At 43.2% G+C, this 261,857-nt stretch overlaps 1 protein-coding gene across 1 annotated transcript; it reads left to right on the forward strand.

Annotated features, from left to right (window-relative positions):
• Positions 1-19,012: 19,012 nt before the first annotated feature.
• On the forward strand, positions 19,013-242,300 carry myom1b (myomesin 1b). Its single transcript, XM_068030846.1, has 40 exons — positions 19,013-19,149; positions 30,469-30,476; positions 36,541-36,638; positions 51,460-51,648; positions 55,992-56,149; positions 73,530-73,622; positions 83,988-84,076; positions 84,182-84,241; positions 85,896-86,060; positions 89,469-89,630; positions 99,145-99,286; positions 103,577-103,776; positions 105,700-105,756; positions 106,716-106,840; positions 107,759-107,942; positions 108,467-108,641; positions 110,473-110,594; positions 113,689-113,706; positions 125,192-125,388; positions 126,837-126,963; positions 127,875-128,059; positions 128,704-128,818; positions 131,896-132,052; positions 132,700-132,806; positions 134,479-134,523; positions 134,656-134,792; positions 141,256-141,400; positions 145,092-145,151; positions 146,163-146,230; positions 171,001-171,114; positions 173,326-173,413; positions 182,866-182,904; positions 183,004-183,109; positions 183,393-183,556; positions 186,491-186,527; positions 204,373-204,395; positions 204,948-205,003; positions 205,409-205,624; positions 238,992-239,130; positions 242,086-242,300. The coding sequence occupies exons 1-40, from the start codon at positions 19,013-19,015 to the stop codon at positions 242,298-242,300; spliced, it is 4,722 nt and encodes a 1,573-aa protein (XP_067886947.1).
• Positions 242,301-261,857: the final 19,557 nt, after the last annotated feature.

Raw genomic sequence — 261,857 nt, forward strand, 5'->3', positions numbered from 1 at the left:
TCAGATAGTTTTTTTGCACTTTTTGTCTTAACAAGAGCCAGAGCCTCCGCTATAACAAGAGCTGAGCAAGTAATCAGTGAGATACACAGAATGATATTTAGTGTCATTTTCTTTCTGATTTTATACTAATGTATCCATTATGTCTATAAATTTAGACATAAACATTCCTGAAAAGTTTATTTTTTTTCCCGCATGAAACCACATCCTTATCATAGTAAGCTAAAAGAGGCAGAAGGGTATCTGCAATGTCAAGTGAACCAAAGAAAGCATTTTATTCCTCGTGATGTTTGGTGTTTGGCTCTCAAAGCTGCACCTCTTTCCCTGTTTATAAATAGAAATGACATACTATGTGAACAATGTAGCTGTGTGGTATTCCAGACTGCCCTGGAGTACCACTTCAATCACCAAATTATTCTCAGCTCCCGTGAAACAGTTCTAACTTCTCAAGTTTCCCTGGTGTGTCTTCTTTGCACAACCAAATGAGACTCTTTGCATAGCAACAACAACAACTTGCATTTGTATAGCTCATTAAGCCTCCCAAGATATCTCAAAGGAGACCTATCAAACAAAATATGACACCAAGCCAGATGAGGAGCCATTAGGACAGGTGGTCAAAGAGACAGGCTTTAAGGAGTTTCTTAAAGGAGGAAAGAGGTAGTGAGCTGGAAAATTTTAGGGAGGGAATGCCAGAACTTAAACATTTTTGATGACTTGAAAGAATCAGCCGAAATTAATAAATTAATGCAATTGCTTATGATCATTTGGAATTATGTTATAATTCAAATTAATTTCCTTCTCATTTAGATACCTTGCCACCCCGCAATAAAAATTAGGAGTCCTTGGTTGGTAAATGTTCTGCCCAATATGGAATTGAGTCATAACTGTTGTGTAAGGTTCAAAACATGACAATGTTTGCAATTTATGGCCCTCTGATAGAGTTTTAGACTGGGAAACAGGAGTGAGAGCGTAGGCTCAGCTAATATTCCTGTCTTCCTTGTCTTCCTGCCAGGTCCCCTCATACCCACCTATATGAGAGAATTCCAGGCAAAAGACTGACAACAGTATTTTGGGTGCTCCTCATAATGTGTATCCTTTGGAGAAAAATGCAGTGAGATGCCTGCGAGCACCCCCTCCTTCCACATTTCCATGACTGCCCTAAATGTTCCTCGGGTGCAGTTGAGAGGAATATTCGGGCCTTGTAGTGTGCTTTTTTAATTATAATGCATAAATAGGAATTTTCAATAGGGAAATTATCAAAAGAAGTGAGACAGATAAGAAACTCATTGAAATTCATGGAATTAATTTTAAAAATGAGACCCATCAACACGAGTTTTGGATCAAAATAAGTGAATCTCACTCCAAATGAGGCTCGACAGGTCTGAATTCACATATATCCAATATTTAAGTATATTTCTTCTTTGGGTTGTGTCAATGCCATTCTTTCTAATGTATCTGAGAGGTACATTGAGCGGCTTGATTTAAGTGACCTTTTGTTTACCCATTATCTCATCAATTCCTTTCTTTTCACTGAAAGCCCTCTTTACACTTGTGCCAAATTGAGAATAAATGGGATGCTTAATGGAAAGGCCAAAGATCCTCATGTTCAACAAACTAGTGAGACAGCATGACATACAACCCATTATTTCAGGCAGAGCTATTTCACAGAAAGGCTAATAATCATAATGAACAGGTAACCCGGGAAAGCTATTAAAGCATTTGTTATAAATGGATTCAAGAGTCCATTAAGACGATTTATGGAGGAAAAGAATGTGAAACAGAAATAACGATTGCTAATATTAGCATTCAAATACTTAACATATTAATATTAAATTTCAGTGTCACAATTTTAATTCAATTATTACCTGTGTAGTTTAAATGGAGTCAGTGTGCGGATATAGCTTTTCCCTGCTCTACTAACTAGCACCAATACAAACGCACCTTGAGGTTGCAGTACCACTGGTGAAGGGAGGGTGACAGTTCATGGCAGCTCCATAATGTAAAGGAGGTCCACTTAAAACTGTTAACTTTCAAGAGTGGCTAAAGATTGAAGATTTTCCTAATGGCGGTAACATGAAGGGGATGAAGCAGTCAAAAGTGTGTGCTGCCCACAAGGTTGATATAGACTTGTCAAGAACAGAGAACATCAGCTGTTGATATTCTTACTGAGAGCTGCAGGCTGCACACATACTGGCCATAAACAGAAACATACCACATTTAAAACATAAAAATACATGGAAATAATAGATTTTGGAGAGGAAATAAAAGGAAATATTGAATCTCAGGAATCAAATGATCGGTTCGAACCTGATCAAGGTTCCTTTCATAGTTTATAAGGGAAAAGTAAATGCACGTTGCACTGCTTCAAGACAGAGAAAGACAGCACTGCTGGCTGCTACCTGAGGGAGTTTCTTCATTGACATTATTGAAGAAACTCACATGGGTCATTCAGGTCGGGACCGAATGCGCTGTCTGGTTGTGGGGAATCGATGTAGTCTGCTTAGCACTGGTTGAAGCGGCACCACACGAACAAATTTTTCCCCCATTCACTCCATGTGACTCTTGATTTAATTATAAAGAACAAATTTATACTTATATAGCGTCACAACCTCAGGATGTCCCAAACTGCTTTACAGCCAATTAATTACTTTTGAAGTATAGTCACCATTGTAATGCCATTCCTCCCAGGTATTCTCAATATAATTCAGCAACTGATTTTAAATAGGAGCTACTGTCAGTTACAAAATAAATACTGAACAAGTCAAAAAGGATCAACAAAAATCTCAGCGTGCTGCTGAAATGCCAAAAGTCACAAAACATGTACTTTCTATCTGAAGTTGAAAATAAAGTTTCCAGTGATCCATGATACCTCAGTGGCACAAATGAATTTGCTAACAGCATTATCTTGAATAGGATGAGCACGTAGAAAGGCCTTGGTGCAATGTTACAAGCAGGAGCCGGGTAACGTCTCTGACCACTACAAAAAGGGAATGATAGCAACAATTGTTTAGGATTAAAATAGATTCCAGGAGACATTCGCTTATCATTTTAATTTATTATATTGTGTAGCAGAACGGAACCATTAGCTTGCCACTTTAATCACACTGAGGTAAAAGCATGCTGGGAATTGGGGCTGTGTTGAACACGACAGATTTTTGGCTTGTTGAAAGGTGTCTGGAGATGAGTAAACCCAACATTTTAATCTGTCTTTGTAAGAATCTCAATGACCTTGGAGTTTATTTTAGGAAATGGAGAGAGGAAGAGAGAGTGAGAAGAGGAGGAGGAGGAAGAAAATCATCTATTACGTGCATGCGCAAACCATTTGCTTTTGTAGTTTATCTACCATTAACACTTCCTTTACATACATGATTTTGTGTGATTTCCTTGTGCTAATATTGTCACAAAATCAGACACTTAAAAAAGCTGTTAATGCATCTCTGATAATTGTACAAAGTACCCTCCTTTGCAAAATGTTCCTCTGCTCCCCTGATGGCTCAGTCAACTTATTCAGTGAGTCCAAGAGAGTCCCAGTTTCAATCTTTAATTTGTGCCCAGTTAGGTAACCTCAGTCAGGATATTTGTGAGTGTGCTACAACAGGCCTCTGGACCTCTGGGTTACAGAGGGAAAATTAAACAGAGTTTCCACTCCTGATCTCTATCCAGAAACCCATGCTGAAAGTGAAGACAAGAAGAGGTTCGCCTATGATGTCCGACAAAATGGTGCATTATGCTCCTGGGCCATCCTCATCAACCAAATAGTAAGAGGTTTCACAAAATACTGTTAAATGAAAATAATGCAATATTAATCTCCATGAATCTTGGTTCCTGAGAATGGGAAAGATGTGCTGCCTAAGTAATGTACCTGCACAAATAAATTACTTTGTTGATGTAAGTATTTAAGAGTCTGCAGCTTGGAAAATGCGAGAGAAATATTCTAAAATTACATGTCATAGCAGTCATATGTAAAACACGCCTGCCTCAACATATCACTGTGACTCTGGTTGCTAGCCTGCCTCCTTTGAGGAAAAATCATCACCTGCCAGTTAATGCCAGAGATTCATCATTAAAAGGTTCCACTTGATGAATGGTAGGCTAATCTGCATGAATTTGCTCCCAAAATTTCCATTTAATATCAAGATCCCTCACATCATTTTTTCATTATAGATAAAGCTACACAGCCTGATACTGTTTATTTTGCCAAGTAATGTCTTCTTTGGCCTCCTTATCTCGAGAGACAATGGGTAAGCACCTGGAGGTGGTCAGTGGTGTGTGCAGCAGCGCCTGAAGTGGCTATAAAGGCCAATTCTAGAGTGACAGGCTCTTCCACAGGTGCTGCAGAAAAATTTGGTTGTCGGGGCTGTTACACAGTTGGCTCTCGCCTTGCGCTTCTGTCTTTTTTCCTGCCAACTGCTAAGTCCCTTCGACTCACCACACTTTAGCCCCGCCTTTATGGCTGTCTGCCAGCTCTGGTGAATGCTGGCAACTGACTCCCATGACTTGTGATCAATGTCACAGGGCTTCATGTCGCGTTTGCAGACGTCTTTAAAGTGGAGACATGGACAGCCGGTAGGTCTGATACCAGTGGCGAGCTCGCTGTACAATGTGTCTTTGGGAATCCTGCCATCTTCCATGCGGCTCACATGGCCAAGCCGTCTCAAGCGCCGCTGACTCAGTAGTGTGTACAAGCTGGGGATGTTGGCCGTCTCGAGGACTTCTGTGTTGGAGATATGGTTCTGCCACCAGATGCCAAGTATTCTCCGGAGGCAGCGAAGATGGAATGAATTGAGACGTTGCTCTTGGCTGACACACGTTGTCCAGGCCTCGCTGCCATAGAGCAAGGTACTGAGGACACAGGCTTGATACACTCGGACTTTTGTGTTCCGTGTCAGTGGGCCATTTTCCCACACTCTCTTGGCCAGTCTGGACATAGCAGTGGAAGCCTTTCCCATGCGCTTGTTGATTTCTGCATCTAGGGACAGGTTACTGGTGATAGTTGAGCCTAGGTAGGTGAACTCTTGAACCACTTCCAGAGCGTGGTCGCCAATATTGATGGATGGAGCATTTCTGACGTCCTGTCCCATGATGTTCGTTTTCTTGAGGCTGATGGTTAGGCCAAATTCATTGCAGGCAGCCGCAAACCTGTCGATGAGACTCTGCAGACACTCTTCAGTGTGAGATGTTAAAGCAGCATCGTCAGCAAAGAGAAGTTCCCTGATGAGGACTTTCCGTACTTTGGACTTCGCTCTTAGACGGGCAAGGTTGAACAACCTGTCCCCTGATCTTGTTTGGAGAAAAATTCCTTCTTCTGAAGACTTGAACGCATGTGAGAGCAGCAGGGAGAAAAAAATCCCAAAAAGTGTGGGTGCGAGAACACAGCCCTGTTTCACGCCACTCAGGGTTGGAAAAGGGTCTGATGAGGTGCCGCTACGTTGAATTGTGCCTTTCATATTGTCATGGAATGAGGTGATGATACTTAGTAGCTTTGGTGGACATCCAATCTTTTCTAGTAGTCTGAAGAGACCATGTCTGCTGACGAGGTCAAAGGCTTTGGTGAGATCAATGAAAGCAATGTAGAGGGGCATCTGTTGTTCACGGCATTTTTCCTGTATCTGACGAAGGGAGAACAGCATGTCAATGGTCGATCTCTCTGCTCGAAAGCCACACTGTGCCTCAGGGTAGACGTGCTCAGACAGCTTCTGGAGCCTGTTTAAAGCGACTCGAGCAAAGACTTTCCTCACTATGCTGAGCAGGGAGATTCCACGGTAGTTGTTGCAGTCACCGCGGTCACCTTTGTTTTTATAGAGTGTGATGATATTGGCATCGCGCGTGTCCTGAGGTACTGCTCACCCAATGTAACACCCAATGTAATTTACTTCATTAAATTAATGTCTTCAAGGAATGGAGAGGATGCGGGAGAGGGGTTCGATGGAGAGGGGTTGGAATGAAGACAAAAGTGGACAGGAATTCTTTACTGGACTCTTCATGTATGCCTCCTGCTGGTTGGTCAAGAGCAACACTGAATATGACCCGACAGCTTTATGATACATAAAAATACCAAAAGGAGAAGGGAATTATTGAAAGGTATTCTTTTGAAAGTGATTTAGAAGGACAATAAAACAAAAGACTATGGCTCTGAATTTGTTTGGATGCTCCAGTGAGTTCTTGCTGTAACTCTGGACCGAGTCCACCAGAATGGCTGGAAACATTGGGAGGAGTGTTAGGCCAAGGTTGGGGCTTGACCCCTATAGATCAGGGAGAAACTAAAACTTGTTTTTTGAAGTGCGTGAGCATAATCTACTGCTTTCTGAGGGGTGGGGGAAAGAGGGAATTGAGCCTGGCACCCCATTGGGCTGGCGATCTTCTACCCACATATTTCTGGGGTGTTTCTTTGGACTGCTGGGGGGGCAGGTGGTTGTGGGGGAGAAGTCTATAGATGTGCTCTCAAGCTGCTGAATGTCTGCTCCCACAGACTTCTCCCTCTGAAGATCTAAGCTTTAGTATGGTCAGTGATGGAGTTCCATGGTGGGTGTAATCACCATGTTGCTTCCAAGAACATGCTCTTGTAAATTTTTGGGTTCTATAGAGGAACCTTTGCTCCTCATTGCTCCACAGGAACATTTAAACTTTTTTTTAAGTAATCTATTGTTGGATGTCTTTCTGGCATTTGGCCGCAGGACTTTGGTCTCTGAAATCCCGATCGGCCTCATCTCCTCATTGCTGCTCCACATGGGACTTACCTTCGGGCCATTGTGGGTGAGGCCAACATGGATGGACTACCTGTGGAGGTGCAACAGGCACTGGTCGGTTGCCCAAAAAATGGTAATGAGTTGAGGCCCAATTTTGGGCCAGCCTTAGGTCTCCTGGTTGGGGCACATTATCTCTGCATGATGCCTATTTCCGGATAGAAAAATAGATTAAAAAATTTCCACTCCATTGCACCTACTTGTTCAGATCTTTATCTTACAGGCTGCTTGCTCCCTTACAGTGGATGCTGGGAGGTGGTTTTTAAATGTTCTTAAATTATTGTGGGTTTTCCTTTCATGGGCTGAATTCTACAGACCCCCTGATGTTGGGGGTTGTAGCAGAGTTGCGGGGGGGGGGGGCGGAAAATGCTTCCGGGAGAGGGCCGCCATGCTCCCCGACGCCGGAAAGGCCTGGCCCAATATTGCTAGCAGCGGCGTGGCTTCACGGTGGCCTTTCTGCCGCTTGGCGACTGGAGACCAATTTAAATATTTAAATTAATTAAAATCAATGAATTAATTACCCTTCCGCTCCCGCTGTCTGTCCCGGAGCGATCTTCGTGTTGCTGGCCGGCACTCCTGTGCCTTCGGATCCCCATCCGGGGAACCGAGGCGGAATACTGGTGGGGATGGGGAAGGAGGTAATTTTCTCAGTGTGGGGGTGGGGGGAGTGGGGTCAAAGTCATATCATTGGTGTAAGGGGTGGTGAAAAGGGCTATAATGTAAAGTTTATGCAGTTTGGGGCAGGGAGGTCAGGTGGACAAGGTAAGTGTTGTGGGAGTGGGAGGGGGCAAGATAAATTTATTTAATTTTTAAAAAGCAATATATCTTTAAATATTTAATTGGAATGGTGGGGCTCGAAGCCCTTTAAAAATTGCATCAGTGCCTGCACACAGGCAGCTGAAGCCATTGCTGAGGATGGACAGCCCACCCCCTCCACATCACTGGGGGGTGCGGTCTGCCTTGGCGTAATATCGCGGCATCTTCGTGATGTGCGGCCTGCCCACCGCCGATTTTGATATGAGTTTCAGCCCTATGATTTTGGGTTTTTTCCATTATTCATTGCTCTTTGTGCTATTATATTTGTTTTTTGAGTGCCAAATTTTGATTCATGAAGAAAAAGGCATCAATGAGCTGTGCCATCAATGCACATCATCTCAACTGCATCACCAGCTAAAGACAAATGCTGCCAGCCTTTTCTAAACTTTTAAAAGGAGAAGGGGGCAAGTTGCTTCAGTCTGTCAATGAATGAGATATTAAGGTAAAAATTACTGAAAATGACACAGCTTTTCTTTTTCAGAAATGAACAGTAATGTAAATTACAAAAACAAATTTGAACAAATTTGCACTCCTGGTACTTTAGGAGCACAACTTGTTAAAAAAAATCCTCTAATATTTTTTAAAAGAAACAAAAATGAATAGATTGTATTTATTTTTGTCAATATAATGGTGACTGGCAGTTGGAATAAATGAACGATGATAGCCCTGTCAAGACATCAAAAATCATGAACATTTTATAACTCTTCCTTCAAGAGCAACACCTGAAGTTAACAAGTTTTGCTTTTTGGAAGTACTAAAAAAAGCATCTACTGGACTATAACTCTTCTGCTCATGCTCACAGATACAGCATCCTTGTAGTTCTCCCAGATCCAAGACTCCCACGCCCATCCACTGCCCCTTTCTGCTCGCCTGAATCTCCAGACTCAGACCTCGAAGTTTCTCTTTCAGCTACACATGTTACAGCTAATTTCAGCCATCTTCGCCTCACCTGATCTACCTCTCTTGGCAGTACATACTTGCTGCATACCCTAGGCTTAACAAAAGATGATAGAAATTGACTATGTCAATAATGGGACAACTGTGAATCCAACCAGAAAAAATGAAAGATGTAAAGAAGAAAGAAAAAAGTTACAGGGAAGTAAAGACTTAAGAGAAGGAGAACAAGAGCTGGACAAAGAATATAACTGAAATATAATGAGGAAAATATGAAAGAAATACAGGGAGATGGGTGAAAAAACAATCAAAGAGTGGAAGAGAAATGAAAACACAAGAAGAGTTAGAATTATTTTGGATCACTGGGTAACAAGACATCAACTTGTCTGTTCATAATGTGGCGAAAACCACACCTGCCAAAATGAGACATATTGATTTTGTCATATGGAACATTATTTTTGACCTGTTACTGGACTTGAAATAACTTGTTTACAAAGACCACAACAGTGGCTGAAAACATGGCTGCACATTTGCATTCTAAAAGACAGTTGCCTGAAGAAGACAATGGGAGTGCCTCCCTGATTCAATTAGCCAGATGGATTTTTGATCAAGAGACATTGAATGTGCAAGAGCCAGCATTCCATCCCTCCACTGAGAGTGTCTGCTAAGCTTGGGGGAAATCCACAAACCTCGCCAGAGAGGTTGTTCCAAATAAGGAGCTAGTCCCATGACTAACCTGCTGGCCAACTTGGAGTTGTACGAATTGTGCTCACAGAACAGAAGGGAAGAGACTGCAATTTGAAGACCAAAGAGAAGGAAGGTCTCTCCCTGTCTCTCTCTCTCTTAAGCAAAGCTCAGTAACTTAAGCCTCAAGGCTGAACATCAGCGAACAAGTTTGAAAGTGTGCACTGAGCCCCAACGAGAACTGTGAGACTTAACTGCAATCAAAGACTTGCATCCAGCTCAAAACCAGTAACTGAACTCCAGCTATTACTTCAAACCTTACCCTTCATTCTCCTCCTCTGTCTCTATTTGCGTGTGTGTTTATCGCATATGCATGCTAGCATTGTCACATCGCGTATTTCTAGTAATTTTAACTGAATTAGAGTTTTAAGGTTAATAAACTTATACCTTTCTTGTTTAAATCTGAGAAAACCTGTCTGGTTGATTTCTTTTCCATAACAATTAGAGAGCAGTGAGCAAGGACTCACTGAGAGAGAAGCTAAAACACGGTGTTTTAAAAATTAAACCCTGTTATGGCCAAACCAGGAAAAGGCTGAGAGGGAATCCCTAGACCCCTAAAATAAAAGCAAAATACTGCGGATGCTGGAAATCTGAAATGAAAACAAGAAATGCAGGAAATACTCAGCAGGACTGGCAGCATCTGTGGAGAGAGAAGCAGATTTAACGTTTCAGGCCAGTGACCCTTCTTCAGAACTAGCAAATATTAGAAATGTAACAGGTTATAAGCAAGTAAAGTGGGGGTGGGGCAAGAGATAACAAAGGAGAAGGTGTAGATAGGACAAGGTCACAGAATAGCTGACCAGAAGGTTGTGGAGCAAAGGCAAACAATATGTTAATGGTGTGTTGAAAGACAAAGCATTAGTACAGATAGGGTGTTAATGGACTGAAATTTGAACAGCCGCAAGTACAAACATGAAATAAGTGGATAAGCAAACTGAACAAACTCAGATGAAATAAAATAAAATAAACACAAATATTTTTAGTTATTTTTCCTTTTATATATATATATAATTTTTTGTGTTTATTTTATTTCATCTGAGTTTGTTCAGTTTGCTTATCCACTTTTTTCATGTTTGTACTTGCGGCTGTTCAAGTTTCAGTCCATTAACACCCTATCTGTACTAATGCTTTGTCTTTGAACACACCATTAACATATTGTTTGCCTTTGCTCCACGACCTTCTGGTCAGCTATTCTGTGACCTTGTCCTATTTACACCTTCTCCTTTGTTATCTCTTGCCCCACCCCCGCTTTACTTGCTTATAACCTTTTACATTCCTAATATTTGCTAGTTCTGAAGAAGGATCACTGACCTGAAATGTTAACTCTACTTCTCTCTCCACAGATGCCACCAGACCTGCTATGTATTTCCAGCATTTCTTGTTTTTATTACCCTAGACTCCTTTTTCATCTGGTCGTAACAATAATAAGCTCATCACATCATGCCTACTGACTAATTTTCAATATTTTCCAAACTATTTGTTCTCGAAGCACATAATCTTAAAAGGTTTGGACAGATTTTAGCAAAAAAATGGACTTTGGACAAGTTAGAGTAGTGTAATCCCTGTGATTTGTGTGATTGCCTCGAAACTGACTTTTTGTACTTGTTATCTAGATAATGCTTACAACACAGAGAGTCTATTGAGAATTTTTAAGCAATCAGTCAAGATCTTCAGAACAGGAGGCAATGGGAAAAATTGGCAAAGAAAATTGGTTGAGGAAAGAGCTATGTTATTCCCTTGCTTGAATGAGTGCAGCTCCCTTCATGCTGTTAGGTGGCAACTGTGATGCAAACAATCATAGTTACTAACCTGAACAGATATATTTCTAAGTGATTACTGGCAAAGTGAAGCAATATTATAGCAATATAGTTCTCAAACATTAATCAGCGTGCTTCTGTGCTACAGATTAGAATTGCTTAGAGATGTAACTTTAAGTAGGTGCTGGCATGCTGATTATGTTTCAGCAGTTTTCCTTCAGAGAGTATGGGTGTTGCTGACTCGCTGCTACTCAAGAAACGTTAACTCAAAATCAAATGGGAGATGTTTCAAATTAACACTGGTGAGCTCTTCCAGGTATATATTTCAATCTTCCACTAGACATGAGCAGTGGTTTCTCAAACACCCAAACAAATTGCTACCTACAATTAATTTCTTTTCCTTCTTTCATTCCTTTCTTCATTGTTTTTCTGTCTTTCTTTTCCTTCTTTTTCCTCTGCACTTCTTCCATTTGCTTTTGCATGTAAGAATGCCATCAGTTGAACAGGGAATGCTTTCAAGGTATGGCATCGATGGAGATTAAAATAAATAGAAATTTGGTTATGTAACACTTTTGAGATATTCTACTATTTGCTTGTTAGCTTATAGGTAAATCTTTGACTTTAATGCCAATCTGACAGAAAGGATCACCCAGTCATGATAGAACCTGCCCAATTTTAATTCCATTAATGCTATGAACAATCCATAGAATGCACTTCAGCAGCTTTTGAGATAATTTTGCCAGCATCTCCCAGCTATGGCTCAGTTGTTAGCAATCTTGGTCATTGAGTTAGATGATGGTGGGTTCAAATCCCACCTCAGGAGTCGGGCATAAAACTCATGGCTGACACTCCAGTGTGGTTCTGATGAAATGCTAAACTAAGGGTCTGCCTGCACTTTGAGGTGGATGCAGAAGATTCCTTGATGTTGTTTTGAAGAAAAGCAGGGGAGTTATCCCAGTGTCCTGACCAATATTTATCTTTCAATCAACATCACAAAAACAGCTTATCTGGTCATTATCACATTGCTGTTTATGGGAGCTTGCTGTGTGCAAATTGGTGCTGCATTTTCTACATTACAACAGTAGCTGCACTTCCAAAATACTTCATTGGTTGTATAGCACTTTGGGACATCCTATGGTGATGAATGGCACTATGTGGGCTGGATTTAGTGGAGCCGGTGGGGCTCCCGACACTGCGCCAAAAAGGCAGTGGGAACCCCGCCTCGGCCATTCAGAACCTTCCCCCACCCCCTCCCGGCTCCATTTAATGGCACTCAGGCAATTAACTGCCTGGCGCCAGGATCCCCACCCCTTCAAGGACAGGGATTCTGATTACAAGCAAAGGCCACAGCCTACCACAGGAGGCTTTGGAACCAGGCCAAGCGCAGGCAACCTGGACCTCGGGGAAGTGAAGCGAGGTTGCCGGGGCAGTCTGACAATTTCAGTGGCGGTGGGAAGATGCCTTTAAGTGGCTGATAATGGGCCTCAATTGGCCTTTGGGCAGGAAAGCCGTTGTCGGCCTTTCCCACTTAATTGTGGTACAATGGGAAGGAGACTGTCCCTCCACCCCCCCATGCCTCCTAGCCCATCTCCAGGGGGCGCATTAAATCCAGCCCTATAAATGCAAGCCTTTTTTTCTTTCTTTACTAGTATTGGAAGCCTCAGTCATATAGGCCATAAGAACAGTCATACCATCTCTCATGAGTGAGGTCCATGCTGCCACACTAAGGTCCAGATTCCAAGATGCAGTCATAATTGGCCTCAAGTCATTTGGAGGTTGGTTACTAGAAACCATGAAAAAGGGATTCCAACACTTCATAAATGCCCAGTGTTTTTGCTCATCAATGAGGTGAGTGCAGTGATGGATCTTATGAGACATATGTGGTGTAGTACAGAAGCAGCCATGACAATCAGTGCAATTAATCCACAACAGCTCCACAAAGAAGACTCCTAGCACCATGTGCTCCATCAGAGATTGTCATGGATACAGATAGCAGGCCTTCCTTTCCCCTGTAGCCTGTCGGTGCTACTGCTCCAACTATTGGAGAAAATGGGAGTGGAGCACATACACAACTAGCATAAAGAACCAAGCAGCACCAACAAAACAAATTAAGAATGTGCATTACAATCAGTGCGCAGCCAGATTGAATTACTTCACTTTTATTGTACTTACAATCAGTGCTTTGTTCGTTATGCAGAAAAGAATCAGCAGTCTGAAGGGGCAAAGAAAGAAAGAAAATGTCCAGCTCAGGAGATGCCCCTTTTGGTTACCAAGAAAGTCCTGTGGCATTAAAGTTCAGAGTTATGTTGACCTTCACTACCACTGCTTGTATATTGGGGACAGTGGGCTCTCTCTGCTGATCTATATAGCCCAGACTCTCTCAGCCTCATTGATGAGCCTGGGCCTCCTTAAGAACTGGTCCTTTTCCATTTTCTGTTGTGATAAAACAGAAAATGGTACAATTTATCTCAAGAGTAGTAAAAATTATAAGGCTCAAGAATGATAAAACCCCTCATGAGAAAGGGATAGTGGGATAAACAGTGTCCCCATAATGCATCCTTTTCCTGTACTAGATGCATACACATAAAACCAGCAACATACAATTATTATTATATTCAAGAAAAGATTGTGACACCCTGCAAAAAAACTTCAATAATTGTCCCATCCTGTCATATGATTGCGAAAGAGAGAAGAATGTAGAATAATGCTGTATAATCCCATCTTCTTCCAAATAAAAACATTGTGGTATTTACAAAAGATAGAAACTCACTGTCCACAATGGTTCAATAGGTAACTGCATTGTCAACTGTGGTAAAAGAAAAGAAAGAATTTGCTTTCTATCATGATCTTATCTTTTCCTTAGGATGTCCCAAAGTGCTTCATGGTCAGTGTTGTTATGGTACAGTTGATTTGAGGAAATAGACAAAACTGAGTTTACTAGATTATTGTGTAACCAGTCACTTTAGTAATTTGGTTATTGATATTTTCTGCAGTTTTGATAAACAACAAATCCGAGCATAAATATATTGTAGTATTTTAATATGTGCACTCTTGCTTTTTTTACTTAAGAAGTACTAGAAGTTTTACTTTCTAATTTTAAAGATTGGTATTGACATGCTTAAAAAAGAAGTCTGTTCTCTTTAGAAAGGGTCCTAACATTGTAGACCTTCCCAATCCCTCTCTGCCAATTCTACTTTGATAAATTCCCTGCAAAACTCCAGTTGTCACTTTCTTGTTTCTATTTGCACCACTGTCATTCTTTGTGTCTGCAAATAAACATTCCATATTTAGGCATGGTCTGACCATGCAGAAGTATTAAAAAGATTAAAAGGTGAGTGGACCTTACATGTTGATTCTACAGTGCAGTCATGTAGGCAAGAACAGCAGATGGGGATAACTGTAAGCTTGTGCACAAAAAACACATATGTGATGAAGCAACTCTCATTAACAAAACTAGAAAAGGAAAAAAGTTTTATTGTGATTTACTGTCCATGCATTAAAAGGATCTAATCAATCTGAAGCTCCCATCAGTAATCCTGATCAAGTACCATATTGGAATTCATCTTGAAGATATTTGGTTATAAGTCCAAATTAAATTATAAATTGTATTAATTATTGCAGAGGCCAAATGTGGAATTTTGCATGCTGCTTTTGGCACCCAAATCCAATCTTCAAAAAAGGATTTTCTAGAACAAATTCAGAGGAAATTAAACCAGGTGAATCCTAGTCTTAAGTTAAGTTATGAAACAAAGCAAACAGAACTGAGCTCACCAGAGAAAATTGCATTGAGGGGAATATGATTCAGGGTTTTAAAATATTGACAAGAATGGAAAACATTTATCTGAACAGATAACTTGGTTTATGAGGAAGGAATTAGAAAACACATTACCAAACTTCAGACAAGACCTGAGATAAAAGACACAAACAGAGTGGTGGCTGTGCAGATGGGTTCCCAGTTAATGTTGTGCTAATTAATGCCTTTAAAAAAGAGTTGGATAGATTTGGAAACTGGATCGAGTGTGATAAGGTTAATGCCATATGGAACATAATGGTTCCTGGGCTGCTGGCAGTATGAAAGGGCTAAACTAAGAAAATAATTTATTTAATGATAAAAAATACACTAGATAAATAGATTATATTATTTACTTTGTGTTGTGGGGAGGAGGAACTGATAAAAACATCATGGAACTTTTACTGAAGTTTGCGTCTGATGAAACAGATTGGACATGCGTTTGATCGGTTGGGCAGTCTTTCCTATTTGATACTTACTTATCTTCTACCTTAATATTCCTTTCAGTTTTCCAATTTAAAAACAAAGTGTATTTAACTCTGATGTGACAGATTCTTCCCCAGAATGGCATCCATGACAAACAATCTGCAACAAGTAACTCTGGTAATAAACTGAACTATTGTGGAAATGTTTGAGTTCATTGTCCAATTGGAGTGAGCTGCATATGCTTGTGTCCATTCAAGATGACAATAAGACAACAGCATGCTGTGAATTTTGACAAGAAGAATTGATGAGATATAAGTTGGATTATCAAACAAAAATGTGTGATAATCTGTTGAAAAGAAGAGGATTTTAGACAATAGTAAACAATAAATAAGATGACTACAAGCCATATCCTTTGCAATTTTAAATGTCGTATAAACAGAATGCATGATGAACAAGACTGGGATGTCTAAATAATCCTGGCACCTAATCATGATTTGTGATGTCATTTTCAACTTGTGATGAGCTGTGCATATTCCAGTACTTCTCATTGTAATTCCTTTATACAGGAAAATATATAAACAAAAAGGGGAAGGTAAAAACTAGCTCACCAATCAAGCCTGTGCTATCCTGGCATGGTGTAACTTCTGCACACACCATCCTCCTCCCTCTACTCACACAACCATGCAATCTCCAAGAAGGGCCAAAAATATGGAGAAAAAACTTACACCAATTTCGGGAAAAGCTCTGCGAGCTGTGAAGATGATCAAGCAAGCCCCAGGAAGCCACAGTGACTGGGTGAGCAACCTATCTTCTATATCTAGATACATTAGACACTCTCAGGAACTTTTCAACTTCCTTTTGAACAACTGCAACTAACTTGCACTTCAAACACATGCCAGGAACTCATTCCAAATGTTGCCAACTCTTTGTGAAAAGCGCCTTCTAGCAGCTAACCTAGTTCTATGCTTTCATAGCTTAGCCTTGAGTACCCTCTCCTCCCTAGTGTAAATGGCTTGAATCCTCTTGGATCGAGTCTAATCATTTTTTTATTTTAAAGACCTCAATCATATCTCCACAAAGTCAACACTTTCCAAAGTAAAAAAGCCCCAGCTCTCTAAATCTATAGGGCAATTGAGGGCCTTAGAACTAGGTTATAATCAAGCTCTCTGATGAACCTTTGGGCAGAGTGACAGCCAAATTGTAGGGATTCAAAGAGGGAATTTTGGAAGCTGTGAGCACAGACCTGAGTGGCAACAATATCATAGAGTCATAATATGTTCAAGAACCTTGGATAGGAAAGGAAGATTAGATATAGGTTAACAGTTTGAATGGACAGAAGTGTTTATGGGTCCTTTTGAGGTTGAAAGGAATGGCAGTATTAAAAGGGAGCAAAATAGTGTTGTGAAAAGGAGTCATCAATGATGTTGGAAGCATTGGAGCAAGGAGAATGATTGAGTTCAGATGACTCTCAAAGAGGAATTCAGCCCAATAGGGATGGCGGAAGAGATGGGGAGTAAGGGATAATATTTAAATATATTATCTTTATATGACAACAGAATTTCTGTAGAATCTTGACAACAACATAGCTGAGAAGAAGCATAACAAACTTATTCAAGTCTAATATATTGTTGTTTTTTCATCATCACTGGGTCAAAATCCTGGAGCTCCCTTCCTATCAGTACGATGGGAGAATCTACAGTACACAGACTGCAGTAGTCACGAAGGTGGACTGCCACCACCTTCTCAAGGGCAATTAGGGACGGAAATAAATTATGGTCTTGACAGCAATGCTCACATCCGGGGCATTAGTTTAAAAAAAACGAGCACAAGTGATTTGGACCACCCAATCATGCAATTTACACTAGGAAGCATAATTGTCAAGAAGATGGAACAAATATTTGGGTAAGGCAGTTCCGATGAAGGGTCACTGACCTGAAACGTTAACTCTGCTTCTCTTTCCACAGATGCTGCCAGACCTGCTGAGTGGTTCCAGCATTTCTTGTTTTTATTTCAGATTTCCAGCATCCGCAGTATTTTGCTTTTATTTGGGTAAGGCAAGTGGACATCAAGTCAATGGGAGGATAAAAACCATAATAATATGGGCAAACTGATAGGGGAGAGAAAGGACAGGTGTAACCATGGCAGTGCTTGGACTAGCCCCTCCCAACCTGCAATTTTTTTAAAAAAGCATTTTTTAAAAAATACATAGGAATCGTTATTTTAAATGTTTGAGCAAGGGAACTGTAGGAAGATCACGTTGAGCAAGGGATTTACAACCTCATTAACCTAGAAATGCAGGAAATCCAATAAATTAATACTATCACAATGTTGCCTTTGAATTTCAGCAATTATTGCTTACATGTTATATTTTTGCTGTTGCTCCCTCCACATATTTTTCTTGACAGTGGGCATATTTACACTGTTCATTCGAGCAACGTATATATTGATCCCTACACCTTTCAAACCACACCTCCACATATGTATATGCAATCACTTAAGCGGCTTAGGTCCAACTATCAGAATCATGTGACAGGAGCAGAGAGCGGCTAATATTAGTGAAATGTATCCATATTTAAGAAGCGACAGGGCAAAAGGGACCAGCGAATTGGAACTTTAACTCAAGTAATTGCAAACTCCAATTTCGCTGCACACGAACATTTACACAGTCTTTTACCTGCAGTTGAATCCGTTGTGATTACTAGCTGTGAGAGACAGTTTGCTTGCTCCAAGTGCTATATTTATCAATCCTCCTGGCCATAAAAGGTCGGGACTCTGGCTTTGACATTCCACTGACGGGATACATTATTTTTGTACTCAACCCTGGAGCCGAGTCTGCAGCCTTCTTCCTCCCATTGCTTCATCATACTGAACCTTATCGGCAGCATTTACATCAAAAACCCAACAAACATTTGACATTTGGTAAGTGCTCTTGGTTCTGAATACGTTTAGCTGGAGTTTGTGGCAGTTCTGTGATTTAAATGTTAGTTTTATTTGTTCAAAGTGTAAGGTCCCGTCAGCAGCAGTTCTAAATGTGCTCTCAACACGTAGCTCAGCGGACGATTTCCGTCCAAAACACTGGGATTTAGTTTGTTAGTCGGTTTTTGAGCAGGGTTTGGGTACAATAAATGAATACGTTTACAAATAGGGAATGAACTAAGATTAATTTTCAAATGAAGAGAATGCGGTTGGGTATTAACAATTTTGCCAATAATTTTTACGGCGATTTTGAAATAGAAATTTGAACATAGAAGAATGGAAAGTTTGGTGAAAAAATCGCTACATCTAAGGCAAAATGTTACACTTACAGTTAAATCGTGATTATTGTGAAGGTTACCAGCATGACGTGTCATTCACAAAGGGATCAGTTAAAATCATTAAAGTTAATTCCAATTAATTCGAATAGATCTCATTTCATACAAAGGTTTATATATATATACAAAATTCTTTTATAGTTTCCAAATATGCAGCAGATTTTAAGCCCTTCGCATTTCTTATATTTTATAATTCCAATTTATGTATAGTGGAAATACATTGTTGCATATCGTTGCCCACTAAGTCTTTGAAAACTTAGCTGCGGTGTTTGAAATGATATTTGCTTCGGCCACTCAAGTATCGGACCAGAGAAGGACAGAAAATAAACCGGGTTGCCAGTTAAAGAATGCAAGTCCCTATATCTTGGAACGAGCGCACTCCTCTATAGGCAGAGCGTTAGCAGCCACCCACATTCAGTATTGCTTTTTTAATTAATTGGAGCAGATTGTCTCTGATTGTTTCTCGATTTATCATAAACAGACTTGGAGAATTCGTACGGCCGACTGGGAACAGTTGGATTTTCCGTGCCCAACATGTCCTCGGTATCTTTACCTTTCTACCAGAAACACCACCGGCACTATGACCGCGGTTATCGCAACACCCTGTTGTCGTCCACTATGCAAGAGTACCGCCAAGAGGAAAAGCGCAGTACTGCAACTCACTCCCATAGGTAAGACAACTGTTAGGGTCACCCACACACACACACACACACTGACCAGGGCTGCAACACAAACACAGCTCGGGAAAACAGATTTTTTACAAAGTTCTCCACAGATGAAGGCTGTTTACATAGTATTTTTAAATATTTCAATGTCATATATTCCCAGAATTATACCAATCCATCTTGTATTTAGTAAAAAGGCTGAATTTTCATAAATTCATGATGTATGCTTGGACCTAGATTTCAAGGAATTATTAAATACAGATAGCACGTTAGACTTTCATTCTCAAACTATTTAACCATTTATCCTGCAGTCCAATCTAAATTTTAAAAAAATCACAGAAAACCGTGGCGTAATGTACAAATCGTTTATTGCTGACCTTCGGTGAACTTTTAACAGTAGGTTGACTATATTTAGTAGGTTGTCCTCTCCAAACCAGACAATGATCTATTCATGAAAAAGGGCCTGATGGTATTGGTAATCCCTTCCAATTAAAGTGCCTGACGTTGCAGAGTGTTGCTTTCTGGTCCTGCCGATTTGCATGTTCCTTGCTTTTCTATATTCCACTCAACTTCATTGCAGAATTTGTCTATTTTAAATTTGTGTTGTGATTTTGAAAAAATGCTGGAAATCTGAACGAAAATCGAAAATGTTTAGAAATAGACAAGAGTTTCTTAGCACTTGAAAAGCAAGGAGCAAGCTAACCGTTAGGGCAGGATGATTCCTCATGAATTGAGTTCTGATGAACAATCCCATCCGAAAGGATAACCCCATCTTTCAGATGCTGACAAACCCTATTGTATGTTTCCAGCATTTCGTTGTTTTGAATTTATGTTGGCATTCTTGCCTTAGATGGATCTTCAATCATGTAGTACATTATTGTGGGTTTCAGCTTGAAGTCATGCTATGCAGCACCCAATTGCATTCTGTCAGCTTCAAGAGAAGAATGCTGTGCAGTGAAGGTACCCCAAGATCATTCAAACTATGAACAATTTTACCATCTCCCTAGTCATAACCCCTTGTCTGCTTTGCTGACTGCCAGTGGGATAAGGAACTCTACATGTAAACCAGCTCAAATCAGCAAGAAGGTGCAACCCTCAACACCACCCATCCCACACAACAAACATGTGGCCAAAGAACTTTGAAAGCATCTGTGAAACAGAACAAGTGATGCACAAGCAGCATTTGCAACCAGGAAAGCAGTAGGCTTACCCTGAGTCAACCCAGTCTCTGGATTACTCCCCATCCACCACCCCTGGCCCCCAACCCTATGCCACATGCAAGCGAGTATGGAAATAGGAAGATCGAGCAGATGAATGCATGACCCCCCCCCCTCTCTCTCTCTGCCCCCTTTCTCTCCCTCTCTCTCTCTGTTCCTCCCCCTCTCTCTGTCCCCCTTCTCTCTCTCTCTTTCCTCTCTCTCTCTCTGTCCCCCCTCTCTCTCCCCTCTCTCGCTCTGTCCCCTTTTCTCTCTCTCTCTCTGACCCCTCTCACTCTCTGCTCCCTTTCTTTCTCTCTCTGTCCACTTTTCTCTCTCTCTGCTCCCTTCTCTCTCTCTGTCCCCTTCTCTCTCTCTCTTCCCAACAACCCCCCTCCCCCCGACAACCCGGTCCCCCTTTCTTTCTCTCTCTCTATCTCTGACAGTTGCAGACAGCGGAAATGCTCAATAGATAGTTGATCAGTTTTTTAAACAAAATCAGAAGTCAGTTCCACAGCTGACAGGCACTTGGAGCGGGAATAGCAGTTTCTGAACTTTGGACGGATTCGGGGTTTTCCGGCGGGCTTTTAAAAAACTTTGAATTGCCCAAAGTTGGGAAATGGCTGTTCCCACTGTCAGCTTTGAAACCGACTTCCGATTTTTTTTTGAAAAAGCTGGTTTTCAAGAAGAAGATAAAGGGAAATTTATCATCTCCAGTCACGGACCCCTGGTGAGGATGAGGAATGACCTGGGTACAGTTTACATCCGCGGGCTGGATGGAAACCTTTGACAGGTAGGATCCTGGCTTGTGGGCCGTATGTTTGATAACCCTGACTAGAACCAGAGGACACAGATTTAAGGTGATTGAGCAAAAGAACCAAAGGTGACATGAGGAAAACATTTTTATGCAGTGACTGGATAGGATCTGGAATGCACTCTCTGAGAGTGTGGTAGAGGTAGATTCAATCATGGCTTTCAAAAGGGAATTGGATAATTAGCTGAAGAGAAAAAAAATTTCTGGGCTATGGGAAAAGGACAGGTGAGTAGGAATAGCTGAGTTGCTCTAGCAGAGAGCCAGCATGGACACGATGGGCCAAATGGCCTCCTTCTGTGCTATAACCATTTTATGATTCTATGATTAAAAGGATGAATGCCTAGCCTAACTGTCCCCCACTCCTAGAAGATCCAAGTGCCACCTCAATACCTAATAAGGCTACTTACTCTCCTTCCTTCCATGTTACATGAAAGTCACATCTGACGATTCAACTCTGGGATATCTCACCAATCGGGAACGTGACTCACCAGGACTTACAACCCAGCTATTTATTTATTCCTAAGAAACAGCTCTTTTAAAAAAAAAACACAATTTTTAAAAAACGGTTAACTGTTGTTTTTTGAATGTATGTGTGTGTGCATGGGGTTAGGATAAATAAGAAGTTATAAGGTCTTTAGACATAAATTTATCTTAATAGTGTTTAAGATTTAGTTTATTAATAAATGGTTAATTTTTTGTTGTTTAAAGATAACTGGTTGGGTATATTTTATTCTAGGGATTAATAAAGTGTTTAATTTGGCTGTTTTCCAGTAGTTGGGAAAACTTTAATAATATACTGTGACCTGTGGAGTGATGGGATTGAATTGACAATGCATTGCTCCCTCCTAGGTTGTAACACAGTGATCATCTGGCAAGTATGCCTGATCTGGGATGGTCCTAAAAAGGAGCTAGGATTATAATCCACTTCAAGATTTTAAGACAAGTAACCAAAAGCTTGGCCAAAGAGGTAGATTTTAAAGAGTGTCATCAAGTCAGAGAGAGGTAGAGAGGGAATTCCAGAGATTAAGACCTAGACAATTGAAGGGATGACCAAAAGTGGTGGGGGTGAAGGATGCACAAGAGACCAGATTTGGTGGAGCGCAGGGATCTTGGGCGATTATAAGGCTGGAGGAGGGTATAGAGATAATGAGGGGCAAGGCTATGGAGTGATTTGAAAACAAAGATGAGAATTTTAAAATCAATGTAGGTCAGTGAACACAGGCGTGATCGGTAAATGGGACTTGGTGTGAGTTAGAATATGAGGAAAATTATAGAGAAAAGAAATTTCACTGTGAAATATTAGTAACAAGCACCTTAATATGTTTGTGTTAAGTTCCTTTAGCTATTAACCTACTTTTCAAAATATATTTATAACTAATATCACACAGCACTTCTACCGCTTGATGTTGATTTCTTTTGTGTTTGCCTTTGTTATCTCTAGAATTGACTATTCACACTTCTCACATTCTACCCTCCATAAATTTGAGGTCATCCAAAACTCTGTAGCCTGTGTCCTAACTCACACCAGATCCCATTCACCCATAACCCCTGTGCTTTCTGACGTACATTGGCTCCCATTTTAAAATTCTTATTCTTGCTTTCAAATCCGTCCATGGCCTCACCCTCCCACTCTGTAATTTCCTCAACCCAACAACCCTCCCAAGACACCTGTGCTCCTTCAATTCTGACCTCTTGGGAATCCCTGATTTTAATGCTGCACCATTGGCAGCCATGTTTTCAACTCCCTAAACCTCTCCACCTTTCTACCTCTCTTTCCTCCTTTAAGTTTTTCCTTAAAACCGACTTCTTTGACCAAACTTTTGGTCATCTGCCCTAATATCTCCTTATGTTGCTCACTGGCAAATTTTCTTTGATGACATTCTTTTGAAGAACATTGGAACATTTTATTTGGTTAGAAGCGCTAAAAAATACAGGTTGTTGTAATTCTTGTTTGCATTTGCCACTAAAAGCTACAAATAAAATGAAAAGTAAGAATGTGTTAAACCTTTTTTTGTTTTGGGCAACTACATAGGTGCACTTCTTGTTTGGCACCAACGTTCTTTTTAATCTTTTTCGTTTTGAGTGGCCTATTCATTTAAATGCGCAGGCCCTTTACATTTTTTTGTGTGGCAATGCACGCGTAGTAACATAAAGGGGCTGACTTGTGCTCGACCTGCGCAGGAACCGGGCAACTTTGAGGAAACGTTGGTGGGCCCACGTGCAATTTTATAAAGGTTTAAGAAAAATACTCGCCCTGTTTAAAATTTAGCTAGAGTACCAAGTGCTCCCAAAATCATGCGACTGCTAAATGGGGCAGGGCAGGAGTGCATGGTTAGTGAGAGAAGCCTGTTGGACCACAGTATCAATGTGTCACTTTGCCAGCAGGAGGATGAAGGTGCAAATATATGGAGCCATTAACAAAAATACTATAAAACCATTACAGTTGAATTAAGAATTTTAGACATTGAATAACGGCACAATAGACATATATGGATTATGGAATAGATCGTGTTGTGGTACAAGATATGAGTGCATCAAGAGTTTGAGCTAATGTTATAAACCGATTAAGCCTTGCTTATGTTGCCACCATCAATGTTGTGCACCTTGATACACACTCCCACTTTTGCTATATTTTCATGTGTACACACATGCTCACCATTTTATTAAATTTTGCTCAACCTTTTTGCATCCACAAAAGTTATGTCAGACATTGCTGCACAACAAATTTCCATGCTGAAATCGCATGATTTGATTTGAAATACTATTGCATTATGTGAAGAAAGGCAAAACAAATAAGAACACTTCTGCAATCTGAATTGCAGTGATATTAGGTTTTATTTGTCCCAAGAGTAACAATAGAAATAGCAATAACATGGCAGAAGAGTTTATGCAGCAAGTATTGAATACCAAAAGACTAGCTGCTTTAATTCCCATACAATCTTTTAAGCGCACATGAAAATATTCTGATTTCATAAAACACCCAGCTATTCATTGCACTTACATTTGCCCACAGACTATCTATGGGTTTTGCACTGGAACTTGCTGTGATATCATTTCAGTGCAGCACCCTCTTCACAGGATCTGGGACATTGTGAACAGAGCAAGCAACTGTGTTTTCCTTAACCAATCAGATTGAAGAATCATTAATGAGCCACGCAGAGTCTGAACCAGGAAGTGTCAATTTAATTCAAGGTCAAGTCATGTGCAAAAAGTGAAATGACAGCCAGGATTCTCTGCTGTCATTGGAGACGGGCTTGGAGGTGAGGGGGGCAAACAAACTGACAGGATGCATCATTCCCGACATTGCCCTGGGCCCCATGCCCAGGGTGGGGAAGGTCGAGGATGGTCTTCCTGCCCCAGGTCAAATGAGGCACTTAAGTAGTCCAATGGCCACTTCAATTTTGCTGAAGGTGGAGGGGGCTGCCACCACAGGGAGACATCACCAGGTAAAGCCTGGCAACCTTCGAACATGGTTAGGGGTGGATTCCACCTTTGGGGGCAATCCAGGACCCCTGGAGGGGCCCACACAGCAATGGCCGCCACCCCCTCCCTGGAAAGACCTCCAGTATCCTTACCAACTCTCACCCCCCACCCCGTTGTCCGAGCTTGCCTGAATGGCCCGGTGACTCCGACCCCACTTACCTCTCCCAGGGTCTTCTCTCTTTGGTACTGAAGGCCTCCTGTAGTACTGGCAGTGCTCACTACTCTCAGTGGAGCTGTCGGTACTGCAGAGCTGCTGGCTTTCTGATTGGCTGGCAGCTCTGGAGGCGGGCGCTCTTCCCTTAGAGGGATGGCATCCCTGATAACGGGCAGTTAATTGCCTCCCCGCTGTGTTTTAACAACTTGAAAAATTCTGTTTACAGTAAGAGCTCAATCTTAAAAACAGCAGGGATCTGACGGAGAACCAAGGTGGGGTCTCCCTCGCCTTCCGGTCGCCATCAGGTCTCCCATTGCTGAAATAAAATCCGGCCCAGAGAGAGTAAGAATGATAAGATTGAGAGGGAGAGATTAAGAGACAGAAAGAAAAAGTAAAATAATAGATATATATTTTAAATCTCCAACAGTAATTAAAATCTAAAGGAATGAAACAAGCAAACCCCAACTTTTCCTGGTGGCTTTAGTGAATATCTGTCATGTAACTACAATAGTTTCACACCATGACATGTGTTTCAATGCTGAGTCTCTTGGCAAGATATTATTAAGGTGCAGTTTCTAGCTGGACAGCTTGGACAGCAACCTCCTTATGTTTGCAATTAACTGCAGCAGCTTCCCGCAGCCACTTATGCACAGGGGAGGCAGTGGTGTCGTGGTAATGTCACTGGACTAGTAATCCAGAGGCCCAGGCTAGTGCTTTGGAGATATGGGTTTGAATCCTGCCATAGCAGATGGTGAAATTTGAATTCAATTAATAAATTGATTGCTGTAAAAACCCATCTAAATCACTACTGTCCTTTAGGGAAGGAAATCTGCTGTCCTTATCTGGTCTACATGTGACTCCAAACCCATAGCAATGTGACTGGTGCCCAGCAAGCCATTCAGTTCAAGGGCAATTAGGGATGGATAATAAATGCTGGCCTAGACAGTGACACCCACATCCCATAAAAAAGACACATAGAACTCAGGAAGTTTCTGCCTTTATTAACAGTGAACACTACTCACCTCTGTTATTTCCACAGCAATGTCTGGCCCATTTTGTACATGCTGTTTTTCACAGTGTGAGTTCTTGATACACAGCACCTTAACATTCATTGTTTTTGAGATATAGGACAGTATTCAATGTTCTCTGCCTTGGCAAGTTTGGAGACGGGGAGGGCATTTAATCGAGCAGGATGGTGGCGGGTGGGGACCCTGTCACCTTCCTGCCTCCCACCCAGATTAAGTCCATGGCGGGAAGGCCCAGGGACAGCCTTCCCACCCCGCCGCCAATTGAGGCCCTTAAGGGATAATTAATGTCCTATTAAGGGCCCTTTCCCATTGCTGCTGATATTAACCCAGCAGCGGTTGGGCCTGTCGCCATGTGGAGAGCATGACATGCAAACCCTTGCGGGGTTGCTTGTTGTCTCCTGGTTGTGGGGGGGGGGGAAGGGTCCCTCGTTCAAAGGCACTCTGTGACTGATCGAGGGACCCGGCATGAGGCATTGAGAGACCCGGCATTGAGAGCCACTAGCCCCGCCCTTGCAGCCGACCCCCCTACACCCCCTCTCCCATGAGCCCCTCCCCACAAAACGCCTCCCACCTTCACTTATCCCTGGCCTAGGTTACTTTGCGATTCTGGGCCTCCAGTGAGTGTATTTCCCACATCAGCCACTGCCTCCCTGGTGGTGCTGCAGAGCAAAAGAGGTGCTGATCTCTGATTAGCCAGCAGCTCTTAGTGGGCGGGGCTTACTGCCCCAGGGACCTGATCCCAGGAAAGGCCCGCCAGTGGCCTGTCAAGAGCCCAATTGGCTTGTCATATGGCAGGCATTCCCCCAAGGAGGCAACGCGGGTCTCTCATTGGCTTTCCAACTGGCGGCCAAGACCCTGGTCGCCTCCATAAAATTCCCCCGTACTTTCCCTTTTCACATTGATATCCATGTGGTCCATCTATCTATGCAAATACTTGTTATACTTACTAATCACAGTGGCATAACAGAAATGTTTGAAGCTTTATAGACTCCTTCAGGTGTTGTCAATAAATCATGTTTTTATTTGAAAAAATTACCTCAAAAATCTACTGTTTGTTTGCTGTGGGCCATTTTGAGTGGCCAGGCAAACAAAGTCGTAACAGTACCAATTTTCAGTTAGTCTTGATAGCAGCACTTATTATGCAATTATGTACAGTACAAGCTGAGCAGGTGGAAGGGGTATCAGTTGGGGAGCACTTTGGTGGAAATAATCTTAATTCAGTTATTTTTAGGGTAGTTATGAAAAAGGACAAAGGTTGACCAGGAATAAAAGTTCTCAGTTGGGGAAAAGCTAATTTTACTAAGCTGAGACATACCTTCACTAAAGTGAACTTGAAACAGCTACTTGAAGGTAAATCAGTGCCATATCAGTGGGAGGCATTCAGGATGAGATAGTAAGGGTTCAGAGCGAGTATGCTCCCTTAAAGAAAAATGAAGGGACTAATAAATCCAGAGCCCCTGGATGTCAAGGGATTTAAAGGAGACGGTAAAGACAAAAGGGGAAGCTTTTGACAGATACCAAGGGCTTAATATTGCAGAAAACCTAGACGAGTATATAAAGTGTCGGGGTGAAATTAGAAGGAAATTAGAAAAGCAAAGACAGGGCATGAAAAATTATTGACAAGTAAAATCAAGGAAAACCCAAAGATATTTTATGAATATAAAGAGTAAGGCTAATAGGGACCATAAGGATAACCTGTGTGTGGAGGCCGAGGACGTTGGGATGGTTCTTAATGAATACTTTGCGTCTGTTTTCACAAAAGAGAGTGACGAAACAGACATTGCAATCAGGAAGGAGAAATGTGAAATATTAGATGAAAGTAACTTCGTGAGAGAGAAAGTATTAAGGCGTTTAACATCTTTAAAAGTGGATAAATCCCCAGGCCCAAGCGAAATGTATCCTGGGCTGTTAAAGGAAGCAAGAGAAAAATAGTAGAGGCTTTGATCATCATTTTTCAATCCTCTCAGGCTACAGGTGTGGTGCCCGAGGACAAGTGGACAGCTAACGTTGCACCATTGTTTAAAAAGGGAGAAAGGGATAGACTGAGTTATTACAGGCCAGTCAGCCTAACCTCAGTAATGGGAAAATTATCAGAAAAAATTCTGAGGTACAGGATAAAACTTTATTTAGAAAGGCACGAATTAATCAAAGACGGTCAGCGTGGGTTTATTAGGGGAAGGTCATGTCTGACCAACATGATTGAATTTTTTGAGAGGTAACAAGGAGGGTCAATGAGAATAGTGCACATGTAGTGTACATGGATTTTGACAAGGCTTTTGATAAGGTCCCACAGGGCAGACTTGTCATGAAAGTAAAAGCCCATGGGATCCAAGGCAAAGTGGCAAGTTGGATCCAAAATTGGCTCAGAAGCAAGAAGCAAAGGGTATTGATCGATGAATGTTTTTGTGACTGGAAGGCTGTTTCCAGTGGGGTTCAGCAGGGTGCTCAATACTAGATAGAGTGGATAGGAAGGCCCTCCTCCCCTTGGTTGAGCAATCCATAGATTTAGAGTTTTAGAGGGGATTCGAGGGAAAACTTTTCACCCAGAGTGTGGTGGGGATCTGGAACTCACTGCCTGAAAGGGTGGTAGAGGCAGAAACCCTCATAACATTTAAAAAGTACTTGGATATGCACTTGAAGTGCCGTAATATACAAGGCTATGGACCAAAAGTTGGAAAGTGGGATTAAGTTTGATGGCTACTTGTTGGTCGGCATGGAAATGATGGGCTAAATGGCCTCCTTCTGTGCTGTAACTTTCTCTGATAATATCATGAATTCCTACTGCTAGGGTGGAGCTTTATCTTTGAAGAATGCAAATCAGGAATTCAGGTATATAAGCCCCAGCCCAATAATTTTCTGTCTATTAATTTTACTTCTAATGTTTGAAGCTGCATGTGGAAGTGCAAAATTGTAAATTTACCCTGTAGATATCAAAACAATGTTGTTGAAATTGCACTGTGTGATATGCTAACACCATTACTATGATAGTGAATAGGACTTTATTTTTTTACTAATATTCTGCAGCCTAATGCGTTTGCCAGAAATCTTGAGTTAATTTGAACTACCTCGGTTAAGAATTATCCAAAGGTCAAAATCAAATTGTCTCCTATTAACGGAAAGGAATTTGCACAGCTGTTTCACCTGAGAAAAATGAACTTAGCTCAGAAATTTCCTTGGAGCTGCTGCCTCTCCATTGGTGTAACTTAGCCAGAAGTGTGGTAGAAACCCCATTTACGTGCGCAGGTGACACTTCTGCTACACTTGCTGATAAGTTACGATGGCAGAGCACGAGCAGCTGTGAAGAAATTCCTGGCCTTGGATACAGATGGAGCTATTTTACAAATCTGTGCTGCTTGCAGGGAGACTTGCCCTCCAGGAGTACATATCAGAAGGATAACTGGCTGAATTTCCAAGTCACACACCTGAATACCTGATATGCATTGCTGGTGGACAATGATCCCTGCTGCCATCAAAGGCTCTAACCACAGTCTTTCAGACCTCCTTGGATATGGCAGTGGTGCCAGATGACTGGAGGGTTGCAAATATTACACCCCAGTAATTGGAGTGTGATAAAGCAGGTAACTACCAACCAGTCAGCATAACATCAATGGTGGGAAACCTCTCAAGATAATAATCCAATAAAAAATGAATTGTCATTTGGAAGAACATAGATGAATAAACAACAGCCAACAATGATATCAATGGAGTAAGTGCAAAATATTGCAGTTCATGGAACTCTGAAATGAGAACAGAAAGTGTTGGAAATACTCTGCAGGTCTGGCATCATCTGTGCAGAGAGAAACAGAGTTAACGTTTCAGGTCAACTCTGTTTCTCTCTACACCGATGCTGCCAGACCTGCAGAGTATTTCCAACACTTTCTGTTCTCCTTTCAACGATATCAATGGACTAGTCATTTGTTAAAAGCAAATTGTGACTGATTAACTTAATTGAATTCTTCGATGAAATGCAGAGAGGGTTGATGAAGATATTGCAATTGATGTTGTATTTATGGACTTTCAGAAGGTTGATTATATACCCAAGAACAGACTTGCCAGTGAATTTGAAGCCCATGGGATTAAAGGGACAATGGCAGCATATATACAAAATAGGCTGAAAGACAGAAAGCAGGGAGTATTGGTGAAGTGTTCTTCAGACTGGAGGAAAATATACAGTGGTGTCCTCCATGGGTCAGAGTATATGGAAACATAAAATTACAAAGAAATATTACAAGATTAAATGAATAGGCAAAACAGTGGCCAATGATTTTCAGTATTGGTAAATGTGAGGTCGTCCACTTTGGTATGAAAAAGGATAGATGAGAGTACTTTCTAAATCATGAAAAGTTAGAAACAATTGAGGTCCAAAGAAACTTAATGGTCCATATACACAGAACATTAAAATGTTATGAGAAAACTACTGTGGATGCTGGAAATCTGAAATAAAAACAGAAAATGCTGGAAATATTCAAGGAGTTCTGATGAAAGGTCATTGACCCGAAACATTACCTCTGTTTCTGTCTCCACAGATGCTGCCAGAGCTGCTGAGTATTTCCAGCATTTTCTGTTTTATATTAAAATGTCAGAGTGGTACAGAAGATCATTAAAAAGGCTAATGGAATGCTGTGCAATATATCAAGAGGACTAGACAAGGGTTAGAAGTTATGCTACAACATACAAAGCACTGCTTCGATCACATCTGGTATATTGTGTTTACTTTTGGGCACCACACCTTAGGAAGGATATATTGGCCTTGGAAGGAGCTCAGTGTAGATTTACCAAAATAGTACCTGGACTCTAAGGGCTAAAATACAAGGAGAGATTAAACAAAATACAGTTGTATTCCCTGAAATTTAGAAGGTTAAGGGGTGACCTGATCAATGTGTTCAAGATATTAAGGGGAACTGAAAGGGTCGATAGAGAGAAACTGTTTCCGCTGGTTGGGGAGTCTAGGACGAGGAATACAGCCTAAAAATTAGAGTAGTGAAGTTTGGAAACCTTTCTACATGAAAAGGGTGGTAGAAGTTTGAAATTCCTTCCACAAAGGGCAGTTGACACTTGGTCAATTGTTAATTTTAAATCTAAAATTGATGGATTTTTGTAAACCAATGGTATTAAGAGATATGGGGCAAAGGCAGGTAAATGGAGATTTGTCACAGATCAGCTATGATCTCATTGGATAGCGGAATAGGCTTGGGGGCTGAATGGCCTACTACGGTTCATATGTTCCTAAGATAGCAATGAAGATTGAGAACTATGGGTGAGTTTCCACAACTCCAGTCCAGAGACACTGAAGCCAATTTCTTTTTCCTTCATTCAGGAGATGTGGGCGCTGCTGGCTAGGCCAGCATTTATTGCCCGTCCCTAATTGCCCTTGAGAAGGTGGTGGTGAGCTGCCTTCTTGAACCATTGGGCAGTCCCTGGGGTGTAGGTACACCAACAGTTCCAAGATTTTGACCCAGCGTCAGTGAAGGAACGGCAATATAGTTCCAAGTCAGGATGGTGTGTGGCTTGGAGGGCAACTTGCAGGTGGTGGTGTTCCCATGCATCTGCTGCCCTTGTCCTTCTAGGTGGTAGAGGTCGCGGGTTTGGAAGGTGCTGTCGAAGGAGACTTGGTGAGTTGCTGCAGCGCATCTTGTATATGGTACACCCTGCTGCCACTGTACATTGGTGGTGGAGGGAGTGAATGTTGATGTTGGTAGGTGGGGTGCCAATCAAGAGGGCTGCTTTGTCCTGGATAGTGTAGAGCTTCTTGAGTATTGTTGGAGCTGCACCCATCCAGGCAAGTGGAGAGTATTCCATCAGACTCCTGACTTGTGCCTTGTAGATGGTGGACAGGCATTGGGGAGACAGGAGGTGAGTTACTCGCTGCAGAATTCCCAGTCTCTGACCTGCTCTTATAGCGACAGCATTTTTGTGGCTACTCCAGTTCAGTTTCTGGTTAATGGTGACCCCCAGGATGTTGATTGTCATGTCTTATGGCAGATCATATTGAGACCAGCTAATCCAGCAAAAACAATGGTTTGAAATCCCAGTCAGCTCAGTTAATTATTTGGTTGATCACTGAAGCGATCAGGGAGCCAGTCTATAATGCATTCTAATCACATTGAAACTGGAAGTGATTCGTGAATGACTTGGTGCTGGATTATCTGGGGTCGGGACCCCAATGGCTGGATCATTTCTGGGTCCCAATCTCGCACCACATCAGTACCAACTTCAGAGCCCTAGTGGTGCCAGGAGCAGCTTAGAGGTAGGACCTTGACACAAGGGCGATTTTAAAAGGCCATAACTGGGCTTGCTATTGCCTGAAGATATGGAGCAGCAGGGAGCCCAGAGGGCCAGTGCTGGCCTGGGCAGGCGTCCCTAGGCGGCCCCACGTTTTTCCGATGCCTCCCCTGAGGGTTTGACAGCCACTGTTTCTGAGAGGAGAGAAGTGCCCTTCCCTCTGGCCGGAAGAAGAAATCCTCCGAGCCAGACCAAGCGAGCATGGATGGAGGTGGCCACGGAGGTCAGCAGCCAGGGAGTCATTAGGAGGACGTGGGTGCAGTGCAGAAAGTCATTCAGTGATCTGCTAAGGTCTGGAAAAGTAAGTAGCAAACGACACCTGGGTGACAGGTCTCTAACCCTGTATACATCAGCATGCACACGAGCTGAGCAGACTGAGTGACCAGAGTTCTCCTTAATTTTGTCAGATCAAGTGGCCAGTTGTATCACTGAGGTGGCAGCAACCCTAACATTTGGGGTACAATTGAGCAGGTGGTATCATTGGGGAATGCAACATCTCATGTGAATGTCAAGCTGGAATGGGTGAGGGAGGGCAGCCTACTCATAAATCTTTGCCTCTTCATCCTGTAGGAGAAGACAGCACATAATTCAAGAGAGATGTGTTGGACTGGTGGTAGTGTGCGACAGCTCCACACACACACCCCGATGGAGGAGGCACCCCTGAAGACGGCAACGGTGCCATCATGTCAAGCTGTGGGCGATGACGAGACGGGAGGTCATCCAGAGCAGAGTCATTTGATAGCTCAGTCTAGAGGTGAAGAGCATGGAAGTCACTTGTGCTTAATGTGTGCTGTGGCTATACAAACACTGTCATTTATTGGGTTAGTTGTGCTGGAGCACCTGCTTTGTAGCCAAAGTTCTCATCCCAACTTTCTTGTGTTTCCCACAGGGCCAGTTGCAGAAGGGGAGCAAGCTGTAGCAGTGCAGTCATCGCTGGCCTCCTCATTGGGGGGAGATGTCCCTAAGACAGCACTTTCACATCATTCCTCCGCACCTTCCACCAGCGCAGACACACTCACCTTGGTTGGGCCTCAGTCTAGCTTAGAACGGGGAGCACTGGGTGAACTGCACCTCACAAGTGAGTAGGAGGAGAAGAGTAAGGCAGAGTCAGCTGTGGGCAATCCCCTTTTGGAAATCAGAGGAAAGTCACAGTAATACTGGGCGGAAATGCTGGGTCTCGGGTGTCACACACAAAGAGGGTCTTTCTGGAGCATCAGAGGCAGATGAGTTTCCACGTGTCGGAGATCCCTGAAGCATTGCACAGCCATGGAAATGGAGGAGTCCATGGAGAACATGTTCTCCGTTGTATCTCAGGGTTTTCAGCACATGAGCTCCTCCATTGAGAGAGTGGCCAAACTCTTAGAAGCCAGATGCAGGACCACTCTGAGTGGATGCAGGAGCAGCACGTTGACATGCACAGAAAGAGTAACATTCTCTGTAGTATTGACCACTCTGTATTGTTGATGGTGCAGAGATCCTTGGACTGGATGCCAGCTGCATCCCAGCTGGTGGCCTCATCCAGAATGCAAGGGCTGATGCAGTTGAAGAGGCTGATGAAAGGGCCACCTCTCAGGGGGCACCAGTGTCATCCCTCACCTTCTCAGTCCCTCTGACTGAGGAACCATCCATGCAGCAAGGCTGAGACTGCTCCTGCAATGACACAGATGCAGCAGCCCATGGAGGAGACCCCACAGGCACCTCCACCATGAGGATTCAAGCCACGGGCATCTCAGCTGTGAGCAGAGACCTGGGAGCAGGCTGCCTCCACCTCATCTTCAACCACAGGGTGAGCACCCTGTTGGAGCAGACGTGAATGCAAGGCACATATCATTAGATGTATTTCATGAGTCACTTCGGTGATATCTTTTGAGTTTGCATGGTCATTATTTTTTGTTTATGATATTATTGATTATGCAAACAAGCAGACTTGTCTGTTATCATTGCTTGATGTCAAAAGGGCCATAGAATGAAAGGCCGGGGGCAGGGGGATGGGGTGGGGGGACTGGGTTTCATGTGGTGCCATGGTCTGTGTTGTGGAGACCCCATTTTCAATCAATACGGGTGACAATGGGATTTTTCTGATGTGTGTGCTTACTGGATAATTTCTCTCTGATGGATGGTGGATTACAGAGTCATCTGTCATAGGGCTGAGGGCTGCTCGAGTGAAACGTTGCTAAATTTGTGTGGCCCTAGCGACCATGCCAGTCTACCGATCACCGTGAACCCTGGGACAGCCTCAGTGGACTTCCTCCAATGTCTGGGCACCAGGCTGCTCTGGAGTGCCCCCTTTGTCCTCCTCTTCCTCCTCCCTATCCTCCTCCGAGGAAGAGTGGCGTTCCAGATTATATTCTTCATCCAGCTCCAGGCCTCTTTGCACAGTCATGTTGTGCTGCGCACAGCAGACAACCACAATACAAGACACTCTGGCCCGAGAGCACCGGCCGACTGGTCACGGCAACGGAAGCACATCGTCAAGATGCCACATGTGTGTTCAATGCAGGTTCGTGTTAGTAGATGGCTCTGGTTGTAGCACCTCTCTCCATCCGTGTCTGGGTACCGGACGAGCATCAGGAGCCACCTCTTCCGGGTATAATCCTTACTCCCCACCCCGCAGCCACTCAAGAGTCTGGATATTGGCCTGAAGATGTGCAGCAAATGGGACTCTCGAAGGATACAGGCATCATGACAGTTGCCCAGGAACTGAGGCCACACTAGCAAGATGCACTTTCTGTGGTCACAGCCCAGCTGGATATTCAATAAGTGGAAGCCTTTTCTGTTCAGGAATCTGACTGGCTGGTCTGTCGGTGCCTTGATGGCTACATGGATACAATCGATGACCACCTAGAACTGAGAGGATCCATCGATGGCGGCAAACCCTGAAGCCCTCTTTGTCTGCACTGGCCCATCTGTCTCAAAATATGTAGTCTTCCAGAGGGAATCTGTGACCTGCCTGATGGTGTGATGAGCAGCCGACTGTGACATGTCACCCAGATCCACAGCTGATCCTTGGAACAACCTGGATGCATAAAAAGTCAGTGCCATGGTGACCTTGAAAGTTGCAGGTAGGGGACTGCCATGGGGGCCATGAGGCCTCAGGTCATTGTGAACCAGAGCACAAATGTCTAAAATCAACTGTCTGAATAGGCACAGTTTCCAAGGCACTGGCGCTCTGGCATTTGTTGACTCTTGGCGGTACACCCGATGTGTTGGGTAGGGCCAACTTCCCTTTGCAGCTCCTCGGTGCGCTCCTCTGGCCTTCTCCTGACCAGGAGGATGCATCTGCTGAAGCTCTTCCTCGCTACTGTTTCCAATGTCAGAGTCGCCTGCTCCCATCTCAACTCTCCCACCTGCTACTCGTTGATTAACTAGGGCTTCCTCTACCCAACCTCTGATGCCCAAGTGATGACAGCAGTCTTATGTCCCTCTCAAGAGTCCTACCAATCACTGTTCACAAATGCCAGCCTCTCAGTACCAGAAATGGCCACCCTGTGCCACTGGTTGACCAGCTAAGTTTAAATCTCCCATTTCTCACAACTGCTGAGCAATGCATTCATTAGCACTCATGTAAAAAAATATGAATGGCTCCCTGCTGTGTTCTCTACAGCTGCACCCGAACACGTCCCAGACCTCCATTTTCCCCTGCCTCCCAATTGAAAATCTCAAACCGCTGCACCAAAGACTGTTAATGAGCTCCATAACGAGCTCAACAATCTGTTAATTGGAGGCGTGTGGGTTGCTGGCTCCCCCTCCCCCACCCTCCCTTTGAAAATTGGATTGCGCTCCGGAGGCGTCGGGAACCAGTGACGCAGGCGAGATCATGATTTTCAATCTGCGTCTGCACCCGACTTTGCCGTCATGGGCGATTAAAAATCCAGCCCTTGAGATCAATAAAAAAATGTAAATACTCAATTACCTGACAGAATATGTTACATAAATCCAGGAATTCAAAGCTGCTAGTTTTGGGGTGGTATTTCAGTTTAGCTGTGTTACAACAATAGCACCAGCAACTTGTATTTCCTGATGAACTTCATCCTAGGGTCTTAAAACATAATAAAATGTCCCAAGGCACTTTACAGGAGCATCAAAGCACCGAGCCACATATTAGAGCAGGTGGCCAAAAGCTTTGTCAAAGTGGCAGGTTTTAAGGAGCATCTTAAAGGAGGAAAGAGAGAAAGATAGGTTGAGAGGTTTAGGGAGGGAATTCCAGAGCTTAGGACCTGTGCAGCTGAAGGCACAGCTACTAATGGTGAAACAATTAAAATCTGGGATGATCAAGAGGCTGAAATTAGAAGAGTGCAGACATCTTGGAGGGTTTTGAGGCTGGAGGGGATTACAGAGGTATGGAGGGAGGGGTGAGGCCACCCTACATGTTTGATCTATGCATGCAACAATGAAGAAAACTACCAATAAATTCTGCCTCATTTTGTTACTATTGCAGAGCCAGGTTTTCAGATGAAATGTTAGAAGCCTCTTCTAGAAGCCCTCAAATGAAGAGAGCGAAGCAGAACTACTACTCTGAGGGGAAAGAGAATGAAGCTGTTGATTATATAGTGCCTGTCTTCAGAGGATGGTATGACTGCACACCACTAGTAACACGGTTATATAGATAAGGGAACTAGATAGCCACTTTTACTGATTTAAGGATTAGAAAATTGTTTGAGAGAGTGTTCGAACACCTGTAGCTGCATGTCAAAGGTCTAATTGAATACTTTAGAGGTCACATTTAAAAGCAAAGCCCAAGTATGTTGTTGGTAGACAATTAGAATCATTATTTGTTTTATAGCCATGATTACTCTGTGATTCCAGATTTGTACATTTTCCATCAGTTAAATATTGGGAAGGCCAGTGGGAGAAGGAATTTGTTTGTGTAGCGCCACTTCAAGCTGATCCACTGGGACAGGCAGTACTGTGGGCTGCTACCTGCACAGTCCGTGCAACATTCTCCATTGATATAAATGGTGAGCACTGCCTGGACCTCACGGGTTGCGGTTCACAGCACCGTCTGCCCTCTAACAGCACTATACAAATGCATTTTTCCCCCATTATTTTCAAACCTGCCACAAACCTCGTACCCTTGCCACTGATTGCACTCCCTTACCTGACCAGTGCTTCAGGTTAAACTAGACTATTTGAAACTGCTGGTATATGAAAGGCATTCGATAAGGTGATACATAAAAGGTTATGACACGAGATAAGGGTCATGGAAATACTCAGCAGGTCTGGCAGCATCTGTGGAGAGAGAACCAGAGTTAATGTTTCAGGTCAGTGACCTTTAAGCAAATAAAGTGGGGGTGGAGCAAAAGAGAACAAATGGGAAGGTGTTGATAGGACAGAGGGTCACAGAGAATAACTGACAAGGAGGTCGTAGGGCAAAGGCAAAGACAAAGAGTGTGTTAATGGTGTGGTGAAAGACAAAGCGTTAGTGCAGAGAGGGTGATAAATGACAGAATAATGAAAGCCCTAGCCAAAAGCAAAAACATGAAAAAAAAACAGTGGGCAGGCACATGGTAAAAAAAGTGCAATGATGAAAGAAACTAAAATAAAATGAAATAAAAAGAAATAAAAAAATACAAAGTAAAACTAAAAAAAAAAGGGCGGTTGGGGGGGGGGGTGGGGGGTGGGTGTGGGGGGTGGAGGGTGGGGGGGCAGTCGTGCTCTGAAATTATTGAACTCAATATTCAGTCCGGTAGGCTGTAGCATGCCTAATTGGTAAATGAGATGCTGTTCCTCGAGCTTGCGTTGATGTTCACTGGAACACTGCAGCAATCCCAGGACAGAGATGTGGGCATGAGAGCAAGGTGGGGGTGGGGTGGTGGGGATGGGGTTGTTGTTGAAATGGCAGTGATAGGAAGCTCGGGGTCATGTTTTCGGACTGAGCGGAGGTGTTCCGCAAAGTGGTCAATCTGCGTTTGGTCTCCCCAGTCTGGAGTAGACCGCATTGTGAGCAGTGAATACAGTATACTAAATTGAAAGAAGTACAAGTAAATCGTTGCTTCATCTGAAAGGAGTGTTTGGGACCTTGGATAGTGGAGAGAGGAAATAAAAGGGCAGGTATTACACCTCCTGCGATTGCATGGAAAGGTGTCATGGGAAGGGGATAAGCTGTCGGGGGTAATGGAGGAGTGGGCCAGGATTCCGCGGAGGGAATGATCCCTTCAGAATGCCCACAGGGGAGGGGAGGGGAAAATGCATTTCTTAGTGGCATCACACTGGAGGTGGCGGAAATGGTGGAGGATGATCCTTTGGATGTGGAGGCTGGCGGGATGGAATGTTTGGACAAGGGGAACCCTGTCGCGGTTCTGAGTGGGAGGGGAAGGGGTGAGAGCAGAGGTGCAGGAAATGGGCTGGACACGGTTGAGGGCCCTGTCGACCACAATGGGGGGGAATCCCCGGCTAAGGAAAAAGGAAGACATATCAGAAGGACTGTTGTGGAAGGTTGCTTCATCAGAGCAGGTGCGTCGGAGACGGAGAAATGGAATGGAGTCCTTACAGGAGGCAGGGTGTGAGGAAGTGTACTCAAGGTAGCCGTGGGAGTTGGTGGGCTTATAATGAATATTAGTAGACAGCCTATCCCCAGAGATGGAGACAGAGAGGTTGAGGAAGGGAGGGGAAGTGTTGGAGATGGGCCATGTAAAGGTGAGAGAAGGGTGGAAATTAGAAACAAAGTTAATAAAGTTTTCCAGTTCGGGGCAGGGAACAGCACCGATACAGTCATCAATGTACCGGAAAAAGAGTTGGGGGAGGCAGCCTGAGTAGGACTGGAACAAGGAATGTTCGACGTATCCCACAAAGACAGGCATAACTAGGACCCATGCGGGTACGCATAGCAACACAGAACATCAAGCTACTGTCCACAGGACTGTCACTGACCTCATCTCCTCTGGAGATCTTCCCTCTACAGCTTCCAACCTCATAGTCCCACAACCCCGGACAGCCCGCTTCTACCTCCTTCCTAAAATCCACAAACAGGACTGTCCTCGCAGACCCATTGTTTCAGCCTGTTCCTGCCCCACTGAACTTATTTCTTCCTATCTTGACTCTATCTTTTCTCTGCTGGTCCAGTCTCTTCCCACCTACATCCGTGACTCTTCTGACGCCCTACGTCATTTTGACAGTTTCCAGTTTCCTGGCCCCAACCACCTCCTCTTCACTATGGACGTCCAATCTCTCTACACCCCCATCCCCCACCAGGACGGTTTGAGGGCTCCACTTTTTCCTTGAACAGAGGCCCAACCAGTCCCCATCCACCACCACCCTCCTCCGCCTGGCTGAACATGTTCTTGCATTGACCAACTTCTCCTTCAACTCCACTCACTTCCTTCAAGTAAAAGGTGTTGCTATGGGTACCTGCATGGGTCCTAGTTATGCCTGTTTTTTTGTGGGATACGTCCAACGTTCCTTGTTCCAGTCTTACTGAGGGCCCCTCCCCCAACTCTTTTTCCGGTACATTGATGACCAAGGTGGACCTGCGAGGAGACAGGCACCGGCAAGCGGGAGTTCCAGCCACTTAAAAGAGGCTGCGAGAGGCCAGGGAAACAGTGAGACCAAGGTGGACCTGCAAGGAGACAGGCACCGGTGAGCTGGAGTTCCAGCGGCTTAAAAGAGGCTGCGAGAGGCTAGGGAACGAGCGGATCAAGTTGGACCTGCGAGGAGACAGGCACCAGCGAGCGGGAGTTCCAGCGGCTTAAAAGAGGCTGCGAGAGACCAGGGAAAGAGCGAGACCAAGGCAGACCTGCAAGGAGACAGGCACCGGTGAGCGGGAGTGCCAGCGGCTTAAAAGAGGCATAATCTCACCCACTCTCACCCACTCTCACAGGGACAGCGAGAGAGTTCCACGACTGACGTCACAGTTCAGAAAGTGATGCGTTGCAAGGGGAAGCAGCCGATTGGTAAGTAGGATCAGGTGGGTATTTCTACCCATTTTTCAGTAGCTGAAGTAAAAGTAAAGGTAGGGAATTTAGATTGTAGTAGGTGGTGCTTGGAGTAGAATAAGTGTCCCTGGTGACCATGTGTGCAGGAAGTGTGTCCAGCTGCAGCTACTAGCTGACCGCAATGCGCAGCTGGAGCTGCGGATTAACTCATTGTGGAGCATCCGTGATGCTGAGGATGTCATGGATAGCACGTTTAGTGAGGTGGTCACACCGCAGGTAATGGCTAAAGAGGCAGAAAAGGGATGGGTGACAACCAAGAGGAGTAGTAGGAGCAGGCAGGTAGTGTAGGGGTCCCCTGTGGCCATCCCTCTCTCAAACAGATGTACCACTTTGGATACTGTTGGGGGGATGGCCTCCCAGGGGAAAGCAGCAAAGGCTAGGTTCGTGGCACCACGGATGGCTCTGCTGCACAGGATGGGGTGAGAAAAAGGAGTGGGAGAGCCATACTGATAGGAGATTTAATTGTAAGGGGAACAGACAGGCATTTCTGTGGTTGCAAATGAGACTTAATGATGGTATGTTGCCTCACTCGCGCTAGGGTCAAGGATGTCTCGGAGCGGCTGCAGGACTTTCTGAAGGGAGAGGGTGAACAGTCAGAGGTCGTGGTACACATTGGTATCAACGACATAGGTAGAAAAAGGGATGAGGTCCTGCAACAAGAATTTAGGAAGCTACGTAGCAGATTAAAAAGCAGGACCTCAAAGGTTGTAATCTCTGGATTACTCCCGGTGCCACGTGCTAGTGAGTTTAGGAATAGGAGGATAGAGCAGATGAATGCGTGGCTGAGGAGGTGGTGCAGGAGGGAGGGCTTTAGTTTCCTGGATCGCTGGGTCTGTTTCTGACAAAGGTGGGACCTGTACAAGTTGGCCGGGTTTCACCTGAAATGGAATGGGACTAACATCCTTGCTGGGAGGTTTGCTGGTGCTGTTGGTGGGGGTGGGGTTTAAACTAATTTGGCAGGGGGATGGGATATAGAGTGGAGTTACAGTACGGGGTGATGCACAGTCAAATATAGAAGAGAAACTGAGCCAGTCTGGAAGGCAGAGCAAATATAGACCTGTTCAGGCACAAGTGAAAAATGCAATGCTGGATTGCATCTATTTTAATGCAAGGAATCTTACTAGTAAGGCAGATGAATTGAGGGCATAGATCAGCACATGGCATTATGATATTATTGCTAGCACAGAGACGTGGTTGAGGGAGGGGCAGGACTGGCAGCTCAATATTCCAGGGTGTAGAATCTTCAGGTGTGACAGGGGAGGGGGTAAAAGAGGAGGTGGCATTTCACTGTTGATCAAGGAGTCGATTACTGCAGTAAGGAGGGATGATATCATAGAAGATTCCTCAAATGAGGCCATATGGGTAGAATTTAAAAAGAAAAGGGGGCAATCATCTGCCTGGGAGTGTACTACAGACCTCCAAACAGTCAGGGAGAGATAGAGGAACAGATATGTAGGCAAATCTCAGATAGGTGTAAAAATAATATGGTAATAATAGTAGGGGATTTCAACTTCCCCAATATCAACTGGGATAGTCTTAGTGCAAAAGGCTTAAAGGGGGCGGAATTCTTAAAATGCATACAGGAAAGATTTTTGAACCAGTACGTAGAAAGTCCTACAAAAGAAGGGGCAGTACTGGACCTAATCCGAGGGAATGAAGCCGAACAAGTGGTAGAAGTGTCTGTCGGGCAACATTTCGGGGAGAGTGACCATAACTCTGTAAGATTTAAGGTAGTTATGGAAAAGGACAAAGATGGACCGGAAATAAAGGTACTGAATTGGGGGAAGGCCGATTTTAAGATGATAAAACAGGATCTGGCTAAAGTGGACTGGGAGCAGCTACTTGTAGGAAAGTCTACATCAGATCAGTGGGAGTTATTCAAAGTGGAAATAGTGAGAGTTCAGAGCCAACATGTACTCATTAAGGTGAAGGGTAGGACCAACAAGCCCAGGGAACCCTGGATGTCAAGGGATATAGAGGATTGCACCAGGAAAAAAAAGGAGGCTTATGGCAGATTCAGAGTGCTGAAAACAGTGGAGGCCCTAGAGGAGTATAGAAAGTGCAGGGGTACTTAAAAACTTAATTAGGAGAGTGAAGAGGGGACATGAAAAACACTGGCGGGCAAGATAAAGGAAAATCCCAAGGCGTTTAATAAGTATATTAAGGGTAAGAGGATAACCAAGGAAAGAGTAGGGCCTCTGAGTGACCAAAGTGACAATCTGTGTGTGGATCTGGAGGTCATAGGTGAGGTTTTAAATGATTACTTTTCATCTGTGTTCACTATGGAGAAGGATGATGTAGGTGTAGAGATCAGGGAGGGGGACTGAGATATCCTTGAACATATTAGCATTGAAAGGGAAGAAGTATTAGCTGTTTTAGCGGGCTTAAAAATGGATAAATCCCCAGGCCCAGATGAGATATATCCCAGGTTGTTATGTGAGGCAAAGGAGGATATTGTGTCCCTGCGGAACACCACTAGTCACAGCCCTCCATTCAGAAAAGCACCCTTCCACTGCTACCCTCTGTCTTCTATGACTGAGCCAGTTCTGTATCCATCTTGCCAGCTCACCTCTGATCCCGTGTGACTTCACCTTTTGTACCAGACTGCCATGAGTGACCTTGTCAAAGGCTTTACTGAAGTCCATGTAGACAACATCCACTGCCCTTCCTTCATCAATCATCTTCGTCACTTCCTCAAAAAACTCGATCAAGTTAGTCAAACACGACCTCCCCTTTACAAAACCATGCTGCCTCTCGCTAATAAGTTCATTTGTTTCCAAATGGGAGTAAATCCTGTCCTGAAGAATCCTCTCCAATAATTTCCCTACCACTGACATGTCTGATCGTCCTGTAATTTCCTGGATTATCCTTGCTACCCTTCTTAAACAAAGGAACAACATTGGCTATTCTCCAGTCCTCTGGGACCTCACCTGTAGCCAATGAGGATACAAAGATTTCTGTCAAGACTCCAGCAATTTCCTCCCTTGCCTCCCTCAGTATTCTGGGGTAGATCCCATCAGGCCCTGGGGACTTATCTACCTTAATGCTTTGCAAGACGCCCAACACCTCCTCCTTTTTGATATCGACATGACCCAGACTATCTACACTCTCTTCCCTAGACTCATCATCCACCAAGTCCTTCTCTTTGGTGAATACTGATGCAAAGTACTCATTTAGTACCTCGCCCATTTCCTCTGGCTCCACGCATAGATTCCCTCCTCTGTCCTTGAGTGTGCCAACCCTTTGCCTGGCTACCCTCTTGCTCTTTATATATGTATAAAAAGCCTTGGGATTCTCCTTAATCCTGTTTGCCAATGACTTTTCATGACCCCTTTTAGCCCTCCTGACTACTTCCGACTTTCTTTATATTCCTCAAGGGCTTTGTCTGTTCCCAGCCTTCTAGCCCTTATGAATGCTTCCTTTTTCTTTTTGACTAGGCTCACAATATCCCTCGTTATCCAGGGTTCCCGAAACTTGCCAAACTTATCCTTCTTCCTCACAGGAACATTCCGGTCCTGGATTCTAATCAACTGACGTTTGAAAGACTCCCACATGTCAGATGTTGATTTACCCTCAAACAGCCGCCCCCAATCTAAATTCTTCAGTTCCTGCCTAATATTATTATAATTAGCCTTCCCCCAATTTAGCACCTTCACCCGAGGACTACTCTTATCCTTATCTACAAGTATCTTAAAACTTACGGAATTATGGTCACTGTTCCTGAAATGCTCCGCTACTGAAACTTCGACCACTTGGCCGGGCTCATTCCCCAATACCAGGTCCAGTACGGCCCCTTCCCTAGTTGGACTATCTACATATTGTTTCAAGAAGACCTCCTGGATGCTCCTTACAAATTCTGCCCCATCCAGGCCTCTCGCACTAAGTGAGTCCAGTCAATATAGGGGAAGTTAAAATCACCCACCACCACAACCCTGTTACCTTTACATCTTTCCAAAATCTGTCTACATATCTGCTCCTCTACCTCCCGTTGGCTGTTGGGAAGCCTGTAGTAAACCCCCAACATCGTGACTGCACCCTTCCTATTCCTGAGCTCTACCCATATTGCCTCGCTGCATGACCCCTCCGAGGTGTCCTTCCACAGTACAGCTGTGATATTCTCCGTAACCAGTAATGCAACTCCCCCACCCCTTTTACATCCCCCTCTATCCCGCCTGAAGCATCTAAATCCCGTAACGTTTAGCTGCCAATCCTGTCCTTCCCTCAATAAAGTCTCTGTAATAGCAACAACATCATAGTTCCAAGTACTAATCCAAGCTCTAAGTTCATCTGCCTTACCTGATATACTTCTTGCATTGAAACAAATGCACTTCAGACCACCAGTCCCGCTATGCTCAGCAACATCTCCCTGCCTACTCTTCCTCTCAGTCTTACTGGCCTCATTCACTAGTTCCCCCTCAGTTATTTCACCTGCTGACCTGCTGCTCTGGTTCCCACCCCTCTACCACACTAGTTTAAACTCTCCCAAGTGACCCTAGCAAACCTCGCAGCCAGGATATTTGTGCCCCTCCAGTTTAGATGCAACCCATCCTTCTTGTCCAGGTCCCACCTGTCTTGGAAGAGATCCCAATGATCCAGATATCTGAAACCCTCCCTCCTACACCAGCTGTTTAGCCACATGTTTAGCTGCACTATCTTCCTATTTCTAGCCTCATTGGTACATGGCACAGAGAGTAATGCCGAGATTACAACCCTAGAGGTCTTGTTTTTTAACTTACTACCTAACTTCCTGAACTCCCCCTGCAGGACCTCGTCACTCTTCCTGCCTATGTCATTAGTACCAATGTGTACCACAACCTCTGGCTGTTCACCCTCCCCCTTCAGAATGCCCCCTGCCCTTTCAGAGACATCCTTGACCCTGGCACCTGGGAGGCAACATAACATCCTGGAGTCTCTTTCACGTCCACAGAAGCGCCTATCTGTGCTCCTGACTATCGAGTCCCCTATAACTATTGCTCTTCTGCACTTTGTCCCTCCCTGCTGAACAACAGAGCCAGCTGCGGTGCTACTGCTCTGGCTGCTGCTGTTGTTTTCCCCTGATAGGCCATCCCCCCAACAGTATCCAAAACGGTATACTTGTTTGTAGTTTGGTGCTTGATGGCCGGCACAGACACGATGGGCCGAAGGGCCTGTTTCTGTGCTGTATAACTCTATGATTCTATGACTCTATGACTGTATCAGTGCCGTTTCCTGCTCCTGCCCCGAACTGGAAAACATTATCAACTTTGCTTCCAATTTCCAGCCTTCTCTCACCTTTACATGGTCCATCTCAGACCCTTCCCTTCCTCGACCTCTCTGTCTCCATCTGTAGGGATAGGCTGTCTACTAATATTCATTATATGCCCACCGACTCCCACGGCTACCTTGCCTCACTCCCTGCCTCCTGTAAGGGCTCCATTCCACTCTTCCAGTTTCTCCGTCTCCGACGCATCTTCTCTGATGATGCAACCTTTCACAACAGCACTTCTGATATGTCTTCCGTTTTCCTTAACCGAGATCCCCCCCCCGCAACTGTGGTTGACAGGGCCCTTAAACATATCTGGCCCATTTCCCGCACCTCTGCTCTCACCCTTTCCCCTCCTGCCCAAAATTGCGACAGGGTTCCCCTTGTCCTCACTTTCCACCCTACCAGCCTCCGTATCCAAAGGATCACCCTCCACCACTTCTGCCACATCCAGCGTGATGCCACTACCAAACGCATTTTCCCCTCCCCTGTGGGCATTCCGAAGGAATCATTCCCTCTGCGACACTCTGGTGTCACTCCTCTATTAACGCTGACACCTCGTCCCCTTCCTACGGCACCTTCCCATGCAATCGCAGGAGGTGTAATACCTGCACTTTTATCTCCTCTCTCCACTATCCAAGGTCCTAAACACTCCTTTCAGATGAAGCAGCGATTTACTTGTACTTCTTTCAATTTAGTATACTGTATTCGCTGCTCACAATGCGGTCTCCTCTACATTGGAGAGACCAAATGCAGATTGGATGACCACTTTGTGGAACACCTCAACCCAGTTTGAAAACATGACCCCGAGCTTCCTGTCGCTTGCCAATTCAACACACTCCCCTTCCTCTCGTACCCACATCTGTGTCCTGGGATTGCTGCAGTGTTCCACATCAATGCAAGCTCGAGGAACAGCAGCTCATCTACCGATTAGGCCCGCTACAACCTACCGGACTGAATATTGAGTTCAATAATTTCAGAGCATGACTGGCCTCCCCTTTTTTTTAGTTTTACTTTGTATTTTTTATTATTAATTCTTTTTATTTCATTTGTTTTAGTTTGTTTCATCATTACTCTTTTACCATGTGCCTGCCTACTTTTGTTTTCATGTTTTTCCTTTTGGCTGGGGCTTTCATTATTCTGTCATTTATGACACTCTCTGCACTAATGCTTTGTCTTTCACCACACCATTAACACAATTTTTGGGCTGAATTTTATGCTGCCCCAGCGGGTCGGATGATGGCATGGGGGCCGCATAAAATTGAGTGGGTGGCTCTGGGAGGCCTTCCCACCCTGCTCCCGCCTCCGACCAACTTTACAGCAGTTGGGCGGAGGGGTGGGGGGGGGGGGGGTGGTTGGGGGGGAAACGGCCTGTCTGCCCGAGGCCAACCACTTAACGGCCACTTAAGGGTCCTCGCCTGCCTCCGTGGGTATTTTACCCATGGCAAGCGGGTGTGCTGAAGGCGTGAAAGGCTGCCCAGCGATAGTTGCCGACCTTTCCGCATGCCGGGAGGTGCCATGGCAATCAGGCACAGGGTGCCCGATTGAGGGCTGCAACCGCCTCCCAACCCACTCCTGGGACCCAAGGCGCCCTCCCCCCCCCCCCCCCCAAACGACTACCCTTGCCTCGCCAGGACGACCGATCCCCCCCCGGCGAGACGGAACCCCTACATACCTTCAGTCCCGGCTCCATGACGTCCTCCTCGGTTGGCTGGGCTGCTGTCCCAGCAGTGGCCACTGCTCCCGGTGGTGCTGCTGGGACTAAGAGCTGCCAGCCCACTGATCGGCCGGCAGCTCACTGAGGCGAGACCTCCTCCCTCAAGCAGGTAGAAGTCCTGCCTCGGGATAATTTAATCCCGGGGACCCATAAAATGCAGGTTGGATCCCCAGGCTAGGCGGAAGCGGGTTCGCCACTGACGTAACATTAGGTGGCGAAGTCCCGACTGCCTAGGGTAAAATACAGCCCTTTGTCTTTGCCTTTGCCCCATGACCTCCTTGTCAGTTATTCTCTGTGATTCTCTGTCCTCTCAAATCATTTGTTCTCTTTTGCTCCACCCCCACTTTATTTGCTTAAAGCCTATTATATTTCTAACCGTTGCCAGTTCTGATGATAGGTCACTGACCTGAAATGTTAAGTTTGCTTCTCTCGCCACAGATGCTGCCAGACCTGCTGAGTATTTCCAGCACTTTTTGGTTTTGTTTCAGATTTCCAGCATCTGCAGTATTTTGCTTTTGTATAATGGTCTTGGAGTTCTGTTTCCTGGAGGATTGGTTAAGGAAGCAGAGAGCAGGGATAAATGGGGCATTTTCAAGTTGTCGGGCTGTAACTAGTGGAGTGCCTCAAGGATCAGTGCAGGGGCATCAGCTATTTATAATCTATATTAATGACTTAGATGAAGAGGCTGAGAGTAATGTATCCAAGTTTGCTGATGATACAAAGCTAGGTGGTAATGTAAGCTTTGAGGAGGCCACAAAAAGGCTGCAAAAAGATATAGACAGGCTGGGCTGCATTTTAAGACTCTGCCGCCGACGTAAGAAAATACAGCCCACGCACACGGGCACCATGCCACGGAGCTGCCACGATTTCAAACGTGGAGGCTCTTTTGCATGGCCATGGCACCTTCCCCCTGCAATGATGTGGAGGGGGCAGGCAAGCCGACACCAACAACATTGTGCGTTGCCAATATGCAGGCGCCGGCACAATTTTTAAAGGGCTTACAGCCCTCAATGGAGATTTAAGATTTAAAGGGCCAGGTAACGGAAAGTATTGGAAAAATTAGATGGCCTTTCCATGCATTGTCCCACCCCCCCAATAGCATCTCACAACATTCTTGGCCTTTCCTCCCCCCTGGAATTCCTATATTGAAACTTTGACCTTCCCCCGCCCAAAGTTTGGCACCTTTGTCCATTACCCCATCCCATTACCTCCCTAACCAATCCAAGGCCTTGTAACCCTGCTCCCCCGTCCCGCACAGAGTAAAAAACCTCCTCCCCCTCCCCACAGCTGTCACACCACGTTTCCTCAAATGGGGATTCCAAGGCGCGGCATTGTCGGCAGCAAGAATGAAGATGGTAACATGATGGCAGAATCACTGCAGGATGAATGGTAAGTAAGCATTTACATATTTTAATGCGGGTCCTGTCGCCGATTGGCGGGGTGGCCGCAACAAGGCCTCACTGCCGCCGCCGAGATCGGTGGCAGGCGTCTGCTGTACCGATCTTCATTGCCCCCCCACCACCATTCCCAATGGCGGAGGGGCTTTAAAATCCAGCCCATTAAGTGAGTGGGCAATAAGGTGGCACATGGAGTATAATTTGGGGAAGTGTGAGGTTATTCACTTTGGCAGTAAGAATAAAAACGCAGAATATTTTTCAAAAGTCGTGAACTTTTAAATGTCAATATTCAGAAGACTTGGGTGTACTCGTACAAGGAACATATAAAGTTAGCATGCAGGATGGCAAATTGCATGTTGGCCTTTATTGCAAGGGGACTAGAGTACAAGAATAAGGAAGTCTTGCTATAATTGTATTGGGTTTTGGTGAGATCATACCTGGAATACTGTGTGCAGTTTTGGTCTCCATATCTAAGGAAGGATATACTTGCATTGGAGGTGATACAGTGAAGGTTTGCTAGACTGGTTCCTGGGATGAGAATGTGTTCTGTTATAACAGCCGGAGTAAATTGGGTCTGTACTCTTTAAAGTTTAGAAGAATGAGAAGTGTAACATTCAAGATTCTGAAGGGGCTCAACAGGTAAACACTGAAAGGTTGTTTCCCCTGGCTGGAGAATTGAGAGCATGTTTGTACAATATCAGGTTAAGGGGTCAATTATTTAGGACTGAGAAGAGGAGAAATTTCTTCATTCAGAGGGATGTAAATCTTTTGAATCGTCTACCCCAGAGGGTTGTAGATGTTCCATCATTAGGTATATTTAAGGCTGAGAAAGACAGATTTGATCTCTCAGGGAATCAAAGGATATGGGGAGTGTGTTGGAAAGTGGAGTTGAGGCAGAAGATCAGCCATGATCTTACTGAATGGTGGAGCAGGCTCACGGGGCCATATGGCCCACTCCTGCTCCTATTTCTTATGTTCTTAAGTTATGTAACATCGGCATTGTATTTGACCTCATAATGAATTTCCAACTCCATAACTTCTCCACCACAAAGACTACTTCTACATCTCTAATGTCATCCGGCTCCACCCTTGCCTCTTCTCATCTACCGCCAAAACTCTCATCCATGCCTTTGTCACTTCCAGACTTGATTATTCCAGTGCCCTTCTGGCTGGCCTCCCATCTTCCACACTCAGGAATCTTCAGCCATTCCAAAATGCTGCTGTCTGGATCTTATCCTGCATTAAGTCCCACTCACCCATCAGCCCTCTCCTTGTTGACATATATAACCTTCTGGTCATTCACTGGCTCTAATTTAAAATGATCACCCTCATATTTAACACTCCATTTTCTCACCCCTTCCTGTTTCTGTACCCTCCTCTAGCTCTCCAACTACTTCCCCAAAATCTTTTGTTTCTCTGACCTTGTCCTCTTATGCAATTTCCATTCCCTTTGTTATACTGTGCCTTCAGCCATTGAGACCTCATAGAATTTGCTTTCTAAATCCCTTTGCCACCCCACCTCCCTCTCCTCATTGAAGACCGCCCTTAAAATCCATCTCTTTAACCAAGCTTTTTAACGTCCCTCCTAATCCTCTGGGGCTCAGTGTCCATTTTTGTCTGATTACGCATTTGTGAAGTGCTTTGGGTCTTTTTCTATGTTAAAGATGGTATATAAATGCAAGTTGTTGTTGACTTATTTTCCAAAAGTTGTAAATTAGGGAAAGATATTAAATATAGCCCATATGGATTTCCAGAAAACATTCAATCAGAGTTTCACAATCAGCATGTTAGAAAACATCAAGAATATGGTAAAAATGGAAATGTAACAGCTTTGATAGCAAATCGGCAAATGGCTGTTGCTCGGGCTGAAGAAGGGTTGAAAGTAGCGTTCCCCATGCATCAGGAATAGGTCCAGATTTGTTCTTGACATATATCGATGACTTAGAATTGGGCGCAGTGAACACAAACCCGCAATTTGCTGATAACTCAAATGTAGGAGTCAGCAAACAGTGTGGAGGATTATGGAATACTTCAGAAAGATGTAGACAGGTTAGTTGAATAGGTGGACAGGTGACAGGCTCAAATTAATGTGGATAAGCATGAGTTAATACATGTTGAGAAACAAAAAACAAGAAATGGGAGTATATGCTCAACGGAGAATGCTGAAGAATGTGACGAACAGAAAGATCTAAGGGTTCAAATACATAATTCCTGGGAAGTGTGATTGTGGATAGATAAACTATAAAAACTAGAATAGAATTTTAATTTCATAATAGGGCCATATAGTAGAAGAATAAATAGGTAATGATATATTTGTACAAAACATGTGTGAAGCCATTGTTAGACTACTATGTGCAGTTTTGGTACCTTATTTTACAATAAATCCATTAAGAATCTACAATGTACATTTACCAGGATGATCCCAGAAATGGGAAAAATATAGTTATGAGGAGAGTTGAGATACTTGTACCACTGCATCAGCGAAAGACTAGAGAAGATTTAACAGAGGTGTTTAACATTATGAGGGTTCTGAATAAGAAAAGACTGTTTCCTCTGGTTCATGAGTCTGTGAAGAGTCAAGTCTTTAAGAGAGTAAGGTAAGAGGTTACATTAAGGGCTATTGGAATGTCAAATGCTTTGTCATAAGCCAAGTTGAGGCATAAAGTCCTGCACTTTCTATAGTAAACTAGGATCAATATTTGAAGCTGAGGAAGATAAAGGACTATGGGAGGGAGAGGGCAGTGGGGGTAATTTTGTATTGATCTAGTATTGACATAATGAGATGAATGGCTTCCTTCTGTGCTGTAATGTTCTATGGTTTTAATTTCAAGCCTATAGCAGTTAATGGGATCACAATAGATCACAAACGAAGTTGTTATAATAAAGTTTATCCATATTTGCAGAAGAGCTTATCCATTGGTAAATCGAAAATAATGGAAGTGAAGCAACCAATTATAATGTGAAAGGGAAATACAATGTAAAAGAAATCAGGGAAAGCTATGCATAATAGACAATAATTATTAATAAGAAAGATTTTACTTATGTATTGTTTGTCTTTTTTTTAGCCAGCAGCATATCAGTGGAATTACTAACACAAAAGATGAAAGAATGAAGCAGTCCAAAACAAATCTTTATGGCGTAGAATCTCATTCTGTCCAAAGGAATACTACTGAAGAACATAGTGTTGAGAAGACTGCAATGCACAAGTCAAGAAAAGTTGCCATCCGGGAGTCTGCTGAACGCATTTCACTGAATAAACAGGTGAATATAAAGAGCAACATTCAATCCAGTCTGCAGGCATCTGATACTGAACCAAAGACAGTATCAACAAAGAATCAGTTTATTTCAGTGAAAGGAATAAGAATATAACAATTTTTAGGAGCAGGAAAAAGCTTTAGGTACAACAAGTCTATTTACTTTTGTTAGGTCAACCCCATCTTCTCACCATATCCCACAATCCCTTCCTTTTAATAGAACATTTCACAGAATGTTTTCAGGATAGTTTCTTAGAACAGCACATTCTGGAGCCAACCAAAGAGCAGGCTATACTAGACCTGGTATTGGGCAACGAGACAGGATTAATTAATGACCTCACAGTGAATGTGCCCCGAGGCAGCAGTGATCATAATATGATTGAATTTTATATTCAGTTTGAGGGAGAGAAGAGTGGGCCTAAGACTAGTACTTTAAACTTAAATAAGGGCAATTATGAGGGCATGAAAGCAGAGCTAGCTAAAGTGAACTGGCAAATTAGGTTAAAGGATAGGTCAATAGAGATGTAGTGTCAGACATTTAAGGGGATATTTCAGAATACACAGAATAGATACATTCCAATAAGAAATAAATTCCAAGGGGAGGACCCCCCCCATCTGTGGTTAATTAAAAAAGTTAAAGATAGTATCAAACTTAAAGAGTAAGCATATAATTGTGCAAAGATGGGTGGCAGGGCAGAAGATTGGACAGAATATGAAAAGCAGCAAAGAACAACTAAAAGATTAATAAGGAGGGAAAAATTAGAGTACAAGAAAAAGCTGGTGAGAAATATAAAGACAGATAATAAGAGTTTCTATAGATAATTAAAAAAGAAAAGAGTTAACAAAGTGAGTATTTGTCCTATAGTCTGGGGAATTAATAATGGAAAGGAAGGAGATGGCAGATGAATTGAACAGGTATTTTACATTGACCTTCACTATCGAGGTTACAGTAACATCCCAGAAATAGCTGTAAATCAGGAAATGGAAGGGAGGGAGGAACTCAAGAAAATTACAATCACCAGGGAAGTGGTACTGAGCAAACTGTTGGAGCTGCAGGCTGACAAGTCTCCGGGTCCTGATGGACTTCATCCTAGCGTCTTAAAAGAAATGGCTAGTGAGATAGTTGATGCGTTGGTTTTAATTTTCCAAAATTCCTTAGGTTTGGGATTGATTGGAAAATAGCCAATGTAACTCCTTTATTCAAAAAGGGAAGGAGACAGAAAGGAAGAAACTATAGGCCAGTTAGCTTAACATCTATCATAGGGAAAATGTTAGAAGCTATTATTAAAGATGTTATAGCAGGGCACTTAGAAAAATTCAAGATAATCAAATAGAGTAAACATGGTTTTGTGAAAGGGAAATCATGTTTAACCAATTTATTGGAGTTCTTTGAAGAAGTAACATGTGCTGTGGATAATGGGGAACTGGTAGATGTACTGTACTTAGATTTCCAGAAGGCATTTGATAAGATGCCACATCAAAGGTTATTGCAGAAAATAAAAGCTAGGTGTAGCGAGTAACATATTGGCATGGATAGAAGATTAGCTAGCTAACAGGAAACAGAAAGTAGGCATAAATGGGTAATTTTCCGGTTGGCAAGATGTAACAAGTGGTGTGCCACAAGGATCAGTGCTGGGGCCTCAACTTTTTACAATTTATATAAATGACTTGGATGAAGAGACCAAACGTACGGTTGCTAAATTTGCTGATGACACAAGATAGGTCGGAAAGTAAGTTGCGAAGAGGACATAAGGAGGTTACAAAGGGATATTGATAGTTGAAGTGAGTGGGCAAAGATCTGGCAAATGGAGTATAATGTGGGAAAAAGTGAAATTGTCGATTTCAGCAGGAAGATTAAAAAAGAAGCATATTATCTAAATGGTGAGAGATTGCAGAGCTCTGAGATGCAGAGGAATCTGGGTATCCTAGTGCATAAATTGAAAAAGGTTAATATGCAGGTACAGCAAGTAATTTGGAAAGCTAATAGAATGTTATTGTTTATTGCAAGGGGAATTGAATACAAAAATAGGGAGGTTATGCTTCATTTATACAGGGTGAGTACTGTGTACAGCATTGGTCTCCTTATTTAAGGAAGGATTTAAATCCGTTGGAAGCAGTTCAGAGAAGGTTTACTAGACTAATTCCTGGAATGGGCGGATTTTCTTATGAGGATAGTTTGGACAGGCTAGGCTTGGTATCCGCTGGAGTTTAGAAGTGTAAGAGGCAACTTGATTGAAACATATAAGATCCTGAGGGGTCTTGACAGAGTGGATGTGGAAAGGATGTTTCCCCTTGTGGGAGAATCTAGAACTAGGGGGTCACTGTTTAAAAATAAGGGGTCGCCCATTTGGGACAGAGATGAGGAGAAATTTTTTCTCTCAGAGAGATATCAGTCTTTGGAATACTCTTCCTCAAAAGGTGGTGGAAGCAGGGACTTTGAATATTTTAAGGCAGAGGTAGATAGATTCTTGATAAGCAATGGGATGAAAGGTTACCGGAGGTAGGCGGGAATGTGGAATTGAGGTTACAGTCAGATCAGTCATCATCTTGTTGAATGGCAGAGCAGGCTCGAGGGGCCAAGTGGCCTATTCCTGCTCCTAATTTGTATGTTTGTATATTTAAGAAAGTACATCTAGTTGACTCTGGAACCCACTAATAACACCAGAGCAATGGTCTTACCTGGTAATTATTTCTCAACTCTACTGCTATTTGGGTAAATGTATTTTGCCTTCCTTTCCTTCTTGCTCCTAATTCCCTAATTTAGAAATGCTTTACAGTACTTATTTTCTTCCCTTTTCCTGTTCTCTTCCTCTGTTAAAACACTAACTGAGAACTTCTGTCTGTCATTTTAATCCAGTGAATTAGATCATTTAAATTTAAGCGTGGGGGCAAGTACCTCTACTGTTAAAACAAGGGGGTCCTCCCCAATTAGTCAACATAATCTTGGAGTGCACCATATTATTCCAAGAGCAGAAGCCCTGGGCTAGTCAGCCCATGAAAGGTAAGCAATTAATAGCAGTCAATCCCTCGCTTTGGTGACTAGAGGGTCCATCTTATGCTCAAAGCGTAAACTGCAGCCCCAGATTTAACTCAGAGTATGAATCAAATGTGTGGGGTTTGAGGCAAATGATAAACCCTCCCAACCTTACATTGTGAGGAACAGGTGATTTTAGCTCCCAGGACCTTATCTGCATGCCCTCTGTCAGTTGCCCATCCAAAACTGGCGGGAAACGACAGCTGGCTGGTGGGCCACAGTGGAATGTCAGATGGTGGAAGGCTGCCAGCCGGGCCCAAAGGAACAATCACCAGCAATGAGGTAAGTCACAGGGTGGGGGATTTGGAAGGGCTTTGCAAGTAGGAATGAGTCATATGTGAAACCACAAACAAGGGCATATCTCAGTAATGAGTTAATCTAAAATCTGGCTGAAATCAATGATGCTCTTCATTATTACATACTATTTACATACGTACAAAATCAGTAAAGGAGAAATAATAAACAACAGGTTAAGGCATTGCAGTTAGAAACTGTAGAAACTGAGAAGGCGTGAATGCAATTTCTTGTTACTGATGCTATCTCAGTGTGTAAGTGACAAGGAAGCAGTTTTACACCTTCTGATTTTATACTTTGTAATCAGCTGTATTTTTCCACTGCATTTGAAAACTGGTGGAACTTAATGCCCTAGGTCCATTGAATATGTCCTTTGCATCTTTATTTTAGTATATTGAAATTATATGGCGCACAGACAAGCAGAGGCAAGAGTGCTACCAACTGAGCCATGGCTGACTGACATTGCAGAGGTATTGGTCACAGTCTTTCAGATCTCATTGGATGCAGGAGTAGTGCTGGAGGATTGGAAAGTTGCTAATGTTATACCACTGTACAAAAAAGGGAAAAGGAAACTACAGGCCAGTCAACCTAACATCGGTGGTGGGAAGTTATTGGAAACCATTATCAGGGACAAAATAACCTTTCATTTGAAAAGACATAAGTTAATCAAGAAGAGCCAGCTGTGTGGTAATAGAGTGGGTATTTTACCCACCCCAACTTAACTGCCCACCAGCGTAAGGAGATTTAAAATTCCCCACAATGACTCATTATCATGAGGCTTGCATCGTAACATTGTGTGCTTATCTTCAGGCTATAATAGTTTGCTGGATAGTTTTATATAAAGAACTTTAAGAATACTGACTTTTTAAATTGCAAATGCTAATGTTTTCTTCAGAAATGCAAATTTCCCTTTTTTTTTGTTTATCTATAAAAACAGATGTAGAACACTTGAATGATAGTGTTGTTAATGCTGAAATGTTTCACATTGGATTAGCCTCATGTTCTTCTGCATCTCACCTCAGATTTACGAGACTCAGGAATTTCACAAAAGACTGAGAGAGGACAGCCTGCTTCGTTTACCTGAATTTATAATCAAGCCAAGATCCCACACTGTCTGGGAGAAGCAGAATGTGAAGTTACACTGCACTGTCTCAGGGTGGCCTGAGCCTCGAGTCACATGGTAACTAAATACCTTTATTATATTTACACAATATAGCCACCACCCGCCCCCCCCCCCAACCTATCTGTCTACCAAAACTTGCTTTTATTTTTAAAAAGCAAGATAAAATTCTACCTATTTAGAGACATATGTGTGCAAATGCAGTTAGCTCTACCCTTTCTTTCCAAATATGTTGCCATGCAGGCCCCCATCTGCCTAGAATGAAGCATATTAATTTTGTCATGTGAACATTGATTTTAAACTTGCTCGGAAGAAGAGAAAGCCTGTTACAAGGGCTGCCAGACACTTAGCAGAAAACCATTTCCATATTAACAGACAGTGCTTGTGGAGACAAAAGGATTGTTCCCTGACACATTAAACCCATAATAGCTTTTGATCATCAGACATTGCAGGTGTGAGAAGAGCATTCCAGAGACTGCTAAGGTGATACAATCCACAAAAGCCAGGACTGGTTAAACCAGCTGGTCACATGACTAACTAGCTGGTCCAGGTTTTTTGAACGAGCCACAGAGATTTTGAACTCAGAAAAGACTGTCTGCTCCTGAAGTGAAGGCCTCTCCTGTCTGCTCCCATCTCTTTCTCGCAAGCCTCTGGACCCACTGAGGACACATGAACTTCAAGAGGGAAAAGTCTCCAACATCGAACAAGGTTTAAGAAGAACACTGGGCCCCAATAAAAAACAAGATCTACCTACAATCAAGGACTTTATAGCGAGCTCAAAGAACAGTCACCAAAATCACCTTCAGATATTGCTTCAAACTATTCCACTTTATTTCTTCTGCTCTTTTCTGTCTCTTTCTGCATGTGTGTATTGCGTATGCTGCTAGCGTGGGCGCGTCGCGTATCCATAGGCATTCACTGAATTAGAGCTTAGGTTTAATAAAGTTCAACCTTTTTTCTTTAAACCTAAGAAATCCTGTTTGGCTAGTTTATTTGCCTTACAATTGGAATTTAGTCATTAAACAGTGTGTTTAAAATTAAACCCTGTTATAGTAAGACCAAGCGAAGGCTGAGAGGGAACCCTAGACCCCTTTCTCACCTGGTCATAACAATGTTCTTAAGGTAATATGGGTTTAAAGGGCGAGCCTCAGGCAAAATATTGTAATGTACAAGCATATTACTGCTCTATTTAATCTATGAAACAGGGAGAAACCAGAGGATACAGATCATAGAATCATAGAAACTTACAGCAGAGAAGAATACCATTCAGCCCATTGTGCCTGTACTAGCTCTTTGAAAAAGCAGTTTACTTAGCTCCACATTTCCACTTTTTGTCCATAACTCTCAATGTTATGACCAGGTGAGAAAGGGGTCTAGGGCTCCCCTGTCAGCCTTTTCCTGGTTTGGCCGTAACAGGGTTTAACTTTTAAAACTCTGTGTTTTTAGCTTCCCTTCAGTGAGTCCTTGCTCATTGCTCTCTAATTGTAATTGTAAAGAAATCAACCAGACAGGTTTTCTCAGATTTAAACAAGAAAGGTGTAATTTTATTAACCTTAAAACTCTAACCCAGTTAAAACTACCAAAAATACGCAACACAACCGCACTAGCAGGCATATGTGATAAATACACACACAAATAGAGATAGAGGAGGAGAAAGAATTAAAGGGGGAAGGTTTGAAGTAATAGATGGAGTTCAGTTACTGGTTTTGGGTTGGGTGTAAAGTCTTTGATTGAAGTTAAGTCTTGCAGTTCTTGTTGAGGTCCAGTACAGACTTTCAAACTTGTTTTGCTGGTCTTCAGTCTTGAGGCTTAAGTTACTTCCATGGGTCCCTGGAACTTTGCATGAGAAACAGGAAGAGAGGTGCTCTCTTCTTGAAGTTCAATTGCAGTTTCTTTCTTTCTGTGTCAGGCACAATTCAAAAAGCCCCAGGTTGGCCAGCAGATTAGTCATGTGACTAGCTCCTTGTTTGGAACAGCCTCACCTGTGAGGTTTGTGGATCCCTCCAAACTTACCAGACACTCGCAATGGAGAGGTGGAATGCTGGCTCTTACACGTTCAATGACTCTCAGTGTCTCTTGATCATCACTATTGACAAAACCCATCTGGCTAATTGAATCAGGGAGTACGCCCATTGTCTCTCCATGCAGCAGTCTTTTAGAATGCAAATATGCAACCATGTTTTCAGCCACTGTTCTGTGGTCTTTTTAAAACAAGTTATGTTCAATGTTCAGTAAGCGTTCAAATAATGTTCCATATCGTGAACTTAATATATTATAATCTGGTAGGTGTGGTTTCCGTCACACCCAACCTCAAGTACTTGTCCACTGGACAATACATGCTGGTCTTGCCAGTGATGCCCACATCCCTTAAATGAATTTTAAAAAAACTCCCTCTAAAAATTATTTATGGAATCAGCTTCCACCACCTTTTCAGGTAGAGGGTTGCAGATCCCAACAACTCTCTAAGTGAAAAAAAAAATCACTTTTTTCTCCCTTCTAGATCTATTGCCAATGATTCTGAATCTGTTATCTCTAGCAACTGACCCACTTGCTGGAGGGTATATTATTTCACTTCAGATGTGCTTCATTGACTGTAAAGAACTTTGGGATGTCCCACGGTTGTGAAAGGCAGTATATAAATGCAAGTTTTTCTTTCTTTGCTTCTTACAGCAACCTAGGATGTATTCCATCTGGACCAGGTGACTTACCAACTTCCAGTAATGATAATTTTTTTAGTACGTCCTCTCTACCTATTACTATCCTGCCCATAACTTCCATTTCCTCATTTAGTGGAAACGTCACACCATCTGCTTCCTTTGTGAAGACATACAAGTACTCATTTAATACTATAGCCGTGGGGCTGAATTTTACAGCCCCAGCGACTTTGGGGGGTCATGGTGGTGGGGATGGGTGGGTGGGGGGGGCCAGAAAATGCTTCCGGCAGAGGCCCGCCACGGGCCTCGATGCCTGCCACGGGCCTAGACGCCAAGAAGGCCTGGCCCGATATTACTGGTGGTGGGGAGGCCTTGTGGCTGCATCCCTGCCGTTCGGCAATGGGAGCAAAATTTACATATGTTAATTTATTTAAATAAACAAATTAATTACTTATCCACTCCCGCCATCCATCCCGCGCCGTCAAATCCCCATCTGGGGATCCGAGGCAGAACACTGGTGAGGAGGGGGGAGGAGGTAGGTTTTCAGTGTGGGGTGGGGGGTGGGTGGGGGAAGTGGGGTCAAACTTATTGGATTGGTGTAGGGGATGATGGGAAGAGTTAAAGTTTAAAATTTATGAACTTTGGTGGGGGGAAAGGTCAGGTGGGCAGGGAGGTGTTTTGGGGGACGTGGGCAAGTGCATTGCATGATTATTGGGGCGGGGGAGTGGGAGAGGGGCAAATTAAATGTTTGTAAAATTTTTCCTTAACTCTTTCTTTAAATGTTTAAATTAAATGGAAAGGCTCGAAGCCCTTTAAAAATGGCATCAGCGCCTGCATAAATGCTGCTGATGCCATTGCCGGGGACAGACCGCCTGCCCCCTCTAGGTCATGGGGGTGAGGGCAGGGTGGGCGGTCTGCCATGGCCATTAAAATGAGCCGTTGCATTTAATATTGTGGCAGCTCCAAAATGCAGCCCATGTCTTCTGCCTCTAGGTGAAGATTTCCCTTTGGGTCCTTAATAGGCCCAACCTTTTCCCTAGCTAGCCTCTTATACTTCATATGTTCATAAAATGTTTAAGGGTTCAATCTAATGTTGCCTTCTAATCTTTCCTCATAACCTCCCTTTGTCTCCTGTATTAACTTTTTCAGTTTGCTCCTGTACTTTCCATAATTTTCATAGTTATTAGCTGTATCTTGCTCCTGTCATTTGATATAAGCCTTCTTTTTCTGTTTTATTTTAACCTGTATTTCCTTTGTTATGAGGGTGCGTTCAGTTTGCATGCTCTACCTTTTCCCTTTAGAGGAATGTGCCTAGTTTGCACCTGAACTATCTCTTCCCTGAATGCTCCCCATTGCTTCATTGCTGCTTTATTCTGTAATTACCTTGTCCCATCTACCTGTATTAGGTCTCTTCCTAAATGACTGAAATTACTTCTTCCCAGTTGAGCATCTTTCCTTAGATATTTTCTGGTCTCTTTCTATAATTGCTTGAAACGGAATTATGTTGTAGTTACGAGATGATCACCTACAGTGACACACTCCACTTGCCCTACTTCATTTCTCACAACAAGATCCAACACTGGTTCTTCCTTGTTGGACTGGAGACATTTTGATCGAGGAAGTTCTCCTTTGCACATATCAGACATTCCTCTCCTTCCCTATCCTTAACATTATATTTTTCCCAGTCTATTTTCGGTAATTAAAGTCTCATAATATTACCACTCTATTTTTGTTGCATGCCTTTGAAATTTGCTGGCAAATTTGCTCTTCTATCTCCTTTTCTGTTTGGAGGTCTATAAAAAAAACTCCCAACAATATTAACACAGAACAAAGAACAGTACAGCACAGGAACAGGCCATTCGGCCCTCCAAGCCTGCGCCGATCTTGACGCCTGCCTAAACTAAAACCTTCTGCATTTCCGGGGAGCGTATCCCTCTATTCCCACCCTATTCATGCATTTGTCAAGATGCCTCTTAAACGTCGCTATCGTACCTGCTTCCACCACCTCCCCCGGCAGCAAGTTCCAGGCACTCACCACCCTCTGTGTAAAGAACTTGCCTCGCGCATCCCCTCTAAACTTTGCCCCTCTCATCATAAACCTATGTCCCCTAGTAACTGACTCTTCCAGCCTGGGAAAAAGCTTCTGACTATCCACTCTGTCCATGCCGCTCATAACTTTGTAAACCTCTATCATGTCGCCCCTCCACCTCCGTCGTTCCAGTGAAAACAATCCGAGTTTTTCCAACCTCTCCTCATAGCTAATGCCCTCCAGACCAGGCAACATCCTGGTAAACCTTTTCTGTACCCTCTCCAAGGCCTCCACGTCCTTCTGGTAGTGTGGCGACCAGAATTGCATGCAATATTCTAAGTGTGGCCTAACTAAAGTTCTGTACAGCTGCAGCATGACTTACCAATTTTTATACTCTATGCCCCGACCGATGAAGGCAAGCATGCCATATGCCTTCTTGACTACCTTATCCACCTGCGTTGCCACTTTCAGTGACCTGTGGACCTGTACGCCCAGATCTCTCTGCCTGTCAATACTCCTAAGGGTTCTGCCATTTACTATATACTTCCCACCTGCATTAGACCTTCCAAAATGCATTACTTCACATTTGTCCGGATTAAACTCCATCTGCCATTTCTCCGCCCAAGTCTCCAACCGATCTATATCCTGCTGGATCCTCTGACAATCCTCATCACTATCCGCAACTCCACCAACATTTGTGTTGTCTGCAAACTTACAATTCAGACCAGCTACATTTTCCTCCAAATCATTTATATATACTACAAAGAGCAAAGGTCCCAGCACTGATCCCTGCGGAACACAACTAGTCACATCCCTCCATTCAGAAAAGCACCCTTCCACTGCTACCCTCTGTCTTCTATGACCGAGCCAGTCTTGCCAGCTCACCTCTGATCCCGTGTGACCTCACCTTTTGCACCAGTCTGCCATGAGGGACCTTGTCAAAGGCTTTACTGAAGCCCATATAGATAACATCCACTGCCCTTCCTTCATCAATCATCTTCGTCACTTCCTCAAAAAACTCAATCAAATTAGTAAGACACGACCTCCCCTTCACAAAACCATGCTGCCTCTCGCTAATAAGTTCGTTTGTTTCCAAATGGGAGTAAATCCTGTCCCGAAGAATCCTCTCTAATAATTTCCCTACCACTAATGTAAGGCTCACTGGCCTATAATTTCCTGGATTATCCTTGCCACCCTTCTTAAACAAAGGAACAACATTGCCTGATCTCCAGTCCTCTGGGACCTCACCTGTAGCCAATGAGGATGCAAAGATTTCTGTCAAGGCCCCAGCAATTTCTTCCCTTGCCTCCCTTAGTATTCTGGGATAGATCCCACCGGGCCCTGGGGACTTATCTACCTTAATGCTTTGCAAGACACCCAACACCTCCTCCTTTTTGATAATGAGATGACTGAGACTATCTACACTCCCTTCCCTAGGCTCATCATCCACCAAGTCCTTCTCTTTGGTGAATACTGATGCAAAGTACTCATTTAGTACCTCGCCCATTTCCTCTGGCTCCACACATAGATTCCCTTCTCTGTCCTTGAGTGGGCCAACCCTTTCCCTGGTTACCCTCTTTCTCTTTGTATACGTATAAAAAGCCTCTGATCCTCAACTCAAGTCAAATAGATTCGGTCCGAGAACCATCTGGCATATTTTTTCAATTTAGAACTGTAACATCATCTTGAATCAATACTATCAAGCTTCCTTTTATTTTTCCTTCTCTATCATTCCTGAATACTTGATAACCAGGAATATTAAGAACCTGTGACTCAGTTACTAGCACTCTAGCCTCTGATGAGTAAGGTTCCTGATTAAAGTCCCACTTTGGACTTAAGTGCAAAAATCAAGGCTGTGTTGTTGGAGATGCTGTCTTTTGGATGAGACAGTAAACTGAGGCCTCACCTACCTGCTTGGACGGATGTAAAAGATCCCATGGCACTATTTCAAAGAAGAACAAGGGTGTTATCCTTAGTGTCCTAGTTGATATTTATCCCTCAATCAACATAACAAAAACATATTATCTGATCATTACCACATTGCTGTTCATGGGAGTTTGCTCTGTGCAAATTTGCTACCCTGTATCCTACATTCCAACAGTGACTACACTTCAAAAATACTTCAATGGCTGTAAAGCACTTTGAGATGTCTGGTGATTGTGAAAATTGCTATATAAATGTAAATCTTTCTTTTATTTTCCTCAATCTGATCTCTGCAATTCTTGGGATATTTCTAGCTCTTTATTTCTCTGTTCTCTGGTCTCATTTCTGCTCCTTTCCCCTATTTTCTGGCTCCCTCTCCTCCTGTCAAATTAGTTTAAAAACTCCCCAACTGTACTAGTTACCTTTAAATTTGTATGTATTAAAAAAAACACTCACTGAACAAAATAATCTGAAATTTTATTTTTTGTAGTAGCTCACTTTACTCTTCCACATTAATAATCAATTAAATCTTAATTCAATTATTTATCAAGGCTGTTAAGACATCTGTTGAGAGAAAAAGTAATGCAGTGTGGTGCAAAAGACAAACTCGTTCAGAAATGGAACCCTGAATTTGAAAAACAAATTGATTCTGAGCTTCTTAATGTTGCAAGATGAATTAATTTTCCAATTCACAGAAGGCTTGGGGGGACCTAATAGAGATCTTTAAATTATGGCAGGTTTAGATAGAGTGGACACAGAGAGAGTGTTTCCATGTATGGGGAAGAGCAAAACTAGAGTCCATCAATATAAGATAGTTACCCACGACAAAAACAAATTGGGAATTCCGAAGAAACATTTTTACCCAGAGAGTGGTGAGAATGTGGAACTTGCTACCACAGGGAGTAATTCAGGTGAACAGTATAGATGCATTTAAGAGGAAGCTAAATAAGCATATGAAGGAAAAGGGAATAGAGGGCTTTGCTGATAGAGTTAGATAAGGAAGGATAGGAGGAGACTTGAGTGGAGCATAAATGCCAGCATGGACTAGTTGGGCCAAATGGCCAGTTTCTGTGCTGCATATTCTGTGTAATTCTATGTAATGTACATCACTGTCTGTTTATTTATTTTCAGTAATAAACAGACAAATAAGTTATTGGTCATAAAAATGTTGGCAATTTCTAATGGCACCCAGTGATCTGAGATCATGTAACATTAGTCTTAAAATTACCTGTTGCTCAGAAGATTGTGCTTATAATATTTTAAAGTATGCTAGTAGGTCTACCGTGATGTTGCTCATGGTAGTTCAGGGCACAGGTTGAGCAGAGTGTTTGGAGTTATCTACCATGTGAGGCCAGCAAATCAAAATTTGAACTAATGGCATACTTTGCATGCCAGTGCCTCTGTCTATGCCAGACACTTTCTTAGGCCCTAAGAACATATTGGACACATATTGGCTGCAAAACTTTTAATTATACTGCCAGATCTCACATAATGTTACTAATGGATAGTCTGGGGTCCAGAGCACAGTTGTAATGTTCTGCTATTAAAATTGAACTGTTTTTATCCTTGGCCTGTCCATTTAAAGCAACTGCTCGGGTACGTCCTGAGGGAAACAGATCTAACTGGACATATCCCTGAGGTGAATTAGGAGACCAACCCTGGTTCAATGAAGAGTGCAGGAGGGCATGCCAGGAGCAGCACCAGGCATACCTCAAAATGAGGTGTCAACCTGGTGAAGCTACAACCCAGGACTACTTGCATGTCAAACTGCGTAAGCAGCATGCGATAGACAGAGCTAAGTGATCCCATAACCAACGGATCAGATCACATCCAGCTGTGAATGGTGGTGGACAATTAAACAACTAACTGGAGGAGGTGGCTCCACAAATATCCCCATCCTCAATGATGGGGGAGCCCAGCACATCAGTGCGAAAGATAAGGCTGAAGCATTTGTAACAATCTTCAGCCAGAAGTGCCGAGTTGATCATCCATCTCAGCCTCCTCCTGAAGTCCCCAGCATCACAGATGCCAAACTTCAGCCAATTCGATTCACTCCACGTGATATCAAGAAACGACTGAAGGTACTGGATACTGCAAAAGCTATGGGCCCTGACAATATTCCGGCAATAGTACTGAAGACCTGTGCTCCAGAACTTGCTGCGCCCCTAGCCAAGCTGTTCCAGTACAACTACAACACTGGCATCTACCCTGCAATGTGGAGAATTGCCCAGGTATGTCCTGTACACAAAAAGCAGGACAAATCCAACCCGGCCAACTACCGCCCCATTAGCCTACACTCAATCATCAGTAAAGTGATGGAAGGTGTCATCAACAGTGCCATCAAGCAGCACTTGCTTAGCAACAACCTGCTCAGTGATGCTCAGTTTGGGTTCCGCCCGGGCCACTCAGCTCCTGACCTCATTACAGCCTTGGTTCAAACATGGACAAAAGAGCTGAACTCAAGAGGTGAGGTGAGAGTGACTGCCCTTGACATCAAGGCAGCATTTGACCGAGTATGGCATCAAGGAGCCCGAGCAAAACTGAGGTCAATGGGAATCAGGGGGAAAACCCTCCGCTGGCGGGAATCATACCTAGCACAAAGGAAGATGGCTGTGGTTGTTGGAGGTCAATCATCTGAGCTCCAGGACATCACTGCAGGAGTACCTCAGGGTAGTGTCCTAGGCCCAACCAACTTCAGCTGCTTCATCAATGACCTTCCTTCAATCATAAGGTCAGAAGTGGGGATGTTCGCTGATGATTGCACAATGTTCAGCACCATTCGCAACTCCTCAGATACTGAAGCAGTCTGTGTAGAAATGCAGCAAGACCTGGACAATATCCAGGCTTGGGCTGATAAGTGGCAAGTAACATTCGCACCACACAAGTGCCAGGCAATGACCATCTCCAAAAAAAGAGAATCCAACCATCTCCCCTTGACATTCAACGGCATTACCATCGCTGAATCCCCCACTATCAACATCCTAGGGGCTACCATTGACCAGAAACTGAACTGGAGTAGCCATGTAAATACCGTGGCTACAAGAGCAGGTCAGAGGCTAGGAATCCTGAGGCGAGTAACTCACCTCCTGACTCCCAAAGCCTGTCCACAATCTACAAGGCACAAGTCAGGAGTGTGATGGAATGCTCTCCACTTGCCTGGATGGGTGCAGCTCCAACAACACTCAAGAAGCTCGACACCATCCAGGACAAAGCAGCCCGCTTGATTGGCACCCCATCTACAAACATTCACTCCCTCCACCACCGACGCACAGTGGCAGCAGTGTGTACCATCTACAAGATGCACTGCAGCAATGCACCAAGGCTCCTTAGACAGCACCTTCCAAACCCGCGACCTCTACCAACTAGAAGGACAAGGGCAGCAAATACATGGGAACACCACCACCTGCAAGTTCTCCTCCAAGTCACACACCACCCTGACTTGGAACTATATCGCCGTTCCTTCACTGTCGCTGGGTCAAAATCCTGGAACTCCCTTCCTAACAGCACTGTGGGTGTACCTACCCCAAATGGACTGCAGCGGTTCAAGAAGGCAGCTCACCACCACCTTCTCAAGGGCAATTAGGGATGGGCAATAAATGCTGGCCTGGCCATCGACGCCCACATCCTGTGAATGAATAAAAAAAAATATTTAAAAAATAAAATAAAATAAAATCATAAAAAAATAATTTAAAAGGCCAGTCATGCTCTGAAATTCTTCAACTCAAGATTGAGTCCGCAAGGCTGTAGAGTGCCTAATCAAAAGATCAGGTGCTGCTCCTCGAGCTTGCATTGATGTTCACTGGAACACTGCAACAGGCCAAGGACAGAAATGTGGGCATGAGAGCAAGGCGGGGTGGTGTTGAAATGCCAAGCACCGGAAGCTTGGGGTCATGCTTTCGGGCTGAGCAGAGGTGTTGCTCAAAGTTGTCACCCAATCTGCATTTGGTTTCCCCAATGTAGAGGCGACCGCAATGTGAGCAGCGAATATAGTATACTAAATTGAAGGAAGTACAAGTCAATTGCTGCTTCACCTGGAAGGAGTATTTGGGACCTTGGATGTTTAGGAAAGAGGAGGTTAAAGAGCAGGTATTAGACCTCCTCCGATTGCATGGGAAGGTGCAATGGGAAGGGGACAAGGTGTCAGGCATAATGGAGGAGTGGACCAGGGCGTTGTGGAGGGAACAATCCCTTCGGAATGCTGACAGTGTCGGGGAAGGGAAGATGTGTTTGGTAGTGGCATCACACTGGTTGTGGCGGAAATGGTGAAGGATGATCCTTTTGGATTTGGAGGCTGGTGGGGTGGAAAGTGAGGACAAGGGGAACACTGTCGCAGTTCTGGCAGGGAGGGGAAGGGGTGAGGGCAGAAGTGCGGGAAATAGGCCGAACATGTTTGAGGGCCCTGTCAAGCACAGTGGGGCTGAATCCTCGGTTGAGGAAAAAGGAAGCCATGTCAGAAGTGCTGTTTTGGAAGGTTGCATCATCAGAACAGATACGTCAGAGATGGAGAAACTGGGAGAATGGGATGGAGTCCTTACAGGAAACAGGGTGTGAGGAAGTGTAGTCAAGGTAGCCATGGGCATTAATGGGCTTATAATGAATATTAGTAGACAGCCTATCCCCAAAGATGGCGACAGAGAAGTCAGGGAAGGGAAGTGTCGAAGATGGACCATGTAAGGGTGAGAGAAGGGTGGAAATTGGAAGCAAAGTTGATGAAGTTTTCCAGTTCAGGGCAAGAGCAGGAAGTGGCGCCGATACAGTCATCTAGAGGCGAGGGAGGGGGACTGAGTAGGACTGGAACAAGGAATGTTCGACATATCCCACAAAAAGACAGGCATAACTAGGACCCATGCGGGTACCCATAGCAACAACTTTTATTTGAAGGAAGTGAGTGGAGTTAAAGGAGAAGTTGTTCAATGCAAGAACAAATTCAGCCAGGCGGAGGAGGGTGGTGGTGGATGAGGACTGGTTGGGCCTCTGTTCAAGGAAGAAGTGGAGAGCCCTCAAACCATCCTGGTGGGGAATGGAGCTTTATTATTTAATCTCTCTTGCCCTCTGACCTATCATACACCTTGCCTATTGTTCTCTTCCCCACCTAACCACCACCACACCCCACTTCACTTGCTTTAAACATATTCTTTTCTAACCTTTGCCAGTGCTGATGAAAGGTCACAGACCTGAAACTTTAACTTTGCTTCTCTCTCCACAGATGCTGCCTGACTGCTGAATATTTCCAGCATTTTGCGTTTTTATTTCAGATTTTCAGCATCTGCAGTATTTTGCTTTTAATTTTGTGAATTAGAAGCTAATTGTGTAGAGATGTTTCTGTAGATTGCCATTTGGCTTCAAACCCCCAACTGCTGTTCCGGGGAGAGGCCAGCTTGTCCGGGTCAGAAAAAAAAGCAGAAAATAATTGTCTCTCTTTCTCCTTTCTATACCTAAAAGATGTCTAAAATATGATGGATGCATATTAGATTCAAGACTTTTACAGAGATCGATTTATATTTCACAGTGAATTGTACTTTTCTTTTTTGTCTGTCCCTCAGGAGCAAGGATGACTTTCTTTCACTCCATTCCCCACCAGGACGGTTTGAGGGCTCTCCATTTCTTCCTTGAACAGAGGCCCAACCAGTCCTCATCCACCACCACCCTCCTCCGCCTGGCTGAATTTGTTCTTACATTGAACAGCTTCTCTTTTAACTCCACTCACTTCCTTCAAATAAAAGGTGTTGCTATGGGTACCCACATGGGTCCTAGTTATGCCTGTCTTTTTGTGGGTCCTCAGGTGATTGAATAGTCCAATTCTGGATCCTCACACTCTGCCACAGCTGGGGCAGGTGTTGTTTAATGAGGCAAGTGAATGGGATGTTCGGAATTCTAAACACTCCTTCCGCCGTTTGCACTTGATCGCTGTCTGGGCATGTTGACGTTGTTCAAATTGGTTGGCACCTTCGTGGATGCTTCTCTATTTTGGGTGGCCTCGGGCAAGAGATTCCCACGAATCAGTGGAGATGTCACATTTTATAGCAAGGCTTTAAGGACATCCTTGTAGCATTTCCTCTGCCCTCCTGGTAGCCTCATGCTGTGACAGAGCTCGGAGCAGAAAGCTTGCTTTGGGAATCTTGTGCCAGCCATGTGGATGATGCGGCCTGCCCAATGTAACCCATTAGCCATGACCAGTGTCTTGATACTGGGGTTGTTGGCCAGAGAGAGGACACTGATATTGGAGCGCCTGTCCTGCCACTGAATTTGCAGGATCTTGCAGAGGCATTGCTGGTGATATTTCTCCAGGGCTTTGAGGTGAATGCTGTACAGTGTCCATGTTTCCGTCACATACAGGAGGGCAGGTAACACTGTGGCCCTGTAGACCATGAGCTTGGTGTCAGGTTTGAGGTCTTTGTCATCAAACACTCTTTTCCTCAGACGACTGAAGACTGCGCTGGCACACTGGAGGCAATGTTGAGTTTCATCGTCAATGTCTGCCCTTGCTGAGAGGAGGCTCCCAAGGTATGAGAAGTGATTCACATTGTCCAGTGGTTCGCTGAGGATCTTGATAGTCAGGGGTCAGTGTTTCGCTGCGGGAACAGGCTGGTACAGGACCTTTGTCTTCCAGATGTTTAGCTTAAGTCCCATTCTTTCATACACCTCAGTGAATGCACCAATGAGGGTTTGAAGGTCGACCTCTGAGTGTGTGCATACATAAGTGTCATCTGTGTACTGCAGCTCGTGATAGAGGTTGGGATGACCTTGGTTCTGGACTGGAGGTAACGTAGGTTAAATAGTTTCCTGCTTGTTCTGTAGAATAGATCCACTCTTGCAAGGAGCTTCATGGAGATGAGGTGGAGTGTTACAGCGAGGAAAATGGAAAAGAGAGTTGGTGTGATGACACAGCCTTGCTTGACCCCAGTTTGCACTCAAATTGGGTCAGTGGCAGATCCGTTGGCAAGGATTACAGTTTGCGTGTCGTCATGCAGCAGGTGGAGAATGATGATGAATTTCTCCGGGCAACCAAATTTGAGGAGGATGTTCCATGATCCTTCCTGGTTGATAGAGTCAAAGGCCTTTGTGAGGTCAAAGAAGGCCATGTATAAAGGTTGCTGTTGCTCCGTATATTTTTCTTGGAGTTGTCTTGCTGTGAAGATCATGTCCACTGTGCCTCTTGATGGACAGAATCCACATTGTGATTCTGGTAGGAGCTTTTCAGCCATGGGGAGGAGGCGGTTGAGAAGGACTCTTGCCTGTGGCGCACAGCAGGGATACCCCTCTATAGTTACTTCAGTCGGTCTTGTCGCCTTTTTTGAAGATGGTCACAATTATGGCATCTCAGAGATCCTCTGACATGTTCTCCTTCCAGATGAGGGAGATGAGACCATTTATTTGTGTCAATCGTGTCTCTCCGCATTATTTTAGAATTTCGGTGGGAATTTTGTCTACACCTGCTGTAGCCTTATTGTTTTTTAGCTGTCAGATGGCCTTTTCAATGTCATGTTGGTCTGGGGTTGTACTGAGGTTGTGGCAGGTAGCATGTTGTGGGATATGGTCGAGGGCACTCGCATCAAGGACTGAGTCGCAATTGTGGAGATCTTCGAAGTGCTTCTTCCAATGAGCACTGACTGCCTCTCTACCCTTGATCAGCGCTGCTCCATTCTTTGCTCTCAGTGGGGTAGGACCTTGGATACTTGGGCCGTGAATGGTCTTGACTGCATTGAAGAATGTTGTGGCTGTCGGTGAATTGCTATGCTTCCTGCGCTCTTTCAGCCCACCAGCTGTTCTTTAGGTCACAGGTTTTTTGTTATCCCCCAGCCTTCAATTGTCTGTATTCCTGCTTTGTTCCCCTAAAACTTTGGTAATGGTTCCAGTTCAGGAATGCCTTGGCTTGCAATTTAGTTGCTCCTGGATCTCCTGATTATTCTCATCAAACCAGACTTGATGCATTAATAGGATTGGTTAACAGACAGGAAGCAGAGAGTGGGCATTAATGGGGCATTTTCAGGTTGGCAGACAGTGAATAGTGGGGTGCCGCAAGGATCAGTGCTGGACCTCAGCTATTTACACTCTATATTAATGACTTAGATGGAGAGACAGAGAATAATGTATCTAAGTTTGCTGATGATACAAAGCTCGGTGGAAAGGTAAGCTGCGGGATGTAGTGAGGCTACAAAAAGATATAAACAGGTTAAGTGACTGGGCAACAAGATGGCAAATGGAGTATAATGTAGGAAAGCATGAAGTTGTTCACTTTGGTCGTAAAAATAGAAAAGCAGAATATTTTTTAAAAGGTGTGAAACTCGTTAGTGTTGCAGTTCAGAGAGACTTGGAGGTACTTGTACAAGGAGCGCGTAAAGTTAACATGCAGGTGCAGCAGGCTATTCGGAAGGCAAATGGCATGTTAGCCTATATTGCAAGGGGATTGGAGTACAGGAATAAAGAAGTCTTACTAAATTTGTACAGGGCTTTGGTGAGACCACACCTGGAATACTGTGTGAAGTTTTGGTCTCCACATTTAAGAAAGGATATACTCGTACTGGAGGCAGTGCAGCGAAGATTTACTAATTTGGTCCCTGGGATGAGGGGGCTCTCCTATGAGGAGAGGCTGAGTAAATTGGGCCTATATTCTCTGGAGTTTAGAAGGATGAGAGGTGATCGAATTGCGACATACAAGATTCTGAAAGGGCTTGATAGGGTAGAAGCTGAGAGATTATTCCCGCTGGTCAGGGAATCTAGAACACGGGGACACAGTCTCAGGATAAGGGGCCAATCATTCAGGACTGAGATGAGGAGAAATTACTTCACTCAAAGGGTTGTGAAACTTTGGAATTCTCTATCCCAGAGAGTTGTGGATGCTCCATCATTGAATACATTTAAGGCTGGGATACATAGATATTTGGTCTCACATGGAATCAAGGGATATGGGGAGCGAGCGGGCAGGAAAGTGGAATTGAAGCCCAAGATCAGCCATGATTGTATTGAATGGCGGAGGAGGCTCGATGGGCCATATGGTCTACTTCTGCTCCTATTTCTTGTATTCTTGTGTTCTTGTTTCCTGGTCGAGAAACCAAGAGTATCTTCTCAAGCTTTGAGGGCAGACCAGGCATTCTGGACATTTTGTGCTTCCTGTTCGTTGAGTGTCTCCAAGTTGTTTGTAAGACACTGCCTGAGTAAGTCTTTCTTCGCAGAGTCCGTGATACCATCGACATTGATTTTCCTGTGGCAGTGCTTCTGCTGCCGCTGCCGTTTTTGGACTGGGTTTATGTAGATAGTAGCTCGGATTAGGCGATGGTCGGTCCAGCAGTCACCAGCTCCTATCAGTACTATACAGTATCACAAAGATGCTTACAATGCAGTTTTGCAGAATATTGAGGTAAATAGAATTTTTAAAAAGACAGTAATCAAATTAAGAATGTTATATGATTTCCACACTGGTTAATTTGAATGGACTAATGGAAAGCATTGGTGAAAATGTGATGCCTGAATTATATTGAAATTATCAGAGTAATAATGTGCAATGGCTTTTGTTCCAAGTTATGTACCTGAATGAAGACAGTAAAAATGAAATCCCTTTGTGAACATTGTTGCCAACTGTTGGTTTGGTATCCTCTGCCGTACAGCCTTTAAACTCCCTGCATCACAGTTGTATTCAGCTAAATAGTCTGGCTGGTTTTCTCTTTCCAGCATATGTTTGCTGGAAATGGGCTTCGACTGTCAACTATAGCTGTTGACACCATGATGTCCTGCCACAAAACAAGGCTGGAGTTTGACAGTTAGAATGAACAGACCAAAAGACCAGTGCTACTTAGTATTTAACTTTCTGTCTAAATTCTTTAAAAATGCTAGGATAATATGACTCTAATAAAAAACCAAAGGGAGATTTCAAATCAGACCTGGAAGAGGTAAGATATCAGCCACAGTGCCCACCCAAGGTCGTAGTTGGGAGATTGAAACCATTTTCAGGTTCAGCCCTCATTTAAATTTTACTGGCAAACTGTTAAGAATTCAAAAAATTTAGAAATTCTAGATATAAAAATTAGAAGTGATTCTATGATCCCTCATTCCCAGTAGGAAGCTATGCTTGCAGGGAGCGTAAATTAGATCTCTGATTTACAGTCCCTGTAAGCATGGTTGTTGGTAGCGAAGGGTCACAGAACTATCTTTATTGAGTTTATGTTTCTCTCGGTAGTTGTCCAGCCTGCATTCTGATTTTATTCCATATAGCTAAGTGTTATGCATTGCTTTAACTCCAGCAAGAACAAATTGCATTTTATATAGCACATTCAAAGGAGTAAATCATCCAAGGCATTCACAGGGACGTTATCAAACAAAATTTGACACTGAGCAATATAAGATGATATTGAGACAGGAGACCTAATGTTTGGTCAAAGAGATAGGTTTAAGAAACGTTTTAAAGGAGCAGAGAACGAGGAGAGGTTTAGGGAGGGAATTCAGGCTGAGGGCTGAAGGCACTGCTAATGGTGAAGCGTATAGTGCCCTTTCTGGAACAAGTGTGATTATTTTCTATTTCCGCGTTCCACCCCAGTTATCCTGCTTGATTGAAACCGCCAGTTGTGGGCCTATGTCCATTAAGGTCTGAAGTGATATTGCCTCAGCATATTCCACATAGGATTTAGCAGAAAGGTAATAGAAGACATTTATTAATAAAGCCATGTCACTGAGCAATGCGAGAGAACATCTTTATTTGAATTATTTTGAGGAATTGGTGTTGATGTGCCTTTTATTTTTGGATTCAGTACAGTTGACTTGCATATGTTATGTTCAGTAAAAAGCAGCAGTGCAACTTACATCTTTTATTATTTAACTTCCTTTTTAATTCTACAATCAGGTACAAAAACAATGTGACCATCAACGTTCACACTGATCCTGGGAAATATGTCATCGACAGTAAATATGGCGTTCATTCCTTGGAAATTAACAAGTAAGAAACTCTTTTCTTTCTAAGACCAATTAGTTTGTGTTAGAAGAGGAAATAATGTTGATAATTCTCAGTGATTCAGTAATGGCTGCAGTGTAACTCAGACACTAATGGAGGTGGAAGATTATATTCAACAGGAGTCCATTAGCAATCAGATGTGTTGATTACGGAGTCCTAACACTTGTACTTTTGTTAACAATTTATTGATATTGTGCAATTTGTAATGTGCATTATTCACTGGGGTAGATGTAATGAGATCATCAATTATTCTCTCTTTTTCTATCTTTCTCAATTGCACATACCAAAGAATAATGGGCTAGAATTTGCTGTAGCAGCATATTCAAAGTTGTCTGCCATTAGTTAGACTTGTCCCTGTACCTTTCAGCTCAAAACATTTTTTCCCACAAAGTTGCTGAAAGTATGAGCTGCCAATGGCTCAGTGAGGGATGTAGGGCATCTGGAACCTGAGTGCACAGGGCAACCAATGAAGTCTCCTTAACCAATGAGATTTAACAATTGTGAACTGAACAGAGGAAGGACTGAGAAGGAGGGTGAATTAAAGTAGGTGAATTCAATGTCAAACCAAGTACAGAAAAATAAATTGAGGGAAAGAAAGATTTGATAAAAAAGAGAGAAACAGAGATAGGAAAAGTAAGAAAAAGTTTGAAATTTGACATTTTTAAAATCTCCCCGAAAAATACAAAACTTGAAGGAATGAGACTCCATACTTGTAATAATTAATTTTCAGTGCCAGAGAGGTTGAATGGCAGCAATTAAATTAACATTTATCATGCCAATAATAGAGTACTTATACTATTACATAATAGTCCTAAATATCAGTGATGGGTTTAGTTTGTATCTACCATGAATATACAGCAACTTCATGGCATTCAATGCATGTTGGTGGTGAGACAGGCAGCTTTGTGAAAATGACATTTTCGCTAATGGCGGAGTGACACAACTGGGTCAGCAACTTTTGGATATTCACATTTAACTGTGCATCTGCTCCTTGCCTGAAGTTGCTGTACCATCAACCATAAATAGTGGTGAGCACCATTAGCCTCACCGTTATTTTGACAACAATTTTTGACCATTTTAAACTCGATAAAATGTTAGCGAAATTGCGAATAACGCAAATGCTGTGTTTGGATTTCATGTTAAGGTAAAACTGACAATTGCACTGTTGTACTTGGTGCGTGATGTGCCAAATGCAAGTTTTGCATTTACAGGTAACTTGTTCACCTGCTCTCCAGGCTGAACAAAGGACGTTTTCCTAATTGTTACATGTGACGAGGGAATTCACACACCCCAAATGCGCATTGGGAAATTGTGGGACATGCTCCTGCAAAACAAGGTACCTGACTGAGTGCAAGCACTTAGAAAATCAACTGTAAAGAAGAAATCTGGGGAGCAACACTACAGCCAAATAAGTAAAGAGAAAAGTGAAAGTATCGCTAATTTGAAGGCGTTGGTGGTGGTGTAGTGGTATTATCCAGAGACCCAGGGTATTGCTCTGGAGACATGGGTTTGAATCCCACCACAGCAGAAGGTGGACTTTGAATATAATTAATAAATCTGGAATTAAAAGCTAGTCTAATGATGGCCATGAAACCATTGTCGATTGTTGTAAAAACCCATCTGGTTCACTAATGTCCTTTAGGGAAGGAAATCTGCTGTCCTTACCTGGTCTGGGCTACATGTGACTCCAGACCCACAGCAATGTGGTTAACTCTTACATGCCCTCTGAAATGGCCGAGCAAGCCACTCAGTTGTACCTAACCACTACGAAGTCAATAGAAAGGAATGAAAACAGGACAGACCACCCGGCATCAAACTAGGCACCGGAAACGACAACGGCAATCCCAGCCCTGTCGACCCTGCAAAGTCCTCCTTACTAACATCTGGGGGCTTGTGCCAAAGTTGGGAGAACTGTCCCACAGACTAGTCAAGCAACAGCCTGGCAGAGTCATACTCACGGAATCAGACCTTACAGACAATGTCCCAGACACTGCAATCACTATCCCTGGGTATGTCATGTCCCACCGGCAGGACATACCCACCAGAGGTAGCGGGACAGTGGTCTACAGTAGGGAGGGAGTTGCCCTGTGAGTCCTCAGCATCGACTCTAGACCCCATGAACTCTCATGGCATCAAGTCAAACGTGGGCAAGGTAACCTCCTACTGATTACCACCTACTGCCCTCCCTCAGCTGATGAGTCAGGACTCCTCCATGTTGAACACCACTTGGAGGAAGCACTGAGGGTGGCAAGGGCACAAAATGTACTCTGAGTGGGGGACTTCAATGTCCATCACCAAAAGTGGCATGGTAGCACCACTACTGACCGAGCTGGCCGAGTACTGAAGGACACAGATGCTAGACTGGGTCTGGGGCAGGTGTGGGGGGTGGGGGGGACCAACACGAGGGAAAAACATACTTGTCCTCACCAATCTGCCTGCCGCAGATGCTTCTGTCCATGACTGTATTGGTAGGAGTGACCACCGCACAGTCCTTGTGGAGACGAAGTCCCGCCTTCACATTGAGGATACCGTCCATCGTGTTGTGTGGCACTATCACTGTGCTAAATGGGATAGATTTCGAACAGAGCTAGCAATGCAAAACTGGGCATCCATGAGGTGCTGTGGGCCATCAGCAGCAGCAGAATTGTACTCAACGACAATCTGTAACCTCTTGGCCCGGCATATCCCCCACTCTACCATTACCATCAAGCCAGGCGACCAACCCTGGTTCAATGAAGAGTGCAGGAGGGCATGCCAGGAGCAGCACCAGGCATACCTCAAAATTAGGTGTCAATCTGGTGAAGCTACAACCCAGGACTACTTGCATGCCAAACTGTATAAGCAGCATGCAATAGACAGAGCTAAGCAAACCCATAACCAACGGATCAGATCTAAGCTCTGCAGTCCTGCCACATCCAGCCGTGAATGATGGTGGACAATTAAACAACTAACTGGAGGAGGTGGCTCCACAAATATCCCCATCCTCAATGATGGGGGAGCCCAGCACATCAGTGCGAAAGATAAGGCTGAAGCATTTGCAACAATCTTCAGCCAGAAGTGCCGAGTTGATCATCCATCTCGGTCCCCTCCTGAATTCCCCAGCATTACAGATGCCAGACTTCAGCCAATTCGATTCTCTCCGCGTGATATCAAAAAATGACTGAAGGTACTGGATACTGCAAAAGCTATGGGTCCTGACAATATTCCGGCAATAGTACTGAAGACCTGTGCTCCAGAACTTACCGCGCTCCTAGCCAAGCTGTTCCAGTATGGCTACAACACTGGCATTTACCCAGCAATGTGGAAAATTGCCCAGTTATGTATTGTACGCAAAAAGCAGGACAAGTCCAACCCGGCCAATTACCGTCCCATCAGTCTACTCTCAATGATCAGTAAAGTGATGGAAGGTGTCATCAACAGTGCCATCAAGCAGCACTTGCTTAGCAATAACCTGCTCATTGATGCTCAGTTTGGGTTCCGACAAGGCCATTCAGCTCCTGACCTCATTACAGCCTGGTTCAAACATGGACAAAAGAGCTGAACTCAAGAGGTGAGGTTAGAGTGACTGCCCTTGACATCAAGGCAGCATTTGACTGAGTATGGCATCAAGGAGCCCTAGTAAAACTGGAGTCAATGGGAATCAGGGGGAAAACTCTCTGCTGGTTGGAGTCATATCTAGCACAAAGGAAGATGGCTGTGCTTGTTGGAGGTCAATCATCTGAGCTCCAGGACATCACTGCAGGAGTTCCTCAGGGTAGTGTCCTGAGCCCAACCATCTTCAGCTGCTTCATCAATGACCTTTCTTCAATCATAAAGTCAGAAGTGGGGATGTTCGCTGATGATTGCACAATGTTCAGCACCATTCGCGACTCCTCAAGTACTGAAGCAGTCCGTGTAGAAATGCAGCAAGACCTGGACAATAACCAGGTTTGGGCTGATAAGTGGCAAGTAACATTCGCGCCACACAAGTGCCAGGCAATGACCATAGCCAACAAGAGAGAATCTAACCATCTCCCGTTAACATTCAATGGCATTACCATCACTGAATCCCCCACTATCAACATCCTAGAGCAGGTCAGAGGCTAGGAATCCTGCAGCGAGCAACTCACCTCCTGACTCCCCAAAGCCGGTCCACCATCTACAAGGCACAAGTCAGGAGTGTGATGAAATACTCTCCACTTGCCTGGATGGGTGCAGTTCCAACAACACTCAAGAAGCTCGACACCATCCAGGACAAAGCAGCCCACTTGATTGGCACACGATGCACAAACATTCACTCCCTCCACCACCGACGTACCAAGGCTCCTTAGACAGCACCTTCTAAACCCGCGGCTTCTACCACCTTGACGGACAAGAGCAGCAGATGCATGGGAACACCACCACCTGCAAGTTTCCGTCCAAGTCACACACCATCCTGACTTGGAACTATATCGCCGTTCCTTCACTGTCGCTGGGTCAAAATCCTGGAACTCCCTTCCTAACAGCACTGTGGGTGCACCTACCTCACATGGACTGCAACAGTTCAAGAAGGCAGCTCACCTTCTCAAGGGCAATTCGGGACGGGCAATAAATGCTTGCATAGCCAGCGACGCCCACATCACATGAATGAATAAAAAAAAATACAACAGTTAGATGCACAACCAGAACACAATCTCACACAAGCTGAATATTCAGATGGCAGTGTTATGTGAATGCTTTAAAGACTCAATTTTAAAAAAAAGAAATTTTAGAATAAAATCTGGTTAAAAGTTACTGTGTATTTTCAATTACAATGTGAACTAGATAATTATAATTATTGCCTTTAAATTACTCTACATGAGCATTAATATCAAACACTTAATGCATTTATATGAAAATAGTTTGCGACAACAAAAAAGAAAAACACTGCAAATGCTGGAAATCTGAAATAAAAACAGAAAGTACTGGAAATACTCAACAGATCAGGCAGCATCAGTGGAGAGAAAAAACAGAGATAACATTTCCTGCATTGGACCTACTTCCTCCTCACCACTCCTCTGCTGCTGCCTCATGAGCCACCTCCGGCCATGCCTTCTTGGTCAGCTTTCTGTTGCCATTGGCGGGAACAGGATGTTTCTCTGCCCAATCACCTCCTCCAGCAGCCCCTCCAGTGATGTGTCAGGAAAACAGAGGGCTACCCTGGTACGGGGGCCCTCCCTGCCCACTGCCCTGTGCTCAGCTCCTCCTTGCATCATGGGGAGAAACGGCAACCACAGCAATGGCTGCCACTCACCCTTTAAATTGGGCCTGCTACCAACTGTGTCCCGTCCCCTGCTCTCTCACATATGTTGATTGCTGCCTCCCTTCCAGCTTGTTACCACTATTTAGAAATTCCCCCAGTATTAATGTAAAAAATGTTAAATTTGCAGATTAGTCATGTCGCCGAATAATACTCCTTTCACAAATGAGTCAATTATGAATATTTATGTGACTCCATAGAAAAAATAGAAACCTTTCTGTACTGCCAAATGTGGTGCCAGAAAGAAACCCATTCAATTCCATGAGGGGTAGCCCTTAGTTGTATATTACTGCTATAAAGTAGCTGAATATGACAGTATCACACTGGAATATGTTAATATTTTCAGTACCATGACTTCAAGGAAGATGGAAGTTCTGGCCCATTCAATTCCTATGGTACAATGGGTTAGAACTTGGAACCTTGATATATTCATAATTACTAAATGACATTTTATGCTTCTTTAATTGAAAATTAATGTGGCTCTTGAACCCTGAGTGCTCACAGGCACAAAACTGTAAGGGCAGTGAAGGGAAATGATTGAAATTCCTCCCCACTCCATCTTATGAACAACAACTGCATGGAAGAGTATTTATATATCACATTGAATAGCCAAATTATGTCTTGTGTTAGCAAATGCAGCCCATTAATTGCAGCAGTAAATTTCTGAAATGGATGCCTCAGTGAAAACAATATCAATAAGATATATCAGCACATATATAAGTATCACTACATGACTCAATTTAAACATAGTGAGGATTCTCTAATCAATGGTCACTGTCTGCTGGCTGGAAATTCATGGAAAATAGCAATCATTGTGTAAATTTAACAGAGGGACAGATCCTGAGTATTTTTTATGTGCTAGAAAATAAATGATTTACTAGATAGCATTTTCCAATATTAAAGTTCATTCATTCATGCTGGAGCTTTCAAGGCCCAACTTAATTAGAACTGCTAACACCTTGCATATGATGCAGGAATCTGTTATTATCAGTTTATAAATAGCTAAGTGTTCGCATCAAAACTACAAAGCTTATCTGTCTGGTCATCCCTGCTTCCTTCTGATTTAGGCAAACATCAGTTTCTAATCACATTGATACTGATCCATGCTATTTTATTGTATTCCTGCACAATTAACTTGCACTTATATAATCCAAAGTACCTTTGCACACAGAAAGATGCCTGTAACAGCAATGAGATAAATAAGCATATAATCTGCTTTAGCAGTGTTGGTTGAAGGATAAATATTGGTTCAGACACCAGGACAACTCCCTTGCTGCTCTTCAACTAGTTCTATAAGATTCTTTACACTGACATGAGAGGGTGTATGGAGCCTTGGTTTAACATTTCATCTGAAAGATGGCACCTCTGACATTGCATCACTCCCTCAGTACTGCGCTGAAATGTTAGCCTAGATTATGCGCTGAAGTCTCAGAAGTGGGGAGATAAGAATGCTTCCACTGGTCCAATGCTGACACAAGAAAAGATGTACTGCTGCAGTTGCATTTCCTGACTTTATTGCCTTTCCAATTTTGTCCCTGATTTTCTCCCCTTGCCTTTTGTTGGCTGCAGACCTTAGCTCCACCTACAGCATTGGCTTTCTGCTAACTCATGAGTTCCATGGTAATGCAAAGCCAATATCTACAATAAGCCCACACAAATTCTGAAATGAGCAAGTGCAGATTTTGTCGAACCATCAGGGTCATAGAGACTACAGTCTCTATCTGGATGCACTCAGATAAGAAACATTGGTGCAGAAAGTAGAAATTCACATAAAGTATCCAGCAGCTAGCACCCACAGGAATATAATGGTGGATCTCATTGCAGTTGACAAGTAATGAGATCGTCAGATAGCACACTGAGTGGAAGCTGAACATGGAATGAGTTCAATTCATAGAATCTAAGTTCGATTATCGTGTCCCTGCCATTTAGCTAACTCAGCAAAGAGCAAGGGTTGAACTGCCAACTGAACCACTAGGAGAGCTTGACATGCAGACTCCTTTTTAGAAATTAAACAAAATCAAATGGGTTGGATTTTACCAGCCCTCTGGCAATGGTCTGGGACGAGTCATAATACTGCGACGAAAGGCGTCGGGAGGGAAGCCCGATGTTTTTGCGTTGCAACCGGATATTCCGAAGGGCGGCCGGGCTGGCAGGAGGAAGGTAATTAAGCCTATTTAATGGGCAATTAAGTCCTATTTTACCAGGGATTTCTAATTTTGCAACGCATGCATGGGAACAGTAGGGCTTCAGAGCCTTGCAAGGTATAAGGAGGCACTAGATTAGTGGAAGGTCAGTGCTGGCTCTAGATGGCAGCCATTGTGAGTGGTAGTGTGGCTTGGCAGAGAGGGTGGAACAGCGTAGGCAGCAGCAGTGATAATCGGGAGCAGGGTCAAACTTGTCAGCACAATGGGGGCATACCGCTTGAGTGCCATCTCAGATGTGGCATCCACTGGGTGGTCTGCTGGGTGTGGCTTTCCAAGAGGGTCACCATTCTCTTCATAGAGGAAGCCAAACGCACACATGCCAGAGACATGGCGGCACCCATGGCCTGGACAAACTCCTGTATCGTCGGTGTTTGAGTGCATATAGCCTGTGGAGGGTCCGCCAGATGTTCACACACCTCACGCTGCAGGTCCAGCATCTGCTACCTTGTTGATGACTCCAGAGGCATGTCACCAGTCTGGGGCTCAGTACTGCCCTAGCCTCCCACAGTTCTCCCAGTGTGAATGGCTTCGGCTGTCGCAGCCTCAGTCAGCTGTTTGGGCATGTCTGTGCTGTGCTCAGCAGGTTGTGATCCTGAATCTACTCACACACACATACTCACTGATGTGAGAGTATCTGTGCTGGTGGAGGGTGCGGGGGATGATGTGACAGTGCACCCTCTAAGGTCCCCTCCTTCTCCTCCTCACAGGTGGATGGCTGTCCCCTGGTCACTGCAGCTGGCTGCTCTTTTCTTAGACCTATGTGAGTGAAAGAGAGATTAGTGGGTAATGCACAGTCCATCACATCCTTCACTACACTCCTAGGGCTGGATTCTATAGAGGCCTCGACGTCGGGATTCGTGGCAGGGGGGTGCATGAAGATGGACCACGACACTGGCAGGGCCTGGTCCTATATTGGCAGTGGTGGTGAGGCCTCATGGCTGCCCCCCCCCCCCCCCCCCCCCAACCCGCTGCTCAGCGACGGGACCGCCATTTAAGTATTTAAATAAATTAATATACCTGTGTTAATTACGCTCCTGTCGCCTCCTGAAGTCCCGCTGCGATCTTCACCCTGGCAGCTAGCACTGCCGCACCTTCAGATCCCCATCTGGAGAAACCAGGTGCAACACTGGTGGGGAGGGGGGGAGGAAGGAATTTCTCAGTGCGGGGAGGGGTGGGGGGACAGGGTCAAATGAACGTCATGGGTGTAGGGTATGTGGGAAGGGTTATAGTTTAAAATTTGTCCAGTTTCGGGTTGAGGGGAGGGGGAGGCTCAGATTGTGAAGGTAAGTGTTTTGGGTGAGTGGGGGGAAGGGCAAATAATTAATTTAATTGATAGTGGGTGGGGTGGGAGAGGGGCAAAAGAAATGTATTCATTTATTTTAATTCAATTTCACTTTAAATATTTAAATGTCCTGGTAGGCAGCTGTTGCCATTGCCGGGGACAGACAGCCCACCCCCTCCACGTGATCGGTGGTGGGGGAGGGGGTGGCCTGCCCCGGCCATTTAAATGAGCAACCGCGATTCCAAGCGCTGCGGCTCTTTGGCGTGCATCCTGCGTGGGCAGACTGCCATTTTCTTTGATTGGCGGTGGGCTTATAGAATCCAGCCCCTAGTGTGGAGCTCCCTGTGACCAGTGATGAACACTATGCCTCATGTTCACCAGAGGCTCTCTTGTGCCCATCCATTAGGCCACTTAGTTTCTCGGGACTCCACTCCCACCTCACCATCAACAATGGAGCATCCTGCTTTCAGGCCTCTCAGCTACAGAGCCTCTTCCTCCATCAGCATCAGTATTGCTAGGAAAGGGACGCCGCTACCCTTCTTGGCCCTCTCCTTTACATTATGCACTCTCTTCTCCTGCAAACACGAAATGTCCATTGTTAGTCACCCGCCAAAGACATGCACAACGCCTATGCTGGTGGCTGCCTGACTGTCCATGATAGTGCCGCAGGAATACCTCCTGCATCCGGCCACTCAGTAGTGGCAGTGCAGGAGTCAATTCTGAATGACCGGGGCCTTTCACAGGAAGGCTGACAGGCCAAGTTGCTGCCTGGCCATTGCCAGTGACTGGGTGAGCATTCACTTTCTACCAATTTCACTTTCACATCTAGTCACATATAAAGCTGTGAGGTAACCAATGTGTGATGCACTCATCTTGGCAGATCACATGAGGTCATTAATCCACTTGCGGCACTGAAGCCAGGTTTGAGGGATGACACCATGGCTGCTGTTCTCCGCTGTGATCCCCATCCAGGTTTGCTTTGTCTACTGGGCCAGCCTCTTCCTCCTGTCCTGGGGAAAGATGACCTCTCTCCTTGCCCGAGCAGGCTGGAGGAGAACATGCAGGGAGGCATCAATAAACTATGGGACCACCCTGGATCATCTTTCAGCCATTCCACCTGTTAGCCTTACTTTTAAGGGCTCCCTCTCTGCTGTTTGTGTAGATGAATCGATTTGACAGAGTGCTGTCAACCCTTTAAATATGTGCCATTCCTCCAGCGGTATGATCTCACATCACCCATGCCATCTGAGTGGATTGCTCCTCCACCTTCTGGCGGTTAATTGGCCAGCTGCCATGTAATTGCAAATTTTATTCTGCCCCCTGCCCATATGGCGATGGCTCCCACTTCTGGTCCTGGTGGTGGGACCTCAGGCCTTTCTGTAAAATTCTGCCCAAAGTTTTAGAATTTATTTTTTGAAAGATTTGGCAAATGGAGCTGGTAAGATAGTAAATGGTGACCATCGCTTAAACAACAGTATCCCAACAGAGAGGAGGAAAAGGAAGAAATTTAGTGAATTAAAAAGCTAAATATAGAGGTAACTTTGCCAAATACTCTATTCAGTTTTGTTTTCTTTTGTGTCTAACTCTGCCATCTGGTTCCATTTCAGCTGTGACTTTGATGACACTGCTCAATATCGTGCTTCAGCCATGAATGCAAAGGGAGAACTTTCAGCTTTTGCATCAATTGTGGTGAAGAGTATGTCAAGAAAATACATTTTTCATGTTAATCTGCTTTACTTGCTTGAGTTGTTTTGTGGTGGATTGCACCAACAGATCTCCATCCGTTTCTCATTTGTTTCAGGATTTAAGGGAGAGCATGGCGATTTCTCATTCCACCCTGGAAGATATGCACCTCCTTCTTGTAGGTACCATGTTCATTCATATAACCGGCTTTAATATGGTTACCTATTCCTGGATAACATAGATTTCCACCCTGTTAATTGATTCCAGCTTGATGTCTGGTCTATATGTTGACATGCACAAAAGTTCTTCATATAACTTTAAAACCTGAAACGTGGCATTGTCTAACTAATGCTTTTTAATACTTTTTTCAACTTTCTTGATGCTCTGGCTTTTCACCTAGTTTTCTCAATTTATAAACTGGTTGCAGTGTTAATTTTTCTGAATTTTGTTCTTGCTGATATTGGGCCCCTTCTGGTTTGGTAGATTAAAGAGGGTGCAATATGCAGAGTACAATCAACATATTACTCAAAGTAGTTGAAGATGAAAATACAAAGAACTACAGGCTGCAGAATTTTAATCAATAGTTGACCCCGGGAACTTTATGCATTGAAAAAACAATAGCTTAATTTAAAATAAATCTTAAAGCAACATTAGATTTGGTTTGAAAGCAGCCTGGTAAAGATGAATTAGTGATACTAAGGCAGAGTTTTGATAAACGAACTGCACTTTTTCCAGTGATAAAAAGAAATTAATGTTGTACATCTGAAATAAAAACAAACTGTGCTGGAAAAGCACAGCTGGTTGATCAGCATTTGAAGAGATCTATAAATTAATGTCTTGGACAGTTGACTACCTTAGAACTGATGCATTTAAAATGGGCAAAGCAAGTAAAGAAAGAGAATGATGGAAATAGCAGATTTGAATTCTTGGTGTCTACCTGTTATTCTCCTCTACCCTCTATTTTTGGGAATGTCTTGACACCCCTGTAGTCCGACATAAAGGGTTTCTCTATCCCTGGCTGTGCCAGTTCTGAACAAGGAACAGATCTAAAATATCAATCTTACTTTTTCTTTCTGATGCTGATCAACCTAGTTTTCAATTCCAGCACTTGCTGTTTTTACTTTGGACTTTTTCTAACCTAGTACGTTTAGAGCTAAAATTTTAACAGTAAGAAAATAGTGTAATTATAAACAGAGTTTTATTTAGTTCTACAGTCTAGTGGTGTTTTAATATAATTGGAGTTAATGTACAGAGTTTTGGTGTATTGTATAGACAACTGGGTTCAATGTGGGGGGTTTTTCTGTTCAATATAGCTTAGGCTGCACTATCATGTATGGAATGATTTGCATTTAATTAAAATAACTAAAGTACAAAAATGTCAAAATTATTCATACCACATCGCTCCAAAAATAATCTGGGTGCATTCTGTTTATGAGCACTTTATTCATGTGATAAATAGTTTATCAATCTGTCTTGAACCAATACACTAGTTGCTTGGTCGATTGTTGCTAAATGTGCCCACATCACACTGATACAATTGGTTGTAACCCCAGTTTTGCTAAATTACTGCAGTAACTGCCAAAGTTTGGGCGAATGAAAAATTAAGATCTCACAATAGACAGATCTGGCAGACCCTGTACCTCATCTGCAAACTTTCCATGGGTTGATTATAGTACCTGGACAGTGCTACTAACAAACTGTTTGCTGAATATCCCAATTCCAAATAACTACTTGCAAGGGCCATTATCAAGAATTACTTGTGAGAGTCATTATTGGAAATCTAGCACTGAAAGAAAAGTGTTTAAAAAAACTAAGACTTCTTTTCTGAACAGATGACTATTTCCCTGGTGATCCTCATATGAAATTTGACGTGCACATAGTTGATAAGTTTGACGTGTCATTTGGTAAGGAAGGAGAGACGATGAGCTTGGGCTGCACTGTCATTGTTCACCCTAATCTAAAGCGATTCCAGCCAGAACTCCAGTGGTGGCGCGACGGTAAGTGTTGTCTATGTATTGGAGGAGACATCATGAAGTTGCACTTGGCAAGAAACTAAAGACCAAGCTGCTTAAAAAAAAAGTTCCTTAATTATCTCCCCTTCTTCCTAACAGCATTGAATCTTACTGGAGTACTGTTTCACATGCAATGGTCACACATTGGTCTCCACCCCAGTATCCCATCGAGTGGCCAATCATCATGTGGGAGCTTAGATAATGAGAAACAGCAAGCTATTTGTGTGGGATCTTGCCATTAAATCCAACACTCTCCTTACTGTGAGCTGGATTTTGAGCCCCTGCCAGGACTGAGAATGGAAGTGGGAGGGTGCTAAAAATAACATCGCCAGCCAGTGTGCCAGTTCCCCAGCTCCATTTCCGCCCCCAGGCCATTTTTCTGGATGCGATATTGGGGGAGAGGGTGCGCGTGGGGATAGGTGTGCGGCAAGATGGTCAAACTAATCAAGAGTCACTTAAGGCCAGTTGAAGGAGGCCGGCTGGGGTTTTCCACAGCCTCTGGGTTCCCGGAGGGCTTGTTTAGCTGCCTGGAAGTGGCCTCCCGGGGGCAGATCAGGGAAGCCAGAGCTCTAGCCAGGATTAGAGGCCCTCCCCCTGGCAAGTTCTGAAGAAGGGTCACTGACCTAAAATGCTAACTCTGCTTCTCTCTCCACAGATGCTGCCAGACCTGCTGAGTATTTCCAGCATTTCTTGTTTTTATTTCAGACTTCCAACATCCGCAGTATTTTGCTTTTATATTAGAGGCCCTCCCTGCCTACATGGGTGCAGCTGTAGCTGCAGACCACCCTGTAGAGGCACCCCCCTCAACCGCACCCCCCCCCTCAACCGCCCATAGTGGTGACCCAGCTGCAAAGGCCTTTTACAGTCTAAACTTCGTAAAAGTTGGAGAGCGGGTGCTTCCATTTTGAAGCACCCTCTTCCTTAGTTTAGGACACCTTGCTGCTGCTTTCAAGCTGGAGGGCCTATTAATTGAACAGTGAGCCCAGCCTTTGAATCTTAATTGGTTGCTCCAGGAAAAATTACATTGAGTGACTGTTTCCCACACAGTGCCTGCCTCTGACCCCCATTTGAGCCTGATGGCACGGTCCATTAGCATGCAGGGAAGATCCTGTCCCGGATATCCTGATGTGGCACTTTTCAAAAGGAAAATGCTGTGGATGCTGAAAATCTGAAAAAAAAACAGAAAATGCTGCAAATACTCAGCAGGTCTGGCAGCACCTATGGAGAGAGAAACAGAGTTAATGTTTCCGGCCTGTGACCTTTCATTAAAACTGGGAAAAGTTAGAAATAGGTTTTGAGCAAGTGAAAAGGGGGAGCCCCCTCTTTCCTCCCTGCTTACACTTCCTCAAAACCTATTATATTTCTAACTTTTCCCAGTTCTGATGAAAGGTCACAGACCTGAAACTTTAACATCCCCACAGATGCTGCGGAGACCTGCTGAGAATTTCCAGCACCTTCTGTTTTTATGGCACTTTTCAATATTATTCACTGGATAGCAAACAGGCACAAGAAATGCTGCTAATTTTGTCAGTTTTTTCCCCGTCCAAATCCAGAGCATTGTAAGCTTCACACAATACTGCCTAATGAGCTATTGGGAAAGTCGAATGGAGCTTCTTACGATCAAATCGAATGGTACTTCTTTCAAAAAGTTATGAGTACTCTTATAGGAACAGGAGAAGGCCATTTATTCCCTTGAGCCTCTTCCACCATTCAGTGAGATCATGGCTGATCTGTGGCCTAACTCTATATATCCATCTTTACCCCATAATCCCTTAATACCTTTGGTTCACAAAAATCTATCAATCTCAGATTCAAAATTAACATTTCATCGAGAATCAATTGCTGTTTGCAGGAGAGAGTTCCAAACTTCCAACACTCTTTGGGCTGAATTTTATGGGCCCCCTGAGACGGGTTTGGAGGTGGGGTGGCCCATAGAATTGCAATGGGAGGTGGGTGAGTTGGAGGGCCCATTGCCTTCCCGTCGCAACACTGTTTTGTTGGGGAATCGGTTAGACCGACGACAGTCTTCCCAACCAGAGGCCAATTGAGGCCCTTAAGAGGCCTATTAACAGTCACTTAAGCCAGCAGGGCGGGGAGATCTCCGCCACACGGGGAGGTCGCCCAGTAAAATGAGGTGACTTCCTTGCAGGCTTGGGGGAGGGCCCTCCTCTGTGGGCAATCTGTGGCACACAGTGGGCCCCTGCCAGAAAAAAACCACCTTCCTGTAAATCCCCCCTCCCCCTGCAATCATCGGACTGGCCCCAGCGACCATACCTCACTTACCTGAAGTCCAGGTCTCCAGCATGGGCCTGGGTCGAGTTCTCTGTAGTATTGGCAATGGCCACTGCAGCCAGTGGCAGTACCAATACTACTGAGCTGCCGGCCCTGTGATTGGCCGGCAGCTCTTCGAGTTGGGAGCCCGTCATTAAAGGGACAGAGATTCCCCGCGCCGGGTTGTAGAATCACTCTGGGGGGCCTCCAGCTGAGCAGGGTGGGACTCCACCCCCCACCCCCACCCCGCTGTTCAGGCCTGGCACCGGGAGCCTCACCGTGGGCAGAAAATTCCATCCTTTCTGTGTAGAAGTGTTGCCTAATTTCATTCCTGAACGATCTGGTTCTAAATTTTAGACTATGGTCCCTAATATCAGTTCCCCTTAGTATCTTGAAAGCTTCAATCAAATCACCCCTTAACCTTCTAAATTCCATGGAATAATCTCTCCTGTAGGTTAACCCTTGGAGTCTACGTTTCATTCTGATAAAGCTAGGCTGCACTCCCTCCGAGGCTAATATATCCTTCCTAAGGTGTGGTTCCCAGAACTGCACACAGTACTCCAGGTGTGGTCTAACCAGGGCTTTGTCTAGCTGAAGCATGTCTTCTACTCCTTGTATTTTAGTCCTTTAGTTCTAAAGGCCAGAATTCCATTATTTTTGATTATTTTCTGTACCTCTTCATGATATTTTAATGATCTGTGTACCTGGACCCCCAAGTCACTTTGGATTGCCACTATTTCTAGCTTTTCACCATTTAGAAACTACCCTGTTCTATCTTTTTGAGCCCAAAGTAGATGATGTCACATTTGCCTACATTGCTACAGTTTTGCCTATTCCCTTTACCTATTAATACCTCTTTATAATTTTTTTTACACTTCCATCTATGCTGCTTACAATACCGTCTATCTTTTCAGGAAGTTTATGTTTTAACTGTTAATCTTCTGTACCTATGGTTTCATGGTTAGCAGTTATAACTTGCAGCAAAAAACTTAGCATATACCAAGAATGTCAAGTGTACATGTAAAAACAACAAATTTAAAACATCTAGATTTGTAATCACTGTTTTAATCTCGGTACCCGGTCCACTCTTACATTTCTATTCTTCTCCATTTTCCTTACCAGGTGTTCAGTTACAACCATCCGAATGGGTTCAGATGCATTGGAGTGGTGAATCTGCCACACTGACTCTTACTCACCTAAACAAAGAGGATGAAGGATTGTACACTATTCGTGTGTTGACAAAATCTGGCTATGAACTGCATAGTGCATATGTGTTTGTAAGAGGTATGTTTACAAATAAACATGGCAGCCCACCTGTCATGTGAGATCCCAGACAGTATCTGGCAGCAGGCTATCCCACCATAGGATTCATCAAGTTCAGCCCAATCCTATGCTCACTCAGCTCCACATTATACACTTACCAGTAGGAATCACTAAATAATGAGAAGCTGTTTTCTGCCATGCAGCCGCCAACTCCACCCTACTAGGGGCACTGAGAGCAATTGCAGCATTTCTGCTACCACCATGGATGCAACAACAAACTCAACACAGAGTAGTGATTATAGCTGGTGTCCTTCTAGTTTGGGAGGGAGCAGTGCCATAATATGTGTGCATTTAAGCATTGAACAGGCTTTAGGTATTCGCTAAACCTGTTGCTGCATGGAACTGTTAATGCACAAAGGAATCCAATCTGCCTGTAAATACTGCAACCTTTGAGAGAGAAATGCCTCGGACACTGTCAGATGAACTGGTCATCAGCTACTTGGGCTATGACATGCCAGCTCTGACTTATCTTTTGGGAGAGCAGCAGAGAGGAGCGGACCTGTGGGAAGAACATGGAATGGGGAGCCGATAAGTAAAGCCCAAGCATCGCAGCCGACAGCACTTACCTTCCGGGAGGGCAGGGGAGAGGAGTCCAGGTGCACCGGAGTTTGAAAACAAAGTGAACAGTGACATCACAGGAAAGCTGCAAAGTGATTAGTTGGTGAGTAACTGCTGTTAGGGAGGCTCAGTAAATAGCTGGGCTAGTACATTAGTGTCAGGGTGCGTGCATAACTAGCTGGGTTATAGCATCTCAACAACTGACAGACTAAAAAAGAATAAAAATTAAGTATTAATAATAAGGAACAAGTGAGTAGCTGGTGAGTATTTTTTTGAGTAAGGTTTGTTTTAACTAGCGAACTGTATTGATTATTAGTGGGATTTATCATTACTAGTAAGGTTTTATTAATAATTCTATGGTGTTGTAGTATTGGTAAGGTTTTTTTTAGTAGTAGCAAAGGATCAACTAATAAATAAAGGAATGGCAGGGTTGCTTCAACCTCGAGAGTGCACCTCGTGTGCTATGTGGGAGCTCCAGGATGCTTCCCGAAACCTGGAGAACCATTTGTGCAGGAAGTGTCGTCAATTGCGGCAGCTTGAGCTCCAGGTTTTGGAACTTGAGCGGCACTGCAGTGCATTCATGAAGATGAGAGCTACGTGGATATAGATGTGGTCTAAGCACTTACAGAACAGTGGTAGAATCGGGCAGAGTCAGCATGGATTTACAAAACGGAAATCATGCTTGACAAATCTACGATAATTCTTCGAGGATGTAACTAGTAGAGTTGATGAGGGGGAGCCAGTGGATGTGGTTTATTTGGACTTTCAAAAGGCTTTCGACAAAGTCCCACATAGGAGATTAGCGTGTAAAATTAAAGCGCATGGGATTGAGTGTATTGCGATGGATAGAAAATTGGTTGGCAGTGAGGAAACAAAAAATAGGGATAAATGGGTCTTTTTCCGAATGGCAGGCTGTGACTAGTGGGGTACTGCAGGGATCTGTGCTAGAGCTGCAGCTATTCACAATATATATTAATGATTTAGATGAGGGAACTAAATTAATATTTCCAAATTTGCAGATGACACAAAACTGGGTGGGAGGGTGAGTTGTGAGGAGGATGTAGAGAGACTTTAGGGTGATTTGGACAAGTTGAGTGAGTGGGCTAATGCATGGCAGATGCAGTATAATGTGGATAAATGTGAGGTTATCCACTTTGGTAGCAAAAACAGGAAGGCAGATTATTATCTGAACGGCTATAAACTGAGAGAGGGGTTTATGCAGCGAGACCTGGGTGTTCTCATATACCAGTCGCTGAAGGTAAGCATGCAGGTGCAACAGGCGGTAAAAAAGGCAAATGGTATGTTGGTTTTCATAGTGAGAGGATTCGAGTACAGGAGCAAGGATGTCTTGCTGCAATTATACAGGGCCTTGGTGAGGTCACACCTGGAATATTGTGTGCAGTTTTGGTCTCCTTATCTGAGGGAGGATGTTCTTGCTGCAGAGGGAGTGCAGCAAAGGTTTACCAGACTGATTCCTGGGATGGCGGGTCTCACGTATGAGGAGAGATTGAGTCGGTTAGGATTATATTCGCTGGAGGGGGATCTCATAGAAACCTATAAAATTCTAACAGGACTTTACAGGGTAGATGCAGGAAGGATGTTCCCAATGGTGGGGGAGTCCAGAGCCAGGGGTCATAGTCTGAGGATACGGGGTAAACCTTTCAGGACTGAGATACGGAGAAATTTCTTCACCCAGAGAGTGGTGAGCCTGTGGAATTAACTACCACAGAAAGCAGTTGAGGCCAAAACATTGTATGTTTTCAAGAAGGAGTTAGATAAAGCTCTTGGGTCTAAAGGGATCAAAGGGTATGGGGAAAAAGCGGGAACAGTTACTGAGTTGGATGATCAGCCATGATCATAATGAATGGCGGAGCAGGCTCGAAGGGCCGAATGGCCTACTCCTGCTCCTATTTTCTATGTTTCTATGTCACCCCACAGCTTAAGAGTGTGCAGGGGGAAAGGGAATGGGTGACCACCAAGCGTTCAAAAAGGATCAGGCAGGTAGTGCAGGGGACCCTTGAGTGCATCTCACTCTCCAACAGGTATTCAGTTCTGATGCTTCACCTGCAGAGTGCAGCCATAGCCAAGTCCATGGCACCACGGGTGGCTCAGCTGCATGGGGGGTACAGGGAAGACTGGAAAAGCCATAGTGATAGGTGATTCAATATTCAGGGGAACAGACAGGCGTTTCTTTGGCCGCAGACATGAATCCAGGATGGTGTGTTACCTCCCTGGTGCCAAGGTCAAGGATGTCACTGAGTGGCTGCAGAGCATCCTGAAGGGGGAATGTGAACAGCCAGCAGTCGTGGTCCACATCGCAACCAACGACATAGGGAGAAAGAGGGATGTGGTCCTGCTGTCAGAATGTAGCGAGCTAGGTAAGAAATTAGCAAGAAGCACCTCAAAAGTAGTATCTCTGGATTACTCCCAGTGCCACACAAAAGTGAGTATAGAAATAGAAGGATAAGACAGATGAATGCGTAGCTGGAAAGATGGTGTAGGAGCGAGAGCTTTAGATTCCTGGGATATTGGGACTGGCTGTGGAGGAGATGGGACCTGTACAGGCTGAACGGGTTGTTCCTGAACAGTGCCAGGACTGAGTTCCTTGCGGGACGTTTTGCTAGTGCTGTTGGGGAGGGTTTAAAATAGTTTGGCAGGGAATGGGGATCTAAGGGTAGACTCAGTTGGGACAAAATCAGAAACGAAAATGGATCAGTCTGGAAGACAGAGGAAACAAAGTTTAGAAAATTAAAAAAAAGAGTTTGGCCGTGCTCAAGAGTATCTATTTCAATGCAAGGAGTGTAGCAAATAAAGCAGATGAGCTGAAGGCGCAGATAGACACGTGGCAGTATGATATCATAGATATTACAGAAACATGGCTTCAGGAGTGACAGGAATGGCAGCTCAACATTCCTGGTTGCAGGGTTTTCAGACACGATGGGGGAGGGGTGGATAAGAAAGGAAGGGGAGTGGCAATTTTGGTCAAAGAAACTATTAGAGCTGTGAGGAGGGATGATATGTTGGAAGGTTCATCAAATGAGGCCTTATGGATTGAGCTAAGGAACAAAAAAGGGCAATCTCACTGCTGGGAGTGTACTATAGACCCCCAAACAATCAAAGGGAGATACAAGAGCAGATATGTAGGCAAATTTCTGAGAAGTGGAAAAACAATAGGGCAGTAATAGTAGGGGATTTTAACTACCCCAATATTAACTGGGATAGTTTTAGTGGGAAAGGAATTGAGGGAGCAGAATTCTTGAGGTGCATTCTGGCGAACTTTTTTGCCCAGTATGTAGCAAGTCCAACAAGAAAGGGTGCAGTTTTAGACTTAGTTTTAGGAAATAAAGATGGGCAGGTGGAAGGAGTGGTAGTGGAAGAGCATTTTGGCAGTAGTGACCATAATTATGGAAAAGGACAGAGATCTGAATTGGGGCAAGGCCACTTATACTAAACTGAATAGTGATTTAGCAAAAGTGGACTGGAAACAGCTACTTGAAGGTAAATCAGTGTCAGAACAGTGGGAGGCATTCAAATGCGAGTAAACATGTTCAGGGTAAACATGTTCCCACAAAGATAAAGGGTGAGATGGCCAAATCTAGAGCCCCGTGGATGTCAAGGAGCTTACAGGGTAAGATAAGGCAGAAAAGGAAAGCTTATGTCCAACACCAAGAATACTACAGAAAGCCAAGTATATAGAAAGTGGAGCGGTGAAATCAAAAAGCAAATTAAGAAAGCAAAGAGAGGCCATGAAAGAATATTGGTAAGCAAAATCAAGGTGAACCCAAAGATGTTTTATCAATACATTAAGAGTAAGGGGATAACTAAGGAAAGAGTAGGGCCCATAAAGGACCAAAAAAGTAACCTTTGTGTTGGGGTGGAAGATGTTGGTATGATTCTTAATGAATTTTTTGCATCTGTCTTCACAAAAGAGGGGGACGATGCAGATATTGTAGTTAAGAAGGAGGAGTGTGAAGTATTGGATGTGATAAACATAGGAAGAGAGGAAGTATTAGTGGGATTAGCATCCTTGAAAGTTGATAAATCACCAGGGCCAGATGAAATGTACCCTATGCTGTTAAAAGAAACAAGAGAGGAAATAGCAGAAGGCTTGACCATCATTTTCCAGTCCTCACTAGATGCAGGTGTTGTGCTGGAGGATTGGAGGACTGCTAACGTTGTACTTCTGTTTAAAAAGGGAGCAAGGTATAGACTGAATAATCACAGGCCAGTCAGTCTAACCTTAGTAGTGAGCAAATTATTGGAATCTATTCTCAGAGACAGGATAAACTGTCAGTTGGAAAGGCACAGGTTAATCAAAGATAGCCAGCATGGATTTGTTAAGGGAAGATCTTGTTTGACTAACGTGATCGAATTTTTTGAAGAGGTAACAAGGAAGATAGATGAGGATAGTGCAATTGATGTAGTCTACATGGATTTTAGTGAGGCTTTTGACAAGGTCCCACATAGCAGACTCGTTAAAAAAATAAAATCCTATGGGATCCAGGGAAGTGCAGCAAGGTGGATACAAAATCAGCTCAGTGGCAGGAAACAAAGGATAATTGTTGACGTGTTTTTGCGACTGGAGGACTGTTTCCAGTAGCATTCCACAGGGCTCAGTACTGGGTCCCCTGCTTTTTGTGGTACATATTAATGATTTGGATGTAAATGTAGGGGGCATGATCAAGAAGTTTGCAGACAACACAAAGATTGGCCTTGTGGTAGACAGCGAGGAGGTTAGCTGTAGGCTGCCGGAAGATATTGATGGTCTGGTCAGATGGGCAGAAAAGTGGCAAATGGAATTCAACCTGGAGAAGTGTGAGGTGATGCATTTGGGGAGGTCAAACAAGGCAAAGGAATACACGATTAATGGGAAAATACTGAGAAGTGTAGAGGAAGTGAGGGACCTTAGGGTGAATGTCCACAGATCCCTGAAGGTAGCAGGACAGGTTGATAAGGTGGTTAAGAAGGCATATGGAATCCTTTCCTTTATTAGACAAGGTATCAAATACAAGAGCAGGGAGGTTATGTTGGAACTGTATAACTCATTGGTTAGGCCACAACTTGAGCACTGTGTGCAGATCTGGTCACCTCATTACAGAAAAGATGTAATTGCACTAGAGAGAGTACAGAGGAGATTTATGAGGATGTTCCCAGGACTGGAAAAATGCAGCTATGAGGAAAGATTGGACACGCTGGGGTTGTTCTCCTTAGAACAGAAAAGGCTGAGAGGAGATCTGATTGAAATGTACAAAATGTTGTGGGGCCTGGATAAAGTGGAGGTGAAGGGTCTATTCACCTTAGCAAAAAGGTCAGTGACTAGGAGGCAAACATTTAAAGTGATTGGGAGAAAAGTTAAAGGAGAGATGAGGAAAAACATTTTCACCCAGAGGGTGGTGGGGGTCTGGAACTCACTGCCTGAAAGGGTAGTTGAGGCAGAAACCCTCAACTCATTCAAAAAGAGTCTTGATATGCACCTCAAGTGCCGTAATCTGCAAGGCTACAGACCAAATGCTGGAAGGTGGGATTAGAATGGGTGGATTGTTTTTCGGCTGGCTCAGACATGATGAGCCAAGTGGCCTCTTTCTGTGCCTTAAACTTTCTATGTTTCTATGTTTCTGCCTCAGGCCAGGTAGGGCTGAATTTAATGTGGCTGGTGAAAGTGGGAATGGTGGCATGGGGGGATGGAGAATTGCGTTGGTACCGTCCGCCTGGAAATCCAGCATCCTGATATGGGTTCTGGATTAAGTCAGAGGCGAGAAAGCACCTAGACTAAGCACCATTCTCATTTAAATTGCTCAGCTGATCATTGTAATGAATTTGCATCGAATCCACCTGAATTTAATTGCAGCCTTGTGAATTAGTGGACGGCGTGCGGCATTCACGTACCTTCGGATTTACAGTCTTTAAGAGCTGGCGGCACCGAGGGAAGAGGATTCAGTGCCATGATAGGGAGGCAGCCATGAACAGTGCTGCATAGGGCAAGAGGGGGTTGCAGAGGACATTGTCAGACTGTGTTGCTGTGTGCTCTGCAATGGGGGTTGGGGTCTCTGACAGGGGCTCCAGGTCTCAGGGTCTCTGATAGGGGGTTCTGGGTCCCAATTGCTCTGCGAGGCGGAGTTGCGGGGTGGGTGGGTATGTTGTGGCCAGGTCATGTTTGGTCACCGTACTGCTGGATGAGAGGGTTGGCTATCATCCACTGAGCGCCATCAGGGAGTCCGCTGGGAGAAGTGTCAAAAGCTCACTCGGCAGGACAGGGTCCTTTCTGCATCAACAGCGATCCGCAGGCCCACTGTTCACCTGACATGGGTCTCATACATCTTATCTTTTTGGACCCCTGTGGCATAATGCAGCATCTCCGATAGAAGGGGGTCAAAAGGCAGCAGCGCCTGCCCATGAAGCTCCACAATGAGAGCAACAGCATGTAGTCTGTTGCTTCTTTTCCATTTGTGTTCCCTGAGTCACACCCAGCTGCAAACTGTAATAGTGCCCATGGAAGATCATATGTTAATGAGGGCTGTGGTGACATTGGCATTCCACTAAGGGGGAAGGGGGAAGTCAGCAGCTCACAATTAACACATAATGGAATAACGACCTTTCCACAATGATCATTAATTATGTGAACAAAAGAACTTTATGTGAAGCATCATATGTCAGATATCAAACACCTGTGAACCCCCAAATGCGTCTAGGTACTTTTCTTTATACATTTACGGGTGCTCCTACGAGTTGCAAACCCAGCCTCAGCAGCTGGGCTGGAAGGAGGCTGCTGATCATGCTGCCCCTTGGCCTGTAATGACTTTGGCGGCCGCCCTCTGGCTGCCTGAGACCTGGAGGGTCCCAGCTGCCTGAGTGTTTCCTGCACTGGTGCAGATCTCTCTTCAGGCGTCGCGGATGCTGGAGCTGGGCTCACTGGCGGAGGAGCTGAGGAGCTGGTGTTCCCACTCAGAGCTCCCTCAGGGGAGCCCCCATCTGTGGAGGTCAGCCTCTTTCCTCCTTTTCAAGGCTCATTTCAAACTCCCTGCTCACCAGAGAAGGATGAGGAGCAGAGACGACTCCAGGCACCTTGTCCTTCTCTCGCCTTGCTACTGCTGCCTTGAGCTCATGGTCAAGATGATGGTGTGCAGGTCTGCGTGCATTTGTGGGATCTGGCTCTCCATGACAGTTGCCAACCTCTCGATGGAGGAAGCCATGCGCTTACATGCCTGAGACATGGCAGCACTCATGGCAGGGATGGACTGCTCTATCATTTGCTCATGGCTGCGCAATGCATATGGCATATCCACCAGGTGTTGCCTTACCCCTCTCTGCAACTCCAAATTGCCCTGTGCTGTCAACACCAGAGGCTCGTCATCAGCCTGGGACTCAGCATGGGCCTGGCCACCCACAGTCCTCAACACCAGAGGCATTGGCTGTCTCAGCTTCAGCCAGTTGCTCGGGCATGTGTGCAGTGCTCTCACCAGCTTGTGACTCTGATTCTACAGCCAAACGCAAACCCACGAAGGTGAAAGTATCTGCACTGGTGGAAGGTGCAGGAGAGTAATGAGATGGTGCTTCCTCTGCCTGCTGATCCTCCTCAGCAGTGGAATCTTGCCCTCTTCCACTGGTGTGTCCTGTGGATGAGAACCTGCATGAGAGAACACCAAGCTGTGGGTTAGGATTAGCAGATCTCATCATGCCAACCATGTGTCATGGGGGTCTCCGGAAGTGAACTGTATGTCAATGAAAGTGAATCCTCACTGTCTTGCGTGGAGACTCCAGTCTGACCATTCGCTCTGTGTTCCTGCCAGCTCTAGGCCCTCCTCCTAAGCCGTAGAGAGAGGCCTGATGTCTGGCATCCCTCTGCCAGTCTGTGATGTCTCCCTGCTGTTATAGATCATCTTGTCCTGCAAGTGGAAAGATGGAGAGAGTCAGACCTCACAGAGTGATCAACATGATAGTTCTGGTAGCGTCAGCCCCTCGTCCCCTACTGGGCCTCCCGATGGAGCTCATCCTCCCTTCAGCTCTCAGAGGAGTCAGTGGAGTTAAACTGTTAAAGAGGGTGGCCTGTGGCCGAGATGCAGCCATGCATCTGTCAGGATGAAGTGATGCCCATGCTTTTGTGTTGCCTCCCTCCCCATGTCCCGCTTCATCCTGCGTAGGCACATGAAATCCCTAAAAAGAAGAGGTAAGGAGCAATCACCTTGGCAGAATGCAGGAGGTTGTTAACCCACTTGCAGCACTGTACCCAGGTCCAGGGGGGTGACCCCACAACCACTAACCTCTTCAGCAATCTCCGTCCAGGTTGATTGGTCAGGCGGGAGGACCTTTTATTGCCATCGCTGAGGAAGAGAACCTCCCACCTTTCCTTTGCAGCCTGGAGGAGAATCTCGAGGGAGGCATCGCTAAACCTTGGGTCCATCCGGTGACTTCCTTCTGCATTGGTCGCTGTAGGCTCAGGTACAGGTTGACTATCAGCCAGCAGAAGGGATCCTGGGGCAGCAAACACTCTTTTACAGCAGGCAGGCATGAATGCCGGGCTGGCAGGTTTTTAAATATGACGGCAGCACCTGCTCCGGGGTCATTAGACGCGTATTCGTCATCTTGCCTCTCACCCACCCTCCCCACTCGCTGCGTGATTGGGGGAGCCCCAGATCTTCAGTATATAAAATGGCTGCCCACCACGTCATCACGGTGGGGCAGCCATCCAAGTGATAATCGGGAACGGCGTCCATTTCAGGTCCCACCAAATTCAGCCCAGAGAGTGCACAATATCCTCTATTTGAATTTGTTGAACTGCTAAGTCCCTTTTAGATGACACTGGCCCAGATGCTTGTTATATTGCTACTACATCTCTCAGGAATGAGAGAAGCCATTTCTAGGTGGGAAGTGGTTAATTGATGTGGCCAATGTAATCAGAAAGCTTGTATATCATTTACAGATACCGATGCAGAGGTTGCAGGTGCCCCAGGAGCTCCTTTAGATGTCAATTGCTTAGATGCCAATAAGGATTATGTAATTGTAACCTGGAAACAACCAGCAGTTGATGGTGGAAGCTCCATCCTTGGTTATTTTGTTGACCGGTGAGTGGTAAAAGAAATTAATGACAGATATTTCTCACTATATTTAATTTACAGATGCTGTTAGACCAATGTGTTTTGTTGAATGATAATTTTCTTTAAGCCACTGACTGGAGATCTGAATTTATATATATTTCTTAAAGACATTTAAAAAAAAACTGCTAACAGGATGATTTTGCTGGCAGCTTAAGATGATCATCGAGTTTGCAACAGTGTATATTACAATGCAAAGACTGTGAGGAGGGAGACGAAATGGCATTTCATAGCAAGAACCAAGACCCAGGAAGTTTAAAGGAACTGTTGGTTCTCTTTCTTTTAGCAAGAAGAAGAAATACTGCAAACTGCTATGTTTGAATGACTGAGTGACTGTCATGTGACAAACCCCACCCCATCTGTGATTTTAAGCTGGCGTTTTCTCTGCAGCAGAGGAGAAGCTAATGGACTCTGGCATGTGCAGACACTAAGTAGGGGTCCGTCTCTCCTTCCCTCCATTCCAGCTTGAAAGCTTTCAAATCCTGCTTGTTAACTGACCACCTTTGCATACTCCGGCGACAATCAGAAATCCCGTTGGAGGAAATCGTCCACATCGTTATCTCCAAGAGACTCACCAAACCAGGCATCTACCTCTTCAATCTAAAAGCCTCAGTACCACTGAATTCAGCTAAAAGCCAGCTGAATCACCAACCTCCACAGACTGTATACCTTTTTTATGGACTCTAACTCAACCAATTTACCTTTCCCCATTCTGCAACCTATTTTTTAAAATTTGTTTTTGTTTGATGTGGGCATCTCTGGATAGGGCATTTATTGCCCATCCCTAATTGCCCTTGAATAGGGTGGCTTTCAAAGGACATTTTTGAGAGTCAATGACATCTCGGTGAGTTTAGAGTCACATATAGGCCAGATCAGATAGGGACAGCAGATTTAATTCCCTAAAGTAGCTTAGTGAACCAGATGGGTTTTTACAACAATTGACAATAGTTTCATGTCATTTTTTTAATTCCAGATTTATTAATTGAATTCAAATTTCACCATCTGCCATGGTGGGATTCAAACCCATGTCCCCAGAGCATTAGCCTCAGCTCTGGAGTAAGAGTCCAGTGACATTACCCGTATACCACTGCCTATCCATGTGTGTATGTAAACCTCTAGTGTATGTGTGTGAGAGTGAAAGTTGGCGTGTTTTTTAAAATTAGTTTATTAGTTTGGTTTAGGTACAATAAAGTTAACCTCTTTCTTTGTTAGCTCAAGAAAACCTGTCCGATTGGTTCTTGTTATGATCATAGCAAGTAAGTAATCAAACACCTACTGAATTGGCCACTTATTTCCGCTTTAAGAAAGAATTAAACATTTTGTGGTCAAACAAGGAGAGGGAAAAGAGGGAAGCCCTTCGACCCCTCCTCACTTGACCGTAACAGATGCAGTGCATTCCAATTGAATAACACAGTAATTCTGTAAAGGTGGATTATTTTACATTAATTTTTAGTTTCTTCCCTCCTCCCCTAATAACTTTGATTCTTGTCAGAGTAAAGTTCCCTCGATGCCAGCATCCCGCCACTACCCTAACCTTATGTTTGAATGTTGGCAGACTCAGTGGAGTGGTGGAAGTGTGTTTTATACACCCCCAGTTTGTCCTGTAATAGCTTCAGACTACTCATTTGGTGGGCAAATGCTCAGAATCCTGCATTTTCATTCCATTCAGAACTTTTCATACAAAATGACAGTACGCAGGCAGCCAATTGCACTACATGGGGTGTGTAGAATGTAGCAGGATATGTTGTGCTACATGAACTCACTTACTCTAATAGTGAACAGAGAAAGTGTAAACATTTAAATTTATGTTTATAATATCCTAGTAGATCTGTCATGACATGGCTCAGAGTGAGTTGGAGAATATGATCACTCTCGAACCTGTTGTTATTGTCTTTGTGTTGCTATTTCCCTCTCTGTCCCTCCTCTTCTGTTTCTATTTCTCTCCTGTCTTCTGAGAATGTAAGACCAAACAAATTAGAAGCAGAAGTAGGCTATTCAGCCCTTCGAGCTTGCACTGCCATTCAATGCAATCATGGCTAATCTACCCCATTCTCCTGCATTATCCCCATATCCTTAATTCTCTTAGTATCAAAAATTCTTATCAATCTCTTTCTTGGATTTATTCAATGACTGAGCATCTACAGCCGCCTGGGGTAGAGAATTCCAAAGACCCACAACCCCTTGAGTGAAGGAATTTCTCCTCATCTCAGTCCTAAATGGCCGACCTATTATTCTGAGACAATGTCACCGAGTCCTAGACTCACCAGACAGGAGAAACATCCTCCCATCAAGCCCCTTTCGAATTTTATAGGTTTTAATGAGATCACCTCTCATTCACATAAATTCCAAGCAATATAAGCTCAGTCTACTCAATCTCTCCTCATAGGACAATCCCCTCATTCTTGGAATCAGTCGAGTGAACCTTCATTGCACTCCCTCGAAGGCTCGTATATTCTCCCTTAGGTAAGGAGAAAAAAACTGTACACAGAACTCCAGGTGCGGTCTCGCCAAGGCCCTGTACAATTGTAGCAAACTTTCTTCATTCTCATCCTCCAATCCCTCAGTAATAAAGGCAAACATGACATTTGCTTTCCTAATTCCTCCCATACCTGCATATTAACTTCCTGTGATTCATGTACAATTACACCCAGGTCCCTCTGAATACCAACATTTCCCAGTCTCCCAGCTTTCCAGAGGCAATCTCATTGAAACATACAAGGTGATGAAGGTAGATAGGGTAGACACTGAGAGATTGTTTCTGCTGGTCTGGGAATCTAAAACACAGAGGCACAGTCTCAAGACAAGGGGCCGATCATTTAGGACTGAGATGAGGAGAAATTACTCAAAGGGTTGTGAATCTTCGGAATTCTCTACCTCAGGCGGTTGTGGTTGCTCCATCGTTGAATACACTTAGGACTGGGATAGACAGATTTTTGATCTCTCAGGGAATCAATGGTTATGATGAGCGGGCGTGAAAGTGAAGTTGAAGCCTAAGATCAGCCACAATTGTATTGAATGGCAGAACAGGCTCGACAGGCCATATGATCTACTCCTGCTCCTATTTCATGTGTTCTTGTGTTCTTTCACTATTTAAATATATATTCTGCTTTTCTATTTTTTCCTCCAAAGTGAATAACTTCACACTTCCCCCCATTTTATTCCATCTGCCATGTTCTTATCCACTTATTTAGCCTGTCTATATTTCTTTGCAGCATCTTTGTGTCCTCCTCACAGCTTACTTTTCCACCTAACTTTGCATCATCAGCAAACTTGGATACATTACATTCAGTCCCCTCATCTAAGTCATTGATACAACACATCTGCTTCTCTCCTTTCAGCTTTTTTTTCTGTCATACCTTACTGCTCTCTGTCTTATTCTACTATCCTGGAAGGTAGCAGATGTCAGGGTGATGTAGCAGAGAAAAGAGTCATTAATGGCTACAGGTTGCATTTGGGATGGAAGTTCTGTAAATGATAAAATATGTAGAAATTTCAGTTATTAAGAAAAAGTGGCAATAAAAATAATTTTGGAGAGCATTTTGAACAATTTGCTGGTGCCAGTGGCTGGATTATGCAATCATGGGATAATGTCCTCTCACCATAAAAGCACCTTTTAACCGTGAAAATTCCTATCATAGCACCACCAGCAGGAGTAACAGCAGGTATTTAAAATGATTTTTTATTAATGAAATGCACATCCCACCTACCAAATTTAATACATGATAGCTTTGCAGCTAATTCCAAAGTTTCAGTTCTGAGAGTTTTGAGGACCAGTTTGTGGTGAGTAGAAAATCACACTTGTGCAAGGTTGCATCTCAGGTGAACTGCTAAATAATACTCCTTTTCCTTCATTCTTGTTATAATGTGCTAACATGGGTTTTTCTGGTCAGTGATAGGACTGTGCCACTTCAGTTTCAATTCTCTACCTCTTGCTAGCAGTGGCCAGATTTTGCCCCAGCAGCAGAACCTTCCAAAATTACCCTTTAATGTCTCAGCTTCCACATGAAAATGTGCACTTGAGTGATGTACCAAAGAGCTACCATACGTTATCAATTACCTTCAGGAGAGAGGACCAAAGAGGAAAAAATCTGCAAGTAGCACTGAAAAAGTGTGTTTAGATAGTATTTAAATGTACTTACTTGTAATGCACAACAGTAATCTATAATATTTTTGTACAGAAGTGATGCCAGAATAGTATGTGACTTGCTCGAAGAGATTTTCTGTTTGTTCCAACAAGCAACTCAATTTCCTTTCTTACAGATGTGAAGTAGGAACCACTCATTGGGTTCAGTGTAATGACACTCCAGTGAAGTTTGCCCGCTTCCCTGTCACTGGGTTGGTTGAAGGTCGTTCCTACGTCTTCCGTGTGCGTGCTGTCAATAATGTTGGAATTAGCAGATCATCTCGTGTATCTGAGTCTATTGCAGCCTTGGATCCTTCTGATATGGCAAGGCTGAAAGGTATGCCTCTTTTCATTTCTATGACTGCTTACTCGGAGAGAGGAAATCTTAAAGAGTGGTAATGTCCCTTGTTTCTTGTCTTAAATATAAAATCACAAAAACATGCAAATATTGTGTCGATCAATTCTAGTTGAATTTTCATAGAGCTGTGCAGGGAGAGTCAAGGTACAAGGAAGGGTTAGGTGGCTAATCTTAATCTCAGCACGAGGAGGTGCAATGGGTCAACACCCATTTTCTCCACAGTGATGTGCATAAGGGGTGCTTCACTTGGTCAGGCTCATTTCCATCTCTATGTGGGGAGGAAGTGAATGCTCCAACCAGTTCTGACCTGAAATGGAAATTAGGGCCCTGGCCACATTTTGATGCCATTACTTCCCCAATAATGCCAATTAAGGCAAGTTAAAATCAGCCACTGAGGAACTGTTGTAAGTCGTAACTTTCTACCCATGACACATTATGAGAAGTAAGGAGACACTCAAAGCTCCAATTAAAGACTAACATCTTTATTAAGTTTAGTCGGAATACCAGTTAACAAATCAATTCACCAGTTAGCAATGCAATACATCTGTTAGTCACAAATAGGTTACAAGAGGTTATTCCCATGATTACGCAGTGTACGGTCACTTCCTGTTGATCGTACTCTTCAGCAACTAACCAAATTGCATGGCTGTAGCCCTGAAAACTCCTTACAATGATCTTTATACCTTGCTTTCCAAGATAGTCATGGATGTTTCATTGACAGGATCATACTGTCCTATCAAAATCCCCCTTAAGCTACAATTGTCCAATGATATTTTGAATTCTTTGTTTAAATGATAGGGTTAAATCTCACCTTGATATGTTCCATGTTTTTAAAAACTTTTCCCAGTATAACTTGCTTGTGGAATCAGCTGCTCTGCATTTCAAAAGACAAACTCTGACATAATCAATGTTGGCTCGTACCACTTTCTCGCAGCTTTCAAAACACTCTGCACCACTTAAGTCAGCTGAATTAGCATTTTTAAAAATATGTTCAGCCATGCCTATCTATTATCTCTATGACTGGGTTTTACAATCCTCTCAGAACAGACATTGTGACTCCATGTTCTTTGTATGTTTCTATGTTTCTATATATCCAGTTTCATTTCTTATCAGACGTATCAAAACATGAAGTTTCACTAAGGTTCTAACATTGCATCAAAGCAAAACACAGCTTTGAAATAAGGCTGTTTATTATTTCAACCCTATTTATGCCTCTTGGGCCTCTTACTAAACATTCCATGTCTTCAGAAGTATTGTTTTTCATCACAGACCAATGATCTTGTTCATCTGTAAAAAAAAAGCAGTCTGCAGCTCTTCACAGCTTACTTTCATTCAAAAAGCCTTTTGGCCTTCGCAATGCATGCTGATAAGGTTTGTTCAGTTTCTGTACACCTACCTACAGCAAACAGCATTCTGTATTTCATTTAAACTGTCAATGTGCCTGAGTTAGATCACCTCGCAAGTCTCAATAAGTTTCAAGTAAAATAATATTACCATTCCTTACACTGTCCTAAACTCCTACTCTCTATTTCTTCTCTTCTGAACAGTTTTCAATCCAATTTCCTACTCTTCCTCTAATTCCTCAGTCCTTAATCTTATCCAATAGTTGCCAGCGTGAACCCTTGCCATAGGCTTTCTGAAAGTCCATATACACCACGTCCACTGCATTTCTTCCAGCCACCGTAACTGTCACCTCCTCAAAGAAATGCAGAGTCTTGTTATTGAAAAGTACAACTAAAGGTTTTGGATTTTTTTTAAATTCTATCAAGCTGGTATGTGCATTTTCCCAAGTTTTGTTTAAATCTTCTGCCCTATCTTTTTCTATGCACTAAAAATGTTTTGAAAATTCTTCGTGTTTTGTTCAAAACAGTGCTTTATCTTTTTGTATTTTTTAATTATCAGGAATGCCATTAGCCCCATGGACGGGTCAGATTATTGTAACAGAAGAAGAACCAGCAGGTAAAGAATACATCTTTTTCTAAGTGTATTAATCTGCTGATATCAAACTCAACCTGTCACAATTTGGAATCAATCAAAACGTTTTTTCTCCCTAACATGTATTTTCCACTTTTTTCTCAGCAAGTTTTATTAAACTTGCAAGAATGGATATTATCAGTCATAATTGGGGGAGTTTTTAACTTTTGGGCAGCTGAGTAGTAGAGGCAGCCAGCTACCCATTCCAGCGACAAAGAGACCAGTGCCATTTTGAGGCCCGGGCCTCATTTAACTAGAATCGGCAAGCTGTGGGTGCCAAATCGGTGCAGCTGCCGAATTCAGGCCAGTGCAATGTTGGCTAGCATTGTGGTAAAACCTGGGGAAGGTTGTGATTATAAGAATGGGTGCCAGCAGCCTACATTATTTTTGCTGGGTCCGAAGGAGCATTCCTGCATCTGGCATTGCTAAGGAAGAGGAAAGGAGGTTTCTAAAAAGTGAAGGCTCAATTTGACAAAGTCGGCCAATTGCATTCAATTATCTTAGTGAAAGCAGCAATTATAAAAATGTAAAAGTTTAATTAAGTTTTTAAAAAATCTTTATGCAATACCAAATAGAAGTAATTTTCAAACCTCCCTCCCCCTTTACCCCAACATGGGATAGCTCAGCTATGCCGTAAATGGGCCAAGTATCTGCCTTCCATATGTAAACAACATGGAGCCCAGGAAATTGGCCAGGGTCATGGGTACAGGCAAGGTGTGAGTTGAAGTCCTGCATTCCAAAGCTCCACTGTAGGCAAACACAGACATTTAGATCTGAGTGTCTATAAGCATTTTGAGCCGAGCAGCATCAGAGCCTGGCCTGCACCCAATGTCCACACATGTGAATCTTCAGCAGGGTTCCCCACATGATGATCAGGAGGGGGATCTCTGGACGATTTTTCACCTCTAAAGTAAAAGGTTGTTGTCCCACTCCTATCACAACAGAGGGCGTAGTGCCTGGACAACCGACAGAACTTACTGTGACTGAAGCCACCAAGAATTATGTTGTTCTCAGCTGGAAACCTCCTGGTCAACGCGGCCATGAAGGAATCATGTATTATGTAGAAAAGGTAAGTACCTCAAGATGCATGTGGAAAAAAGTAATGTACGTCCCAAAATCAGTTTAAACATGCATGGGTAAAATTCTGCTGTGCAATATTAGTGTAGGAACATTGTATTACTTTTGCATGAGATTCCTCTGCCTGTGATTTTTACAAAGGAATTCGGCCATTTAGGAAAACCCAGTCAAATTTTACTGATGCAAAATTTAGATGTAGCTGTGCAGGTGTGCACCACTATTCTCTCAGTGTCTTTGATGCACTGAATCGATACTTTTTCTAAAATTACTTTATAGATAGTATTAACATGAAGGGGGTATGGTGTTATCCATACCAAACCAATTTTCAACCTCTGTTTTTATGTTGATAAAAACTATGGTCAAATATATAACCTTCCAAATCGGATGTATTACTACAACTTTTTTGCAGCATCAAAGGGCATCTCTCTGAAATATTGGCAATTAATTTTATAATTGTTTACAGATAAGTGACATGTTAAACGGTGTATCAGATATTGTGTTACTTGTGCATGACATCATCATTGTGACATAACACTCGGCTCTTCAGGCTTTTTAATCCTTCTACAAACAAAAACGTTAATTCTTCTGATGGGGTCACCATTTCCCTCCCCACCCACTGACCCAAAGCAGGCAACCCAGTGGCGGTGCAAATGCTGCTAGGAGTCTGCCAATACATGTAAGTGAGTCTGATCCCAGCAGATTCACCAGTGTCAGTGCTCACAAGGGAGAACAACCCTAAGTGAATCATCAACTGGTTTGAACTTTTATTTACAATAAAATTGGCTGACTAGTTAATTTCTGAATCAAAAGCACTCTGCTTCCCAATAAGTAGCTAATTTGACGATTGTGAATTTGTCTTACTCATGAACTTTTATGCTAATTTTCCCTTTTTTTTGCTTGTTTGCATTAGTGTGTTGCAGGCACTGAGGACTGGCAGAGAGTTAACCCAGAGATCCCCGTGAAGTCTCCACGCTTTGCGTTGTTTGATCTTGCTGAGGGCAAATCATACCGTTTCCGTGTCCGCTCTGCTAACTCTGCTGGCATTGGTGAGCCTTCTGAGGCAACAGAATTTACTGAAGTAACAGACAAACTTGGTAAGTATAAACTACACATGTACATTGACTCACCTGTCCTGCCTGCCTCCCTGCCATATTACCTTACAATAATTGTTGCCAGGATGTCACCATTATTTGATCAGAATTGCATACAGTACTCCAGGTGGAGGTTGGATCAGTGCTTTGGACTTCTCTAATTATCACTTCCTGTGATTTATCCTCTATCTCACCAAGTGTACACCCTAAGTCTTGTTTGCATTTTTCAACTGCTACTGCACACTGTACTAAAAGTGTTGCATATGTCGCCAAACCTTCTCAAGATACAGAATAATGGGATTGGACCTGAGAGATAAGAAGCTTACATTTTTTCCCACAAATTCTGAAGGATGAAACTTTAAAGTATTTTATTCTCGAGTATTCCTTTAACTAAAATATAAAAAAAAATACAGTTGACAATTATTTTCAATAAATAGTCAATCGTAGAGACTATAAGGCCTTTGAGATGAGTTGAAATAACCATGTTGGTTTCAGGACTTTCTGAATTTTTGCCTTTTTTCTTCTAGATGTTCCAAAAGCTCCTAATCATGTTGTGCCTTCAAGGAACACAGACACTTCAATAGTTGTCACTTGGGAAGAGTCAAAAGATGCGAAAGAGTTGGTGGGATACTACATTGAAGCAAGCATCAGTGGATCTGGAAAATGGGAACCGTGCAACAACAAACCAGTAAAAGGAAAAAGGTCGTGATCAAGGCTATTAGAGAGTTATACTAAAATAATGCAGGGGAAGGGATAAAGTAGAAAGTGAACAGGATGGAGGGAGAATGAGTATGCTTGAAGAGAGTGCTTGATGCAGAATTTGTCAGTAGGCATTTAAATAGTCTTGCTGCACTTTAAACCTGGCAGTGGCACCATAGAGTTGCTGATGCCATTATTGCCTAATTGGTGCTTGTGTGTGAATTAAAGAGAGAAAGAACACTAAGACATATATGAGAATGAGGTACCTATTTGCTTTCCATAGACGTATTATTTCGTCTACTGCTCTTCATATCTGAAGACTTCAATGTAGAGGTCATGCCATGCTGGAAATGGAGAAAATGTCTATTATAGCACTGAACACTTTCTACTTGTCTTGCTGACTGGTTCTGTAGAATGTGCCTTGTCTGCTTGATATTTTTCTCATATTCCATTTGATTTTCTTATATTTTGCAAGAATAGGTGGGAAATCATCAGACCACAATCGAACATGTGCAACGCATTCAACTAGTCAAATAGAGATTGAAACCACATTGGTATCAGCTGACAGGGTCAGGCAGTTTGAGATTGCTACCTGACTATTCCAAAGCTGTGACCCCCAATAAAATGAATCGAATTGCATATAAGCCCTCAACATCAGTGACATGGCTTCAGGGAAAGGAAACATAAAATTGAGTGTTTTTATTTGGGCAGCAAATTAGAAGTTTTTTTTTAAGTGCCGTTTTTTTCGAGCAAACCGGTGAAATAATTTGAACAGCAAGTACTCCACCTACCTTTTCCTTTCCTTGTAAACCTTCAAGAGATGAAATCTTACTTTTTTTTTGTTATGATGGGATTTAATAAAATAATGACCCCCTCTCCCCTGCACCTCCCCCCCAACCCACCAATTTAGGCTGCAGCACAAACACAATAGGAACCTGCTCGATCTGGATTCCACCCCAAATCCCAAGGCCTTACTCCGGTCAACTTTGCCGTCATATTCCAATCCATGAATTTCAGCCCATTATTTTAGAAGGATTAACATCTTTGCTAAAGACAAAAGAATTTCGTACAAAAGCATCAACATGTTCACAGTAGGGTTGCCAACCCTACCCTATTGTTCTGGAGTCTCCAGGAATAGAAGGTTAATCTCTTCTACACTGCTGCAAGCAAGCTGGGAGAAAATCCAGAAGTAGAGTTTGTGACGCGCCATCGTGCATCATGCCTGTGGTTTGTACATGTGGGAAGTCCCATGTGACAGCTTCAAATCCCAGCATTGTACTCTTCCTACTGCAAGTGTCATGAAGGAGAACTCACAAAAGGCTGCGCTCAGCTGCGCAGAACGTTCAACATAGGTTACAAAATTTAACCAGACAAGAGATGTGACGGATTTACAAAAAACATGTTAAGCCACAACTGGGCATAATCCTAAATATGCACAAACATGTGGAAGTAACTGGGCACACTGCAAGATGCCCGCTTGTAAAATCTGGCCTGATAACATTTGCAAACTGTGGGCAAATGTCACATGATCAAACCTTCAGGAATACATCCAATCAGAGTTGGTAACCTTTGTTAATAAGCTACTATCACATAGTTTTGTTACACTTTAAGTTTGTAATACTTGTTATAATTTCATCCATACAGAAAAATGGGAAAAACATTGAAAATCACATTATTTTTAATATAGTTATCCGTTGAATGAAAACACATAGGTATACCAGGTACTTGTATCCAAATATAATGTAAGAAATGTTCATTGAAATATGAATAAACAACTGCTGTGGCATATCAATTAAATTAATTGATGTTGGAAATGAAGTATTTTGTTTTGTAGGTTTATTTGTCACGGGCTACAAACTGGACAGTTATACAAGTTCCGAGTCAGGGCTGTCAATGCAGCCGGACTTAGTCAATTCTCACATGAGTCTGAGGCACTGGAAGCCAAAGCTGCTTTAGGTAGGCTATAACACTTAAATTGTTGTAATATGAAGCACTCATTTTTGAAAGTGCATTTGTCTATTTTTGAAAATATAGTTACTTATTTTTGAAAATACATTTATGGATTTTTGTAGTGCTTTCATGTTTGAAAATTCATCTATTTATTTTTTAAAGTATATTTATTTCTGGAAATGCAATAATTTATTTTTGGAAGTGCATTTATTGATTTTTTGAGTTTGCTCTTTAATTAATGACACACTGTTTTCACAGCCATCTATAATCACTTTCCCCTCCATGATGCCATAAGTCGTTGTTCTGATCATGCACTGTGCCTGTATCACATGGAAAGCGTATTCTTTTTCATTGAGCCGATCCATTAGCCACTGTATGAAATCTCACATGAGCCTGCTTCACAGTCATATGTTCCAAAGCTTACCTGAACCATGGATTACCAATCTTGCTCCAGCATAACGTAATGTATCCCATAAAACACCACCATGTGCATATTCGGCCCATACATAAAATCATCTAACTTCTTTTCCGATCTGCATTTACTACATTTTTGCTTGTTGCCTGTTTAACAACACAAAAGGACATTTAATGCCTGTTTCCATGACTGCTGATGCCTGCTTTAACAAACTGTTTTGTCTCATGTAAGCAAACGTTGTATGAGCTGTGTAAGTGTGTGAAATTCCTACCCTGCAAAATTCTGCATTTATGAAAAACTAATCTATGCACTTCTTACTCATTATCATTTAGCATTTTTATGTTAGGATTAAATAAATCAATTAAAGTGTTAATAAATTTAAAGAAGATATATTTAATTAATAATGAATATTGCCGCTCTTTAACCCAGTTCAAGCTCAAATCAACAATTAATTTACTGCACAACTTGTGGGGTCTATGTTGGGTATTAGATACAACAGTATAATTGTGAAGATCAGATTGCATAGTATTAGTGTAATAAATCCAACTATTTAATAAGCCAAAATAAATTTATGAAGCAACTTATTTTCTTCATTGGCCAAATATTTTATAATACTAATAGATCTGCTATGGCAATGCTCAAGAATCATTTCAGTGTATGGAATTCCATACATATTACCTGTACTGAGTTGGTGTTGCTGATTTATTTTTCATTTAGAGCTTGCAGTTATAGTCTCAAGGACATTATCTGTCAGGGCAGGTGTTAGACTAGGAATATTTAGGGGTGAGCTTCAGAGCTGAGAAGCTAAGGTCAGGCAGGTTTTACTGGTGCTACTTGTGGAGCACTTTGTGCTTTGTAGATTAAAAATATCTGAGAGTTTGGGAGATTTCACTATTGGTGTGTTCCTCTGTTCATCTCAAGAGATTTAGGGCCCACTAGAAGAGCTGCTCGTGAGTGTGTAACTCGTTTTCTTTCTATGTTTTCCTCTCTGTTCTCCATCTTTTCTCTCTGTCTCTCTCTCTCTGTTATTTTTCACTTGTATCTCTTACTGTTACTTTCTCTGTGGGTGAAATTGATCTTCGGTTTGTCGTGAATCGGGAGCCATTTTATATGGCATCTGATTTTCTTTCCCACTGATGTCAATGGAAAAGGAAGTCAAACTTGGTAGAAAATGGGCTGCCAATTCACTGAGTGCTACTGTTTTTCTGGCCAACACCAATCTGTTTCTAGCTCACTTTTTGTGCATGGCCACATCTCATTTTTTTCTTCATTAATCTATCACTGTGCCTTTGGTTATTCTCCACTCTCTTTTTATTTCTTTTACTTGTGTCTTTGTTACTCTGATTCTTTCTTGCTGAGTTTATCTATTTGTTACTTCCTGTGTCTCTAAACAGTAACCTTTTCTTTGTGTGCTAATCTCACTGTTTTTGTCTCATCATACCAAGTGCTTTCTCTTGTTATTCCAGTGATATCGGTGAACTGCTCTCTTTTGCTTTCACTGAGCTGCAAATTGCTGCCTTTTCCTCTGATAATGATCACAATGGGATCTGCTTGAGGGAACAAGCAAGAGAGTGCAGCACTGTTGGTGTCAGGGTTTTGAGGAGAGCAATGAAAAGAAGCAAGAAGGAGAGCATGGAGCATCAGAGAAAGGACTGGAGGGTGGGGAAGGATGGAAGCATTAGTATGAGCATGCCTTTGGCCTTTTGTCAGGTTATGTTCCTGTGAAGTGCATTGTGATGTTTTCCTACATTAAAGGAGCATTTTAAATGCAAGTTGTTGCTGCCACTGCACTTATTTTTTTCAAGTTGCCCAAAGGATGTTAGGCAATGGCGTGCACGGGTGTGGTGAATGTGGTAGTGTTTACTAAGTGGAAGGGGTGTACCTATAGTCCAGGCTGTTGATTTTGTTTGGGGAGTAGGAGAAGGCGCCGAGCGGTGGTATTGGGTGGTTTATGGGTAAGCTTGCAACTTATTTTTGTCACTTATTGTTTTGGTAATTATGTGATGAAGTTTATTTTTACAGGTTTATAATGGGGTGGGTGAGAAGGTATGTTGATGGAAGCATCTTAGAGAATTGTTAGAGAAGTGCAATTGGGCCGAGGTCCTCTTGGAGAGAGTAATGTTCTGTTCAATAAGATTGGTGAAGAATGAAAGTGAAAAATAGAATAGAAAGGAGAAAACACAGTCATTTGTCCAATGAGCAAAAAATAAATTGAAATGCTTTTCATGATGGATGCTCAAGTCGTAAGATTAACTGGAGCCATGATATTTACTGTAGACACAAACCTTTTCGTTATATGGATAGAAAGATGTGTTATACAGGTTCACACATTTGTCAAAATGTTTGTTGAAAACTTCAAAACATTATTAGACGTACCAAAAACAAATAATATCCACATGTCAGTACAAAACCGTTGTTTACATAAAGTTTTATACTTTTACTTTTGAATGTGTGATGCTATGCATTAGAGGTCAGAGCATTGTATTCCTGTCTATTATAGGAATAGATGCAACTGATTCATTGTTTTGAGCTTTGCTTGTTGCCTTGTTAAATGTTGAGCAAAACTTCTTGTTCTTTGTATAACGTGTTTGTCTTCATTTCTTCATCCTTGAAAAATGAAGTATATCTTTTTGCATAAATAGAGCTGTTTATCAATGCCTGATTAATTACTTTATTTAACTCTAGGAGGAGGAGTGCCTCATGGTGTGTTTCCTGAACAAAGTGGTAACACTGATGGACTAACAGAAAGCTGTGCACGCTGGGATGGCAAGCATGAGGCATCTCAGCCCGCACGCGACACTTTACTAAGTTGTGATGCTGTACTTAACAGGCACCTGCTACCCACTGGCTATGATAATTTGCCATGTGTAGAACCAGGTACACCAAAGGAAGTTAATGCAGAACGGACAAGCAAGTCTAATCTCAGAAGTCCAAAGGTACAAGACATGCACGAGAAGGGCCCAAAGGTACAAGACAAACATGAGGACAGTCCAAAGGTACAAGATAAGCATGAGAAGGGCCCAAACGTACAAGACAAACATGAGGAGAGTCCAAAGGTACAAGATAAGCATGAGGAGGGCCCAAAGGTACAAGACAAACATGAGGAGGGTCCAAAGGTACAAGATAAGCATGAGGAGGGCCCAAAGGTACATGACAAACATGAGGAGGGTCCAAAGATACAAGATAAGCATGAGAAGGGCCCAAAGGTAGAAGATGTGCACAAGAAGGGTTCTAAGGTACAAGATAAACATGAGAAGGGCCCTAAAGAACGAGATATGCACGAGAAGAATAACCTAGGTGAGAAATCAGGGAAACAGTATCAAAGTTAAACACAAAAATTGAATCATATTCTGAGAAGAACTGATCTGCTCTCAGTGAATGTGATTGATCCAATGCTTATTTGTTAAGGAGGTTTGATGAATGATAACAAAAAGCGATATACTTTTTATCATCTCTTATATCAGAGGGAGTCTCCAACTGCTTTACAAAGGGCAAGAAGCACATTGAGCGGGAGATGGGAGTACATTGCAGGCAGAACTAAATCATGGCTTAAGAAATAAATGTTTAGGAGATTTTGGAAGGAAGAGGGAGAGGCATGTCAGTAAATTGTTCTTGGAGAGCATTTCAAGAAGCAAGGGCATAATGGCAGAAAAATTACACTCAGGTGGTCAATTGGACCATTTGTAGTAACCAAAATTCAGAGGTGAGGGGCTATGGGCGAAATATACAGCTGGAGAAAACCATGAAAAAATGTGAAAATGAGACAAGGACTTTGACATTCAGGCTTGTGGGAAGAATGGGGGGTGGGGCGGGGTTGCAGGGTGCAGTGCAGCTTAGGAAAGAAAGGAGTGAAATCATAATGTGCTCATAGCTCTTTCGTTGTGAATGACCTTTGTGTATATCGATTACATACTCAGTCTCATGAGTTAACAATAGACCAATTAAACCAGAAAGACAGTTGAACAGGTTATCTTTTTCACTTTGTGCTAATAGGCAATTACTGCCATTCATGAAACAAAGCAGTTGTCACCCTTGTCAGTAAGCTATTACTATTTCTCATGGTATTACTTTCAGAATTCCATTGAAAGCAAAGCTATGTAAAATATGCTACATAGAGTATTTTGGAACTTCAGAGGGTAAGAACCATTTAATATGCAATGATAATCATTTTTATTTGTTCACTGAATGTGAGCAACATTAGCAAAGCAGTATTTATTGTCTGTGCCTAGTTGCTGTGTGAGAATAAAGTCAGCCACATAATGTATGACATAACAAGTATGTTAACAGTAAGGAGGACTGTAAAAAACTAAAGGAAGATGTTGACTGGTTAGTAGAATGGGTAAACAGGCAACAATTGTACAATTTAGTGTGAGGTTACTTTGAGATTTAAAAAAAACAAGAAATGGGAATGCATACTTAATACATAGACACTGAAGGATGTGGATGAACAGATAGTTCCTTCTAAGTGTGAGTGCAAATGGGATAAAGCCATAGGAAAAGGTAATCAAATTTTGAGTTTTATAGATAAGGGAATGACACACAAGAGTAACAAAGGAATGATGATTTTTCTTACAAGCATTAGTTGGGCCACAGATAAAGCACAGTGTGTGGTTTTAGGCATCCATTATAGAAAGCGAAAATTCACCCCATTCTTTTCAATTATGACAGAAACTGTTGCTTTCTAATCATTGAAAGAATAAACACTAATTACATGTACCTTTTAACCTAATGATATTGACTAGTATGGTCCACTTCCAGGAAGACAGTTTCTATAATTACTCAGCACATGTCAATGAAGAAATATAAGGCTACTTCATTCTACATTTGATTACGGGTCTGAATCCTGATCATTGCTGAAATTACAGACTAAAGAACCATACATGTGATAAGTTTTAGCCGTGCCAGCCACACAGGTTCAGCTTTTCATCTTAGGGACAAATTCAAATTCTGTTTGCATTATCTTTTGATAACCTCATTTTGTTCTATCATCACCCCTGTGCTTGCTAACCTACATTGGCACCTGATCCAGCAATGCCTCGAATTAAACATTTTTATCCTTGTTTTCAAATCCCTCCATGGCCTTGCCACTTCCTATTTCTGCAACCTGCTCAGTCCTACAACCCTCCAAAAACTCTGTTCCTCCAATAGTGGCCTTTTATACATTCCTGACTACCCTTGCTTCACCTCTGATGGCAAGCCTTCAGCTGCCCAAGCCCTAAACTCTGAAATTACGTCCCTAAACCTTTCCACCTTTACACTTCTCTCTCCTCCTTTAAGATACTCTTTAAAACCTATCCCTCATCGAGTTTTTGGTCACCTGACTCCTTCTTTGGCTCAGTGTCAATTTTTCTTTATCTGATTACATCATTGGACATTTTACTACATTAAAGACATTGTCATTATTATAACATATCATTATTTTAAAAAAAATTGTTCAGGCATCTAGTAACAATTTTATTGTGGGGTTTCCAGCTTAAAGCAGTTGAGGCCAGACAGTTGAGGAACTAAATAAACAGTATAATAGATATACAACCTTGCAGCTGGGAATAATTCAGCATTAGCTGTGTACATTAGTTCAATTCCTTCAAATGTGTCAGACTCAGGAACCTAATACTCCTAATAATGTTGTAAGACTCACCGCTTAAATAAAACTATTTGAAAATAGTACAACTAAATTAAAAAGGTGATGGTTAGTTGGAACTTTTTATAAGCGTTTAGGTTCTGCTAATGGAATAAAAATATTTTGATAGTGTGGATGTTAACTTCACTGTCCAGCAATGTAGTAACTTAACAATATGTTTCTCAGCTTAGTACGAGTGTCTATGGAAGATGTCAAGCATTGCAGTATTGACCATGTATTATAGATATTCTTTCACTTGTGTGAAACACCTTTGTAATCCATGAACACTATATGGCTATTTGGCACTGTTAAGTGGATGATTCTAACACACTATCACCAGTGTGATAGCCTGGATGAATTTGTGTTGTGCTTTCAAATATATAGATTTTTCATGAATATGCTTGCTTTCCTCCACTTTGAAAAATGTCAATTTTTCTTCTTTCAATATCCTTTTGTATTTTACCACTCCATAATTTCCAAGCAGGAGCTCTGGCAGTCTAACTGTCTGGTGGGAGATGAGAGGGAACAACACTGGATTTTACGTTGGGGGCTGGATTTTACATTGGGTGGACGGGAGCTGGCCACCAACGTAAAAGTCAGTGGCGAACCCGCTTCCGCCTCACCTGGGGATCCATCCCGCATTTTACGGGTCCCCAGGCTTTAATTGTTCCGAGGCAGGACTTCCACCCGCTTGAGGGAGGAAGTACTGCCTCATTGAGCTGCAGGCCAATCAGCGGGCCGGCAGCTCTTAGCCCCAGCAGTGCCACTGGGAGAAGTGGCCACTGCTGGGACTGCGGCCCAGCCAACCGAAGAGGATGCCTGGGAGCCGAGATCCAAGGTGAGTTGTGATTGCCTCGCTGGGGGTAATCGGTCGGGTCCCGATGAGGCAAGGTGGTCATTTGGAGGCAAGGATGCCCGATTATCAGAGCCGACCCCCAGGGCACTGAGAGGCCAGCAGATTTTACTGGGAGGCCTTTCCTGGCTCCAGGACGCCCGCTTGCCAAGCATAAAATCTGTGTTGAGGCGGGCGAAGGCCCTTAAGTGGCTGTTAATTGGCAACTTAAGGGCCTTGATTGGCTTGGGGCAGGCAGCCTGTTTTTCACCTCCCCCCCCCGCCCTACATAAAGTGGGGCAAGGGAGGGAGCAGATTGGGAAGGCCTCCCAGAGCCTCCCGCTCTATTTACGCCACCCCCTACCACAATCCAGCTCGTTGGGGTGGCGTAAGATTCCGGCCTGGATGTCTCACCACATGATATTCCCTTATTCCCTGTGGAGAAGTACATAGGCTCCACTCTGTCACTCTCTGATGGTATTTGTGAGCTGGAGAATTCACTATATGATGAGTCATGGGTGTGAACCCTTATGAGGGATTTAACTCTTATTTTAAATGAGTTTGTGCCTCCTTTAAAACACAGGACAGATCAATGATATTGAAACCGGCAAAGCATTCCATAGCTAGTACTCCTAATAGTAATTTCTAGGCTTACATCACACATAATGTATTTATTCTTTTAATTTCTGAAAGTCATGTGGAGTTTCATTATGTGATCTAGTGATGTCTTACTGGGTTTGCAGTTAGTATTAACTGTAAGATGTAAGGAGAGACAGTGGTGTAGTGATAAAGTCACTGGACTAGTAATCCAGAGGCCCATGTTAATGTCTTGTGGACATGGGATCAACTCCCACCACGGCAGCTGGTGGAATTTAAATTAAATTAATTAGTAAAAATCTAGAATTGAAAGTTAGTTTCATGGCACCACTACTGAGACTATCAATTGTCATAAAAACCCATTTGGTAATGCTCTTTAGGGAAGGAAATCTGCCATCCTTACCTGGTCTGGCCTACATGTGACTCTAGACCCACAGTAATGTGGTTGACTCTTAACTGCCCTCTGAAATGGCCTAGCAAGTTACTCAGTTCAAGGGCAATTAGAGATGTGCAACAAATGTTGGCCTGTTAGTCATACCCACATCACATAAAATAATAAAAAAAAGAAATGAATGCTACCTGAGTGGCAGTGAGCAGGGACACCACTTGGTTTATAGCTAAATGAATGATCAAATAAATTACTTACTGAAACAAATTCACTCTAATAGAATGTTTAACTGGCAGCAAGATGTAACTTTTAATCTGAGTTTCTGAAGACTGGTTCAGGTAGAAGTTGGGGAATCATAACCCAATTCAAATCTTGTTTGCATCTGACATCATGCAGCAGCTTATTCGGAAGCAGAGAGTGCTGAGCGAGTAATCAGCTGGGAAGGTCAGTTTCAACTTAAACTTAATTTTCCTTTTGTTTTCGGCGGACCAGGGGGCTGCTGGGTAAGTAAAAACCTATATATTTGGGCTGTTTAAAATAACTTGCCTTTCATTGCAGCAGCTTATTCGGAAGCAGAGAGTGCTGAGTGAGTGATCAGCTGGGAAGGTCAGTTTCAACTTAAACTTAACTTTCCTTTTGTTTTCGGCGGACCAGGGGGCTGCTGGGTAAGTAAAAACCTATATATTTGGGCTGTTTAAAATAACTTGCCTTTCATTGCAGCAGCTTATTCGGAAGCAGAGAGTGCTGAGCGAGTGATCAGCTGGGAAGGTCAGTTTCAACTTAAACTTAATTTTCCTTTTGTTTTCGGCGGACCAGGGGGCTGCTGGGTAAGTAAAAACCTATATATTTGGGCTGTTTCTGAACCCGAGACACTACACATGTAGTGTCTCCCACCTGCCCTCCTCCTCTAACCAAAAGAAAAGGACTCGGTGGTGTGTAGATAAGGTAAGGCTTTTTCTATTTCTCTTTTTTTTTTGTCGTGAGATTGGTAAAAACTTTTCGTTCCTTTTTCATTTATCTAAGTTAAACTTAAGATTAAAAATGGCAGGAGATCTCAGACCCGTGTTATGCTCATCTTGCTCAATGTGGGAGCTCAGGGTCACGGCTGATGTCCCTGACTCCTTCACGTGCAGGAAGTGTGTCCAGCTGCAGCTCTTGTTAGACCGCATGACGGCTCTGGAGCTGCGGATGGACTCACTTTGGAGCATCCGCGATGCTGAGGAGGTCGTGGTAGCACGTTTAACGAATTGGTCACACCGCAGATTAGGATTGCTGAGGGAGAAAGGGAATGGGTGACCAAAAGGCAGAGAAAGAGCAGGAAGGCAGTGCAGGTGTCCCCTGCGGTCATCTCCCTCCAAAACAGGTATACCGTTTTGGATACTGTTGAGGGAGATGGCTCACCAGGGGAAGGCAGCAGTAGCCAGGTTCATGGCACCGTTGCTGGCTCTGCTGTTCGGAAGGGCGGGAAAAAGAGTGGAAGGGCTATAGTCATAGGGGATTCGATTGTAAGGGGAGTGGATAGGCGGTTCTGTGGTCGAAAACGAGACTCCCGAATGGTATGTTGCCTCCCAGGTGCACAAGTCAGGGATGTCTCAGATCGGCTGCAGAACATTCTGAAGGGGGAGGGTGAACAGCCAGTTGTCGTTGTGCACATAGGCACCAATGATATAGGTAAAAAACGGGATGAGGTCCTACAAGCAGAATTTAGGGAGTTAGGAGCCAAGTTAAAAAGTAGGACCTCAGAGGTAGTAATCTCAGGATTGCTACCAGTGCCACGTGATAGTCAGAGTAGAAATGAAAGAATAGTCAGGATGAATGCATGGCTTGAGAGTTGGTGCAGGAGGGAGGGGTTCAGATTTTTGGGACATTGGGACCGGTTCTTGGGGAGGTGGGACTATTACAAATTGGACGGTCTACACCTGGGCCGGACTGGAACCAATGTCCTTGGGGGTGCTTTTGCTAACGCTGTTGGGGAGGGTTTAAACTAATGTGGCAGGGGGATGGGAACCAAATGAGGAGGTCAGTGGACAGTAAGGAGGTAGTAACTAAAGCCTGTAAGGAACTAGGTAATGAAGTTAGCGTGACTAAGGGAAAGAGTAGGCAGGGAGCAGATGATGTACGCAAAGGGACTGGTGGTCTGAGGTGCATTTGTTTTAATGCAAGAAGTGTAGTAGGTATGGCAGATGAACTTAGGGCTTGTATTAGTACCTGGGAGTATGATGTTATTGCTATTACTGAGACTTGGTTGAGGGAAGGGCATGATTGGCTACTAAATATCCCAGGATATCGATGCTTCAGGCGGGATAGAGAGGGGGGTAAAAGGGGTGGAGGAGTTGCATTACTGGTCAAAGAGGATATCACAGCTGTGCTGAAGGAAGGCACTTTGGAGGACTCGAGCAGTGAGGCAATATGGGCAAAACTCAGAAATAGGAAGGGTGCGGTAACAATGTTGGGACTGTACTACAGGCCTCCCAACAGCGAGCGTGAGATAGAGGTACAAATATGTAAACAGATTATGGAAAGATGTAGGAGCAACAGGGTGGTGGTGATAGGAGATTTTAATTTTCCCAACATTGACTGGGATTCACTTAGAGGTCTAGATGGAGCACAATTTGTAAGGAGCATCCAGGAGGGTTTTCTAGAGCAGTATGTAAATAGTCCAACTCGGGAAGGGGCCATACTGGACCTGGTGTTGGGGAATGAGCCCGGCCAGGTGGTTGAAGTTTCAGTAGGGGACTACTTTGGGAATAGTGATCACAATTCCGTAAGTTTTAACATACTCATGGACAAAGATGAGAGTGGTCCTAAAGGAAGAGTGCTAAATTGGGGGAAGGCCAACTATACCAAAATTCGGCAGGAGCTGGGGAATGTAGATTGGGAGCAGCTGTTTGAAGGTAAATCCACATTTGATATGTGGGAGGCTTTTAAAGAGAGGTTGATTAGCGTGCAGGAGAGACATGTTCCTGTGAAAATGAGGGATAGAAATGGCAAGATTAGGGAACCATGGATGACAGGTGAAATTGTGAGACTAGCTAAGAGGAAAAAGGAAGCATACATAAGGTCTAGGAGGCTGAAGAAAGACGAAGCTTTGAAAGAATATCGGGAATGTAGGACCAATCTGAAACGAGGAATTAAGAGGGCTAAAAGGGGTCATGAAATATCTTTAGCAAACAGGGTTAAGGAAAATCCCAAAGCCTTTTATTCATATATAAGGAGCAAGAGGATAACTGGAGAAAGGATTGGCCCACTCAAGGACAAAGGAGGAAAGTTATGCGTGGAGTCAGAGAAAATGGGTGAGATTTTAAACGAGTACTTTGCATCGGTATTCACCGAGGAGAGGGACATGACGGATGTTAAGGTTAGGGACAGATGTTTGATTACTCTAGGTCAAGTCGGCATAAGGAGGGAGGAAGTGTTGGGTATTCTAAAGGGCATTAAGGTGGACAAGTCCCCAGGTCCGGATGGGATCTATCCCAGGTTACTGAGGGAAGCGAGAGAGGAAATAGTTGGGGCCTTAACAGATATCTTTGCAGCACCCTTAAACACGGGTGAGGTCCCGGAGGACTGGAGAATTGCTAATGTTGTCCCCTTGTTTAAGAAGGGTCGCAGAGAAAATCCAGGTAATTATAGACCGGTGAGCCTGACGTCAGTGGTAGGGAAGTTGCTGGAGAAGATACCGAGGGATAGGATCTATTCCCATTTGGAAGAAAATGGGCTTATCAGTGATAGGCAACATGGTTTTGTGCAGGGAAGGTCATGTCTTACCAACTTAATAGAATTCTTTGAGGAAGTGACAAAGTTGATTGATGAGGGAAGGGCTGTAGATGTCATATGTACTGTAGATGTAGGGCGGCACAGTGGCGCAGTGGTTAGCACCGTAGCCTCACAGCTCCAGTGACCCAGGTTAAATTCTGGGTACTGCCTGTGTGGAGTTTTCAAGTTCTCCCTGTGTCTGCGTGGGTTTTCTCCGGGTGCTCCGGTTTCCTCCCACAAGCCAAAAGACTTGCAGGTTGGTAGGTAAATTGGCCATTATAAAAATTGCCCCTCGTATAGGTAGGTGGTCGGGAAATGTAGGGACAGGTGGGGATGTGGTAGGAATATGGGGTTAGTGTAGGATTAGTATAAATGGGTGGCTGATGGTCGGCGCAGACTCGGTGGGCCGAAGGGCCTGTTTCAGTGCTGTATCTCTAAAAACTAAAAAAAAAATATATACATGGACTTCAGTAAGGCGTTTGATAAGGTTCCCCATGGTAGGGTGATGGAGAAAGTGAAGTCGCATGGGGTCCAGGGTGTACTAGCTAGATGGATAAAGAACTGGCTGGGCAACAGGAGACAGAGAGTAGTAGTGGAAGGGAGTTTCTCAAAATGGAGACGTGTGACCAGTGGTGTTCCACAGGGATCCGTGCTGGGACCACTGTTGTTTGTGATATACATAAATGATTTGGAGGAAAGTATTGGTGGTCTGATTAGCAAGTTTGCAGACGACACTGAGATTGGTGGAGTAGCAGATAGTGAAGGGGACTGTCAGAGAATACAGCAGAATATAGATAGGTTGGAGAGTTGGGCAGAGAAATGGCAGATGGAGTTCAATCAGGGCAAATGCGAGGTGATGCATTTTGGAAGATCCAATTCAAGAGTGAACTATAAAGTAAATGGAAAAGTCCTGGGGAAAATTGATGTACAGAAAGATTTGGGTGTTCAGGTCCATTGTTCCCTGAAGGTGGCAACGCAGGTCAATAGAGTGGTCAAGAAGGCATACGGCATGCTTTCCTTCATCGGACGGGGTATTGAGTACAAGAGTTGGCAGGTCATGTTACAGTTGTATAAGACTTTGGTTCGGCCACATTTGGAATACTGCGTGCAGTTCTGGTCGCCACATTACCAAAAGGATGTAGATGCTTTGGAGAAGGTGCAGAGGAGGTTCACCAGGATGTTGCCTGGTATGGAGGGCGCTAGCTATGAAGAGAGGTTGAGTAGATTAGGATTATTTTCATTAGAAAGATGGAGGTTGAGGGGGGACCTGATTGAGGTGTACAAAATCATGAGAGTTATAGACAGGGTGGATAGCAAGAAGCTTTTTCCCAGAGTGGGGGATTCAATTACTAGGGGTCATGAGTTCAAAGTGAGAGGGGAAAAGTTTAGGGGGGATATGCGTGGAAAGTTCTTTACGCAGAGGGTGGTGGGTGCCTGGAACACGTTGCCAGCGGAGGTGGTAGACGCGGGCACGATAGCGTCTTTTAAGATTTATCTGGACAGATACATGAATGGGCAGGAAGCAAAGAGATACAGACCCTTAGAAAATAGGAGACATGTTTAGATAGAGGATCTGGATCGGCGCAGGCTTGGAGGGCCGAAGGGCCTGTTCCTGTGCTGTAATTTTCTTTGTTCTTTATTCACACACACACGTGCTTTCCAGCAGAGGTCACAGGACAGTGATCAAGAATTAAAACTTTGGCTGATGTTCCCTGCACTAACTGGGGGCACCAAGACCAGCTTTGATGCTCCAACTGCTGCCCTGGCTGAGATCAGCTTGCTCAGCACAGACTGAGGATTAAACCTGTGATTTTCTGGTCTGTTTAGTTCAGTTACATGTTGCTTTTACCAACTTACACATTCCAGGAAGCTCAAGAAGTAGCATATTTATTTTTTATAAATGTTCCACTCTATACTCATAGGGGAGATGGTGGCATAGTGGTAATGTCACTGGGGCAGCAATCTAGAGACCCAGGCTAATACCGTGGGGGCTACGGTTCGAATCCCACCATAGCAGCTGGTGGAATTTAAATTCAATTAATTAATGAAAATCTGGAACTGAAAGCTAGTCTCAGTAATGTTGACCATGAAACTACTAATGATGTAAAAACCCATCTGGTTCACTGATGTCCTTTAGGGAAGGAAATCTGCTGTCCTTACCTGGTGTGGCCTACATGTGACTCCACACCCACAGCAATGTGGTTAATTATTAACTGCCCTCTGAAATGACCTAACAAGCCATTCAGTTGTACAAAATCGCTACACAAAAGTTGATGGACTGCAGCGGTTTGAAAATGTGGCTCACCACCATCTTCTCAAGGGTAATTAGGGATGGGCAACAAATGCTGGGTCTGCCAGCAATGCCCACTTCCCATGGAACGAATAAAAGAATTACCAATAACTGCAGAACCCATGTCATACAGTGCCTTCCATCCTTTTTCGCATAACACTGAGAAATATTTGAATGACATTGCACCAGGTGATATCAGTAATGACTGCATTAATACATCTGAATGTAGACTCTTATCAAAGGTGTTTACACATTCATTATTAATACCGCACAACGGGATATCAATCTATTGGAGTATAAATGCTATTGTCTTTTGCAGGAATTGAATTGTGATGGTTTTCTGAAGTTGAAAATTCAAGCAAGAGCCACTGCCTAGTTGTTATCTCTGTTTCAGTAAAGGTTGTCAAGTTGAAGAGAGAATGCTAGGCATTTGCTGAGCTCAAATTTCACTGTCATTCCTTCTTTAGATGCCACTCCAATTTTAAAGTTCCATAACAATTGTAGTTTGACATCAAAATCAATACATTATATGGAAAGCTCACTGTACTGATCAAATCCAAGTTTAATTCAGACATTACTTGTACAATATACAGAAGACTTCCTTTATGTCATAGCACAAAAATGATTCAAATGGTCAGATTCGTATTGAGAAAGTTGAACTGTCAAGTGGAATCAAATATTAACCTCATGTACTCTATCCTGAAACAGTTCCTCCAGCCCCACCTTATGGAATTACAGTTCTTGAAAGTGTCCACGACTCTATGGTGCTAGGATGGAAACAACCCAAATTCCATGGTGGTTCTGACATAACTGGCTACTTTGTGGATTACCTTGAAGTTATTGATGGTATCCCTGGGAAATGGAAAGAAGCCCATATCAAATCTATCAGTGAGCGGGCATACAGAGTAAGTGAAACAAGACTTATTTCGTGAACATGTTTGTAGCAATTGTAGGGAGAACTCTCAGTTCAATGTGCTTTTCAAACGTCTATCTGAAAAATAATTTAAGAATAAATTTATATATCACTTATGTTGAAATATCTTTGATTTTGTTCCCCACCATTTCGGGTCTCCTTTCTTTCATTCCATTTGTATTAGTTATGCAAAGGGTGCTACCTGCATCCTGGGGCAACTCATATTAATTCCAGTGGAAATACATTGCCATTGGATACTGATGTATAATCAGCAGGCTATGTTCATCGGCAGGGTCAAGCATCGTGATGTTAGAAAATGTTTGAAATCTGGCTATATAGAATTGAATGGATTTAAACTTTCCCATAATATGTTAATCAATGTGAAATAAAAACTGAAAATGTTGGAAATACTCAGCAGGTCAGGCAGCATCTCTGGAGATACAGAGTTAATGGGCAGGATTTTGTATTTTGGGTCGGAGTCAAATAGGGAGCAGGCACCCGACAATGATTTTGTCTGAATTGGCCAATTAATGACCAGCTGGTGTGCTCACTGTCCAATTAAGGGAGGGCTGTCGAAGCTGGAGGGCCAATAGGGTGCCCTCCATCATGGAAGGAACTGAAGCCTGGGGTTGGGGCGGCCTCAAAGGTATCCTGGAGCTCAGGCCCCAGGTCAGCTGCCGAGAGACCACCTGCAGACAGTTGACCTGCTCCCAAAGCCATGGGGGGCCCGCAGATTGACTGGAAATTTCCAGTCAGCCACCGATAATTGGCCTTTAAATTATCCTAATAAGCTACCCGCCACTTGCAGTTGAGTAGCCGTTCTGCCCTAGAACCGGCCTCCAGCAAAGTAGCACAGAGGCGACATGGTGCTGGCAAACCGCACACCATCCAGTGGTGCGAAATGATGCATCTGCCTGCTTCCATCCTCGCCCCCATATTGGGGTGAAAATCCTGCCTCATGTTTCAGAGTGATGACCTTTCATCAAAGCTGTATGATGTTAGAGATGAACAGATTTTAAGCAAGTACAGAGCCAGGAAAAAGTGAAGGCAGGGAAAGAACAAAAGGGCGCAGGAAAAATATGATTAAATGGCAAAAAGGATGATGGTACAAGGCAAAAGGGACAGGTATAGCAAAAAATGATGGGTCCAGAGGAGATGGAAATGGTAACAGCAGAATAGCAAAGGGGGAGAAAGCATGGAAAATCTGGCAAAGCAAAGAGGGTTGCTGTGGCCCAGGACCTGAAATGTTAACTCAGTTTCTTTCTTCACAGATGCTGCCTGATCTGCTGAGTGTTTCCACCATTTTCTGTTTTTATTTCTGATTGCCAGCATCCACAGTATTTTGCTATTGTTTTAATGTTAATCAATGTATTTGGTACACTGTTGTATCTAGTGTACTGTCTTCCGCTAATTCTTGATTTTGCTACTTACTTACTACAGATCCATGACCTGAAAGAAAATATGGTATATCAGTTCCAAGTCCGTGCAGCAAATATGGCAGGGGTTGGCCTACCGTCTCTGCCAAGTGACAAGTTTAAGTGTGAAGAATGGACTATTGCTGTTCCAGGCTAGTCTACTCCCTCTCTGAAACAATATACTTACAATGGTGATGCAGATTATTAAAGCAAGAACAAGCGACAGTGTTTATTAGAAAAATTGTGCTTGGAATCAAGACAGGAACAGGCTGGAAGTGGGCCAGAAGATTTTTGTGGGGCCCGGAGGAGCTGTCCTGCTGCTTCTGGCCCCACAAAATCTTCAAAAAGGCCCTCCAGAACTTTTCTTTGGTGAGGCTTCAGTCTGGAGAAATGGATCTGGCATATGCCATGCATGCTGTACCCATCTCTCTTCATAAGTTGTAATTAGGGTTTTACAGCAGGTGTAGGACTCTGATTTGCATAACTAAACAGCCTCCATTTAAAGCCCTGCCTGAAAGTTGCTTCAGGCGGGCAAATGGGTATACTAGGATCCACCAAATCTTCAAATGTCGGTTGCCCATTTTTCAGCGAGCATCCAACAGTTAAAGTCTCCTCCTTGGCTTCCTGTATGCAGAGGAAAAATAAAACAAACTTTGTGGTATATTATATTGTTTGCGGATGCTGGGCTACTTAATTATCAGCACTACTGCCTTATGACAGATGCAGCACATTGCCAACCATGTGATTAATATACTGTGGTGACAATAGATAACGAGAAATACCATTAAACACTACCAATCATGGACAAGAACTCCTCTGGTTGCTATTTCTAGAAGAACATGTTTATAATTATACTAGAAATATCCAGCAAAATGTAGTGAGGATTTTCTTACACATTGGGTTTTCTTATTCATATCTACCATAATTTATTAAATTACAGGATATAACATTTAGAGAGGACACCAACTGGTAATGCTTAAAACATTTACTGTAGTGTGCTGTCATTACCATCATGTTCTGGCTATATTTTGTGTGAAATAATTCATTTTACAAACTAATGCAGGGCCACCTCATGATGTTATGTACACTGAGGTCAGAAAGAACTCACTGGTACTCCTCTGGAAAGCTCCAGTCTATACAGGCCGTAGTGAGGTGACTGGGTACTATGCTGACATACGGGAGGCAGACGCAGATGAAGAAAAGTGGAGAAGTGTCAATGAAAAGGAAATGTCAAAGAGATACATAAAGGTAAAAGGCAGATTGTAATTCCTATTCTCTTAAATTAATTTGGTGAATGTAATTTTTCAAATCACATTTGTTTGATCAAATGTACAAACTTTATATCGTGGCAACATTTCCAATTTGCAAAGTGAATTACATAACAATTACTAAAGGCAAACCAGCTGGTCCTCCTTTTAAGTTGATATTTCAGTTATTTTAGCAAACTCCAATCTTGTACGGTAGCTTACTGTTGGTCTAGAAAGGTGCTGAACAGTCTCTCATCCTTCAATTTGGCAGGTAGGTAGGAAGTGCACGCTCATTATGAGCCAGAAGTGCACCGACTGCCATATTGGTAAAAGCCAAAAAATCATTGTGCAGTGCCCAATAAGCATTAGGATCGTTGCCTATACAAATATGGGGCCCAACATCTGTTTGAGGCCTCCAGTGCTAGGCTGTTGGGCCTCTCCATTTTGATGCAGGGATTGTTTTCTGAATTCAAGGATCTGAGGTGAAGGGTTGGGAAGAAGATAGGTATTGAGTGGCATGTGGAGAGTTGGAAAGCAGCTCAATGTTCTTCAGCATATTCATTGGTGGAATGTTGATAAAAAGGGACCACAAGTTAACTTTTAAATCATCGCAATGTCTAACCAATACCTTAACATTGCCAACAGATACAAGGTCTGAAAGAAGGTGTGAGCTATGTTTTCCGTGTGCGGGCTGTGAACAAGGCAGGTGTTGGAAAACCATCCGAGTTAACAGAGCCGGTCACCGCAGAAACAACTCCAGGTTTGTTATGCCAGTTTGCAGAAACAAGTGAAAATAGAAAAATTATTGTATTCACAAGAGATGGGTTGAAGTTAAGTGAAGTAAGTGAGTTTTGATTATAATTGTCACTGTATATTCACTTGCTTCTGTAAAATAAAGCAGCTTACTTATTCGGACCTGGTCTCATCTCACTCAGGTGTTATCAGCCTGCCTCCTTAAAGAAGTGCAATTGAAGGCAAGTGGGAAAGACACAATATTCAGTTCTGATAACAAGGGGCATACCATTACTTTCTTCCCCTAGGTCCCATTATTGTATGAGTAGATATTGGCAGTATGTACATTTTCCTCAACATATTATACAGACTGATCGGCACCTCTAAACCTAAGAAAATATTGAAGACAAATCTAAAAATTATAACACCCTGTCTGTGTTGAGTTAGCTGATTCCCAGCTGTGACAGCAATTAGCTGCTGCAATTAACCTGAATGCCTCTGAGAGAGAGAAGAAATTTGACCAGGGTCCTCCCCCTGTTAGCTACCCAACTGAAATTATTTTGTGCACAAGCCAGGCTCGGTTCTGATGCACTGTGAGGTTAAATTGCTTACTGACACTACCTAGCCTTCCAAGTAAAGAATATACACTTCAGTAAGGTTACAGAGGGTGACTGGGACCTCTGGAATTGAGTCAAGCAGAAATCAAATGCCTTAACGAGAATAAATCCTGGCTGATATTTCCCTGCTTGGCCCAAGGTACCAAGGTCAGTTATAGCATCACTCGTAGCACTCTGACTGAGATCATCAGTCAGCACAGACCAAGAATCAAACCTTGGACTTTCTGGTCTGTATAACGCAGGTTGACCGTACCAACTCAGCTAATAACTAGGTTTTCCAGTATTTTTTGTTTTTATTGCAGATTTTCAAACTTTTTTCTACTTCCTTCCAATATATCTGACCTGTAGGACTATGAACTTTCATAATTCCTAGTGCTCAGAATTTCATTTGTGAGCCTTATCCTTGAGGCACTAACCATGGGGGAAAAAAACATAAATGTGGTTTAAAGTATCATGATGTGTTTATCAGGGAACTAAACAACCTTTTTGTTAATCTCTTCGGAAAAATTTCAGAGAGAAACAATGAAATACTAAATTTTCTTATTACATTGAACCTCCATTATCTGCCACATTAGAGGGAACCCTCTGCTCGATCATGGAAATTAGTGGATAACTGAGAACTCCCAAGTTTTGGTCTTTCATGCATGATAGTACAATATCTCTGGGAAGAGGACATCTATATATGTGTTATATTGTTACAACCTCAGTGAGACCATTAATGTTAAAACATGAGATATGAACCCCAAGACCAATTTAAAGAATTACACAAGATTTCACATTTTAAGACTTTTATTACAACAACTAAACTTAAAGAAATTCCCATTAACTAAATAGTAGTTTGTAAGCAACTGATACCCCAAATTATAGAGAAAGGTATTTTCTTTACTGATTTAAAGTACTTGAAAACTTCACACCACACTGATACATTACACAGTCAAATGGTGAAATCTTTGTGGTTAAAAGTCCCAAACTCCTCCCAGTTGCAATGGATTGGAACTCTCAGAACTTTTAAATTTAATGTCCTCTTCGCTCACTTCTCCAAGCACTTTCAACCTGGACGTTCGTGAATAAGACGATGCCTGGTGATCCTTTTAAGCTTTTACTTCTCCGCAAGCTTCAACTTTCAAAACAGGTTCAAGTCTTCACAGCCTTCTACTGTATCAGGCTTCTGAGAGCAGGTGTCCCCTCTCTCGTTCTGTCTCTTGAGGCTGCCACCACTAGTTATCTTCCTTTCTTACAGCCTGCTCTGAGGTTGCTACTGCTGGTCTTCTGTACAGCCTGTCTGCCTTCAGAAAATCTGTTAAATTTATCTGGAATCAAACATCAATGTTTATTGTCCATTTCCAATATGCAAAGTCCAGAAGTCTGGTTTCACAGAGCCACCTGGGCCTTCCATTGTTCCCAGGTGTTAACTGCTGCCTGGTACATTTGCATCCTCAGAATCACGGACTCCTTGTTTATGATCCGAAAGTCTGGGAGGGTGATACCCATTGTTCTTCAGCTGTAACCCCAGCAGTTTCTGTTTTTCAAAAAAAAGTCTTTGATCTGTGTTCTCTGTTGTCCTGTAATCAAAATTTCTGTCTTGTCCTTGAGCAGAGGGGATGTGAGGTCGCCTGATTTCCTGGACCTTTTAAAAATCACAGTTTTTAAAACATAGTCATGTTACAAAGTCCAGCGTTCATAACTATATATAATATATACATACTATAAATAAATTGTTCTATAATAAATACATATTAGCAAATTCTCTGAAAAGAGGCAATGTTTTGTGCAAGGCTGTTTCTCACAAACATCCAGATAGATAATCTGGAATGCGGATAATTATAATGTGGCTAACAAATGTTCTGTTATACAAATCTGCCTGACCCAACATGCTTAGGATCTCTTTAACTCTTGTGCATAATGTTGCAATGCTTACTCTTAACTTCACTGGAATAATTTGTGCAACATATTAAACCTTTCTGTCTTAAATCGAATGGTAAATCACACAAATATCCCTGTGTTCAAAGCATCAGCACTCTGGGACATCAGCAGAAAATTATAACTCAAGCTGGGTAGAGAGAGGCAGCAGAACACAGAGTCTTGGGTGGATAGAGAAAGGTAACAATAACATAGAGCCCAGGCAGCAGTTGGGAAGAAACTGTGGCAGCATAGAGTCTTGAGTTTCTGTTTTCAAAAAGCCAGCCAATCCCTGTATGTATCACCAAACTATATTTTTCACAGAGCAGAGAAGCTGATATAACGTATAGGGATTGTCTGTCCAGCTCTGCGCCATGGGGAAGGGGATTCACCTGCACAGGTGTGGGATTGCGAGAAGTGACATCATGTGAGACTGCCACTAAATGCACAAGAGTTGATCTATCTGCTGACCTGGCAGTACTTGAACAAAACGTTCCAGTCTGTAAGCACTGACATTGTCGGATTGATCAGCAACAAATTTATGAGGAAAATTAGAATTCTGCAAGCAATCTTGTCTGTCTTTTTTCAGGTACCAAAGAGATGACTGTCAATGTGGATGACGATGGAGTTATTTCTCTGATCTTCGAATGTGCTGACATGGCTGAAGGTTCAAAGTTCATTTGGTCTAAGAATTATGAAGAACTTATTGACTCATCAAGAGTTACTATGGAGACCAAAGGTGGAAAGTAATTACATTTTTCTGTTATTACAATACAATAGGGGCCCCTGCTGCCTCTCTTGTCTGCTTCTTTCAGGGAGATCTTGATCCCCTTTTTGTTACCAAGTTTATTTGTAGTGCTGGATACAGTTGGTGAAAGGAAAAGCAGTTGTAGGCAGAGAAAAGGATGCTATCAATGAAGGTAGCAAAATTATATACTTTGCTGGAAATAACCTCAAATATGTGAAGTCAATTTTTTTATAGGTTCCACTCTGCTTCAGTGTATGTGATGCTCATATATTTGTCAATGTATTTATTACTATATCAGAATATTAGTCAGCTAAAAAGCATTATTGAGACATTTGTCAATTCATCAATATTTTTGCATAGGGAACATGCAACTTGATTTATTTAATGATTATCCAATGCCCTTGCTGACAGGTGTATTGTTAGTTTGATATCGAGCTGTATACTTTAACAAACGTCACACTGTGTTGCATCCTATCAAAGTTTAATCATTATATTCACAATATTTCATGGAAAGATCATATGTTGAACAGAGAGGGGGAAAACAAAAGAAAATAAAATCAAATAAAAAAGCATGCACAGAAAATGCTGCTCAACAACATATATACAAGATGCTCAAATATCCTGAATTACTTCTTTCTCAAATAGGACAAGACTCGTTTTGAATGACCCAGGGAAGGAAGATTTGGGTGTATACTCCTGTGTTGTCACTGGAACTGATGGAGTTTCTTCCAGTTATGACATAGATGAAGCAGGTAGATTAAATTGTATTTATAAATCCACTTTACAAAGATGCTACAAATAGATTTTAAAAATGATGATTGAAATCACATCTGCAGCTAACTTCTCCACTGGATTTTTGGCCTATTGCTCACGACTATGACACTAAACCCTGTGAAGAACATTAAAAACTTAGGCAGGAGTAGCAACTGGTGCTGTATGCTGAGGTTGGATTTTTCTTGGCCATATTAAGTTGGCAGGAAGGACACTTGTTCAGAATGCTCCTTCTTCAAATATGCAGATTGGGCCCGATGACATAATCGAGGCTCAACTACAATTTTAAGATGTGGCCTCAGCAGCAAAGCAGTCTTTCCTGTCAGGTGAAGCAGGTGGGAACCGGAGTCAGGGCCAGAAGAGACTCAGAGAGGTAAATTTTTATACTTTTTCTTAAAACTTTAATTGTGGTGCCAGGAGGAGTAGCAATGCTCCTTCAGGCCCCACAAAGAAAGTTCAGGACTCGCATGCTCCCTACCTCCCCAGTCCCAATTGCAAGGCCTTCCTAAAACCTGCTCTTTGCGATTTACCCACATGCCAGGAACAATTCATTTGGTGCCATGTTGGCAGCCTCGTGCCACGTAAGATTCCACTCCTGCCCACCAGCCAGCCACTACATTCTTCCTTCAGGTGGGTAACCATCTGGAGGTGGTATTCAGATGACTCCCCTAAGTTTAAGAAGTGGAGAATTAGCCCAGTCCTGTTACCAAATTTCTCCTATTCTTCCTTTGGTAAAGGACTGTTACTGAATAAAATAGTTATTTTCCTTAAAAAGAAGGAAATGGTGTAAACGTTTTGAACAGCATTAGCTTCTGTAGTCTTTGAACAAATCTGTACTTGAGGACCATGCACTAGTGGTAAAGGTCTGGTAAAGTAAATATAGAAGCAGCTGCTTATAACACTGCAACCTGATCTCTTGATATTTTAGAGAATTTATGGGATCAGTGTGGCTCTCTTCCAGATTTGGACTGAAAAGCAAAATGTACAATGCATCATTTTATAAGGGGTGTCATTCTTGATACAGGTGACAATGTAATTAGGGATAGATTAATGCTTTATTTGGCACTTATTGTTGAACTAATGTAATTCAAAACACAGATTTAAGTAATGTTCTTGAAAAATAAATGAAAATGATAGCAGAATGAGCACTAATCCATGATGAAATTTCAGCATGTGGATGAGAATTTGAAATATGTGACATTGGGGGATCTAACAGCTAACAAAGGTCAGTGAGCACCATAAGCAAGATTTCGTGAGATTAAGATGGAATAGGTGAAGTTTACAGAGGGAGCAGGATAGGAGGCCAACCATTAGAGCATTGGAATAGTTGAATCTGGAGTGGACAAAGACATGAATGAGGGTTTGGCAGCAGATGGGCTAAGGTGGGGCAAAGACTGGCAAAGTTAAGGAGAGGTTATGTGATTGGAAGCTCGTCTTGGGGTCAAATAAGAGACCGAGGTTACAAAAGATCTGGTTCAGCCTGAGACTGTGGCTGGGCAGGGACATGGAATCAATGGCATGACAGAGGATCCCTTCCATTGGATTGCAACCTTATTTTATGGTTTTGGATTGAATTTAACAACTTGGGAGGAAAATCTTCATGCGGCATTTCAAAAATTGTTAAATTTGTTTGAATCTGTTTCCTCTTTGCAGAGCTGCTGCGTCTTCTTGAACTTAGTCATGAACATAAATTCCCAGGTAAGCGTTCCAAACCTTGTTATCCCCTGAAGTTATGCTTTTTAACTGCCCTTTGATATAATCTTGTTAATCTATTTAAAGTAACATAAAATTTGATAGAGTGACATGTGATTATATTACTTGTGTTGACAGTTGTACCTCTGAAGTCAGAACTAGCAGTTGAGCTATTGGAGAAGGGACAAGTGCGTTTCTGGTTGGAGGCTGAACGCCTCTCTCCAAATGGACAATGTAAATTTGTATTTAATGACAAAGAGATTACAAATGATGAGGTGAGTTTCTTACGAATTTCTGAAGCTCAGAATTTATTTACCAAAAACTTGCATTTATTTGTAGAATTAATTGAATTATTCAATCACTCCTTATTGCTGGTGACCAGAACTAAGATTAGCAACACTGTAAATGGATTTTAAAGGAATGCATCAACAATTCCAGCAGACGTAGCAAACAAGAAATTATCATCAACACATTTACAATGCTGAGACATATAGAGAAATTCTTACCTGACGGTTTCAAATGCGACTCGTATTAAAAATATTTCCTAGTTAGTGTAACTATTTTGAATTTTCAAATCATCATAAGATATTTACTCCAGAAGTATCTTTTTGAAGTAAATATCCTTTGCCAGCCCCTTCCCTCACATTTATTACACAGCCCTCCATCAGTGAGGACAGCAAATAAGTGTAGTTTGGATTTTTTCATTCTTTCCTGCACCTACGGTTTGGTTGGTAGGAGGCATTCACAAGTCAACAGAGTTCTGATGAAAGGTCATCAATCTGAAATTGGGATTGGGGTCGCTGGGGCCAGTCAGGCAGGTCCCAATGAGGGCAGGGCACGGTCTTGCCATGCAGGCAACCATCGTCGCTGCGGAGGGCATTCTGTGGGCCATGGATTGCCCCAAAGGAGGGACCCCCCTACCCCAAGCCCTCTAGGAGGCCACCAGGTCTTACCTAGCGGTGTCTCCACGTGGCGGCTGGCCCCTCCAACGCTGGCTAAATGCCGGTGGAGGTGGGAGGCAGCCCTTAATGGGCCACTTAAGTGGCTTAATTGGCCTCCCAGTGGACTTCCTGTCCACCACAGCGGCTGCTGCAGACAAAATGGCATGGGGACAGGAAAATGTCGGGCATGCCACTCGATGCCACCCCATGCCGTTTTGTATGCCCCCTCCGCCCCACCTCCCAGCCCATCGCCAAAGGCTGGATAAATCCAAAATAAAAACAGAAGGTGCTGGAAAGACTCAGCAGGTCAGGTAGCATCTATGAGGAGAGAAACAGAGTTAACATTTCAGGTCTGTGACCTTTCATCAGAACTGCAGGATAAATCCAGCCTGCTAACTCTGTTTCTCTCTTCACAAACGTTACCTGACCTGCCGAGTATTTCCAGCATTTTCTGTTCTTACAACAGAGTACAGTTTGATCTTAGCAGAGCTACGTTCATTTAGTTGTCTAACACAGAAATGGTATAAAGTGTGATATCTTAATCACAATGCAACAGTATTGGCACAGTTAATGCATTCATCAGGTCCCAATCTTGCTCATAATGACTGGACTCCATGTAAAATAATCTTACCTTAATCTAACTGCACAGACAGATTTTATTTTTAAATAATGGAGTGATCATGCTGAAGTTGAACTATTACTAGCATTCAGGCAGTCAATGAAATTGAAGTTCTAATTGGCTGTCAGAGGTTCAGATTTCATTGGCTTTGATGAAATTGAATCAAATCAAGCCAAGCTAGGTCAAGTTGACTTCTACATCTAAGTTGGCTATTCCATCTCCTCTTTTTCTTTAAAAATTTTCACATTCTCATGAAAAATGCATTTGATTATAATTCGTGATACTAAAGAATCTAAATGCATTTTTGGGAATGCAGGACAAGAATTTAATTCTAGTTTTTTTCCTTTTTGCTCCCTTCATCTCTTGAAAAGGAGGAAAGGGAGAATTTCTGGGCTGAAGTTTCTCTGTTGCTCTGGTACCTCATGTAAATGGCTATTTAGCATGTGTGAGCTGAAACAGTGAGTATCAGCAGGCTATTTGATAGTGGGCATAACAGCTAAGCTTAACATTTACCTTTTCAACCTTATGCATCTGTGCTATGGAATGTGCATCTTCATCTTGGTTTCTCAACAATAGAAAAATACACAGAATTCCCAGCAGCGACTCTAGATAATGATCAGCAGTGGGGGCCCTGCCTGATCCTTCCCACCTTCCTAAGCTGAGATATTGAAGCGAATTGTGCTGTCCCTGATATCAGATAGCTCAGTACAGACAAGTGATCAAACCTGATACTTCCTGGTCTTTATAACTCAGACCACATTACATAGTGCATTTACTCAGTGGGTCATAATGGTGCTTATTAGCTAAACGATGAAGGTCAGTATGACCCATTGCAACTCCTTTTTTAAAAAATGAATTCATTTTGTCCAGTTTAACCAATCTGCAGGACAGCTGTTCACTAGGTTCTGGAGGAAGTTCCCAGAATTCATCTTTCAGCTGTGAGGGTAGAACTATGGACTTCAGCATGGTGATTGTGATTGGCTGACAAGAAAAGCATTTGGAGTGACCAAGCCCAAAATGTCAGTTATTCCCACCCCACCATTCCAACTGGTTGCCAAATTTCTTTCCAGCAATAGCTGCAAGCTGCAGAGGGACAGCCACCCCTGGTATTCAAAGCAGAAGACTCTCTGTTGCAAGTCCACTTATTTTTGGAAAATTACATTGCAGCATTTATACTTAAAGTATTATATAAGAAGGAAGAGAGACAATAAATGATTCCAATGTTAATTAGTAGTATGCCATTTTGAAAGAGTTTTAATGTTTTTAATTGTGATCTTTAATGATAAGATAATCAGGCTAAGATTTCATGGAATCCATTTTTCTTGCCACTGAAGGTTCACCACCCTCAAACCGAGTCCAATTTTCTGAGGTCAGTCTATTTTGAATATGTTAGGCAGGCGTAGAATGCCGGTGTGGAATGTTTGGCATCTGCTGCAGCGTAACTTGGTAAGCGGCCACGAAGCTGCCTATTTAAAAAGAAAACCTTAGCCTATGCAATTAATCGCTCTGCAATCAACTGTACAGGCCCAGGTGGACATTTACTTTTCTTTTGCCTCCATAGCAACCCTGGATGACAGGAATGCACATGTGTTCCTAGCACTCACTGTTGTTAAAGTGCAAATAAAGGAAATAAGCTAGATGATATATCTCAGTCAGTTGATTGTCCTTACAAGACACTGACCTATGGTATGGACTGAAAAATTGGGTTCCATGGTGCCAGTAGTTCTGGCACTATGGGAGCCTGTTCTGGAAAAAAATGGCAGGTTGTCCACTCCCAGCCACTTCCAGCATGGCCCATGCCAATCACCACATTGTGAAGGGTGCTGGCATGTGCAACTTGTGCATGTGCCAGAAGTATGCAGAGTGGGCTGATCATGACATCAGTCAGTGTGTGAACCTGATTTATTGCCCGACTTGCCATTTTGGACTTTGCCACTCCTATTAATGCTTCTCTTAAACATGTACAGCCGAACTCAAGGGACTCCCACACCCCAATCCACCAGTGCTATTTAGAGAGATCACCTTTCAAAGTTCAGCTGAGGTGATTTTGACTATCCACTCGCTGATGAAGAGTTAATCATGGAGCAGACCATCGGCATCCTGAAACAATAGTTATGCTACCTTGACCACTTAGAGGGAGCTCCCAATACTCGCCGGTGCTATGTCTCCCGATTTGTTGTTGTCTGCTGCGTCCTCCATAACTTGGCCATCATGAAGGCATAACTCTTTCCACCAGGACTTCGGTGACCATCTCAAAAGGAAGAGGAAGAGAAGGAGGAAGAAGAGGAAGGAAGGAGGTAGTTAGCACATCAGTGCTCTGGACAGGCTGTCCGTTTGCATCTCATCAGAGACCAATTCCCCTGAATAAATTCCCAGATCCACATTCTCAACACTTCCTCACCTTACCATTCCTCTGTTCTGGCCCATAATCGGTCCTCTCGGCCACAATCCTGAAACAAAAAACATCACCAAACAACCATTCCAAACTAATTTTATCCAACAATACAAACAAAACTGAACTTTTCACCCTTGTGCATTCACTTAGTGCCTGTCTTCTGGGTGCCTTTGCCTGTCCTGGTGCACCTACACAGTGCTACCGCAGTGGCTTCAGCATGCCTGGTGGAAGGCTGCTGACTTTCAGTGGGAGAGACTGAAGATGTCCATGCAGGATAACCTTGAGCAGCTCTGGGCCCTGAGGGCCTGGCTTTGGACTGCACCACCTCAGCATGGGCAGCAGCAGTCTGAGCTGGCTGTGAGGGAATAGCAAGGGCATTGGTGGAGTGGTATTGGTGGGAACATGAACGCTGTCAACCTGAGAGAGGATAGTAATGTCATGCTCCATGGAACCACTGCCACTCCCTCGAGGTGATACCTCAGCAATCCTAGTATTCTGTTGGAGGACAGATTGCTGGACTGCTGTGAGACTCTGCAAGTCCCTTTGAGCACTAGTATTGGCAACCATGATGGCAGCAGTCTGAGCCAGCAAAGCACCAAACTGTGCTTGCATGACAACAAGCAAAGATCTCATGACCTCAGACTGAACTTCTGCTGCAGTGGAAACAGACATTGGCCATCAGACACTGCATCATGGTTGGGTCCACAAGTATTCTCATAGAGTTGACCACCACTTCCACGCTGGAAAGGATGGGCTCCAAGCTCTGCGAAAAGTCCTGTACCAATTTGGATCTGGACTGTTCCATGCTCCTTAGCAGTAACAGCAGGCTGTCTGGCAGGTCTGCTAGTGCACCAATCACCTCCAAGTTCATGCCCACCTGTATTCTCCAGCATTGGGTGAGGGAAGTGGAGGTGAGGGGAAAGCAAGAGGTGTATGGTTACACCATCTTCAGCTTGTATTTCATAATGGATTGCTGGATGATGGTGAAGTGGGATTTCAGAAGGTGCATAAGGCAGGAACATACCAACATCCTGGATGGCTTTAGTGATGCCACTTGCTACAGCCTCAGTAACAGCTGCACCATTAATGCCGAGTACTGTCTCCTCCAAGGGGGTACATACATGCAGCCATGCCTGTGCTCCGCTGGTTTGTTGCGGCTGCCTCTTGTTATGGGCGTCTTGTCCTGCAAGACAGAGGAAGAGAATCAGTGAACATGTTGCAGTGTGTTTAGTTGATGTGCCTGTCTCAGCTGAATAGGTGGCAGTATATGGAAGCTGCGAAATGTGGGTGTGAGGCTTGCAGCAGTGGTAAGTGTGTGAGGATGAGGTGGAGCATATGAATGTTAGGCACGAATCCTAATTGTAAGAGATTGTTGATGGATGAATGATGGCATGTGGGGAGGTGGGGGTAGGTGAGTGATGGTGTGGTGCATTGAGCAGTTGTGTGAGGTCAGTGGTGCAGTTACTGGGATATGGCATTTGAAGATGCATTCACTGACCACTCTTGCAAAGTCATTAAACTTCTTCTGGCACTGTGTCCATGTCTCCGGGCCAGACATCGTGCTCTATGGCTATCTGCTCCCACTACCTTGTCTATAACTGTCTGAAGGGCTACCTGGCTCCCAGCGGATAGATCATCTCTCTTCTCCTTTCAACTTACTGCATTAGTGCGACATTGGAGAACCTAGGAGCCATCTCTCTCACCTGATGCACCATTACTCAGGTTTCTTCCTGCTTCTAATGTGCTTTCCAACCAATGGAATTGCACCTTTAAAAGGTGCAGTCTGGCTTTAAGAAGTTTTTAAAATTCTTTCATGAGATGTGGGTGTCGCTGGCTAGGCCAGCATTTATTGCCCATCCCTAAATGCCCTTGAGAAGGTGGTGGTGAGCTGCCTTCTTGAACCACTGCAGTCCATGTGGTGTAGCTGCACCCACAGTGCTGTTGAGAAGGGAGTTCCAGGATTTTGACCCAGTGACAGTGAAGGAATGGCGATATAGTTCCAAGTCAGGATGTTGTGGCTTGGAGGAGAACTTGCAGGTGGTGGTGTTCCCATGCATCTGCTGCCCTTGTCCTTCTAGGTGGTAGCCGTCACAGGTTTGGAAGGTGCTGTCGAAGGAGCCTTGGTGAGTTGCTGGCCAGCTTTAATTGGTACAAATATGCACCCCCAGCTGAGCATACAGCCACTCAGTAGTGCATTCAGCACTGGACTGCATGCTACTACCAGGGAAATGAGAAGGCAGGACAAAGCTCGCATGCCGCCGGCATTACTTTGAATGGGTGTGGATTAATCAAGCATCACAATTCCCATGCCCATTAACAGGCCTTATCAAATTTTTAGCCCATTATACCTTCCTTGTCACTTCCAGCACCAAATCTTGGAAATGTTGAAGGAAAGCAGGGAACCGCCAGTATAGTGCTTTCTGCAGAATTTCCTGCTGCATTCTGCTGGAGATATGCAGAGAAATTTCAAACCGCAAACTCTGCCCTCAAAACATGGAGTTTAAGGCAGGTCCAAAAACTAGCACCACAATATGATGAAATACAGATTGATCTAGTGGTCCCCACATATTGAATTTTCAATCTCACTGAAGAACTGACGGAGACACTGAACAGGGAGGAAGGGAAAGCCAAAAGGCAAATCACCTTACTGTGTTCAGTAGCTGGGCAGCCTGGCAGAAATCTGAGAGAGTCGTTTGTTTAGTTGCAAAGTAGTTCACAAAATGAGGTATTCTTACATAAAATTGTTTTTTTTTATCTTGCTTCAATCTCCTTCTGCTTTTCAGAAATATAAAATAAAGGTGGATCAGAAAACCGGTTTAGTGGAAATGAGAATGGAGAATTTGGAGGATATGGATGAAGGCACTTACACTGTACAGCTCCAGGATGGTAAAGCAAGTAACCAATCTAGTCTGGTTCTGATTGGAGATGGTGAGTCTTTTTACTGGTTTTGTCTTCCTAAAAACAAATGTTAGTCACAAACAGTAGAAATAGGACATCATGTATGCACTGACCACTTCTATATGAAAGAAGATTCTAATTTTAAGTGCAGCTTTTATTAATGTCACTTACCTGTAGATCATTTCCAAGTCTTTTTTCTAAAATAGCTGTACTTATAAGCCTTCTTTGCAATACCCAATTTGTGACTTGTTGGTTGAATGCAGATGACTCCAGCATTTCATCCTTCCTGCTGTCCCTTTTCTCTGTGGCCTGAAGAGGAGTTCTTGGTTCTCAGTAAACACCATCTGGTTCAATTTGCCCTGCCTCTTTCCCTTGAGCCCTGTTGCACTGGGGTTAATGTGTGGCATGATAATGAGCCCACAGTTTCAAAAGGGAAAATGAAGCAGAACACTGCAGCAAATGACTCCTGTTATGTTTTCACCAGTTTGTTGGATATTTTATATATCTGATTTATCTCAGAACAATGCAGAGATGACACTACTTCTAAATCAACAACAGGTTTATTCACTGTACTTTAAAATATCTCAGCACTTACAAGATTTCAGTACAATGTCTTTCTAAGAACAGTGTCTGTTTCTCCAGAACATTGCAGCCTGTCTCTTTTAGTTTCAGTTTCAACACACTAGGCTTAAGTAATCAAACACAGTGAACACTGATCAGTGGCAGGCTAATACAATCAAACCCAGATCAAGCAAACACTACAACTCCATCCATGCTACCATTTGCACAGCATCCCCCCCGCCCCACCCAAAGATCCCATTGTGACCCCCCCCCCCCCCCCCCCCCCCCCGCATCTCCATGTGCAAGGGGCTGATCCAATTTTTTTAAATAGCCTTTTCTTGTGGCAACCAATCCTCTTCGAACTCCTGGACCCTCCAGTGAGACCGACTTATGCTCCTGTGGAGGCCTATTCACCTCATTCCAATAGAATTCCAGCCGCCAGTACTATGCCAGCTCCCAACTGTGCCTGGGGAATTTGGATTTCCAGTGTAGGAGATCCCGCCCTGGCTTCACTAACAGACCTCTTCTCCCTGACATCACTGGTCTTTAGAGGGTGAGCAGAATTGGCAGAGTCCAGCAGAACCAGATTCTGGCCATTTTTTGATGGATTTCAGTGGACAGTAAATAAACAACAGGTTTGATGAAACATCGACATTATCCCCTTTGAACCATTTTAAGTTGACAATGTTCTAACTGCTTTCATGGAAATAAAAGGTCCAAACATTCTCTGGCAGCCTTCAGTTTCATGAGATGATGATTTGTCCTTTGGTGGTCAATTCCTTGGTATGTTTCAGGAGCCCCATTCTGGCATGTCTCTCTCTACTGCGCTTGCTGCAGATGTAGGCTGTAGGCTGAGGAGATGCAGGATTTGCTGGACTCTGTTTTCTCTGGGCCCTCTTCTCAGCCAACTGAGCTTTCCGTTTCTCTTCACCTCTTTGGATGCCCCTCTGAACAGTCAGCCTCCACAGGTCCTGGCCATTGGCATGTCTCCCAGCTCTCTGTGCCAATGTCCTCCATCTTCATATTTCCCTAGCAGGTGTCCTTGTAGCAGAAGTGTGGACATCCAACAGGTTGTGACCAAGTGGCCTGTCCACCATACAGAAGGTCTTTTGGTATACGGCTGTCATCCATCTGATGATCATGGCCGAGCCATCGCAGACATCATTGTCTTAATTTTGAATGTATGCTGACAAATTAGCAAGCTCCAGCACCTCTGAGTTGGTGACCTTGTTCCACCAAGAGATGCCAAGGATACATCCGAGACAGTGAAGGTGGAAACTGTTCAGCCTTTTCTCCTGCCTAGCATAAGTTGTCCAGGTCTCACTACTGTAGAGGAGTGCACTGAGGACACAGGCTTGGTAGACTCACAGTTTTGAGTTCTCTGCCAGGTTGTTGTTGTTCCACACTCTCTTACTCAGCTTAGACATAACAGCTGCAGCTTTTGCAAAGCATGTATTGATCTCAGCATCAAGTAGCAGATTGTTGATGATTGTGGAGCCGAGATATGTGAAGCTAACAACAACCTCGAGTTTCACATTATCAATGCTAATTGATGGCAATATGGCAATGACCTGGACCCTGACGTTCGTCTTCCTGATGCTGATGGTCAATCCATACTCTTGACACATGTGAGAGTCTGTCCATTTGGTGCTAAAAGTGTTCCTTGGTATGGAATGCTAATGCAGCATCATCAGCATAGAGCAACTCTCTGATGAGGACTTGGTGAACTTTTGTCTTGGATCTCAGGTGGGCAAAGATGAACAGCTTTTCGTCGCTTCTGATATATAAGTAGATATCGTCTGTAGATGAACTGAAGGAATATGAAAGCAGCAAAGTGAAGAATATGCTAAACAGTATTGGCGCCAGAGCGCAACCCCTTTTGACCCCCATTGCGGGTTCTGATGTTGCCCTGTTATAGCTGACTTTAACCCCTCATGTTGTCATGGAAGGTGGAGATCAACTGAGCAGCTTCAGCAGGCAGCCTGTTTTTTTCAGCAGCTTAAATAAATTGCCTCTGCTCACATGATCGAATGTCTTAGTGTGGTCGATGAAGGAAATATACAGCGGTCTCCTTTGTCCCCAGCATTTCTGTTGTAGTTGCCAGACTGAGACTGGATCTTCCAGTTCTGAAACCACACTGGGATTTGGAATAGATGCGTTCAGCCAAGATCTGCAGTCCAACAAGGGCAACATGGGCAAATATGTTGCCCACAATGCTCAGTAGGGAGGTGCCTCAATCGTTGTTGCAATCGCTGAAGTCACTCTTGTTCTTGTACAAAGTCACGATCTTTGCATCACGCCTATCCTGAGGCACTGATCGCTCTCTCCAGCAGAGGCAGAGGTTTGTGCAGATGCTGCAGGAATGCTAGTTTCCCATGCCTGTTGCGTTCAGGTAGTATAGCATCATCACCTGGAGCTTTGCCAATGGCAAGCAAGTCAATAGCTTTGCTAAGCTCCTCCACTATGGGTTTGGTATCTAGCTCTTCAAGGACCAACAGGCTCTCTATGGTGTCTAGAGTTTCCTTGATGATGGTGTTTTCCTTGGAATACAACTCAAGATAGTGTTCCACCCATCTCTCCATCCTTTTATTGTAGTCAGTGATGACCTCCTTTGCCTTTGTTTTCAATGGAGCTCTTTTCTTTGCTGATGGACCTGTTGCCTTTTTGATCCCATCATACATGCCCCCAGCATTCCCTGTGTCGGAGGACATCTGGTATTATGGATATTCATTAACAAATTCCTTTTATTCAATATTTACACATCAATACTTTGCAGATGGGAGGAACTCAATGCAGTAATGCAACGTTAAAGGAATTTACAAATAGCTTTGCACTTGCTTGTAACGGTTTCTAGCATGAGAAAACTACAGGTCATCTTGACTGTATATAATGAATTAGAGTTTATGCAACCATCTGTTCCAAAAAATTGTCAAACATCTGAGCAATTCTGAAAAAGACTTCAGAGACATAAATGTTAAAGGGGTAACTTTATTTATAGTAACACAATCACTGCAAAATTTGATAGTATATTTCATGTATAATTATTAGAGTTCACATCGATTACTTCTGGCAGTACAAAGTTTAGTTTTTCATGTGTATGGGAGAGATTAGTACAAAGTTCAACTCTTCTGCTGTCAAAGTGTTTACTTTTTCTTTTCAGTGTTTAAGAGTCTGCAGAAAGAAGCAAAATTCCAGAGAGGGGAGTGGCTCAGGAAACAAGGTAGTGGCACAATCTGAGTAATATATTGTGTAGCAGTTAACATATTTTTTTACATTAATCAATAAAGTAAGCCACAATAGAGGCAGTGTTAACTCTGCATGCTTGGTACAAACAAGATGGGCAGATAGTTAAAGTTGCCTTAAAATTTAACTGGCGCTGACCCGCTTATTTCCTGCAGTCTTCAATTTTAACCTGCTCTTCTGAGCAGGTGGAAAGGATGGTTACTGGAACTGGCAGGGTCTTTAAACATGCAGATGGGGCTCTGATGATATCGTTGGGACCTGACTGTGAATATAACAAGAGGCCTGCAGCCATTATGGCTTTTCAACAATGGCAACCTCACAGTGAAGAGGAGTCTGGGTTAGAAGAGGCACAAAAAGTTAAATAGTTTACATTTTTTAACTTTCCATGTGAGGTCCCGAGGAGTAGAGGTACGTCTCCAGTCCCCACAAAGAAAGGTTAGGCTTCCCCTTCCCCAGTGTTCCCCCTCCCCTGATCGCAAGGCCCTCCTAAACCCTCTTCCAGCAACGTAGCAAAGTACCAAGGTCCATTCCTTCAGTATCTTGTATCATCCTCCTGCTGTCTGACATTCTTCTCCTACCCGCTGACTAGCTGTAACTTCCCATGGGAACCTAATTGAGCCTACACAGATGTAGCCCAGGAGTTAAAATCTCCCGGGCCTCATGCTGCTGAAGGCAGGATGGTTTGCTGTTTGCCTTGGCCCCACATTCACAACTACCAGACTGCATTAAAATTGGGGTTATTATCCCTGCACTCAAAATCTGGTACGATATAGCTGTATATGGAACCACTTGATATAATATCATTGCTTCTTATGCAAAGTCTTGTCTACCAACAAAACACAATGATAATAAAATCATTAAAGGATTCTCCTCAAAAGTTAAGTCAGAATTTAAATTTTGATATTTTAAGTCAGTGTGATAAAGAGGTGATTTTTTTTTTCTATTTTATGCATTACTATTTATAATAATCTATCTTCCATGCTAACAGGTCCTCATTTTGTTGAGTATCTTGGATGGGAAGTTAATAATGACTGCAGTGTACTTTTGAAATGCAAGGTAAAAGTAACAGTTCTTACAAATGTTTTTTGTTTCTATAGAACGTTATTCTAAAAAAGTAGTTATTGCTTATGTTTTTGGAGAGAAGCTAGATATCTTGGCCTGAATAGAAAGACAGTCATTGTCTTAAAAAAAATGCTTGTAAATTTCCATTTAAAAGTGTTCAAGGCATTAAGAACACTGGAGGCAGAACATTTTCCTCTTTAGTGGGAACAGAAAGTTGCGTGGGGACTAGTTTTGCCAAATTCCTCTCCTATTTCTACACCAGATGCATTTCCTGCCAGAAGTGATGGCAGATATGTCCATCCAAATATAGGTTGTCTCATTTAAATTAGGCAATAGAAAGGTCATCATCACAGGGAAGAAAGATATTTTTTCTTAGATCATGAATGGGCTGCTGAGACCTATTGCTTGCAATTCCTGCACCATGTGGGAACTTAATATGTCTTGGGGGACTATGTGTGTAGAAAGTGTCTTCAGCTGCTCGAGCTCAAGCTCAGGATTTCTGAGCTTAAGGAGCAGCTGCAGTCACTGGGAAGCATCAGGGAGCAGGAGAGTTTCCTGGATTGTATGTTCCAGGAGATGGTCACCCCACAGGTACTGAGAGTTCAGGATGGTAGGTGGGTGGCCATCTGGAAGGCTAGGAACAGGCAGGAGGTGCAGGAGTCTTGGAGTGTGTGCCACTTTCAAACTGGTACTTAGCATTGGAGACTGCTGGGAGTGACAACATCTTGAAAGAGTGCAGTCCAGACCATGGCATCAAAGGGCAAGGGACTGCATAGGAGGGAACAGCAAAACTCCGAAGCGAAGCCTTCAGAGTGTCCTTGTAGCGCTTCCTTTGACCGCTATGGGAGCGCACCCCAGACTCAAGCTCCCCATAGAAGATTCGCTTTGGTAAGCGAGAGTCAGGCATTCTGACTACATGACCAGCCCAACTCAGTTGTGATCGTCTTACTATGGTGTGGATGCTTGACATGCCAGCTCAGGTGAGCATCTCAGTATCTGGTATTTTGTCCTGCCATCTGCTCTTTAGAAGCTTCCGCAGGCATCTCAAGTGAAAGTGGTTGAGCTTCTTGGCATGACGCTGGTACACAGTCCAAGTCTTGCATGCGTACAGCAGAGTGGGCAGGACTATTGCTCTATAGACTCTCAGTTTGGTAGGCAGACTTACTGTTTGTTCCCAGACTGATATTCAAAGTCTGCCAAACGCTACATTTGCTGTGACAATTTTTGCATGTGTCTTGTCATCAAGAGAGAGAGTGTGCTGCCGGGATAAGTGAACTTATCCACTGCTGACAGGTTCTGGTCATGGACTGAAACCTTGGAGATGAGGCTTTCCTGGAGCAGGCTGGTACATTACTTCAGTTTTCTTTGTGCTGATTCTAAGGCCAAAGCTGTTGCACACATTGGAGAACAAGTCCATTGCATGTCCAGCTCTGAACCAGCAGCTAGTGCACAGTCATCGGCAAACAGGAAATTGCAAAGTATGTCCTTGGAGACCTTGGATTTTGCCTGGAGTCATCTCAGATTGAGCAGCTTCCCATCTGTGCGATATCTGATTTTGATGCCAGGATCACCAGCATGGAAGGCATCAGAGAGCAAGGCAGAGAAAAACATGCTGAAGAGGGTTGCTGCTCACACGCAGCCCTGCTTAACTCCATTAGTAACTGGGAATGGGTCATCGAGAACATGTGTGACCATGCCATCAAGGAACTGTCGATCCATTGTGATGAATTTCTCAGCACAGCTGAAATTTCTCCATTACGTTCCAAAAGCCCTCACAACTAACTGTAGAAAAGAGTAAAAAAAGTAGAAGAGGAATAAGGCGCATAATGGAGTGAGAGTGTTGAATAGTGCTGGAGAAGGAAGTAGTACCATATGTGATAGGAACAGACTAAGAAGGACTACGAGGAATATAAGGACAGGTTTACAATGCATGTATGCAAACACAGAAAGTGTGATGAATAAGATTGGTGGGCGACAAGCACAAATAGCCATGTGGGAATATGATTTAGTGGCAATAACGGAAAGGTTGCTTAAAAATGTCGATGACTGGGCGCTTAATATTCAAGGATATGAAGTGTTCAGAAAAGATAGGGCGGCACATTGGTGCAGTGGTTAGCACCGCAGCCTCACAGCTCCAGGGACCCGGGTTCGATTCTGGATACTGCCTGTGCGGAGTTTGCAAGTTCTCGCTGTGACCGCGTGGGTTTTCGCCAGGTGCTCCGGTTTCCTCCCACAGCCAAAGACTTGCAGGTGATAGGTAAATTGGCTGTTGTAAATTTCCCCTAGTGTAGGTAGGTGGTAGGGAATATGGGATTACTGTAGGGTTAGTATAAATGGGTGGTTGTTGGTCGGCACAGACTCGGTGGGCTGAAGGGCCTGTTTCAGTGCTGTATCTCTAAATAAAATAAAATAAATAAAAAAAGGGAGGTGGGGTGATGGTACTGATTAGGGAAGACATTGTCGTGTTGGAAAGAAAGGAGGCAGGTGAAACAAAGGCGAGCATCAGCTAGGCTCAGAATGTAGAATAATGTCAAAAAGACAAGGTTAAGGGCACTCTACCTGAATGCACGCAGCATTCACAACAAGATAGTTGATTTAAAAGCACAAATAGATGTGAAAGATCTAATTGCCAATACGGAAACGTGGCTACAGGGTGATAAGATTGGGAACTGAATAGACAAGGATATCCGACATTTAGAAAGAATAGGCAAAAAGGAAAAAAGGTGATAATAAGGGATGGGATCAATATATTCGTAAAGGAGGATCTCAGATCAGAAGAACAAAATGTGGAATTTGTTTGGGTGGATCTAGGAAACATCAAGGGGCAGTAGACATTGGTAGGAGTTGTTTATAGGCCACCAAACAGTAGTGGTAGTGTGGGGCATGGTAATCAGAAGATTAGAGAAGCACGTAGCATGGGTAATACAGTAATCATGGGTGAATTCGATCTGCATATAGACTGGATAAACCTAATGAACACTAATGCTGTGGAGGATGACTTTCAGGAATGTGTTAGGGATGGTTTTCTAGAGCAATGTGTTGAGGAACGTACTAGAAAACAGGCTATTTTAGATCTAGTATTAAGTAATGAGAAAGGGATAATTAATAACCTTGTTGTAAATGAACCATTAGGGATGAGTGACCATAATATGATTGAATTTTACATTATATTTGAAAGTGAGGTAGTTCAATCTGAAGCCAGGTTGTTACATTTGAACAAAGAAAATTATGAAGGTATGAGGGGCAAATTGGCTGAGGTGGCTTGGGAAAATACATTAAAAGGTATGACAGTACATAGGCAATGGATAGTCTTTAAAGAATTATTACATAGTTTACAATAAATATACAGTCCTTCAAGGCATAAAAACCCAACAAGATAAGTCAGTCAATCGTGGCTAACAAAGGAAGTTAAGGATTGTATAAGATTTTTAAAAAGGCCTATAAAGTTGGCAGAAATAGTAGTAAACCTGAGGATTTGGAGTATTTTAGAATACAGAAAAGGAGGACCAAGAAACTGATAAAGAAAGAATAGAATATGAATGTAAACTAGCAAAAAACATAAAAATGGACTGTAAAAGCTTCTATAGGTACATAAAAAAGAAATGTTTGGCTAAGACAAATGTGGGTCCATTACAGGCAGAGTCAGGGGGAATTTATAATGGGGAGTAGAGAAATGGCAGAAAAGCTAAATGATTATTTTTTGTATCTGTCTTCACTGAGGAAGATACAAGAAATCTCCCAGAATTAGAGATCCAAGGGACTAAGGAGAATGAGGAATTGAGGGAAATTAGTATTGTTAAGAAGGTTGTATTGGAGAAATTAATGGGGCTGAAGGTTGATAAGTCCCCGGGACTTGATATTCTACAACCAGAGTGCTGAAAGAGGTAGCTATGGAGATAATGGATGCTTGAGTGATTATCTTCCAAAAATCTATAGATCCTGGAACAGTTCCTACAGATTGGAAGGTCGCAAATGTCACCCCACTATTTAAGAAGGGAGGAAGAGAGAAAACAGGGAACTACAGACCTGTTAGCCTTACATCAGTAGTAGGGAAAATGCTAGAATCTATTCTAAAGGATCTGATAAATGGACGCTTGGATAATAATGATCTGATTGGGCATAGTCAACATGGATTTATGTATGGGAAATCATGTTTGACGAACCTGTTGGAGTTTTTTGAGGATGTTACTAACAGAATTGATAAAGGGGAGTCAGTGGACATAGTATACTTGGATTTTCAGAAAGATTTTGATGAAGTCCCCCACAGGAGGTTGGTTAGCAAAATTAAAGCACATGCGATAGGAGTAATATACTGGCATGGATTAAGGATTGGTTAACAGGCAGAAAACAGAGAGTAGGAATAAACGGGTCATTCTCACGTTGGCAGGCTCTGACTAGTGGGGATCAGTACTTGGGTCACAGCTGTTCACAATATATATCAATGATTTGGATGTGGGGATCAAATGTAATATTTCCAAGTTTGAGGATGACACAAAATTAGGTGGATATGTGTGTTGTGAGGAAGATGCAAAGTGGCTTCAAGGGGATTTGGACAGACTTAGCGAGTGAGCAAGAATATGGTAGATGGAATATAATGTGGAAAAATGTGAGGTTATCCACCTTGGTAGGAGGAATAGATGAACAGATTATTTCTTAAACGGTAAGAGATTAGAAAGTGTCAATAAGTCACTGAAAGCTAACATGCAGCTGCAGCAAGTAATTAGGAAAGCTAATGGTACGTTAGCTTTTATTGCAAGCCGATTTGACTATAGGAGTAGCGAAGACTTGCTTCAATTGTATAGAACCTTGGTTAGACTACACCTGGAGTACTGTGTGCAGTTTTGGTCCCCTTACTTTAGGAAGGATATTATTGCCATAGAGGGAGTGCAACCAAGGTTCACCAGACTTGTTCACGGGATGATGAGACTGTCCTATGAAGAGAGCTTAGGGAAACTGGGCCTGTATTCTCTAGTTTCTAAGAATGAGAGGTGATCTCATTGAAACCTACAAAATACTTAAAGGGATAGACAGGGTAGATGCAGATAAGAGGTTTCCCCTAGTTGGAGAGTCTAGAACCAGGGGACATAATTTCAAAATAGCCACTTAAGACTGAGATGAGAAGAAATTTCTTTACTCAGAGGGTTGTGAATCTTTGGAATTCTCTACCCCAGAGGGCTGTGGAAGCTCAGTCATTGAGTATGTTTAAAGCAGAGACTGACAGATTTGTAAATACATAAGGGGATATGGGGATAATGTGGAAAAAGACATTGAAGTGGATGATCAGCCATGATCGTATTGGGTGGCACAGCAGGCTCAATGGGCTGAATGGCATACTCTTGCTCCTATGTTCCTTAACCAGTCTGTTCTCAGTCTAACTAGGATAGAGGCATTTCTGGATCTGGTGCTGGGGAATGAAGTGGGCCAAGTGGATCAGTGTCTGGGAGAACCGTTGGGTAGAAGTGATCACCATATCATTAAGTTTAGATTAGCAAAGCAAGAGAAGAGCAAGCAACAATCTAAAGCAGAACTTCTAAATTGGAACATAGGAACATAGGAAGATAGGAACACGAGTAGGCCATTCAGCCCCTCGAGCCTGTCCTGCCATTCAATGAGATCCGCGGCCTAACTCCTTATACCTGACTTTGGCCCATATCCCTTAATATCTTCGCTTAACAAAAATCTATCTATCTCAGATTTAAAATTAACAACTGTTCTAGCTTCAACTGCAGTTTGTGGGAGAGAGTTCCAAACCTCTACCACCCTTTGCGTGAAGAAGTGCTTCCTAACATCTCTCCTGATCGGTCTGGTCCTAATTTTTAGATTATGCCCCCTAGTTTTAGAATCTCCAACCAGTGGAAATAGTTTATCTTTATCTAGCCTGTCTTTTCCTGTTAATATCTTGAAGACTTCAATCAGATCACCCCTTAACCTTCTAAATTCTAGCAAAAACAGGCCTAATTTGTGTAATCTCTCCTCGTAACTTAACCCCTGTAGTCCAGATATCATTCTTGTAAACCTACATTGCACTCCCTCCAAGGCCAATATATCCTTCCTAAGGTGTGGTGCCCAGAACTGCTCACAGTACTCCAAGTGGGGTCGAACCAGGATTTTGTACAGCTGCAGCATAACCTCTGTGTCTTTATACTCCAAATCCTCTGGATATAAAGGCTAGCATTCCATTAGCCTTTTTGATTATTTTCTGCACTTTCTTGTGGCATTTTAAAGATCTATGCACCTGAACCCCCAAGTCTCTTTGGACATCCACTGTACTTAACCTCTTCCCATTTAGAAAATACCCTGCTCTATCCTTTTTTGGTCCAAAATGGATAACCTTACACTTGCCCGCATTGAATTCCATCTGCCACAGTTTTGCCCACTCACCTAGTCTGTCAATATCTCTTTGCAATTTTATGCTATCATCTAGACTGCCTACAATGCCGCCTAACTTTGTATCATCAGCAAATTTGGATATATGACTTACTATGCCATCATCCAAGTCGTTAATGAATAATGTGAATAATTGAGGCCCCAACACAGATCCCTGCGGGACACCACTAGTTACATCCTGCCAATCGGAGTATTAGAATTAGAATTAGAACATTACAGCGCAGTACAGGCCCTTCGGCCCTCGATGTTGCGCCGACCTGTGAAACCATCTGACCTACACTATTCCATTTTCATCCATATGTCTATCCAATGACCACTTAAATGCCCTTAAAGTTGGCGAGTTTACTACTGCTGCAGGCAGGGCGTTCCACGCCCCTACTACTCTCTGAGTAAAGAAACTACCTCTGACATCTGTCCTATATCTATCACCCCTCAACTTAAAGCTATGTCCCCTCGTGTTTGCCATCACCATCCGAGGAAAAAGACTCTCACTATCCACCCTATCTAACCCTCTGATTATCTTATGTCTCTATTAAGTCACCTCTGCTCCTCCTTCTCTCCAACGAAAACAACCTCAAGTCCCTCAGCCTTTCCTCGTAAGACCTTCCCTCCATACCAGGCAACATCCTAGTAAATCTCCTCTGCACCCTTTCCATAGCTTCCACATCCTTCCTATAATGCGGTGACCAGAACTACATGCAATACTCCAGGTGCGGTCTCACCAGAGTTTTGTACAGCTGCAGCATGACCTCGTGGCTCCGAAACTCGATCCCCCTACTAATAAAAGCTAACACGCCATATGCCTTCTTAACAGTCCTATTAACCTGGGTAGCAACCTTCAGGGATTTATGCACCTGGACACCAAGATCTCTCTGTTCATCTACACTACCAAGAATCTTCCCATTAGCCCAGTACTCTGCATTCCTGTTACTCCTTCCAAAGTGAATCACCTCGCACTTTTCCGCATTAAACTCCATTTGCCATCTCTCAGCCCAGCTCTGCAGCCTATCTATGTCCCTCTGTACCCTACAACATCCTTCGGCACTATCCACAACTCCACCGACCTTAGTGTCATCCGCAAATTTACTAACCCACCCTTCTACACCCTCTTCCAGGTCATTTATAAAAATGACAAACAGCAGTGGCCCCAAAACAGATCCTTGCGGTACACCACTAGTAACTAAACTCCAGGATGAACATTTGCCATCAACCACCACCCTCTGTCTTCTTTCAGCTAGCCAATTTCTGATCCAAAGCTCTAAATCACCTTCAACCCCATACTTCCGTATTTTCTGCAATAGCCTACCGTGGGGAACCTTATCAAACGCCTTACTGAAATCCATATACACCACATCCACTGCTTTACCTTCATCCACCTGTTTGGTCACCTTCTCGAAAAACTCAATAAGGTTTGTGAGGCACGACCTACCCGTCACAAAACCGTGCTGACTATCGCTAATGAACTTATTCTTTTCAAGATGATTATAAATCCTGTCTCTTATAACCTTTTCCAACATTTTACCCAAAACCGAAGTAAGGCTCACAGGTCTATAATTACCAGGGCTGTCTCTACTCCCCTTCTTGAACAAGGGAACAACATTTGCTATCCTCCAGTCTTCCGGCACTATTCCTGTCGACAATGACGACATAAAGATCAAGGACAAAGGCTCTGCAATCTCCTCCGTAGCTTCCCAGAGAATCCTAGGATAAATCCCATCTGGCCCAGGGGACTTATCTATTTTCACACTTTCCAAAATTGCTAACACCTCCTCCTTGTGAACCTCAATCCCATCTAGCCTAGTCGCCTGAATCTCAGTGTTCTCCTCGACAACATTTTCTTTCTCTACTGTAAATACTGACGCAAAATATTCATTTAGCACTTCCCCTATCTCCTCTGATTCCACACACAACTTCCCACTACTATCCTTGATTGGCCCTAATCTAACTCTAGTCATTCTTTTATTCCTGATATACCTATAGAAAGCCTTAGGGTTTTCCCTGATCCTATCCGCCAATGACTTCTCGTGTCCTCTCCTTGCTCTTCTTAGCTCTCCCTTTAGATCCTTCCTGGCTAGCTTGTAGCTCTCAAGCGCCCTAACTGAGCCTTCACGTCTCATCCTAACATAAGCCTTCTTCTTCCTCTTGACAAGCGCTTCAACTTCTTTAGTAAACCACGGCTCCCTCGCTCGACAACTTCCTCCCTGCCTCACAGGTACATACTTATCAAGGACACGCAGTAGCTGCTCCTTGAATAAGCTCCACATTTCGATTGTTCCCATCCCCTGCAGTTTCCTTCCCCATCCTACGCATCCTAAATCTTGCCTAATCACATCATAATTTCCTTTCCCCCAGCTATAATTTTTGCCCTGCGGTATATACCTGTCCCTGCCCATCGCTAAGGTAAACCTAACCGAATTGTGATCACTATCACCAAAGTGCTCACCTACATCTAAATCTAACACCTGGCCGGGTTCATTACCCAGTACCAAATCCAATGTGGCATCGCCCCTGGTAGGCCTGTCTACATACTGTGTCAGAAAACCCTCCTGCACACACTGGACAAAAACTAACCCATCTAAAGTACTCGAACTATAGTATTTCCAGTCGATATTTGGAAAGTTAAAGTCCCCCATAACAACTACCCTGTTACTCTCGCCCTTACCCATTATCCCCACTCTCTGTCCCCTACCACTCAACCAACTTTCTAACCATGTCAATAATTTGCCCTCAACTCCATAGGCTTCGACCTTAGTTAACAGTCTCTTATGTGGGACTTTATCAAATGCCTTCTGGAAGTCCATATAAATAACATCCATAGACATTCCCCTGTCCAGTACCTTAGTCACCTTTTCAAAAAATTCAATGAGATTTATCAGGCATGACCTTTCCGGTCATGAATCCATTCTGGATGTCCCTGATTAACTGAAATTTTTCTAGGTGTTCAGTCACCCTATCCTTGATTATAGACTCCAGCAACTTGTCCACCACAGATGTCAGGCTAACTGGTCTGTAATTTCCTTGGTTCCCCCTTTCACCCTTCTTAAAAAGTGGAGTGACATGTGCAACTTTCCAATCCAGAGGGACCACTCCTGAATCTAGGGAACTCTGAAAGACTATAGTTAGGGCATCTAGAATGTGCTCGCCTACTTCCTTTAACACCCTCAGATGGAAACCGTCAGGTCCTGGGGATTTCTCACTCTTTAGTTCCATTAATTTCCTTGTTACTGATGATTTACTTACGTTAATTGTATTAAGTCCCTGTCCCCTATCAGCTATTAATTTTTGCGGGACTTCCGGCAAGTTACCCTCCTTTTCAACTGTAAATACTGAGGCAAAGTAATTGTTCAGCATGTCTGCCATTTCCCCATTATCAATGACAATATCTCCAGTTTCAGCTTTTAGTGGGCCTACATTGCTCTTGACCACCTGTTTTCCCTTTATGTAACTATAAAATTTCTTCTTATTGATTTTGATGTCCCTTGCAAGTTTCCTTTCATAATCTCTTTTCGTAGCTCTTATAAGCTGCTTTGTGACCCTTTGCTGGTCTTTGTTTCGATCCCATTCGGCCAGATCTTTGCTGCATTTTGCATTTTTGTAAGCCATTTCTTTTAGTTTTATGCTATCCCTAATCTCTTTAGTTGTCCATGGCTGTTTTTTCTATGAAGTGGAGCTTTTTGCTTTCAGGGGTATATACTCGCTCTGTATTTCATTAAATGTTTCTTTAAATATTCTCCACTGTTCTTCAGTCATTTCACCCATCAACAAATCTACCCCCAGTTTACCGAGGACAGTCTCTGTCTCATCCCGGTAAAGTCAGCCTTACCCAAGTCTAAAATTCTAGTAGCTGATTCGTGCTTTTCACTTTCAAACGCTACCTTGAATTCGATCGTGTTGTGATCACTATTTGATAAATGTTCACTCACAGTTAGGCTACTAATTAAATTTGGCTCATTACTCATAACTAAATTTAATATTGCCTGTCCCCTTGTTACATTTCGGACAAATTGCTGTAGGAAACTATCCCAGACACATTCCATAAATTCACTACCTTTCTGACAGGTGCTGGTCTGCCTCTCCCAATCTATGTGTAAGTTAAAATCCTCCATTAATACTACTCTGCCTTTGTTACACACTTGCTTAATTTGCGCATTTATACAATCTAACACTTCAGAACTGCTACCAGGGGGTCTATACACAACACCTATTACAGTTTTAGATCCTTTTCTGTTCCTCAATTCCACCCATAAGGTCTCCATTGGATGCTTTCCCCTCATTATATCCTCCCTCACCAATGAGGTGATATTATTTCTAATCAGTAAGGCTACTCCACCTCCTCTGCCATTTTTCCTGTCCCTCCTGCAAACTTTATAACCAGATGTATTTAGTTCCCAGTCCCGACCATCCTGCAGCCACATCTCCGCAATGGCCACCACATCATAATCTTCCATTTGAATTTGCGCCTGCAGTTCATCTAGTTTATTTCTTACACTCAGTGCATTTGCATATAGAACTCTGATTTGGGCTATACCCCCTAACCTGTCCCTCAGCACAGATGCTTTATTCGCCTGTTTATTACTTGTCTTTTCTGGTTTAACCAGTATACTTCTTGCAGTTTGGTAACAATCAGCCTCACCACTAACTTGCACTCCTACCTCCTCCTTTAACTTCCTGTTTTTCCATGTAACTGAACCCTCCCCCCAACTATTTAGTTTAAAGTCCTATCTACAGCCCTAGTTATACGATTCGCCAGGACTCTGGTCCCAGCATGGAAGAGGGCTAACTTCAATGGGAAGAGAGGGGATCTAGCCAGGGTAAAATGAAAACAAAGATTGACAGCAAAATGGAATAATGAGTGATCTTTAAGGGGGAGGTGATTCAGGTGCAGGCTTGATACCTTCCAACAAGAGCGAAAGGTAAGAGAACCAAAGCCAGAGCTCCTTGGATGGCATCAAGGGATATGGGGATTGTGCGGGAAAGTGGTGTTAAAGTAGATGAACAGGCATGATCTAATTGAATGGCAGAGTAGGCTCAATGGGCTGAATGACCTACTCCTGCTCCTATGTTCCTATATTCCTATGTTCCTATGAGGGATATAGAGAATATGATGAACCAAAAAAGAGGGTGTACGGTGCATGTCAGGTAAATTCTTCAAGCGAGAACCAGGCCAAATACAGTAAGTGGAGAGGGGAAGTGAAGAGGAAAATAAAACTGGCAAAGAGATAATATGAGAATAGAATGTCAGTTAACACAAAAGGGAACCCAAAAATCTTTGACCAGCATGTAAATAGTAAGTGAGTAGTAAGAGGTGCAATGTGCCTATTTGGGTCAAAGAGGTGATATATATTTAGAGGTGCAGGACAAGGCTCGAAGACTTAATGAGTACTGCGTATCGGTGTTTACTAAGGAAGAGGATGCTGACAAAATATCGTTAGAAGCAGAGATGGTAAAGGTAATAGATGAGGTGAAAATTTATTGGCAGGATGTACTGGAAAGGCTAGCTATGCTTAGAGTAAATAGGGTGCCTGGTCCAGATGGCTTGCATCTCAGCTTGCTAAAGGAAGTGGGGGTGGAGATAATGGAAGGTCTTGCCATAATCTTCCAATCTTACTGAGATACAGGGGAAGTGCCAGAGGATGAGAGAGTGGGAAATGTGACACCCTTATTCAAGCAAGGGTATAAGAACATTCTGAGTAACTACAAGCCAGTCAGTTTAACATCAGTGGTGGGTTTGGTCTTAAAAACAATAATCAGGGGAAAAAATCAACAGGCACTTGGAGAGGTTTGAGTTAATTAAGGAAAGCCAGCTTGGATTTGTAAAAAGATAATTCTTGACTAATCTAATTGATTTTTTTGGTGAAGGAACAGAGAAGGTTGATGAAGGGAAAGCCATTGCTGTTGTCTAAATGGATTTTATGAAAGCCTTTGACAAATAACCACATAAAAGGCTGGTTAACAAAATTGAGTTTCATGGGTCAGTGTCAGTTTGAATATAAAAATTGGCTTAAGGACAGAAAACAGTGAGTTATAGTAAATGGTTGTTTTTCAGACTGGAGGATGGTAGACTGTGGTGTTCCCCAAGGTTCAGTGCTAGGACCACTGCATTTTTGATATACATAAATGACTTTGATATTGGAATACAGAGTAAAATTTCAAAATTTGCAGATGATACCAAACTTGGAAATGCAACAGACAGTAAGAATTATACCAACCAACTGCGACAGGACACAGATAAGTTAGCTAAGTTTGGGCAGACAAGTGGCAGATGGAATTTAATGCAGAGAAATGTGAGGTGATGCATTTTGGCAAAAGGGATAGGGAGAGGCAATACAGACTAAATGGAACAGTTCTAAAGAGTGTACAGGGACAGAGGGACTTGGGGGTTCATGTGCATAGATCTTACAATCAGCACAAAGAAAACTGAAGTAATGTACCAGCCAGCTCCAGGAAAGCCCTATCTCGAGCCCAAGGTTTCAAGCCATGACCAGAACCTGTCAGCAGTGGATAAGTTCATTTATCTTTGAGAGAGTAGTTAGCAAAGCATTTGGGATCTTTGGCTTCATAAATAGAGGTATTGAATACAAAAGCAGGGAAGTTATGCTGAACTGTTATAAAGCACTGGTTAGTCCACAACTACAGTAAGCATCCAGTTCTGGTCATCACACTTTAGGAAGTGTCCTTGAAGGGTGCAGAGGAGATTTACCGGAATGGTTCCAGAGCTGAGCAGACATCGTAGTAAAAGAGGAGGAATGTGAAATATTAGACACAATAAGCATAATGAGAGAGGAAGTACTAGAGAGTCTGACATCCTTGACAGTGGATAAATCGCCAGGGCCAGATGGATTGTATCACAGGCTGTTAAAGGAAACCAGGGAGGAAATAGCGGATGCTGTGAGGATCATCTTCAAATCCTCACTAGATACAGGCGAGGTACCAGAGGATTGAAGGTCTGCGAACATTATGCCATTGTTTTAAAAGGGTGCCAGGGATAGGCCAAATAATAATAGGCCGGTCAGTCTGACCTTGGTGGTGGGTAAATTATTAGCATCAATTCTGAGAAACAGGATAAACTGCCATTTAGAAAGGCACGGATTAATCATGGATAATCAGCATGGATTTGTTAAGGGAAGGTTGTATCTTACTAACTTGATTGAATTCTTTGAGGAGGTAACAAGGAGAATTGATGAGGGTAGTGCAGTGGATGTTGTCTACATGGATTTTAGTAAGGCATTTGACGAGGTCCGACATGGCAGACTGAACAGAAAAATGAAGGCCCATGGGATACAGGGGAATGTGGCAAGTTGGATCCAAAATTGGCTCAGTGACAGGAAACAAAGGGTAGTCGTCAATGGATGTTTTCGCATATAGAAAGTGGTTTCCAGTGGCGTTCCACAGGGCTGTGTTGGGTTCCTTGCTGTTTGTGGTATATATTAATGATTTGGACTTAAATGTGGGAGGTATGATTGGGAAATTTGCAATGACGCAAAAATTGGCCATGTAGTTGATAGTGAACAGGATGGCTGTAGACTCCAGAATGATATCAATGGTTTGGTTGAGTGAATGTAAAAGTGACGAATGGAATTCAATCTGGAGAAGTATGAGGTAATACATTTGGGGAGGCCAAACAAAGCAAGGGAATACACAATAAATGAGGAAAAACTTTTTCACCCAGAGGGTGGTGGGTGTCTGGATTTCACTGCCCAGATTAGTGGTGGAGGCAGAAACCCTCAACTCTTTTAAAAGGTACCTGGACATGCACTTGAGGGCTGTAACCTGCAAGGCTACTGACCTGGTGCTGGAAGGTGGGATTAGATTGAGTGGCTAGATTTTCCAGCCAGCGCAGACACAATGGACTGAATGGCCTCCTTCTAAGCTGTAACTCATCTATGGTTCTATGAGGGCTTTTAGCTACAAGGTTAGGTTGGAGAAGTTGGCTTTGTTCTCCTTTGAGCAAAGAAGATTGAGGGGAGATTTGATAGAGGTGTACAAGATTATGGCAGGTTTAGATAGGGTAGACAAAGGAAAGCTGTTCCCATTAATTGATGGTACAAGGACTAGGGGACAGAGATTTAAGGTTTTGAGCAGGAGATGCAGGAGGGATGTGAGGAAGAACTTCTTTACACAGAAAGTGGTAATGACCTGGAACATGGACCATTACAAAAGGAAATTGGATGGGCACTTGAGGGAAATAAACTTACAGAGCTACGGGGATAGAGTCAAGTGTATTGCTCTACAGAGAGCTGGACTTGATGGGCCGAATAGCCTCTTCTGTGCTGTAAGACTCTATGATATTTTCTTCATTATACCCGTAGCAATGCTGGAAGCTAGTAATACTTGTATATAATGAGTATCTAGTGTTTCTATTGGAGGCACAACAACGAATATATGTAATGTGGGGGGGGGGGGGGGGGAACAGAATAACAGCTCCACAGCATTTTTTTTTATTCATTCATGGGATGTGGGCGTCACTGGCTATGCCAGCATTTATTGCCCATCCCTAATTGCCCTTGAGAAGGAGGTGGTGAGCTGCCTTCTTGAAGCGCTGCAGTCCATTTGGGGTAGGTATACCTACAGTGCTGTTAGGAAGGGAGTTCCAGGATTTTGACCCAGCGACAGTGAAGGAATGGTGATATAGTTCCAAGTCAGGATGGTGTGTGACTTGGAGGGGAACTTGCAGGTGGTGGTGTTCCCATGTATTTGCTGCCCTTGTCCTTCTAGTTGGTAGAGGTCGCGGGTTTGGAAGGTGCTGTCTAAGGAGCCTTGGTGCATTACTGCAGTGCATCCTGTAGATGGTACACACTGCTGCCACTGTGCATCGGTGGTGGAGGGAGTGAATGTTTGTAGATGGGGTGCCAATCAAGCAGGCTGTTTTGTCCTGGATGGTGTCGAGCTTGTTGAGTGTTGTTGGAGCTGCACCCATCCAGGCAAGTGGAGAGTATTCCATCACACCCCTGACTTGTGCCTTGTAGATGGTGGACAGGCTTTGGGGAGTCAGGAGGTGAGTTACTCGCCTCAGGATTCCTAGCCTCTGACCTGCTCTTGTAGCCACGGTATTTATATGGCTACTCCAGTTCAGTTTCTGGTCAATGGTAACCCCTAGGATGTTGATAGTGGGGGATTCAGCGATAGTAATGCTGTTGAATGTCAAGGGGAGATGGTTAGATTCTCTCTTGTTGGAGATGGTCATTGACTGGCACTTGTGTGGCGCAAATGTTACTTGCCACTTATCAGCCCAAGCCTGGATATTGTTCAGGTCTTGCTGTATTTCTACACGAACTGCTTCAGTATCTGAGGAATCATGAATGGTGCGGAACATTGTGCAATCATCTGCGAACATCCCCACTTCTGACCTTATGATTGAAGGAAGGTCATTGATGAAGCAGCTGAAGATGGTTTCCCCATCTACCATGTGTGTTAATGACTCAAAGAATTGTATGAGATTTGTCAAGCACAATCATGCCTTTTGAAATTCGTGTTGGCTACCTCCAACTATTTTCTCTTTTTCTAGATATATGGTAATTTCCCTACCATAGTTAAATGAACTGGCCTGTAATTACCCAGATTATCTCTGCCTTTCATTTAAAAAATGGGTGCTACATTTCTTTGGGACATGTCCATACACAATAGAGCCCTAAAATAGAACTTTTAGGACCTCAACAATTTCCTTAATCCTCCTTCTGAAAAGCAGAAATGTACCCTGCCAGACTCTGGTGCTAAACCAGCTTAGTTAAAATTGTTATTTTATCCATGGTAATATTGCTCATCTGCACCTTCAAGCCACTGCAAGCCCTTATCCCCTCCAGCAATAATCATGTCCCCCCCCCCCCCCCACCAACCCCCTACCTCCCATGGCAAGCTCCTAACATAGGCTAAACATCTAGGAGTGCACCTAAAAATTCCATTGAGGCAGAATCCTAGAGATAGAGTCAGTGATGTGTTAAACATCTAGATGCAAAGCCCATGACATTAACATAAGTGCCAGTGATCCTGCCAAGAGGAACATCTATGCTTCACAGCATGCGATAATATGGAAAGTGTGGAACACTAAGGGAATTATCAAGGCTTCAGTAGTTTCAACTCAAGCAGCAGGATGCCTGTTTGTTTGCATTTGTAGTTTATCATTGAATCAAATTTCCCATGCCTCAGGGAAGTGCACATTAATCCCCACAGCTCCCTAGAGCACAGGAAATTTGAATTTTCTGATTTAACTGCAACAAAGTCATTTTATTTGCATTTTGAATGGCCCATCATTTGATTAAACTGAGTGGAATGTCCAAGGTTCGGGACTTTGCACCACGTACTCCGGAACCAGGACACTCGACTTTTAACTTCAGTAAACAATGGGGTGCCCTACATTTTGGTTTTTCACCTGTGAGGATAACTCCAATCTCCCTTTTGGAGCCATCTACATGAATTTTGAACTCCTGGGTATAATCAGGATGGGCAAATAAAGGCTGTGTGCACAAGCATCCTCCAGCTGTTAGAAAGCATGCTCATTGCTTTGCAACTAGGTCACATAGAAACAGGAGGAAGCTATTTAACCCCTTGAGCTTGTTTCACCATTCAATGAGATCATGGCTGATCTGCAACCTCAGTCCATATACCTGCCTTTGCCCCATAACCCTGAATAACTTGGGTTAACAATTGACCTGGCATCAATTGTGTAAGAAAGTTGCAAACTTTTACCACTCTTCTTTGTATGTAAAAGTGTTTTTTAATTTCATTCCTGAAAGATCTAGCTCTCATTTTTAGACCACGTCTCCTAGTTCTAGACTTCCCAAACAGCGGAAATAGTTTCTCTCTATCTACCCTATCTGATCCCCATAATACCTTGAGAATTTAGATTAAATTTCAGAGAATACAATCCTCATTTATGTAAGTTCTCCCCATAATTTAATCCTTGGTATCCAGGTATCATTCTGGTAAACCTATGCTGCACTCCATCTGAGGCCATTATATCGTTCCGAAGGTGTGGTGCCCAGAACTGCTCACAGTACTCCAGGTGTGGTCTAACCAGAGCTTTGTATAGCTGAAGCATGAAATAAACCCCCTTGTATTCTAGTCCCCTAGATATAAAGGCCAGCATTCCATTAGCCTTTTCGATTATTTTCTGTACTTATTGATGATTTTAAAGATTGGTGTACCTGGACCCTAAAGTTTCTCGGTACCTCCACTGTTTCTGACTTTTCACCATTTGGGAAATACCCTGTTCTATCCTACATTGAAATTCATTTGCCACAGTTTTGTCCTTTCACTTAATCTATCAACAAAATGGCATAGAATCAGAATGGTTACAGCACAGAAGGAGGCCATTCGTCCCATACTGTGTGTGCTGGTTCCCCACACACGCAACTAGGCTAGTCCCACTCCCCCACCCTTTCCCTGTAGCACTGCAAATGCTTTCTCTTCAGGTCATAGAGTCATTAATGGCATAGAAGTAGGCCAGTCCGCCCATCAAGTCCATACCGGCTCTCCACGTGCAATCCAGTCAGTCCCACTCCCCGGCTTGATCCCCATAGCCCTGCAAGTTTATTTTCTTCAAGTACGCATCCAATTTCCTTCTGAAATCATTGATTGTCTCCGCTTCCACCACCCTCGTAGGCAGAGAGTTCCAGGTCATTGCCACCCGCTGCGTAAAAAAGTTCTTCCTCATATTCCCCCGCATCTCTTTCCCGTCACAACCTTCAATCTGTGTCCCTTACTCCTTGTACCATCAGTTAATGGGAACAGTCTTTCCTTGTCTAACTTATCTGTCCTTGTACACCTCCATCAAATCTCTCCTCAATTTCCTTTGCTCCAAAGACAACAAACCCAGCTTTCCCAACCTAACCTTGTAACTTAAATCCCCCATCCAGGGAACCATTCTGGTAAATCTCCTCTGCACCCTCTCAAGGACCCTCACATCCTTCCTAATGATCAGAACTGGCACAATACTCGAGTTGGGGCTTAACCAGAGCTTTATAAAGGTTCAGCATAACTTCTTTGCTGTTGTACTCAATGCCTCTATTTATGAAACCCAAGATCCCATGTGCTTTACTAACCACTCTCTCAATATGTCCTGCCACCTTCAAAGATCGATGCACATGCACCCCCAGATCCCTCTGTTCCTGCACACTCTTTAGAACTGTGCCATTAAGTCTATATTGCCTCACCCCATCCCTTCTGCCAAAATGCACCTCGTAGATTGAAATTTTTGAGCAAAAGATGCAGGGGGAATATGAGGAAGTACTTTTTTACACAGCGGGTGGTAATGACCTGGAACTCGCTGCCCACATGGGTGGTGGAAGGGGAGACAATCACTGACTTCAAGAGGAAGTTGGATGAGAGAAATGAACTTGCTGGGCTACGGGGATCGGGCCAAGGAGTGGGACTGACAGCATCGATCCATGGAGAGCTGGCGTAGATTCGATGGGCCATATGGCCTCCTTCTGAGCCGTAAATGACTCTATGACTCTATGACTTGTCTGCATTAAATTCCATTTGACACTTGTCTGCCCATTCTGCTAGCCTATCTATGTCCTGGTGCAGGCGGTTCATATTATCCTCACTGTTTACCACTCCTCCAAGTTTGGTATCATGGACAAATTTTGAAATTTTACTCTGTATTCCAAGATCCAAGTCATTTATATATATCAAAAAATTAGTGGTCCGAGCACTGACCCTTGGGAAACACCACTGTCTATCATCCAGCAGTCTGAAAAATAACCATTTACCACAACTCGCTGTTTTCTGTACTTAAGTGAATTTTTTATCTAATAGGACACTGACCTTCCTATTCCTTGAACCTCAGTTTTGTGAACTAGCCTTTTATGTGGTACTTGAGCAAATGCTTTCTTAAAGTCCTTATGGACAACATCCATCACAGTCCCTTCATCAACCTTCTCTGTTACTTAATCCAGTCGTCCAATTCTCTTTTCAAAGCCCTGATTATATCTGCCTCTACCATACTTTCATGTAGTGCATTCCAGATCCTAACCACTTAGTACCTAAAAGGTTTTTCCTTGTATCATCTTTGGTTCTTTTGCCAATCACCATAAATTGGTGTCCTCTGGTTCTCGACGCTTCTGCTAATGAGAATAGTTTCTCTCTATCTACTCTGTCTAGACCCCTCATGATTTTGAACACCACTATCAAATCTCCTCTCAACCTTCTCTAAGGAGAACCCCAGCTTCTCCAAGCTAAAAAACATAACTGAAGTCTCTCATCCCAGAAGCCATTCTAACAAATCATTTCTGGATCCTTTCTGAAGCCTTCACATCCTACCCAAAGTGTGGTGCCCAGAATTGGACACAATATTCCAGTTGAGGCCAAACCAGAATTCTATAACGGTTCATCATAGAGTCACTTCCGGCACAGAAGGGGACCATTCAGCCCATCGAGTTCAGGTTGGCTCTCCATGGAGCTATGCAGTCAGTCCCACTCCCCAGCCCGATCCCTGTAGCCCTGCAATTCTTCCAGGTGACATCCAACTTCCTCTTGAAGTCATTGATTGTCTCTGCTTCCACCACCCTTGTGCACGGCGAGTTCCTTAACTTCCTTGCTTTTGTACTCTTTACCTTTATTTATAAAGCCCTGGATCCCATATGTCGTTTTAACCACTTTCTCAACCTGCCCTGCCACCTTCAATGATCAGTGTACATATACCCCTAGGTCTCTCTGATCCTGCATCTCCTTTAGGATTGTGCCCTTTATTTTATATTGCCTCTCCTCATTCTTACTAAAGACATGTACCACTTCACATTTCTTTGCATTAAATTTCATTTGCCACATGTCCGCCCATTTTACCAGCCTGTCTATGTCCTCTTGAGGTCTATCACCATTGTCCTCACAGTTGACAATACTTCCAAGTTTTGTGTCATCTGTAAATTTTGAAATTGTGCCCTTCACATCCAAGTCTAAGCCATGAAAGAAGAAGTAATGGTCCTAATACCAACCCCTGGGGAACCCTACTGTATAGATTCCTCCAGTCTGAAACACAACCATTTACCACAACTCTGTTTCCTGTCACTCAGCCAACTTCATACCCATGCTGCCACTTTCCCTTTCATCCCATTTACGTCCCTTTGTAATTTTATACTTTCAGGGCGGCACAGTGGCGCAGTGGTTAGCACCGCAGCCCCACAGCTCCAGCGACCCGGGTTCAATTCTGGGTACTGCCTGTGTGGAGTTTGCAAGTTCTCCCTGTGTCTGCGTGGGATTCCTCCGGGTGCTCCGGTTTCCTCCCACAGCCAAAAGACTTGCAGGTTGATAGGTAAATTGGCCATTATAAATTGCCCCTAATATAGGTAGGTGGTCGGGGAATATAGGGACAGGTGAGGATGTGGTAGGAATATGGGATTAGTGTAAGATTAGTATAAATGGGTGGTTAATGGTCGGCACAGACTCGGTGGGCCGAAGGGCCTGTTTCAGTGCTGTATCTCTAAATCTAAATCAAAAAAATCAAAAATCTACACTGCTTGCAATGCTGCCTATCTTTGTCTATGTGTCGTTGGCAAATTGGATATGTGGTTTTCTGGTTCCATCATCTAAATCGTCAGTAAATGCAATGAATAGTTGAGGTCCCCACACGGATCCTTGCAGAACAACGTCAGTCACATCCTGCCAATTAGAGTATCTGCCCATTATCCCTACTCCTTGTCTCCTACCAATTTCTTAACCATGTTGATAATTTTCCTTCAATTCCACGAGCATCAACTTTAACTCAGTCTCTTATGAGGGACTTCATCAAATGCCATCTGTAAGTCCATATAAATAATAACATCCGTACACATTCCCCTGTTCACTACTTTAGTCACCTCTTCAAAAAATTCAATCATCTTCATCAGGCATGACCTACCCTTTGTAAATCCATGCTGGCTCTCTCTGATCAGGTACAAATTTTTAAAGTGTTCAGTCATCCTATCCTTAATCTTGTAATTTCCCAACAATAGACATTAGGCTAACTGGTCTATAATTCCCTGTTTTTTCTCTCTCACCTTTCTTAACTAGCTGAGTGGCATGCACAATTTTCCAATCCAAAGGAATGGTTCCGGAATCGAGAGAACATGGGAAGATTATAGTTAGAGCATCTGCAATATTCTCAACTACTTCCTTTAAAACCCTGGAATGGAAATAATCTGGTCACGGGGATTTGTCACTCTTTAGTGCCATTATTTTCTTCATTACTGTTATTTTGCTTACATTAATTTTGATAATTCCCTGTCCCTGATCCAATATTAGTTTGCTTGGGATTTCTAACATGCTGACCTCTTCCTCTACTGTAAATACTGATGCAAAACAATTATTCAAAATGTCCATTGTTTCCTTATTTTCTTCGACAATATAATTGTTACCAGTATTCAAGAGTCTCACATTGCTCCTGCCCACCCACATTTTCCTAATATAATTGAAAATACAATTAATATACTATTAACAGATTCCCTTCTCCTTCTTTAAATAAAAAAGAGTTCATATGTACAAGCAAAATTTTAAAACAAATTAAATCAAAGACCTCCATATTCTGCACAAAGCATTACATTATGAGATGCCTCTTCTCTAGGACTGCTGATAATTTTTTTGCATAGGCATTTCTTTTCGTAAAACAATCTGACAGTTGATGACTTGCATTCACCCATTTCATTTTCGATATTCCTTTCTCTCCAGCATTTTGTTTCAAGCCAGCAAGGTTAATCTGTAACCTTCTCTCACTCACTTTTCATAGAATGTACATTATCCCACAGGAATGATTATATGATATTCAATGGGTATATTACCTTTAGGGCACCCATTGTACAGAATCTCACTTCAAATATTTGACAAATAGAATCCCATAGTCACTGTCTCCACAAGAGCCAATGTTTCAGCAGCTGAAGTACTTTTAACAACCCCTTTTATTTTCTTAGTTTCCCAAAGTAAAGGACAATGTTTCCCATTCTCACCCATCTCTCACCAATCAGAAACCAGTTGCACTAGAATACCCATCAGTAATATTAGCATGTGAAGCATCACTAAAAATGACAAGCTTCACGTTCTTTGGATCATCTAAGGATTGGAACTTCAGTATGCCTTTATCCAGATTATCTTTCTTAATGTTTTATTTGCCCTTAAAACATTCTCTACTTTAAGGTGTTTCATCATAATACTTAACTCCAACAGAACAAAACTAGCTTCTGGTCTAGTTTGAGTGCTCAACCAGTTCAACTGACCAATCAAGCTTTGCAATTGCTCTGTCTCTTATTTAGGTATAGCATCATCTTTCTGTGATGACATAGTATGATTAACTGGGATGTGAGTAACATTTCTAAGTAGGATTGTTGATTTAAAGTTATTCCAGACGTACTTAGCTTAATACCTAAAACAATAAATTTAAAAGCCCCTCAAGCCTGACTCCCAACTTTTACTCTATTCTTATTAATAACACATTTCATAAATTCCAGCCCATACGAAATCATCAACATGCATCATGAAGATGCCTGAAAGTTTTCCTTTATGATACCAATAAAAAATTGTAGGACTTGCTTTTTCTCCCGAAAAATATCACACCCCGGAAGCATCATTCAGGCCATAGACACATTTGTTTAGCTTTCTTAGTTTTCCTTCTGCATCAGCTGCCTCTTTGGGCAGCTTCATAAGAACATAAGGAATAGGAGCAGGAGTAGGCCACACTGCCTGTTGAGCCTGCTCCACAGTTCAGCATCGTAGCTGATCTGATCTTGGCCTCAACTCCACTTTCCTGCCTGTTCCCCAAAACTCTTGAATCCCCTATAGTTCAAAAATCTGTCTGTCTCAGCCTTGAATTTTTTCAATGACTCAGCACCCACAGCTCTCTGGGGCCAGAGAATTCCAAAGATTTGTGACCCTCTGAGAGAAGAAATTCTTCCTCAACTCCATCATAAATAGGTGATCCCTTATTCTAAAACCATGTGCCTAGTTCTAGGTTCCCCCACAATGGGAAACATTTGTCACAAGTGGGCACTTAATTATCCTAATTGGCTATCTGCCTCTGCAGGATTGGGAAAATTCAGTCCAACGTTTCAGGTCAGTGGCCTTTCATCAGAGCTGATTTACTCGCTGTGAGGTCTGTTAACAGTAAGGTTTTATTGTGATATCCATGAGAAGTTTCATTAATAACCTGCAATACTGAAAAACAGAGGGGGAAAATATGCTCCTAAATATTTCCACTGACCATAAAAAAAGTGTCCATACATATTGGATGTTGGGTAAGGATAGAACCTGGCTTGGCTGTCATGCTCTCCATTGTTTCATAACCTGCTGACAGTCAAGTCCCAAAACTGGATCAGCCTGTATCCTGACATTCGAGCTGGGACTATGTCCACCAGAAACCATCAGTGTTGGCCCTGTCAGAGTATGCGGGGTCAGTGGGAAGTTCTGTAATATAAGTATGGCAGGCAAGCTTGCTCTCTCTCTTCTCTTTGGCCTCCTTGTCTCGAGAGACAATGGGTAAGCACCTGGAGGTGGTCAGTGGTTTGTGGAGCAGCGCCTGGAGTGGCTATAAAGGCCAATTCTAGAGTGACAGACTCTTCCACAGGTGCTGCAGAAAAATTTGTTTGTCGGGGCTGTTACACAGTTGGCTCTCCCCTTGCGCTTCTGTCTTTTTTCCTGCCAACTGCTAAGTCTCTTCGACTCGCCACACTTTAGTCCTGCCTTTATGGCTGCCCGCCATAAAGCTTGCTACCAGGGATGTATTTTGGGTACCTGCCAGCCCACACTGGCCAGAAAGCCTGCTATTATCCTTCTGCCCCCACCCCTCCAAGAAAGAAGATGTCCTTTAAAATGGGCCACTTAAAGCAATTAAAGCAAAATTAATTACCTTTGTTCAAGAGTTCAGGTCATGACTCAGGCCTGGAACCCAAGATGCATTGCACTCCTGCCAGTCCTGAGGCCAGTGTGCCTCTTCTTTCTCAACTTACTGGCCTCTGAAAATGAGTAAAGCCTCTGAAAGGTTGAGGATCTGGGAACGGAACTCCCAGTGTAGGGAATCCCTGCCATTAGTTCCATGCCAGTGGCCTTATTTGGGATAAGCAGAGGCTCTGCCCTGAAAAAAAATAATTCCAATGGGAGTCCACCGAAATGACCATGTAATTTCAGCCGCGCACTGCCAAGGCTCATACATATTGAATGGGAACTCGCATGGTTACTGGAGATCAATTGATGTTTATAGAACCATAATGCAATATGAGTACTGGAGATCAACTAGTGCTAATAGAACCATAACCTAACAGGGGCATCAAGGGCTAATGAAAAAAAAGTTGTTTGATTAGAAATTTGGATAAGGGAACAAAAACAAATAGAGAAGTCTAATGCCATTTCATGAAATATTTCAGAATAAAGGAAGAACCAAACCAACCTGTGATATTAACTTCTCTTTTCTTTCCACTTAGGTGGCTAATATTAAAAAAGAGACATCAATCATCTGGTACAAAGATGATAGAGAGATAATGTTTGATGAGAAGCATGACTTCAAGGATGGTGTGTGTACTTTGCTAGTTCAACAGGTACAGAAATAAAGTTTAACTACATCACTGCAACTAAGATTCTATATGTCTGTCAGTAGAAGACATTGATGCTGTATATTGTTTAAGCAAATAAATAGTAATATCGCTCCTCAGTTTAACCCAATCTAGAATAGAAACCTTCACCTGTAAGAGATTGAAACTAAGACCTAGGGCACGATGTAGCAGTAAAAATAGTGAGAAAGACTCAGCTGGGACCAAAAATTGGGTGGGACCTGGAAAGATTGGGTCTCCATGCAGAAGAGTTGCTGAGGCTAATTCCGGCTGGGACCTAGCGTGGGCAGAGGTTCTGTCCACCCCTTAGAAGGTCATGATGCCAAAAGGAGGGGAACGGAGCTGATGGGATGGCTTAACCCTGCTGGATTTCTTGTAATTCCTGGCTTCTTTGCACCAGGCAATCTGAATGTCAACAAGTTACTAGCTTTCCTGTCAATGGATAGGTAGAAATGGGGCCAACTTGATTCTCCAGGCCAAGATCACTGCCCAGAAGACCCCTGAAAGGTTTTAATTGGCAGTCCAAAAGGTGGCTGATTAACAGTTAGAAATGGTCTTTTAAGCTGCTCATCAGAACAGTTTTGAGGTGCCATTTGTTCTTCATCTCCCTCACACAGCAGTTACCTGGGAAAGAACTACTAATAAAACATGAATACATATAGAACCAACAAATGCTTCTATTTGAATTGAATGGTTTGGCCTCTCCCTCTGATAGCTGACCAAGTATTGGCCCTTTAATTCCATTGAGGTTTTCCTGGTCTCTGGCTGTAACCCCTGCAGGAACCCCCAAGGTAAACCATAACTGGCTGTTTTCAGTCATTTATGCCATTTCACTCGTGGCTTCACCAGTCTCCTGTTGGGAGTAACTGAGGGAATCCACTGAAGCTATAGGAGTTATTCCTAACTACCATCACCTGATGGAATCTAAGTGGGGGGAAGGGCAATTAAAATGGAAATGGGGATTTACCCATTCCATTCCCAACCTAATCTGAGAAACTGCAAGTTTAAATTGCAGGCAGCACAGACAGCTGCTCCAGCTCTCTAAATATGTAGATTGCGTTCAAATTACATAAACTGGCCCAACATCTATTTTTACCCAATGGGGGAGCAATGATGGCTTCCTCACCAGGGCAAATTTGCCAGGGTCTGGATTCAGGACCAGGAGAGGATCAGGAAAATGTAAGTTTTTTTTATTAAGTTTCCTTGTATGTCAGGAGAAAATCCCCTATCCCAGGTATCGACCTCCCATCCCTGAGCCTGCCGATATCTTATGCCAAAGACCTACTCCTTTGGGTCTTCAGTGGCAGCTGCCTGGTTTTAACAGCTGGACAGCTATTTCTGCCAACCCCCAGTCATTTTGGTTGGGAAGTCAGCAAGCAGCATGCGAATGACACCCAGCCATTTAAAATCAGCTGAGCCTTCCTGTTACTGCTCCCAGATGGACGGGGCACTCAAAAGGCTGCATTCCTCCAGGGAGTAAAAATTAACCCCAGGCCGTCTATTGTATCAAAACTAGCTGGGCTACTTTGCATAGGTGAGCCTGGTTTTTGCCTCCATATGTATCATGGACAGAAGCCAATAACACGGTATATTATACAGCAAAAGTGCTTCATTTTTACTTCATTGATTTGTTCTCATAGTCCCATATCATTGAATTCATAGTGATTATTGCATCACTGTGAGGACATGCTGATTGGAGACCAGACCCTTTCCCAAAGTGAGGAAGAGAAAATCAGCAGGTGCTCAAGACTGCTTTTGTTTGCCCCCTCATGACTGGTCATGAACAGCAATGGCAGTGGAATCAGATCACTGGTCCTTCTTTTTGACTGCAGATGTGTGGGCTATGGATAGAACAGGAGAGTGGTAAAAAAACAGAGTGAGTCTTAGTCTTGTATAGTGACATAAAATCAAAGTGTGAACCCCAAAATGCCAATACAGTAATTTGTTGCACTACAAAATGTCACTGGGCTGTGTTTTCCAACCAATGTGATTCAATAGGAATGTTTAACACACTCATATAAAATTCCTCAAAAAAGTTAATGCACTGAAAAGCACACAGAGGAATCCAGTATGAGCATTGTAATCATTCATGTGGAACATGAGTTCAGAAAATATAGCCCACTCTTCCAAATGGCTTCTGAGAGTTGAGCATAAACAGATACAATTGTTCCAATATTCTGACTCAAAATGTGCCAACAGTTTTCAAAGAAGGACGCTGGTGTATATGAAATTGTGCTGAAGGATGACAGGGGAAGAGATTCAAGTGTGCTCCGACTGCTTGAAAAAGGTACGGTTGGTAGTGATTAACAATGTGTCTGCAATATTGTACAAACTTCACTAAAACACAGAAAAAGTCCATTAAACATACTCTAAAATAAAAAGACATTGAGTTGAAATTCCGCTACATTTGCATCAATGTAATTAAATTACATTGAAATTTAACCCTGCCCACTCGATGGCAAGGAATTGGGCAGTGGTTAAAATAATGGTACCACCTGTGACATTTTAACCATGCACCTTTTGGAGGTGGCTGAGGCACCCGCCACAGGCAGGTAGGGGTTGTTAATTGTACATTAATTGTATTTAATTGCATGCAGATGGTGGGTATTAACTACGGATTCATTTGTGCTCCCATAAATAGGAACAGACTGAAACTGTGGTGGTTGGGTTAGGAGGTGCATGTTTGTAAATCAATGCTTATAAAAGTGCAAAGATTAGCTCCAGATCTAACCTTCACAACCTGGCTTTCTGGTGTATAGCAGAGGATGGTTGCCTAAAGGTAAAGGTCGGAAACTAAGAATTTTTTTTCAGACGGAAAACTAAAATCCTAGTGGCCATTGTGGAAAATGGCAGAAAGCAAGTGTAAATTGTCAGGGTATGATTACGCTCCGATGTTCTTGGAATCTGAACAATATGGCCAGTGGAAGAATGAAGTGGATATGTTGACACGAGTTAGATACCAAAGGGAAAACAAGGCATGGTCTTGGCGTTGTCACTTCCTACAAGAAGTACAATCAGAAAAAAAGTATTTTGTGAGATGGATGCCTGTCATTTGGAAAATGATGACGGTTTGGACCTTCTATTAGAGTTCTTGGATGAAATTTACAAGAAAGATGATCTGTTAAATGTCTATGAGGCATGGTTAGAATTTAAAGATTTCAGAAAACAGATGGTCATTCCATAGAAGAATATATCATGGACTTTAACAGATTGTATAAAAGATTGACAAAATTCACTTTGGAGATCCCTGGATTGGTATTAGTGTTTAAATTACTGGATTGTGCTAAGGTATCTCATATGTACAGGCAACCGGTTTTAACTAGTGTTCTATTCTTAGAGAAGGAGAGCTTGTTGGATCAGATGTCTGCTGCCTTGAAAAAATCCTGGGGTAACAGTCATTTCCTTCAGCCCTTTATGGAACAAATGAGACATTTCATGTTGACACAAAGAATAGAGGACTCAATGGTTGCCAGATTTTGAAATAGTCCAGATACCATACACAGGTATCAATACAACTGGAAGATTAAAGATCATCAGAATGGTGGTGAAATCACCAGTAGCAGATCTCCCTATTATAGAAGCCAAAATTGGAACAAAAATATTAAGCAAATGTATCTCAGGAATGTCCAAGGAACAGTTAACAGGGGCTTCAGATCTGACGTGAAGTATCATTATGTGGTGAACTGCCCAAAGTGAAAAAATAGGGTTCTCAAAATAACACATGATGAAATGGATATGTTGATACAGGTTACATCCCTACCAAAGAGAAAATAAGGTATGGCCTTGGTGTTTTCACTTCCTGCAAGAAGTAAAATCAGAAGTAAAGTATTTTGTGAAATGGCTGCCCATCAGTTGGATAGTGATGAAGGTTTAGACCTTCTAATAGAGTCCATAGATTAATTCTAAGGAAGAGGATGAAGATAATAATGAATCCAAACAAATTATACTGGTTGCAAGGAGTTTTAGTCTGTGATGAATGTTTTAGGTGGGGACTCCTTTAACTGTGCAGTACTAGATAGTGCTTGTACTTCAACAGTTTGTGGGACAGATTAGTTAAATTGTTATCTTGATGCACTAAGTAGTGAGGATCAATGCAAGATTAAGGAATATAAAAGTACTATTTGCTTTAGGTTTGGCAATGACAGCACATTGAGGTCACCAAAGAGAGTTGTAATTCCATATAAAATAGCTTGAGTAAGCCATTTTATAAGTACTGGTGTAGTGTAATCTCTAGTGAGATATCCATGCGGTTCAGTAAACATTCTATGAAAAAGACACAAATCAAACTTCACATGGAACATGATAAGGCAAGTATTTTTGAAAAGTCAGTTGATCTGAGCTTACCCGGTCAGGAAATTATTATATCCCCTTAACAAAACCTGATCTTCTCCTCAGAGCTATAGACAGGTATTAATGGCATCGGGTGATAAGAATCGGAGAAAAAAAAAACAAATTGTCCTGAAGTTATATAGACAATTTGCTCACCCTAGTTGTTAAAGATTAAAAATCCTGTTAAAAGGTGCAGGTAAAGATACATATGAACATACGAATTAGGAGCCGAAGTAGGCCATTCAGCCCCTCGGGCCTGCTCCGCCATTCAATAAGATCATGGCTGATCTGTTTGTGTCTCGAATTCCACACTCCCATCGACCCCCAATAACTTGCTGACTTTCAATTGGGGAGACTGCAGATGACCATGCAGGAGGTCTTCGAGCTCTTGGCTTTGAAGGCCTAACTTCAGACAGCACCACCTCGGCATGGGCAGCAGCAGTCTGGGCTGGCTGGCTGGGAGACAACAGCAAACGTACTGGTAGAGCGGCTATGGTGGGAACATGAATACTGTCATCCTGAGAGGGGACAGCAGGATTGTGCTCCATGGAGCAACTGCCACAGGGCAGCACCTCAGCAGTCCTAGTAACCCATTACATACGAACATACATATGAACATACGAATTAGGAACAGAAGTAGGCCAGTTGGCCCCTCTAGCCTGCTCCGCCATTTAATAAGATCATGGCTGATCTGTTTGTGTTTTGAATTCCACACTCCCATCTACCCCCGAGAACTCTTGATTCCCTTGCCTAACAAGAATCTATCTACCTCTGCCTTAAAAATATTCAATGACCCCGCCTCCACCACCTTCTGAGGCAAAGAGTTCCAAAGTCGCACAACCCTCTGAGATAAAATTTCTCCTCATCTCTGTCCTAAAAGGGCGACCCCTAATTTTAAAACAGTGCCCCCTAGTTCTGGGCTCACCCACAAGAGGAAACATCCTTTCCACATCCACCTTGTCAAGACCGTTTAGGATCTTATATACTTCAATCAAGTGTCCCCTCACTCTTCTAAAGTCCTGTGAAAATAAGCCCAGTCTGTCCAACCTTTCCTCATAAGAAAACCCGCTCATTCCAGGTACCAATCTAGTAAACCTCCTCTGAACCACCTCCAACACATTCACATCCTTCCTGAAATAAGGAGAACAAAACTACACACAGTATTCGAGATGTGGTCTCACCAATACCCTGTATATCTGAAGCAAAACATCCTTACTTTTACTTTCAATTCCTCTCATAATAAAGAATAGCATTCCATTAGCCTTCTTTATGATTTGCTGTACCCGCATACTAACTTTTTGTGACTCATGCACTAGAACACCTAGATCCCTCTGCACCTCAGAATTCTGCAGTCGTTCTCCATTTAAGTAATACTCTGCTTTTTTATTCTTCCTGCCAAAATGAACATCTTCACATTTCATCACATTATACTCCATCTGCCAGATTTTTGCCCACTCACTCAACCTATCTATATCAGTCTGCAACCTCCTTATGTCATCTTCACAACATACTTTCCTACCGATCTTTGTCATCTGCAAATTTAGCTACCATGCCAACGCTCCCCTCATCTAAGTCATTGATATAAATTGTAAAAAGTTGAGGTCCCAGCACAGACCTCTGCGGGACTCCACTAATCACATCCTGACACGCAGAAAAGGACCCATTTATGCATACTCTGTTTTCTGCCAGTCAGCCAATCTTCTATCCATGCTAATATGTTACCCCCAAACCACGAGCTCCTACTTTGCACGATAACCTTTTATGTGGCACCTTGCCAAATGCCTTCTGGAAATCCAAGTACATATGTCAACGGGCTCTCTTTTATCCACAGCGCATGTTACACCTTCAAAGAACTCTAACAAATTGGTTAAACGTGATTTCCCTTTCACAAAACTGTGCTGACTATTCCCGATTACCTTAAGTTTTTCTAACTGCCCATTTATAGCCTCCTTACTAATGGATTCTATCACCTTCCCCACGACAAACGTCAAGCTAACTGGCCTAAAGTTACCTGTTTTCCGCCTCCCCCCCTTCTTGAATAGACGGGATATATTTGCTACTTTCCAGAATCCAGCGAATTTTGAAAAATTAACTCCAATGCATCTACTACCTCATTATCCACCTCTTTTAAGACCCTAGGATGAAGCTCATCAGGACTCGGGGGACTTGTCAGCCTGCAGCTCCATCAGTTTGCTCAGTACCGCTTCCCTAGTGATTGTAATTTTACCAAGTTCCTCTCTTCCTTCCACCTCCTGATTTATAGCTATTACTGGAATGATTTTTGTATCCTGTATAGTGAAGACAGAAGCAAAATATTTGTTCATTTCATCTGCCATTTCCTTATTATCTACTATTAATTCCCCATTCTCACTCTCTAGAGGACCAACACTCACTTTACTTACTCTTTTCCTTTTAAATACCTGTAGAAACTCTTGCTATCTGTTTTTGCATTTCTAACTAGCTTCCTCTCATACTCTAATTACTTTCTCCCAATTAATCTTTTAGTCATTCTCTGCTGTTCTTTGTATTCTGACCAATCATCTGACCTGCCACTCATCTTTGGGCAATTATATGCATTTTCCTTACGTTTGATGCTTTCCTTGACTTCTTTAGTTAACCACAGATGGTGGATCCTCCCCTTAGAATTTTTCTCTATAACAGGAATATACTTATTCTGAGTATTCTGAAATATCCCCATAAATATCTGCCACTGCTTCTCTATTGATCTATCTCCTAGCCTAGTAACCCAGTTCACTTCAGCTAGCTCAGCTTTCATGCCCACATAGTTGCCCTTTTCTAAGTTTAAAATACTAGTCTTAGACCTACTCCTCTCTTTCAAACTGGATGTAAAATTCAGTCACATTGTGGTCGCTGCTACTTAGAGGTGGCTTTACTCTGAGGTCATTAATTAATCCTGTTACATTACACAATACCAAGTCTAATACGTATATAGGCTAATAGGAAAGATTACTGAGCAATGTGAAATCTGTAAAAAGTTTGAAGGATGCTGCCATTGTAAGCCTTCCATTAGCACGTGACTTTAATGAGGTAGTTGCCATGGATGTAAAAGTATGGGACAAAGATAAAAATATTTTCATCCTATATTTTAAAGACCCAGCGACCAGATTTGGTTTTTCTATAATAATACATAGTGAGATCAAAAGGGCTATTATAGACAAAACCATGGAGAAATGGATAGGGACAGGACATCAGTAAAGCTTCTGACTGATAATGGAGGGGAATTTCCAATGACGTGTTCAGAGATTGGTGAATATATGAACAGCATGGTCATGAATACGACAGCTGAAATTACTTTCGGCACTGTACTCTGTGAAAGGTATCATGTGGTGATCAATGAAATACTGCATAAAATTCGAGCTGATCAACCAGACTGCAGGTTGACAACTGCCCTGGAAAGGCAGTTCATGAAAAGAATTCACTCCAGGTAGTTGGAGGATATTGTCAATATCAATTAGTCTATGGATGGAATCCCAAATTGCCTTCTTTGTTGTGCAACAGTTCTCTTGCTCTAAAAGGTACTACAATTAGTCCCATGTTTTCTGCATATTTTAATGCTTTACATGCAGGGAGATGGGCTGAGGTCTTGCAGAAAATTTGAAGAGTAGTGAGGTATCATATAAGACCATGCAAGACATAGTTTAATTCAGGACATTTGATGTATTATAAAAGGGAGGGTCATAGGGAATGGAAGGACCCTGGAACGGTAATAGGTCATGATGGTGAGACAGTACTTCTCAAATATGGCAATCAAACTGTTAAGGTTCATTCCTCATGATTAATCAGAATTAATGACAAAATATCAGACTCTGAGCAGCTGATAGAAGTAAACGAGGCACATTGTACCTCAAATGTTCATGTCTTTTGTGATGAGGGTTCTGAGAAACAGACTGTGGTAGATCAAGTGCTGGATAGTGGTAATGTGAGTGATTATGACACACAGGACAGAGCTATCACATCTACAGGCCATTTTCCCAGAATGGGTATTTGGGTGACATATATTCCAGAGAAGTTTAATAAATAGAACATACGACAATTGTGGGATGTGCTGGAAAAGCTAATGGCAAATTTAAATATTAGTTAAATGTTCAAGATGATGGACAAGAAGCAAGGTTCATGGACTGAAAAAATGGGATGAAAGGGTGGAGAGTAAGAAAGCGCAATGCAAGTAGTGATAGTGAGTCCTGAAGTGACTCTTGTGTCAGAAAAAGATCATAAACTGGAGAAAGAACATATGTTAGTGCAAGAGGTAGATCACACTGTAGTAGTTTCCCAGATGTAAAAGTGGAAGTAGAGACCATAGCTTTCATAGATTAGACCATGAAATAAAGGCTCCAGAACAGTGTCACAACAGAACTGAAGCAGTAGTCCTCATGAACATGAGGTTTTGGTGGCTGCCAATAAACTTGAGGGTGATTGGATAAGAGAGACAAATCAAAGGGAGTTAAAGAGTTTGGAGTTTATTCTGAGGTACCAGATAAGGGTCAGCCAGCTTTGCCACATAGTGTATTTGTAGTGAAAAAGTTTTTGCAGATGGAACTTATAAGGCTAAAGCAGGACTAGTTGCTGGGGTTTTGAAGAATCACTGGGTGATACAGATGTTAGAATGGATTCTCCCATAGCTGGAAAAGTAATCTTAAAAATCATTTTAGCCCTTTTGGCCACATATTCATGGAAGTGTAGATCAATCAACATAAAAGATGCATTTCTGCAATGCAATAATTTTCAGAGAGAAGTGTTTCTAAAACTGTCCTTAGGTAACCCGAAGAACATGAAACTAGTCATTTTTAGTTGTGCTTCAGATGCTAATTTTCCTGATGTGTATTTGAGCGTATTTGAGTTTCAAACTGTTTCTGATGGGTGGGAATTGGAAATAGTGTCCTTTAGCTTGGGAAGCAAAGAAAATAGCGGGTTGTTAAAAGTACACTGGCTGCTGAAACACTGGTTCTTGTGGAGGCAGTGGATATGGGATTCTATTTGTCAAATATTTTAAGTGAGATTCTGTACCATGGGTGTACTGAAGATAATATACCCATTGAATGTTATGTAAATAATCATTCCTTGTGGGATAATGTACATTCTACAAAAAGTGTGAGCGAGAGAAAGTTATGGATTGACCTTGCTGGCTTGAAACAAATGCTGGAGAGAAAGGAATCTCTAAAATTAAATGGGCTGATGCAAGTCATTAACTGTTGGATTGTTTTACAAAATGAAATGCATGTAAAAAGAAATTGTTAGGAGTCCTAGAGGAGGGGTGTCTCATAATGTAATGCTTTACACAGAATATGCTGATCTTTGATTTAGTTTGTTTTGAAATTCTGATTCTACATATAAACTCTATTTTTTATTTAAAGAGAGAGAAGGGAATCTGTTGATAGTATATTAATTTAATTTAATTGTATGCTTAACTGGGGATTCACTTGTGCTCCCATAAATAGGAACAGATTAAAATGTGGTGGTTGGCTTCGGAGTTACAGGTTTATAAAATGTATCTCTGTAATAAATGCTTGTAAAATTGATATTGTTCTATGTTCTATAGGTAGGTGGTAGGGAAATATAGGGACAGGTAGGGAAGTGGTAGGATTATGGAATTAGTGTAGGATTAGTATAAATGGGTGGTTGATGGTCGGCACAGACTTGGTGGGCCGAAGGGCCTGTTTCAGTGCTGTATCTCTAAATAAATAAATTAATTAAAGTGTCTAAAGATTGGCTCCAGTTCTATCCTTCAAGACCTGGCTTTCTGGAGTATAACAAGGGTCTCATAAATATATTTAAATTAGAGTCTTATATTGCAATTAGGGCTCCATTGCAATTTTAACGAAGAATTGTCCAGTGCCAGACCCACCAGTAAAACTATGTGGCAAGCAAATCAGAGGTCATAAAATGCCTAGGAAGTTAAATAGTTTTCAATTCTGCCATTCCTATATTCTGGAATTTCTCCTTGACCTTCGGAACATAGGAACATAAAAGCAGGAGTAAGCTATTCAGCCCATCGGGCCTGCTCCGCCATTCAATACGATCATGGCTGATCTTCCACTTCAATGCCTCTTTCCCACACTATCCTCATATCCCCTTATGTCATTCGTATTTAGAAATCTGTCAATCTCTGCTTTAAACATACTCAATGGCTGAACTTCCACAGCCCTCTGGGGTAGAGAATTCCAAAGATTCACAACCCTCTGAGTAAAGACCTTTCTTTTCATCTCTGTCCTAAGTGGCTTCCCCCTTATTGTGAAATTGTGTCCCCTGCTTCTAGACTCCCCAACTGGGGGAAACATCTTACCTGCATCTACCCTGTCTATCCCTTTAAGTATTTTGTAGGTTTCAATGAGATCACCTCTCATTCTTCGAAACTCTAGAGAATACAGGCCCAGTTTCCCCAATCTCTCTTCATAGGACAGTCCCGCCATCCTGGGAACAAGTCTGGTGAACCTTTGTTGCACTCCCTCTATGGCAATAATATTATTCCTAAGGCAAGGGGATCAAAACTGCACACAGTACTCCAGGTGCGGTCTAACCAAGGTTCTATACAATTGAAGCAAGACTTCACTACTCCTGTACTCAAATCCTCTTGCGATAAAGGCTAACATACCATTAGCCTTCCTAATTGCTTGCTGCACTTGCATGTTATATTTTCAGTGACTTATTGACGAGGACATCCAGCTCCCTTTGTACGTCTACATTTTCTAATCTCTTAACATTTATTTTTATTATTTTCTAATCTCTTACCATCTAATCTCTTACTTTGTAAGAAGCCTGTGCTTTACAAGATCACTTACACAGAAGGAGAGGAGCTGAGGCAAGGAACCGCTAAGCTGTGAGTTCCTACCTCCCCGGCCCATGAAGGACTTGGTATAGCATTTATGCCCAGCAACATGAAGTGCAAGGATCTCCCGGGAAATTATCACAGTAAAATGATCCTTCTTGTTTTAAAGCTGTTCAACATCATTATATGTTTGAGATTGTAAGAAATCTTAGAGCCAAAGGGACGCAGGCTTAAGAAAATGATCAGACTGCTTCAGATTTAACTACTTTACATGAAGTGGTGAGCATGTCAAGTGGACTTCCCAGAGAGATAGACAATGTGGGAAAAAAGGGACAATTGACTGGATATTTCAGGAAATGCATGATTGAAAGATACTAACTGAAATCAATGTAAAATCCTGACCAGTGCCTTTGCGAATGCTGGAAGTGTCTATATTGGCTGATCAGCTCTAATGCTAATCCAGAGGGTGGGGGGGCAGTTATTATCAAAATGCAGGATGCAAAGCAGAGCACATCACTGCATATTTGAATGTACTATTGCAATCATGAAATTTAGGGTAATGTGATAGAATATCACTGTAGCCATGAAATCTGCTTTATCAAACAAGTTTAATCTTAATTTTACAGCTTTCAGTGATGTGATAAGTGAAGTTTGTCGTGCAGCTGGTAAGTGATCTCTGAAGAATGCCTTGCAGTATATTTTCATTTTTTTTCTGGTGATTATTAATTAGGTATATAAACTTAATGTTTCTGTTAACATTACAGCTCAGACTGCAACAGATCTGAAGGTACAGAGTACAGAACATGGTATCAGAATCTACTCCTTTCTTAGTTACTACCTGGACGATTTGAAGATCATCTGGTACCACAAGTAAGAGATCACTTTCTTCAGTTCATTTCACACTGGAAAATTGAGAGTAATGTGAATTAGACGGGCTGACCTCCATGTCCAATTCGCCAACCGATGCTCCCCACAAGTGAGGCTCACAAAATCTACCCCTTTCCTGTATTTTTTTTTTACAGAGAATGAGTAAAGAGATGTGAAGCTTTGTGCCTGTTATTGGAACTGTCATCGTATTATATTGTGGGGAAGCTAGGAATAAAACACAACCCAAAATTTGGATTATTCTAAAATGCTTGTTGTGTTTCTCCAGAGACACAAAGCTTGCGTCCACAGACAGAGTAAAGAGCGGTGTTACAGGAGAGCAGCTCTGGTTGCAGATTAATGAACCCACTGAGAAGGATAAGGGAAAATACATTCTTGAACTCTTTGATGGAAAAGCAGGACACAAAAAATCAGTTGAATTGACAGGGACAGGTAAGAAAAACAGATCTACTTCCATTCATGCTCATTTAATATGGTAATAAAAGGTTGTCGTTGATCCATCCACATGCTGATACCAGACCAGATGTCCTGGGGAATAGCTTTTCAGAGCAGATCGGGGCAAGGCAAAAATTCATTTCCCCCATGGATGTAGCCCGTACCTCATATACTGGGTTCAGGAACACTTACACACTGCTGGCAGGCATCCGTGCCACTTATGGTCTTAATATATGAACGATGATATCATGGCAGTTGAAATGAACAAGTGGGAGTAAGGCACTTAGTGCCATACTATAGTAGCCTTTTCCTTTCTGCGACGAGGGTTCTGCCAATAAAGGGAACATTTCCTGTTTCTGATATTTGCAAAGTTCCTAAGGGAAATGTGTTGGAAACAATCTCATTGTATTTTCAGCTGAACATTTCATTTAGGGACACTATGAGCATAAAGAATGTCATCATCACATAGGTACAGAATAGGTCTTTATGAGATTGAGGTTTAGGCCTGTTGAAGAAACTTCTGTTTCATGGCTGGAATTTTACCGCCCCCTCACATGAATGGGCAGGGGCCATAAAATTGAGTGAGAGGTGGGGGGGTGCCATTCCCGATATCTTCCCACCTCCGCTGCAATTTTACGCAGTGGCGAGTAACAGCCCGCCCACCTCAGGCCAATCAAGGCCCTTAAGTAGCCAATTAACTGCATCCTGTGCCCCAGGGAGCCACCGTCCACAGCCCAACCGCCCCCACTGGACAACACTGCCCCCACCAACTCCGAAATGCCCCCCACTGTTGCCTTGTCGGGGCTCAGCCGATTGTCCCCGGCGAAGCTCCAAAAACTTACCTTGGTTCCGAGGCAGTCGTCCTTCTTGCTTCTGTTGGCTGGGTGCAGTCCAGGGTTCCGCATGGCAGGCTGGTCCAGCAGGTTCGAACACATGAGATCCAGGGTGAGCTAGCAAATTGGATACAAAATTGGCTTGGTGATAGGAGGCAGAGGGTGGTAGTGGAGGGTTGTTTTTCAGATTGGAGGCCGGTGACCAGTGGTGTGCCGCAGGGATCGGTGCTGGGCCCTCTGTTGTTTGTCATATATATTAATGACTTGGATGTGAATGTAAGGGGCATGATTAGTAAGTTTGCAGATGATACCAAAATTGGTGGTATAGTGGACAGTGAAGAAGGTTGTCTAAGGTTACAACAGGATATAGATCAACTGGGAAAGTGGGCAAGGGAGTGGCCAATGGAATTTAACGCAGACAAGTGTGAAGTGGTGCATGTTGGCAAGTTAAACCAGGGCAGGACATATACAGTGAATGGCAGGGCCCTGGGGAGTGTTGTTGAACAGAGAGACCTTGGGGTGCAAGTACATAGTTCCCTGAAAGTGGCAACACAGGTAGACAGGGTGGTGAAGAAGGCATAAGGCATGCTTGCCTTCATCGGTCGAGGCATTGAGTACAAGAGTTGGGATGTCATGTTACAGTTGTACATAACATTGGTTAGGCCATATTTGGAGTACTGTGTGCAGTTTTGGTCACTGCACTACAGGAAAGATGTGATTAAGCTAGAGAGGGTGCAGAAAAGATTCACAAGGATGCTGCCTGGTTTGGAGGGCTTGAGTTATAAAGAGAGATTGCTTAGGCTGGGTCTGTTTTCCCTGGAGCAAAGGAGGCTGAGAGGGGACATGATAGAGGTATATAAAATTATGAGAGGCATAGATAGGGTAGATAGCCAGAGTCTGTTTCCCATGGTAGGGGTGACTAAAACTAGAGGGCATAGATTTAAGGTGAGAGGGAGGAGGTTTAAAGGGGATCAAAGGGGTAAATTTTTCACACAAAGAATAGTGGGTATCAGGAATGAGCTACCTGAGGAGGTGGTGGAGGCAGGAACAGTAGCAACATTTAAGAAGCATCTGGACAGGTACTTGAATGAGCAAGGTATAGAGGGATATGGAATTAATGCAGGCAGGTGGGATTAGTATTGATAGGCATTATGGTCGGCATGGACGCGGTGGGCCGAAGGGCCTGTTTCTATGCTGTACGACTCTATGACTCTAATCCCAGCCATAGCCACCGGTCCCCGTGGCGCTGCTAGGACTAAGAGCTACCTGCCCACTGATTGGTGGGCAGCTCCATTAGGGGGGACTTCCTGCCTCAAGGAAGTGGAAGTCCCGCCCAAGGCCAAGTAAGAGCCTGGGGAGCAAAAAATCCCGGCGTGATTCCCAGGCCCAACGGAGGCAGGCTCGCCCCCAACTTTTCAGCTGGTGGGCGGGGCCTCCCGCCCAACATAAAATTCTGGCCCATGTTGTAATATATTATCCATTATGTGAAACAAAAGCCCATTCATCAACCAATTGAGACTGTTCCACCATTTTGTGGACCACATTACACCAAAGCACTTTCACTAACTTAGATCTTTCCATAGCATCTGGCTTTCCACAGCTTAGGACAGGCTTCTGTTTTGTAACCAGCTGGACTAGGAAATGGTCTTAAATGAGAATTTTTTTTTTCATCAGGCAGTTGTTTAGCCACAGTTTGATGACTTCAGCTTTCTCCTGATCTCATGTGGACATGAAGTTGTATCCTGTATTTTGATAAATTTGTGCAGCGCTATCGAACGTCACTGGACTGTCATCTTTCAGTTATCAAATCAATTATCAAATCAGAAAGCAAGTGAAATCTGGCAGCTGCAGTGGTGATAATGTGAACATATTTGGGTAGATTTTCAATTTGTTGTCCGAGTGTAAAATTGGCTTTGCAGATTGACAGCTCATTGGAACCAACAGAAATAAAAACTGGACAGTTTCTGCGACAGGCAGACTGATCTGTGCTGCCAGCTTTGCACCTGGCAGGAAATTTAAATTGCTTTCATTGCAATGTAGTCACTGAACTAATGTGTTACACATTTAACAATCACTCCTGTTTCTCTTCTTCCTGAAGTATTTGATGAAGCCTTTGCAGAATTCCAGAGGCTGAAGTGAGTACACCGATTTTACTAAAAACTGTATGTGTGCATTTTTTGACATTGATTTTTTTTTCTCCTCTCCTAAAGACGTTGACTCCTTGCTGGAGTTTGGTTCCACAGGTGTGGGTTTCCTTTACTACTTCACCTAAATGGCCATTCTTTATGTGTGAACTTAGATAGGGTGTAACCACTGACCACCTCCAGGCGCGTATCCATTGTCTCTCGAGATAAGGAGGCCCAAAAGAAAAAAAAGAAAGAAAACAAACATACACACTTTTTGCAAACTGGCACACTTTTTATCCACTTGAGGTGGAAATACATGTGGAGTTTAAGTCAATATGTATTATAATTAAAAAATGCTAAGTGGGTTACAGCATTCCATTTCATAATGCATTGAAAATATTTATATCAAAAAAAGACTTCTGGCATTTTCCTTTAAATTTACCTGCAATAACTATTTTTCCTGGAGGTGGTGCTAAGACACTGGTTTTCAATGTTACTTGCAACATTAGTAGTAACTCACTGTAGTAATCTATCAGATGACAATGCAGCAATTTTTGAACTCTTTTCTGGATTTCAGAACATGCGCTTTCATGTAAATGTTTTTTTAAAGCTGTTAAACTATGCCCACACAGCCTTTGTTTCAACTTCTTACAAGTATTCAAGCAGTTATTCCCTTCAACTTGAAACTGTTCCCTCTCACAACAAGGCGATAATTTTGTGTTCCTGCACCTCATTGTCATTCAACAGTAGAGTAACCTCGGCCAGTGGAGCCCCTCTCCACCCCCCACCAGAAGCCCTTATTAGCTCACAAACTCCTCAAGTCCTGAAGACATAACAGGAAATCGACACACAATTGCCTGGTCATAACAAGCAGCTATCAAGACAAACCCTCACCCAATTCTTGCTAAACAGGAACACCAAACTAGAAAGAACTTGCATTGACATAGCACCTTTCATATTCTCAAGACATCCCAACGTGCTTTATAGACAATGAATTACTTTGGAAGTGTAGTCACTGTTGTTTTGTATGGAAATGCAGCAGCCAATTTACGTACAGCAAGCTCCCACAAACAGCAAGGAAATAAATGGTTAATCTGCTTTATGATGTTGCTTGAAGAATAAATATTGGCCAGGACACCAGGCGTACTCCTCTCCCCTTTTTTCTAATAGTGCCGTGAGATATTTTATGTCCTCCTAAAAGCACTGACAGGGCCTTGGTTTATCCAAAAAGTGCCACTCCTCCCTCAGCGTTAGCTCAGCCTATTCACTCAAGTTCTTTGACACAGAAGCTAAAGTAATACTGCTGAGGTGACAGTTCCAGCTTAGAAATTAGCACTACTCCCCACCACATCCTTTTCACTGAACACACAGGCAGGGCCTAGTAGCTGGTTACATAGGGCTGGATTTAGCAGAGATGCAGGGGTTATGCCACCAGGGCCGCAAGTAGTTTGGGGGGGGCGGTGGTGGTGCGACCCTCCTTTGGTGAGTGGTGGGAACTGGTGCCGCATTTTGCCAGTGGCAATTGAGTGGCTGCCATTCTTAATAAGGATGGTGGTCCACACCCAAACAGAGGACCAGCAGCTCAACAGCTTCAGTAGTACCACTGCAAGCAGTGGCCTCTGCTGGGGCTGCACCTAGAGGATGAGGGCACATCTATGGCCGTGCGCCCTCATAGTCAGGTAAGTGAGGTCCAGGAGCATCAGCACCCTCAAAGTCAGGTAAATAGGATCTGGGGATGCCGGGGCCAATCAGGCAGGCCACGGCGAGATGGGAAAGGATGGTCACTGAGGGCGGGTGCCATCGTTGCCATCGGCTGGATATTGCCACTCCAGGTGGGTGGACGACCTACCAGCTTTTCTGCCACTGCCAAAGTAGCATGGCGATGGGAATACATTGGGCATGCTACCCAACGTCTTCTCATGCCATTTTGCCAGCCTTTTTAATTCATTCATGGGATGTGGGCATCGCTGGCTATGCCAGCATTTATTGCCCATCCCTAATTGCCGTTGAATAGGTAGTGGTGAGCTGCCTTCTTGAACTGCTGCAAGCCATGTGGGGTAGGTACACTCACGGTGCTGTTAGGAAGGGAGTTCCAGTATTTTGACCCAGCGACAGTGAAAGAACGGCGATATTGTTCCAAGTCAGGGTGGTGTGTGGCTTCGAGGGTAACTTGCAGGTGGTGGTGTTCCCACGCATCTGCTGCTCTTTTACTTCTAGGTGGTAAAGTTTGTGGGTTTGGAAAGTGCTGTCTAAGGAACCTTGGTGTGTTGCTGCAATGCATTTTTTAGATGGTGCACACTGCTGCCACTGTGCATTGGTAGTGGAGGGAGTGAATGTTTGTGGGTGGGGTGACAATCAAGTGGGCTGCTTTGCCCTGGATGGTATTGAGCTTCCTGAGTGTTGTTGGAGCTGCATCCATCCAGGCAAGTGGAGAGTGATCCATCACACTCCTAATTTGTGCCTTGTAGATGGTGGATAAGTTTTGGGGAGTCAGGAGGTGAGTTACTCGCCGCAGGATTCCTAGCCTCTGATCTGCTCTTGTAGCCATGGTATTTACATGGCTACTCCAGTTCAGTTTTTGGTCAATGTTAACACCCGGAAAGTTGATTAGTGGGGGATTCAGTGATCGTACAGCCATTGAATGTCAAGGGGAGATGGTTAGTTACTCTCTTATTTGAGATAGTCATTGCCTGGCAATTGTGCGGCGCGACTGTTACTTACCAATTATCAGCCCAAGCCTGGATATTGTCCAGGTCTTCCTGCATTTCTACACGGAGGCCTTCCCACCTCCCAGACTGTCCCTAGAAAAAGGCTGGAAAAATTCAGCCCATAAACTCTGCATCACCCCTTCCCAGACCCACAGAACTGCAGGTCTGTGCTCGGAGGAGGCCACAATACCGCTTAGCAACTCTCCTACCACTGAGCAAAAATTGATTGCACCCTAGACCATACCACCTCCCCCTCGCCCCCTCCCCCCCAACAAACTTCCCATGAGAGGGAAGACAACTGCCTAAATCTCCACCAATGAAAGGGTATGTTAGCTTGATATCAGGGCCAAGGGGAGTGAAGCCTAGCCCCTCAAACTTCCTTCATCCCAACTCAGTAAAAAGTAAAGACAGAACTTGAGGAAAGAGAATAACCTCCTCACAAAAGTGGCACCAGAAATTCCACTACCCTCAGTAGAAGAGTTTACCACTTCTTGCCTCTCCTATTCCCACCCAGCTATGGCTCCACTCCCTGTCTTTCTTCCTCTGTCCACGTTCTCTTATTTCCTACCCCATCCTCTTTCTCTCATTCTCTTTTCCCCCTCCATCCTCCCCTCTCTATCTTTCCCCCTTGCTAGGTCTAGTTATTTCCCTGCCTTCTAACCCTTCTTGAATTAAATACTGCCCTTGGTCTCGACTTGGAACAAAGAAATGGCTGACCAACTAAATGCATTCTTTGGTTCTGTCTTCACAAAGGAGGACACAAAGATCATACCAGAAATGTTGGGGAACACAGGGTTTAGTGAGAGGGAGCAACTGAAGGAAATCAGTATTCGTAGAGAAATGGTGTTGGAAAAATTGATGGGATTGAAGGCCGATAAATCCCCAGGGCCTGATAATCTACATCCCAGAGTACTTAAAGAAGTGGCCCTAGAAATAGTGGATGCATTGGTAGTCATTTTCCAAGATTCTATAGACTCTGGAACAGTTCCTACAGATTGGATGGTAGCTAATGTAACCCCACTATTTAAAAAGGGAGGTAGAGCGAAAACAGGGAATTATAGACCAGTCAGCCTGACATCAGTAGAGGGGAAAATTCTAGAGTCCATTATAAAAGATTTTATAGCAGAGCACTTGGAGAACAGTGGCAGAATCAGACAGTCAGCATGGATTTATGAAAGAGAAATCATGCTTGACAAATCTACTAGAATTCTTCGAGGATGTAACGTGTAGAGTTGATGAGAGGATAACCTCGCCGCTCTTAAGCTCAATCCCTCTGTTAATGAAAGCCAACACACCATACGCCTTCTTAACAACCCTATCAACTTGGGTGGCAACTTTGAGCGATCTATGGACATGGACCCCAAGATCCCTCTGTTCCTCCACACTACCAAGAATCCTGTCTTTAAGCCTGTATTCTGCATTCAAATTCGACCTTCCAAAATGAATCACTTCACACTTTTCCAGGTTGAACTCCATCTGTCACTTCTCAGCCCAGCTCTGCATCCTGTCAATGTCCCGTTGCAACCTACAACAGCCTTCCACACCATCCACAACTCCAGCAACCTTCGTGTCATCGGCAAATTTGCTAACCCAGCCTTCCACTTCCTCATCCAAGTCATTTATAAAAATCACAAAGAGCAGAGGTCCCAGAACAGATCCCTGCGGAACACCACTGGTCACCGAGCTCCATGCTGAATACTTTCCATCTACTACCACCCTCTGTCTTCTATGGGCTAGCCAATTTTGTATTGAGACAGCCAACTTCCCCTGTATCCCATGCCTCCTCACTTTATGAATGAGCCTACCATGGGGAACCTTATCAAACGCCTTGCTAAAATCCATATACACCACATCCACTGCTCTTCCTTCATCAATATGTTTTGTCACATCTTCAAAGAATTCAATAAGGCTTGTGAGGCATGACCTGCCCCTCACAAAGCCATGCTGACTGTCTCTAATCAAACCATGCTTTTCCAAATAATCATAAATCCTGTCTCTCAGAATCCTCTCCAATAATTTGCCCACTACCGACGTAAGACTGACTGGTCTATAATTCCCAGGGTTATCCCTATTCCCTTTCTTGAACACACTATCGCTGCTTTGCTGTTACTTTCCCAAAGAATATCTTTGAGCCGTATTTTGAGATTCTTAATTACATTGTTTCGTGTAGGTAAATCTATAGTATTCACCAGTCAGCTTCAGTGTTGAAACCTGTTACCATATCATTTAACAACTCACTCCTTTTCCTGATTTCATACTCCCCTTTGCCATAAATCTGTTCCCAGTGATTTGGCTCTCCCATCAGACACTACCCCTGATTCAATAGTCTTTTGCAATAGATGCCTATCCAGTGCCCATGTCTTTGGTTTAGACCAGCTCAGCAGAGTCATATCTGTTAGATCCAGTATCACCGATACCAGCTCGTGGTGTACATTATGATATAGCACCTTCTCCGCTGGAATCAAAACCAGACCATTATGTGGTGCCTCCCTATGTACTGGACAGTCGGGTTCAATCGCTTTAAGGGTTACTGAGCCTGTGTAATAGTCCCTTAAAACACACTGTAAAGCTTCCCACTGTAACACAATCTGTGGGTCTCCCGGTTGGCAACTGTGGTTAGCATCGGGACCACAGAGAGGCAGGTTAGTCCATAAGATAGAGGTCTCGCACCCTTGTTTTGTTTTTCATCTCAGAAGGATGGGATCTGGGGTGCATTTTGCTTCCGAGGTTACCCTTCGATTTGGTCCTGGCGATCCATCATCTCCTCTGAGAGACATATAGTTCCCTGAATGGATCTTTCTCTGCCACTTTGACCAACAAAACTGGACATGATTATCTGGGCAGTCCATATACATCATCCTTGGATTGCTGTCTGGATGGAAACCTCCCACAATTTCCCATCTTCCGCCCCATAGTGCCTGTCTTAGGGCAAAAAACGAGGAAGAGGTTTGGGGCACAGTGATCTCAGATTCCAATATATATTCTCTCCAACAGATTTGAATCAAACATACCTCCTTCCCTTCTTTAACGCACCAGATGTGCTGACTTCCTTGAGGGGAGCATTTCCCATTATCATCAAGCTGGGGGATGAACCCTGGTTCAAGGAAGAGTACAGGAGGGCATGCCAGGAGCAGCACCAGGCAAACCTCAAAATGAGGTGTCAACCTGGTGAAGCTTCAACCCAGGACTACTTACATGCCAAACTGCGTAAGCAGCATGCGATAGACAGAGCTAAGCAATCCCATAACCAACAGATCAGAGCTAAGCTCTGCAGTCCTGCCACATCCAGTTGTGAATGGTGGTGGAGTAGGTGGCTCCACAAATATACCCTTCCTCAATGATGGAGGAGCCCAGCACATCAGTGCAAAAGATTAGGCTGACGTTTGCAACAATCTTCAGCCAGAAATGCCAAGTGGATGATCCATCTTGGCCTCCTCCTGAAGTCCCCAGCATCATAGATGCCAGTCTTCAGCCAATTCAATTCACTCCACATGATATCAAGAAACAGCTGAAGGCACTGGATACTGCAAAGGCTATGGGCCCTGACAATATTCTGGCAACGTTACCGAAGACCTGTGCTGCAGAACAAGCCATGCCCCTCGCCAAGCTGTTCCAGTACAGCTACCACACTGGCATCCACCCAGCAATGTGGAAAAATGCCCAGATATGTCCTGTACACAAAAAGCAGGACAAATCCAACTTGGACAATTACCGCCCCATCATTCTACTCTCCATCATCAGTAAAGTGATGGAAGGTGTCGTCGACAGTGCTATCAAGTGGCACCTACTCAGTGACATTCAGTTTGGGTTCCACCTGGGCCACTCAGCTCCTGACCTCATTACAGACTTGGTTCAAACATGGGCAAAAGAGCTGAACTCAAGAGGTGAGGTGGGAGTGACTTCCCTTGACATCAAGGCAGCATTTGACCAAGTATGGCATCAAGGAGCCCTAGCAAAACTGAAGTCAATGGGAAAACTCTCTGCTGATTGGAGTCATACCTAGCCCAAAGAAAGATGGTTGTAATTGTTGGAGGTAAATCATCTCACCTCCAGGGCATCACTGTAGGAGTTCCTTAGGGTAGTGTCCTGCGCCCAACCACCTTCAGCTGCTTCATCAATGACCTTCCTTCTATCATAAGGTCAGAAGTGGGGATGTTCGCTGATGATTGCACAATGTTCAGCACCATTCGTGACTCCTCAGATACTGAAGCAGTTTATTTAGAAATGCAGCAAGACCTGGGCAATATCCAGGCTTGGGCTAATAAGTAGCAAGTAACGTTCGCGCCACACAAGTGCCAGGCAATGGCCATCTCAAAGAAGATAGAATCTACCCATCTCCCCTTGACATTCAATGGTATTACCATCACTGAATCCCCCACTATCAACATCCTATGGATTGCCATTGACCAGAAACTGAACTGGAGTAGCCATATAAATACCATGGCTACAAGAACAGATCAGAGGCTAGGAATCCTGTGGCGAATCAGTCACCTCCTGACTCCCCAAAGCCTGTCCACTATCTACGAGGCACAGGTTAGGAATGTGATGGAATACTCTTCATTTGCCTGGATGGGTGCAGCTCCAACAACACTCAGGAAGCTTGACACCATCCAGGACAAAGCAGCCCACTTGATTGGCACCCCCATCCACTACCTTCAACATTCACTCCCTCCACCACCGACGCACAGTGGCAGCAGTGTGTACCATGTACAAAATGCTCTGCAGCAACGCACCAAGGCTCCTTCGACAGCACCTTCCAAACCCACCACCTCTACCAACTAGAAGGACAAGGGCAGCAAATACATGGGAACACCACCACCTGCAAGTTCCCCTCCAAGTCACACACCATCCTGACTTGGAACTATATCGCCGTTCCTTCACTGTCGCTGGGTCAAAATCCTGGAATTCTCTTCCTAACAGCAATGTGGGTATACCTACCCCAAATGGACTGCAGCCTGGTGAAGCTACAACACTGGACTACTTGCATGCTAAACAGTGGAAACAGCATGCAATAGACAGGGCTAGGTGATCCCACAACCAAGGGATCAAATCTAAGCTCTGCAGTCCTGCCACATCCAGTTGTGAATGGTGGTGGACAATTAAACAACTGGCAGGAGGAGGAGGAGACTCCACAAACATATCCATCCTCAATGATGGGGGAGCTGAGCACATCGGTACAAAAGACAAGGCTGAAGCATTTGCATCCATCTGCAGTCAGAAGTGCCAAGTGGAAGGTCCACCTTGGCCTCCTCCTGAGGTCCCCAGCATCACAGATGCCAGTCCTCAGCCAATTCAATTCACTCCACGTGATATCAAGAAACAGCTGAAGGCACTGGATACTGCAAAGGCTATGGGCTCTGACAACATTCCGGCAATAGTATTGAAGACCTCTGCTCCAGAATTAGCCGCGCCCCTAACCAAGTTGTTCCAGTACAGCTACAACACTGACATCCAACCGGCAATGTGTAAAATTGCCCAGGTATGTCCTGTGCACAAAAAGCAGGACAAATCCAACCCAGCCAATTACTGCCCTATCAGTCTACTCCCGATCATCAGCAAAGTGATGAAAGGCGTCATTCACAGTGCTATCAAGCGGCACTTGCTCAGCAATAACCTGCTCACTGACACTCAGTTTGGGTTCCGCCAAGGCCACTCAGTTCCAGACCTCATTACAGCCTTTGTCCAAACATGGACAAAAGAGCTGAATTCCAGAGGTGAGGTGAGAGTAACTGCCCTTGACATCAAGGCAGTATTTGACTGAGTATGGCATCAAGGAGCCCTAGCAAAACTGGAGTCAATGGGAATCAGGGGAAAACCCCTCAAATGGTTGGAGTCATACCTAGCGCAAAGGAAGAAGGTTGTGATTGTTAGAGGTCAATCATCTCAGTCCCAGGACATTACTGCAGGAGTTCCTCAGGGTAGTGTCCCCGACCCAACCATCTTCAACTGCTTCATCAATGACCTTCCCTCCATCATAAGGTCAGAGGTGGGGATGTTCACTGACGATTGCAAAATTTTCAGCTCCATTTGCTGACTCCTCGGATACTGAAGCAGCCCGTGTTCGTATGCAGCCAAACCTGGAGAACATCCAGGCTTGGGCTGATAAGTGGCAGGTAACATTCGCACCACACAAGTGCCAGGCAATGGCCATCTCAAACAACAGAGAATCTAACCATCTCCCCTTGATGTTGAATGGCATTATGATCGCTGAATCCTCCACTATCAACATCCTGGGGGGTCACCACTGACCAGAAACTAAACTGGGCCAGACACATAAATGCTGTGGATACAAGAGCAGGTCAGAGGCTGGGAATTCTGCAGTGAATAACTCACCTCCTGACTCCCGAATGCTTGTCCACCATCTACAAGGCACAAGTCAGGAGTATGATGGAATACTCTCCATTGCCTGGATGCGTGCAGCTCCAAAAACACTCAGGAAGCTTGACCATCCAGGACAAAGCAGCCTGCTTGATTGGCACCCTAACCACCACCTTCAACATTCACTCCCTCCATCACCGACACACAGTAGTAGCAGTGTGTATCATCTACAAGATGCACTGCAGCAACTCACCAAGGCTCGCTCGACAGCACCTTCCAAACCCACAACCTTTATCACCTAAAAGGACAAGGGCAACAGATGTATGGGAACACCACCACCTGCAAGTTTCCCTCCAAGTCACACACCATCCTGACTTGGAACTTTGGCAGGGGGATGGGATACAGAGTGGAGGTACAGTAGGGGGTAATATAGAACAGAAAGTGAGTTTGCCTGGAAGGCAGAGCAAATATAGACCTGGTAAGGCACAAGGGAAAAATGCAAGGTTGGATTGCATCTATTTCAATGCAAGGAGTCTTACTAGTAACGCAGATGAATTGAGGGCATTGATTCGCACATGGGATTAAGATATTATTGCTATCACAGAGACATGGTTGAGGGAGGGGTAGGACTGGCAGCTTAATATTCCAGGGTATAGAATCTTCAAGCGTGACAGGGGAGGGGATAAAAGAGGAGATGGCATTGCACTGTTGATCAAGGAGTCAATTACTGCAGTAAGGAGGGATGACATCTTAGAAGGTTCCTCAAATGAGGCCATTTGGTTAGAACTTAAAAACAAAAATGGGGCAATCACTTGGCTGGGTGTATACTACAGGCCTCCAAACAGTCAGGAAGAGATAGAGGAGCAGATATGTAGACAAATCTCTGAGAGGTGTAAAAATAATAGGGTAATAATAGTAGGGGATTTCAACTTCCCCAATATTAACTGGGATAGTCTTAGTGCAAAATGCTTAAAGGGGCGGTATTCTTAAAATGCATGCAGGAGAGCTTTTTGAGCCAGTATGTAGCAAGTCCTTCAAGAGAAGGGGCAGTACTGGACCTAATCCTAGGGAATGAAGCCGGTCAGGTGGTAGAAGTGTCAGTGGGGGGAGCATTTTGGGTTTAGTGACCATAACTCTGTAAGATTTAAGGTAGTTATGGAAATGGACAAAGATGGACCAAAAATAAAGGTACTGAATTGGGGGAAGGCCGATTTCAATATGATAAAACAGAATCTGGCCAAAGTGGACTGGGAGCAGCAACTTGTAGGAAAGTCTACATCACATCAGTGGGAGTCATTCAAAGAGGAAATTGTGAGAGTTCAGAGCCAGCATGTTAAGATGATGGGTAGGACCAACAAGTCCAGGGAACCCTGGAGGTCAAGGGATATAAAGAATTGGATCAGGATAAAAAAGGAGGCTTATGTCAGATCCCAAGCGCTGAAAACAGCGGAGGCACTAGAGGAGTATAAAAGGTGTAGGGTGGCACTCAAAAAAGTAATTAGGAGAGCGAAGAGGAGACATGAAAAAACACTGGCGAGCAAGACAAAGGAAAAGCCCAAGGCGTTTTATAAGTATATTAAGGGCAAGAGGATAACCTGGGAAAGAGTCAGGACCAACGTGTCAATCTTTCTGTGGAGCCGGAGGACATAGGTGAGGTTTTAAATGATTACTTTTCATCGGTGTTCACTATGGAGAAGGACGATGTAGGTGTAGAGATCAGGGAGGGGGACTGTGATATACTTGAACATATTAGCATTGAAAGGGAGGAAATATTAGCTGTTTTAGCAGGCATAAAAGTGGATAAATCCTCAGGCCCAGACGAAATGTATCCCAAGCTGTTATGTGAGGCAAGGGAGGAGATAGCAGGGGCTTTGACACAAATTTTCAAATCCTCTCTGGCCACAGGAGAAGTACCAGAGGACTGGAAGACAGCAAATGTGGTACCATTATTCAAGAAGGGTAGTGGGGATAAAGCAGGTAATTACAGGCTGGTGAGTCTAACATCAGTGGTTAGGAAAATATTGGAAAAAATTCTGAGACAGGATTAATCTCTACTTGGAGAGGCAGGGATTACTCAGGGATAGTCAGCATGGCTTTGTCAAGGGGAGATCGTGTCTAACTAACTTGATTGAATTTTTCGAGGAGGTGACGAGATGTGTAGATGAGGGTAAAGCAGTAGATGTAAAATACATGGATCTCAGTAAGGCTTTTGATAAGGTCCTGCATGGGAGACTGGTTACGAAGGTAAAAGCCCATGGGATCCAGGGCAATTTGGCAAATTGGATCCAAAATTGGCTTAGTGGCAGGAGGCAGAGGGTGATGGTCGAGGGCTGTTTTTGCAATTGGAAGCCTGTGACCAGTGGTGTACCACAGGGATTGATGCTGGGACCCTTGCTGTTTGTAGTGTACATTAATGATTTAGACGTGAATATAGGAGGTATGATAGATAAGTTCGCAGATGACATGAAAATTGGTGGTGTTGTAAATAGTGCGGAGAAAATCCTTAGATTATAGGGAGATATAGATGGGCTGGTAAGATGGGCGGAGCAGTGGCAAATGGAATTTAATCCTGAAAAGTGTGAGGTAATGCATTTTGGGAGGACTAACAAGGGAATACACAATGGATGGTAGGACCCGAGGAAGTACAGAAAGTCAGAAGGACCTTGGTGTACTTGTCCATAGATCATTGAAGGCAACCGCACAGGTAGATAAAGATGGTTAGGAAGGAATATAGGATACTTGCCTTTATTAACCGAGGCATAGAATATAAGAGGAGGGAGGTTAGGATGGAGCTGTATAAAACGCTAGTTCGGCCACAGCTGGAGTATTGTGTACAGTTCTGGTCACCACACGATAGGAAGGATGTGATTGCACTGGAGAGGGTGCAGAGGAGATTCACCAGGGTGTTGCCTGGGCTGGAGCATTTCAGCTATGAAGAGAGACTGAAAAGGCTAGGGCGGTTTTCCTTGGAGCAGAGAAGGCTGAGGGGGTGGGGGGGGGGACATGATTGAGGTGTACAAGATTATGAGGGGCATTGATAGGTTAGATAGGAAGACACTTTTCCCTTAGCAGAGGGGTCAAGAACCAGGGGGCATAGATTTAAGGTAAGGGGCAGGAGATTTAGGGGGGATTTGAGGAAACATTTTTTCACCCAGAGGGTGGTTGGAATCTGGAACGCACTGCCTGAAGAGGTGGTAGAGGCAGGAACCCTCACAACATTTAAGAAGTATTTAGATGAGCACGTGAAACGCCATAGCATACAAGGCCACGGGCCAAGTGCAGGAATATGGGATTAGAATAGTTGGGTGCTGTATGGCCGGCACAGACACAATGGACCGAAGGACCTGTTTCTGTGCTGTATAACTCTATGACTCTATATCACCATTCCTTCACTGTCGCTCAGTCAAAATCCTGGAACTCCCATCCTAACAGCACTGTGGGTGTACCTACACCCCAAGGACTGCAGTGGTTCAAGAAGGCAGTTCACCACTACTTTCTCAAGGGCAATTAGGGATGGGCTATAAATGCTGGCATAGCCAGCGACACCCACATCCCATGAATGATTTTTTTTAAAAAACGTATTCTTTTCTGTCTCATCTAAACCATGGAGTCCCGCATTTTGATCAATTTCTAGAAAGTGACCTTCCGGCTCTTCCCCTCGTGTCAGTTTCCCCATCCCTGAGGCTAGCTTCTCCAGTTCCTCGGAAGTCAAAGGAACTACAAATTCCTTTTCTAAATCCACCAAACCCTGTTGACCTCTGGATGGAAGTCTATACCTCTTCTGGTGTATAGGGGTCATTCTACCTAGTCTACTTGTTGGATACCGCGTCATTTTCCCATCCTCATCCAGCCCTATCCACCTTAAATCTTCACCCTCACTATCATCATCTGTCTCCCTGTTGTCTGACCTGGGTTCAAGGCCCTCTCCCCCAGTCAGTCGCAGAGCACAGATGATGCCTCTCTTTTGCTGTAACTTACTTTTTAGACTACCAGTTATTTTGGTACATAACGCATGGCCTACCTTAGTCTTGTGTTCTGACTGCAAAACCCGGTAGACGTCTCTCTCCTTTTCAGCTTCACTACATCTCTGCTTCAACCATCTCTCATCTGCCTTCCTCTTCTCCCTTTCTCTTGATATATCCACACAATGTGCCTTCAGGAACTCCACTTTCCCAGTCCACTGATCTGTCTCCTATGTCTACATTGTTCCTCCCCTCGTTCTTCCCTCTCCTTTTGTCATTGATGCGTTGTCCTGTCAACTACAGCACATCCATCTTCCTTCTCTTTCATTAGTTTACTCAATTCTAACTCCACTTTTCTACACTTTTCCTCCTGCTGCTTACACTTAACCTGATAAGCCAAGAGCCAGACTGCTTTCATTTGACTGAATTTATGTGTGGACCTCTTCATTCACTGTTCTACCTCACCGACAGGGTCGTCCGAAATCTGTATAACCCGGACACACCCTTCCTTAACTGGCAATTTTGCCCCAGTATATTTTGTTACTGCCTCATCCATATTTTGTCTTCAGGCTCCTAACTGGCTCGCCAATAATCTGTAGAATGTGAGAATCTTACTTTTAAGTTCGGAGCCTTACTCTGGACGTGTATGGATGAGACACACTCAGATCAGATTCAATCTGTTTCCACTAAGCATGGGAACTTTTATTGTAAATAACAGTTAAAATACCCCGAATCTCTGAGTTACCCATGCATGGGAGCGGACTACCCTGGCTGGTCACTCCACGTCATTCCCTTTCTCCGCGTCTTCAAGTGATTGACCAGATCAGTCCTACACGACTGCAGTCCTGAGGCTGTGTGATCTCCTTTTAAGCTGATTTTGTTGTGACCCCTGGTGCCAATAATCACAGGGCATATATTGATAAGGTTTGTGCGATCAGTTGAAAAAATTATTTTCACAAGTTAAATCAATCATGTACAGACTACAGACGCTTCTTATCAGCTTTGGTAGTGTGACCCATATCATGGTTCCATCTTGGCTCGTAGTAGCTGCCACACATGCGTGTTCACTGATTAATTCAGTTACCACAAACATTATATGGCAATAAGTGAGCCCATTTATTTGAAACAAGTAGGCACTATAGTTTCTTAAGACTGCAAACATTACACAACACTTATTTACCACAGTCCCCAAAGGCATGATGACAGGTCACAGATCTGAAACGTTAACTCTGTTTCTCTCTCAACAGTTGCTGCTTGACCTGCTGAGTATTTCCAGCACTTCCTGTTTTGTTTCAGATTTCCAGAATCTGCTGTATTTTCCTTTTATTTTAGTCCCCAAAGGCATGTCAATTTCTGAAAACTCGTTAAATCCCCCCACAAATCATAGAATTGAAGAACACATTTCAGAGAAATACACATAAAAATTACATAGAAATTAGGCAGCAAATGTCAGGAAGGATGGGTATTGAACATTTTGACTTACAAATAGTTACCTTTGTAATTATAACAGAACATGCTAGAAAGGATCTGCGAGCAGCAAAGACGAGTGAAGAGTTGAGACAGAATCAGTCTTTTAACCAGTTTTTTTTCTGTGAAGTGGGGCAGGTAGAGAGGGAGAGCACCCTGTGAAAGGGGGTGGGCTGGGAGTGACAATTCAGGTAACTTTTAGGGAAGTTATAATCTGGTTGTTCTGTTGAATATGTAAATTTAAATGCCAGTTATTTTTCCTACTTTAAAAGTAAAAACTTTAATACTTATGATGAAACGAGAGTGTTTTAAAATTAACCATAGCATACCAATTTTTAGTGTACAATTTCAAAATGTTTGGGGGAAAGCATGTCCCTTGACTATTTTAGAAATTTGATCAACAATGGATGGGTGAGGGGGTGGGGGTGGGGCGTGAAGGGGAGACATTTGAAACAAATGTGTACAATTCTAAATTTAAAACCTACATCCCTGAGATTAGATAATTCAGCATTTTATCCAGTCTTGACTCCACCTGATGTCCACTCACATCTATTTATTTATTTAGAGATACAGCACTGAAACAGGCCCTTCGGCCCACCGAGTCTGTGCTGACCAACAACCACCCATTTATACTAACCCTACAGTAATCCCTTATTCCCTATCGCCTAGGGGCAATTTACAATGGCCAATTTACCTATCACCTGCAAGTCTTTTGGATGTGGGAGGAAACCGGAGCACCCGGCGAAAACCCACGCAGACACAGGGAGAACTTGCAAACTCCGCACAGGCAGTACCCAGAATTGAACCCGGGTCCCTGGAGCTGTGAGGCTGCGGTGCTAACCACTGCACCACTGTGCCGCAACAGTTGTTGTTAGATGGTAGTTTGAAGCAGTAGCATGTTCAATTTTCCACCTCCTAATCTTAGCGCTCATTTTACTGCCCTTGCCCAGATCAGCTAATACAACACATACTGGAGATTGAGCCTGGGACCATCCTGGTCTGTTTAAATGATCTACCCATACTAACATACAAAACGTCACGACAGGAAATGATCACTGGTTTATCTAGCCTGTTGCATATAGTTGTGATGCCTTATGCATCACATTAAGAGACTCCATACCCCTTAAGGTGCTGCATACTGTCCTCAGAGAGGCATAAAACCAGATCAAAAATCCAAGGCCAATTAGAGGGAAAATTCTAGCAAATTCTTGATTACTTTTGGCAATTGTAACTAGTCCAGGAGATTACAGTGACAATGACATATACTATTTGGAACCTACCTCTTGCATGATGTGATCAGTGGGTTAGGCAACTGGATCATTAGGGAAGCACTTTTTTTTTGTTCTTGGGATGTGAGCATCACTGGCAAGACCAGCATTTGTTGCCCATCCCTAATTGCCCTTGAGAAGGTGGTGGTGAGCCACATTCTTGAACTGCTCCAGTCCATATGGTGTAGGTACACCCAAGGCGCTGTTAGGGAGGGAGTTCCAGAATTTTGACCCAACAGTGAAGGAACAGCAATACAGTTTCAAGTCAGGATGTTGTGTGACTTGGTGGGGAATTTACAGTTGGTGGTGTTCCCACACATCTGCTGCCCTCGTCCTTCTAGGTGGAAGAGGTTTCAGGTTTGGATGGTTCTGTCGAAGGAGCCTTGGTAAGTTGCTGCAGTGCATCTTGTAGATGGTACACACTGCTGCCAGTGGTGGAGGGAGTGAATGTTTATGGTGGTGAATGGGGTGCCAATCCAGCAGGCTGCTTTGTCCTGGATGGTGTCAAGCTTCCTGGTTGTTATTGGAGCTGAAATCATCCAGGCAAGTGCAGAGTATTCCATCATACCTCTGACTTTTCTCTTGTAGATGGCTTTGGGGAATCAGATGGTGAGTTACTTGCCACAGAATTCCCAGCCTCTGGCCTGCTCTTATAGCCACAGTATTTATATGGCTGATCCAGTTAAGTTTCTGGTCAATGGTAACCCCCAGGATGTTGATGGTGGGGGAATTCAGCAATGATAATGCCATTGAATGTCAAGGGGTAATGATTAGATTCTTGTTGGAGATGGTCATCGCCTGGCACTTTTGTGTCACTTATCAACCCAAGTTGAGTGTTGTTCAAGTCTTGCTGCATGTGGGCATGGACTGCTTCAATATCTGAGGAGCTGTGAATGGTACTGAACACTGTACAATCATCAGCAAACATCTCCACTTCTGACCTTGTGTTGGAGGGAACGTCATTGATGAAGCAGCTGAAGATGGTTGGGCCTAGGACACTACCCTGAGGAACTCCTGCAGCGATGTGCTGGGGCTGAGATGATTGACCTCCAACAACCACAACCATCTTTCTTTGTGCTAGGTATGACTCCAACCAGTGGAGAGTTTTCCCTTGATTCCCATTGACTTCAATTTTGCTAGGGCTCCTTGATGCAACACTCGGTCAAATGCTGTCTTGGTATCAAGGGCAGTCACTTTCACCTCAGCTCTTGAATTCAGCTCTTTTGTGCACGTTTGGACCAAGGCTGTATTGAGGTCTGGAGCTGAATTACCCTGGCGGAAGCCAAACTGAGCATCAGTGAGCAGATTGTTACTGAGTAAGTGGCACTTGATAGCAATATTGATGACATGTTCTATCACTTTGCTGATGATTGAGAGTAAACTGATGTGATGGTAATTGGCCAGATTGGATCTGTCCTGTTTTTTGTGGACAGGAATTTTTCACATTGTCAGGTAGATGCCAGTGTTGTAGCTGCACTGGAACAGCTTGGTTAGGGGTGGGCTAGTTCTGCATCACAGGTCTTCAGTACTACAGTTGGGATGTTGTCAGTGTCCATAATCTTTGCTGTATCCTGTGCCTTCGGTCACATCTTAATATCCCGTGGAGTGAATCGAATTGTCTGTAGACTGGCTACTGTTATGGTGGGGACCTCAGGAGGAGCCAAGATGGATCATCCACTTGGCACTTTGGGCTGAAGATGGTTGCAGATTCTTCAGCCTTGTCTTTTGCACTAACGTTTTTTTATTGCTTTGTCATAGAACTTGATAATAACTGTAAGAAAGCAAAGCATTTGTAAACAATTATATTCACCTCGCAGAAATGTCATTTGTTACCAATATATTGTATTTGCATCTTGATTTAAAAAGTCTCCAGTTTCTGCATTTAGTCAGTCACAAAGAACAAATAATATCACCACACTAATTACCTTCCCTTTTTTAATAGATTTCTATTTTTAATACCACCAATAAAAAAACAAGCAAAAATTTGTTTTTGTGACATCGCAGTTGTTGTGATATCAAAATAATTTTTATAATTCTCAATGTGTATGGATAGAATTATGTTACATGCAGATTAACAATTTTTGCCTTAATTTCTTTTTTTTTACTTTCTTTTTGAATCTTTAATAAACAGACAGGCTGCAATTGCTGAAAAAAGTGAGTGTTACATTCTCAGATATTTTATAAATATATCATTAATATTGTTATGTAGTTAAATTGCAGTTTTAATAAATGGATTGTTGAGGTGACTGATAAAGTTCTACTTAAAATTGTCATTCTTTTATGAGGGTATATAAATTCTTTTTTTTCTCGCAAAACACCACAATTTTGCTGGACCATTCATAGGAACATGAAGAGGTCAAGAGACTGCTCCATGATTCAATTAGACCAGTTTAACTACATATATACAGCTCTGCAATTTCTTTCTGAGATGCTTACACAGGAGCGTAAGAATATACTGTAATTGACTTATCCTTTAATTTTTCACAGTCCCACATTGGAAAAGCACCTAATTCCCACCTGGGCTCTCCCAAAGTGACACAGTAAAGAGTGGGAATTAAACTTGCATCTTCCACTGTCTGGTGCTGACCATGCTGGGTTACTATGGCACTCGTAACTGTGTCATTTTTGTATCAGGAGATTTGCACTTTGAAATATAACTTCATGTTGTAATGTCTAAGAGAATTTGATGCTTTTTTTCTCTATTAGATCGTGCTCGTGTTATCGGAGGTTTGCCTGATGTTGTTACAATCCAAGAAGGAAAGGTAAATAAAGCAGAAAATGCTGGAAATACAACATCTGCAATATTTAGCTTTTGGTTTAAGGCTGCCTGGCAAGTATGATGCTGTCGTTCTATATTTTAACTCTGGCCTTTCAGAATAATATAAAACAAAACAATCTGAGAGCAGACATTTTGCATTACTATTTTCGCAATTATTAATACAAATCAAACTTATCATAGAAGATATTTAACCTCTTTAGTTTTTCAATGATCAACAGAAGAACCATAAGATCTCATTACAAAAAACTGATCCTTGTTTAACTGGGTTGAACCACACACTAAAATAAATGATATGTTTTTAGAGTTTGAAGTAATGAAATTTTACTGTGTAATGATTCCTTTTGGGCGTTTTAAGAAAAATTATTAATTTGTTTTTATTTCTTTTTAGTCACTTAACCTTACTTGTAATGTCTGGGGAGATCCTGTTCCTACAGTTTCCTGGGTGAAGAATGACAGAGAGCTGCTGGGAGATGCTCACATGATACTGAAGTTTGAATCGGGAAAATTTGCTTCCTTCACCATCACCGATGTCAGAACCACAGACTCTGGCAAATACAGCATCCTCGTAAAAAACAAATATGGCACTGAAACGGGCGATTTTACTGTAAGTGTGTTCATCCCCGAGGATGAAGAAGAACAAGTTGAACAAAATAAAACAGTAAAGAAAAAGTGAGGCAATTGTATTGAGGAAGATAAGAGAAAGCAAGCAAGTTCAGGCTCACATATATTATCAGCAGTGTGTAAGTTTTGATGTGGAGGTTAGTTTATTGTTACTTGAAGAATGAAGGTGAGACTGGAGGAATGATTTTCAAGCAGCAGTTTTTAAGACTTTCATTGCCCTACTAAACTAGTCACTGAGTGCATCTGAAGCATTGAATTAGAGAAGTAGAATTCCTATAGATAAGCTGTTAGCCAGTTGTTTCTTTTTGTGTCCCAACTTTCAATGTGAACACCAAATGATGTTGATGCTGTAATGAATAAAATCCAATAGCAATACATGAATAAATGGTGCACATATCCTTCACACTTACCTACACCTTGTTCCACTGTCTTCTTTCAAGGAATGTTGTCACATTTGTTCACCACTTCTTTCTAATTCATCTGCTCCTATGTTGCATTTAAAGTTGCAATATCTCTTGCCCAACTCAACTTTATCCATTGAAATTAATGCTCATACATTGCCAGGCCCACATTGGAATTAATCTTGTATGGTTGCTATTCAAGGGTAAGGTCTTTAACCTCTTTGTAGTACTATAATACAATAGAATCTGTCTCACCTGTCTCTTGACAGCACTAATTTAGAAGAATTGAAGTCACTACTCCACCATCTTTGATGCAGTTCTTTGTGATTGGATTTGCAAGTTCTGCAGTATGTTGTAACACTAGAGCTCCAGAATTAGTTTCTGCAGATGGCTTACTGAGTGACTTTAAAAACCACCCAGAGCTCGACTACTGCAACAAATTATACATAACTGTTACAAGAAGATTAACTCATGCAAGCCAGTGATAGAGATTCACATATGCTAATTGATTCCAGATTTCAGCAATAAATTAATACCAATGCCCAAAACAGACATTGTAATTTTAACATGTTCAACATGGGAGCAGCAATGTGCACTATGGATTAACTCTTATTTGTCACTGGTAATTCTTTGTATGAATAAAGTTAAGCAATGGTATTTAAATGCCAGTGGTTTCATGTGGTAAATGTGGTTTAGCCTTCTTGCATGGGTGTTCTATGTATTCATACTGAATTGTGAGTATTCCTTTGTGCCATGGTGACAGCTTAGCTTTAAAATTTCAAGAGAGGAAACATTGGTGGTTATTATAGTAACTCACTTCTTGATTATTAAAACTGTTATCAACTGCACTCCTATTACTACAACAATGATTTATTCCTGCCAGAGTAAAGCACAGGTGTTCCTTAGTGTGAAAAGCATACTAAACTCACCCTTTATTGGTTATGAAACACAAGCACCTCATTGGCACTTTCACATACATGCACTAATATTTCTTTATTGTTCATAGGGGAAACTTCAAATCACATGATAGTGAATGTGAACCAAGTATAGGATGTCGAAAGTAATTTTTGTCAAAATTTAGAAAAGTTAATTAAGGGAATAAGGCAGTGATAGTGGTAGCTCTTATATTGATTTGCGTTAATTAACCTCTACAAGAATCATTAGTAAAAAGTAAACAGTAAATTTCAAAGTTATACCAAGGAATAATTATATAATACATGAGATCTTGGGAAACTGTTGTTACTGTGAGGCGTGATGATGAGATCAGGCAGAATTGACATTGGTCTACCCTGCTGTATTTAAGTCATGAAAACTAGGTGCAATAAGATGTGATTGCATTCGTTAATGGACACGACCCAACTACAGGACTGCTTTTATGAGAACAGAGTTACCTTTATTTATTCACAATAGTCATTTAGCATTAATGGCCAGAAATTGCTGGAAAAATAATGGTGAATTCACAGTGCAATATCCAACTATTTGTGGCAAGAAGAGATACGAATTGCCACAAATTGCTGGACAACTTGCCCTTAGCCTTGTAAAATCAGGGCCTTGCCGTCAATCTCCCCATGAGTATCAAGAAATTGCTGGTAACCATGAAGGGATTTTTTGGTAGACATTTAGTCTTGGTATTTTATGTTGCAAGTTCCCTCGTAATGTGATTTATGGTCCTGACAAGCCACACGACTTTGGAGAAGAATTGAAACCGTGGAGGCTCATTATTGCAAGTAGTAAATTGTTCCTAGAGATTGTTAAAAGTTAGCATTTTTACATCTTTTTTGTTTGTTATCCTTTCTATCTCCTTTTTTCTATTTCTCTTAATCCAATCTTCCTTTCCCTCCCTTTGTTTCTCTTTATCTAATTTGATTCTAATTCACCTTAGTTACTTCTCCATTATTCACTCTATTTTTTTCTATGTCCTTAAATTTCATTGGTTAAGGAGATAGACCATTGGAACTGATGTTCAGGAGGTCCCAGATGCACTGTTGACCTCACCACACTGTTAGCAATTTGCATTTTGGCACAAAAGTAATACAACCTGAAAAGTGAGGGTAAAAATCCAGTTCACATCACTCACTGTGAGGTGCACTGCTCCAGCAATTTCTGGGTCAACATTTACATATACTTACTTCAGATTCCTATTGTAATTTCATGTCTCAGTGGAAATTCATCATTGCCAATGTGAACATGTTCACCTCCTTAAAATAAGCAATTGTTTACAAACAAATTTTTGGGCCATTTTTCAGCATTTGGCCATATTGGCAGGAGCAGTAGGTGGCGTGATTACACTGCCTGCTCAATACGTGTAGACAGAGGCCTAAACCATTTTCAAATTTGGGCCTTGCTTGCATTGGATCGGCAAGCTTGATGAGTGCTGATCAGTAGCTTGCTGGTCCAAGGGAGATGGGAAATCCAGTGACTCCAAAGCAGGACAGAGCCGGAAAATAAACCATAAATGAGAGTCCATTGCAATTCCTACATTACAATAGTGGCCACACTTCAAAAGTACTTCATGGGCTGTGAAGTGGTTTGGGATATCCCAAGGTCATACAAGATGCTATAAAATACAAGATTTCCTTTTCTTTCACTAAGCAGTCGGTGGCAGGTCACAGTCTTTTTGTGGGGTGTTTCTGCTCCCTGTGGCCCCACAAAATTGCATTTTTAGTGGCTGTTTTGTGAGTGGCCTCCAATGGTACTTTTAAAGAACACTGGTTAGGACACTAAGGCCAAGTACCAATAAGTGGAGCATGTGCAGTGCACAATCCATCCACTTGTACTGAAAATTACAAACAGGGTCCTACAACCAGCACAGGATTCTGATTTGTATAGTCAAGTATGCCTGCATCTGTTTCGGTCAGGAGTGCTGGTCACTCATTTGCTGGGTGCCTGAAAATCATATTGGGCTAGCACGAGGCAGTCAGGGGCTGCCGTTGCTCTCTTTATACTGCAAAATGAGACAAGGGGCAGTTGAAAATCATCCCCACTGTGTCAGGTTACTAGTGCTCCACAATAGTAAAACCATACTGCAAGGACCATTAAAAGAAAATAATTCTGTAAATATTAATGTTGCTAAATTTATTGGTTTACTTTTGTTCCATAAAATTGTCCAGCAGCAAGAATCCATTGGCTTTGTGGTTGAACCCAGCAGACTTATAACAGAACTACTTCTCTGCTGAGATTAGGTGGTAGATTTCAACTTTGGGGGTGGGGGAGGTGGTGCTATAAAAGCCGTGGTATTGGATGGGTCCCCGTTATACACTCTGCCTGATTTTCTTTTCTGTTAAAGTCAGTTGAAGAAATTTCAACTCCTTCCAGAAAGAACAGGAGTTAAAATCCAAGATTTATGTCCCACCACGGGGCTAGTTTTGTGGGTGATTGAGGTAGGTCAGACGGGAACTGCATGAATATATCCAAATCACTTAGGGCCTCTATGCAATTTTAACTGTCTACTGAGCCTAAAACCTGCCAGACACCCAGGGGAGGACCTGTGAGGTACATGTACAACTTATCTTTGTGGAGCCCTGAGGGAGTAGGAGTACTTTTCTGGGTCCCACAAAGAAACTACTGAGCCAAGCTCCTGCCCCCTTTCCACTTGCAAAACTCCCTGAAAACCTTCCTCCCCCAACGACTTACCTGACTGCCAACCTGGTGAACTCCATGCCACCTGATTTTTGTAGACTTAAAGCTGGTGAGCTGCCTCTGGACATCCATTTCGGGCACACAACTGGCCAATGGAATGTCAATAAGGCCTGGTACTTAACAAGGAGCAGGCCTCCGCCATAGGTCTTGGGTGGGTGGCCACTGAATCCTGCCATCTTCCTGCTCAGGAGTTAAAATTCCCATTTGGGGACTGGAAAATCCAAGCAGGATGTACAACAGATGGCCAATCTAATGCCACTAGATTTTCACTCCCGTCGATGTTGAAAATTATGATGTTGATCAATAATGAATGGTTGGCAATATGTGAACTATCCAGAATATTCCATCAGTCATTAGCTAGAAACACTGTAGCTGAATCTAATTGATGGAATCAGGGAAGAAATAGCTACGTATTGCAACCTTTGCATTGTACAGAGATCCAAATAGTTAAGTCTGTAATGAGTCCCACTGGAAAATGAAATATTATTAACCTGGCTATGTCATCCTGATTTCTATGTTTATATTGGGTCTGATGTTTACAAGGAAGGTACAAGTGAGGCAAAAAACAGGCAAAGAATCTGGCAAGGCCAGGAACGCAGAGATCCTCACAAAAGTAATGGCAGGATTGCACTAACATCTTTTAGCTCCGTTTCATGCCCAACAGCCAGCCAACTGGACAGCCTGGCCTATGGGAAGAAGCAAACACCAGCAGTGGGAGGCTGCAGCCGGAGATCTGTGGGGATGGTCCCTGTCAATTGGGATGCCAGAGAGACCCAGCAATCTGGAGGATGGGGGAGGTCTGCATTTGGGGCCGAGGGCAGCACTCCTGTTCCTCCTGGCCCACAAGGTGTGCTTGAAAGAGGCAACACCTTGTGGAGCTGGTAGTTTCCATCTCACTTTCACTGCTGGGTTTCTAGCCCCTGAGAAACTGGTGCAGCAACAATCAATTTTAAATCAAGCTCCTATTTACACTGTGGGAGCCCTATTTAAATATGTGAATTAGTGTTCCACCTCTCCATGATGGGACACTTGGATGCTCTGATATGCATCGCATACGGAACTTTTTAACACCCATCCTGATCCTCTCCTGCTTGTGTGGAGGTTAGTACAAAGCCATTGTTTTAGGTAGATGTAACAAACTTATTCTTATCTGTGTGCATAAACTGAATTCAAATCGCAAGACTTCCATAACTAAGAAAACAATCTATTGGTAGTATAACCAAGGTGATTCTGTGAAGTGTTCTCCTATGATTTTTTTCAGTGCACTTCAGTATACAAATATAGACAGAGGGATGCACATTGGAATAAAGGAAACCAGGCTTTCTTCACCAAGGGATACCTGAAGTGAATAGCATGCTGGAGACGTTAGCAAGGTTCATTGCATACAATGACTGGAAGAACAATACTCTGTCATTCTTTTTATAGAAAAAATTTTAAAAGCTTGGTGGTACATTCACCAATCTGTGAAAAAGACAAAGCAGCAGAGCACATCAGAAGAGAAGAGTTTAAAAAGAGCGTGGGAACCAACAGCAGAGACACAGCAGCAGACCACACCGGGAGAGAGGAATTTAAAAAGAGCGCGGGAAATACTGGCAGAGACACAGCAGCAGAGACGCATTGGGAGAGAGGAGTTTAATAGTGGTAAGGTAGATCAGTTTTGGTAAGAGCAGATTTCCACATCTCCACATTTCCAACAGCAAAGCATGCAATCAGAAAGAAAACTTGAGGTGTGACATCACAGGAAAACAGGTAGATGACTGGCTGGGTAAGGCTTTGAAACTACAAACAGTGCGAAAGGGGAGAGAGAGCGGCAAGGCACAGAGAGTTAGTCGGTGAGTATCTGGTGGGTATTTTCTTACTTTCTTATTTTCTTTTTTCTGCTGATTTTTATTTTTTCTCCTACATTTAAGTCAATCTACTAAGCAGAAGCTAAAATACCAGTAGGTGGTTACTTGTTTGCTCGCTCTATTTATAACCATTTGATTTTGTTTATTTAATGTCCAATTTTAGTGCAGTAAATAAATAATTTGAGGCATGGTACGCTGCTCACACCCGTCGAATGCACATCCTGTGCCATGTGGGGATTCCAGGACCCTACCCATGTCCTGGACAACTACACGTGCAGAAAGTGCCACCAAATGCAAAAACTCGAGTGTTGAATCTTGGAACTCAAGGAGCAGCTGGTGTCACTGAGGTGCAGTCATGAGGATGAGAGATACGTGCAAAGCATGTTTCAGGAGGTGGTCACCCCGCAGCTTAAGAAAGTGCAGGTAGAGACGGACTGGGTGGCTGCCAGACAGACAAGAAGGGCAAGGCAGATAGAGCAGGAGCCTCAGAGGGCATCCCACTTTCTAACTGGTATTCAGTTCTAAGTACCAATGGGAAAGAGGGTTCCTCTGGAGAGTGCAGTGAGAGTCATGACTAGAGCACCATGGGTGGCTCAGCTGTTCAGGGAGGGAGGAGAAAAGACAGAAGAGCAATAGTGGTAGGGGATTCTATAGTTAGGGGAACAGACAGGTGTGATTCCAGGATGGTTTGTTGTGATAAAGGAATAGCAATAATCATAGGTGATCTTAATCTACATATAAACTGGAAAAATCAGATTGGCAATAGTAGCCTGGATGAGAAGTTCGTAGAATGCTTTCAAGATAGTTTCTTAGAGCAGCACGTTCTGGAACCAACCAAAGAGCAGATTATATTAGACTTGGTATTGTGTAATGTAACAGGATTAATTAATGACCTGAGTAAAGGCACCTCTAGGTAGCAGTGACCACAATATGATTGAATTTTACATCCAGTTTGAAAGAGAGAGGAATGGTCTAAGACTAGTATTTTAAACTTTAACTATGAAAGCTGAACTAGCTGAAGTGAACTGGGTTACTAGGCTAGGAGATAGATCAACTGAGAAGCAGTGGCAGACATTTAAGGGGATTTTTCAGAATACTCAGAATAAGTATATTCCTACTATACAGAAAAATTCTAAGGGGAGGACCCAACATCTGTGGGTAACTAAAGAAGTTAAGGAAATCATCAAACTTAAAGAAAAAGCATATAATTATGCAAGGATGAGTGGCAGGTCAGATGATTGGTCAGAATATGAAGAACGGCAGAGAAAGACTAAAAGGTTAATCAGGAGAAAGAAATTAGAGTATGAGAGGAAGCTAGCTAGAAATGTAACAACAGACAGCAAGAGTTTCTACAGGTATTTAAAAGGGAAAAGAGTAAGTAAAGTGAGTATTGGTCCTCTAGAGAGTGAGAATGGGGAGCTAATAGTAGATGATAAAGAAATGGCGGATGAAATGAACAAATATTTTGCTTCTGTCTTCACTATAGAGGATACAAACAAATTCCAGTAATAGCTGTAAATCAGGAGGAGGTGGAAGGAAGAGAGGAACTTGGTGAAATTACAATCACTAGGGAAGCGGTACTGACCAAATTAATGGAGCTATGGGCTAAAAAGTCCCTGGGTCCTGATGGGCTTCATCCTAGTGTCTTAAAAGAGGTGGCTAATGAGGTAGTAGGTGCAATGGTGTAAATTTTTCCAAATTTGGTGGATTCTGGAAAGGTTCCATCAGACTAGAAAGTAGCAAATATAACCCCTCTATTCAAGAAGGGGGGAGGCAGAAACCAGGTAACTACAGGCCAGCTAGCTTGACGTCTGTCATGAGGAAGGTGTTAGAATCGATTATTAAGGAGGCTATAGCTGGGCACTTAGAAAAATTCAAGGTAATCGGGAATAGTCAGTATGGTTTTGTGAAAGTGAAATCATGTTTAACCAATTTATTGGAGTTCTTTGAAGGAGTATCATGCGCTGTGGATAAAAGGTAGACCGTTGACGTACTGTACTTGGATTTCCAGAAGGCACTTGACAAGGTGCCACATAAAAGGTTATTGTGCAAAGTAGGAGCTATTGGTGTAGGGGGTAACATATTAGCATGGATAGAAGATTGGCTGACTGGCAGAAAACAGAGAGTATGCATAAATGGGTCCTTTTTTGATTGGCAGGATGTGACGAGCGGGAGTCCCACAGGGGTCTGTGCTGGGCCTCAACATTTTACAATTTATATCAATGACAGATGAGGGGAGCGATGGCATGGTAGCTAAATTTGCAGATGATACAAAGATCGGTAGGAAAGTATGTTGTGTAGAGGCCATTAGGAGGTTGCAGACTGATATAGATAGGTTGAGTGAGTGGGCAAAAATCTGGCAGATGGAGTACAATGTGGGAAAATATGAAGTTGTTCAATTCAGCAGGAAGAATTAAAAAACAGAGTATTTCTTAAATGGCGAATGACTGCAGAATTCCAAGGTGCAGAGTGATCTAGGTGTTCTAGTGCATGAGTCACTTGCAGGTACAGCAAGGAATGCTATCCTTTATTACAAGAGGAATTGAAATTAAAAGTAAGGATGTTATGCTTCAGATATACAGGGCATTGGTGAGACCACATTTCGAATACTGTGTGCCGTTTTGGTCTCTTTATTTAAGGAAGGATGTGAATGTGTTGGAGATGGTTATGAGGAAAGGTTGGACAGACTGGGCTCGTTCACACTGGAGTTTAGAAGAGTGAGGGGAGACTTGATTGAAGTTTATAAGATCCTGAACGGTCTTGACAAGATGGATGTGGAAAGGATGTTTCCTCTTGTGGGTGAGTCCAGAACTAGGGGACACTGTTTTAAAATTAGGGGTCGCCCTTTTAGGACAGAGACGAGGAGAAATATTTCCTCTCAGAGGGTTGTGCAATTTTGGAATTCTCTGCCTTAGAAGGTGGTGGAGACGGGTCATTGAATATTTTTAAGGCGGAGGTGGATAGATTCTTGTTAGGCAAGGAAATCAAAGGTTATCGGGGATTGATGGGTGTGGAATTCAAGACAGAAACAGATCAGCCATGATCTTATTAAATGGCAGAGCAGGCTTGACGGGCTGAATGGCCTCCTTCTGCTCCTAATTTGTATGGTCGTATGTTCCCTGGTGCACGGGTCATGGATATCATCGAGCGGCTACAGAGCATTCTGGAGGGCGAGGACGCACAGCCAGAAGTCGTGGTCCACATTGGAACTGACAATATAGGTGAAAAAAGAGATGAAGTCCTGCAGACTGAGTTTAGGGAGTTAGGAAAGAGATTAGCAAGCAGGACCTCAAAGATGGTAATCTCCAGATTTTTCCAAAGGCCACATGCTAGTGAGTATAGAAATAGGAGAATAGACCAGATGAATGCATGGCTGGAGAGATGGTTCAGGAGGAAGGACTTTAGATTTCTGGGGCATTGGGACTGATTCTGGGGAAGTTGGGACCTGTACAAGCCTGGACTGTTTACACCTGAACAGGACTGGGATGGATATCCTTGCAGGAAGGTTTGCTAGTGCTGTTGGGGTTGGTTTAAACTAGATTGACAGGAGGATGGGAACCTGAGGACAGTTTCAGATCGAACAAATTCAGAGCAAGGAACGGGAGACAGAAAATTAGGGAGTAACTTTGAAAGACAGAAGAAGCAAAGGTTAAAAAATGTACAGCACAGGAATTTGGCAGTATGAAAAGGTATTTATTCAAATGCAAGGAGTATAGCAAATAAAGCTTTTCCCAAATGAACCAATGTCCATAATGCTAAAATACAGGTCCTCAAGAAAAATATTTTTTAAAAATAGAAGTAGTTTCCTAAGACCTCCATCCTTGGAGGAATGAAACGCCCTTTTTAAATGCATTTCATTACATAGTATGGAAAAAAACAGATGATGAAGAATATTAAAACACATTTATACACTCATCCTCATTCCCTCATTACCTTTAACCAATACGGTTCTGCTTTGTACCATTTTTGCACTCAGATAACTCAAAGTAAAGTTAAATTCTAGACAAAGCATTAACAAGTACATTGTTTTTCCCCGCAATGGATAATCTTTAAGTGATAAGGTTGCAATCATAAACGCCATCAAAATAGTCTGGCATTCTGGTTTTTGAATTTTTCCACAATGGCTAGGGGGTTATGATCAGTATATACCAGTGCCTCTCTGTGATCGTGGTAGACACAGACTTCAAAATGCTTAAGAGCTAGTAATAAGCCCAGGGTTTCTTTATTCACTGTTGAGTATCTCTTTTGGTGTTGGTTTAGCTTTTTGGAAAAGTGTCCCACTGGCCTTCCTATGTCCGATTTATTGTCTTGTAACAGGACTGCACCAATGTCCAGGTCACTAGCATCAATTGCTACCTTGAAGGGCTTAATGAAATTTGGGGCAGCCAACACTGGTTCATTCATCAAAATGACTTTCAGCCTCTCAAAAGATGCTTGGCACTCCACTGACTACACTACCTTAGTTTTATTTTATTGAAGCAAATCAGTCAGTAGAGCAGCTATAGTACTAAAATTTGGTACAAACTTGTGGTAGAAACCACACATCCCCAAAAACCTCATGATTTCTCTCTTAGTCTTAGGGGTAGGGAACTCCACCAATGCTTGTACTTTTGCTGTTCTTGACAACACGTGACCTTGCCCTATTATATGTCCAAAGTAGGTTACCCTCGCTTTTGCAAATTCACTTTTGGCAAGGTTTATCACTAAATCAGCCGACTGTAATTTTAGTTTCTAGAGCTTCCAAGTGTCACTGTATACCAGCACATCATCAAGGCATACTACACAGTTAGGAACACTGGCTACCACTTGGATCATTAGTCTCTGAACAGTGGCTGGGGCATTTTTTAGCCTGAATACCATCATTCAGCATTGGAAAAGACCATCTGGTGCAACAAAGGCCAATATTTCTTTAGCTCAGGGTGTTAAAGGAACCTGCCAGTATTCCTCTAACAAATTTATTTTTGTAAGAAATGTGGCATTGTCAATACAGTCTTCCAAGCAAGGAATTGGGTAGGAGTCTGCCTTTGTTACTGCATTAACCATTCTGTAGTCTGTGCAGAATCTAGCTGAACCATCAGGTTTAGGCATTAACACGACTGGGGAACTCCAGCTGCTTTGAATAGGTTCAGTTAGGTGTTTTTCCAGCATGTATTGGCTTTCTGCTTTCATCTGGGCTTGTTTCTCTGGACTTAAACAATAAGGATGCTGTTTTATAAGAAAGGATTCCCCTACATCCACATCATGTATGGCTAAGGTTGTACATCCTGGCTTGTCCCTACAGACTCCTTTAAATGCTGTGAATAGCCTTATTAGGTCTTCTCATTGTTCTGCATCTAAATATGAAAGCATAGTGTCTAATCTCACGAACAATTCAATATTAGCTAACCGGATAGTAGGAGGCTCAATTTGAGAATTGTCTAGGCCTCCTTCTGCCTCATCCTCACTATTCCTTTCATCCTTCCCTGTCCTTACTACCTGGCATACCTCCCGGCAATGATATTGTTTCAACATATTGATGTGACACAGCTGATTCTTTTTCCAGCGATCCAGGATGTTAATCAAATATTCTACCAATTCTTTTGACCACTTTATGTGGACCACTGAACTGTGCTTTCAGTGGTTCACCCTGTAAAGACAGTAATACCCCCTGGTTGAAATGTTTGGGTCTTGGCATGCTTGTCTGCCCATCTCTTCATGGTTGTTTGGGAAGCTTTCAGATGCTCCTGAAACACTTTGCAGGCTCTGGTGAGCTGCTCCCAGAACACGGATACATAATAGAACACAAAAGATTCATCCCTCTGTTCTAAAAATTTTCTTTGATTAGTTTTAGAGGACATCTTACCTCATGTCCATAAACTAATTCAAAAGGAGAAAACCGTTAGACGCATTAGGTGAATCCCTAGTAACAAACAAAAGAAATTCTAGCCCTTTATCTCAGTCATTTGGATATTCATGACAGTATGCCCTGATCATCATTTTGAGGGTCTGATGGTACTGTTCTAAAGCCCCTTGTGCGGTGGGTGGTATGCTGACGACTTTAACTGTGTTATACCCAAATTACCCATAACTTCCTGAAAAATTTTAGACATAAAATTGGAACCTTGATCCAACTGAATCTCAACTGGTAATCCATATCTAGCGGAGAACTGGGTTAATTTCTCTGTCACTACCTTAATAAAAATTGTTCTCAAGGGAATGGCCTCTGGAAACTGAGTAGCCATATCCATGATAGTGAGTGTATACTGGTGACCCGGTTTTATTTCCAGTAAAGGCCCTACACAGTCTACCAACACCCGACGAAAAGATTCACCAAAAACTGGTATGGGAATTAGAGGCGCCGGTTTTATGGCCGGTTGCAGTTTTCCCACAATCTGGCACGTATAGCATATTTTACAAAACTGCACCACGTCGTTGGAAAGACCTGGCCAGTAAAAATGTTGACTGATACATGATTGGGTCTTCCGGATCTCCACATGTCCCACAATAGGAATTTCATGGGCTGTCCTTAATATTTCCCAGTGATACTTGGATGGTACCACTGTCTGGTTTACAACCGTCCATTCTTCGTCCACAGGTCTGTGAGGAGGTCTCCACTTCCTCATCAGAATCCTATTTTTAATATAGTAGCCTTTGCCTCAGCTTCAGTTAGAGCTGATTGCGCCACTTTACTTAACTCTGGATTGGCTTGCTGAGCCTTGATCAGAGAAGACTTCTGAACTATCCTTCGGATTATCAAATCCCCAAAGAAAGTTTCAGATATGCGGCTATTTGTCTGTGGTGCCAATTTTGACTCTGACAATGAAACTTGTTTAGCCATTGCTTGGGTCACTACACATAGAACCATTGAACCATAGCAAAGTTACGGCACAGAAGGAGGCCATTCAGCCTATCGTGTCTTCACCAACTGAAAAAACTAGCCGCCCAATCTAATCCCACTTCCAGCACCTGAAGGAAAAATTCTTGGAACCTTATCTGCAACTGTTCTGTCTCGTTGACTTCACGTGGTCTTTCTGTGACTACTGGAGAAGCTACTACCTTCGCTCCAGCCAAATTATTCCCCAGGAGTTGGTCAACTCCATCTATAGACAAACTTTGAACAACTCCTAGGTTTACCTGCCTCATTTGAGGGATATGGAGTTACTTTTTCTTGTGCCAAGAATTCCCTATAACTCTCAGGTATCTTATTCATGTCCCCCACATTCACAGCGGTTTTTGTACTTGGCCTTACAGCTGCAGACAGAGCTACAGCCAGATCTGTTTTACTCTCGGTCAGGGCCCCTTTCTCTGCATTGGCCTTGTGCACCCCAATAAGTCCCATGGGTTTACTTCGCAACTTCCAGCATTCTGCACGAAAGTGTCCCACCTTGTGTCAATGGAAACACTTAGGCTTTTGAACCTCACTTCCACCATCATCATCTTCCTTTCTGGCCTCAGGAGGAGATCCTGGGGAATTCCCAGCTATCCCTTCTTGCCCCTGGCTACTTACCTCCCTTTCACCCTCCCACATTCTATCCTTTCGGGTTTGTGGGGTAATGGACAAAGGGTTTGGACTTGTAATCATCAGCAATCTCAGCTGCCTGCCTGGTGTTGAAACCTTCTGGTTCTCTACATGGGTTCTTACTAACGGAGGGAGTGAATTTTAAAATTCTTCCAGGAGAATTATTTCCCTAAGTTTCTCATATGTGGCCTCTACCTTTCCTGCCTGCAACCAACGATCAAAATTAATTTGCTTTATCCTCTCAAATTCTGTATACGTCTGCCCAGGCTGTCTCCGGAGATTCTTAAATTTCTGCCCATAAGTTTCAGGGACTAACTCATAAGCAGCAAGAATAGCCTTTTTTGCCATCTCATAATCTGCAGAAGCCTCCTCAGAAAGTATGGCATAAACTTCATGAGCTCTGCTCATCAATCTGCTTTGCATAAGTGGTATCCGGTTTTCCTTGGCCACTTCATCTGTTTGGCTATATTTTCAAAAGAAATGGAAAATGCCTCTACGTCCCTTTCCTCAAACTGCAAGAGGACTTGCACAAATTTAAACAGCTCTCCACTGGGTCCTGGGCTAGGGTCAGTTTTTTCCTCACAAAAGTTTTCACTGGAGTCAAGGCCACCTTTTTGTCTAAGTTCCAGCAATTTAAATTTGAATTCCCTTCCTTCTCTTTCTGTTTCTATTTTTTTCTCTTTCTCTTTCCTGCCACTCTGCTTGCTCCCTTTGAAATTGTAATTCAAGTTTTCTCATTTCTCCTTCCTGTTCAAGTTGCTTCAACTGCAACTGTATTTTAGCTAACTCAACTGAATTATCACCTGGATCACTTTCAAATGCTGTGCTATTACTTCAATTATGTCCGCTTTCTTAGCTCCTGGTTTTAACTCAAACTCCAATTTTGCTGCCAATGCTATTAGCCTAAACCTAAGTTTCTCAAATCACTCAGGTATAAGTCCTCCTTCTCCAGAAAGGTCGTAGCAACTGAAAAATCTATTCCGGTAATGTAAACTTCACTCTGATGCACAAGAAACCTGGTTTTTCCTTTTCCTCTTTTCAATTACCCCACTTACAATTGCACACCATTGACTTTGGGTTATCCCACACAGAGCCCCCAATTATATGTTATGACTGAGGTGGGAGGAGTGCACTGTCTTTTTTAGTTCCACTTCTCCATAGGTCACAACATATTTCTAATGATTTACCCAGTTACTGATACAGTCAATCATATACTCTTTATCCCAGAAGAAAATACACCAACCAGGTTTCTTTAATAAACAACAAAATTATCAGTTTATTATAAAACAAGACTTAGCCAGTCACAAAGCAAAGCATTAACACACAGATTGAAATATGAAAGTTTCCTTTTTAAATACCCAACACACACACTCACACACACTGGGTAAAGAACAAAAAAAGAAATTTTCTCTGCAGAGGTCCTTTACAAAAAAAAGATGAAAAAGAATACTTTGGCCAAATATTTGTTCATTCTTGGAGAAAAAGGATGAGATATGTTGTGCCCCAAATGGCATGCAATCTGGCATCCGAGCACACGAAGATGGGTCACTGCAATCTTTTCTGGAGCAGTTCTTTTCAGGCAGCATTGAGAATTAATCTGGCAGGCCTTGCAGGAACATCTCAGGAGAAATGCAGCATCAGGGGTTTTAGCTCTCACACACTGGATTCGCAGTTTTTTTTTTCAAAGAGGAGAGAACGAGGAGCTGGGTGTTTTGCAACAGGCTACAAACCCAACTGCTTTCAACACAATTCACACTCTAACTGAACCAAAACAATATCCCAAAAGCGAAACCCTCTGACCACTATAAATTTTGACATCTCACTGTTCTTTAAACAGCCCCCACAAGTCACTAAGGTTTCTGTTGTTTATTGAGCTTACGGCATTTTTTTTATTCCTTCATGGGATGTGGGCATCGCTAGCTAGGACAGCATTTATTGCCCATCCCTAATTGTCCTTGAGAAGGTTTGTTTTCAAACAAGACCGCTCAGTGACCCTTGTAAAAAACACATTCATTTCAGTTTTCCCAAATGAACCAATGTTCATAATCTTAAAATATGAGTCCTCAAGAAAAATATTTTTAAAAAGAGTTCTCGGTGGGCTGAAGGGCCTGTTTCAGTGCTGTATCTATCTCTCAAAACACTTTCATAACAATATTACATTTGGTTCCCACATTCAAATCATTGATATAGATTGTGAATAGCTGGGGGCCAAACTATGAGGATTAAACCAGTTATACTTGGCACTTATTCATTTAGCAATAATATCAGGGGGTGATCCTACAACCCAACAGTCCAGGTATGAAGTGACTCTTGCAGGAAGTGCATCCTAGGAAATCACAGGTGCCCAGGGTATGATGCTCTGCCCATTAAAATTAAATGCAACTGCGAATCCAAGATGCAATTCCCGAATGTCATCCCCTATTTAGAATGTTAGATCACAAAATGACTCCTTATATTCTATGTGTTTATCATCTACATCGAGAAAATGCAATAGGAAGGTCTAGCAAGCTGATAGTAATGCCAAACTGACATTGGTAACTAATTGATGTCATGCTGACCTGCTGCTTACATGAACATGTGTGGCTTATTTGTTACATTTAAGTTACCAGAGTCGAGATTCTTTTGGACTAAGACCAAGGTTACAGAGAAGACAAGAAAAATACTTTTATTGGCTACAATCTACTTTTTCTTGGGATCCATAAATAATTCCGGTGCACCTGAGGACCAGTGGAATACTGTCCCAATATTCAGGAAAGAAGTGAGGCATAAATGGTGTTTGTCTTGGGAAAATGCTCAAGATTATTAAATAGGATGCTATCAATTTCAGTCTAAAGTGGGTGAAATTCAACATCAATGGGGACACAAAACTGCCTTCAATGGAATAGAAAATCAGGCAGGCGACCAATTCTCTATCATCTGTTTTGCGTCACTACCAAAGTTGAATTTCATTGACAGTGTAATGTCCATAAGGAGTAATAAATCATGACTTACAAGTGGATTATTTAGTGAAGTAACTAGTGAATGAAGACTATAAACACAACTATCTGCATTTGACACAGACAGTCAGTAATTTCAAGTCAGAATCCGCTTGTCCATGGTTGCAGTTGAAAATTGGCGCTGTTCCCAGCTACCCACTTGGGGACTGATTTTCAGCCTTAAGCATACTAGAAAATGTAATATCCGCATTGCTGCTATGCGTAGACTTTCTACAAACTGTGGATAGAAAATGTTAATGTGCATCAGATATCCTAATGAATGCAAACTAACAGCACTATTGGATAAATTTTCTGAGGTCCACTAATGTTGCAGAGCTCGTTTGACCAGGAGCATGGGTTATGAAATGGGCTGCACAGCATGACGGGAAAATTGTAGGTACCGTGCTGTCAATTTTCTATGCTCCCAGTGTATGAAACTCTGCACAGATAGCACTGAAGATGAAAAATTACTCCATTGTATTCTGGCTGTGGGAAAGGTTTCAAAATGAAAGGAATCAAACTAAAAAGACACATTTCAGCACTATTTACAGTAATGAAACAGTGTATTAAATACAGATATGCATTATTTCGAACAAAAGTAACACCACCTACCCCAGAAGGACAAGCACATGCGTGAAGGTATGATACCTGAGAACGATCACATGGACACCAGAGGGCTATGGTGAAAAGGATTAATGATCTGAAGTCAGTGACTCAAATGAAACTTGAATATAATCAAACATTAAAGAGACCCAGCATAGCTGAGAAGCACTAAAGCGACTAATGATATCCTAACATGCTTGGAGTACATTACTGCTAATTTCTTCAAATAGCTCCATGAGGGAGAAAGTACATTCCCAAAGTCTCAGGAATCTAATAAGCAGACTAGAAAGAAATCTGTCCATTGCATTCTGCCCGAGGGAAGCTCCTAACTGAAAAGAAAGACTTGCATTTATATAGCAGTTTTCACAACCACCGAACATGTCCAAGCACTTTACAGCTAATGAAGTACTGTTGTAACGTAGGAAACATAATAGCCAATTTGCACACAGAAAGCTCCCACAAAAAGCAATGTATTAATGACCAGATAATCTGTATGTTTTGTGATGTTGACTGAGAAATAAGTATTGGCAGGGACACTGGGATAACTCCCCTGCTCTTCTTTGAAACAGTGCCATGGAATCTTTTACATCCACCTGAGAGGGCAGATGGGGCCTTGGTTTAACATCTCATCCAAAAGACATCACCTCCGACAGTGCAGCACTCCCTCAGTACTACACTGGAGAGTGAGCCTAGATTTTTGTGCTCAAGACCTGGAGTGGGAACCCAGAACCTTGTGACTCAGGTGACATTGCTATCAACTGAAACACAAGAGCTCTCACACGTGAGTTTTCAGCCACTAATTAAGGTAGAATGTTTAGAGATACAGCACTGAAACAGGCCCTTCGGCCCACCGAGTCTGTGCCGACCATCAACCACCCATTTATACTAATCCTACACTAATCCCATATTCCTACCACATCCCCACCTGTCCCTATATTTCCCTACTACCTACCTATACTAGGGGCAATTTATAATGGCCAATTTACCTACCAACCTGCAAGTCTTTTGGCTTGTGGGAAGAAACCGGAGCACCCGGAGGAAACCCACGCAGACACAGGGGTTTCTTGTTGCCTTCCTTATGGTTTTTATCTTCAAAGAATCGTTTCCTAGGTGGGCTACAGCCAAATCCTAATTACCCTTTATGATGGTTGAGGACAGGGAGGGGTGAGTGGGCAGGTGGGAGCTCTCACCTATATTGGGTGCAAGTATCTGTACCTCCACTGAATGTAAATCCAGTATTCAGAACTGGCATTGGGTTCTTCTGACTCCAAGGCAGAATACTATCACTGAGCCAGTAGTCACTGAAGCAGTCTGTGTAGATATGCAGCAAGATCTGGACAACAAAGGCTTCTTGAGCTTTGGCTGATAAATGGCAAATAACATTCTTGCCACACAAGTGCCAGGCAATTACTATCTCAAACAAAAGAGGATCTAACCATCTCCCTTGACATTCAACATCACTGAATCCCCCATTATCAACATCCAGGGGGTTACCATTGATCAAATACTGAACTGGAATGGTCACATAAATATTGTGGCTACAAGAGCAGGTCAGAAACTGGGAATTCTGCAGCGAGTAACCCATTACCTGACTCCCCAAAGCCTGTTCACCATCTACAAGGCACAAGTCAGGAGTGTCATGGAATACTCTCCACTTGCCTGGATGATTGCGGCTCCAACAACACTGAGGAAGCTTGACACCATCCAGGATAAAGCAGCCCACTTGATCGGCACCCAATCCACAAACATTCACTCCCTTCACCACCACACACAGTGGCAGCGCTGTGTACCATATACAAGATGCACTGCAGTAACTCACCACGCCTCCTTCAACAGCACCTTCCAAACCCGCGACCTCTTCCAGCTAGAAAGACAAGGACAGCAAAAACATAGGAACACCACCACCTGCAAGTTCACTTCTGATTCACATACCACCCTGACTTGGAACTATATCATCGTTCCTTCACTGTTGCTGGATCAAAATCCTGGAACTCCCTTCCCAACAGCACTGTGGGTGCACCCACACCAGATGGACTGCAGCAGTTCAAGAAGGCAGCTCACCACCACCTTCTCAAGGGCAATTAGGCATGAGCAACAAATGCTGGCCTTGCCAGCGACGCCCAAATCCCATGTAACGAATAAAAAAAATGTCTCCCTGCCTGATGTGAATGCTCTGCTGGCTGTCAACCCAAGTATTTAGGGATCCACTCGCTGGACTGTTTGGAGTAGGGCTTGAACTTTTCAACTTCTGACTTAATGGCCAGAATGCTACCACTAAATTAAAGATTCACACCTCCCCCGCCACCCCCACACCTAACCCTAACCCTCCACCCCCGCCACCCCAACCCTAGAATACATAAAAGCACTATTTGCAACATCCTCCTTAATCAACTTGCTATTAGGTACAAAATTAAATGTAAGAAATTTAGAATGGAGGGCAGGAGAACATTCTTTACTAAGAGTTTTGAGGTTGCGAAATTCACATCCAATGTTAGTAGTTGAGGCAGAAACTATGTCAACATTCAAGACTGGATTGGATATATTGATGAAACAAAAGTGGTTGAAGGGATATAGAAACAAGGCATAATTGTGATTTGATCACGTGGAGGGTAAATGTTGACACGGACTGGTTGGGACTGAACAACCCGATTCCATAATATAGTTTCTGTGAATTTTTATGTAGTTGTTCCAAATCCTCTGATTTGGCCTTTCACAGAGTACTGCAGCCAACGTTCAGTTCTTGTGTAGTGAGCTGGCCACAATCCAGGGTACCATTAACAACAACAACTTGTATTTATAGGCTGCCTTTAACGTAGTAAAATGCTCCCAGACGCTTCTCAGGAGCATTATCAACAAAGTTTGACATCGAGCCACATAACTGACAAATGACAAAAAGCTTGGCAAAAGAAGTAGGTTTTAAGGAGCATCTTAAAAGAGGAAAGAGAAATAGAGACATGCAAAGGTTTAGGGAGGGAATTCCAGAATTCAAGGCCTTGGCAGCTGAAGGAATGGCCATGAATGGTGGAGTGCTTAAAATCAGGGATGCACAAGAGATTAGAATTGGAGGAGCACAGATATCTCAGAGGGTTGTAAAGCTGGAGGAGAATTACAGAGATTGGGAGGGGTGAGTCCGTGGAGGGATTTGAAAAAAAAAATGAGGATTTTAACTATGAGCCAATGTAGGTCAGTGAACACAGGGTAATAGGTGAAAGGAACGGTGTGAGTTAGGACACAGGCAGCAAAGTTTTGGATGAGCTCATGTTTATGGAGAGTGGAAGATGGGAGGCCAGCCAGCAGCGCATTGGAATAGTCAAGGCTAGAGTTAACAAAGGCATGGAAGAGGGATTCAGCAGCAAATGAAGTAAGGCAGGGACGGAATTGTGCAATGTTACGGAGGTGGTGATGGCATGGATATGTGGTCAGAAGCTCATCACATGGTCAAATACAAAGCCAAAGTTGCAAACAGTCTGGTTCAGCCTCAGACCGTTGCCTGGGAGAGGAATGGAGTTGGTGGCTAGGGAATGGAGTTTGTGGTGGGGCATGAAGACAATGGCTTTGGTCTTTCCAAATATTTATTGGAAGAAATTTCTACTCATCCGGAACTGGATGGCAGACAAGCAGTTTGACAATTTAGAGACAGTAAAGGAGTTGCAAGAGGTAGTGGTGAGGTAAAGCTGTGCGTCATCAGTGTACATGTGAAAACTGATGCTGTGTTTTCAGATGATATCATCAAGGAGCAGCACGTAGATGAGAAACAGAAGAAGGCCAAGGGTAAAACCTCGGGGGACACCAGAGGAAATGGTGCCTGAGTGGGAAGAGATGCCATTGCAGGTGATTCTCTGGCTACAACTGGATAGGTATGAGTGGAACCAGGTGAGTACAGTACCATCCAGCTGGATAGTGGAAAGAGGTTGGAGGAGGATTGTGTGGTGAACAGAGTCAAAGGCTTCAAGCAGGTCGGGAGGGATGAGAAGGAATAATTTATCACTGCCACAGTCATTTGCGATTTTGCTAAGAGCTGTCTCAGTACCATTGGAAGATTCAAACAGAGAATTCTGGGAAAGATGGGTACAGATTTGGAAGGCAACATCTCAGGCGGGAATTGTAACCTGCCAGGATGGGTGGATGGCAGGTTAAAAGATCAGAAGTGTTGGGAAGCAGGCAGAAACTAGCCGTCTTTCACATTTAACTTGAGTGCATCGTTAGCGCACAGGAAACCCCTGTGAGACAGGCGGGTCTGAAGGTTAGGTATGTTAAACGGCAATCAAGTGCCATTTTAACATAGGATTCTGCCTTTAACTCTGGATGCACATGGTTCCTGGACTTGCTGGAGCTCGCCAGGTATAACAAGATGAGAGAACAGCGGCATTGACGGGGCTGAAAATTGACAGGCAAGAATGGCTTTAAATAATGAGATATTACAGCTGCTTCCTTGCCTAAGTGAAAGACTTTTGCTCACAGGACTTGTTCTGAGAGTGTGAATTTACTGCTTTGGAGGTGCTTTCCAATTCTTTGGAGGTCATTTATATTACGTTGGAGTTTTTTTGCTTTTCATCTGCACTTCCCAGCTCTCAACCTTCAGATCAGCATGTCAGCCACTTATGTTGCTCTTCCTTGGACCTCTGATTATGAACAAGAGGAGCAGCACCAGCAACACCACCAGTAGCAGGAGCAGCAGCTGCCTTCTACTCAACCACCTGTCACTCCACAGGACAGAGGGACCAGATAGAGCCCCAGTTCACAGTACATACCCCAGCACAGGGTATACAGGCAGAGGATTAGCTTTCTGGGCATGACAGAGTGCCACAGCTTCAGGAGACTCAAACGAAAATCCCGTGAAAGCAATGAAGGTGAACAAGGTAAAGGAGACAAACGAAGAAGGGTCACTGACCCGAAACGTTAACTCTGCTTCTCTTTTCACAGATGCTGCCAGACCTGCTGAGTGGTTCCAGCATTTCTTGTTTTTATTTCAGGAGACTCAGACTTTTTGACATTTGCAGCCTCCTCAAAGAAGAGCTCCGTGCAAGTGAACCAGGTAGGCATGCATTGCCAGTGGTGGTTAAAATCACCACAGTGCTTCCAGAGATCTGCTAATATTTGTAGAATGCTAGAAAAGGAAAGCTTATGTCCGACACCGAGAACTTAATACTACAGAAAGCTGAGAGGAGTACAGAAAGTGGAGGGGTGAAATCAAAAGGAAATTAGGAAAGCAAAGAGAGGGCATGAGAAAATATTGGCAAGCAAAAGCAAGGTGAACCCAAAGATGTTTTATCAATACATTAAGAGTAAGAGGATAACTGAGGAGAGAGTAGGGCCCATAAAAAACCAAAAAGGTAACCTATGTAATAAAAACAAGAAATGCTGGAACCACTCAGCAGGTCTGGCAGCATCTGTGGAAGGAGAAGCAGAGTTAACGTTTCGGGTCAGTGACCCTTCTTCAGAACTAGCAAATATTAGAAATGTCAAAGGTTATAAGCAAGTGAGGTGGGAGTGGGGCAAGAGATAACAAAGGAGAAGGTGTCGATTGGACAAGGCCACATAGCTGACCAAAAGGTCATGGAGCAAAGGCAAACAATATGTTAATGGTGTGTTGAAAGACAAAGCATTAGTACAGATAGGGTGTTAACGGACTGAAGATTGAAAAGCAGCAAGTACAAATATGAAAAAAACAGTGGGTAAGCAAACTGAACAAACTAAAATGAAATGAAATAAACAAAAAAAATTGTAAAAAATGTAAAAAAGAAAAAATAACTAAAAATAAAAGTAAAATGGGGAGCCCGTCATGCTCTGAAATTATTGAACTCAATGTTCAGTCCGGCAGGCTGTAGTGTGCCTAATCGGTAAATGAGATGCTGTTCCTCGAGCTTGCGTTGATGTTCACTGGAACACTGCAGCAAGCCCATGATAGAGTTGGGAGCATGAGAGCAGGGGGGAGTGTTGAAATGGCAAGCAACCGGAAGCTCAGGGTCCTGCTTGCGGACTGAGCGGAGGTGTTCCGCAAAGCGATCACCCAGTCTGCGTTTGGTCTCCCTAATGTACAGGAGACCACATTGTGAGCAGCGAATACAGTATACTACATTGAAAGAAGTACAAGTAAATCGCTGCTTCACCTGAAAGGAGTGTTTGGGGCCTGGGATAGTGAGGAGAGAGGAGGTAAATGGGCAGGTATTACACTTCCTGTGATTGCAGGGGAAGGTGCCATGGGACGGGGATAAGGTGGTGGGGGTAATGGAGGAAATTTTTTTCATGTTTGTACTTGCTGCTGTTCAATCTTCAGTCCGTTAACACCCTATCTGTACTAATGCTTTGTCTTTCAACACACCATTAACATATTGTTTGCCTTTGCTCCATGACCTTTTGGTCAGCTATGTGGCCTTGTCCAATCGACACCTTCTCCTTTGTTATCTCTTGCCCCACCCCCGCCTCACTTGCTTATAACCTTTGACATTTCTAATATTTGCTAGTTCCGAAACGTTAACTCTGCTTCTCTTTCCACAGATGCTGCCAGACCTGCTGAGTGGTTCCAGCATTTCTTGTTTTTATTTCAGATTTCCAGCATCCGCAGTATTTTGCTTTTATTAAGGTAACCTATGTGTAAGGGTGGAAGATGGTGGTATTGTTCTTAATGAATACTTAGCGTGTCTTCACAAAAAAGAGGGACGATGCAGATATTGTACTTAAGGAAGAGTGTGAAGTATTGGATATGATAAACATAGGGAGTGAGGAAGTATTAATGGGATTAGCATCCTTAAAGGTTGATAAATCATAACGGCTGGATGAAATGTACCCCAGCCTGCTAAAAGAAGCAAGAGAGGAAATAGCGGAAGGTCTGACCATCATTTTCTAGTCCTCACTGGATACAGGTGTGGTGCCCGAGGATTGGAGAACTGCTAACGTTGTACTTCTGTTTAAAAAGGGAGTGAGGGATATCCTGAATAATTGCAGGCCAGTCAGTCTAACATCAGTAGTGGGCAAATTATTGGAATCTTTTCTGAGAGACAGGATAAACAGTCACTTAGAAAGGCACAGGTTAATCAAGAATACTCAGCATGGATTTGTTAAGGGAAGATCTTGTTTGACCAACTTGATCAAATTTTTTGAAGGAGTAACAAGGGAGGTAGATGAGGGTGGTGCAATTGATGAGATCTACATAGGTTTTAGCAAGGCTTTTCACAAGGTTCCACATAGCAGACTGGTTAAAAAAATAAAATTCCATGGGATCCAGGGAAATGCAGCAAGGTGGATACAAAATTGGCTCAGTGGCAGGAAACAAAAGGTAATTGTTGACGGGTGTTTTTGCGACTGGAAGGCTGTTTCCAGTGGAATTCCGCAGGGCAGTACTGGGTCCCCCGCTTTTTGTGGTATACGTTAATGATTTGGACGTAAATGTAGAGGGCATGATCAAGAGGTTTGCAGATGACATAAAGATGGCCATGTGATAGATAGTGTGGAGGATAGCTGTAGGCTTCAGGAAGATACTGATGGTCTGGTCAGATGGGCAGAAAAGTGGCAAATGGAATTCAACCCGGAGACGTGTGAGGTGATGCATTTGGGGAGATCAAACAAGGCAAAGGAATACACAATTAATGGGAAAATACTGAGAAGTGTAGAGGAAGTGAGGAACCTTGGAGTGAATGTCCACAGATCCCTGAAGGTAGCAGGGAAGGTCAATAAGGTGGTTAAGAAGGCATATGGAATCCTTTCCTTTATTAGACAAGGTATAGAATACAAGAGCAGGGAGGTTATGTTGGAACTGTATAACCCATTGGTTAGGCCACAACTTGAGCACTGTGTGCAGTTCTAGTCATCTCATTACAGAAAGGATGTAATTGCATTAGAGAGGGTACAGAGGAGATTTACAAGGATGTTGCCAGGACTGTAAAAATGCAGCTATGAGGAAAGATTGTATAGGCTGGGGTTGTTCTCCTTGGAACAGAGAAGGCTGAGGCGAGATCTGATTGAAATGTACAAAATGTTGAGGGGCCTGGATAGAGTGGAGGTGAAGGGCCTAGTCACCTTAGCAGAGAGGTCAGTGACTAGGGGGCATAGATTTAAAGTGATTGGTAGAAAGATTAAAGGGGAGATGAGGAAAAGTTTTCTCACCCAGAGGGTGGTGGGGGTCTGGAACTCACTGTCTGAGAGGCTATTTGAGGCAGAAACCCTCAACTCATTCTAAAGAAGTCTGGATATGCCCCTCAAGTGCCGTAATCCACAGGGCTATGGACCAAATGCTGGAAGGTGGGATTAGAATGGGTGGATCGTTTTTCGGCTGGCACAGACATGATGGGCCAAGTGCCTCTTTCTGTATCTTAAACTTTCTATGATTCTACGAGCCTCAAGCACAAAACAGTCCCACAGTAACAATTCATTTTTTCTCACAGCCACCCATTGCTTGCCTTTAACTCTTGTCATATCATTCTTCACAAGGCAGAAGGACACTTGGCAGGCAGCAAGCAAAAATGGGCAAGACAGGACAATGGAGTTTTGAAATAAAGTTTATAGCTGAAAAACATTAAGCAGAAATGTGACACTTTTACACAGTGTTAAACACCCAAGTAAACACCCTTGTGTAACTACTAATCCTTCCTTTTCTTTTTTCTAGTAGTCTTACGTGCTGTAACCCTAGTGGCTTGAGCAGAGCTGGAGGCCGGCTGCATGTTCCCATGCTCTGACTGCTCAGTTGCTCTTGGCTGATGTCCTCTGGGTTATGAGCTTGTGAGGGCCCTGCCTGAGGCTACCCAGCCTGCAGCTGTGCAGAGGAAGACTTGGCTGTTGATGCAGGAGGCAGAATGCAGGATTCTGACTGAGAAGGGGCAAGGGGCCAGGAATAGAAGCAGAGTCCCCACTTCCATGTGCCCTTCCCTCTCATGGCCCAACCACACTTTCCTGCTAGCCATTGGACTTCAGTGAGGTGCTGAATGGCCAGAACAAGGTTTTCCTCAATCCTCCTTAAGGTGGCAGCCAGGCCATTGGTGAGGATCAGCATGCATTCAGTTGCTTGCTGTGTCTGATACCCAATGCAGGTGCCACCCTTTCCATGGATGTAGACATCAGTGGAAAGGCATAAGACATCATGGTACTTGTGCCAGAGTTGGACTCCTCCAATCTCTCTCCAATTGTGCACAGTGGCTCCGGAAAGGATGACAGAACCTCATTCCCTGACAGCCCCTGAGGCTCAGCATCTGTGTCCTGCTGAGAAGAACTTGCAGTGTCTTGCGCCCTCCAAAAAAAGGATTTGTAGTAACACAAGTGTGTTTGCTTGGGTGTCTTGTGCCCTCTGAAGGATTCTCCACTGCTGTACCTATCTTCACCACCTGCTCCTTCTCACAGTGGCGCAGTGGTTAGCACCGCAGCCTCACAGCTCCAGCGACCCGGGTTCAATTCTGGGTCCTGCCTGTTTGGAGTTTGCAAGTTCTCCCTGTGTCTGCGTGGGTTTCCTCCGGGTGCTCCGGTTTCCTCCCACATGCCAAAGACTTGCAGGTTGATAGGTTAATTGGCCATTATAAATTGCCCCTAGTATAGGTAGGTGGTAGGGAAATACATAGGGACAGGTGGGGATGTGGTAGGAATATGGGATTAGTTTAGGATTAGTATAAATGGGTGGTTGATGGGCGGCACAGACTCGGTGGGCCGAAGGGCCTGTTTCAGTGCTGTATCTCTAAAACTTGTTAAGTGTGTTTCAACCATGTGACAACCTAACTATCTCTCTTGGTGTCCCCCCTCTCCCTGAGGTGTGTATATCTGAGGTGGTGGAGGGTGTACATGAATCATGTGGCAGTGCATCCTCAGAATGAGTGACCTCCTCTGAGGGCTTGGTTCTCCTCTGGCACCACCTCCGAAGGGAGGCTTGTAGGACCTATGTGAGTTGAAAGGCATGACTTAGAATTAACAAGATGAGAGGGTTCTGAGTCATCATTGTGCAAATCATCATATTTCAGTGGCTGCTAACTTCAGGTTAACATGAGTGAGTGTTGTATGCCATGTGTCTGTGTTATATTTATTTCTGGCATCAGGTAGCAGGGAGACTGCCATATTTCCATTGTCAGTGGCTATGCATACCGAAACCCTGATTATTTTCATTGTCCCCTCATCCACAGCTGTCAAGGTGGCAATTAATCAAGGGCCACTTCTGGATCTCTACCCCTCCCTGCTGTTCCATGCTCTCTTCTCCATCAAGAAGAAGTAGAAGGGACCTCTGAGTGTGAGCTTGGAACGTTTTGAGAGGATGGAAGGACATTTGTGGAGGGTCACTGTGGGGGATGGGGGTGGCATGGCCAAGAGATGAGGGTATTGTTGCATTTGTATTAGTAGCATTATAGGGCGTTTTACAGAGTCTTAGACTCTGGTAAAGGTGAACTAACAACTCTATTATTTACAGTTACTATATACACTCTCCGCAAACCACATAAGCTAGCATCCTTCATGCTGCTATACTTCCTTTTTCTCAAGCCTATCTCATGTGACTGTTACATCATTACTCATACCGTTGGCAGGGATGTCTCTCACTGTCTTTGGTATTAACCCTTTACATCCTTATTCTACATCTACCCCCAAGTCTTATCCAACATTTTTACAAACATATATACATTTATGACTTCTCAACTACACTCTCTCCCCACAATCTCTGACTTTACAGATTCAGTCTCATTGGAGGTTTGACAACTCTCCCCGATCTGGTTGTAATCTGTCTGGGACATCAATAGTCTTTGTAGGAAGTATTGGTTGCTGATTTGGTTTTTCGTTTCTACGGGTTGTAGTATTCCATTCGTTTTAGGTTTGCTCATCTTCATTTAGATCTTGCAGATGGACTATTGGCCGTTGCTTTTGTGGAATAGGAATGATATTCCTGCAATTCCTTTGTATACTCCCCTCATTTGTTCATATACGATTGCTGATAGTCCTCATGTTTATGGATCGCTGTACCTTCTTGTTCCCCATCACATATCCAAACTTTTTGACCATTGTTTAATTTGGGTAAGCTTCTTGCTTGAAATCTCCTATTGTAATTCTGAGTTTGTTTCCTTCTGCAGGAATTTTCTCTTTCTCAAACGTTCACGTAGCCTTGAGTCTTCAATCCAGTATTAATTGTTGAGGCAATACTAGAAGCTGTGTTCTTAACTTCCTTCCCATTAGTAACTCTGCTGGTAATAATCCGTACATCAGTGGTGTTGAACGATATACTATGAGTGAGATAGGAAGATCTTTATTTTTCTTGAGTAAAGATTTTGGCTCTTACACCTCGCTCTGCCTCACCATTGAACTGTGGATACCTCAGTGAGCTCGTAAGATGCTGAAAGCCCATCTTCATGGCAAACTGGGTAAAACATTCATTCATGAACTGTGGTCCGTTGTCTGATAATATTTCATCCGGAATCCTGTGTGTCGCGAAGATGTCCATAAGAAATCTGATAACTGCTTCGGTGGTCGTAGAATGTAATCATCTGACTTCTATCCACCTGGAAAAGTAGTCGTTAATGATGATATATGACTTCCCACCAAACATGAATAAATCCATGCTTAGCCTTTGCCAAGGTCTAGTTGGAAATTGGGTAGTCAACAGCAGTTCCAAAGGTTAGGAGATTTTCAAATTCTCCTGGTCGCTTTCACCATTGCCACCATGTTGCATTGGTGGGTTTGTATTAATAGCATTGTAGGGCAGTCTAGAGAAGATCTTGGTAAAGGTAAACTAACTGGTAAAGGTTAACTAACAATTCTATTATTTATAGCTACTATATATACTCTCCACAAGCCACCTAAATTAGCATCCTTCATACTGTTATACATTCTTCTTCTCAAGCCTTTCTCATGTGACTGTTACATCATTGCTCATACAGTGGGAGGGGTCTCTCTGTCTTTAGTATTAACCCTTTACATCCTCATACTACAGGTGTCAGTGGTGGTGGCTGGTCAGATGGGGATGAGAGAAGGTGCCTGGAGAGGGAGGAATGGGTAGAGTTGCAAGGTGTGTCAGTCTGAGGAGTGATGTGCAGGAGAAGGCAGAATGAGGAGGCATGCCACTCATCTTTCCAGCCCTGATCAGGTCATTAAACTAGTTGCAACAATGTATCCAGGATCGAGGCACCACACTCCTCCTGCTGCTGATCTCCTCAGCCACCTCCAGGCACACCTGCTTGTTCTCTGCGGCAGGCTTTTTCTTCCAGCCCGCAGGCAACAGAATCTTCCTGCAGGCCCTTACAGCCTGCAGCATGATGTCCAGGGATACATCTGAAAAGTGTGGTGCTGCCTTTGCATATTGACACTCCATCTTTTAAGTTGCTGGCTCTGTTTTGACACTTTGACAATGCTTCCATTCTGAGCCTTGTTGGGTCGCTTTAAATAGTAGAGCTGAAACAGTTTGCTGCAGGATGTCATCATGTCTGCCTCCTCTATTTGATTGGGACATCCAGAAGTGAAATGCAAATGCGGCGGCTGAGTTAAAAAGGCACTGACGGACACACTGCTGAAACATTCAGGTTCTTGACACAGTGCTGGCTCCCCCCGCCCTGAGTGGGCCAGAAAGGTAATATTCAGCCCATCGTGTGGAAGACCTGTTAGCTGATGGATTCCCATAAGTCTAACCAGCCATATGTTGGCATATCCAAAAATAGGAATGACTAATGTATTTTTGCATAAACATTGTGCAGCCCATACAAAAAAAATTGATATAAAGAAAAAAGATTTGCATTTATATACCGCTTTTCACGATGGACATCTCAAAGTGCTTTACTGCCAATGAAGTATTTTTGAAGTGTAGTCATTGATGTAATGTAGGGAGCTGTGGTAATCTGATGACAGTATTCCTTGTTCCTTACTGTTCCTCTATGTAAACATTGTTTGAATATTGAATATATCTATTTTGACTTTATAGACCATTTACATACAAATTTACAGTTTTTTGTTCGTCCTATGTTAATTTCTAACTTCAACTTCAAGTGGAGATAACAAAACATTTTTGTATATTGATTTTGCAACCACATGAATACTTTATTTGCTTTTCATCCATCCATATAAGAGACAATTTTGCATTCCTTCTCTCCAGGCATGGAGCAGCAATGGCCATATTGCTGGTAATAGTGAATGCACTGCCTGTCATTGTTTCATTCCTGGAAGTGACAGACTACGTCGGTCATTTCCTAGGATGTGCTCCCTGTGAACCTTAAAATCACTATTAAAGCTGAAAATCTTGTATTGAATGTATATGATAGCATCAAATCTATCTGTGGCAGAAATATGTCAATGAGTCATAGTCATAGCGTTATTAACGGCAAAGAAGGAGTCCATTCCAGCTCTCCACAGAGCTAACCAGTCAGTCCCACTCCCCTGCTCGATCATCATAGCCCTGCAAGTCTATTTCCCTCAAGTGGCCATGCAACCTCCTCTTGATATCACCGATTGTCTCCGCTTCCACTACCCTTGCGGGCAGTGAGTTTCAGGTCATTACCACCCTCTGTATAAAAAAAATGCTTCCTCATATTCCCCCTGCATCTCTTGCCCAAAACTTTCAATCTGTGTCCCCTAGTCTTTGTACCATTTGTTAATGGGAACAGTTTTTCCTTGTCTAACTTATCTAAGCCTGTCATAATCTTGTACATTTATATTAAATCTCCCCTCAATCTCCTTTGTTCCAAGGAGAACAAACACAGCTTTGTCCACCCTAACCTTGTAACTAAAATCCTTGATCCCTGCAACCATTCTGGTAAATCTCCTCTGCATCATCTCAAGGACCCTCACATCCTTCCTAAAGTGTGGCGACTGGAACTGGATGCAATACTCCAGTGGGGCCTAACCAGCGCAGTATAAAGGCTCAGCATAACTTCCCTGCTCTTGTACTCAATGTGTCTATTTATTAAGTCATATCCCATATGCTTTCGTAACCACTCTCGCAATATGTCCTGCCACCTTCAAAGATCAATGACATGCATCCCCAGGTCTCTCTGTTCCTGCACACTCTTTAGAACTGTGCCATGAGTTGGCATTACAAATGAACATTTCCAGCCCGGGGCTCTGTGTGCCAGGAGGACACATCAGGAATGTGTCCACTGAATGACTTCACAATGGAAATAATCTGCCACTCTCAAAAACTTCCAAAACTTTCAACACTTCTGATAAGATCACCACCCCACCCCCTTCTCCCAATCCTGTGCTCGCTGACCTACATTGGCTGCTGGTCCAGCAATGCCTCAATTTTAAAATTCTCATGCTTGTTTTCAAATCCCTCCATGGCCTTGCTGCTTCCTATCTCTGTAATCTGTTCTAGTTCTACAACCCTCCAAGATCTTTGCACTCCTCCAGTTCTGGCCATTTGTGCATTCCCTATCTTAATCACTCCACTACTGCTGGTCCTGCCTTCAGCTGCCTAGGCACCAAGCCTCTCTATTTTTCTCTCCTTCTTTAAGACATTCCTTAAAACCAACCTATTTGACCAGGTTTTCGGTCACCTGTCCTAATTTCTCCTTATACCGCCCGATGTCACAATTTGTTTAACAGCACTCCTGTGAAACACCTTGTGACTTGCATATGAATACAATTTGTTGTTGCTATGCAGAGTCCAGGTTTGTCCAACAGAGAAAACTCACCAGCGAAACTTAAGTTGAAGCTTATTTTCATGGGGGCCAAGGAGGTTGAGGGGTAATCAGATAGTAAGATTATGAAGAGTAAACAGTGAAGGATTATTTCCATTGTCAGCAAGACAATAAAACAAGATCACACATATAAGATGATCACAAAAAAAAAGAGGCAAGAAGAAAGTTTCTTTGCACAAAGGTTGGTAAGAATGTGAAATTTTGTAGCACAAACTATAGTTGAAGCAGAGCAGGACTTGGCCCTCCTTCAGATAGTCTATCCTTCTGAGACTTGGGGCTGAATTTTTAGGCCCCGATGGGGGCAGACACAGAGGCAGGTGGGGATGTAAATTCATGCTGCCGGCATGCCAGTTCCCCAACTCCGTCTGTCTCTGGGCCATTTTTCCAGAGGTGGGATGGGGGGGTTGGTGGCAGGGCTACACGACCACAAGCAGCGGGTAGCCAATTAACCTCATTCAAGGCCTATTAAGGCCTATTCTCAGAGGCTGACTGGAATTTTCTAGTCGGCCTCCAGGTCCCCAGAGGCGTCGGGAAACATTGTCGCTTCCTGGACACAGCCACCTGGCAGCAGACCAGGGCATCGAACACTCCAGGCAGGCCGAGAGGTCCTCCTTGCCTGCGTGGCTTCAGCTGCAGCCCATCCTGTGAAGGGGCTTCCACAACGTTGCCCAGCTGCCGAGACCATTTTTTAAATTAGAGTTAAAAAATGTTGGAGAGGGCGCCTCCATCTTGAGCCGCCCTCTCCCTCAGTTACCTGTAAGGGTAGCCTGCTGCTTCTCTAGTGCTGGAGGGCCTCTTCTTGGCCCACCCTCTGGCCACTAATTGGCCAATTTGGGGAAAATCACAGCCTGGTGACTATTCCCAACACGGGGGGGGGGGGGGGCAGGGGGGTTTCTGACACCCATTTGTCCATGATAATGGGGTTCCAAAATATATGGGAAAAATCCTGCCCTTGGACATTTCACCTCTGTTTATTAATGAAAAGTAATGTCATAGTTTAAAAGGAATTTATGAAGAACATTTTTGGTAAATTCCAACAAATTCATTACTATAGACAGGTTTGATACCCTGGACAATTTCTGCTGTGACTTTACAAAAAACATTAGGAGATATAAATTCATCTTGGCCAGTACTGCAAAACAAGCAACGGCAAATCAACGACCCACTCCAGCCGATTTTCTTTTCCATTGACTTTAACAAGCAGATACATCACTTATCTCAGAATTAAGAAGCATATAGCATATAATAATATTAACCTCATTAGCTGGTATCTTATTGTTGGACATCTACAGCAATTTACACTTGTACAGTACCTTTAAAGTAGTGTAACAATCCAAGATGCTTGTCGCATTCTGAGTTGCATCTGTATTGCTGTAAGCAGAACACTGGTAGTTTATGAAGCTTCTTACAATGTTAAATGCAGCATTAGCTGAAAGACTAGAAACTAGATTTATAGCCTTAGCAATTTGGAGTGATCCTTATTGAAAGAGAGATGTGCCAGACTTGAAACTAGTTCTACATGTAAGCTTGTGTGCTATCTCTCTTGTATCATTCTTTTTAATGGCTCAATATAGAAGCAATACTAATCTTTCAAATTACTGTAAATTATAAACAATATTTACACATAAATTAATCTTATCTAGTTTTTATATGATTAATGTCAAGATGGTAACGTGGCGTGTAATTTCAATAACCACCAGGGAGATGCAAAATCATTATTACAGTTTTGTTTATTCTCTGGATTTCATTGCCTATACACAGGGCAACATGTTTACTCATAACCAATTAATGATTCTTCTGACTAGCTGATGATTTCCAAATCCTGTGGAGAACTGTGTGTAGCTATGTACATTGCTGATGCTGCTGGCAATGTTCAGGAAACCTTGACCAAAGATACAGCAAAGACTACAACTGGGAGAAAAACAGCTGTTGATACAGATGAAGGTAAGAGACACTGTTTCTTTGTCGTGGGAAAATGTTTGTCAGGTTATCTGCAATGGCACTTGCAGCAGGTCTACTTATACATCAATTCAAACACTTAGTTAAACAATATTGATACTTTAAGTACATAAAATGGACAATTTAAAGAAAAAGACAGCATGATTGAACAAATCAGTTTATTTGTAACCTACTGTACTGCCACACAATTACCATTAAAACATATATATTTGAGTAAATATTACCAAGTACAGTTAAAACACACCTCCTTTAAAGAGGTAATGTTACTGCAAACATATATATTTGCAAATCATCTTTAGTTTGGAAAGAGCAGTATGTAATTTTTGCAACAATTACATCACATGCAATTGGCATGATGATGGGTTTCAAAGGGTATTTGTTAGTTGAATGTTGCAAACAAAAAGAAGTTTTGTTTCAATCAGATGGTGACTGTTACACATTTGGAGTCTGCTATAGATAACTTTTTGGGTTTATTGGGATCAGTTGCTTCCTCAGCAGATCCCATATCCCTTACATTCCAATCTTGACTCATACTGCCCAATATTTACTTATACAATGCAATAACATAATCAGGAGGCTTAGCAATGTGCCCTGTTAATCTACAAACTGAATATTTTAACTTGTACATACCCCAAAGTGTTATTCTCCAGCCTTTTTATGGCAAAGGAGACCATTCAGCCCATTGAGTCTCTGCTGGCTCTCTACAGAGGTATTCAGTCCGTCCCACACCTTGCTTGATCCCTGTAGCCCTGTGAGTCTATTTCCTTCAAGTGCCCATCCAATTTCTTTTTGAAGTCATTGATTGTTTCTGCTTCCACCATTTGTGGGCAGCGAGTTCCAGGTCATTACCATTACTGCGTAAAAAGTTCTTTCTCATATTCCTCCTGCATCTATTCCCCCTAGTCCTTTTACCATTAGCTAATGGAAACAGTTTTTCCTTGTCTAACTTAATCTTGTGCACTTCTATTAAATCACCCCTCAATCTCCTTTGTTCTAAGGAGAATAAACCCAGTTTTTCCAACCTAACCTTGTAACTAAAATCCCCCATCCCTGAAATCATTCTGGTAAATCTCCTCTACACTCTCACATCCTTCCTAAATAATAGCTGGAAATGATAAACACTATGACAAGACAAGGTTCATGACAAATCAAAAAACTGGGTTATTTTGCAGAAAACACATGACTAGAAAAATGAGAAATTCCAGACTTTTAAATATTTCTTTTGCAACGTTTCTAAAAACACAAAACAGAAAAAGCACAACACACAAGCACAGACAGCAGAAGGAATATTCACGTTATATTTTTTTCCTTTTGGATCCTAGATCTTAATTCCCCATTCAGTCTAAGACCTGCCTTCTTGCAACCTTTGTTATACCTGATTGATCCTCAATAATGTCTTTTGTCTCTTTTTGCTGATTCTGATTCCAGGAAACAAAGTTTTACCAAACTACACTGGCAACTACCCATGTTGAGCTCAAATGAATCATCCGCTCAACCAATGTAGATATGAATGATCACTGAAATACCCAAATTTACTTTCATTCAAACCATGTTGGTTCAGACTTTCTGCCAAAATCTTAATCTACATCTCCAGTACTGTTGTCCTGTGAATTTAACCCTTTAAAAGCTAACTCAATCTAGCATTTTGACATATATTACATAAAAGGTCCCTTGTGGCAGCATAATTTGAAAATCCAAAATGTGATAGGGGTCTGTAGGCTTTGGTGAGTGGTGTATGAAATAACAGTGTAATAATAGCTTTATTAATGCTGCTTCATGATTCTGCTGTTCAACTGTTTAATGTAACAAGTTAGAAACTCCAACAAGTGACCAAAAACATTATTCTATTTATCATTGTACATTGGTGCTTTTACCCACTTATCCATCTTAGATATCACTACCTAACAGCTAGTCCTACTAAAGAGATCCTAAAGCAGAAATCAGAAAATCTAATCAACCATGAAGCATCATTTAAGCAACTTTCACTTTATTTATAAATCTGTTTAAAATGATTAAAAAAGGGTTCAATTAAACCTTTTGTTCTCAATCTGCAATCTCAATGTTCTTATTACGTTGCTGCATCCTATTTTGTGATTATTCCATTACTGGTTAATGTCTACTTTATGGTTATTGTATACTAAACAAAACATAAAACAATCATAAACCATTATCTTATTATTGGATTTGGTGGGAAGCTGTCTTTTTGAACAGACAGTTTTGCAGTCAGGGAACTTAGAAGAATAGGTTTCTCTCAGGTCTTGCCAAATTTAACAACAGCACCTGATTTTTGAAATCTGTTTCCCACTTGCAGTAGCAAAGTTGAGAGGTTGGCTGGCTCTTGGATGATTAGGGTTACAGCTATTGGCTGCAGCTGGAGAACATAGAGGAGGGAGAGATAGATTCAGGGAGTCAAGGAGGACAGTGATGGGGCAGTTGGGAGAGACAGGGGGAGATGGGAATAAGATTGTGAAGAGGTGGAGAGATCAGAGAAGGAGGGGAGAAGATCACGGAGGGTTGAAGAGATCAGAGAGTGTTGACAGGAGGTCAAGGGCCGTGAACGACATTGGAAGGGCAATAGATAGTGGTTGGGGGAGTGGGTGTGGCGGTGGTGGGTCCAATCATTGGCGAGGCCAAGAGGTTTAAATGATGGGTCAGGGAAGCACTCCTCATGGTCCACAAGCAGTACTGCAAAAACATATCTCTTTGTTAAAGCTGGAACAGAGGAAGAAATCTGAGGAATACAGCCTCATTAAAATATTTAAATGAGGGACCCATCTCCTGGAAGTGGGGTGTCTCACCCCTCCTATCCTGCCTCCATTAAAATCAGATATGGGTGGGTTCAAGGCAGGTTGGGGTCAAGTTGGAAATTTTTTACATTTTTACTTCTCACCCATTTTTGGCTTAGTCACGAACTGTACTGTTGATCTGTGATGCATACAGATTTGAGAAAACCACACGTGGAAGAGTTTATTGCAACTGAAGAAACTCCCGATCCAATAACGTTTCCTGAATCTCATGAGATAATTCCAAACTCAACTACCAACAAAGAAACAGTAGGTGAAATCAACGTCTTGGAGAAAAGTGAGCAGCTGACACAACCTTGTATAGTACAAGAAGCATCAGATTCGGCTGTATTTCAAAATCCAAATGACTGAAAGAATAAAGAGATAACTGTTATATATACAGTACTGACAGAAGTTATACTTAAAAGTGAAGAAAGCTAAGTCACTCAAGAATTAGCTTCTCAAGACTTCATGATGGACAGATACTCAGCATCATGAAACAGTTTGAAATACTAGTTATAGTAATAGTATATAAAGAATAACACATAGATTGGATTATGCTACAAAGGTATTAAAGGACTCCCATGAGTCATAAACCATTAGAAATTTCAAACAGTTTATATCATCTGAACCTTCTACTGTGCTACATTCTTTAAATAGACTGCAATTTATGTGTTATCCTTTATGATGTCCATGTGAAGTTTGAAGTGGTGATTTTAGGTCAAATGCAGTGAAACTGAACAGAGAATTGGGGCTATAGAGTTAGAATGCTAGCTTCAGTCTGCAATACTTTCTAACAAAGCTGACTCCAGAAACACAGCATCGTGAAATATCTCTTTTTATTCCTTCCTTTGTGCTGACCTCTCAGTCAGTCACTGATTCCCATAATTGAATCGTGCACCATGCAATCTGGACTGCAGCAATATAGGGTGTTATTTCACTAAATGTTAAAGTATACCGCATAAAGGTAATTTTACAACATCGCATTTTTGGTGGTGAGCCTCACCCACTGGAAGCATGTTAAGAATTTGATCAAATGTCTGGATTTCAGACATATTCTCAGCCAGCAAGGTTCCGAGTAGCAGTGCAATGTTGTCAAATTACCCCCTTTATTTATTATTACATAATATATTGTGCTGTTTATTCTAATACTATATGCTGACAAGATATCCACCAGACAGGAAAACTGGGCATATATATTCACAGCATAAATACAAGCATTGGACAAAATCTAATTGTAATACCTATAAGACTGGAATTTCTTTGTAAGTTTGATAGATTAGTAGATCCCCCAGAGAAACACGTTGTACTCACAGGATTTTCCCTGATCGCTCACTGAAGTTTCAACAGTGATCAGAACAACCCTGCAGAAATTCTCCCCCATAAAATGGTATAGAAGTCACTTGAGATCCACTCTAAGTATATTGGAACCTATAGCCCTAATATGGCAGGCACAAAGCCTGCATATATTTCCAGGCATCCATCATTTGAGTAAGGACAAACAAGAGGTATCATTTTCCCATGCTTTTGCAGGTACAAGTACAGATTCTAACACATGTTTGAAATACTCTCTCCCAGATCGATTTGTCCAGAGGCAGCCAATACCATTTGCTGACTGCTCTCAGAGAATCCAAATGTAGGATTGCTGCAACAAAAAACAAGTAACAGAATACAGAACCAGAAAGAGCAGGAACACTCGAGATTCCACATTAAAGAGTACAATCCCCATCGGCCCCTCTCCCTTATCATTGCCACTCCACACCTGACCCCTGATCCCAATCTCCCCTCTGCTCCCTACCTAACACATTATGCTCAGCCCCAAACTGCGACATCAATAACTGCAATCCGTGAGCTCAACCCAGACCCAGAATCTCGATTGTTGAACCCGCGAATCCCTCTGCCACCCCCCCGCAACCAAACCCTTGACTCACCCACTTGAGGGATGCAGATTTGAATTTTTAAAAATCACACACAACTAGTTTAGCCATTCTACGCCAGATCAGGCTGGACACCATCAAACACTACCAGTTTCTGCTTTCTGCCAAAATTGCTCACTTCTCCAACCATGTCTCAGCCCATCTGCCGCTGAAACCATCATCCATGTTTTTATTCACTCCAGACACAACTATACTAATGGTCTCTAAAGGTCTCCCATCTTCTGCCCTCCATTAACTTGAACTTATCCAGATATCCTGGAATGCAAAAATAACCCTGGCTTCTTTTCTCCAACCATCTCCTGAATCACTTCTCTCCTGCCCTCCAATAACAAGTGTGAGGAGCTCACAGACTTCTTTATCACCAAGATTGGGACCAACCATTCAGCTGCCTGTACCAGATCCATCCCTTCCTCTTAGCCACAAAACTAAAGTTCCCCCAAATCCCACCTCTGCCTTAGCCCTGAACTTGCATTTCCATCTAATTTCTCTTCTATCTCCCTCATGGTCTCTGAGCTCATTTTGTCCATGAGATCCACCTCCTGCTCCCTTAACCCTATTCCCACTAAATGGCTGACCAAATTCCCTTCCTGACCCCCATGCTATCTGATATTGTGAATGGTTCCCTCTCTTCAGGTACTACTGCCATGCACCCTTTCAAATCTGGTGTCATCACCTCCTCCTGAAGAAATCTCATTGACCCCTCTGTCTTTGCAAACCCCTGCCCCATATTCAACCTCTCTTCCCTCTCCAAAATCCCTGACCATACTGTCATTGCCAAAATCCGTTTTCATCTTTCCTTCAAACTCATGCCTGCCCCACCTCACCACTGAAAAGGCCCTACCTGAAGTCCCAAATGATATTGTCTGTGACCTGAGATCAACTTCCAACCCAATATCCTCTCCATCACAAAGAACACCTACTTACCACCTCCATAATATTGTCCATCTCGACCCATACCTCATCCCATCTGCCACTGAAACAGCAATCCATACTTTTATTTCCTCCAGACGCGACTGCTCCAAGGCTCTCCAATGGTCTCCCCTCTTCCACACTCCATAAACATGAATTCATCCAAAACCCAGCTGCCTGTATTCCAAATCCCAATCATCTCTGTGTTCACTGATCTACAATGCCTCCTGATCCACCCAGACCTTGATTTTAAAATTCTTCTCCCTCTGTGGCCTTGCCCTTCCCTACCGCTGCAAACTCTTCCAGCCCTACAACCTTCTGAGAACTCTATGCTCCTCCAGCTCTAGCCTCTTGTGCATCCATCACTTCCTTTGCCCCACATTGGCAGTTGTGCCTTCAGCCATTTAGGCCCTAAACTCTGAAATTCCCTTTTTAAATCTCTCCACCTTGCTCTTCTCCTTAAAACCTACTCTTTGACCAAGCTTTCCTAATATTTTATTTTATTTAGAGATACAGCACTGAAACAGGCCCTTTGGCCCACCAAGTCTGTGCCGACCAACAACCACCCATTTATACTAATCCTACATTAATCCCATATTCCCTACCACATCTCCACAATTCTCCTACCACCTACCAACACTAGGGGCAATTTACAATGGCCAATTTACCTATCAACCTGCAAGTCTTTGGCTGTGGGAGGAAACCGGAGCACCCGGCGGAAACCCATGCGGTCACAGGGAGAACTTGTAAACTCCGCACAGGCAGTACCCAGAACTGAACCCGGGTCGCTGGAGCTGTGAGGCTGCGGTGCTAACCACTGCGCCACTGTGCTGCCCGTAATACCCCCTTCCTTGGCTTGGTATCAATATTTTTTTTGATTATGCTTCTATAGAATGCCTTGAGACCTTTTCATATATTTAAGGTGTTATATAAATACAAGTTGTTATTATTGATGCTTTTCATATCTCCAGACTCAACTATTCCAATGGTCTCCTGGCTGGCCTCTTACCTTTCATAAACTTCAGCACATCCAAAACTCTGTTGCCTGTATCCTAACTCACAACAAAAATCTTTGACCCATCAACCCCGTGCTTGCTGATCTACTTACCGGTCTGGAAATGCCTCAAATTTAAAATTCTCATCCTAGTGTTCAAATTTCTCCAGACCTCTTTGACCAAGCTTTTGGTCGCCTGTCCTAGAACCTCTTTATGGTGTCAAATTTTATTTGATAACGCACCTTGGAATATCTAACTATGTTAAAGATGTTATATAAATGCAAGTTGTTGTTGCTGTTGATATTATAAATGCAAGTTCTTCCTTTCTTTGAATGTATTAGTACAGATACACACATTGAGTTAAAGGTTTTGCTAAATTATGCCTAAAAGTGCACTGGTATTCAGAAGTGCTTTTTTCCCCAGCATTTCCTTTCAAGCACATTTGCATAATGGCGAACATAAATTCTGCCATGTAACAGCACAATCAGACAGCATTATAGAATGCAAATTTATTTTAAAAATTTTGCTTTCAAAAATATTTTGACATTTAAGAGTGGTTAATACAGCTGGGCGAGAATTGGATTATTACCAAAAAAAAGCATTTTAATCAGTGTGAAATCCACCACCTGTAAGTAACCTATTTGGGCCAACCCAAATAAGTGAAAATAACCTTTAAAAAAACACAGAACCACTGTTAGTCATATTGGTGTATAGTAGTAAGGTTTTTCATAAATTAAAAGATAATTATATTCAGAGATTTCAAATTGTGCCTATATGTATCCTAAACGTCTCCTCAAAGGCCAAAACTGGGCTTCTAGCTCAACGTTTTTTCAACTAATGCAAAAGATCGTGGATACTCGACTTGTGTTGAACATGATTTGTTCCTAAAATTCTGCGATCTTTTATGCTGGTTTCTCTGATTTTGGGTGAATTTCGCCAAGAAAACTAACGTAACTGAGCGGAAACTCCAGGCCCTTATATTGACGTACTTTATAAGATTTTTGCAAATCTTGATTTTAAACCTATATTGTGTGACACTTTATTAAAAGTTTGCAATGACATATTTGTAGATTCCATTTGTTTGATTTCTACATTTTTCAATTGAAGAGCAAGACATTTAAAAATAAATTTTAAAAGCAGAAGTGTGACCTTGGCACAATTGGTAGGATTCTGGTGGCCATTTGGGGATGGGAACTGAGGCGGATGGGCTCAAAATCGTCCGATGCCGGCAGTCATGCCAGTTTCCTGTTACTGTTCCAACAGTCAGCGATTTTGCTGAGCAGGGAGGAAGATGGGACCCAGCAACCCGCCTGATTTAAGCTAATTAACAAGCTTGTCAGCTAGTCTACAGTTTTCATAGGAAAGCAGTGGATCCATGCTGCACATGGGACAGTCCAAGCAGAGAGAGACAACAACACAGCAGGGAGCCAGTCATGGCCACGCCATTCAATGAAATGGGCTCATAAACGGGTGTCTGGGTGAGAGGGGCGCTCTTCCATTGGCACGCAGTTGCCATCAGGCGAGCAGAGTTAGCAAAGCAAGTGGTCTGTGCATGCTTGGTCAGTTGAGGGGGTCATGACCCTCCGGGGATCATAAGAGGGGGGTAAAGTAAGCATTGTTAGCACAGCTGACTGCAAACAAGGCCATAGCTGGACATGGTATTAAGGTACACAGTGATATGGACAAGTGCAATGAGGATCAACATCCTCAGGGGCAGATGTAGAGCCCTGAGCATGAGGAGGGCAGAGAAGAGGCACGAGGGGTAGGATGGCAACAAAGGCCATATCCTCAGCATTGAGTATACTGCCGAAGAAGCAGCTACCTGAACATGTCTGAGAATCAGTGCCACTGGAAACTGCACTTATCTACGCACATGGTATCTGAGATTTGTGCTCTCATTGAAGAAGACCTCAGACCTCTGTTACGACCAGGTGAGAAAGGTGTATCGGGTCCCTTTCAGCCTTCACCTAGTCTTACCGTAACAGGGTTTGATTTTTAAACACACTGTGGTTTTTAGCTCCCCCTTGGTGAATCCTTCTTCATGGGTTTCCAATTATAAGGCAAAGAAACCAGCACAAACAGGTTTTCTTAGGTTTTACGAAGAAAGGTTGAAATTTATTAAATTTAAACTCTAATTCGTTTGACGCCTACAGATACACGACACGCCCACGCTAGCATGCATATGCGATACATGCATGCAAATAGAGACAGAAAAGAGCAGAAGAAATAAAGTGGAAAAGTTTGAGGCAATATCTGAAGACTTTTTGTTACGGGTCTTCGAGCTCACTGTAGAGTCCTTGATTGTCGGTAGATCTTGCTTTTCGTTGGAGCTCAGTATTCTTCTTAAACCTTGTTCACTGTAGGAGACTTTTCACTTTTGGGGTTCAAGTGTCTTCAATGGATTCAGAGGCTTGTGAGAAAGAGATAGGAGCAGACAGGAGAGATCTTCTCAGTCCAGGAGCAAACAGTCTTTCTCAGTTCAAACTCTCTGTGGCTAGTTCAAAAGACCCTGGAACTGCCAGTTAGTCATGTGATCAGCTGGTCTAACCAGTCTTGGATTGCATCACCTTTGCAGTCTCTGGAATGCTCCTGTTACACACAATACCTGGTGATCAAGGTCTATTGTGGATTGAATGTGTCAGGGAATGGTTCTTTGTCCTTCCAAGCACTACCTGTTAATATGCAAGTGTCTTTTCCAGTCACGGCTGATCTGTTTAACAAATCATTTCCTCGCTCCAGCAACAATTTAAAATCAATGTTCATGACAAAATTAATGTGCCTCATTCTTAGCATGACAACTCACAGTACTTCTCGCCAGTAGCCATGAAAGTCACTGTGGCCTTGAACTTCTTTGAACCCACTGGCTAGTTGCAAGGATCTAATATCCTTTAGGAAAGGAAATCTGCCATTCTTACATGGTCTGGCCCTACATGTGACTTCAGACCCATAGCAATGTGGTTGACTCTTAACTGCCCTCTAAAATGCCTTAGCAAGCCACTCAATTCAAGGACAATTAGGGATCGGCAACAAATGCTGGCTTGCCAGCAACAGCCATAACCTATGAAAGAATTTTTAAAAAGCAGTGGACCTTGGTGGAATCTCACACGAGGCAACACACTATTGCATTTTGCAGGTTACCGATGCCCTATTTGCGAAAGCTGGGTAGTACATACCATTTCAAACATATGGAGCCTCACAGCCACAAAGGGCAGTGGGGTATGCCTTCATATCACAATGCTCCCCTTGTGGCCACAGATGGGATGCAGGCAGCTGAGATGCCCGTGGCAGTCATCCTCGTCGTGGAGATGCTAGTGGGGGCATCTCCACCAGCGTCAATGCAGGGGAATCCTCCTTCAGAGGGCCCTGCCTCATAGATAGTCCCTCAGTCAGAGCGACCAGGAAGGCCGGTGACGATGACGGCACCCCACGATGGGTGGCACCCTCATCCTCATCAGTGACTGCCTCAGTCCTTTGATGGTGACCTGGATTGCTGGAGGGGATCACCAAATGGGGTGCAAGTAGCTTTCACTCCATACATCTTTGCACCATCAGCGCCACCGAATGGTCAATGCCGGAGTATTGCATGCATTCTATGCGCAGTTCCTGCCTCAACTCAGAGTGCAAACACATATGGCTCTCCATGAAGTTGGCCACTCTCTCAATGGAGGATCTCTTGCGTTCAAAATGCTGAGCCATAGTGGTGCACGAGGTGAATGGACTCCTCCATTTTCAGTCCATGACTCCACACTGCCTCAAGGAACTCCTATATGTGGGTACTCACTTCACGTTGCTGGTCAAAGTAGAGCCGCCTTGGTTTGTGACTCCTGACACAATGCATCTGCGCCCAACTGACTATCTCTGTGTCTGTCCGCCATCCTCCAAGAGGGCCTGCCCACAGGTTCCTCTGCCTCTCTCACCTCCTCCTGATCACTAGTAATGCACTCTTCACACAGTGGGCTGAATCTTTTGCAGCCATTTGTAGATTTAGTCAGCGATGGGAAAGCACCTAGTTGGCAATGCCACCCCGTCGTGACGGGAATCTATTTTAAATTGCTGAGCAGTTAATTGTAATGTATTTGCATCGAATTCACATCGATTTAATGGTGGGCTTGTGATTTAGTGGATGGCGGACAGCAATCACATGCCTTTGGGTTCACGACAGTTAAAAGCTAGCGGCACAGAGATGAGGCTTCTGTGCTCTGATGGATAGGCAGCCACGAACAGTGCTGCTTAGGGGAAGGGGGGGCTGTGAAGGCCATTGTGTGTGTGGAGATTGCAAGTTCTCCCTGTGTCTGCGTGAGTTTCCTCCGGGTGCTCCGGTTTCCTCCCACATGCCAAAGACATGCAGGTTGATCGGTAAATTGACCATTAGAAATTGCCCCTAGTATAGGTAGGTGGTAGGAAAAATATAGGGACAGGTGGGGATGTGGTAGAAATATGGAATTAGTGTAGGATTAGTATAAATGGGTGGTTGATGGTCGGCACAGACTCGGTGGGCCAAAGGGCCTGTTTCAGTGCTGTATCTCTAAACTAAACTAAATAAACAGCAGTTCGGCCGCAGAAGAACTCCAGGCAGGGGGTGGAGGTGGCAGCAGCACAGCAGTTCAGCAATGGCAAAACTTCACAGGCAAAGCAGCAGCAAAGTCAGTAAATGAAATAGCAGTTTAAGCAGGGCTGGCAGCGCTTTAAAGTTGGCGCCAGCACCTGTGTTGTCTCAACTGATGATGCCATTGATGCCTCGCCGCCTGCCCCAACACGTGATTGGCCATAATGATAATTGGCTGCCGGCCGTGTGATCGCAATGGACCGATTGCACACGTGATGAGCAGCGACAGTGCCCACTTCCGGGTCTGTGCCATGACCTGCAATGGGTTCACTAAATTCTGCCCAGTGTCACCCTTTCTAACTGCGCACGAGGACCAACTGATGTGAGTGTATCTGCACTGGTGGAGGGTGCACTTGAATGATGTGACAGTGCTGGGTCTGTGGCTTCCATGTTGTCTGAGGACCCCGATTATGCTGCAGTGGGAGTCGTATTCCCATCTCTCCATTGCCCACTTCCTCATGAGGTACCACCCTGGAGATGTCAAGTGCTGCCTCCGCCAATGCAATCAAGATGACGAGCTGGGGCACTCCGCCTCCTGTACACACCCTCTCCCTAGCAATTTGTTCCCTCCTCTCCTGTGTTTAGTGAACTCTTAGTGTATTTAGTGAATCCATTGCAGGTCCTGGCGCAGACCCGGAAGTGGAAACTGTCGCTGCTCATCACGTGTGCAGTCAGTCCACCGCAATCACGCGGCCAGCGGCCAATTATCATAATAGCCAATCACGTGTCGGGGCGGGTGGTAAGGCATCGATGGCATCATCAGTTGAGACAACACAGGACGAAAAGAGAGAGAGATAAGGCAACGTTGGGCTCTCTCACCAATTCAATCAACTCATTTAAATAAGATGCTGCATTTATCAGTGCTGCCAACTCCTCAGTAGCACCAGGGCTTTGAGCCTTGCTGACTGGTCAATGATTACCCTGGGCACACATTCTCCCATGTTCAGGAGCACCATGCACCCTCAGGCTGCTCAGCTGATGTGCCTACTGGTGGCTACAAAACGGAGGCCTGTCCTCTGGGTGTCACGCTGTACTCACCTTGACAGAAGAAAAAGAGGGTCATTAAACCTCTTGTGGCATTGGATCCAGGTCCTCCTGATAACACTGCGACTGCTCACACATTCTGCTACCTCTAGCCAGGCCTGCTTGGTTTGGCAGGGTGGCCTCCTGCCACCCTCCAAGTAGAAGACCCCTCTTTCTCACAGTGCCTCCAGGATGACCTCAAGGGCGGTTTCGCTAAGCTGTGGGGCAGCCCTGCCACAGGTGCCTGGCCTATTCCTCTCTTCATGCTCACCTCAGCCTGCCATTGCCCTGCAAGACAGCTACCACAGTAATGGTTGCCGTCATGTCTTGAAATTGGGTCTGCACTTTCAGCCTCCCACCTCCTTCCTGCACTCACTGCTGCTAATTGACCGCCAAACCTGCTCTCCAGGCAATCAGGGCTGAACTCGGGAAAAATCGGGACCCAAAACTGCTTCCCCCTCGGAGTGGGGTCGGGACCTGGAAATGGAAAACCTTGCCCAATAGTTGTAATGTTCCAAAAAGTTAATGAATTTTTAAAAAGTATAGTTTATAGTTTACAACTTTGATTTAATAAGGATGTTCTGAAATCATAAGCGGAATGGGTACTTCAGAATGTTGTACATGTCTGATACCATGAAGTTATTAATTTCTTCAGGCATTTCAGCTACTGGTAAATGCTGCATCTATTCAAAGAAAAATTTTCAGCTTAATTTTTATTTATACTTTGTCAATCAGCAGTTACATCCCAAGTTGTCTCACAAATTCATTCTCACTGTTTTGACATAAATAACATGGTTATGACCTATGTATTTCCAATCTAACTCTGAGATTTTTTCTTTAGTTTAGATTTAGTTTAGTTTAGTTTAGAGATACAGCACTGAAACAGGCCCTTCGGCCCACCGAGTCTGTGCCGACCATCAACTACCCATTTATACTAATCCTACACTAATTCCATATTCTTACCATATCCCCACCTGTCCCTATATTTCCCTACCACCTACCTATACTAGGGGCAATTGCTAATGGCCAATTTACCGATCAACCTGCAAGTATTTGGCATGTGGGAGGAAACCCACGCAGACACAGGGAGAACTTGCAAACTCCACACAGGTAGTACCCAGAATTGAACCCGGGTCGCTGGAGCTGTGAGGCTGCGGTGCTAACCACTGCGCCACTGTGCTGCACTTTGTTTGCAGATAATTGGCAACCTACAGCCAAGCCATGTACTGGATATAATAATGGGCTGACAAACCGCACTTCGTACTCATCAGCCCAAATTGCAATTGCATACACACACATTTGTGGTCTCTACATGTGCTTGTCTCATAATTTGAGTCTGTGATTATAGAGGTGAAATTATTTGAGTCTGTGATTATAGAGGTGAAATTATTTGAGTCTGTGATTATAGAGGGGAAATTTCACCTTCAGATTTTTTAAGTTTACCAAGTTTTAGAATCATAAAATATTACAGTGCAAAGGAAGCCATTTGTTTCATGATGACTGTGCTAGCTCATTGAAAGAGCAAGCCATTATTGTAATTCCCTGCTCTTCACCCATTCCCTTTTGTTTTTCAAATATCTACTTGCTCCCCTTTGTAAATTGATTATGGATTCTGCTTCCACCACTGTTTCTGATAGAAGGCTGTCAGGGCATGGAATGCCCCAAGTAAAAGCATTTCTCCCAACCTCTCCCTTCATTCTTTTGATGATGATCATAAATTTATGCCACGTGCTTAACAACTCACGAACTATCCTATTCAAATACTCCACTCCTCCTCTTGTACACTTCATTCCCACTGCCACACATTACTATGAAATCTGCAGTCAAGAACACGTTTAGTATCTATGACATTTCTTGATCCTCCATTAGATTCTCTTTTTCATCTTTGATCATCCCTACTCTTCCTTTATCTTTTATGTTTTTACAAGCAGCTCAACACCATCCAGGACAAAGCAGCCCGCTTGATTGGCACCCCATCCACAAACATTCACTCCCTCCACCACCGATGCACAGTGGCACCAGTGAGTGCCATTTAGAAGATGCACTGCAGCAACACACCAAGACTCCTTAGACAGCACCTACCAAACCCGAACTCTACCACCTCGAAGGACAAGAGCAGCAGATGCATGGGAACAACAATACCTGCAAGTTCCCCTCCAAGTCACACAACATCCTGACTTAGAACTATATTGCTGTTCCTTCATGATCGCTAGGTCAAAATCCTGGAACTCTCTTCCGAACAGCACTGTGGGTGTACCTACCTCACATGGACTGCAGCGGTTCAAGAAGGCAGCTCACCACCACCTACTCAAGGGCAATTAGGGATGAACAATAAATGCTGGCCCGGCCAGTGATGCCCACATCCCATGAACGAATAAAAAACAAAGCTCTATACTATTCCCATTAAGTTACTTAGCAGCCTTTCTTCATGGTTCCTTTCAGCCTTTTTAATTGCCTTATTTGCTTCCCTTCGATATTCTCCACATGTGTGTGGTGAAAATGAAGAACAGGGCACTCCACTAGGCTCTGTGAATAAAAGCACTATGTGGTGTGGCATTGGGAGATACAGGTGAGAGAGATCACAGTTTTAATCCCTTTCCCGTGCTGAGTTAGCTGATCTCAGCCAGCAGAGCAGTAGGCCATTATGATTAGCCAAAATGTTCCTGGAACAAAGATGGGAAATATCAGCCAGGATTCCCAGTACTGACCGCTATCAAATAACAACAACAACTTGTATTCACATGGGAAGTATAAAACACCAAGTCACGTAAGGAGATATCAGGGCAGCTGACCAAAAGCTTGGTCAAAGAGATTTTAAGAAGTGTCTTGAAGGAGGAAACAGAGGTATAATGGTTTAGGGAGGGAATTCCAGAGCTTAGAGCCTTGATAGCCGAAGGCACAGTCACCAATGGTGGAGTGATTAAAATCAGTATGTTCAAGAGGCAAAAAGTAGGGGAGTGCAGCTATCACAGAGGGTTGTAGGGCTGGTGGAGATTACAGAAGTAGACAGGGGTGAGACCATGGAGGAATATAATAACAAGGATGGGAATTTTAAAGGATTTCTGTTGGAAAGTACATGTATAGACGTCGGGTAAAAACTGAATAAGTCTCAGCGATGTTATCCATAGTCAAATAATCTGCTGAAATGGATCTGCTGAAATAGGGGCTGGAAGGGGAGGAGAAAAATGAAGAACCTTACTGTTTTTTGAGGTACATTTAAAATTCTAATACACCATGATTTTACAATTATTTGGGAATTTGAAAAGGATGATAGAAAACACAGATGAATACTCTTCTCTGTGTGTTAGGTTTAACAAACCTGTAAACATGTTTGCAAACAATGCATCTATAGATTTGTTAAAGCAAAGAAAATAATAGAGATAGTTTTAAAAAAGGCTCACAGATTACTTCAAAAAGGTCGAAAATTGTTGAAATTTTACAGATCAGAGACCGACAAACAGCAGCAACCTTCATGCGTTTGTGCTGAAGTGAGTATCTGGAGAGTGTCAGCAGGATCAGACTTATCTAGTACACAGGGAAGCTATTTATAAGAAGAAATTAGTTGGGCTCGTCTCTACTTAGCAGCCAGTGGACCTGAGCCCAAAGTAAAACTCTGACATTAACTGCCAAAGAAAGATCAAAGAAATGGATGCCACAAAAATACTATGGGTTTTTTCTCAGGTCAGGCTAGAAAATACTGATATATTTATAATTTGTTAAGCAATCCATTTACTAACAATTCAATCTTCTGAATGTACAGTCGTCAACTTTAATTTAATAAATATTACTTATAGAAATCATAAAATCATGGGGCTGGATTTTCCCTCTGGGCACTGGAAGCAGAAGTTGGAACTGTTTCCAGGTTCTGGAAGACCCCGCCCCCCTCCCTCTCTGGTCTAACGGTTCTTGTCTTTACTCTTGATATCAATGGCACACAACAACTTGGATACTGTTTCACTACATGTGATACACCTTAATTAAATCTCTAAGCAATAGTACATACTCACAATGACACTGGTTTCTTAAGAATCCTGCGAGCCAGGGTCCATCTCAGCTGGTGAATCCTTTAACAGATCTCCAGGTGCGACTTCAGAATAGCTGACCAGGCCACTTTCCTGACTGCAGTAACAATACCCTTGAGGGTTGTAGCTTTATACACCTTCCTGACCCTGGCCCTTGGCATACAAGGTAATGTTTTGAATTAGGTCATCAGATTGGGTTTCAGTGCCTTATCCCTGGCTATGCAAGACCACCTGCATGTGATCATATCCTGCTCTTGGCAGGGGTGGGGGTCTTAGGTGCATACCACCCATGGATGTGACATCTGCATCCTGATAAGGCAAGAAGGAAACCATTCACACGTATTTCAAAAGACCATTGAGCCCGAGTGTGGTCGTAGACAGGCTGTTTGATGTTCGAACAGCCAGGCTGGTATAGCGTGGACAGAAATTTATTTATTTAGAGATACAGCACTAAAACAGGCCCTTCGGCCCACCGACCATCAACCACCCATTTATACTAATCCTACACTAATTCCATATTCTTACCATATCCCCACCTGTCCCTATATTTCCCTACCATCTACCTATACTAGGGGCAATTGCTAATGGCCAATTAACCTATCAACCTGCAAGTATTTGGCATGTGGGAGGAAACCGGAGCACCCGGAGGAAACCCACGCAGACACAGGGAGAACTTGCAAACTCCACACAGGCAGTACCCAGAATTGAACCCGGGTCGCTGGAACTGTGAGGCTGCGGTGCTAACCACTGCGCCGCCCAACTGCGCCACTGTGCCGCCCTACTGCGTAGGGCGTGTATGTCTGTATGTGTATGTGTGCGGGCTTTAGCTCACTTACATTATATTTTATTTTTTAAAAATCCAATGTGAACCCCAGTGAATGATATCTTCGATCAGAATTCTTCTCCCTTTCTGATGCCCTTCGCCTCCATCTTCTTACCACCACGAAACAACCTCCGCCCACAGGACTCCACCACAAGCAGTTTACATTTATTAATATGAAAAAAATAAAAGCACGGTTTACATGATTAAGACTGATTAATACAATTAAGGTAAATAATGCACTGACTTACAGCATCAACCCTTTAAGTGTATAATTTCGATTTCTGAGAACATTACCACACATATAAGCTTTTCTTGTTCTGTACAAGGCTTTTAGCCCATTGCTTCAGCTTTCTACGTCGGCGACATAAATCATACAATAGATACATGACAATAATCAACAAGTAACACATGAGAGATGATTCATATCTAAGGGTAGACTTCAATATACCTTCTTAAGTCCCATAACATATCCCACCACGACCATAGTTTAAGGGTCTGGATTTCCTGCAAGATCTCATTTGTCTGTTGTAACTGACAGTATATTTTCTGGGATTTATCAATCTCTTCCCACAGCTCGACTAGATGTTCTGGTAGTGGGGGAATATCTTTCCACAACTCCACTTTACTAGTATCCCAGGCTTTAATTTCAGTGCTGTTATGACTGTAAATATGCACCAATTCTCTTTCCCCAACCCTTGCAGGTCTCTCAGGAGTAAAACAAAATGTAGGTAGGGTTACTGGGCATTTCAAATTCGACCCATACTGATACCATTTCCTGTCTGTGGTAACACAATACTCCCCCTCCCCTACATAGGCTACCTGAGTAGGCTTAAAGATTGCCTTCACTATCTCCATGGTACAATTTTCTTCTGTGATGTTAAACCCACAGGTCAATTGACCATGTTTTCCATCCTATAGGGTCAGACCACTTTACCCCGTCGAGTGGTACAACCCTCCCATTATATAATCACCCAAATTCACTGCATATAGTAAGAATCATGATACTGTACATGGTATTCGCCTTTGTCATGCAGACCCCCATCTGCCAAGAATGAGGCATATTAATTTTGTCATATGTACATTGATTTTAAACTGTTGCTGGAGTGAAGAAATGACGTTTGACGTTCACCAGACACTGGGCTGAAAGGACATTTGCATACTAAGAGATGCTGCTTGTGGAGACAAAGGACTATTTCCTGATCCAATTAACCCACATAGATTTTGAAGGTGCAAGGAAGCGCATTCCAGGGCCTGCTTAGACAATACAATCCACAAACACAGAAGTGGTTAAGTCAGTTAGTCGCATTACTGACCTGCTGGCCAACTTGGGTTTTTATTTGTGTCACACAGAAAAGAATTCAGAATATGGCAGTTTGGAACAAGAAAGCCGCTCTCCTGGCTGTCTCTCTCTTGCCTTCTCCCAAGCCACTGGACCCACGGAAGACCTCAAGAGAGAAAAGACTCTGACATCGAAACAAGTTGAAGCATGAACTGGGCCCCAACGAACAGCAGGACTGACCGGCAATGAAAGACTCCACATTGAACTCAAAGGACAGTAAGTAACTAACAGATATTGGCTTAAACTTTTCCCCTTTATTCTTTCTACTTTTTCTGTCTCCATCTGCGTGTGTGTTTATCGCGTATGCATGCTAGTGTGGTCACGTCGCATATTCGTAGTCATTAACTGGATTAGAGTTTAAGATTAATAAACTTCTGCCTTGCTTGTTTAAATCTAAGGAAACCTGTCTGATTTATTTTCCTTACAATTGGAGCAGTGAACAAGGATTCAATGAAGGGGGAGCTAAAAACAGTGTTTCTAAAATTAAACCCTGTTACGGTTAAACCAGGCAAAGGCTGAGGGGGAACCCTTAGACCCCTTCTCACCTGGTCATAATACCTTCTATAACCCCGATATTCTCGACCCTATATATCGGAACTGGTGTCACCCCATGCGGTATTGCAGGAAAGTAAAGTACCAATCCCATCACCTAAAGACTTTCCTCTATACAATCTATCTTTACATAATATACCTAAAACAAACCTCTGAGTTGGCACACAGTGACGTTTTCATATTTAGTCAATGTTTCCAGATGATTATTCATGACCCAAGAGGGCACTACCTCATGTGAATTTGCCTCAGATTTTCCCTGGCCTACTCTACCAACCAGGAGCCATAAATAATACACACATTATTCCCAGGCAGCCTGATAAGAAACGTTCCTATCCTCCTGGATGAGTTTATTTATAGTCCTAATATGATATTCCAATTGTTCCACCACCTTTACCAGGTGGACTGTCATAATGTGATCCTCTTTTAGCTCAGAGCCCTGGTTGATTTTTTCTCGAATCAAAATGTCCTTAATTTTCCCCTGAAGGTTTTGCATCTCTATCTCCAGAGAGACCAAATCCAAACTATTCGCTAACAAAGTACCAGTATTAAATATTGTGGCTGCATCACTGACTAACTCTCTTTTCCTCCTTGATTTAATCCCTTCTGCTGCAGACTTGTAGTACTGTTTCCAACCCACTATCTCTGGGCTAATGGTTTGATCCAGCACTTGTCCCAGCAGTCTCTTTTTACCACACCAATCCTGTAATCCTGCCCCTGTTGAGTTCAATATCACTCAGATACTGAAGCAATCCACAGAGAAGTGCAGCAAGACCTGGACAATATCCAGACTTGGGCTGATAGGTGGCAAGTAACATTCGCGGCACACAAGTGCCAGGCAATGACCATCTCCAACAAGAGAGCATCTAACCATCTACCCTTGACAGTCTATGGAATTACCATTGTTGAATCCCCACTTTCAACATCCTCGGGGTTACCATTGACCAGAAACTGAACTGGAGTAGCCATATAAATACCGTGGCTACAAGAGCAGGTCAGAGGCTAGGAATCCTGCGGCGAGTAACTCACCTCCTGACTTCCCAAAGCCTGTCCACCGTCTCCAAGGCACAAGACAGGAGTGTGATGGAATACTCTCCACTTGCCTGGATAGGTGCAGCTCCAACAACACTAAGGAAGCTCGACACCATCCAGGACAAATCAGCCCGCTTGAATGGCACCCCATCCACAAACATTCAGTCCCTCCACCACCGACGCACAGTGGCAGCAGTGTGTACTATCTATAAGATGCACTGCAGCAATGCACCAAGGCTCCTTAGACAGCACTTTCCAAACCCACGACCTCTACCAACGAGAAGGACAAGGGCAGCAAATGCATGGGAACACCACCACCTGCATGTTCCATTCCAAGTCACACACCACCCTGACTTGGAACTATATTGCCGTTCCTTCACTGTCGCTGGGTCAAAATCCTGGAACTCCCTTCCTAACAGCAGTGTGTGTCCCTACCTCACATGGACTGCAGCGGTTCAAGAAAGCAGCTCACCACCACCTTCTCAAGGGCAATTAGGGATGGGAAATAAATGCTGGCCTCGTCAGCAACGCCCACATCCCATGAATGAATTTTTAAAAATCCTGATTCGTCTGTCTCTTTGTGTGTATGTGTGTGGGGGTCATTGCTCACTTACATTGTCTTTTATTTTTAAAATGCCTTATATGAACCCCAGTGAATGATGTCTTCGATCAGAATTCTTCTCCCTTCGTCCCGATGACCTTTGCCTCAATCTTCTTACCACCATGAGACAACCTCCGCCCACAGGACTCCACCACAATCAGCTAACGTTCATTAATATATATGAAAGAAATAAAAGCACAGTTTACATGATTAAGACTGATAAATACAATTAAGATAAATCTTCTTCTTTGGCCTCCTTGTCTTGAGAGACAATGGGTGAGAGCCTGGAGGTGGTCAGTGGTTTGTGAAGCAGCGCCTGAAGTGGCAATAAAGGCCAATTCTAGAATGACTGATTCTTCCACAGGTGCTGCAGATAAAATTGGTTGTCAAGGCTGTTACACAGTTGGCTTCTGTCTTTTTTCCTGCCAACAGCTAAGTCTCTTCGACTCGCCACAATTTAACCCCGCCTTTATGGCTGTCCGTCAGCTCTGGCGATCACTGGCAACTGACTCCCACGACTTGTGATCAATGTCACAGGACTTCATGTCGCGTTTGCAGATGTCTTTAAAGCGGAGACGTGGACAGCCGGTGGGTCTGAAAGCAGTGACGAGCTCGCTGTACAATGTGTCTTTGGGGATCCTGCCATCTTCCATGCGGCTCACATGGCCAAGTCATCTCAAGTGCTGCTGGCTCAGTAGGGTGTATATACTGGGGATGTTGGCCGCCTCGAAGACTTCTGCGTTGGAGATACAGTCCTGCCACCTGATCCCAAGGATTCTGCGGAGGCAGCGGAGATGGAATGAATTGAGATGTCGCCCTTGGCTGACAAACGTTGTCCAGGCCTTGCTGCCATAGAGCAAGGTACTGAGGACACAGGCTTGATACACTCGGACTTTTGCGTTCAGTGTCAGTGCACCATTCTCCCACACTCTCTTTGCCAGTCTGGACATAGCAGTAGACGCCTTTCCCATGTGCTTGTTGATTTCTGCATCGAGCGACAGGTTACTGGTGATAGTTGAGCCTAGGTAGGTGAACTCTTGAACCACTTCCAGAGCGTGGTCGCCAATATTGATGGATGGAGCATTTCTGACGTCCTGCCCCATGATGTTCGTTTTCTTGAGGCTGATGGTTAGGCCAAATTCATTGCAGGCAGCCGCAATCCTGTTGATGAGTCTCTTCAGACGCTCTTCTGTGTGGGATGTTAATGCAGCATCGTCAGCAAAGAGGAGTTCCCTGATGAGGACCTTTGTACTTTGGTCTTCGCTCTTAGACGGGCAAGGTTGAACAACCTGTCATCTGATCTTGTGTGGAGGAAAGTTCCTTCTTCTGAAGACTTGAATGCATGTGAGAGCAGCAGGGAGAAGATGATCCCAAACGGTGTAGGTGCAAGAACACAGCCCTGTTTCACGGAACTCAGGATAGGAAAGGGGTCTGATGAGACACCGCTATGCTGAATTGTGCCTTTCATATTGTCATGGAATGAGGTGATGATACTTAGTAGCCTTGGTGGACATCCAATCTTTGCTAGTAGTCCGAAGAGACCATGTCTGCTGATGAGGTCAAAGGCTTTGGTGAGATCAATGAAAGCAACGTAGAGGGGCATCTGTTGTTCACGGCATTTCTCCTGTAGCTGCCGAAGTGAGAACAGCATGTCAATGGTGGAACTCTCTGCTCGAAGGCCACACTGTGCCTCAGGGTAGACACGCTCAGCCAGCTTCTGGAGCCTGTTTAAAACGACTCGAGCAAAGACTTTCCCCACTATGCTGAGCAAGGAGATTCCACGATAGTTGTTGCAGTCACCCCAAATAATACATTAGCTTACAGCATGAAACTTGCTCCCGGGGGAAATACTAACTCATTGCAATTTTCACCCCTTAATTGAGGTTAAGACAGGGTCGTCATCCAATTAAGAACAGTGGGCGGGTTGTCATCGACCTAGACACCGGAAACGCCAACGGCAAACACAGCCCTGTCAACCCTGCAAAGTCCTCCTTACTAACATCTGAGGGCTTGTGCCAAAGTTGGGAGAGCTGTCCCACAGACTAGTCAAGCAACAGCCTGACATAGTCATACTCAAGGAGTCATACCTGACA

The sequence above is a fragment of the Heterodontus francisci genome, chromosome 5 (assembly GCF_036365525.1).
Source record: "Heterodontus francisci isolate sHetFra1 chromosome 5, sHetFra1.hap1, whole genome shotgun sequence".
Classification (NCBI taxonomy): domain Eukaryota; kingdom Metazoa; phylum Chordata; class Chondrichthyes; order Heterodontiformes; family Heterodontidae; genus Heterodontus; species Heterodontus francisci.

What these genes read in the sequence shown, in the direction of transcription:
- myom1b (XM_068030846.1), top strand. Translation starts at nt 19,013, where the DNA reads ATGTCCTCGGTATCTTTACCTTTCTACCAGAAACACCACCGGCACTAT. An exon ending in TGTCAAAGAGATACATAAAG is followed by an intron (nt 128,060 to 128,703) that starts GTAAAAGGCAGA and finishes CATTGCCAACAG; the next exon opens with ATACAAGGTCTGAAAGAAGG. An exon ending in GCTCCGACTGCTTGAAAAAG is followed by an intron (nt 173,414 to 182,865) that starts GTACGGTTGGTA and finishes TTAATTTTACAG; the next exon opens with CTTTCAGTGATGTGATAAGT.